Below are 288,358 nucleotides of genomic sequence, written 5' to 3' on the forward strand. Positions count from 1 at the left end.
TTGGACTGTGGGAGGAAACCGGAGCACCCGGAGGAAACCCACGCACACACGGGGAGGACGTGCAGACTCCGCACAGACAGTGACCCAGCCGGGAATCGAACCTGGGACCCTGGAGCCCAGTAATTTAGGTAAAAGTCGCAATTCATAGGACAGAGTAGTGTAGGGCCTGTCCTTACTTATGGGTGCCCGATTTTGGAGGAGGAGAACAAAGAAGATGCAGTAATTTGATCCTTCACGCTTCGCGTTGAGGATCACCAGGAGGGAGTGTAGCCATCTGGGATGGCCACTTCCAGAACACAAAATGGATGATCGCAATGACTGTAGGGAAATATGGACAATGTGAAGAAAGCAAGCAGGCACAGAGCCTGGATGCGTATTGAGAAGGCAACTCCCAGACGAGACTGAAACTGTAGGTCAATTAACATATTGATGGCCCATCTCCGGGAACAAAGGAAAGACACTCAAACAACCGATCTAGCTCCAGACACCCCAGTGCCAGTTCCCCAAACCGAAAGCATAAACAAAGCAGGGCCAACGGCACCTAGGACACGCCCAGCCATCAGGGCACCCACCCCTTTATTTGTCAAGATCAATACCAGTGATCAAAATATGGCCCAATTAAGCGGGGCCAAATTCAAGGCCCGTCCAAAAGCGCGCAAAGCCCCTTCCGGTATAAGAAGAAGGCCCCGAGAGAGAATAGCTCTCTTGGACTTGGCTCTCAAAGCGGAGAGACCTGTCCACCAGGTGCACCAGAAGCAAGTAAAACCAAGGTCAACGCTCGCTACCAGACGAATGACCTTAGCTGTTCTCCTGTCACATCTTCGAAACCAACAACCTCAGATCCGAACAACGGCCATTGTTCCTCTGACTGAGTGGGCACCCGAAGTTAAGTATAGGCGTTAGCGATAGAGATAGTTTCGTTTATAGTATTTTGTGCATGAGTAGATATTACTGTGTGTGCAAATAAATAGTATTGACTTTGAACTAACTAACTGGTGTATTGGTTCTTTGATCAGTATTTGGGTTTGAACCTTGTGGCGGTATCGAAACTTACCTGGCGACACTAAAGTAATATCTACTCATGCACAAAATACCATAAACTAAACTATCTCTAACGCTAACGCCTATACTTAACTTCGGGTGCCCACTCAGTCAGAGGAACAAAGGCCGTTGTTCAGATCTGAGGTCGTTGGGTTCGAAGTGGTACAGGAGAACAGCTAAAGTAAACATAATCAGGATTGAGGAAGGCGACCATATTGACTGCCATATTTATAACCAAATAAATAGAGTAACCGGCTCTCCAGTCACCTCACCAGGATCTTTGCCAGTATTTTCACGTCTACACTGAGCAGTGGAACAGGGTATGTATGATCCGCATTCAATCGGGTCTTTGTCTTTAATGGGTATCAGAGAGATTGAGGCTTGTGGCAGTGTTTGGGGCAGAGTGCCCCTCCTGCATGGAGTTAATGCTCTCTATGACTTCTCCCAGTTCTAATGGTGCTTCCAACCCCCGTTTTCTTTCTCCCCCACAACTGGTATGTTCAGTCCGTTGAGGAACTGCTTCATCCTTGAGTCCTCTTCGGGGGGGGGGTGTACAGCTCCCAGTAGAAGGCCATGAATGCTTTGTTGACATTTTCCGGTTCAGCTACTAGTCTGCCATTGTTGTCCCTAATCTGTGCTATATCCCTCGTGGCTGTCTGCTTTCTCAGCTGGTGAGCCAACAGGTGGCTGGCTTTGTCTCCTTGTTCGTAAAAGGTCCTCCATGTCCTGGTGCACTGCCTTCCTAGTGGAGAGCAGGTCAAAGTCCTTTTGTTGCCTTTCCCTCTCTGTCAGAAGCTCTACGGTCAGGGCCTTGGAGTATCGCCGATCCACCTCCAGTATGGAGCTGTTGCTTGGCCGCCCTCTCCTGCCTCAACCTGAGTGCTTTATAAGCAATTATCTCACCCCTATTCGTAGCCTTCAGCGCCAGATTTCCAGGCAGTGTGCACAATACGTACATCCTCTTGCACTCTGAGGTTCCCGACACCTTTGAGGCATTACCTCAGGTGAGAGATTGGCTCCTGGGCAACAATGGTTACCCACTGAAATCATGGCTGATGACACCTGTGTGGCAACCCCAGACTGAGGCGGAGACCAATTATAACACCAACCAGGAGCATCCTCGAGGCGTGCATCAGCGTGCTCAAGATGCGCTTCCAATGCCAGGACTGTTCTGGTGGGTTGGGCATCTTGGTGGCGCAGTGGTTAGCACAGTTGTCTCATGGCACCAAGAACCTGGGTTCAATCCCGGCCCTGGGTCATTGTCTGTGCGGAGTTTGCGCATTCTCCCCAGTGTCTGCATGGTTCTCACCCCCACAACCCAAAAAGAAGCACAAGATAGGCGGATTGGCCACGCTAAATTGCCCTTTAATTGGAATAAAAAAGAATTGGGTACTCTAAATTTATTTTTAAAAAGGACTGCTCTGGTGGGATGCTCCAATATAGCCCCCAGAGCGTCCCGAGCATTGTGTTGGCCTGCTGCACTCTTCATAACTTGCTCAGCAGCAGGGCGACATGCCGCCGGAGGAGGATGACCGGCAGGCCTTCTCTGACGAGGAGGAGGATGATGGTGTCCATGAGTATCCGGACATGGAGGCTGAGCTGGCAGGGCAGGCCATCCAATGGCTCCACCCCTTGAGGGGAGGTATAAAGAGCAGTCGCCCTGTAGGTGGCTCCCACTAACAGATCAGTCGCAGGCAGGCACTGTTCTAGTCGATTAAAGCCATAGTTTACTTCAACTCCTGGTTTCGTGTGAATTGATGGTCGCATCAATTTAATCAACTACAATGCCACTATGGAATCGGCCCTCAAACCTGACCGACTGGAACTCGATCCGCAGGCCGCGGAGGCCAAAGGGATTTTCTCGCACTGGCTCCGCTGTTTCAAGGCCTACCTCACCGCCTCCTCCTCGCCTTCCGTCTCCGACGAAGAGAAGCTGAGGCTCCTCCACGCACGGGTGAGCCATCGAATCTCTGTTCAACTCGAGGAAGCCTCCACCTACGCAGATGCCCTCATGATGTTAGAGCGCCTCTACGTAAGGCCCGTGAATGAGGTATACGCACGGCACCTCCTCACCACTCGCCACCAGCGTCCCAGGGAATCGCTGGAAGAGTACCTACGCGACCTCAAAGTCTTTGCACGAAGCTGCAATTACCAGGCCATTACGGCCACTCAACAAATGGACCTCGCCATCCGGAACACCTAAGTGGCTGGAGTCAGGTCCAACTAGGTGAGACAGCGCCTACTCGAAAAAGGTGCCCTGGACCTGGAAGAGATGGTAAAATTAGTCTCCTCGCTGGAAGTAGCGTTCCAAAGCCTTAACGCATTCCCGTCCGATCATGCGACCCCCTCGTGGATCCCCGACCAAAGAATACCCAGGCCTGTGCCGGGGGATGCCCGCCCACCATGGGGGGGCTACCCTGTTATTTCTGCGGCCAGCCTCAACACCCAAGGCAGCGCTGCCCGGCCCGGAACGCGAACTGCAGTGACTGCGGGATAAAAGGACATTTTGCTAAAGTTTGCCTGGTCAGGTCCAAAAACTCTAAATCGCAGTCCCGACCCTCAGACTCACAGGCCCGCAGATCCCGCAGTATAGCAGCTTGCCTGCCGGCTCCATCCCCCCGGATGCGTCATCGGCCTCGTGCTGTCCGTGGGGTCAGCCATCTCCAAGCCCGCACAACATGTGCGACTGACAGGGGCCGCCATCTTGGCCGCCATTTGCAACGCCGCCCGACACGTGCAACTAATGGGGGCAGCCATCTTGGGACCGCCCCAGCACCTTCGACCACGCTGGCTACCCGCAACTCAGGGCGGTCACCCTTGACCAGTCGCGACCCAAACTCCTCCGGAGCTCTATGATGACTGTCCGGGTAAACGGACACGAAACGCCCTGCCTCTTCGACTCCGGGAGCACAGAGAGCTTCATTCATCTGGACATGGTAAGACGCTGCTCGCTCCCGGCGCATCAAACCATCTCCCTTGCCTCTGGGTCGCACTCGGTGAAGGTCCGAGGGTACACTACCAAACCCTAGCAATACAGGGCGCCGAGTACGCCAATTATAAACTATATGTACTCCCAGACCTCTGCGCTCCTCTCCTATTGGGACTGGATTTCCAATGTAACCTCAGGAACCTAACCCTGAAGTTCGGCGGGCCCCTACCCCCACTCACCGTATGCAGCCTCGCGACCCTAATGGTCGACCCTCCCCCATTCTTCGCAAATCTCACCGCTGACTGCAAACCAGTCGCCACCAGAAGCAGGCGGTTCAGCATCCAGAATAGGACTTTTATCAGGTTCGAGGTCCAGCGACTCTTGCGGGAGGGAGTCATCGAGACCAGCAATAGCCTCTGGAGAGCTCAGGTGGCGGTCGTCAGGACCGGGGAAAAGAACTGGATGGTTGTAGATTACAGCCAAACCATAAACCGGTACAGACAGCTTGATGCGGATTCCCTTCCCCGGATAGCGGACATGGTGAATCAGATCGCACACTACCGGGTGTTCTCCATGGTGGATCTGAAGTCTGCATACCACCAGCTGCCAATCCGCCCGGAGGACCGCCACTACACAGCTTTTGAGGCAGACGGCCGCCTCTTCCACTTCCTCCGGGTCCCCTTTGGCGTCACAAAGGGGTCTCGGTCTTCCAAAGAACGATGGACCGAATGGTGGACCAGTACGGGCCACATTTCCGTACTTGGACAACGTCACCATCTGCAGCCATGATCAGCAGGACCACGATGCCAACCTCCAGAGATTTCTCCAAACTGCCCGAACCCTTAACCTCACTTACAACGAGGAGAAATGCGTTTTCCGCACAACCAGACCAGTCATCCTCGGCTACGTCATGGAAAACGGGGTTCTAGGACGCGACCCCAAGCGTATGCGCCCCCTCCTGCAACTCTCCCTACCCCAATGCTCCAAGGCCCTGAAAAGGTGCCTTGGGTTCTTTTCATATTACACCCAGTGGGTCCCCAACTATGCGGACAAAGCCCGCCCACTAATCAAGGCCACCATCTTCCCATTGGTAGCTGAGGCCCGCCAGCCTTCAGCTGCATCAAGGTGGATATCGCCAAAGCCGCGATGCGCGCAGTGGTCAAGTCCGTCCCCTTCCAGGTGGAGAGCGACGTATCAGAGGTCGCTCTAGCCACTACCCTCAATCAGGCAGGCAGGCCTGTAGCGTTTTTTTCACGAACCCTGACCACCTCCAAAATTCGACATTCCTCAGTCGAAAAGGCCATCGTGGAAACCGTGTGGCACTGGAAGTACTACCTCACTGGTAGGAGGTTTACCCTCATCACCGACTAACGATCGGTAGCCTTCATGTTCGATAATACGCTGCGGGGCAAGATCAAGAATGATAAGATCTTGAGGTGGAAGATCAACGCATGCCCGATCCGGCAGGTCCTCAAATGACAGGCGCAGCTGGTACACGAGGCCTCATACAGCGACTCCCTGGCACCTCCTCCTCCTCAGCCTGTTGGATGGCTTGCTCTCCAAACTGGGAGGCTTTCTGCTGCTCGCTCCGCTGCTGCACACCCCGCTGCTGCACGCTCCGCTGCTGCACGCTCCGCCGCTGCACACCCCGCAGCTGCACACCCCGCTGCTGCACGCTCCGCTGCTGCACGCTCCGCTGCTGCACACCCCGCTGCTGCACACACCGCTGCGGCACGCTCCGCTGATGCTCGCTCCGCTGCTGCACGCTCCGCCGCTGCTCACCCCGCTGCTGCACACCCCGCTGCTGCACACCCCGCTGCTCACCCCGCTGCTGCACACCCCGCTGCTGCACGCTCCGCTGCTGCACGCTCCGCTGCTGCACACCCCGCTGCTGCACGCTCCGCTGCTGCACACCCCGCTGCTGCACGCTCCGCTGCTGCTCACTCCGCTGCTACACTCTCCGCTGCTGCACGCTCCGCTGCGGCACGCTCCGCTGCTGCACACCCCGCTGCTGCACGCTCCGCTGCTGCACGCTCCGCTGCTGCACACCCCGCCGCTGCACACCCCGCTGCTGCACACCCCGCTGCTGCACACCCCGCTGCTGCACGCTCCGCTGCTGCACGCTCCGCTGCTGCACACCCCGCTGCTGCACACACCGCTGCGGCACGCTCCGCTGATGCTCGCTCCGCTGCTGCACGCTCCGCTGCTGCACACCCCGCTGCTGCACACCCCGCTGCTGCACGCTCCGCTGCGGCACGCTCCGCTGCTGCACACCCCGCTGCTGCACGCTCCGCTGCTGCGCACCCCGCTGCTGCACGCTCCGCTGCTGCACACCCCGCTGCTGCACACCCCGCTGCTGCTCGCTCCGCTGCTGCTCGCTCCGCTGCTGCACACCCCGCTGCTGCACACCCCGCTGCTGCACGCTCCGCTGCTGCACACCCCGCTGCTGCTCGCTCCGCTGCTGCACTCTCCGCTGCTGCACGCTCCGCTGCTGCACACCCCGCTGCTGCACGCTCCGCTGCTGCACTCTCCGCTGCTGCACGCTCCGCTGCGGCACGCTCCGCTGCTGCACACCCCGCTGCTGCACGCTCCGCTGCTGCACACCCCGCTGCTGCACGCTCCGCTGCTGCACACCCCGCTGCTGCACACCCCGCTGCTGCTCGCTCCGCTGCTGCTCGCTCCGCTGCTGCACACCCCGCTGCTGCACACCCCGCTGCTGCACGCTCCGCTGCTGCACACCCCGCTGCTGCTCGCTCCGCTGCTGCTCGCTCCGCTGCTGCACACCCCGCTGCTGCACACCCCGCTGCTGCACACCCCGCTGCTGCACGCTCTGCTGCTGCCCGCTCTGCTGCTGCCCGCTCCGCTGCTGCACACCCCGCTGCTGCACACCCCGCTGCTGCATACCCCACTGCTGCACACCCCGCTGCTGCACACCCCGCTGCTGCTCGCTCCGCTGCTGCACACCCCGCTGCTGCACACCCCGCTGCTGCACACCCCGCTGCTGCACACCCCGCTGCTGCACACCCCGCTGCTGCACGCTCCGCTGCTGCACGCTCCGCTGCTGCATGCTCCGCTGCTGCCCGCTCCGCTGCTGCACACCCCGCTGCTGCTCGCTCCGCTGCGGCACACCCGCTGCGGCACGCTCCGCTGCTGCACGCTCCGCTGCTGCACACCCCGCTGCTGCTCGCTCCGCTGCTGCACACCCCGCTGCTGCACACCCCGCTCTGGCACACCCACTGCGGCACGCTCCGCTGCTGCACACCCCGCTGCTGCACACCCCGCTGCTGCACGCTCCGCTGCTGCACACCCCGCTGCTGCACGCTCCGCTGCTGCTCGCTCCGCTGCTACACTCTCCGCTGCTGCACGCTCCGCTGCGGCACGCTCCGCTGCTGCACACCCCGCTGCTGCACGCTCCGCTGCTGCACGCTCCGCTGCTGCACACCTCGCTGCTGCACGCTCCGCTGCTGCACGCTCCGCTGCTGCACACCCCGCCACTGCACACCCCGCTGCTGCACACCCCGCTGCTGCACGCTCCGCTGCTGCACGCTCCGCTGCTGCACACCCCGCTGCTGCACACACCGCTGCGGCACGCTCCGCTGATGTTCGCTCCGCTGCTGCACGCTCCGCTGCTGCACACCCCGCTGCTGCACACCCCGCTGCTGCACGCTCTGCTGCGGCACGCTCCGCTGCTGCACACCCCGCTGCTGCACGCTCCGCTGCTGCGCACTCCGCTGCTGCACGCTCCGCTGCTGCACACCCCGCTGCTGCACACCCCGCTGCTGCTCGCTCCGCTGCTGCTCGCTCCGCTGCTGCACACCCCGCTGCTGCACACCCCGCTGCTGCACGCTCCGCTGCTGCACACCCCGCTGCTGCTCGCTCCGCTGCTGCACTCTCCGCTGCTGCACGCTCCGCTGCTGCACACCCCGCTGCTGCACACCCCGCTGCGGCACGCTCCGCTGCTGCACTCTCCGCTGCTGCACGCTCCGCTGCGGCACGCTCCGCTGCTGCACACCCCGCTGCTGCACGCTCCGCTGCTGCACACCCCGCTGCTGCACGCTCCGCTGCTGCACACCCCGCTGCTGCACACCCCGCTGCTGCTCGCTCCGCTGCTGCTCGCTCCGCTGCTGCACACCCCGCTGCTGCACACCCCGCTGCTGCACGGTCCGCTGCTGCACACCCCGCTGCTGCACACCCCGCTGCTGCTCGCTCCGCTGCTGCTCGCTCCGCTGCTGCACACCCCGCTGCTGCACACCCCGCTGCTGCATACCCCACTGCTGCACACCCCGCTGCTGCACACCCCGCTACTGCACACCCCGCTGTTGCACACCCCGCTGCTGCACACCCCGCTGCTGCACACCCCGCTGCTGCTCGCTCCGCTGCTGCACACCCCGCTGCTGCACACCCCGCTGCTGCACACCCCGCTGCTGCACACCCCGCTGCTGCACACCCCGCTGCTGCACGCTCCGCTGCTGCACGCTCCGCTGCTGCATGCTCCGCTGCTGCACGCTCCGCTGCTGCACACCCCGCTGCTGCTCGCTCCGCTGCTGCACACCCCGCTGCTGCACACCCCGCTCTGGCACACCCCGCTGCTGCACACCCCGCTGCTGCACACCCCGCTGCTGCACACCCCGCTGCTGCACGCTCCGCTGCGGCACGCTCCGCTGAGGCACACCCCGCTGCTGCTCGCTCCGCTGCTGCACACCCCGCTGCTGCACACCCCGCTCTGGCACACCCACTGCGGCACGCTCCGCTGCTGCACACCCCGCCGCTGCACACCCCGCTGCTGCACACCCCGCTGCTGCACACCCCACTGCTGCACGCTCCGCTGCTGCACACCCCGCTGCTGCTCGCTCCGCTGCTGCACACCCCGCTGCTGCACACCCCACTGCTGCACACCCCACTGCTGCACACCCCGCTGCTGCTCGCTCCGCTGCTGCTCGCTCTGCTGCTGCACACCCCGCTGCTGCACACCCCGCTGCTGCACACCCCGCTGCTGCACACCCCACTGCTGCACACCCCACTGCTGCACGCTCCGCTGCTGCACACCCCACTGCTGCACACCCCGCTGCTGCACACCCCACTGCTGCACACCCCACTGCTGCACGCCCCGCTGCTGCACACCCCGCTGCTGCTCGCTCCGCTGCTGCACACCCCACTGCTGCACACCCCGCTGCTGCACACCCCACTGCTGCACACCCCGCTGCTGCTCGCTCCGCTGCTGCTCGCTCTGCTGCTGCACACCCCGCTGCTGCACACCCCGCTGCTGCACACCCCGCTGCTGCACACCCCACTGCTGCACACCCCGCTGCTGCACACCCCGCTGCTGCTCGCTCCGCTGCTGCACACCCCGCTGCTGCACACCCCGCTGCTGCACACCCCACTGCTGCACGCTCCGCTGCTGCACACCCCGCTGCTGCACGCTCCGCTGCTGCACGCTCCGCTGCTGCACACCCCGCTGCTGCACACCCCGCTGCTGCTCGCTCCGCTGCTGCACACCCCGCTGCGGCACACCCGCTGCGGCACGCTCCGCTGCTGCAAGCTCCGCTGAGGCACACCCCGCTGCTGCACACCCACTGCTGCACGCTCCGCTGCTGCACACCCCGCTGCTGCACGCTCCGCTGCTGCACGCCCCGCTGCGGCACGCTCCGCTGCTGCCCGCCCCGCTGCTGCACGCTCCGCTGCTGCACGCTCCACTGCTGCACGCTCCACTGCTGCACACCCCGCTGCTGCACGCTCCGCTGCTGCACGCCCCGCTGCGGCACACCCGCTGCTGCACGCTCCGCTGCTGCACGCTCCGCTGCTGCACACCCCGCTGCTGCACGCTCCGCTGCTGCACACCCCGCTGCTGCACGCTCCGCTGCTGCACGCTCCACTGCTGCACACCCCGCTGCTGCCCGCTCCGCTGCTGCACGCTCCGCTGCTGCACGCTCCGCTGCTGCACACCCCGCTGCTGTACGCTCCGCTGCTGCCTGCTCCGCTGCTGCACACCCCGCTGCTGCACGCTCCGTTGCTGCACGCTCCGCTGCTGCACGCCCCACTGCTGCACACCCCGCTGCTGCACGCCCCGCTGCTGCACACCCCGCTGCTGCACGCTCCGCTGCTGCACACCCCGCTGCGGAATGCTCCGCTGCTGCACACCCCGCTGGTCAGAAAAGAACAGCACTTACTTACTCACAGTCCCCGAACCTACAAGTACAGGAACCCATTCCCGCTGGGTCGTTCATACTTCTCTACCATACCCTCCAAGCTCAGGAAGCTGCCGCCCACGAATAGGTCTCCGAACCGCTCAATCCCCGCCCTCTGCCACCCCTGGAACTCCGCGTCAGTCCCCCTGGAACAAATCTGTGATTCCCACAAATTGGAGCCCAAACAGAGGACCCCTCCAGCCTCAGGTGCTGCCGCCACTGTCCCCACACCCTCAGGGCCACCACCATGACCGGACTTGTGGTGTACCTGGCCATTGGCGATAGGCAGAGGCACCATCGACAGTGCTCCCAAGCTAGTACCCTTACAAGAGACTGCCTCCTCTGCTACCGTACCGACCGTTCCCCCACTACCCACTTCCTGACCATGGCTATATTTGCTACCCAGTAATAATTCATTAGGTTTGGCAAGACCAACCCAACCCTCCCACGTCTCCGCTGCAACAACACCTTCTTCACCCGTGGGGCTTGCCCCGCCCACACAAACCCCAACATCAATGCACTGATCTTTCTAAAGACGGCTTTGAAATAAAAATTGGAAGGTTCTGGAACACGAATAAAACCCTCGGAAGGTTCTGGAACACGAATAAAACCCTCGGAGGGTTCTGGAACATGAATAAAACCCTTGGGAGTACCGTCATCTTCAAGGACTGCACCTGCCCCACCAATGACAACAGGAGCATGTCCCATCTCTTAAAATCCCCCTTCATCTGTTCCACCAACCACACCAAATTCAATATTTTAAAATAAATTTAGTGTATCCAATTCATTTTTTTTCCAATTAAGGGGCAATTTAGCGTGTTCAATCCACCTATCCTGCACATCTTTTGGGTTGTGGAGGCGAAACCCACGCAGACACAGGAAGAATGTGCAAACTCCACACGGACAGTGACCCAGAACCGGGATCGAACCTGGGACCTCAGCGCCGTGCGGCCGCAGTGCTAACCCACTGCGCCACCGTGCTGCCCTCAGCTGTTTTTTTTTAAATGACAATCAACAATAGTGTCATGGTCAACCGTAGACTTTTAATTCCAGATTTTTACTGAATTCAAATTTCATCAGCTGCCATGGAGGGATTTGAATCCAGGACCCCAGAGCATTACCCTGGGTCTCTGAATTACTAATCTAGTGACAATACCACTACACCACCGCCTTCCCCAGATTGAAAAGTTCAAATTCATGGGACCATTAAACAAGGCTGGAAGATTTGCCTAACTTGCGCTAGAGGGAGAATCTTGAGGAAAAACGCACTGTGAAAGACCATTCTGGGTTAAACGTGACCAGGCTGGAAAAGGAATGGTAAAAAACACTCCTGAGCCAAGAATCATTTTGGCCTGTGTCTGGGGAAATCAAAGGATTACTTAAGGGATAGTATAAAGTATACCTGTCTATGTTTTATTTTCAATTGTTAAGTAAAGGAAAGTTCTATTCTTCAAAGTAACTTCAAAGTATAAGTTGCCTACTGAATGAACATTATGCCCCGTAATCCGTTTATTTTCAAAATAATCATCTAATTACGTCGCGAAGGAACCTGCCTCCACCACTCTCAGGCAGCGAGTCCCGATCCGAACCACACTCTGTGAAAAAGATTTTTCTCTTGTTGCTTTTGCTTCTTTTTTTTAGAAAATATTTTATTGAGGCATTTATAAATTTTAACAATTTTAAACATCAAATTTCAACAAAAACAAAACAACCAACAAACCCTCCGGGCATAAACCCAGCCAACATGGCTTACACAAACAATGCCACCTTCCCTAGCCACCTCTCCTTTATCCTTACTCATCTCTCGCATGCCTCCCCTTTCCCCACCCCCCCTGCTGACAGCTTACTTTTCCTTGAAGAAGTCGATGAATGGCTGCCAGCTCCGAGCCAAACCCTGCAACGTCAAGGTGAATTACATTTCTGAGTCTGAGAAACCCCACCAGGCCGCTAACCCACACCCATGACTTGGGGGCTCCGAGTCCCTCCACCCTAGTAAGATCCATTTCCGCGCCACCAGGGAGGCAAAGGCCAGGATGTTGGCCTTTCTCACCCTCTTGGCCCCCGGGTCTTCCGACACGCCGAAGATTGCCACCTTTGGCCTCGGAACCAGCCTCAGTTTTAATGGGCGTGATTCTCCCAGACAGGGAGAAATCGTAAGGCTGCCGTCAAATCCGGGCGGGTTTGACGCCAGCCTCCCCCTCCCCGACCGGGAACCGATTCTGGTCCCCGGTCGGGGCTAGTATGCCGCGGCCGTGAACTCCGGCATCGCGGGCTTAACGAATTTCATTCAGCCCGCTTGCCAGAGTTTGTGCCGGCTGACGCGTCACATGACGTCAGCCGCGCATGTGCAGATTGGAAGACTCCAACCCGCGCATGCGCGGATGACGTCATCGCGCATTTGCGCGAAACCCGCGCATGCGCGGGCCGGGATGCCCCTCAGCCGCCCCGCGAAGTGATACAGCGGGGCGGCGGAAGGACAAAGAGTGCGCGGGAATCGGACCCGCTGCTGGCACGGCCGTGGTACTGCCGTGCCAATCGGTGCCATGGTTTTCAAAATCGGGACTTTACGACCGTTTTTACGAACGGCCAGACCAGGTGTGTTTGCCGTTCGTAAAAACAGCCGTAAAGGGCTTGGACTTCGGCCCATCGGCCAGCTGAGAATCGCTGCTGGCCGTAAAAAAACGGCGGCAGCGATTCGTGTCGGGAGTCGGGCGTGGGGGGGGGGGGAGAGAATAGCGGGAGGGCGTCAGACTAGCATGGCCGTAAAAATTTACGAACCCCGCTATTCTCCGCACCGTCGTGAGTGCGGAGAATTGCGCCCAATATCTCTGACATGATGTCAGCAAATCCCTGCCAGAAACCCCTCAGCCTCGGACGTGCCCAGAACATATGGACATGGTTCGCAGGACCTTCCCCCCCCCCCCCCCCCCCCCACACACACAGCACCCAACTATCCTCCACCTCCTCAAAGAACCTGCTCATCCGGCCCACAGTCATGTGTGCCCTGTGGACCACCTTAAACTGTATCAGGCTGAGCCTGGCGCATGAAGAGGATGCATTAACTCTCTTCAGGGCCTCTTCCCATAACCCAGCCTCCAACTCCACACCCAGTTCTTCTTCCCACTTTCTCTTCACCTCTCCTATCAGGGCTCCCTCCCACGCAATCAGCTCCATATAGATCTCAGAGACATTCCCCTCTCCTACTCCTGTTCTTGACACCACCTCATCCTGTAACCCCTGGGGCGGCAGGTGCGGGAAGATCGAAACCTGCCTCCACACAAAATTCCTCACCTGTAGATACCGGAACCATTCCCACCTGGCAACTCAAATTCCTCCTCCAAGCTTGCGAAACCCTCATCAATAAAGTGATCCCCAAATCTTTTGATCCCGGCCCGCTGCCACCTCCAAAACCCCCCATCCAGCCCTCCCGGAGCAAAACGGTGGTTATCACATATCGGTGCCCACACAGACCCCTCCCTGTGCTGCCTTCACTGACCCCACTCCTTCAGGGCTGCCACTACTACTGGGTTTGTGGAGTACCGAGCTGGCGAGAATGGCAAAGGTGCCGTTAAGTGTCCCGAAACTTGTGTCCTTACATGATGCCGCCTCCACCTGTTCCCATATCGACCTCTCCCCCACTACCCAGCTCCTGACCATCGTAATATTCACCGCCCAGTAATGAAATTCCGGAGAGCAAGGCCCCCCGCCCTTCAGCAGCACCTTTTTTTTAACCTGGGTTCTACCCGCCCAAACAAATCCAGAGATCTCTACATTTCACCTTAAGAAAGCCTTGGGGATAAAAATTGGGAGCTCTGGAAAACAAACAAAATCCTTGGGAGGACATTCATTTTAACTGTCTGTACCCGCCCCGCCAATGACAACAGGAGCATGTCCCACTTCCGAAAGTCCCATTCTCATCTGTTCTACCAGTTGCCACAAATTCACTTTATGCAGCTGCTCCCACTCCCGCACCATCCGGATACCCAAGTATCGAAAGGTCCCTCTCACCACTTTGAATGGCATCTCACCCAATCTCTTCTCCTGCCCCGGCGCCTGGATCGCAAAGACCTCTCTTAACCTCCAATTCCCGATATGTACAGAAGCAGATTGTCCTCGTAGAGCGAGACCCTGTGTTCCACCCCCCCCCCCCCCCCCCACCGTACTATCCCCTGCCAGACCCTCGATGCTCTCAAAGCCAACAATCCTATAGCCAAGGCAAACAACAGTGAGGAAAGTGTACATCCCTGCCTTGTCCCTCGGTACAACCTGAAGTAGTCCGACTTCACCCGATTCGTCTGCACACTCGCCACCGGTGCCTGGTATAGCAACTGGACCCAATCCACAAATCCCTGCCCAAACCTCCCCAAGACCTCCCATAAGTATTCCCACTCGATCTGATCAAAGGCCTTCTCTGCATCTATGGCCACCACCACCTCAACCTCGCGCCCCTCTGGAGGTATTATAATTACGTTAAGCAACCTCCTGAAGTTGGTCGCCAAATGCCGCCCCTTAACGAACCCCGTCTGGTCCTCCCCTAATACCCTTGAGACGCAATCTTCAATCCTTGTGGCCAGGATCCTTGCCAATAGTTTGGCCTCCACATTTAACAGGGAGATCAGCCTATACAATTACAGTTTTTTGGGTCCTTACCACGTTTTAAAATGAGGGTGATCGATGCCTGTGACAACGTCGGGGGAAGCACTCCCAACTCTTTTGCTTCATTGAAGGCCCTAACCAACAGCGATCCCGACACCCCCCCCCCCCCCCCCCCCCCCCGATAACTTCTTATAAAATTCCACCGGGCTGTTTGCACTCACGATTAAGCCATTGGCCATCGCATTAAGAAGTTTGGGGGTATGGAAAGGGATAGTACAGGGGGAATAGAGCATAAGGTGTCCTCATATGCCGATGACTTGTTATTATACGTGTCGGAACCAACTGTGTCAATAGGGGAAATACTGGAGCTGCTTTGGGTGTTTGGGTCTTTCTCAGTGTACAAATTAAATCTAGACAAGAGTGAATATTTTATGGTGCCTCGACCAGGGTGGGGGCAGGGGTGGGGGGGCTGTCATTCTGTAAGGCAGGGACTCACTTTAGATACCTGGGGTGCAGATTGCTCGAGATTGGGGGGGCTCCATAGGAACAACATTATAGTTTGGTGGGGAGGGTGAAAGCTGATCTGGCAAGGTGGGATGGTCTCTCTCTGTCACTGGCGGGTCGGGTACAGGTGGTTAAAATGAATGTGCTGCCGCCATTCCTGTTTATTTTATCAATGCCTGCCGATTTTCCTGCCAAAGGAATTTTTTGGAGAGATTGAAGGGATGAATACCTCGTTCATATGGGGAGTGAAGGTGGCCAGAATTAAAAAGGTGCTGCTACAGAGGGGAAGGCAGGCAGGGGGTTTGGGTCTCCCGAACCTGATGCATTATTACTGGGCGGCGAATGTGGAGAAGGTACGGACATGGGTCAGAGGGGTTGATTCCCAGTGGGTCAGAATGGAGGAGAGTCTGGGTTGGGGGTCGGGATTGAAGGCGCTTGTGACAGTACCACACCCTACGGCCTAGGGAAGATACTCAGGGAGTCCGGTACTAATAGCTTCATTGAGAATTTGGAGGCAGTTTCGCCAACACTTCAGGTTGGGGACAGGGTCAAGGGAAATGCTGATTCGGGGGAACCACAGATTTGAGCCAGGGAAGTGGGATGGAAATTTTCAGAGATTGGAGGAGAAAGAAATTAGGACACTAAAAGATTTATTTCTTGTAGGATTGAAGGAGCTGGGAGCGAAGTATGGGCTGGAGCAGGGGGAAATATTTAGATACATGCAGGTTCGAGACTTTGCCAGAAAGGAGATACAGAGCTTCCCAGTAGAGCTGGCTTTCACATTGCTGGAGGAGGTGCTGATGACAGAGGGGCTGGAGAAAGGGGTAGAATTGGCAGTTTACGGGGCTATTTTGGAGGAAAAGGCGCCGCTAGAAGGGATCAAGGCAAAGTGAAAGTGGGGGCAAGAGTTGGGAGAGGGTATGAAAGAGGGGTTCTGGTGTGAGGTGCTCCGGAGGGTGGATGCATCCACCTTGTGTGCGAGGTTGGGGCTGATACTGAAGGTCGTGTATGGAGCACACCTTACAAGGGCAAGGATGAGCCGGCTCTTTGAGGCGGTAGAAGATGTGTGTGAACGGTGCGGGGATGGGACCCGCAAACCATGTTCGTATGTTTTGGTCCTGTCCAAAGCTGGAGGATTACTGGAAGGAGGTGTTTAGGGTAATCTCTAAAGTGGTGCAAAGCGGAGGGGTTCTACAATTCATGGGCACTTTTGAGAATTTGATCACATCGAACATTAGGGGGGTTGGGGGCTGGGAGGGCCAGGGGGAGAGGGACTGTATGTGTTAATGGTGACTATGGGTGATTCATGATTCTTTTTTATCATTTGGGATGGGATCGTTGTTATTGATATGGGGATTTACATTACATTTGTTACTGATTATTGTTTATTGTTGGGTGTAAATTTGGGAGAAAACAGAAAAAAGGAGAATTTAAAAAATGTAAACAAAAAAAAAACATTCGACCGGGTACCCGCCTGGCCCCGGGCCCTTGCCGATTGCATCGCCTCCAGCCCCTGTACTACTTCTACAAGCCCATTTTGGGCTCCCGGGCTCTTCACCAGCTCCTCAACCACCATCGGGAACTTCAACCCTCCCAGAAACCGTCTCATCCCCTCTTCCCCGTCTGGGGGTTCCAACTCGTATAATTTGCTGTAAAACTCCCCAAACACCCCATTCACCCCCGCCGGGACCAAGATCGTATTCCCACCTGTGTCCTTCACTTTCCCAATCTCTCTCACTGCCTCCTGCTTCCTCAACTGGTGCAATGACATCATGCTTGCTTTGTCCCCATACTCATATACCACCCTTCTCACACTTCGCAACTGCCCTACCGCCTTACCCATGGCTAACAACCCAAATTCCATTTGCAGCCTCTGGTGTTCCTTTAACAGCCCTTCCATCCAAGTACTGCACCTACCCAGCACATCTTTTTGGGTTGTGGGGGTGAGACCCATGCAGACACGGTGAGAATGTGCAAACTCCACACGGACAGTGACCCTGGACCGGGACTGAATCCAGGTCCTCAGCACCGTGAGGCAGCAGTGCTACCACTGCGGCACCATGCTGTCTCTGCCCCCCTGGTTATTGGCCTCTCAACTAAGGGAAAAGGATTCTTCCTATCTACCCTATCTGTGTCCTTCATAATGTTGAACACCTCAATCAGGTCCCCCCTCAGCTTCTCTGCTCTAAGGAGAAAAAATCCAGCCTAACCAGCCTCTCGTCATAGCCAAATAGCTCCAATCGAGGCAACATCCTGGTGAATCTCCTCGGCAACCTTTCTAGTGCAATCACATCCTCCCTAGTGTGTCGAACAGATCTGCGTACAGTACTCTAGCTGTAGTTTAATGAGCATTTTATACAGCCCCAACATAACCTCCCTGTTCTTTTTTTCTATGCCTCAGCTAATAAAAGCACTACCCCACATGTCTTCTTAACCACCTTATTAGAATCATATTTACAGTGCAGAATACTATTCAGCCCATCGCGGCTGCACTGGCCCATGGAAAGAGCACCCCACTTAAGCCCACACCTCCACCCAATCCCCATAACCCCACCTAACCTTTTTAGACACTAAGGGCAATTTATCATGGCCAATCCACCTAACCTGCACATCTTTGGACTGTGGGAGGAAACAGGAGCACCCAGAGGAAACCCACGCAGACATGGTGAGAACGTGAATGCTCCGCTGGAGACAGTGAGCCAAGCCGGGAATGGAACCTGGGACCCTGGAGCTGTGAAACAACTGGACTAACCACTGTGCTGCTGTTATAACCTGCCTGCTTACCATTGGCTGGGGACTAATGACAATCCCACAATCCTGTGGGAGTATGAGCTTCCCCAATGAGGAGGGTGGAGAAATCATTAGCAGACTCCCTGCATAAATAGAGCTGGCCAGCTTGGAACCAGGGAGAGAGGAGTTTGGCAGCAAGAGAAGTTGTTGTTGCTGCTGTATATATATATGTTAATTTGTAAATAAATGTTATTTCTTTGTATCCTGAAGACTCGTGCTGGATTCTTCGTGGCCCTCATGAAACTGGCAACGAGGGTTAAAGTAAATATCTGTCCACACTGCTGAAGCCACCTCCCTGGATTTTTGTTGGACACAGGTTGGAAGTTGTTTTCTATTACACCATGCCTCTGTATGGACGTTTGGATGTTTTTGATGCTGCGCTGGAAAGCTGGAACCAGTACGCACAAAGGATGCGTTACTATTTCCGGGCAAACAACATCACCGAAAACGAGCGGCAGGTGGTCATATTGCTCACTGCCTGCGGCCCGCATACGTTTGGGGTGATTAGGAGCCTTACGTACCCAGCTCCGCCAGACACCAAAACGTTTGATGAACTTGTGAACTTAGTGGGGCAACATTTTAACCCAACCCCATCCACGATAGTCCAACGTTACCGGTTTAATACCGCTGAGAGGACCCCAGGAGAATCCCTTGCCGACTTTCTATCCAGGCTACGCAGGATTGCGGAGTACTGTGACTATGGTGAGATCTTGTCAGAAATGTTACGCGACCGTTTGGTTTGCGGTATTAACAATGCGGCCATCCAGAGAAAGTTGTTAGCGGAGCCAACATCGACTTTTCAACAGGCCATTCACATAGTATTGTCCCGAGAGAGCGCAGAACGAGGAGTGCAGGAGCTACAGGGAATGGAGGTGCACGCCTTGGGGCGCAACCCCTTCCGTCTGTGGTGAATGAGATTCACACGGTATTATAAGTTACCAATGTCACTCTGTTCCCAGTATATATATGTATCAATACTGTAAGCGCAGTTGCACTACCACCAGGGGGAGTAGCTCTGGGAGTACTCGAGAGTTTGTACAGGGCTCCCCCCTTGGCTCCGCTCAGAACTCCTCCCCCGGAGTTGCTGTATAAAGATCCGTGCCACAGAGTCAGCCAGCCAGTTCACCGAAAGTTGAAAGGCTAACAGGCTGGCTCTGTTGTAAGTATATTAAAACCGCTATTCTAATCCTACAAGCACATGTCCATAGAATTGATGGTTCCATCAATTTAATATACTTACGAAACAGTCGAAGTAAATCATGGAAGCAGCCCTCAAGCTCGCCTAGAACTCGACCCGCGGGATGCAGAGGCTAAAGAAATTTGTTCCCACTGGCTGAGATGTTTTACGGCCGACCTGGCAGAAGCCAGCACCGCTGGAACAATGGAGGAACAAAAACTCAGCCTACTGCACGCGAGGGTAAGCCACAGAATCTCCACACAGCTAAATCCGGCCGGTTCTTACACCGCAGCGCTGGCGATATTGGACAAAATGTACGTTAGGCCCATTAACGAGGATTATGCACGCCATGTGTTTACGACTCGCCGTCAGCGGCCTACAGAAACGTTAGCCGAATTTGTACGGGAACTGAACAATCTTTCTAATGACTGTAATTATGAATCCGTTACTGCGGCTGAACATAGGGAGCTTGTTGTGCGGGACGTTTTCGTAGCGGGCCTTAGATCTAACTATGTGCGCCAAAGACTGCTAGAAAAGGGGGCCCAGGTCTTAGATACTACTGTGGAGGCTGCTACCACTATGGAAGCCTCCTTCCGCAGCCTCACGTCGTTTCCCGCGGACCCCGCGACCTCATCGTGGACCCCCGACCAACAGTCCCCCCAGGCCTGTGCCGCACTGCCCCCCAGCTACCGCGCTGCCAAAGCCAGTTACTCTGCTGCCCCAGCCAGCTACTCAGCTGCCCCAGCCTGCCATTTCTGCGGCCAAAGCCAGCACCCACGGCAGCACTGCCCAGCCCGATCCGCGACCTGCAGCAGCTGCGGGAAGAAAGGCCACTATGCCAGAGTGTGCCTCGCGAAAAGGGCCCCAGTTTCTAACTCCCCAGTAGAGAGAATAAATCGCTCCCAACACCAGCGGGCCCGCGGGGCCCGAAACGCTGCGGCCTACGCCCCGACTCCGCCCCCTCCCGCCACGTGCGATCCATGGGGGCCGCCATCTTGGCAAACCCCCACCATGCGGCCAGCCACGTGCGACACATGGGGGCCGCCATCTTGGATGCCATCTTCCTCGCTGCTCACCACGTGCGTTCCAGGGGCCCCATCTGCATCTGCATGCTCAGAAAGCTCATCTGAAGACTACGACTTCCCCGGGCACTCATCACGCGGCATGCAACTCAGCGCAGCGATCCTGCATCAAGCTCGCCAGAACGTACCGGCATCTACTCGACTGGACACCCACTCGGAAGACTACGACTTTCCCAGGCACTCATCACGCGGCCCGCAACTCAACGCGGTCACCCTAGATCAATCCCGCCCCAAGCACCTACGAAGTTCGATGGCGGAGGTCCAGATCAACGGGTACAGCACGCCATGCCTCTTTGACTCCGGGAGCACCGAGAGCTTTATCCATCCAGAACTGGTAAGACGCTGTTCGCTTTCTATTTTTCCTGTGAGCCAAACTATCGCCCTCGCTTCATGCTCCCACTCAGTCCAAATCCAAGGACGCACCGTCGCTACGCTCACAATTTAAGGCGCTAGTTATTCAAAATTTAAACTTTATGTCCTGCCTGACCTCTGCGCGCCACTCTTATTAGGCCTGGATTTCCAGTGCAACCTCAAGAGCCTCACCCTCAGCTTCGGCGGGCCCCTGCCCCCACTCACTATCTGCAGCCTAGCCATGCTGCGCATCTCCCCGCCTCCTCTCTTCGCCAATCTCACTCCAGATTGCAAACCAGTAGCTACTCACAGCAGGCGATACAGCCTGCAGGATAGGGTCTTTATCCGATCGGAGGTCCGACGGCTGCTCAGTGAGGGGATCATAGAGGCCAGTAATAGTCCCTGGAGAGCTCAGGTGGTGGTCGTCAAGACCGGGGAAAAATATTGCATGGTCGTCGACTATAGTCAGACCATAAATCGCTTTACGCTCCTAGACGCGTATCCCCTCCCCAGAATTGCAGACATGGTTAACCAGATCGCCCAATATCGGCTATTTTGCACGGTGGATCTGAAGTCTACATACCACCAGCCCCCAATCCACCCGGAGGACCGCCACTACACGGCGTTCGAGGCCGATGGCCGCCTCTTCCATTTCCTCCGGGTTCCCTTCGGCGTCACTAACGGGGTTTTGGTGTTCCAACGAGCAATGGACCGAATGGTAGACCAGTACGGGCTGCGGGCCACGTTTCCGTATCTGGACAATGTTACCATCTGCGGCTATGACCAGCAGGACCACGACGCCAACCTCCACCGTTTTCTCCAGACGGCACAGAAATTAAACCTCACTTATAACAAGGAGAAATGCGTTTTCCACACAAACAGACTGGCCATCCTCGGCTACGTCGTGGAGAATTGAGTCCCGGGCCCAGACCCAGACCGCATGCGCCCCCTCTTAGAACTCCCCCTCCCTCATTGCCCGAAGGCCCTCAAATGGTGCTTGGGGTTCTTTTCATACTACGCCCAGTGGGTCCCTCAATATGCGGACAAAGCCCGCCCACTCTTTAAGGCAACATGATATCCCCTGTCTGCTGAGGTGCGCCAGGCCTTCAGCTGCATCAAGGAGGACATCGCCAAACCCGCCATGCGGGCGGTGGATGAATCCACTCCCTTTCAGGTTGAGAGCGGCGCCTCAGAGGTAGCTCTAGCAGCCACTTTAAATCAGGCAGGGAGGCCCGTTGCATTTTTCTCACGTACTCTATCCGCTTCAGAACTCCGACACTCCTCTGTCGAGAAGGAAGCACAAGCCATCGTGGAGGCTGTTCGTCACTGGAGGCACTACCTCGCAGGTAGGAGGTTCACCCTCATCACCGACCAACGATCGGTTGCCTTTTTGTTTGACAACTCGCAAAGGGGCGAAATAAAAAATGATAAAATCCTTCGGTGGAGGATCGAACTCTCCACCTATAGTCAACGAGCCCTCGGATGCCCTATCCCGTGGGACATGCGCCAGCGCACAGATTAGCCGTCTGAAAGCCATCCACGTTGACCTCTGCCATCCAGGGGTCACCCGGCTCGCCCACTACATCAGAGCCCGAAACCTGCCTTTCTCCAACGAGGAGGTAAAAGCGGTCACCAGGGACTGCCCGATCTGTGCAGAGTGCAAACAGCACTTCTATAGACCAGACAGGGCCCACCTGGTCAAGGCTTCTAGGCCCTTTGAACGCCTTGCGCTCGTTTCAAAGGGCCACTCCCCTCCACTAACAAGAACATTTATTTCCTCAACATCATCGATGAGTTCTCCCGATTCCCTTTTGCCATTCCGTGCCCCGCCATGACCTCCCACACAGTCATTAGGGCCCTGCATAGTGTCTTCACCCTGTTCGGTTTCCCCAGCTACGTGCACAGCGACCGGGGTTCGTCCTTTATGAGCGACGAGCTGCGTCGGTACCTGCTTGACAAGGGCATCGCCTCGAGCAGGACTACCAGCTACAACCCCAGGGGGAACGGGCAGGCGGAGAGGGAGAACGCGATGATCTGGAAGACCGTCCTACTGACCCTCCGGTCTAGAAAACTCCAAGTCTCCCAATGGCAAGAAGTCCTCCCAGACGCGCTCCATGCAATCAGATCCCTCCTCTGTACAGCTACAAATCAAACCCCTCACGAGCGACTCTTCATTTTTTTCTAGGGGCAACTACCACGGGGGTCTCACTTCCGGTGTGGCTGAGGACACCAGGCCCACAGTCTCCGGACACCAGGCCCACAGTCTCCGGTCGAGCCAGAGGTGTATGAAGTTTGGACGAGACCCACCCCGGAGTCTGCCATCGTACCCCAGCTCTCAACACCCACTCAGCCACCGCAAGAGGCTGCAACCCCGGTGCTCCGCAGATCGAAACAAACAATTTGTCCACCGGACAGACTAACTCTTTGAGCCATCACCCCCGCCGGACTCGATTTTTTTCACAGGGGGTGAATGTGGTGAATGAGATTCACACGGTATTATAAGTTACTAATGTCACTCTGTTCCCAGTATATATGTATCAATATTGTAAGTGCAGTTGCACTACCTGACCACCAGGGGGAGTAGCTCTGGGAGTACTCGAGCGTTTGTACTGGGCTCCCCCCTTGGCTCCGCCCAGAACTCCTCCCCCTGGAGCTGCTGTATAATGATCCGTGCCACAGAGTCAGCCAGCCAGTTCACCGAACGTTCAACGGCTAACAGGCTGGCTCTGTTGTAAGTATATTAAAACCGCTATTCTAATCCTACAAGCACGTGTCCGTAGATTTGATGGTTCCATCACCGTCCGAAAGCATTCCCCCGCACCCCTGCGGTACCTTGGGCAAGGCGACGTCCGGATCGCGCCGTCAGACATTCCTCCCCGAAGGGAGCCTTCTCCAGAACAAATGGATGAGGAGCCATATCCGTGTCAGACTTGTAGGCGCCGACCCTGTCGCAGACATAGGTCCTGGGGGCGCCAGAGGCGCCGTTGTTCCGACCGAAACTGGGGCCAGCCCAGGGGCCGTACCTTTCATTTGGATGAACCTGCGGCTACTACACCCGAGGACGTGGAGATGGAGGATGACTGCCTGCAGCTGCATTGTGTGGCAGCTCCCCGTATGGCCCCCATTAAAGTGACAGTACGGGTCAATGGTCACCCGCTTGAGATGGAGTTGGACACTGGCGCAGCGGTCTCCGTGATCGCCCAGAGGACATTCGGCCACATCAAGCAGGGTATACAGACCGACACACAGGCCAGGTTGGCCACCTATACGGGGGAACCATTGGTTGGAGCTGGACCCTGCCTCCCGGCCATATGTAACGATTAATACACACCGGGGCCTGGATGAATATACTCGTTTGCCCTTTGGAGTATCCTCTGCCTACGCTATTTTTCAACGTGTTATGGAGGGCATTTTGAGAGGTTTACCACGTGTTGCTGTCTACTTAGATGACGTTTTGATCACAGGACGTCGGAGCAGGAACATTTAGAAAATGTGGAGGCTGTCCTTAGACGCTTTTCAGAGGCTGGATTCCGTTTACGTTGCACAAAGTGCGTTTTTCAGGCGAAGGAAGTAATCTACCTGGGTTATCAGGTGGACCGCGAAGGTTTGCACCCCGTCGCAGAGAAGATGCGCGCGATTCAACAGGCCCCCGCCCCGACTGACACTTCGCGTCTTCGTTCTTTTCTTGGCCTCGTAACCTATTACGGGAAGTTCCCCCCCCAATCTGGCAACTACGCTGGCCCCGTTGCACCTTCTGCTAAAGAAGAATCACACCTGGGTTTGGGGTCAGTAGCAAGAAAACCGCTTTCCGGCGGGGTAAAACAACAATTGTCGTCTTCTGGGTTACTAACCCACTATGATACTGGAAAGCCTTTGCTCATCACGTGTGGTGCATCCCCGTATGGTATTGGGGTCGTCCTATCCCACAAGGTGGAGAACGGGGCCGAGCGGCCGAAAGCTTTCGCCTCCCGCACATTGACTGCAGCGGAAAAAAAGTACACGCAGATCGAGAAGGAGGGCCTGGCAGTGGTCTTTGCGGTGAAACGTTTCCACCAGTACGTATATGGCCGCCACTTCACTATCGTGACTGATCATAAGCCTCTGCTGGGACTTTTCAGAGAGGATAAGCCAATACCGCCCCATTGCTTCCACACGGATCCAGCGCTGGGCTTTGTTTGCTCACTGCATACGAGTATTCTCTGGAACACAAACCAGGAACCCAGATAGGGAATGCCGACGCACTGAGCCGATTGCCTTTATCGACCGGCCCCATGTCGACCCCCACGACTGGTGAAGTGGTTGCAACCCTAAATTTTATGGACACCTTGCCTGTCACGGCATCACAGATCCGTGAGTGGACCCAGACGGAGCCAGTCCTGTCAAAGGTTCGGCACATAGTCCTGTATGGTGGGCAGCATCGACAGCTCCCAGGCGAGTTGAGGCATTTCCTCCAAGCTGTCCGAATTCAGCGTGGAAGACGGCATCCTTTTGTGGGGGACGCGTGTGATTGTCCCGGAAAAAGGACAGGAGCTGATACTGAGAGACTTGCACAATGGGCATCCGGGTGTGACCTAAATGAAAATGTTGGCCCGGAGTTATGTCTGGTGGCCAGGCCTCGACACCGACATTGAGATGGTGGCCCAAAACTGCTCCATTTGCCAGGAGCATCAGAAGCTTCCACCGGCCGCGCCCCAACATCGCTGGGAATGGCCAGGGCAGCCTTGGGCGCGCTTGCATGCGGATTTCGCCGGCCCTTTTCAAGGATCCATGTTCCTGCTATTAATCGACGTCCAGTCTAAATGGCTAGAGGTGCATAAGATGGGAGGCACAACGTCCTGCGCAACAATCGAGAAGATGCGTTTGTCTTTCAGTACGCATGGCCTCCCCGAGGTGCTGGTCACGGACAATGGCACTCCGTTCACAAGTGAGGAGTTTGCAAGGTTCATGAAGATGAACGGCATACGCCATATCCGCACTGCCCTTTACCACCCGGCTTCAAATGGGTTGGCGGAGCGCGCAGTGCAGACATTCAAACGAGGCCTAAAGAAGCAGTCTTCCGGGTCGATGGACACGAGGCTGGCTCAGTTTTTGTTTTCATGTAGGACCACCCCCCATGCCGTGACTGGGGTAGCTCCCGCAGAACTCCTAATGGGCCGGAGACTTCGCACCTGCCTAAGCATGGTTTTCCCGGACATTGGCGCAAAAGTACGCCGCACACAAGAACGGCAGGGACATGGTTTTTCTCGGCATCGGCCGATTCGGCAGTTTACGCCTGGTGACCCAGCGTTCGGTCGGATTTTTGCTGGTGGTGCCCAGTGGGTCTCTGGCGTAATCTTTAGCCAAACGGGCCCTATCTCTTATCAGGTACAAGCGCAGGGGCGTCTCCAACGCAAACATGTAGACCATGTTCGGTCCAGAAGACTATCCCTGCCAACGATTGCCCGCCCCAGGAGCTCATTCCTACAGCCGCAGAGACCAGACACAATGGAAAGTATTCCTCACAATCTCCCTCTGGTGCCTCACTCAAAGCCTGCGCAGGTCATGACAGAACCGCGTGGACATAAAGACACCGAGATGACGGAGGCAGCAGACTCAGACTCTGAGCTGGAGACACAAGACACCTCAAGAGGGGTAAATCCTCGGGCCGACGGGCCGTGGACGTACAATTGTTACGTCGTTCATCACGGAAGCGCTGGTCTCCATCTCGTTACACGCCGCCTGATCCAGCGCCTTGTGCAAATGGTGTCCGGCCTGCGGCAAAACGAGTCCGACGTCCTCCTTCGCCAGGGTCTTCGGTGGATTCCTTGGACTTTGGGGGGGAGGGATGTTATAAGCTGCCTGCTTACCATTTGCTGGGGACTAATGACAATCCCACAATCCTGTGGGAGTATGAGCTTCCCCAATGAGAGGGGCGGAGAAATCATTAGCAGACTCCCTGCATAAATAGAGCTGGCCAGTTTGGAACCAGGGAGAAAGGAGATTGGCAGCAAGAGAAGTTGTTGCTGGTGTGTGTGTGTGTGTGTGTGTGTATATATATATATATGTATGTATGTATATATGTATGTATGTATGTATGTATATATGTGTATGTGTATATATGTTTATTTGTAAATAAATGTTATTTCTTTGTATCCTGAAAACACGTGCTGGATTCTTCATGGCCCTCACAAAAGCTGCCTAATATATATCTGTCCTGCTGCTTTCAGGATCTACGGACATGCACCCCAAGATCCCTCCGGTCCTCTGTATTTCCTAGCATCCTACTGTTCATTGTGTGTTCCCTTGCATTGTGAGTCCTCCCAAAATGCATCACCTCACGCTTTTCTGGATTAAATTCCATTTGCCACTGTTCTGCTCATCCAACCAGCCCTTTTCCATTGCCCTGTAATCTGAGACTTTCCTCCTCGATATTTACACCACCAATTTTTGTGTCATCTGTGAAATTACTAATCATATCACTACAGATCATTAATGTACACTAAACAGGAAGGAACTTTTAAAAAATAAATTTAGAGTATCCAATAATTTTTTTCCCAAGGGGCAATTTTGCATGGGCAATCCACCTATCCTGCCCATCTTTTGGGTTTTGGGGGCAAAACCCACGCAAACACAGGGAGAATGTGCAAACTCCACACGGACAGTGACCCAGAGCTGGGATCGAACCTGGGACCTCGGCGCCGTGAGGCAACCATGCTAACCACTTGCGCCACCGTGCTGCTAACAGTAAGGAACCCCACCACTGGTCGAAAGCTTCCCGTTGCAAAAACAATCTTTGAACAGCATCTTCTGCCTCTTGCCACTGAGCCAATCTTGAATGCAATTTGCCAAATTGCCCTGGATCCAATAGGCTCTTAAGTTTTAAATCAGTCTCCCAGGAGACCTTGTCAAAACCCTTATTGAAGCCCATGTGGATTTCATCATTTACACACTTGGTAACCACTTCAAAAGATTCAATCAGATTTATTAGACATGGGCCGATAAAGGGAGACAAACAGCCTACGCCGGAGTGAAACCCGGAGTGTTTCACTCCGGCGTCGGAGGCCGCTCCTCGCCCCCCTATTCTCCCCCCCCCCCCCCCCGGGGGGGCTAGGAGCAGCGGCACGTGAATTTCAAGCACCGAGCCTTGACGCTTGCGTCAAAGCGGTGCGCCCAGAATGACGCAGCCGGCGGCGCCTGTGACATCACCCGTGCATGCGCAGGTTGGCTGGCACCAACCCACGCATGCACAGTTGCCGTCTTCCCCTCCGCTGCCCCGCAAGACATGGTGGCTTGAACGTGCGGGGCTGCAGAGGGTAAAGAGTGCGTCTTTTAGAGATGCCGGGCCGACGATTGGTGGGCACCGATCGCGGGCCAGACACCTCCCGAGGACGCCCGTGGTGCTCGATCCTCCCTCCGCCCCCCACAGGCCCCACATGCAGCGGTTCGCGCGATGTTCACGACGGCAGCGACAAGGTGTGGTTGGCGCCGGCGTGAACCGGTCGGGTTCGGCAGGCCGCTCGGCCCATCCAGGCCGGAGAATCGCCGGTCGCCGTTAGAAACGGCGAGCGGTGATTCTCCGAGCGGCCTGTCGCAAAACGCGACACGCCATTTTAGGAGGGTGGGAGAATTGCGTTGGGGTGCCAGGGCGGCGTGGCGTGATTCGCCCGGCACTCCTGCGATTCTCCCACCCGGCATGGGGATCGGAGAATCGCGCACATGATCTCCCTTTAGCAAAGCCATGCTGACTATACTTGATTAATCCTTGCCTCTCCAAGTGGTGATTAATTCTATCCCTCAAATTTTTTTCACAATAAATGCCCTAGCCCTGATTATAGATTTAGTGCCCTGCAATTATCTGGTTCTTCCCTACTTTCCTTCTTGAATAATGGTACCACTTTAGCTGTCCTCCAGCAGCTCACCTGTGGCCAGAGAAGATTTGAAAATTAATGTTAGAGCCCTTGCAATCTCCTCTCTTGCCTCTCACAACAGCCTAGGCTACATCTAATTTGGGCCTGGGGATTTATCCACTTTTAAACTCGCAGAAAACAGATACCTCCTCCCTCTCAATCTAATCAATTGAATATCACAGTCCCTCACCCTGCTTTCTATATTTACATCATCCTTCTGCATAGTGAACACAGATTCAAAATACATATTTAATGCTTCACCTATGTCTTTCAGCCCCACACACAGATTGACACTTTGTTCACTAATATGCCCAACTCTCTCTCTGGTTACCCTCTTGCCCGTAATATACTTATAAAACATTTTGGGTTCTCCTTTACTTTCCCGACCAGTGTTTGCTCTCCTGTTTTCTTTTTTAAGTATCACCTGCACAGTTTAGCTCAGTGGGCTAGAGAGCTGGTTTGTGATGCAGAACAAGGTCAGCAGCACAGGTTCAATTCCCTTACCAGCTTACCCAAAGACACCAGATGTGGCAACTATGGGGCTTTTCACAGTAACTTCATACTTATGATAATACAAAGGTTATTATTATTACTTTTCTATATACTCCCTACACAACCACTGTTTTCAACTCTCTGTATCTGCCATAAGCCTCCCTTTTTTTCCTGATCCAATCTTGTATTGCCCTGGACTTCTCTAGGCTTTTTGGGCTCACCTGTCTTGTTACCTGTGTGGTAGGTAACTTGTGCTACTCAATCCTTGGTTTGGTGGACAATGTCTTCTAAATCTCAATGAAAGACTCAAACTCACCAGTAACAACAAAAGGTTTATGGAGTAACTATAACAAATGCATGTGTTCTTTACTTTAACTTTGATACTAATGATGAGGTTAACAAGATCTAACAACAGTGACTATCCGTAATCCCCTCTCTGTACTATTCTGATATTACCCTGATCACAGTGCACTCAAAAGAGAGAGACTGCTCAAGACCCAATGTGGCTGCCTTTTATACCACCGTTGGTCCGGCCCTCTAGTGATCATGTGGTGCTACTGATTACTCATTAACCCCTTGTGTACGTGCACATACAGAGATCACCACATCACCCTTTATCTTTACAGGGACATTTTGCCCCTGTGCTCTCTGTATTTCCTTTTGAATGACTCCCACTGCACTGATGTGGATTTTCTTGCAAGCCGCTGCCCCAAGCCCACAGTGGGCAGATTCCTGTTAAAATCGAGCGACGCGGGAGGGAAGAGGGTGGTGAAAAGAAGAGGGGAATGGAAAGAGGGGTGGGATGATTGGCACGAGTCCTCCAGGCAGTACCGGGTTGACCTGTGACCCGGTGACGTGATGGGAAAGCCGTCTGTGCGTGCCACTAGCGGGGGGGAGGGGGCCAGGCTTCCCATTGGCCGAGGGGGCGGGACCAGGGGCGTGTCTCTGTGCTCACCCGGCCCCTGCACGCGCCTTCTCGCTTCTGGGGGTGGGGCCAGTGGGTTGCGCGAGAGGCGACGCGGATCCCGAGGAGAAGGCGGAGAGAGAGAGAGAGAAAGAGAAAGGACGGGAAAGGAAAAGAAAATTAAATCATCCCCTTTTCCTGAGGAAAGCTCCCACTCGGAAACCCGCACAGGACAGCATGGGAGTTCCGGCATTTTTCCGCTGGCTGAGCCGCAAGTATCCATCCATCGTGGGTGCACTGCGTGGAGGAGAAGGTGCGTAAAGGCCGAGGCCTAGTGTTGTGCGACTAGGCCCGAAGCCTGTCTCCCCCCCCCCCCCCCCCCGGTGTTGTTGAGGCCGAGGCCTGGCCACTTGGGTTATTTTCTGCGCTCCCCCCCCCCCCCCCATTGTGGGGAGAGGATAGATGTGATGTGAGATCTTCGGCGGGGCAGGGGTTATATTTGGATTATTTATTTTCTCTTATAATAACCTGTGAGTCACGTGATGCCGCGGGAAATCACTGCCACTTCGCTTGATTTCAATTCGTACGTGTTTTTTTGTGTGGATTGAATTTCATTTCGGCAAAGCTGCGATGTTGAATCAATTCGTCGTTTTTTGCATCTCCCGGAGTTCAAATCCCCCCCGCCCCCACACCTTTTGGACCAACTGTTTAAGTTGGGTGCTAAAATTGGAATTGTTGAGTTTATTTGGTGCTGAGATCAGTAATTAAGACGGGTTGTGAGTTTATTTACTGTAAGGGCAAAATACCGAGATGGCTGGAAATTTGAGGCACAAACAGGAAATGCTGACCGGTTAGGCAACAAACAATCTGTGTTGCAGGGAAAGTAGCTGGTTTTGATGAAGTACAGAAGTGGGGAAAGAGGGGAGGGGAATGAGTGGCAGAGAACAAAAGTGAAGGCCTGTGATAGAATCATAGAAGTTACATTACAGAAGGAGGCCATTTGGCCTATCTGAGTCTGCACGAGTCTTGGAAAGAGCACCCTACTTTAACCCAAAACTCCACTCTTCCCGTAACCCAGCAACCCCATCTAACCTAAAGGCAATTTAGCACAGCCAATCCACTTAACCTGCACATCTTTAGACTGGGAGGAAACAGGAGCACCTGGAGAAAACCCACCCAGACACGGGGAGAACGTGCAGACTCCACACAGACAGTGACCCAAGGAGGAATGGAACTTGGGACCCTGGAGCTGTGAAGCCATAATGCTACCGTGCTGCCCAGAGGGTGGAAGGCAGGAGAAATTTAATGGTAAAGGGAAGATGATGCAAGGGAAAACAGATGGTAATGGTTTAAGTGAGAAACAGAAGGTGATCAGCAAGGTATATGTGGGAATAGCAGAATCATCAACAATTGCGTTCAAAAAAAGGGGCCGAGGTTATGATCTAAATTGTTGAACTCTGTTGATCTCGGAGATCTGTAGCATGCCTAATCGGAAGTTGAGCTCCTGTTCTGCCAGCTTATGCTGAACCTATAGAATTATATCTGTTCAGAAGCCATTCAGCCCATCATTTCACACCTCTTTGCAGAGGTAACTCAACTAGCCCCACTCCCTGCTCTTTCCCCATGCTTTGCAATTTCTTTCTCTTACGATACCTATTCAATTCCCTTTTGAAGCCTATGCTCGAAAAGCTTACAAAATCATGACCCTGTGTGTCTTAACCATTTTCTCAACCTGCCCTACCATTTCAACTATTTGTGTACATATAACCCTAGGTCTCTGTTCCTGCAGCCTCTTTAGAATTGTACTACTAATACTATAATAAAAATCTTTATTGGCACAAGAAGGCTTACGTTAACACTGCAATTAAGTTATTGTGAAAAGTCCCTAGTCGCCGCATTCCAGCACCTGTTCGGGTACACGGAGGGAGAATCAGAATGTCCAAATTGCCCTAACAGCATGTCGTTCGGGACTTGTCGGAGGAAACCGGAGCACCCGCAAGAAACTCGCACAGACTCTCCACAGACAGTGACCCAAGCAGGGAAACGAACCTGTAAGCAACAGTGCCAACCACTGCTACTATGCCACCCATAGATATGAGATAGATGTGTCACCGCACTTTCTCTGCATTAACGTTTATCTGCTCATGTCCCATTGTTCTAACAGTCTGTCTGTGTCCTCTTGAAGTCAAAGGCCATATGATTCTACCCAGTTCCAGTCATCTGCAAATGTTAAAATTGTGTCTTGTATCCAGGTGCAAATCTTTAATGTAGATCAAAAAAAGCGGTGGTCTAGTACTGACCCCAAATGAACCTCACTGACTCATCTGGCAATCTTGCCTCCATAGCCAGTGTACAAAATTGAAAAGAAATTCAAGTAAGTCACTTTTTTACTTAGAACGAGTATTTGGGTGCTTGGGCAGTGGGAAGCGAGGAGATAGAAGAGTAAGTGTCACACCTCCCATACTTGGATGGGAAGTGGGAGGTGATTAGTTGACCAGGGTTTCTCAGAGGGAACAGTTGCTTCAGAATGCTGAAAGTGGACATGGGGAGTGGTGGAGATAGGATAATTATGATTGGTGGTAGCATCATGCTGCAGGATGATCTTTTAAATGTGGAGGCTGGAGGGTTGAAAGGTGTAATAGCAGGAGGACCTTATTGTCATTCTGGAAGGGAGGGAAAATGATGAAAGCAGAAGTGCAGAAAATGGAACATGTGTTTTGAGGGCACTGTTGACTACAGTAGGGGGAAATCTTCAGTTTGCAGAAAAGGGTGTATGTGAAGTACTGCTATCAGAACGGATTAGGTGAAGAATCTAAATGTCATGAGAGTTGTTCTAGGACAGGCGGTGGGAGGCAGTGAACTTGCAGTACTTATTCTCTGAAGTCCAACCTTTACAATGTCATTAAGACCCAGTGAGGTGACCTGCCATTGGTCGGTGGCGAGATCTTCTGGTCCTGCCATTGTCAATTGAGTTTCCCATTGAATGCATCCCTCCTTGCCTGGAGAACCATGGCGGGGATGTACTGTTGGTGGGACCGGAATATCCCGCAGAGTGAATGGCCAAAAAATCTTTCCCTGATGTTGTTTGGTGAACCTAGCAGAGGCTGAATACTATCTCATCTACCTTTCCCCTTTCCATGACCCCACCACTGAGCTATTATTTCCACGGCTGTCACTGATCCATCTGCCGATCTTGCATCCACTGCCTTCAATTCTATAATTCCCCATGCCATAAAAGCCCTCCTTCTCAAGATGCAGAAATAGCTTCCATTGCTAATTACTTAAAATCAGCTATATCTTTAATATTTTCCAATTCTGATGAAAGGCCATCAACATGAAACATTAACTCTTGTTTCTTTCTGTCTCTACAGTTATTTCCTTAGCTGTTGAGTGTTTCTTGCATTTTCTCTTGTTTATTTGAGTTATTTGCTGTCATGTAATGGAGCAATCTTATCGAGATGCATTTTGTACTGTTCCCTCCGTTTTATTGTCAAGATCTGTGGGTTCATGTTAGAATTGTGGAAGATTTATTCTTGTTAAAAATATGTTCAAATATTTGGGAATTTGGCATTTACAACTGGTAGGCAGTAAATCCCAGACTTCAGTATAACTTGGGTGGGGTTAACTGAACTTTGCATCTATTGACCTGATTGCTGCTGCAGATGAGACCTGGTTATAAACAGAGAAGCAAACTGTGGCAAACTATTGGAGCAGTGAATGCATTGGTATAGGCTATGATTGAGACAGTCTTTTGCACCATTGATAGGAATGTTCGATAAATCTTGTCTCGGGCCAATATTAGACATATCTATTTCGTGAGAGAATCAGATAATTATAGATATCGTGCTTATTGAGAGATTTGTTTGGTTTAACTGACATGTTGATTTGGACTATTTAGTCAGACAAATGTTGTCTAGGAGTGCATATTGAATTCAAATTTGTAACAAGTATAAAAAACGATGCATATAGTTTGGGTTGTCGGTTGTGTCTATTCGCTGAGAGTTAAATGACTTCAAAATAATCAAGCATTTCAAGATAAGCCAGTATGCTTGTGTTACCTTTGTTACGGATGCCTGGTCAGCTTTCAACAGTAGCTAAGCGGCTGAACCAGAGCCATAACTTTTTAAAGTTTTAAGATGGTGTGGAAAGATCGATTTGTTCCAGTGGTGATAATATAAGAAATAAGGCGTGGTTATTTTATAAACAAACTTTGTTAAAAGAAAAGAGAATCTTTAAACTTCAACCCTAACAATAACAGATCACGTGCAATTTCTTAACTATAGCACACTAGTTCCCATTAAACAACATTGTAACAGAACATGCAGCTCTCATGCCTCTTTCATAGGCCGACAAAGGCAATACTTGCATTTACAAAGCAATTTTTTTTTCTGATAGGGACATTCATTCTGAGTCCTTTTTCCAAAGCCTGCATTGGTGGCAATTTTCATGACCACCTCTGTCCATTTCCAGAGCCGTCTTCTCGTAAATGTTCAAAATGGTTCCTTCTCTCCCGGGGTTTCCAGACTTGAACCTATGACCGTTATCTTGGCTGATTACCCACTCCCGTTTATACAAAAGAACAGAGCTATGCTATTGGTATGCAATGAACCTATTGATGGACAAAGAGGACATCAGACTCTGTAATGGACTATTAGCTGGGCAGACAGGATGGTCCTGAAGAACATTGGATCTGAGGCATCCAGTGGGACAATGTAACTCGGTCAGGTGTGGATGTATCCCTCTGACTCTGTGCTAGCAGGCTTTTCCCCTCCTCACTCTGTTTAACCCTAAATTGTCTGCTACATTGGGGTCTAATTTCTGGACCCAATTTCCTAATATCTCCCTCGCATGACACCTCTCTTCCTCAAGAGAAATTAACCATCAATATACACAGATGGCTTAATTTTCGAACCATTTTCAATTTTAAACATTTCTTAAGATTATATAGTTTACATTCCATACAGTACTTTTTTTCCCCATTTTTTTTAGCAAGCCGACATCTTTCAAATGTAGTCCCTTGTAGTCTTTTCCCATATTACTGCTGTGATAGGGAATCAGCAATCACATTTTCTTTCGGACACTTTTGCATTAGTTCTGTCCAAATAGTCTGGCTATTGTCGGAAGAGATTTTGCGGGTGGATAGGAGGTACTCGGAGGCTCGGGAGGCAGGGTTGCTGAAGGAGAGGCAAGCTCCAGATGGAGTTGGTGCTGGTGTCCACAGGGAAAGTAGTGGGGCCATTGCGGAGGGTCAGAGGGGCAGTGAATGAGTATGGGGAGAGGGCGAGTAAGATGCTGGCCCACAAACGTAGGAAGCAGGAGGCGGCAAAGGAGATTGAAAGGGTGAAGGATGGGAGGGGAAGAGTGGTACCGGACCTGGTGCGGGTGAATGGGGTAATTGAGTTTATAGGAGGCTTTATGAATCAAAGCTCCTGGCCGGGAAGTGAGGTATGTGGTGGTTCCTGGATGGATTGGAAGGGCCGGGGGCCCCGTTGACTGGTTGAGGTGGAGCGTATGGGGCAATGCAGGCAGGAAATGCCCCGGGCCCGGATGGGTTCCCAGTGGAATTTTATAAGAATTTTGGGTCTGACCTGGGGCCTCTGCTGGTGAGTGCATATAACGAGGATACACTATTGCAGGCGTCCATATCCATAATACTGAAGAAAGATAAAAGATTCGGAGCAGTGTCGTTATTAAATGTGGACGCAGATGAAGGGAGATTTTAAGAGATGACATGTGTTGCCACTATCGCTGGAGGGCGGGTGCAGGCAGTGGAAATTATGGCGTGCCAAGTCTCTTTTTGAGTTCCAGAACCTCCCGATCTTTGTCCCCGAAGTCATTTTTGAAGAAGGTCAACACTTTGATTTGGGTTTGCGTTGGCAGGGAAAGCCCCACTGGTTAAGAAGGTGTTGTTGGAGTGAGGGGGAGCTAGCTGGCCATGCCAAATATAATGAACTATTATAGGGCAGCTAATATCGCTATGGTTGGGAAATGGGTAGTATGGGGGTGTCGGCGTATGGGCAGATGGAAGCAGCCTCTTGTCGGGGAACAAGTTTAGTTGTATTGTTGATGGTGCTCCTGCCGTTCTCGCCGGTCAGGTATACCACAAGCCCAGTGGTGGTGTTGGCCATGAGTGTATGGGGGCAGTGGTGGCAGCATTTGAGGTTGGAAGGTGCCTCAGTGTGTGCACCGGTTTGTGAGTCACATGTTATACCGGGGTCGGGGCGGGGCTGGACGTGATTTTGTGGGTGGCTACAGGCAGGGATAGAGCGGTTTTGGGACCTGTTTTGGGGGGGGCAGCTTTACGAGTTAGGGAGGGTGGTGGTGTGGGTGGGGCTGTGTTGGGGGGGGGGTTGTGGTGTGTTTGGGGGGGGGGTTGTGGTGTGTTGGGGGGGGTTGTGGTTGTGTTGGGGGGGGGGTTGTGGTGTGTTGGGGGGGGGTTGTGGTGTGTTGGGGGTTGTGTTGTGTTTGGGGGGGTTTGTGGTGTGTTTGGGGGGGTTGTGGTGTGTTTGGGGGGTTGTGGTGTGTTTGGGGGGGTTGTGGTGTGTTTGGGGGGTTGTGGTGTGTTTGGGGGGGGTTGTGGTGTGTTTGGGGGGGGGGTTGTGGTGTGTTTGGGGGGGGGGGTTGTGGTGTGTTTGGGGGGGTTGTGTTGTGTTTGGGGGGTGTTTGTGTTGTGTTTGGGGGGGGGTTGTGTTGTGTTTGGGGGGTGTTTGTGGTGTGTTTGGGGGGGGTTGTGTTGTGTTTGGGGGGGGGGGTTGTGGTGTGTTTGGGGGGGGGTTGTGGTGTGTTTGGGGGGGGGTTGTGGTGTGTTTGGGGGGGGGGGTTGTGGTGTGTTTGGGGGGGGGGGTTGTGGTGTGTTTGGGGGGGGGGTTGTGGTGTGTTGGGGGGGGGGGGGTTGTGGTGTGTTGGGGGGGGGGGGGGGGTTGTGGTGTGTTGGGGGGGGGGGTGTGGTGTGTTGGGGGGGTATGGTGTGTTTGGGGGGGGGGGTTGTGGTGTGTTGGGGGGGTTGTGGTGTGTTGGGGGTGTTGATGGTGTGTTGGGGGGGTTGTGGTGTGTTGGGGGGGTTGATGGTGTGTTGGGGGGGGTTGTGGTGTGTTTGGGGGGGTTGTGTGTTGGGGGGGTTGTGTGTTGGGGGTGTGTGTTTGGGGGGGGTTGTGTGTTGGGGGGGTTTGTGTGTTGGGGGTTGTGTGTTGGGGGGTGTGTGGTGTGGGGGGGTGTGTGGTGTGGGGGGTGTTGTGGTGTGGGGGGGTGTGTTGGGGGGGTGTTGTGTGTGGGGGGGGTGTTGTGTGTTGGGGGGGGTGTTGTGGTGTTGGGGGGGGTGGTGTGTTGGGGGGGGTGGTGTGGTGTGTGGGGGGGTGGTGTGGTGTGGGGGGGGTGGTGTGGTGGGTGGGGGGGGGTGTGGGGGGGGTGGGTGTTGTGGGGGGGGGTGGGGGGGGGTGGTGTGTGGTGGGGGGGGGTGGTGTGTGGTGTGGGGGGGTTGTGGTGTGGTGGGGGGGGGGGTTGGTGGGTGTGGTGTGGGGGGGGTTGTGGTGTGGTGTGGGGGGGTGGTGTGGGTGGTGTGGGGGGGTGTGGTGTGGGGTGGGGGGGGTGTGGGGTGGGGGGGGGGAGGGGGGCTGTGGTGTGGGGGGGGAGGGGGGTGTGGTGTGTGGGGGGAGGGGGGCTGTGGTGTGTGGGGGGGGAGGGGGGGTGTGGTGGGGGGGGAGGGGGGGTGTGGTGTGGGGGGGGTTGTGGTGTGTGGTGTGGGGGGGGTGGTGTGGGGGGGGTTGTGGTGTGGGGGGGGGAGGGGGGCTGTGGTGTGGGGGGGGAGGGGGGCTGTGGTGTGGAGGGGAGGGGGCTGTGGTGTGGTGGGGGGGGGGGCTGTGGTGTGGTGTGGGGGGGGAGGGGGGGCTGTGGTGTGTGTGGGGGGGGAGGGGGCTGTGGTGTTGTGTGGGGGGGGAGGGGGGCTGTGGTGTGTGTGGGGGGGGAGGGGGGCCTGTGGTGTGTGGGGGGGGAGGGGGGCTGTGGTGTGTGGGGGGGGAGGGGGCTGTGGTGTGTGGGGGGGGAGGGGGGCTGTGGTGTGGTGGGGGGGGAGGGGGGCTGTGGTGTGTGGGGGGGGGAGGGGGGCTGTGGTGTGTGGGGGGGGGGAGGGGGGCTGTGGTGTGTGGGGGGGGGAGGGGGGCTGTGGTGTGTGGGGGGGGAGGGGGGGTGTGGTGTGTGGGGGGGGAGAGGGGGTGTGGTGTGTGGGGGGGGGAGGGGGTGTGGTGTGTGGGGGGGAGGGGGTGTGGTGTGTGGGGGGGAGGGGGGGTGTGTGGGGGAGGGGGGGGCTGGTGGGAGGGATAAAGGGGTTGAAATGGGTATGGGAGGCGAGGAAGGACGGGGTTCCGGCTGTTGATTAGCTACTTATTTATTATGATCCTGTTTGTTCTCGCTCTTGTTTGTGTATTTGCTGTTTAGAGAAATGCCTTAATAAAAATAAATATACTTTAAAAATCAACATTATTAAGTGGTCTGACCAAGTCTCACATTGCTGGTTTTGGGGCTGTTGTGTTGTAGTTTTATACCATGTTCTCTGCAGTGCAGCCGTACAAAAGAACTTCAAAAGCCTATTTGAGACATCTTGAGGTTGGAAAAGCACTATAAAAATGCAAGATAACTTTTGAGTGTACCTCATTTTATGAATGCAGAGCAATTAACACAGTTTACGTTTAAAAGTACACATTTTATTTTACATGGTATTGACCTATTCTTGTAAAATAATTCATCCTGTGCCTTGTCAACAGCGGTGTGGGAGATATGCCAGCCCTTGCTAGAGTTTAAAAGAATGAGAGGTGATCTCTTTGAAACTTTAAATTATCAATGGGCTTAACAAGTAGATATTGGAGAATGTTTTCTCTGGTTCAGAAGTCAAGAACTAAAGGCCACAGTTTCAGAACATGGGGTGACCATTTGAGCAGTTTTCACTCAGTTTTGCGAACCTCTGGAATTTTGTACTGCAGAAAGCTGTGGGTGCTCAGCTGCTGAGTATATTCAAGGCAGTATGTCCAAGGGAATCGAGGATATGGGGAGTCCACTTGAGGTACAAGATCAGTTGTTTCCATCTATTCAGCCTATCAAATCATTTAAAACACTTCTATTCGATCACCCCGTGATCATACTCAAGGGAATGCAAACCTTCTTCCATACATGGACAGCATGGTAGCATCTGGCTTCACAGCGTCAGGGTCTCGGGTTCGATTCCCGGCTTGGGTCTGTGCGGAGTCTGCACATTCTCCCCATGTCAGCGTGTGTTTCCTCCGGGTGCTCCGGTTTTCTCCCTCTGTGTCCCCAAACAGGCGCCATGGGACTTTTCAAAGTAACTTCATTGCAGTGTTAATGTAAGCCTACTTGTGACAAAGATTATTATTATAATAAGTACTTGGTGGAGACAGTTTATCGTCTCTTGCCGTGTTGCACTTTGGTTGTCTTTTCACTGAAGCTATGCTACATTGTCAGTTGACATGCAGCTGAAATGTGACTTCAGCAGTACTTTTTGTGTTAAATTTTAAGGAATATCTATGAGAGGATTCGTTGGCAGAACTTTATTATTGTGACTTTTTTGTATTTCAACCCTCTGCAGGGTAAAGAAGTCAATGGAGTCACGTCCCCTTGGACAGCAGCAAGCCTAATCCGAATGAAGTGGAGTTTGACAATCTGTATTGGACATGAATGGCATTATTCATCCATGCACACATCCTGAAAACAAGTAATATGTCTCTGAGAAATACTTTCTGTCCCTGTTTCAATTGGGACAAAATTCTGATTCATGTTTTGAATGTACCTTGCAGACCAGCTCCCAAGAATGAAGATGAAATGATGGTGGCCATATTTGAATATATCGATCGATTGTTTAACATTGTTAGACCCAGGCGCCTACTTTATATGGCATAGATGGAGTTGTAAGTGCTTATATTTTTGCTGATTCAAGAAGCTAGTTGCATGAGGTTTCAGGGTCATGTAGCAGTGTCTGGAATTTTGGTATGCTTTTTAATTTATCACATCGGAATTATCCCTCTTATACATGTTTGTTAATTAACCTAGTCTAGATCAATGAAACTGTGCCTGTTAACTGCAGATTTAAATGTCCCACATGTTACAAAATTAACTTGTAAATCTTTTTTTAAAAAAAAAATTGGGGTAGTCAATTTTTTCCAATTAAGGGGCCATTTAGCATGGCCAATTCACTTACCCTGCGCATCTTTGGGTTGTGGGAGCGAGACCCACGCAGACAATGGGGGGCGGGAGAATGTGCAAACTCCACACGGACAGTGACTCGGGGCCTGGATTGAACCTGGGACCTCAGTGCTGTGAGGCAGCAGTGCTAACCACTATGCCACCCCCAACGTGTAAATCAACAAGATCAATGTTATTCTTTTGCAATAAGTGACTGATTCTGTTTATCGTTAGTGACACCATTTGCATTTTATAACAATGCTTTAGAATGGTAGATTGCTGTTTGTTGACTGTCTGAAATGGATATTTTGTACATGGGTGCTTGATTGTTTTAATGTGTAATATTTTTATACACATTGAAGGTTGCTAGATAAGTATTTACAGATTTTAAAATTATTATTGCAAAATATTAACCTAAGAAATGTTAATTTGATTCATTTTCTTTTGTTACCAAGAATATCTTTTTGTTTTACAATAAATACATATATACCTCCTGTAATAAATATATTTTTATGGAGATAGACCAGCTGCAAAATTACTAAGTTGTGGGGTGGGAAGTGATTTGGACAATTTTAAATTGTGCACGCATCCACTTCCTACTCCAGTGAAATGTTAATGCTTAGAATTTGTGAACTAAGATGTGTTCTTAGTAATGATAACAAAAATATTGTAGATTTGCAGCGTTTGTTAAATTACGGATCAATACACTTCTATGGAAAATGACCAATTGAATTTCACCGATTTTAGTTCATTATACTGTAGCACACCGATAGAAAATAGGAGTACAAAAGGAGAGAACATTCAATTCACATATTTTAGCGTACCATGTGTCACGATGGAAATGTATCAATTGCAAGAAAAATGAGCAAGTATCAAATGAGCTCCACGTTTTCACAATTTTTAAATGCCGTAGTGATTTGAGAACTTAATGAGGTTGATCAGTTAATTCAGTTTGTAAATGGGACATTCCCCAGACTTCATGTTCAGTCGTATAAAAAAAAAAATAGTCGAATGCTATAAATTTAAGATCCCTAAGATTTTGCATAGAAATCTTTTGCCAGTTTTACTTTTAGATGTTAGTAATCTCCTTTCATGCAGGTATTTAAAAAAAACATTTTATTAAAGCATTTATGGTTTTATAATAATAATAAAAGACACAAGTACAGATATAAATTTAAGATCACCTGAAGAAGGAGCCGTGCTCCGAAAGCTCGTGTTTGAAACAAACCTGTTGGACTTTAACCTGGTGTTGTAAGACTTCTTACTATAAATTTAAGAAATATGAGCTTGGAATACCAATTTACTGAACAGGAAACTCTTTTGCCAGTTTTACTTTTAGATGTTAGTAATCTCCTTTCATGCAGGTATTTAAAAAAAACATTTTATTAAAGCATTTATGGTTTTATAATAATAATAAAAGACACAAGTACAGATATAAACATGGTTCAACGCGTAACACACCCCTCCATCTCCCACAGTTCTCGCTTAAGCTACCCCTCTACTATGCTCCCTACCTCAAATGAAGGCCGCTTATTAATCAAGATCGCAACCCCCCCCCCCCCCCCAGTTTTAGAATATAGCCCCGAATGAAATAATTGCCCTTGCCAACCCTTCCTCAGCCTAGTCTGATCCACCACCCTCGTGTGTTTCTTGCAACATTGCCCACATACACCTTCAGCCTCTTCAGATGTACGAACACATGAGCCCTCTTGAATGGCCCATTCAGCCCTCCCACGTTCCATGTGATCAGCCTGGTGGGAGGGCGCCGCTGATCAACCATCCCCCTTCTTAGGCCAGCCTCCGGCCCGCGTCCCGCGCCTCCTCAGGCCCACCCTCAGGTGCCCACCGTCATTGAGACCTTCTATTTGTTTCCAAGCGCCAGTTGCTCCCCTGTCAGCAGAGCAGTTCACCCCTTCCGCCCCCTCACTAACAAAACAACAATCCCAACCCCCCATAACAAGCAAGTCACCTGCTCGCCCACCCACTGCGCTTCTATGAGCTAGCCCACCCAGCTGACCTGGTAGCCCCCCCATGGCGCCAAGCATTCTACCCCCCACTGATCCCCCCCCCCCCCCCCCGCTTGAACATACAAATGCAAAATAGAATCCCCCAACAAACAGAAGAAAATTCCACCCGCCACCACCCAATTAGAACAAAGTTAACCCACATACAACACTGAGCAATGGCCCAAAACCTGGTACAAAACCAATACATACAAAACCCAAAAGAAAAGAAATTAAGCAGCGCAAGTACAGAATTACCCATCCCCAAGTTCAATGTCATCCATCACCTGCCAGTCCCCTGTCTTTCACAAAGTTCATCGCCTCCTCCGACGATGCAAAATAGAGTTCTTGACCTTCATAGGTGACCCACAAATGAGCTGGGTGCAGCATGCCGAACTTCACCCCCTTCCTAAAGAGGGATGATTTTACTTTGAAGCTTGCTCTTCTCTTAACCAGTTCCGTATCCAAGTCCTGGTAAATGCGCAGCTCATTGCCTTCCCATTTGCTGCAGCTTGTCTGCCTGGCCCACCTCAACATCTGCTCCTTGTCGAGGAACCGGTGCAATCGCACCGCCATCACCCTCGGTGGCTCATTCATCTGCGCCTTCCTCGCAAGTGCTCTGTGCGTCCTGTTGGCCTCCAAGGGCCGAGTAAGCGCACCTTCTCCCATTAGCTTCTCGAGCATACGTGCCACCTGTGCCCCTGCGTCCGATTCCCTCAATACCCTCCGGGCGACCCACGACCCTCCGGTTCTGTCTACGCGACCTGTTCTCCAAATCCTTCACCTTCTCTTGCAGCCTTTTCTGGTGGTCCCTCATCAGCCCCATCTCCATCGCGGTTAGCTGGTCCTCGTGCTCAGCCGCTGCCTCTTCCACCTTCTTGACCGCCTGTCCCTGGGCTTCCAATCTGCGCTCCACCCGGTCAATCCCTGTCTTAATCGGGTCCAGGTACTCTTGCCTTTGCTTGGCTAAGCTCTCCTGGAGGAAGTTCATCAGCTACTCTGTTGACCACGGGGCTGGCAATCCCAGTCCCTGAGCCCCCGCCATGCTTTCCTGTGCCGCTGACTCCACTCCCTCCTTTGTTGAACAATCTCTTTTTTGCAGACCACTTCTGGTCCACAATTCCATAAACTGGTGGGGAATTCTTCTCTTATTCATCAGCCTCCAATTTTACCACTCAAATCCCCCATACATCTGGGGAAAAAGGTCCCAATAAGTCCACCACGCGCAGGAGCTACCAAATGAGCGACCTCTCACTCCATGGACACCACCGGAAGTCCTTCGCGCAGGTATTGATGGTAGAGGTTTGTGTTTATTTGGGCATTGGTGTTTTTCTGACTTGTTAACGGTTTCATGAGAAATTAAGCAAAATATTTTTGCTTCTACTTCTTTTGGCAGCTCTGTTCCCTTTTGAGCTTTTGACAATGTCTGGAAAATAAATTTATAATGTGCATTAAATAAGTGGAAAATAAACTTTGAAAAATCATAGTTTTTTAAAAATAATCATTAATAGTCATACTAGCCAAAGATACAGGCCAATTCTTATAGGAGAACCCAGAGTAGCAGAATGAATACTGCAGAAAAGAGAGACATGTTGCCAAAGCATTTTGTCTTGCATGCATCAGGATAAATGCACAAATTGCAAATTTTAAAGAATAAAACAATTTGTGCTATAGGAGTAAAGGGTGCTGATTGGTTGGTAGGTTGACTCCCATTTAACCAAAGCATTGTGATGGAAAAATAAATGGGGATCTATAGATGGCCACAAACTTCTGGGTAATTCAAAAGGACACAAGGCTTGAACATATTTCTTTTGTTTGACAAGAATTAGTCCCTGCATATAAATGAATATTGCTTCAAGTATGCCTAAATGAGGCTCGTTATGAGCTCTAAAATTTGTTAATCATGTAGCTATTAGCACACTTCGCAAGTGCCGTCCAATCGCAGAAGCATGTCCAGCAGTAGATATTTTATTTTGGGTTTTGCATGCACAGGCTTGCTGAAGTACGCTTGATTCTGTCACAAACAACTGGTGCAATGTCCAGTACCTGTGCCACACGTCCCAGCAGTTAGCTGATCAAATCAAATAGCATATTGCTTTGATCGTTCATAATAAGTAGGGTACCGATTGCACTCGAGCAGTCTGCACTGGCAAAGCCCCTAACAAAGTATCTACAGTTAAATGTAATTCTGCAATTGGGCAGCACTTGCGGAACAATCCTGATAATTACACTAACAACCAATTTAATATGATTAGTTGAGATCCTAACAAAGCTCATTTACACCTGCAACTTTCATTTGTACACAGTTCCTTACAAACAAAAGTATGTTCAAGTCTTTTGCTGTTTTTTAATAATGGAGTTTGGGGAGCCTCTGTTCCCCAGTCATCTTCTCCATGGTGACATTGGAGCCTTCTTACCAATCAGTCTGTAGCCTTTTTCTCTTGTAGTGTAAATTGTTGTGATCATTTAAAATTTGGCATTCTTGCCTTTGTCCTGATCAGTGCAAGGCACACTCCTTTGTCAGCATGACTCTTCAGCGATATTCAAGTTCTGTACGACAAGCAACTCTTAAAGATAAATATTCTAATATTCATCCACAGTTGCATATTGTAAGTTGTAAAAGTTGAAGCGAGTTTAAGTCATATGCATGTAAGTGATGAACATGCTGGTTATTTTAGGCTCCTCGTGCCAAAATGAACCAGCAACGATCTAGACGATTTCGTGCATCCAAAGAAGGAATGGAGTTGGTTGAGGAGAAGAAAGAAATGAGAGAAGAAGTGCTTTCTAAAGGTACAACATAAATGTGTCATGGCATTTATTTTTGAGTCTTCATATTGTTGGAAGCAACAATTGATCAACCTGCGCTCTAGATAAATCACATGTGCCAAATCTCTGACCAAACATTAAATAATGTAAACTACGCTCAATATGAATTCAATAGTACTTAAAGAAATAAACGCACAGGTTCTCTTTGAACAGTTTCTGCACTGATTCTTGAGTGAAACCAACATTACCATTTTGCAGGTGGATATCTGCCTCCAGAGGAAGCAAAAGAAAGGTTTGACAGCAATTGCATTACTCCAGTAAGTATTAATCATTTGAGAATTGACATGCAAAATTCCAGTCTACATTGATTGTGTTTCCTATGGTTGCAAGATTTTTGTATTGAGTTGCTCCTTTTGATTTATTCAAGGGAACAGAATTCATGGATAACCTAGCACAATGTCTTAGGTACTATGTTGCTGATCGGCTAAACACTGACTCCGGGTGGAATAACTTAACTGTAAGTGTTGACTTGTTTTTAAGTTTTAATAGCATTACAACGGTGTGCTAGTGAAGGAATCCCTTTAGCCCCGTTTCGTTAATTTTGTCTTGGCCTTTGCCTCCCTGATAGCCAGGAGAAGGATTGTGTTGAGTTGGCGGGTCTCGGAGCTACCAAAGGTGAGGGTATGTGTGAGTGACCTGGCAGAATGTTTGCTCCTGGAAAAGTCAAGTTTTCCCCACTTGGGAGTGGAAGAGAGTTTCACCCTGAGGTGATGAGCAATGTCTTCAATAAAAATATTTATTTTTTTAAAACTGCCATGGAGCGAAACTGTTGCAACACAGACTTCACATGGAGCAACTAGAAACCTACCAAAGGCTGAAATATTTCATGCATGTCAGCAATTCCAGTTAAAAAGATGGAATGAAAAAATACAGTGAACACTGGAAAATCTAAAAACAGAAAATGCTGGAAATGCTCAACAGGCCTGGCAACATCTGTGGAGAGAAGAACAGAATTTACATTTTAGGTTGATGAACTTTTATCAGAAATGGAAATAGTTAGCGATGCAACAGGGTTTAAGTGAGAAGAGTCTTGGGGAGGGAGGGGGGGGGGCGCGGAGAGGGAAGAGGAAAGAACAACTTGGAAGATTGGTGATGGGGTTGGATAGCAGGAGAGATGACATTACTCTTTGCAGCATGTATTTAACTCTCAATGGTATGTAGATACTAATTTGTGCTGAGCTTTCCATAACCTATAATGGCTACCGTTAATGATCTTTGTAATCATCGGGGTAACATGTTAGTTCCCATTTGTAACTTAGAAGAATTTTTAGTATTTACAAAATTCAGGATAATGGTTGATCACATGATCCTGTGTTAAATATGGAACGAAGATTTAAATTTAAATGTAGGATGCATGATTAATATGTTTGGCGATTGATAGTGAGGAAGAAAATATTTAGGCTGCAGGTAAGTATATGTTGACTGGCCAAGTGAGCAGACAACTGACAAAGGTAATTCAACCTAGAGAATTGAGGTGAGATGATGCAACAAGGAAACTAATATGGAAAGAGTAGGGTCCTGAGAAGTTCAGAGGAATAGGTAGACTTCTGTATACATGCCCCAGATCCCTGAAGATGGCTACAAGGGTAGAGGCACATAAGATACTTTCCTTTTTGCCGAGGTGGAGAGCATAAGAACAGAAGGTTATGCTAGATCTTTAGAAAACACGAGTTGAACTATAGCAAGAGTACATTTATGGTCACCATATTGCAGAAAGATGTTTTGTAACTCTCCTTGTTCAGGTTTGAGGCCCCAGCCCCCCACCTCAATCAAGGCAACTTAACCTTGCACTCCACACTGGCCACTGCCCCTCTCCCATTTCCCCAGCCAAGGAGTAAGGTGGTAGTGGTCACTCTGAGGATGTGGAATCAACTCTGGCAACATTTCCATTTGAGTGCATGTTCACTACAACCCCAATCTGCAGAAACCACAAATTCACTCTGCAACAATGGACGCCTCCTAGGCAGGACAAAGGGGTACTGTACTGATGGTAGGAGACCTATACGCAGGTGGCAGAGTAGCGGCCCTGGGGTAACTCTGAGACGAGCTCCAGGTCCCAAAAGGGAACACGCTCTGGTACATGCAACTAAGGAACCACCTCCGTAAGTAGACTGCAACGTTCCCCCAGTGGCCCAGACACAATGTACTGGACAGATTTCTGACATTGGATGAACTAGGCGACGGTAGCTGTGACAACATGTACAGACAACTGCTGGAGGAGGTAAGGGCACCGCTGAATGAGACAAGGGGGAAAAATAGGAGGAAGAGCTGGACCTGGAGATGGGGGAGGACTCTGGATTGGCATACTGTATAGGGCGAACTCCACCACCTCATGCGCAGGGCTGAGTCATACGCAGCTAAAGGTAGTGCACATGGCGCACCTGACCAGAACACGTGCGAGCGGTTCTTCCCAGAGGTGGAGGACAAATGTGGACAGGTTGTATATTTTTTATTCTTTTGCCTTTTTGCAATGTTGTTACAAGCAATAAAAATATTTTTTTACACCTTGTACTCCCAACAGCCAGGTTAACCTTCCTGCACTCTGAAACCAAATATCCCAAATATGTCAGCACAATAATTTATTTTCTGAAACAGCATATAATCTATTCAAGGATTCTTCAATATCAAATTACTATTTAACAAAAAAAAATAAAAAATGTTTCCAATTATGGGGCAATTTAGCATTGCCAATCCACCCATCCTGCACATCTTTGGGTTGTGGGTGTGAGAGCTACGCAGACACTGGGAGAATGTGCAAACTCCACATGGTCGGTAACCCAGGGCCAGGATCGAACCTGGGTCCTCGGAGCAAATTACTACTACTACCAAATGAAACCTGTTGCACATTTTGAAGGAGTTTTGCTCTCATTCGGTTAACTAAATTGCACTTTCAATCAATTGCCACGTTCTTTCTAAAATATATAATTGGATCACAATTATGATTCCAGCACATAATCACATTTATGCTGCCCCTCCATTTTTATATGTCTTTGAAGTGGGCTGATACTAATGTTTGAGATGCAGCTTTTTTTTTCAAAATTCTGGCACCAGTTCTTTTCACAGACATAATTTGTAGGTTTGAAAACACTTAAAACAATGGTTGCGGCAACTTGTTTGACTTGCGCAGTGTCAGAATGAAAACTGTCACAGGCTAGATATTATATCATAAGGGAATTGCAGATAAAGAATTTGCATCTGTTAAGTAAAGAGCCTTCTGTGGATTGGCAACCTTTATCGTATCATCAATGTGGAAATTAGTTCACATCAGGATATTGTAACTGAATTGCTTTTTAAAAATTTACCAGGTTATTTTGTCAGACGCAAGTGTTCCCGGTGAGGGTGAGCATAAGATCATGGACTACATAAGACGTCAAAGAGGTGCGTGTGCAACATTTTGGGGGACTGGGGGAAGGATTAGCCGCAGTCTTTTATTAAATGTTAATTTTCACTTTGCAGCTCAGCCAAACCACGATCCAAACACTCATCATTGTTTGTGCGGGGCTGATGGTGAGTAATTGTCTTATTGTTTTCATGCTGTCAACTGCGAAGATCTAAGTAAAAGTAGTGTTCATCATGTATCTTGTTAATGATCAGTTTTGTTTTTTTCAGAATTGCAACTGCAATTATGGTTGCATATAAAATGCCCATTTTCTGATACTAAACTTCTTCCAACAGCTGATCTTATCATGTTGGGATTGGCAACTCATGAACCAAACTTTACGATAATCAGGGAAGAGTTCAAGCCCAACCAGCCTAGGCCATGTGCTCTTTGCAGTCAAGTTGGCCATGAAATCAAAGAATGCCAGGGTTTGCCGAGAGAAAAACAAGGAGAGGTACAGTAACAAAAATCTGTAGAGTTGCTGTCAATATCATTCATCAATATGAAAATAAATAAAAGTTAATATCACTGCAGATAATTTGAGTATGGGATTTCTTTAATTCGTCTGAATGATTTGAGATGTAAGTACTACCAGCTCAGTATTTTATACCTTGCACATTGAAGGATTGTTTTGAGCAAAGGTTTTGTGACTTAGTTCTGTTCGTATCTGCAAATCTGACAGAAACAGTGGTCTTGATTGTTCTCATCTGCCACACGCCTCCTAAGACTCGACTAGAATCAATATTTTAAAGATATTTCATCTTAAACTCTGACCGTTGGACCTCCTAAAGTAAATATTTAAATGTTTAAGATTAAAACACCCATATGTTATACCATATGCGATTTCTCTTCTTCCTAATGCTAAATTGCCCCTTAATTGGAAAAAAAGAATTGGGTACTTTAAATTTTAAAAAAAATAAAATAACAGTAGCCAGTAGTATGGTCTTAGTTAGAAATTAGTTGGGATTAAATCAGTGGAAATCAAACTTATGGATTTGTTTTTTTCTCCAGTTTGACCAAATGGCAAGTAATTCTCCAATTGGCTCAGATGTGGAATTTATATTTATCCGATTAGCTGTCTTGCGTGAGGTAGGTTTATCTCAATAAAGAGTAATTATCTCAAAATGTTTGTTTGCTGGAATCTCAACTAAAACATTTTTTGTTGCATTTTAACTAGTATTTGGAAAGAGAATTGACTATGGCAAGCCTGCCCTTCAAATTTGATTTTGAGAGGAGCGTTGATGACTGGGTTTTTATGTGCTTTTTTGTGGGAAACGATTTCCTGCCTCACCTGCCATCGCTGGAAATTAGGTATGCCAAATCAATTAATTATTATAATTTTTTTTCCCTGTTTAGTTTGAAGATATATTGACCACATTGCCAATGTTTCTTTGAAGGCTCTGTATGGTTTTCACTTTAAATTTGTTTGTCAATTTAAATTTGGAATTTCATTATTCACGTAAACAATTGTGAAACAACCTTTAATCCTATTTTGTTCAGATTTTGGGTGGCTATTGTTATGGACACCTGGTCAGCCCTCAGCAGTAACTAAGATTCTGGACCAGGTCACAAGTTTAAATGCAGTGCAGAAATATCAATTTGTTCCAGGAGTTATAACATAAGAAATAGGCTTGGTTATTTTATAAATAAACGTTGTTAAAACTAGAACAACAATATTCAAACTTTTAAACTTCAACCCAAACAATAACAGGTTACATGTAGTTTTTAACCCTCGCACACAAGTTCCCATTAAACAGTACTTCAAGGAACATTCAGCTCTCATCCCATTGATACAGGCAGGCAAAGGTGATGTTTGCATTTATGAACAAATGTTTCTTCTGTAGTGAAGTTGTTTCAGAACTCTTATTGAAAGCCTGTCTCTGAAACAGCTTTCCATGACCTCTCTGGCTTTTCAAATCCTTCTGCTTGCTCGTTCAAAACAGGATTCTTTCTCTCTCCCTCTCTGGGTTCCACCCAGTCCCTCAAACAAAGGTTCTTTCCTGGGGTATCCAAACTTGAACCCATCTTTATCTTGGCTGTTTAATTTCCCACTCCTGTTTACACAAAGAATAAAACCATGCTTTTGATATGCGACTAACCTCACATTGATGGACAAATAGTCATTAGACTCTGTCCTGCGCCAATTGCTGGTCAGACAGAAGTGCCCCAAGGACAATGGATCTCAAATGACTCACTCTGGTTGAACAGGGGTATCCTGTGTATTCCCACGAACAAGCTTAAGTCTGAATGGGACAATATACCGTGGGCCAGGTGTGGGCATATCCCTCTGACTCCATGCTAGCAGTTTTTCCCTCTGTTAACCCCCGTATTGGCTTCAATCCCATTTCTAGACCCAAGTTCCTAATATCGCCCTCGCATGACAATACGTGAGGGTGTCTGAAACCCAGGAATTATTTTTTAATATACATTTAGAAAACCCAATGCTTTTCTTCCAATTAAGGGGCGGTAAGCACTATTGCTTCACAGCGTCAGGGTCCCAGGTTCGATTCCCGGCTTGTGTCACATTGCTGCCTCAATGTTGAGGACCTCGGTTCGCTCCCAGCCTACCTGTGTGGAGTCTGCACGTTCTCCCCGTGTCTGCGTGGGTTCCCTCCTGGTGCTCCGGTTTCCTCCTACAAGTCCCGAAAGACGTGCTATTAGGTAGTTTGGACATTCTGAATTCTTCCTCTGTGTACCCGAACAGGTGTCGGAATGTGGCGACTAGGGGATTTTCACAGTAACTTCATTACAGTGTGACAATAAAGATCATTGTTATTATTTAGCATGGCCAATTCACCTACCCTGCACATCTTTGGGTTGTGGGGGTGAGGACCACGCAGACACAGGGAGAATGTGCAAACTCCACACGGGGCTGGGAGTGAACCCAGGTCCTCCGCATTGTGACGCAGCAATGCATAACCACTTTTCCGCCCAAAGCCCAGGAATTCTGGTTGAACCTCATCATTGCTTGGTTGGTTGGTTGCTGATTGCAACAGTGAGGAGAGACAGCAGTTAACAGAAAGGAGGCCAAAGGCTTAATTGGGCTGGGAGTCGGACCCTTGCTTTCCTTGACCCATAAGAATTGTTTTAAAGAGTACAGACCTATTGGAGCGGCCCCCTCCATTTCTCTCTGGGTTTCAAAGAGCCTCAAAAGATTTGTTCAACAGATTTTAAATTTAAACGAGCTGTCAACTACATTGTAGGAACCGGTTTAAATATTCCCGTTTAGAAAATGTCCTGTCTCATGAAGATGCAAAGCTGTCCCCAACCACTGCAGCTCTAAGAATTGCTTTAGTAGCTTACCCACTGGTTAGGGATATGTTTCTTGGCTTATTTTTAACTCGCACTTTTCCATTTCCCACCACCATACCAAGTGGATATGGTAGCGGGACGGGGTGAAGTTAATAGCAAAGGGCAATGAAAAATATTTTTTAGAACTTCATTTGAGAAAATCTTACTGTTCTTTCAGCATTAAATATTGAAACAGAAAATTCATGATTCAAATTTATTTTTTATTGTAATATTTGTGGATGTTGCATAAACCACGTGATTGGACTTTTTATTATCTACAAGCAAAATTCTGTGTGAGAAATGCGCATCGTTATACTGTGTTCCCACACACTACATCCAATTCAGTACTTTGTGGGCCAGGGTGCCTTACAAAACATTTGACAGTATTATGCAATGCAAGCTGTTCCACAAAACGAAAAACTGGTGACCAGCGTTTTGTTCTTGAAGCTGAATTAGGTGCTCTGTCTGTTTCTCAGGGAGGGTGCAATTGATCGACTGGTTGGCATTTACAAGAATGTGGTGCACAAGACTGGGGTAAGTAAAATGAATAGTATTGACAAACCATTTGTTTCATTGCAAAAACAAAATTCGGAAAATTGCAAACCGTTTGTTTCTTGTAGGGGTACCTTACGGAGAATGGTTTTGTCAACTTGGAACGAGTGCAAATGATTATGGCTGCAGTTGGAGAAGCGGAGGATAACATCTTTCGGAAGAGAAGAGATGATGATGTAGGTTATCTCTGATTTTGCAGCTTACAGTATATTTTAAAGATATGCTACTTAATGACTACATCTGTTTCCAGTAAAATACAAAGTTGCATATGGTCAACTATTTCCGCTAAGTTATTCTGGCATTCGCATTTTGGCATAAAACTGCCAAATAAGCATCCATTTTTCAATAGTTACAAATCAAAAAAAAAGCATACTTAAGTTGTTGAAGGCTGTATGAACAATCAATTGTTGAATGGGGCAGATTATTTTATTGTCGGTTTCATGGTACAAATTTACTGCCTGCTTAGTTTCATGTTATTAAACTTGTGGATTGTATAAAGTGTGTTAAGACTTGAACTGACTCCAAAATTTAGTTGAGACTACTATCTCCAAGGAGCCTTACTCCTCTTGGCTTCCAACTCTGATTGAAGCTTGTGTTTATGCTGTAACTATTATAATGTTAGAATCATAGTGTGAATGAGCCATTTTTGAATTTTATTCCATTAAACTTTTAGATATTCTGTTAAACATACAAGTAATGCAACTGGCATCTATTTTTTTTTATAGGTGTCATTCCGAAGAAGACAAAAGGAAAAAAATAAAAGGATGAAAGTAAGTATTCCCTAATTTTGTTAAGCGATGAGCCTTAACCGTTGTCGGAGTGCCCAGTATTCTCCGGTGTTCAGCTGGAAAGTGAACATTTTAAAAGAGTAACTTCCAATCAAATGTAACTGGGGTTGATAAGCATTTTTTGATCAAATGGGCAGAAGTCCATCATGTTGTTTAGCTTCTGAACCATGTAATTGAGTCTGTAGAATTTCTTTTGACAGATATTCCATGCAGGAAGGAAAATGTGAGTGGCACTTAACATAGCCATTCTTGCACTTTATAATGTCGAGCCATTTTCTATTTCTGCCTTTTGTAAGGCTGGTATTCCGAACAACTCTTGTTTTTATCAAATGTTGGTACTTGAATTGATCTACAAAAGAAAATGCACAGATCTGAAGGTCATTGCTAAATACATATCTGTCGAGCAGATATGTTGCCTGCTCTGTTGTTTGTTTCTGCTTTTACTTCTGAAGAGGATTTGATACCTCAGCTGTTTCAATTTCCTCAAAAAAAAGTATCTATTTCCTTGACCGTACCAGCGAAAAGTGTAAAACAGGAAGTGGAGTGATCATATTAAATGATTAGGGGTGAACTTTTGCGTGATCTTGAAATTGACTCCTGTGAGGCCCCAACGTTACCACTGTCTCAAAACCTCGCTCCTAATATCTTGAAAAGTAATTTCTTTAGTGATGTCACTTAATTTATTTGGACCATTTTTTAGTATCTGTATAGATTTGCTATGTTAATCTAGAACATCTGGAAATTTTCAGTAGATTTCAGTTTTATTTGCATTAAGTTGAAAACTACGGCCCTGGTACAGTTTTGCCTCCTGAAGGTTTACTGATCCAAGTTAGTCCATATGGTCTGTCCACCTGCAAGCATAAAAAATAGGAACACGATTAGACCATGCCGCCCTCAAGCCTGCTATTCCATTCAACGTGATCATGACTGGCCTGCCTCAATTCCACTTTACCTCCTGCACCCATGATTCCCTTCGAGGCCAGTCTTATTTAAGTCTGTTTTAAATATGCTTAACAATAGATCATCCTTTTGGGGTGGGCAAGTCCAAAGTGAAGAAAATTCTCTTAATCACAGTCCTAAACGATTGCCTCCCTATCATAATATTTTGCCCCCAAGTCAGCAGCAACAACCTGTGTCTAACCTGTCAAGCCCCTTCAGAAACTTCTTTATTTCAATGAATTCACCTGTTATTCTTTTTAACTCCAGACAATATAGTACCAATTTACTCAAGCGTTCATCATCACAAACCCCCTCCACAGAATTGTTAGAGTACAGCACTCTTTCAACTCATCGTGCCTGCACCAGCTCTCTGAATGACCAATTTGCCTTGTCCCAAAACATGCACATTCTTCCTTTTCTGATAATCTAATTTCCATTTGAATGCCTTGATTGAACCTGCCTCAACACGCACTTGGGCAATAATTTGCAGACCGTAACCCCTCGCTGCATGAAAAGGTTTTTGCTTGTCACTTTTTTGCTTCCTTTGCCAGTTACTTTAAATCTCTGGTCCCTGATCCCTTCACACATAGAACATAGAAAAATACAGCACAGAGCAGGCCCTTTGGCCCACGATCTTGTGCTGAACCCTTGTCCTAGATTAAGAACAAATTAATCTATACCCCATCATTCTACCGTAATCAATGTACCTATCCAATAGCCGCTTGAAGGTCCCTAATGTTTCCGACTCAACTACTTCCACAAGCAGTGCATTCCATGCCCCCCACTACTCTTTGGGTAAAGAACGTACCTCTGACATTCTCTTTCTCTCTTCCCCCCCCCTCTATATCTTCCACCATGGAAATAATTTCTCCCTATCTACTCTGTCCAGACCATTCATGATTTTGAATTCCTCTAGAAGAACTTCTCTCAGCCTTGTCTTCTCCAAGGAAAATAGTCCCAGTTTCCCCAGTCTGCCATCAGAACTTAAAGTTCCTCATCCCTGGAACTGTTCTTGTGAATCCTTCCTGCACTTTTCCAATGCCTTAACATCTTTCCTAAATTGTGGTGCCCTGAATTGGACACAATATTACACATGAGGCCAAACTAGTATCTTGCACAAGTTCAACATAATCTCCTGCCCGTGTACTCTTTTTTTTTTCCCAAGACAGGTATGTCTTAAATATGGAGAAAAATTGCACACTGGACTCCTCTTGTGGTCTCGTCAGAGCCCAATGCGATTGTATCAATTATGCATTTTTCTTGTACTCCAGTCACCTTGCAATAAAGCAAGAGTACCATTTGCCTCCTAATTGTTTGCTAAACATGCATCCTAATTTGGTGTTCCTTTTCTGCGTACATCTGAAATTCAACATTTAATAGTTTAATGTCTTTTAAAAATATTCAACATTTCTATTCTTACAGTTGAAGTGAATAACCTTTCCCTTTCCTACTTTATATTCCATACATCACCTTGTTGCTCGCTCTCCTAACTCCTATCTCCTGTCTTTCTCGCTACTTGCATTCCCAACACACCTGGATAGATTATTCTCATTCTTTTCATTCAATTCATTAATATAGATGATAAATAACTGATACTCTATATTGATCCTTGTGACTTAAGAACAGAAAATGCTGGAAAGACGCAGCCAGTCTGGCAGCATCTGGAGTAATTTAAAAGAGTTGAAGTTTCGAGTCTCTATGATGTCAGAACTCCAGAACAAGTCATATTGGACTCTCAATTTAATGTTTTCTCTTAATGCTGCCAGACATGCTGAGGTTTTTCAGCACTTTGTTTTATTTCAGATCTCCAGCATCTGCAGTGTTTTGCTTTTATTTTATTGATCCTTGAGGCACTCCATGAATCACAGCCAACTTGAAAATGTCCTATTTATCCCTACTTTGTTTCTTATCCATTGACCAATCCTCCATCCATGCAAATGTATTATCCTTGAATCCTTAACTTAGTTGTTAACGTTTAATGCTGTACTTTATGGAATACTTTTTGAAAATCCATGTATTCTCCATTTACTTACCTTTATGTACCTGACCAGTTACACCCTCAAAACTCGAATATGTTTGTCCAACACTCCTTTTGTGTAAGATCATGGTGACTGACCATACTATGATGTTCTATGTGCATTTTTCAGATATATCTTTTATTAGAATTTTTCTATTTTTACAAATAATGCAAATATCCCAGGTGCAACAGGTGAATCCTAGGCCCAGGAGAATCCGGCGAATGCATATTTAAATGTGTCTCATGGCTCGTTTAAATATGTATGTCTGCATCTCGCCCAGCTAGATCCAGATCGCAACGTCTCGTGAGACTCGCACAAAGTTTTGCGAGACGTTTCAAGTGTCACGAATCTCGTGAGAGGCCTCGAGAGGAATTAAACTTCAGGGCACACATGTTTCATTTTGAGGTATGCAAGAAACAAATCCCAGCCATGCATCCATCCATCCTTGTTATATAGGTTCGCCCCAGATAGTACGTTGGTAATTAATTAGCCCTTGAACCCGTGACAACGCTATCACGTTATCCCTCCCGGGGATGTGTACTATTTTAACATTGAACTATTGTAACAATAAACTCTGGAATAATCTTGAGTTCCAGGTTTTAAATGTTTGTGTAAACTCAAACTGATTATGGCCCGTATAAACTAAGCTTTGTTTATTGGCGTGCTGGCTGGTTACTTCAAAGTGCTGAAGGGCTAGTAGCAATGCCAAGGCTTCCATTTCATGTTGAATAATTTCTTTGGCACAGACTTAGTTTTTTTTGAGAATTGTCCCACTGACCTCTCCATTATTGCTACATTGTCATCTTGTAGTAGTACTGCCCCAAACCAGGTTACTGGTATCTGTGGCCATTTTGGTCTAGAGAAATCCAGGGCAGCCAGCACTAGTTTACCCACTAATATGGCCCTCATCTCCCAAATGCCACTTGGCATTCTGTGGCCCACACCATTTCCGCTTGTTTCTGCAACATATCCAACATGCACTGAATTTCCACCCAACTGAGCCAGTCTGTGGGTTCAGTTGAGATGGATGTTGCTTTATTGGTTTGGAGTTTCCTATGTCCACATCATGATTAATTAATGTAGTGCACCCTGATGGTCCCTACAAATCTGCCCATATATTTTCAATACAGTTATTAGATCTTTTCGCTGTCCTAAATAGGTAAACTCTGTTCTAATTGTTTTAATTGTCCTAGAATGTCCGTATTTGTCAGTCTTACCTGAGGAAGGTCATACTGTGGACCTCTTCTCCTACCTCAACTCTTTCCATCTCTGTCCTCTTCTACCACCTGACACACCCATTCCTTCCTATCCTCTTCCCTACAATGGTATTTCTTCAACATGTTTATGTGGTGTAAGCGTTCTTCCTACAGGTAAGTCACCTTGCTCACCCTCCTAACTACCTTTTTAAAAAAAAGATGGAGTTAAAAAAAGATGGTTTTACGTATGAATGACAATACAGCAACAACGATAATGGTATATAACAAAAATAAAAACAAGACATGAGCCCCTCATTGTCAATATAACTGAGGCTCCAATACGAAATAACATTTTTCAGTAGTGTTAATTTTTAAGTGTTTTGACGGCTTCCTACTGGGGCTCCGACTGCTATCGGTAGGAGTTGCACCGGCTACTGGTTGGGAACAGGTCAGTGAAGAGGCTTGTGAATTTGTTCCACATACTGTGGAATCTACACTGACTCTTAATTTAAAATTTTATTTTTTTCTGATCTGAGAGCCATTCCGAGGCCCGAGGTGGTATTGCTGACTTCCACCCTAGCAGAAGTCTCCGCCTGGCGATCAGTGAGGCAAAGGCCAGTGTGCCTGCCCCCTTCCCTGTCCAGGGCTTTGGATGCTCTGACACCCCGATAGGCACGGCTCCATCTCTACCCCACCACTCTGGACAGAGCCTCGAAGAATGCCGTTCAGAACTGCTGAGTCTGGGTTAGGATCGCTCATACCTCCACCTCTGAGAGGAAACTGCTCATGCGCGTCTCGGTAAGGTGTGCTCTGTGCATTACCTTGAGTTGTATCAGGCTTAGCCCGGTGCAGGAGGAGGTGAAGTTGACTGCAGCACCTCAATCCAGAGTCCTCCCCTATCGCCATGCCTAGTTCCTCTCTTCTTCACCCCCCCCCCCCCCCCCCCCCCCCCCTTCACTTTAGTCCTGTTTCGTCCTGACCTGGGAGTCTCCTGCATATGTCACCACGTTTGTTGTCTCCTAAACAGTCCAGCCCTATCAGCGTGTCCAGGAATGTACGTGGGTCTCTGGGGAAACGTTTTTGCCTCCCCCTATCTCCGTGCCCACTTCCTCCCCCATTTCAGCCTGGTCTCGTCCAGAGGGGTCGTGACCCTTTTCTGTAAGTTGTCTATAGATGTCGCCACATTTGTCATCTACTCATCAGTCCAGCCATATCATTGTATCCAAAAATGTGTGACCGGATCTCTGGAGAAACATTTTGATCTCGATGTGGAGAAAGTCACGCAGCTGCAGGTATCTACGCTAATTCCCTTTTGGGAGTTAGCAGGGTCGCCAGTCTCTCGTCTAATTGTCATGTCCTCCCACCACGTCCCAGAAGTGCCGCCTGTCCTCGCCGGTATGAAATTATGGTTGTTGCAGATGGACATTCATGGACATCTCGCCAAGTTCGAAGTGGTGCCTAAACTGGTTCCATGTCTTCGAGGTGGCTACACCCATTGGCTCCTGGATTGTTTGTGTGTGCTTGGGGGGGGGGGGGTCTACCCTTGCAGCCAGTGAAAGTTGGAGTGAATCCCATCTTTGTAAGTCCCTCTTTGCCTTCTCCACCTGGCTGGAGAGGTTCCATTTGTGGAGCCTCGTCCAGGTGTGGGTCACCTGGATCCCCAGGTGCCTGAACATTGTCTGGGTTACTTTAGACGTCAGTTCTTCCAGCTCTGCTCCTCCCTCTTGGGGGTTTACTGGGCAGATTTCACTCTTTCCCAGGTTGAGTTTGTAACCTGAGAAAGTGCTGAATTTCCCTAAGGTATCCGGCTCTCTTTCCCATACTGGCCATGGGATTCAACACTTGGAGGAGCCGGTCATCCGCATAGAGTGACACTCTATACTTTCTGCCCCTTCTTTGAATGCCCATCTGCCAATCTAAGGGCAATAGTCAGTGGCTTGATTGCCAGGGTGAACAGGAGCAGGGATAGCTGGCACCCTGCCTTGTGCACCCTTCCCCTGTGCAGCTGGAAGTATTCAGAGCTGGTTGTGTTTGTCTGTACACTTGCCATAGAGGCGTTTCACCCATGGTGGTGAACCCTGTTCTAAACCCAAACAATTCGAGCACCTGCATGAGGTACCTCCATTCTACTTGATCAAAGGCTTTCTCAGCAATCAGGGAGACAATCATCTCTGGTGTCCTCACCCTGGGCGACGTCATTATTATATTTAGCTGATGTTCGCTGTTAGCTGTCTGCCCTTAACAAACCTGGTCTGACCTTCCGCAATCGCTTCTGGCAGGCAACCCTCCAGTCGCCTCGCCAGTGCTTTCGCTAAGACTTCTCGCATCAGAATCCAAAAAAATAAATTTTAAGTACCCAATTCATGTTTTTTCCAAATAAGGGGCAATTTAGCTTGGCCAATCCACCTATCCTGCACATCTTTGGGTTGTGGGGGGTGAGACCCACACAGACACTGGGAGAATGTGCAAACTCCACATGGACAGTGAGCCGGGATCAAACCCGGGCCCTCGGCGCTGTGAGGCAGCAGTGCTAAACTACTGTGCCACCATGCCGCCCAACAGAACATTTAAGAGACAGATGGGTTTGTATGATGCACATTCTGTTCTTTTTTTGGGATCAATGAGATCGAAGCCAGGGCCAGCATGGGCGGCAGAGCCCTTCGACAGTGAGTTATTGAACAGTTCCCGCAGATGCGGGGCCACAAAGTCTACCAGGAACCCATCTGGTCCCGGCGCTTTCCCTGATTGCATGGAGTTGATGCACCGACGATTTTGTCCAGTCCATTGTTTCCAGTACTTGTTTCTGTTCTCTCCCACCACCGGTCTGTCGAGAAGCTGTCCCATCCCCGAGACGGCGTCTGGGGTTTCGGAGGAGTATCGCCCTCAGTAAAAGTTTGTAAAGATCTTATTGACCTTTTTTGGGTCCGCTACCATCCTGCCGTTACTGTCCCTAACTTGTGCTATCTCTTTCTTGACCGCCTGTTTTCTCAGCTGGTGGAAGCTCTCCAGTGCCAGAATGCGGCTGGCCTCGTCTCCATGTTCGTAAAAGTCCCCCGTGCCTGGCAGAGTTGGTGGACTGCCTTTCGTGTGGAGAGCAGGTCAAATTCGATTTGCAGCCTTTTCCTTTCCACCAGTGGTTCCACCGTTGAGGCCGTGGAGTACTGCCGATCCCTCTCCAGTATGGAGTCGATCAGCTGGTGCTTGGTTGCCTCCTCCTGTCCTAAGGGCTTTTTAAGCTATAATTTTGACCGCCTTCAGTGCCTCCCAGGAGGTGAAGAGTGAGACCTCTCCGTTTCTGGTTGCAGTATACATAATCGTCGATGGCTTGGGATACTTTAGTACAGAATTTTTTATTGGCGAGGAGAGCTGCATCCGGCCTCCATGGTGGACATTGGTCTAGTCCATTCTCCATCCACACGTGAATGCAGTGCCGCGTGGTCATAGATTACAACGCGTGGTCAGAGATTACAATGGCGGAGTGTGTGGGGTGGGGGGGGGATTAACCACACTCTCCTCGTGGGCCTGGTTTCCCCCCGCCCATTTTTTTGCCCTTTGTTTTCCATGAGTTTTTCTCTTTCACCTCCCTTCTGCCAGGTGCTCCCTCCCTCCCGGGAAGCGTGCTGAGGCCTCCTCCTTCGCTGTCCTCCCACACATCTTATAGAGTCATAGAATTTACAGTGCAGAAGGAGGCCATTCGGCCCATCGAGTCTGCACCGGCTCCTGGAAAGAGCACCCTACCCAAGGTTTACAGCTCCACCCTATCCCCATAACCCAGTAACCCCACCCAACACTAAGGGCAATTTTGGACACTAAGGGCAATTTATCATGTCCAATCCACCTAACTTGCACATCTTTGGACTGTGGGAGGAAACCCACGCACACACTGGGAGGAAGTGCAGACTCCGCACAGACAGTGAACCAAGCCGGAATCGAACCTGGGACCCTGGAGCTGTGAAGCGTTTGTGCTATCCAGAATGCTACCCCATATCCACTAGTGTAGAGGCTCCCTTCTTGATCAGGTACCCCTAATTAACTCCTGTCCATTTCTTTCCCTGCACCCGCCATCTCCGCACCTTTGCCCGTGTTCATCCTTGCCCCTCTCAACTTTGCACCCCGCATTCTAAACCTTGTGTATTACCACTGTTTGCCCAGACTATTCTTTTGGACAAACCTGTTGGTTTCCTCTGGGGCGTCGAAGTAGTACTCTTTCCTCTGGTGTGTGACCCATAGCTTGGCAGGGTAAAGCATGCCAAATCACACCATACAGGGTGGATTTGGTGCTGTTAATTTCAGCCTGGCGCTTGACCAGGTCTGCGTAATGTCTTGGTACAAGCAGATGGAATGTCCTTTCCACTTGCACTCTCTCATGCCTTTCCCCACTTACGGACCTTCTCTTTGTCCGGGTACTTGTGGAGCTTCACAATTATCGTACCTGGTGGGACACACACACACACAGCTTTCTGTCACTGATTAAGCGACCTGTGGACACAGTCCACCTCCCAGGGCTTGGCGAAGCCCTCCTGGCCAACCAGCTTCCTGAGCATCCCCGCTAAATACTCCCTGGGTTTCCTTCCCTCCATTTCTTCCAACAGCCTCACGATTCTTATGTTTTGTCATCCTGGCCTGTTCTGGTCGTTTACTTTTTCTTTGAGCCCATTCTGTGTCTTAATCAAGCTGGCCACCTCATCTTTGTGTGCTGCGTCTGGTTCCCTTCGTCCTTGGTGGCCGTCTTGAGGTCTCTTGCTGTTGTCTCTTGGACCTCAAGCTGCTACTGCTCCATCTTGGCCATTGCTTCCCTCACGAGAGCTGTCGCAGCCTCCACTGCTGTCTTGGTGGTTACCACAAGGTCTTTTTTCAGTTCTTCCCTGTGTCTTCAGAGTTCGGAGGTGATGAAGCCTGTAAACCTGTCCATCAGCACCTGGGTCTGTGCTGAGATCTCTGGGGGGGTTGGCATTTCCCAGGTCCGTGCTACCCTCATGTGGCTCTGGGCTGAGGATTCCCTCCCCTCATCCTTGTTGGCCTTTCGACTGGGCGACTGACTTTTTCTCATTTTCCCCCCTCTTTTTTGTAGCTGCGGTTTGCAGGGGTTAGGTTCAGGGTTGTAAATATTTTTGGTGCCTGTTTGCTGGAGTTAAAAGGTTGTGGATTAGCCATGCTAAATTGTCCCTTAATTGGGGGAAAAAATGATTGGGGTACTCTAAATTTATTAAAAAATATATAAAAGCCAATCCCTTGTCCCAAGTCCTTGGCTATCATGACAACAGGCCCTATTCATGCTTTTGAGATTCTAATTTTATCTCTCCAAAGCTCTCTGTGTTTTGTGGGTGATGGGCAGTTGATTTTAATTATTTGATACCTAGACTACAAAGCATGTCCTGGAAAATTTTGAACATGAAGTTAGAACCCTGGTCAGATTGTACTTTTAAGGGTAGGCCATAGTGTATGAAAAACTGCCAGCTTAGCTGTAATTGTTCTCAAAGGTACATCTTCTGGAAAATAGGTATTCATATCCATGTGAATTTTTAAATTCTTCTAAGAGAATGACTTCTCAGAGCTTCTTGGGTAGTTTAAACTCCCAATGCTCGTGCATTGTTCTGCTTAACTCTTTCAGATAAGTCTCTCCCGGTTGTTTCTTTAACTTCCAAAACCTTTGCCTATGTGCCTCGGGAACTAAGTCGTATGCACCCAGAAATAGCCTTATTTTTCCTCAGCATAATACTTCAACCCCCTCCTTGGACAGGGAAGCCATAATCCTCCTGTGACCGGCCCGTCAATTTACTTTATCCGGGTAATGTCCACTTTTTTTTCAGCCACTCCATTTGGGTTGCTATTTTCTCATGCCATTTTCTTCAAGTTTTAGCAGGGCCTGTATAAACGTAAGCATACCGCCCCTGGGTTCCGTTCTAGGGTTCAGCTCCCCTCTAGCTCCTGGCAGCTCCCTTTTAATTTCCAGTGTCGTAAGCTGGAACAATCTCTTCTTCGCTTTTCCTTCTCTCACTTTTGTGTTTTCCTATCACTCTAATTCCAGCCTCCTCATTTCCATTTCAATTTCCATTTAAAAAAACTATTTCTTTTTTTTAAACTTATTTTATTCCAAACATATTCAAAAATATAAAAACATCAATAATCTGGAGAACATACCTCCCCCCCCCAACTCACAATTTTCCCCTTTTTCTTTTTTTTTCAAAAATAAATTTAGTACCCAATTAATTTTTTCCAATTAAGGGGCAATTTAGCGTGGCCAATCCACCTAACCTTCACATCTTTGGCTTGTGGGGGCAAAACCCACGCAAACACGGGGAAAATGTGCAAACTCCATACGGACAGCGACCCAGAGCCGGGATCGAACCTGGGACCTCGGCGCAGTGAGGCAGCAATGCTAATCACTGCGTCACGGCTGCCCGTTTTTCACCCCCATTCTCCGCGATAAACAATTCTTTAAATGTGGTCATGAATAATCCCCACCATGCCTTGAACCCCTCAATTCAAACTCAATCTTAAGTCGTACAGGTCCCCTAGCCAAGCCATCAACCCTGACGACATTGACAACCACCATTCCAGGAAAGTTCTTCGCCGGGCAGCCAGAGAGGCAAAGGCCACAACATTGGCCTCCCTCCCCTCCATCAGCTCTGGCATTTCCGAAACTCCACAAATCGCCACCTCTACCCCCACAATGTTTGCTAGCTTCCCGAACACTCCCGCCCTGTGTCTCTCTCATTTCTCCTCTTTCTCCTCCTCCCCCCAACCCCAGAACATATGTGCGTGGTTTGCTGGTCCTCGCCCACACTTCTCACATCCTCGCCTGAGTCATGTGTACCACCTTAAACTGTATGGAACTCATCCTCACACAAGAGGAGGTTGAATTCACCCTGCGCAGCGTCTCACTCCACACTCACCAACCTATCTCTTCCTGTCCCCAACTCCTCTTCCCAGTGCACCTTGATCCTCACCCCTTGCATTCCCCCCCTTGCTCACCCAGTCACCTGTATATGTCCCCAATCCTACGCTTCCCTTCCACGTCCGGATTCAGCAGCCGTTCCAATAGGGCATATTTAGGCAGCTTGGAAACCTTTGCTTCCATGCAAAGTCCTCAGTTGTAAATACCTAAATTCACTTCCCTTCGGGAGTTCCACCCTCTTCCGCGGCTCTTCCAGGTTTGCAAACCTCTTGTCCAAATATAAATACCTCGCCCTCACTAACCCCACCTCTTCATCTCCTGTACATACCATCCGTCTCCCCCGGCTTGAACCCGTGGTGTTCTCAATGGTTTTAGCAGTGGCATCCCCTCCATCCTAAAGTGTCTCCTCAGCTGGTTTCACTCTAATCATTGAATGTATTGAGCTGACCGTATATCTCCTTGGTGCCTGCGTTAGCACCACCAAGCTCTTTTTCTTTTTTGCTGTATTTCTAATTCTCTTCCTTTTTGCTGCATCCCCATAATTGTTCCATTTGTAACTGGACTGTTGCTAATTCCACTGATTTTTGCCACAACCCAGGCTATGTTTCTGGCATCTTTCACATTTAAATGTGGAGCGATGGCTTCAATTATCTCTGCAGTCCTAGCTTTAGCCTATATCCCTATTTAATTTTTTTTTAATATAATAAATCTTTATTGTCACAAGTAGGCTTACATTAACACTGTAATGAAGCTACTGTGAAAAGCCCTTAGTCGCCACATTCAGACGCTTGTTCGGGTGCACAGAGGGAGAATTCAGAATGTCCAAATTACCTAATAGCACGTCTTTCGGGACTTGTGGGAGGAAACCCGAGCACCCGGAGGAAACCCATGCAGACATGGGGGGGGAATGTGCAAACTCACATACAGTTACTCAAGCCGGGAATCAAACCTGAGACCCTGGTGCTGTGAAGCCATAGTGCTAACCACTGTGCTACTTCATTTGCCAATTCAATTAGCTTGTCTTTTGAAACCCTTGTAAATAAACCAAAGGCAAGTCCTCTACCTGAAGAAAAGCCATAGCAACTTCCAGAGCCATCCTGTTATACTACTACATACTCGGTGCCTCTTTAATTTATAAACATTGTTGTCTACCATTCCAAAGTTTACGGAACCGAGCCCCCAAATTATGTTACAACACTTTGAGCTAAGTGCTCAGTCAATTCCAGTCCAACTTGACCTGTAGTCATAATGTTATTGAAATTATCTATTAGATCTCAGAAAATACACAAAGTGTATGCCACTGCTGTGATAAGATTTGCAAATTTAAACAATTTTTATTAACAATAACTATAATTAAATCGGCAGCAAATACAACTGGTTAACTATTATCTAATTCCTAATCCCCCTAACTCACTCCACCCTCTATATGCATGTGTGTACATATATTTATTTATATTTATAGGTAAAGATAAAGTTATCATAGTCCCAGATGACCAAATGCTGCTTTCCCCTTTGAGGGGGAGAGCTAACCGTTTGTGAGTTAACCAGAGGATCACCACACCTCGGGTGAGGTGCAAGGTTGAGAAGGCGGGGCTTCATGAATAATCTCGGCCGGTATGGGAATTGAACCCGTGCTTCTGGCCTTGATCGCCATCTCAAACAATGCGCGTACACACCACCCCACACAGGCAGGCACCCCACCACACTCGTGCGCCAAGGTGCACAGTGGCTAGGCAGTGCTGTCACACCGTGTCGAGGACCCAGGTTCGATCACAGCCCCGGGTCACACTCCATGTGAAGTTTGTACATTCTCCCTGTGTCACCCCCATAACCCAAAGATGTGCAGGGTAGGTGGTTTGTACATGCTAACTTGACCCTTAATTGGAAAAATTTTAAATCTAAATCTTAGCACAGTGTACTATATTGAACTTTTGAGTTCCTCACTTGCTCTGCTCGTCTTAAATGTATATGTCCATTAAGTATCCATGGATCAAAAATGATATTGACAAAGTAAAAGCCATGAGAATTAAGTAATGAGAAATAGTGAGAGTTGACAGAAAGGGTCTTTACAACCTTCATAGGAGAATGGCAAAGATACCATAATCCCAGAACAACAAAAATACAAAAAAAAAAGGCACTAGTAGCTATAACCTTTCTTCACCCACGAGGAGGACTTCCATGCCAGGATAAAAGGTGAAATACAAGGTGCTTAGAAAGGCTAAAGCCATGGACGCATCCGTCGAGCAACATCCAGGATCCATTGAGAATTTTACCGAAGCCCCTACATCTCTGCCATGTCACTGTCCCGGAACCCTGATAATAAGAAACCTAGGTCCCAGCAGAGGCAAAGACCCTTTGCATTCGGCAGCCTCTGCCCGATCTTGTCGAACATAGAGGATGAGACACCGCAAGACCAGTGGTCGGAATCCTTGACTGACTGGCCTCAAAGACTCGATACAATGTGCTCCATCAAACTCTAAACACAGTCGACAGCATGCAACCGGTTCTCAAATCCGGCCGGGTTATATATGCATTTTTGAAAACCGGTGTTATATGTGCCAACTTCCAGTCTGCCCGGACCATCCTAGAATATAGGCAACTTTGAAAAATCATAACCAGTGCATCTAGTAACTCTTTTAGAACCCACTGTGAAAGACCACCATATCCAGGAGATTTTTTGGCTTTTATTCCCTTGGATTTCTCCGTACAGTTATCATATTGATATCAATTAGCTCAAGTTGCTCACTTTTGTTTGCCCTTTGGTTACCCTTTATTTCTGAAATGTAATTTAGATCCTCTACTGTGAAGGCACAGAGGATTTGTTCAGCCTCTCAGCTCTTTACTAATTTCCCATGGTAATTTCTCTTGTCTCTACCTCTAAGGGACTGCCATTTACTTTAGCTACTCTCTTCCTTTTAATATTCCTGTAAAAGCTCTTGCAATCTGTTTTTATTTGTTGCTGGTTTACTCTTGTATTCTATTTTTTCCCATTTCAACGTATTGGTCGTCCTTGCTGGTTTCTAAAGCATTCCCAATCCTCAGACTTTCTATTCTTTGCCTCTTTTAATCGGATTCTATCTTTAACTTCCACAGATATATCTTTTTGCTGAGGTTTTGTTTACTGATGGAACATATTTTTTTGAACACCTGTAATTGTTTCTTTAAATTTGCCACCGTTTATTTACCACCATATCGTCTAGTTTATTTACCCAATCAATCTTGGCCAGTTTTCTGCTTGTCCAGTAAAATCTTTATTATCTGGCATGTGGAAGGAATGGGTAGTGCCAGTCATCAACAATGCCGGTCAATGGAGAGTTCCATTATAGGTATGGGTTACAGCTTCATTATTATTTTCAATTGGTAGAGTAATGATTTGCATTGGGAACTTCAGGAATTCCACTTTGTAGAGAGGTTTGATGGGGTGAGTGCCAGACAACATAGTTTACTGTTTTCAGTGTACTTCTGTAATTGCCTTTGTTTAAGTTTAATATATTTGTTTGGGGCTGGAGTATTTAGGATCTCTCTCCTCCCCGCTCCCCTCCTCCGAGGTTCTTTATTATGAAATTTCTAATTAGGCCTGCCTCATTGCACAATACTAATAATAATAATAATCGCTTATTGTCGCAAGTAGGCTTCAATGAAGTTACTGTAAAAAGCCCCAAGTCGCCACATTCCGGTGCCTGTTCGGGGAGGTTAGATCTAAATAACTTTATCTAGTTGGCTTCACAGTGTATTGTTTCAGGAAACTGTTGCGAAGACGACCGTTGCCAATTTTGATTTAATCAGTCTCTATGAAGATTAAAGTCCTGGTTTTTATACAACGCAAACTTTCCTGATTTTTATTTGATGAAACTTGTAAGACTCTTGGTGATCTACCTCTTGATTTGTTATGGAAATTTGATGTGCTTTTTCCTTCTGTTGTATCCTGTTAATAATGTATTTTGACTGTTCTTTGCTAGCTGCAGCCATTTCATTTTTTAACCATTGCTATACCTGTCACCTTTGCTCTTTTATCAGACCGAGTCAGCATCTTTTGTTCTTGGTGGACAACTTGCCCCGCAACCTCTGGGTCAACGGAGTGGTAGGCCACAGCCCATGCAGAATGCAAGACAGACAGCTTATGAAATGAGAGTACAGGGTAGAGATCAACAAAATAAGGTGAGACTATGATAGGTTTTAGGATTCATCTGGATGTCTTCCTGATATGATTGTGGTCTCAGCTCCACTTTCTTGTCTTATCCCCTTTAAGATGCATAATTAACCCACTGATACAAGGGGGTCTAGGTTTCCTGGTGCATGAATCACTTTTTGTGCAGTCACAGCAAGTAATTAGGAAGGCGTGTGGAATATTAGCATTTATTGCAAGGTGCATGGAATATAAAAGTACGTATGTTTTGCTGCAGCCTCTTAATCTGTGGATGGTTAAGCAAAGTGGCATCAAAATTCATTTACTAACAGTACAGTGAAATGGGATGGACTGAAAATCCAAAAGTGAAAAATATTTCAGTAATGAGAAAAGGAGCAGAATGAAGGGAGCCTTGCCATGCATCGGATTGTACAGTAACTGACCTTGTAGTACTTGGTGAAATAGGGTGACTGAGGTGAGAGAAGCACAGTTTCAAATAATGGAAGTTCTTCTGCCTTCCACTGAGATTCATTATTCAATAATCCGCAACAATTTAAGGAGTGAAGTTATTTCAACAATCCGATTGAAATGGGAGTAAGATAATTATGGAACAAATTAATGAAATTTTCTGTCAAAATATTCAGACTTTGTGAAGTTACTGGTATGTTCCATCTAAATTTTATTTGTATCAGGCAGGCTACAAACTCATCTGAGCACCACTTGTCCTCGTAGTTTAGGTTATAAGCGTTACTGAATTTGTATGGATTTTGAGATGTCTCTTTAGTTCAATGTATGATACATTCCAGTGTACCATATGAATATATATGCACCCGAGAGGAAACATTCATTTCCTTCCACGGGGCTCATTCTTCCACTCGCATCCATGCCTAGACTGTTAACTTCACTTTTTGGACACGAGGGCTCTTGCTTCCAGGCAAGTAGATGAATTTGCAAGTGGATAGCTGAGTATGTGGACAGATTGGAAGTCTGGGCCTCAATCATAAAAACTATTTTAAAAATCCATTCACCTTACTAAACAGTGAAATGAAACTCTCATAATTGGATTTCTCATCCATTACCAATTAACCTAGACAGCTTCAATGAACTTGTGGCTCCCAGGCTAATGGCTCCCAGGCTAATGTATGTGGCTCAGCCAAAGTGAAACGTTGATCTTTAATGATCATCTACCATATATATGATCAACAACCTAGCCTGCATCATAAACCTGTGCATCAGAGAGCATTGAGTTCATTGGGACTAAATCATTTGTTCAGCTTCACTCATCTGGTCATGATAAGATGTGTCCCTAACTTTAGTTGCTGTAAGCCTCTCTTGGCCATTCAACTCCGAGCTGAGTCTAGGGCAGTTGAAAGCTGCAGAATTGGGAGCACCCGAGTCTCGCTTTATTTCAGCGCTGGCAACCGGAGATGCCCCAGGCTGATTCAGCCCTTCCCTATAGTAATCTGCTTCCTGGATATTTTTCCGACTCTCTCTCCCTCCCACAACCATTAACTAATGAATCCAGAGCGTTCTCAACTTCTGGAGCTCAGTAGCTCCTTGCCATCTTGCCCTTCTCCCAGCAATTCTCACTTCTGTATAATTGCCCCTTGCTTGAACTCTCTACTCCTCCTAATTATAGCTGCACTTTTTCTTAACTCTTCAGCCTCTCACTTGTTAGGGCTTGATGTTCAGCCACCCACTCGAGCTCCCTGCCTGTTTGTTTCAATGTGTGTGAATTTCAGATTGTGTGGCCATGTGTGCATATACACACCACAGAACTTTGCTGCCCATGAACTGCTGTCTCATTCGTTTCTTTTTAATGCTAAAAAAAATTGACCTTACTGTAGACAGGAGCTTGGTTTTACGATAGAACTTAATTAATTTATGGCTCTGGATGTCATTTTGAACAGTGAGCTATACCAACCCAAATATGCAACACAATTTAATAACGCATGATAATGATTTATGCTGTACAAAGCATTTTTCTACGTTTAAATTTGGGTGGAACTTGAAGCACCTGGTAAGTGACTGATGTATGACTGGGATGACTAAGGCCAGTGAGAGAATTGAGGCTACCAAATTGACATCATGTCGGTGTTCATAATTTCATTTTCTGAAACGTTTTCAGAGAAAAAATGTTTGTTTGGTTTGTATTTAATATTTAGCCTGATATCCGCTGAAAACCTCCTTATTGCACCATTCGGTGTTTATAATCTCTGTAGGTGCCTATCAATATGATTTGTCTATTAAATAAAATTGGACAGCGCCAATCACCTGTGTTCAATCCTGGCCCCGGGTCACTCACTGTGTGGAGTATGCACAGTCTCCCCGTGTTTGCGTGGTCTCACCCCAACAATCCAAAAAGATGTGCAGCAAACGTAAATTGATTCTTAATTGGAAAAAAATAACTGGGTATTCGAAATTAATTTTTGAAAAAATTAAATAAAATTGGATCCAGTCACTAAAATTGATAGGGTCACCTAGACTCGAAACATTAGCACTCTTCTCCCTTCGCAGATGCTCATTTTTGTTTTAATAAGTTACTGGTTTAGTTTCAAATGTTTTCTCAGAAACAGTCCTACCCTGTTTGTAAAATGCTAATTTTTTCCCCTCTTCCTGTGGGATGATTTATATTTATCGCTAAATGAGCTTAAAATATATAAAAACATGTTTTATGGTGCTGTCCTGACACTTCAATGATATTTTGGTTCTGACTTCTTTAAATGGATGGACAATGTTCCCCAAAAAGAGGTTGTATGGAATTGGAGTGGTAAATTGCCATTGATCGAAAATTGTGGTTAAATTTCAGAAGATGTATTGTGCTGCAGGTGGTAGATGTGTGTTACATTGATATTCACTAGCCTGAATTTTGATCATGACATTGGAAATCTGGCTCCGTTGTTCCAGTGATGATTTTGCAACTAATTTTGAGCACCAGTTGCAAGTGCCTGGTGTGTAGTCACTTGCTCCCCTTCTCCAGCATGGGCCGGAAGGAAGGAGAAAAAAATTGAAAGGCTTATTGCATGTTGAATAGAATCTGGTCTTGCTGAAAGAAATGCACATTGTTTTATGTAAGCATATGTGTGCACTAAATAATTGTAGGAAACGTCTGGCTGCTACTTTCATGGAGCATTGTCTCATTAACATACACCAATGTTTTCTTAAGGCAGTTGACAACAGAATTTCATACAAAGCCTTTGTGTTCTAGTCACTGTTGCTTCACTGCACCAGGGACCCGGGTTCGATTCCTGGTTTCGGTCACTGTCTGTGCGAAGTCTGCACTTTCTGCCCGTGCCTGCATGGGTTTCCTCCCGGTGCTTCGGTTTCCTCCCACAAGTCCGGAAAGATGTGCAGGTTAGATGAATTGAGCATTCTGAATTCTCCCTCTGTGTACCCGAACAGGCACCGGAATGTGGCAATGCGGGGATTTTCACAGTAACTTTATTGCAGTGTTTTTTTTAGAATGTTTTTATTGGGTTTTATACATGGTATATTTGCAGATGTACACACAGAAACCAAAAAGAAATAACAAAAATATTGTTATTTAAAAAAAAACTAAAAAACCAAGTGGTGGGAAAATAACTGGAAGTGTATATACAGAGAAGCAAAGAAGAGAGAAACATTACACATGCCGAAGCCCTCCCCACTCCTTTTCTGTTGAATACAGAACAAGCAAAAACAAAACCGGGTGGAATTGATGTCACTTGCATCTCGATCAGTTTTCTTTTTTGTTTTTGTGCATTTGCCTCCGCTTCGGCCGTCCGTTGTGCCTTCTTGTACTTTCTTACTTTTGTTTGCCCTGCTGTGCTCGTTGTGAGGTCGTTGTCGTTTACTGTGCTCTCACTCCAGTTTGTGTTGCTCTTATTTCCCCCCTCTGCTGTTCTCCTCCCCATGTCCTTCCTCCCTTGCTGTACCCCCCTTTCCACCCCATCCCTGCTCGCCCCCCTCCCCTCCCCTCACCTCCCTCTCTGCTACTCGCCTTTCTTTTCAACTGTGTTTGGCTGCTCTCTCTTGCAGTGCCCCTCCCCACCTTCCCTCTCTTCTCTCATGCCTTGGCTACTTTCTCTTGGCTCTTGGCTACTTGTTTGTCTATTTGTTTGCTCTTTGGCCACAAACAGGTCCTGGAACAGTTGGGTGAATGGCTCCCATGTTCTGAGGCAGCCATCTTCTGTCCCCGGATAGCGAATTTGGTTTTCCTCCATTTGGAGTTTCTGGGAGATCGGACAGCCAGTCTGCAGCTTTGGGTGGTGTTGCTGACCGCCAGCCGAACAGGATTCTACGGCGGGCGATCAGGGAGACAAAGGCAAGGGCATCCGCCCTCCTCCCCACGAAGAGATCTGGCTGGTCTGATACCCCGAAGACCGCCACTTTCTGGCACGGCTCCACCCTCATCCCCATCATTTTGGACATTGCCTCGAAGAAGGCTGTCCAGTACCCAGCAAGTCTGAAGACCAGAACATGTGCATGTGGTTAGCGGGCTTCCTTGGCACCATTCGCATCTGTCTTCCACCTCCACGAAGAACCTTCTCTTTCAGGTTCTTGTTAAGTGAGCTCTATGTACCACCTTTAGTTGCGTTACGTTGAGTCTTGCGCATGTGGAGTGGAGTTGACTCTATATTGCTTCGCTCCAGAGCCGCCCCCACCCTATTTCGAGCCCCAAGTCTTCCTCCCATTTCTTCCTCATCACGTCCAGTTCAGTGCTGGCCCTCTACCAGTCGTTCGTACATGTCGCTACAGTTTCCTCTACCTAGAATGTTTGCGTCCAGTAATTTTTGTAGTAACGTTTGTCGTGGCGGTTGCGGGTACGTCTTGTTTCCTTCCGTAGGAAGTTTCTAATTTCAGGTACCTGAGTTTGTTGCCCTTAGCTAGCTGGAATCTCTCAGTTTGTCCTATGTTATGAAACTGCCGTCGGTGTACAAGTTCCTGACTGTCGGTGCCCCCCCCACCGTCCTGTCTCCACAGTTTAAAGATGGCGTCAGTGAGTGCTGGCGCGAACTTATGGTTGTTGTTGATGGGGGTTTTGTCGAACATTTCGGTACAGCCAAATTTCTGTCATAGCTGGTTCCATGTCCGGAGGGTGGCTACCATCACTGGGCTGTTGGGAGTGTTTCTCAGGTGGGGATGGGAGTGCCGCTGCGGCGAGGGTCCAGAGCGAGGTCCCCCTGCAGGAGGCCTCCTCTGCGGGCACCCACTCAGCTTCTGGCTCCTTAATCTATCCCATTACTATTTCTGCTGTCTCTGCCCAAAGGTGCTACTGTAGGTTTGGGAGGGCTTACCCTCCCCTCGACTTTGTTTTCTGGAAGTCCTTCTTTGGGATTCTAGCATTCTTCCCAACCCCTCCCCCAATACAAACGCAATGATTAGCTTGTCCAATGAGTTGAACAAGGCCTTGGGGCTATAGATCGGGATGGATCTAAGTAGGAAGAGGTCATTTTGATCGTCTGCATTCTTCCCCGTGAGGGCAAGTGGGAGTGTGTTCCATCTCTGCAGCTCCTTTTTGACTTTCTCTGTCAGGCTGGTCAGGTTCCACTTGTGAACACCCGTCCAGTCATGAGCGATTTGGATCCCGGGTAGTGGAATTTGTGTTGGGCTTGTTTAAACGACAGTCCCGCCAGTGCCGCCCTCCCTTAGTGAGTTCACCGGGAAGATCTTGCGTTTGCTCATGTTGTGTTTGTAGCCCGAGAAGGCACCAAACTCTTTCAGGAGCGTGATGATTCCTTCCATGCTGCTTTGTAGGTTCGAGATGTAGAGGAGCAGGTCAATTGCATAGAGTGAGCCTCTGTGCTCTGGCTCCCCTTTGGATCCAATTCCAGTTTTTGCTGTTCTGTGAGCGATTGCTAGTGGTTCGATCGCTGGGTGAACAGCAGCGGGCACTGGTGCCTCTGTGCAGCTGGTGTTGTTTATCCGTACGTTCGCCATGGGAGCGTTGAACAGGAACCTCACTCAGGAGGTGAACACTGTTCTGAGCCCGAACCGCTTGAGTACCTCTTGAGGTACTTCTGTGAATGCGTCTCTAATTTACTTGTCTCTCAGTCCGGAGGAAACAATCTCGAACACGTTTGTACTTCAGAATATTCTTTATTGCGATCGGGGCCGCTCTCTAGGTATTCCGGGGAACCACCTCGGAGAGTGCCAAAGTATTGCTCAAAACATCCTTTTTTTATATGTATTATTAGGGGGCTGTCCCTTACATTCACTTGAGCTTGCCCCCATTACAAAGCATAAATTTGTTATTGCCATAGTTCCAATACATGATTTTACAGACTGAGGTTATCTATTGGCACATGAGTATGTAGCAGTCTTAGCTTAATTAGTAGGTGTTAGCTATAGTTGCAAGCGGCTCCCACATTTCATATCCTGTCATCCGGCCATGCTCCTTGTTTCTCAAGGCTATTCGGCTTATAGTCATGAGTCGGCTCACGAATTCAAATATCAACTCCCTTATCTCAACAAGTTCATTCTCCTTCAATGGCTTCAATAACAAGCTCCTCCACTTGTGATTTTCCACTAATGTATCCCATTCATTCTGGCTCTTTCTGGCTCTTAACCCTTGCTTCACATCCTCACTTCCACTTGACTCTGTCAAAGGCCTTTTCTGCGTCCAGGGAGACAATCACCTTGGGTGTTCTCTCCCTGGAGGGGGCCATGATCACGTTCAGCAGGTGCCTGATGTTAGCTGTCTACCCTAGACAACGCCCATTTGATCCTGCCACCTCTGGAACGCAGTTCTCCAGCCTTTTAGCTCTTGGCCAGTATTTTGTCCTCTTACGTTTAGTGGTGAGATGGGTCTGTACGACCTGCATTCCGTTGAGTCTTTGTCTTTCTTAGGTATTAGCGCGATTGAGGCCTGTGCTAGTGTAGGTGGCAGTGAGCCCCTTGCCAGTGAGTCTGTGAACATGTCCTGCAGGTGCGGGGCCAGTGCTGTCGCAAATTTTTTGTAGAAGTCTGCCGGGAATTCATTTGGTGCCTTCCCCCACAAGCATGGAGCTAATACTCTCCATGATCTCTTCCAGTTCTAGCGGTGCTTTCAAGCCCCGTTTTCTGTTCCCCCCCACAACTGGCATGTCCAGTCCGTCGAGGAACTGTTTCGTCCCGGACTCCCCTGGTGGGGGCTCTGAGGTGTACGGCCCCCGGTAAAAGGCCTCAAAGGTTTTGTTGACGTTTCTGGGTCTGTTTCCAGTGTTCTTCTGTTGTCTCTAATTTGCGCAATCTCTCCAGTGGCTGCCTGCTTTCTCAGCTGGTGTGTCAGCAGGCGGCTGGCTTTGTCTCCGTGTTATTAGCGTGTGCCTGGTGGAGTTGATGCACTGCCTTCCTCGTGGAGAGCAGATCAAAGTCCATTTGTGGCTTTTTCCCCTCCGCCAGGAGCTCTGCGGTCGGGGCCTTGGAGTATTTATGGTCTACTTCCAGTATGGAGTTGACCAACTGCTGCCCAGCCGCCCTTTCCTCGCTGTCTTTTTGCGTTTTGAAGGCGATAACTTCCCCTCTGATCAGAGCTTTTAGCGCCTCCCAGAACGTGGGTGAGACCTCCCCGTTTTGGTTGTTTTATGTATACTCAACCCTGGCCTGTGATAGTCTGTCGCTGAAAGCCATGTCGGCCAGTAGGGCAGAGTCCAATCACCATGTGGGACATTGGGCCTGCCCATCTCCAATCTCAGATCCATATAATGTGGAGCGTGGTCGGAGATTACGATTGCAGAATATTCTGCTGTGACCAGCCCTGGAAGCACCGATTTTCCCACCACAAAGAAGGCGATCTTGGAGTATACGTTGTGCACTGAGGAGAAGGAGGAGAACTCCTTCTCCCCTGGGTGGGTAAACCTCCAAGGGGCCCACCGCCTCCATCTGCTCCACAAATGACAGAGTTGCTTCGTCATGTTCGAGGCCTTTCTTGCTTTGGGGTTTGACCTGTCTGTCCATGGGTCCTATACACAGTTTAAAATTGTTGTCCTCTCTCTCTCTCTCTCGCTCCATCTCTCATCTCTCTCTCTCTCCCCCCCCCCCCCCCCCCAACCACCACCACCACCATGCTTAGTCGGTGGCGTCGCTATGTCGCGTGGCTTTCTGCCATTTAAAAAAAAAATGAATTTAGTGTCCGTCCCAGTTGGGAGTGTACACGTAACGAGTACTACTGGTACCCCGTCTAGGGTCTCGCTGACCATGACGTAGGTCCCCATGGGTCCATAACCATCTTCGCCGACTCAAACATCAGTATTGCCACCCCCTGATGATCGTCCCATAACAAGAATGGTAGGTCTATCCCATCCAGCCCTTCCTTACCCGCAGTCGGTCCCTGATCTCTCAGGTGTGTCTCTTGGAGGAAGACTATGTTGGCTTTCATGTTTTGTAGGTGGGTGAAGACACTAGATCTTTTCCCTGGGCCGTTGAGTTCCGACGTCAAGGAGGCACCCTACATGGCTGGCAACTGTGCACTCTACCACATGGGGAGTCCTCCCTTCGCCATAGCTTGTATTGGGTGGGGCTGGTTGCGGCCCTTGTAGCCATTTTTCCCCCCTCGCTCGGCCCTATTTTTTTTACTCCTCCCTATGCCCCCCCCCCCCCCCCCTGCTTTTCTCTGTAGCATGCTATCCGCACTAGCTTTCCGTTAGTGCGGTGACCTCCTCTCAGGAGCTACTGTCTCGTTTCTCCCTCGCCTGCTCTCTGTAGTTTCTGCCCATTCTTTCCCTGTCTTTCTCTGCACTCTCTCGCTTGCCACTCCCTTTCCTTCTCCGCTGCTCTCGTTCTCCGTCGAACGAAGTCGCGATCTCCCGTGTGATGCGGTCCTCTCGGGTGGTAAAGAAGTGTTCCTTGCTTTGGCCAGGTCAGCCCCAATGTCCTGCAAAATCCTATTCTATGTCCTTCCCAGCTACAGTTCTTCGCTGCCTGTCCCAGCGCAGGATTCTTTCCTCGGTCCTGGTGCCGGTGCACTTTGACGATTACTGCCCTCAGTTGTTCTCTGGCTAGTGGTTTTGGGCGCAACGATCGTAGTGTCCTGTCCATTTCTGGTGGGTTGGGGAAAGTTTCCTTTCCCACCAGTTGCCCAGCATCTGAGCCACATAGACAGTGGGATCTCTGCCTTCGATTCCTTCTGGTAGTCCCACAAACTGCAAGGTTTTGCTTCCTTGAGCGTTTCTCCTGATCCTCCACTTTATCCCTCAGACTGCCCTGTGTCACGACCTCTTTCTCCAGTGCCATGATCCAATCGCTCTGGTCAGTTGCGGCCTTTTCCATGTCTTTGACCGCCTCTTGGGCTTCCAGCCTCTTCTCTTCCTCTGCTCCGGGTGAGCTGTATTTAGGCCACAGTCTCGGCCACCACATCCTTCACTGCGGACTGAATATCCGCTTTTATCTCCGCCTTGTATCTCCTGCGGGTGCTCCTTAATGCCTCTGTGAAGGATGCCTTTCAGCTCTCTCTCTTTCCCCCATCCCCCAGGTGTGGGAGGGATTTGTTCTTGGCTGCCCTGCCCTTCCTGCTCCAGCGAAACTTGAGCTCCGCCGCCTCGTGCGCTGGTTTGGCTCGTCCGAATGCTGGTGTTACTGGCTCCTTCCACTCCTATCACTGTTTGGCCCCTAGTTGGCTTTTTACAGGCATCTTTCTTATATTTGCCCCCTCTTTCTTCCTTCCTCTCTCCTTGTAATGTTGGGGAATGAGTTGTTGCGAGTTTCCGTTGAAAACTGGCTATTTTCGGTCCACTGGAGGAGAGGCACCTGATTGTGCGACTGCTCAGCACATCGTCATCACCGGAAGTCACTTCATTGCAGTGTTAATGTAAGCCTATTTGTGACACTAATAAAGATTATTATGTTCTGTCCAATTGGCCCTGACTGGCACGAACTCTTGCGCCCAGACCTGGGTGCAGTAGGTTGCATTCTCTTTGGCCCACAGCATTTGCTATACTTAAACGCAAACATGTAATGCTGATTTTGGGTGGAAACAAGATTTGTTGCCTTCCACTGATATGAAATCAGAAGCTTAACTTATTAATACGCAGTACAAGGATATATAAAATTGGTGCAATATGTTTCTTAATGTGGTACTGTTAGAGAATTTAATATGAAAGAATGTTGCAGAATTGATGATGGATCTTTGCATAGATTCAAGTGCATGCTCGTTATTTGAATGAAAATGAAAATCGCATATTGTCACGAGTAGGCTTCAATGAGTTACTGTGAAAAGCCCCTAGTCGCCACAATTCCGGAGCCTGTCTGGGGAGGCTGGTACGGGAATCGAACCGTGCTGCTGGCCTGTTTGGTCTGCTTTAAAAGCCAGTGATTTAGCCTGGTGAGCTAAACTAGCCCCTAAGAAGGCATCATTGTGCCCTACTGACTGAAGTGATATTGTATCATTTATTGGCACTGTTTGATTGTGAGATTGTCAGCCTGTTTTGTTGCTTTTCTTTGAGCTTGTTGGCATTTCATTTTGATGTGGATTTCTGTGACTTACTAGGTCATAGCTCCAAAAAGAGCACATTGAACGCCAACGTGGTTGCAGGCAAAGTTTACCTTAAGTTGCAATTTCTTTTTGAACCAGTCACGTTGTTTTCAAAGCACTTAAATTAAATTTTTACATTTTCCCTTTTAATTTTCTAGACATCAGCTCAGAACAATAATTCAGATGGAAGCCCGGTGCCTCTAGGAATGAAGCGGAAGAATGGGGACGATGATGATGATGAACCAGCAGATAACATCAGGTACAGCTATTGGCTGATTGCTTTGTTTAGCAGTTCAGCAAATTTCTAAATAGATGCTCTAATTAATACCACTTAATTTGAAGTAACAGGTATCATCATCTCTCCTATAACTGCTTTGCCATTTACCGAGTAGTAATTACTGTGGAAGGTACATGAATGCTGAGCAAAGCACTTTGAGACAGTGGAGCTGTTGATTGAGTAGTGAATTACTATGCAAGTAGGTTGTTTCTATTAAAAGTCCCTTCTCCCTCTGAGATCAAACTGTAAATTAGACCGACATCTCTCCTTTTATGCACATGTGAATTTTCAATCTGAGTGCCTGTACAGGTACTAACCAGTTCTGTCCATTTCCATTGTGTCGTTATCACTGGGGACTATAGAATGCATACAATGCTGGGGGGTGAGGGGGGGGGGGAATACTTTCTAAGACTAAATATTATGAACTTTGGTTGACCCTTGGGAAGCAGCACGGGTTTTTGATGAAAATAATTGTCTGACAGCAGTAATGGCTGAAAAAAAGTGATAATTTATACCAAAGCCTTATTTGTACTTTACCAATTTAGCAGTACTGTGCTTGTAATCCAGTGACATGCATAGACTCTTGATGAGCTGACAATTCCAAGCTCCGTGTAGCGCCAGATGATCCTGATAATCTCTTAAAATAATGGCACTCTGCTATTGAATGAATGTGTCCAGACCATGTTTCACACTCTGCTCTCTGCAACGTGCTGTTTTGTCATTTACATCTTGGCTTAAGTGGTGGAGTTTTTTCCTATAATTCTTCTCCGAAGCTGAGACATCATTGCCTTGTTGTTTTTGATATTTGCATACTTAAAATAATTTGTCTCTGATCACTTTTCAGTATTGGGTGAAAACAACTTATCTCAAGTTACAGAATCCATCAATATATACTTGCACTTTTGGAATTCTGTACCCCAAAACGGTGTGAATATTCAGTCAAGGGATACATTCAAACTCAACAGATTTTCGACACTTGTGGAATTAGGGGATGGGATGGGTAAATGGACTTGAGGTAGAAACTCTTGGCAGAACCTTACTGAATGGCAGAGCAGTCTTGAATGGCCAAATGTTTCTTTTTTTCATGTTTAAACTCCACCATGACAATTTAAAATTGAGTTCAATTTATTTATGAATGAAACTATAAATAAAACTATATCTAATGGGTGGCACAGTGGTTAGCACTGCTGCCGCACAGCTCCAGGGTCCTATGTTCAGTTCCGGTGACTCTGTGTAAAGTCTGCACTTTCTCCCCGTGTCTGCGTGAGTTTCCTCCGGGTGCTCCGGTTTACTCCCACTGTCCAAAGAAGTTAAGGTTAGGTGGATTGGCCCTTAGTATCCAAAAGGTTAGGTGGTGTAGCTGGGTTACAGGGGTAAGGTGGAGGCATGAGCTTGGGTGGGGTGCACTTTCCCAAGACCCGAATGGCCTCCTGCACTGTAAATTCTATGGTTCTATAATAGGATGAAGAATTTCTGGAAAATTTGTGAAAATGACTAGAAAACCTATTTTCCCTGTTTGATCCAAATGATTCCCACACCAATGTGGTTAGCTTCACTGGTTTTCTACTGGTTAGCACTGCTGCCTCATGGGGCCGAGGGCCTGGGTTTAATCCTGGCCCCGGGTCACTGCCCATGTGGAGTTTTCTCATTCTCCCCATGTCTGCGTAGGTCTCACCCCCACAACCCAAAGATGTGCAGGGTAGGTGGATTGGCCAAGCTAAATTGCCCGTGAATGGGGGAAAAAATTAATTGGGTACTTTAAATTTAAAAAAACTTCCACTGGCTTTCTGAAGTGACCTAGTCAGCTACTCAATTGTATCAGGATTGATTCAGGAAGAAGGCCGACTGCCACAGTCTTAAGGTAACTAACAGTGTGCCTTCCTAGAAAAGACCACAACTGAGAATGATTTTAAACAGTGAAAATTATTGAAAAATCTTCAGGCTCCCTTGTGTAAATGGGTAAACTGAGTAGGATGGAGCTGGGGGAACATTGCCCATGAGTGGCAACCGTCCCCTTTGTTGTAACAAATCAAATTGTTGGGGGGGGGGGGGGCATAGGGAATACAGTTACTAATAGGGGCAAAGAGATTGTCCAGTTCGAAGTAAATTTTTATTAATTTCTTTTATCCTTTTCTTAGGCAACCAAATGTTGAATATTTGGTTCTAGAAGTACAGGAATGGAACATAGAAGTAAAATAATTTAGGCGTAGAAAATGGCTGCTTTGTTCCAAAATAGAGAATGGGTTCCAGCCACTGTGAAGCTTATAGACCTAAACCTATTTTGAGTGTCAGATTGGTTCACCAGTCTGTTAATTGTTTCTGATTCAGAAGATTGTGAGCACAAACCCTACTCTAGATTGGAGCATGTAATCCAGGCTGACAGCATTACAATAGAGAGGATGCGCTCCTTCAGATGAAACGTAGCAGCCGTATAGGTTTGCGTAAAAAATTCACCATGGCAGCACGGTGGCACAGTGGTTAGCATTGCTGCCTACGGCGCTGAGGACCAGGGTTCGAATCCCGGCTCTGGGTCACTCCGTGAGGAGTTTGCACATTCCGTGTGAATGAAATGAAAATAGCTTATTGTCACAAGTAGGCTTCAAATGAAGTTACTGTGAAAAGCCCCTAGTCGCCACATTCTGGGGCTTGTTCGGGAGGCTGATATGGGAATCTAACCATGCTGCTCGCCTGCCTGGGTCTGCTTTCAAAGCCAGCGATTTAGCCCTGTGCTAAACAGCCCCTATTGTCTGTGTGGGTTTCACCCCCGCAACCCAAAAAAGATGTGCAGGATAGGTGGATTGGCCATGCTAAATTGCCCTTAATTGGAAAAAGAATGGGTACTCTAAATTTATATTTTAAAAAAATTAAAAAATTCACAATGGCACAATTCGAATAGACGTGTCTTGCTTTCATCCAGCTCTGCAACTATCCGTCAATCAGTAACAAAAAAAAACATCTATTTGATTATTGTGCATATTGCCTATTGCATTTCCCTCATCAGTGAGGTCAAAATTATTTTCAGTGACTGAGAAATTCTCAGGGCGACTTGATGTCCGGGGCTGGTTTAACACAGGGCTAAATCGCTGGCTTTTAAAGCGGACCAAGGCAGGCCAGCAGCACGGTTCAATTCCCGTACCAGCCTCCCCGAACAGGCGCCGGAATGTGGTAACTAGGGGCTTTTCATAGTAACTTCATTTGAAGCCTACTTGTGACAATAAGTGATTTTCATTTCATTTTCATGCAATTTCATGCTCTTTCTTTGTCTCCTTTGTTAATTTTTCTTTTTCTCTATCTTCACACGTTGACTGACTTACATAGAATATACAGTGCAAAAGGAGGCCATTCGGCCCATCGAGTCTGCACTGATCCACTTAAGCCCTCACTTCCACCCTATCCCCACTTGTGCTCTTAATTTTATTCTTGTGTTCTCTGTCACTTTCTGAAGAAAATGTTCAAGTCAGTGCTATCGCGGGAGCAGTTGCAGACCTTGAGGATGTTTATTTTTAGTACAGGGGAGGAAAAAAAACAAACAAATCAAATCAGTGTGTAATTTGTCAACACAGACCACCAGTTCAACCTGAAGTAAGCATTTGGAGTGTGTATAAAGTGTTGTTTCTAGTGACTGGCTTTCTTTCATGGCAGTGTTTAGATCAGTGATTGGCTCCTCAGAACATTTTCTGAGAATTGCTGTAATATTCCTTCAAGAGCTTTTGGCACAAATCCTGGGATTAATTATATTTACATATAGTGTGGGCACCTACTTTATTCGCAGCACTGTACGGTCTCCTACTTGACAGGAAGGGTTTCTGAAGATGCTTCTTGCTGTTCCGCCAGGCGTACGGCAGAGCAATGTGATTGTAGATACTCCAATTTGGATGCTTCTCTCCCATATGTATTTTCTCATGGCACGTTTACCCTGATTTTCATAATATGGTCCACATGCGGGAGGCCTGCTTCTTGTTGGTGAATGTACTACTGGCTGAATGAATGGCACAACTGGTGAGACTTTCTGGATAGTCGGAGTCGGGCAGGTACTTCTGCTTTCCCTATAACCCCAGACACTGCAACTTAATGTGGCAGTGAGTAAAAACAGGGAACCTGACTCTTGGTTCCACCATAATTCCTCATCCCTCTGCTGCTGCAATGCTCGAGTTGCATCCCTTGGAGCAGAACTGTCTGGAAGTTCTCTAAATTGTTGGGAATTCTTACCAATACCAATCAAGGTGTAACCTTTCATGTGCTGTATTCCAGACAATTCTGGCATAGCTTGATGCCACGAGACGGTTAGAAATGTTTAAACATACAGGGAGAGTACAGAATTTAAACTTTTTTTTTGTGAAAAAGTGACTTTCATTTATGTAGCACCTGGCCAAATTACCAGTAGGAACTTCCCTGATAGTGTTTGAAATACTGTCATGGAATCTTTTGCATCTACCTGAGAGCAGGGTGAGATCGAAGTTCAACGTCTCTTCTGAAAAAAGGAATGCACCTTTTGACAGTGCAGGACTCCCCCAGTACTCTGCTAGAGTCAGTGTTGATTTTTGTGTTCTGGAGTGAGATTTGAACCCACGATCATATGATTCAAGCAAGAGTGCTACCTCCTGAGCCAGGGCTGACGCTGCCAATGCTTAATGGCCATTCATAAATTTCATCTCTTGGTTTTAATGCTCTAGCTGCCTCCAAAATTAGAGGGAGCTTTTGTGTATCATGTGGTATGTGGACTATGTGACTGCCTGTTCATATTGTGATGCTGTGGCATTTTGATATGATCTCTAGAATTTGGTTTAAAATTCAGTCATTCTGAGATTGTAAAGCTCACATCTCTCCATGGTTATAAGAATTGGAAACCAAATGAGTTGGATAGTCTTGAACTGATCACCAGTTGTATTAAAATCAGGCTGTTTCACTCACGGGCAAGGATAAATATTGTGAAAAATAGAAATATCCCACTAATTGAGGACACTCTGCAATTGATTGCAGCGTGGCAGTCTCTTCTGCCATGTCTGACCCAGGTACACTTGGTGTGGATGGTTCGTATCTGAAATGAAGAAAATGCTCCTTCTCTCAATAATAAACAAAAACAATTTTCCAGTGAGCACGCCTTGATTTTAAAACACTTATTCCCTGCCCCCTCGACTGAACAAGATTATGTTCATGTCTTTTAAGGTGAAACAGCCAAGTGTTATCATTTCTAAGCTCTTTTGGTGTGCTCACAGCACCTGGTGGAATGGGCAGGTGGGGGTTCAGGAGGAGCAGTTGTCGGCCACTCGGCCCCTCAAGTCTGCTCAAAGTCATGGCTGGCCTGATGTTAACCTCACCTTCACATTCCTGTCTACTCCTGATAACCTTTCAAATCTTTGTTTATCAAGAATCTGTATGCTTATCAAGAATTTATTTTCTCTTTGGCCAAGGAAAAACAGACCTGAAGACTGGGAGCAGTTTAGAGCTCAGCAAAGGAGGACCAAGGAATTGATTGAGATGGGCAAATAAGAGTATGAGCGTATGCTTGCGGGGAACATTAAACTGACTAAAAGTTTCTTTAGTTATGTGAAGAGAATAAAACTGGTTAAGACAAATGTCTTACAGTCAGAAACTGGGTTTTTTTTTTAGGAAACATTTTATTGAGGTATTTATAATTTTAACATATTAACATTCTAAATAACAGAACGGTCCGACACACGCAAAAACCCCGCAGTAACATACCCAATTCCCCAGCCCTAACTCCTAGCTATCCATGTGTCAGATTCCCTGCCCTTATTCTCCATTTCCATCCCCCCCCCCCCCCCCCCCCCCCCCCCCCCTTCTGCTGATGGTCAGTTTTCCTTAAAGAAGTCGATGAATGGCTGCCACCTCCGAGTGAACCCCTGTATTGAATCCCTTACTGCAAACTTAATCTTCTCTAGCCTGAGAAACGTTGCCATGTCACTGACCCACACTCCCCGACTTGGGAGGCTCCAAGTCCCTCCTTCCCTGCAAAATCCGTCTCGGGGCCACCAGGGAGGCAAAGGCCAAAACGTCGGCCTTTCTCTCTCTCTCTCTTCCTTCCCCCCCCCCCCCCCCCCCCCCCCCCCCCCCCCAGCTCCCGACCTTCCGACACTCCAAATACTGCCACCTCAGGACTTGGAGTCACCCTCCCTTCCAGGTCCTCTGACGTGTCATTTGCGAATCCCTGCCCAAATCCCCTTTGCTTCGGACAAGCCCAAAACATATGTACATGATTCGCCAGACTCCCACACCTGTCGTCCACCTCCTCAAAAAACCTACTCATCCGGGCCACATGTTAAGGTCCAGGGATTAGAGAACCCCAAGAGTGTATCATGGAGTTCACCTGACCCTTAACTTTGAATTTATGTGTTACAGTGAGTACATGGGCCTGTCTTTTCAGGTGTTATTCCACAGTGGTACAGTACTTTTAAATTAAAACATGTTTATTTATGAAACCAGTTAACACTTTAGAAACCCACAGTAAACATCTTAACTATCGAGCAATTATTCCCCAAAGAATACAGTACTCTAGAAATAACCCTTGATAAATTCCCAAACAACATCCAGAATACAAAAGACCCTTGTAACACAGAGATCAGGTTTAAATTCTCTAATGAGAGCAGTTATCCCTTTGAAATCACCCAATGAAACTCTTTAGCTTGCAGAGAGATCCATGCACATCTGCTGCTTTCACTGCAGCTCTTCTCTCTGAAAACGAAAATAAAACTCACTCTTAGCAGCCTGCTCAAAACGAAAGTAAAGCAACAGACAGCACAGCTCCACCCACACTCTGATATCACTGATAAACACCCATTTCTTAAAGGCCCATCTCGTGAAGGAACTCTCACATGACACACAGTCATATGAGCCCTGTGGGACCACCTTGACTGGATCAGGCTAAGCCTGGCACACGAACGAGGTTGCATTGATTCTTTTCAGGGCATTTTCCCATAGCCCAACTTTAAGCACCCGCCCCCCCCGGCTCAGCCTTCCACTTCCTCTTCACCTCCCTGATTGGGACCCCTTCCCACTCCATGAATTCATTATATATTTCTGAGACCCTCTCCTCCCAACCCCTGTTTTTTGACATCACCTTATCCCCTTGGAGGGAAGCTTGGAACTTGCCTTTGCACAAAGTTCTGTACCTGCAGGTACCGAAATCCGTTTCCACCCAGTAACTCAAACTCCTCCTCTAGCTCCTCCAGGCTCGGGAAACCTCCTCATGAAGAGATCCCCAGATCTCTCCATCTCTGCCCACTGGCCACCCTCCTTATGCCCCCATCCAGTACCCCCGGAGTGAACCGGTGATTGTCACAGATTGGTGACCATACTGAGGCCCCCTCCATCTCATATGCTGCCTCATTGCCCCCACACTCTCAGGGCTGCCACTACCACTGGGTTTGTGGAGTACCGATCCGGCAGAGGTGCCATAACGGAGCCTCCAGACTCGTGTCCTTATAAGTTGCTGCCTCTACCCCTCCCACAACCAACCCCTCCCCCACTACCCAACCATCAAAATATTAACTGCCCAGTAGTAATTAATATGGTTCGGAAGGGCCGAGCCTCCCTCCCCACGCCCCTGCTCAAGAATGACCTTCTTCACCCTCTGGGCTTTCCCAGTCCATATAAAACACGAGGTCGCCGTGTTCATTCATCCCCGCCGGATCCAAAACCAACTCTCCCTCTTTCTCTCTCTCTCTCTCTCTCCCTCTCTCTTTCTCTCTTTCCCCCCCCCGCCCCCCATATCTTTTACTTTCCCAATCTCTCTCTCCGCCTCCTGTTTCCTCAGCTGGTGCGCCAACATCCTGCTGGCTTTTTCCCCATATTATTACACCGCCCCCTTCACCCTCCTCAGCTGTGCCTCCGGCTGACCTGTGGACAGGAGCCCAATTTCCAGCTGTAGTCTCTGACGCTCCATCAGAAGCCCGTCATCCGGAGACTCCCCATACCTCCTGTCCACCTGTAAAATTTTGCCTATCAGCCTGTCGAACTCCGCCCGGTCAGTCTTCTCCTTATGTGCCCGAATTGAGATGCGTTCCCCCGTAATAACAGCCTTCAGTGCGCCCCACACCACCCCTGCCGAAACCTCACTTGTATCATTGATTTTTATATATCTCCGAATGGCCTCCCTCACCCGCTCGCACACCTCCTCCTCCGCTAACAGCCCCACATCCATCCTCCATTGCGGATGCTAGGTCTTCTTTTGTTGACTTGCAGATCTATCCAGTGCGGGGCATGGTCCTGACCCACGCTCGCAGTCCGCTTTCCTCTTTCTCTTCCTCTTTCTCTCTCTCTCTCTCTCTCTCTCTCCTCTCCACCTCTCTCTCTCTCTCTCTCCTCTCCTCTCTCTCTCCTCTCCTCTCCTCCCTCTCTCTCGTCTCTCTCTCTCTTCGCCCCCCCCCCCCACCACACAACAGCCTTCAGCTCACCCCCCCCCCCCCCCCCCACACTTTTTCACGTGAACTAGCCCTCCCAGCTAACCTGGCAGCCCCCACCAGAACGCCCAGCATATCAACCCCTCCACCCCCGCTCTTAGTGCAAACAGTCAAAACAAAGGCAAGAAGCAAAAACAAGCAAACAATCCCTCCCAAAGTCCGAGCACAAAGGCCTACCCCTCCTCCCTTTTCAAATTACTATATACCAACCTAACCACAAACCGAACCGAAAAAAAAGGCAAGAAACAAGCAACACCCCCGAAATAAGTCCAAATAGCATAGATCCAAAGTTTTACATAACATAGTTCAGTTCTCCTCATCAAAGTTCAAGATCCTCCTTCTCCTTTAGTCTATTCTCCTTCATGAAGTCCGCAGCTTCCTCCAACGAGCCAAAGTACCGCTTCTTTGTCCAGGAACCGAGTTAATCGCATCACCATCGTCGATGGCGGGCTCACCCCCCATGGAATGTGCATCAGTGCCCTGTGGGCCCGATTCACCTCCAGCGGTCAATCAAACGCACCGTCCCCACGTACGCAGCAGCATCCAATCCTTGATTCCCTCCGGCAGACCTTGATCCAAATGTTCTGCCTCCGAGAACCATTTCCAGGTCCTCCACTTTCTCCAGCAGCCTCTTCTGGTCACGCAGCATCCCAATCTCTGCTGCTATCGAGGTGGACTGGTCCTCATGCTCCCCCGCCAGTTCCTCCAACCTCTGGATCGCCTGACCCTGGGCTGGAGGTTCGTCTCCAAGTGGTCAACCACCGCCTTGATCGAGTCCACCGCCTGGGCCAGGTCCTTTGCACTCTCCTTCCTTGTTGGGTGAACTTCTCATTTAAGAAGCTCACCAACTGGTCCATTGACCACTGAGCTGACGGGGTCTGACCCTGTTCGTCCTCCATCTCCACGTGCGTTGTCCGCTCCTCACTCGCTACCACCGCCTGGTTCGTTTTTTTTCCGATGACGTCTCGGCCGCAGCCCCGTAAACCCGGGTGTACCTTTCTTTTGTTTTGCTTTTACACCCTTTCTCTACAAATTTCCTGCAACAATCCGGCTTAAAAGCCACACAAAGGCCGCCATGAGCGGGAGCTGCCAAGTGTGCGACCGTTCACTCCATGGTCGCCACCGGAAGCCCAAAACAGGGCTATTTATAATGGGAAACAAAGAAATGGCTAACCAACTAAATACATATTTTGGTTTTGTCTTCACAAAGGAGGACACAAATCAGATACCAGAAATATTGGGGAACACCGGCTTTAGTGAGAGGAGGAGCTGAAGGAGATTAGTATTAGTAGAGAAATTGGTATTGGGGAAATTGATGGGTATGAAAGCCGATAAATCCCCAGGGCCTGATCTACATCCCAGACTACTTAACAAGTGGCCTGACAAATAGTGGATGTCTTGGTGGTCATCTTCCAAGATTCTATTGACTCTGGAGCAATTCCTTCAGATTGGAGGTAGCTAATATAAGCCCACTATTTAAGAAGGGACGTAGAGAGAAAAACAGGGAATTATATACCAGTAAGCCTAGAATACGTTATCAAGGATTTTATAGCAGCGCACTTGGAAAATAGTGGCAGTATCGGACAGAGTCCAGCATGAATTTATGGAAGAGAAATCATGCTTGACAATCCTACTGAAGTTCTTCAAGGATGGAACTAGTAAAGCTGATGGAGGGGAGCCAGTGGATGTGGTTTATTTGGGCTTTGCTTTCGGCAAAGTTCCACATAAGAATTAGCGTGTAAAATAAAAATTCATGGGATTAGGGTTAGTGTATGAGATGGATAGGAAACTGATTGGCAGAGAAGAAACAAAAGAATAGGAATTAACAGGTCTTTTTCAAATTGGCAGGCAGTGTCTAGTGGGGGATCGTTTGCTGGGCCCCAGTGATTTACCATATATTAATGATTTGGGTGAGGGAACGAAAGGTAATATCTCCAAATTTGCAGATGTCACAGCAGGATGTGATGGTGAGATGTGAGGAGGATGCAGTGATCATTCAGGGTGATTGAGCAAGCTGAGTGAGTGGACAAATGAATGACAGATGCAGTATAATTTGGGAAATGTGAGGTTATTCACTTTTGTAGCTAAAACGAGAAGGCAGATTGTTGTCTGAACGGCCATATATTAGGAGAGGGGAATGTGCACCGAAATCTGGGTGTTCTCGTACACCAGCTGCATGTAGGTACAACAACAGGTAAAGAAAACGAATGGTATGTTGGTTATCACGGCGAGAAGAATGGAGTACAGGTGCAGGGATGTGTTGCTGCAATTATACAGGGCCTTGGTGAGGCCACACTTTGAATATTGTGTGCAGTTCTGGTCTCCTTATCTGAGGAACGATGTTTTTGCTACAAGAGTCAGCAATGTGGTTAACTCTTAACTAGCCCCTCAAGGGCAATTAGGGATGGGCAATAAATGCTAGCACATCCTTCGACACCCACGTCCCATGAACAATTTTTTAAAAAGATTGAATCGATTAGGATTGTATTCACTGGAGTTCAGAAGAACGAGGGACGATCGCATAGAAATATATTAAAGTTTAACAGGACTAGACCGGGTAGATACAAGAAAGATGTTCCTGATGGTGGGGGTGTCCAGAACCAGTGGTCTCAGTCAGAGGAGACTGGGTAGACGATTGAGATGAGGAGAAATTACTTCACCCTGAGAGTGGTCGGCCGGTGGAATTTGCAATTGAGGTCAAAATGCAGTTTGAAGAAGGGGTTGGATATGGAACTTGGGGCAAAGGAGATCAAAGGATATGTGGGGTAGGCGGGATTAGACTATTGAGTTGCATGATCAGCCATGATCATGAAAGGCGGAGCAGGCTCGAATATCCTCCTCCTATTTTCTGTGTTATCGAGAATCTATCTGCTAATACATAAACTTATCTACCTCTGCCTTAAAGATACTCAAGGACTCAGCATCTATTGCTTTTTGAGGAGAGAGTTCCAAAGTGTCTAATTGTCTCAACCCGCTGAGCACATTTCTTCATCTCTGTCCTAAATGGGCAATCCTTTATTTTGAAATGGTGACCCTGAGTTCTGATTCTCCCACGAGAGGACACATCCTATTCACACCCACCCTGACAAGTCGCCTCAGGACCGTGTATGTTTTTTGGACTGGCCTGTCCAGCCTATCCTTACAATTAATTTTGCTTTTAATAAATTAATATTCAGCTATATAGATTTGCTGATGCTATCTTATCGTGTTCTGCTTATGGCTTATTTACCAGTGAGGTAACTGTTAAAAGAGATGCTTTTAGCTCCACATCCAACAATTGGCTCAAGACAGACCAGCAAATAAGAAATGAGTGAAAATACTGTAGAATCAAGTTGCTTTTAGTTCACTGGCTAGTTTGGCAGAGGATGCCGGTTGGACACAACATCTGCCTTTACTTATGCTGAGGATAAACTGCATTCAAAGAATAAGGGAAACTGAATCACAATTAGATAGGTTGTTGAAGCGTTTTGACTTGAGTTGTTTTGCTGCAAGGTTGGTGTGGCCGCACGGTAGCACAGTGGTTAGCATTGTTGCTTCACAGCACCAGGGACCCAGGTTCTATTCCCGGCTTGGGTCACTGCGGAGTCTGCACGTTCTCCCCGTGTCTATGTGGGTTTCCTCTGGGTGCTCCTGTTTCCTCCCACAAGTTCCGAAAGACGTGCTGTTAGGGAATTTGGACATTCTGAATTCTCCCTCTGTGTACCCGAACAGACGCCGGAGTGTGGCGACTAGGGGATTTTCACAGTTATTCCATTGCAGTGTAAATGTAAGCCTACTTGTGATGCTAATAAATATTATTGTAAATAAAATACATTATAATATCTTGTTTTTATGACACAGGCTTTGGGAACAGGGTTGGAAACAACGTTACTATAAAAACAAGTTTGATGTTGATGCTTCTGATGAAAAATTCCGCATAAAAGTGGTCGAATCATATGTTGAAGGTTTGTGTTGGGTTCTTCAGTACTATTACCAGGTACGTAAGCTTTTTGTTGACTTTTATTGAGTTGAATGGGAGCAAATGGTAGATTCCAAATTGAGAATTAAGCGGAATATTTAAAGAAAAGGATAGTGTCAAGGAATGTATTTGAGTTTTTTTACCTTTAACAGAACGAAAAACTCTTCACAAATTATGATTTTTGGATAAAGCCCCACTCCCTCGCTCTCTCGCGCTCTTGGGCGCGTTCTCTCTCGCTCTTGGGCGCGTTCTCTCTCGCTCTTGGGCGCGTTCTCTTCCTCTTGGGCGCGTTCTCTTCCTCTTGGGCGCGTTCTCTTCCTCTTGGGCGCGTTCTCTTGCTCTTGGGCGCGTTCTCTCTCGCTCTTGGGCGCGTTCTCTCTCGCTCTTGGGCGCGCGCGTTCTCTCTCGCTCTTGGGCGCGTGCGCTCTCACTCGCTCTTGGGCGCGCGCGCTCTCACTCGCTCTTGGGCGCGCGCGCTCTCACTCGCTCTTGGGTGCGCGCGCTCTCCCTCGCTCTTGCGCGCGCGCGCTCTCCCTCGCTCTTGCGCGCGCGCGCTCTCCCTCGCTCTTGCGCGCGCGCGCTCTCCCTCGCTCTTGCGCGCGCTCTCCCTCGCTCTTGCGCGCGCTCTCCCCTCGCTCTTGCGCGCGCTCTCCCTCGCTCTTGCGCGCGCTCTCCCTCGCTCTTGCGCGCGCTCTCCCTCGCTCTTGCGCGCGCTCTCCCTCGCTCTTGCGCGCGCTCTCCCTCGCTCTTGCGCGCGCTCTCCCTCGCTCTTGCGCGCGCTCCTTCCCTCGCTCTTGCGCGCGCTCTCCCTCGCTCTTGCGCGCGCTCTCCCTCGCTCTTGCGCGCGCTCTCCCTCGCTCTTGCGCGCGCTCTCCCTCGCTCTTGCGCGCGCTCTCCCTCGCTCTTGCGCGCGCTCTCCCTCGCTCTTGCGCGCGCTCTCCCTCGCTCTTGCGCGCGCTCTCCCTCGCTCTTGCGCGCGCTCTCCCTCGCTCTTGCGCGCGCTCTCCCTCGCTCTTGCGCGCGCTCTCCCGCGCTCTTGCGCGCGCTCTCCCTCGCTCTTGCGCGCACCCTTGCGTGCGCGCTCTCTCTTGCGCGTACTGTTACCTGCACTCGCTCTTGCGCTTGCTCTTGCGCTCACTCTTGCACGTGCGTGCTCTTGCGCTCGCTCTTACCGCGCGCACTCCCTCTTGTGCGTGCTATCTGTCGTTCTTATCGCGCACGCTCGCGCCCTTGCGCACTCTCTCTCGCTCTGGCGCCCGATCTCTCCCTCTCTCTCCCACCGTATCTGACTTCTCTGCCTTATCTCTCCCCTGTGTCTCACTGTCCCTCAGTTTCCAGTTATTAAAAAAGTTTCTGGAGTTGTTTGGCCTTTGGAACACTTTGAAGTTGTGGCTATTTGCAATGGCACTATCCAATGCATGCTCTGGAATATGTGCCCTTGGAGCAGTCAAAGATGGAGAGTGACCCTCTTTGAGGGTCTGGGCAATAGTTTTAAAAAATTTAAGTGCTGTGTATGATAAGTAAGTTCCCTCTACTTGATGACAAGGTTGTCTATAAAAACATTGATTATTTTTTTTAAAAGCTAAATTCTGTTTACAGGGGTGTGCTTCCTGGAAGTGGTTCTACCCATTCCACTATGCACCATTTGCTTCCGACTTCACAGACATTAAAGATATGCCTTCCACATTTGAAAAGGGAACAAAGCCGGTAAGATTTCGCAGGATGATAAGTGCATGCTGTACTTTCTGATCACTTAGTGTCACCACTATTGTCACTACTATTTCTAGAAGCTTGTAGTTGCAAATTAACAAACTGTACCGAGGCCGTGGGTAACCAATCACCATTTTGATCCCCAAATGTGACCTGAAAGAATTCTTAGTTTTGGTCTGTGAAATTCATGGTGATTTTTAGGTCACATCACCCCTGATGTATGTTGCAATGAAGGTTTCAGGTGCTTGTGTCTCTTGTGTTGGGTATTGAGAACTTGTAAGCCATAGTATTGAAATGCAAATAATGATATGCTGCTGAATTGTTATAATGGTTCGCATTATATCTTTTAATGACATTCATTTAACAGGAATGCACTCTCTGGGAGCTTGTGTAGGTGTATTTGGCTATGTGTATGTAGCTACATCACAGCTCGGTGCAGACTTCCTGACTACACAATTAAATTCCTGTGATCCTGATAACTTTTCCCGTTATAAGTTCCTGTACTGTCATATTATTGACTGGAATTTGCTGCCAAAGTAGCAATGTGCTTAATGCATATTCCATTATTAACATGCAACTTGGCCTACGAAAGATGCCATTATGACGCAGGTTGTTGCTCAATATGGACCATCCTGCTGTTAGTCTCTCAAAAATGGTAGTTTACCATCAACCTCCCAGTGCGTTTCAAAATATTCCATTAATTTCTGGTTGATGTTGCTCCAGAAAGTTATGACTACAATTGAACAGTGCAAGTACCTTTTAATATTACAAGATTTCTGTTCCTGTAATGCCACTCAGCCTCTGGCAGAGAAAGGAAACAATTCAAACTGTGGCCTCTCATTCCTGTAGTTGGTAAACAAATATTTGTTTTCCTTCCAGTTTTTTCTACTTGTATTTCTTTCCTTCACGTTTTCTCAAAGCGCCTGGTTTAACTCTAATTCACCTTCTTTCCCATTCCTTTGTTTATTTCTCAATCTTTAAAAACTCATTGAGTAAGGAAATATGTTTAGTCCTTTTGTGCACCAATATTTCTAATATCTTGTTGCCCTCATTACTAACTTGCATTTCCACTTTACAAAATTGCGAACTGACGTGAAAGAAACAACCATCCTATTAATGAAGCTAGTAGATTTCAGCTCCAGCATATACTGAGGCGATGGATTTTCCCCCTGTAACTTGTTATGGCGTACTTGCATAATCTCACCACAAGATAACTTCAACCTTTCCTTTCTGGGGGAAAAAAAGGCCATCTTGTCTTCCTTTCATGTTAGGTTAATAATTTTTCTTCTTTTTTGTCTGAACACAATATCATCTCAAATCCAGGACATCATCCTCGGGGCAGTTTCCTCAGCCCAACCACCTTGAGCTGCTTCATCAGTGACCTCCCTCCCAACATAAGGTCAGAAGTGGGGATGTTTGCGGATGACTGCACAATGTTCAGCACCATTCGCAACTCCTCTGATAGTGAAGCAATCCATGTCCAAATACAGCAAGACCTGAACAATATCCAGGCTTGGGCTGACAAGTGGCAAGTTACATTTGAGCTACACAAGTGCCAGGCAATGACCGAGAGGATCTAACCACCGCCCCTTGACATTCAATGGCATTACCATTATTTAATCTCCCACAATCAACATCCTCAGGGTTATCATTGATCAGAAACTGAACTGGACAAGCCACATTAGTACTGTGGCTACCAGGGCAGGTCAAAAGCTAGGAATCCTATGGCGAGTAACTCGCCTCCTGACCCCCTGTCCCCGTCCCAAAAAGCCTGTCCGCAATCTACAAGGCACAGGTGAGGAGTGTAATGGAATACTCTCCACTTGTCTCTCTTTGCTTTCAGTCACAGTCACCCTTCCAGGTGGCATCTATGAAATTGATCAGGACCCTACAAGTATGAATTCTTTAATGCTAATATAGCCCTCACAAAACTGTGCCTCCCCCTGACCTTCTGACAATGCCTTGGTCTCCCTACTTTTTTGCCCCTGCCCTTCTTGCCATCAGGCACCTTCATCAAGCTAACTTGACCATGATCACCTCATACAAGGGACAAATTCTCTGGAACTGCTCTTAATTAATCTGAAGCCTCAAACTTTTTTTTTATAAATTTAGATTACCCAATTATTTTTTCCAATTAAGGGGCAATTTAGCGTGGCCAATCCACCTACTCTGCACATTTGTGGGTTGTGGGGGCGAAACCCACGCAGACACGGGGAGAATGTGTAAACTCCATACGGACAGTGACCCAGAGCCGGGATCGAACCTGGGACCTCAGCGCCGTGAGGCGGTTGTGCTAACCACTAGGCCACCGTGCTGCCCTTGAAGCCTCAAACTTAATGAAAAGACTGCAAGCAAGGCTGATCATACTTAACTAAATTGCAAGTGCATTGTCCATTTACACATTATTTGCTGAATAAGCTTGCCTCTTTGGGTGTTTAATTTTGATAGACATTTGAGGTCAACAGCCTTTGCACAATCTTTAGTCCTAATTTGGGCGCTCACTTTTTTTCATTAACTTCCTTGACCACCATTTACGCACTCTGGCATTCCCAACCCTACAGATTGCAGCACTTTTTTGTCTTCTCGCACTGCACTCCTTTTCATCCATTGTTTGCCTTTCTCTTGCCCCTGCTCCTCTTTTTCAAAATGTTTAATTTTTTAATTAAGCAGAATATTTTGTCATGAGGGTATGGAATGTGTCCTTAATACTTGAACGTAATGATTCTTAAATCCTTGTTTGCAGTTCAAACCATTGGAGCAATTGATGGGAGTGTTTCCTGCAGCAAGTGGCAACTTCCTTCCGAAGACTTGGCGAGAGCTGATGGTGAATCTGGTGGGTTTTGTTCTTAATGAAAATTGGGCGTGACTATTACTCAAAATAGATATTCTGCATAATTTACCTTTGTAAATGTATACATATATGGAACATGTTCATGGAAATTGATGCTTCAACTTTCAGATTAAAAAATGAGCAATTGGTGATGCAAAATATAAAGTTTGGTGATCTCACAGTGACCACTTTAAAATGCATCTGTTTTCATTACTTGATCTTTCCATCCAAAAGAAGATTCCTCCTTCCACATTAAGGTGGACACAATGTGCTGAATTAATTGTGGAGATAATCAAACCAAATAAAAATAGGATAACAGAAGCCCTCTCTACTCATTTAAATAAGGTAGGTTCCTGAAGTGCGGTAACCAGCGCAATAGACCAAATTTTGGAAAGTGGGGTGTGAGGCTGTGTGGCTTGTTTTTTGGCCAGCGTAAGTAGAAAGAGCTGAGTGTCCTCTTTCGTGCAATAAATGTTCATTGATTCTAAGGGTCTGCAGAGTATTGCAAGTCCTTCATGTATTTTATTGTACTTTAAGATGGATTATGTAACTTGGTTTTCACTAACATGTGGTTCATCAAAAATAAAATGCTGTTGACTTCAGCTTAATTGACGTAAAATTTGAAATGTGCAATGAAGAAACAGGCCTTGAGAAAACCTAAACTAGGGCGGCACGTGCCACAATGGCTAGCATTGGGACTACGGCGCTGAGGACTCTGGTTCGAATTCCAGCCCTGAGTCACGGTGCATGTGGAGTTTGCACATTCTCTGTGCCTGCGTGAGTTTCACCCCCACAACCAAAAGATGTGTTGGTTAGGTGGATTGGCCACGCTAAATTGCCCCTTAACTGGAAAAAAAATCATAATTGGGTACTCTAAATCTATTTTTAAAAAAAGAAAACAGTGAGTCTCGTTTGATAAACACATGGACATTTATGCAAGCATAATCTGTAATATATTTAGAAATAAGATTTCCCATCCTAGTTACATTGGATTGAACTGCTAATGTCTGTTATTATAAAATGCGAAACTGCATTTTAATTTTGATGGTAATTTGCAATTTTTGGTAATTTGATTTTATGGAGAATTAAAATATCCTCTGGGGCCAATGCTAATGCCCCTTAATGAGAATAAAGATTGGTATATGTAGCCATTTTAAGTGCATATTCCTGTTAAATGTTGGACAAATGGGCTGAAAATTGACAAGAATATATTGTATGATTTCTCATAAAAAAAAGTAATTTCTATATGCTGTGAATTTGATTGTAATAAGATGCATAAAATACTGATCCAGATTGAAATGACTTTCTTGGAGGAAAAAGTGATGAGTCTATTTGTATAATTTGAGATTGGACATGCTGCAGATGAAGCATTTATTTATTTTTTTAAAACAGGACTCTTCAATCATTGATTTCTATCCTGATGATTTTGCTCTTGATTTAAATGGAAAGAAATATGCATGGCAAGGTAGGATTTTGAATTTCTGTGTGTAGCCTATTATATATTTCCCTGAATATTGTGGTTTTAAATGTGGATTGAAGACCGCTGGGTTTTTGCAGGTGTTTATAGGAAAAAGCAGTAAGATATGCAAGACCCAGTGCTCAAATTAAAAGCAGAAATAGCTTTGAGAAAAGGTGTCGGCTGCTGGAAGTAATTTGACTGTTCTGATTCAGGGGCTGAACCAGGATCAACAATGAGTGGGTGATTTTGGCTGTCATTATTGACAGATGAATAAGAATGAAATGGATTAATTCAGTTTCTGTTCCTTACCTGGCAGTGATATTATAATTGGATTTTAAAATACTTTCATATTCTCGAAGTCTAGATATTCGGCCACAAGTTCATAATAAATATTAAACTCCTAGGTGCAGAGTTCAGAGCTAGATTTATTTGTAATCTTCAGACTTGTTGGAATTTTGCTGTATGGAGAGCTACCATGCATAGGTCAGGTTCTTTACTTTTTTTTAATGAAAAGGATATAGAACAATTGAAGAAAGTGCAAAAATAATAGTTAGAACCTCTCACTTCTATCGAGAAAGGTTGACCAGACTGAAGTTCTCATCTCAAGAAAAGCCAAGACCGAGGGGTGACCTGATCGATGTGTTCAGGGTTATGATCGGGTCAATATAGGGAAGCTGTTTCCACTTGTGGGTGAGGCCAGAGTGAGGGTCATAAATAAAGATAAGTCACTCCACCCATGCCTGCTACCCCACTGTATCTCGATATCCCCATAACCTACCTGCATATCTTTGGACATTAAGTGGCAATTTATCATGGCTAATCCATCTAGCCTGCACATCTGTGGACTGTGGGAGGAAACCGGAGCACCTGGAGGAAACCCACACAGACACAGGAAGAACGTGCAAACTCCAGAGTCGCCAGGCTGTAATTGAACCCAGGTCTCCTGTGCTGAGGCAGCAGTGCTAACCACTGTTCTGGAAGAAAGGACTCTTGAGGATATTTGATGGGTTTAGGTCAAGAGGCTGAGAGAAGGCTCATATGGAGCATAAACATTGGCACGGATCTGTTGAACCGAATGTCCTGCTTCTATGCTGTATGGACTTTGCAATAAAAGCATTCATTTTATGCAAATCAAAATATATTTGCACTATAGACATGCTTGAAAAATTCAAATGCTTTCTCAAAATCCAGTCTTTAGTTAATTTCCAGTTGCAAGCCACTGCCAGTTTGGACAGCACTTGTTATTTCTTCTTTGTGGTAGGCTGGAATGAGCTGTTGTTATGATAGTTAATGGAAAAACGTTCCTCTCTGTCTGGGATAATGATGGCCCATACTTGACTTTTGATTTTGAAGCTTTCTCTCACCTGGCTGTTGTGTTTTGAGCTGCTCTAATTTCTTACCAAAGGGTTCTTGAAATGCTTGCCCTACTTTGCTTCGCAGATCTCATCATGAAAACTAGGACAGCCAAATCACATTTAATGCAGTTATCAATCCACTTCAGTGTTTGGAGGTTCCAGTTAAAAAAACTTAAACCGAACTATATAAGTAGTTAAGATTTTGCACACAGCTTGCCATTGTCTAAATATCTGGTAGTCAAAACACACTTCTAAAAGTGAACTGATTTTCTTTATTTAATGCCCTCTTCTTACCTCACCAATGCCTATTGATCCCCAGTCCATGCATCTGACACCCATGAGGTCAGACTCATGGACAATTAGGGACCGTTTTACATCGTTACAGGGCTTTCTCATTGCTTGGATTACTAAGGTGCTGCTGAGGGGGCATGACAGTGGTATTGTGCATGACCCTGCTTTCCTTTCTCAAGGTTACAGAATTTGTCCACTATCATTCCCACTCCACAAGTGCACTGTGCTTTGCCTACCAACCCAGACCACCGTCAGTCAGGCTGAGCTGGTGCAGGCTGAAGCTGGATCTTGAAGGCCCAGAGCTACTCGAGGGCATTTGCAGTCTTTCCTGCAAAGTGAGCAACCTCACACCAGCAATGCTGCAACAACTGGAATAGCACTTATTATTATTATTATTATTATTACTATGCAGAGCACAAAAAAAAGGTATTAAAGCACACTAATGAACAGTTTGTATGCAACATGGCATTGTTTGGTTTACAAATTTGATTTCAAATATTTTTTTGTGGCAGCTTTTATTTTTGACCAGACAGATGCTGCAATGGGCAGTAACAGTAAAGGTGTGCAACTGTCGCTATGGACATTTGGGGTTTTGTTCTTTAATATTGCAGTTGGATCAGTCGATCATGGACCACTCGGCCAGAAAGCGAATGTGTTGGTTGTTCCCTCCCTTCCTCTCCTGCCTTCTCCCTAGCTAGTGGCAAGGGTTGTGCCCTCATGGTGAGGTTCTGCAGCATGCAGTGGGCCACCATAAATCTTGACACCCACTCTGCCAAATATCCTGGTGTTCCTCCAAAACAATCTGGACAGACTTATTCTTTTCACGTATCGGTGATCTGCTCTGTCACGTTTCCTATGGTAACATGGCTTTTGTTACTTGCATTCTGCCCACGAGTGAGAGGTTTCACCCAGGAGTGTCCCCCCAGGAGTGTCCCTATTTGCCTAGCAGTCAGCCTCTTTGTTGATGTGGCTTAAGTGCAATGGTGGAGGCATCATGACTGCTACAATGATACCTGCATTTTGGGCTTTGTTGTAATGGCATACGAGCTGCATGACCAAAGCGATTATGTCTGCATTAAATACCACCCTGTACCACAGGGATGCCTACAGTCGTCCTCAAGTGCATGGTTACTTTTATGGCTTCTCACTTTCACGGGAGAATGAAATTTATTCGGCTTTCTTGGAAACACAGAGCTTCAGTAACCTCCTTTTACATATCAGTGAATGGCCTACTGGTAGATAATGCAAATATCCCCAGCTGTGGTTGAGAAGGGGCCCCAGTGTATAATAGTTTATGGATGTGCCCACCTGCATGGCCATTGGCAAAGCCATTCTTGCCCAGTTCCGTGGCAGAAATTTGATAGGTGAGTGATGACCACCTCGGTGAAATGGGGATGTCTATTGCACTGTTCCTTGCTAAGGCTCTGCTAAGGGAATTACTTCCCGAATACCCAGGATAGATATGGCCACGAGCTGTGCGCCCTACTCCCCCAGCTTCTCCCTCTTCCAGAGCTTGTCCTGCACTGTGTGGCCTCTGCTCATTCTTCTCTTCATGCTGTAGGCCAACGGTAATGCAAATTACTGCACCCATGTCTGGGCAGAATCCTTGAAGTCGGGTCCTAATCTGTCAGAACATAATCTCTATTAGTGTCACAAGTAGACTTACATTAACACTGCAATGAAGTCCCTCCTCGCACACTCCGGCGGCTGATCAGGTACGTTGATGGAGAATTCAGATTGTCCGATTCACCTAACAAGCTCGTCTTTCAAGACTTGGGAGGGAGCCGGAGTACCCAGAGGAAACCCATGCAGACATGGGGAGAGTCCACACAGACATGGCCCAAGCCAGGAATCGAACCTGGATCCCTGGCGCTGTGAAGCAACATTGCGAACCACTGTGCTATCATTCCGCCCATGTTATTCAATGCACCCCTGCACTAAACAGTTCTGCAATTGCAGTGTGGAAATCACATAGCAACTAAATGCTCACTTTAAATGCTGCTGGTGGGTTGTTCAACTTGCATGTTTTTTAAAAATTTTCGAATATCCAATTATTTTTTTCCAATTAAGGGGCAATTTAGCATGGCCAATCCACCTAGCCTGCACATCTTTGGGTTGTGGGGGCGAAACCCACGCAATCATGGGGAGAATGTGCAAACTCCACACGGACAGTGACCCAGAGCTGGGATCGAACCTGGGACCTCGGCGCTGTGAGGCAGCAGGGCTAACCCACTGTGCCACCGTGCTGCCCCAGCTTGCATGTTTAATAGACTGCATTACCTGGAACTTTTCCAAATTGACAGTGCTGAGATCAAATCAGCAGTATAAACTGATGCCACAATCTTCTTATTCATCATACTCTGGGAAGTGCCCTTCTGGACATAGATGCCATTTTGGAAGCAAAGTGGCACTTCACTGAGAACCATGGTGGTAAGAAGGGCCATGTTGGTAAGAAGGGGCTGAATTTAGCAGCACTTTTATTCAGCTTGGTTTATCTCTGTATTTATAAATTGAAAGGTAAGTTGGAAGTTCAACTGCTAATGGAAGCAGTCAATGACTGGCCTAGTTAGTTCCAGCATTAATTGACTGTTTATCTGTGTTTAGGTGTTGCACTTCTGCCATTTGTTGATGAACGACGGCTTAGAGCAGCTCTGGAAGCGGTTTACCCTGATCTCACTGATGATGAAAGTAAGCATTATCACTGCGTGGGTTGACCATGTAAATCACTAGGTTTACAGTGTGTATTTGTGTTACGAAGTCTCAAAATGCCTATAATGGATCAATGTTATTGATTTGGTGTATTCACTGTACCCATGTCCAATTTAATGGATTGTATTTTGTATAAGGCTTAAGATCGTTTTAATTGCTGCAGCTTTTATGAAAATAATTTGGTATTGGTTTTAAGCCTCTTTATTTGAGGATCTCATTTCCAGTTACCGTATCCATAATCAAATGTAACACAGTATGATTCAATCCTGAACAAAAGATGCTGTAAATAGTTGAATAAAACTGAAATTTTAATATCTTAATTGTAGTTCGACGAAATAGTCTTGGAAGCGATGTGCTGTTTGTTGGAAAATGCCACAAGTTGTTTGACTTCATTGTTGAGTTGCAAAATGGTGATGCTGAGGTAGGTATGCAGTAGTGTAATATTATTGTTGCTCACTGCATTTTCAAAAATAAGTGTACTTATGAAATGAAACTTGTGGTTATAGGGTGTAGAGATGACTCCTGAACTTTGCCATGGTGTAAAAGGTCTTCTAACAGTGAAGAGTGATGTAATAAAACCAGGAAAGTAAGTGTCCATTTTTTTTGTAGTTTTTGTCCAGAAATGTAAAACGTATGTATACGGTATTGTTGCTTAATCCAATAATTACCAGGACGCGTGTGCACTGATAATTGTGAATTTAGGCTGGTTGAGAAGAGCAGTTTGTCTTCAGATTTTTAAAGTTCACTTAATAGATTTAAAACTAATTGCTACAAGATAATAGAGGGTGTGAATGAAGGATAAATCGGATTCAAAAAAAATGAAAATCCTTTTCAATTTTAAAAGCCCCCTGAGTAGTTCCTGCTAAGTGTTTGATTTTGGACTAGAATATTGGGATCCAGAATTACCAGTAGCTTGAACAACCTTGTATATGTTTTTGGCTGTGCATTTAGCCTGAATGTCTAATTGGGAGGAAACTGTTTCAAAAGTGTGTATCTGTACCTACCTTCTGGTGAATTAGAAAGGTCACCAGCTCAGTACTCCAGTTCTTTCTGAATGTGAATATAAAGGGAAAATATAAAATTTAAGAAGACAAACCAACCGAGGAAGGCACACCGTTGGTATTTGCATTATTATTTTTATTGTATTTATTTTTAGAGATGTCCCTTCTCCGATACCAGTATTGGAAGACATTGTACAGAATAATGCATGCAGGTGAGTGCAAAATTTATTAACTCTACTTACTCTTATTTCTGGTAACAGAATTAGTCTGTTTTGTTTATTGTTGTGTATGATAAAAGGAATTCACTTATTATGCAATTTTGCCTCCCTTGTTGCAGTATACTCTTCAAGGATCCTCAGTTTGACGATGGCTTCATATTCAAAGCTTGTTTGTTACCTTCAGCAGTGTAAGTTGTATTTCTTAAACCATTTTTTTTTTACATTTGTACTTTGATGTAAACTGTTAATATTCAAGATAGCAACGCTGAATCAAGAAAAGAACCTTGCCAACATTGCCTTTTCTTTCACGTTAAGAAAACTTAACATATTAGTACACATTTGCCTGTGAGAAACCATTCCAGTAACAAAGATATTGGGTTGTTTTCCAGGTCACTATTAAGTTAGCCAATTTTGATCAGTATCCACTAATGCTTGCTAAAGGCATAGTTGTTCCAACTTTGGATTAGTGTGGGACACCCATGACTGCCCTAGTTCTCTGCCATGTAACCAAGTAGTGCTGTCCAGGCTTAGTTGAGAAAGATATTACTACCTCTGCAGCAGTCTTCACTGCCTAATATATGAAAGGAGCAGGAGGGGAGCAGAAAATATATATACTTTTGTGGGAAGAGGTATGTGGGATGTCTCTATAGGATGGATGTTTAAAATTTTACTTTTCATTTAATAATTGCCTTCATAGTTGTTGTAAATTATTTATTAACAGCAGAATACAGAGTGTGCAAGGGGAAATTAGGTGAAAAAAAACATGGAAAGGGAAAAGAGGACATGAAAAATGATTAATGGAGAACCTAGAGAAGTTGGGGAGCAGGGAGTAATACATTTCCTCTGGCAAGTGAGTTGATGAGCAATGATCATACATTTAAAATAATAATTGCCAATGATGCCAATGGAAAATGAAAAATTTCTTCACAGCTTGTTAAGTTCTGGAATATACTGCTGAAAAGGTGGTGGAATTAGATTTCAAAAGAACCTTTAAAAGGCAATTGGACATTCGAGGACTAATTTACAAAGTTATGGGGAGAAAACTGGAGTATGGAACTAAATATGGAGAGCTTCAAGGGACCAGTGAAAGTATAAAGAGCTGAATGGCCCTTTTCTATGCTGTGCTGTAAGATACTATCGTTATGTGAAATGGTCATTAAATTGTTTGGTTTCATCCTTCCCCTCTCAGAAAACCTGCTAAAGTATTGAAACCAGGTGATTGGGAACAGTCTAACTCAAAGCAGCCATGGAGGCCTCGACTTGGCTTTAATTCAAATCGGCAACAGGTACACTTGGACCAGTCAGCATTTAGAACATTGGGGTAAGTGACATTCCAAGCCATCAAATGTGAAAATTAAGTTAAGATCAGCAAGAACATTTCAGCAAGTGTCACACTTTCTCTCCAGCTTCGAGTTTGCCACCTTATTTACTTGGGATAGAAACTTGGGCAGCACGGTAGCATTGTGGAGAGCACAATCACTTCACAGCTCCAGGGTCTCGGGTTCGATTCCCGGCTTGGGTCACTGTCTGCACATCCTCCCCGTGTGTGCGTGAGTTTCCTCCCAAAGATGTGCAGGTTAGGTGGATTGGCTGTGCTAAATTGTCCTTCGTGTCCAAAATTGCCCTTAATGTTGGGTGGGGTTACTGGGTTATGGGGATAGGGTGGAAGTGTGGACCTTGGGTAGGGTGCTCTTTCCAGGAGCCGGTGCAGACTCGATGGGCCGAATGGCCTCCTTCGGCACTGTAAATTCTATGTCTAAAAGCAGGAATTACTTGTCTCAATCTGGCACAACATGTACGAATGACTATTTTCTCTCTCTCTCCCTCTCTTCTCTCTTTCTTCTCTCTTCCCCCCCCCCCCCCCCCCCTTGTTTAACTTGCATGTACAGTTAAGAATAGATCTAATTCCACAATTAAACAGTTCTTTTAATAAAATTGCCCTGGAGTGGTGTGCTCTGCAATCTGTTCACATCACAACCTACTACAATCACCATCAATCAATCAGATCACAGTTGATACCATCACTGTAACCACTGTCCTTGTTACATTCCATTATAGCGCAACATTTCTTGTATTGAAACCTGTCGCAGAGCTTTGTGATTACCTGAATTGTTGGGTGAAAACAATGCTTTCAGTTTGTTTGCATTTTTAATGATTTTGTACAAATGCTTTGGGGATCCTGGATTTGATTCTCCCAACACCACGTTGAACAGAGATTGGGAAGTGAGTAGGACCTTGTGCAAATTTGAACCTGTAAAGACTTGAGTTGGATGGAAATCAGCCTTACCTTTAATCCATTGTGACATTGGCCAAGGAAGCAGAGCATATAAAATCCTTACAGTCAACCGGGTAATGGTATTGGTACAGATTTTAGTGGATCCTGAAATAGCACACCTGCTCCTGAAATTGTTTGTTGTGTAAGTCATATTTTCTTTTCACATACAACTTTCAGGCTCCTGTGCAACTTTAACATTTTGTGATGTACAAGCTAGGTGCCAGTACCTTTGTGGGTACAATAAGACTTAACGTTTACATGGTGTTACATTACATAGTATTTACAGCACAGAGACAGACCATGGAGTCCAGTGGCCCATGCCAGTGTCTGTGCTCTGCATAAGCCTCTTCCTGCCCTTCTAACATTTTAACAGATCTTCTTTTTCCTTTCTCCCATGTGGCTATCTGGCTTCCCATTAATCGCATTTTCACTATAACTATTTGTGATAGCAAGTCCTACTCTCTGGGTAGAGACGATTCTTCTCAATTTTTCTCTTGGATTTTTCAGTTACTGTATTTCTGGACTTCAAGTCTCTTAGATTTATTTATTAGTGGCTATCTTGCATTTATAGCCCTAGTTCTGATCGCCCTTACAATTGGAAATATTTTCACTTTGTCTACCCTATCAAACCCTTTTGTAATCTTAAAGATCTGTATCAGGTTATCCCTCAATCATTTATCTGGAGGAAAGAACCCCAAATTTTCCATCTTTCCTGATGGACTTAACATCTCAGTTCAGTTCTCTATTTTAAATCAATAAAAGTGTGACGGTGGCTTTCATTGTGAAGTATTGCTATGAAAAATTAATAGCACTGTGTTGGATGTTGAACTTGGACTCTCCAATGTGATATCTGTTTTTGGGCACAATGTTCCACATTGTGCAAAGCAGCAGGATATGGATCATTGAAAAAGCTATTGACTTCAGTTCCCATCACTCAGCAAATCACATTTTTATATTAAATTGTTTTAACATAAAAAGAATAACTGAGTTTGTATTAAATGCACAAGTGTACAAATTATTTCTTTAATTTTGTTTTAGCCATGTTATGTCAAAAGATCGCTCTCAAGGTGGAAGTGGTGTTTACAGTTACACCCCTCCGCCTCTTTATCAACAAGGGAAAAATTCTCGGCCCCCACTGATGAGAGCACCACCATCTCTTGCTGTCCCACTGTCAAGTAAGTTATTTGATGAACCTGTGATTTACAGATGAAGTAGTAAACATATCAAGGCCTAAAATTGACAGATTTAGGGTACGGTTTTATAAATGAAAGATAGAATTTGTGTGAATAGTTAAAATGCCCGTGGCAGCTATCGTAAACCTATGGCTTGTTGGCACATTTAATTAATGGCCATTTTGAAAACTAGTTGCAAAAAAACTGGAAAATCCAATTAAACTTTCCTTCCTGACCTCCATGATAGTTGACATGGCAAATGGTTCCCCTTAAAACGTCCATGCTGTCCTTTCAAACTAACATCTAATTTGAGCATGTTGCTGGCTTCCAGATCAATGCTCATTTTGTCCCACAATCTTTACTGATTTTCCACTTCTGCAATGGCATTAGAATAGTCATAACCAAAGGCAACCTGATATCTTCTCCGGTGGTGACCACTGTGCGCTATTCCTCTTTCTGCAGTCTTCGACACAGTCAACTGTAACATCTCCTGCCTTATCCAGCTCAGTGGAATTGACCTTGCTTTGTTTTAATCTTTTCCATCAAACCAGCCAGAGCGATAGTCCTCTTCCCACTCCAGCATATGACCTCGAGTTCTCTGACATTCTATGTTCATATATACACTACCCAAATAACCTTGGGTGCCTTTCTATGTTAATGATGATATGCAAATACAAGTTGCAGTATTGAGATTTGCATTCTCTGTTCTCTCGGTCACTTTCAGCTCTACAACCCTCCAAGATCTTGGTGCTCCTCCAATTCTGGTCTCTTGCATATCCCCAATTTTAATAACTATACCGTTCAGTTACCTAGGCTCTACGCTTTTGGCGTTTCCCTTGCTAAGTCTCTACCCCTCTTTCACTTTAGGTTATTCTTGAACCGACTACTGACCAAGCTTTTGGTTACCTGTTCGGATATCTGCTTAAGTGCCTTGGTGTCAAATTTAATTTGATAACTCTTTTGAAACGCCTTGGAGAATTTTGCATGGTGAAATGTCCTGTATCAACGCAAGTTGTTGAACAAAGGACACAATTTCTTTCAAATCCACATTTGTAATATGTTGGTATGGAAATGTTTTCAATTATGTATAATCAGTTTTGTACACCGGACTCTTCAACTCTTTCTATCTCAGTTATTCACCAGTAGCGTGATGAAATGAAAAATGAAAATCGCTTATTGTCACGAGTAGGCTTCAATGAAGTTACTGTGAAAAGCCCCTAGTCGCCACATTCCGGCGCCTGTTCGGGGAGGCTGGTACGGGAATTGAACCGTGCTGCTGGCCTGCCTTGGTCTGCTTTAAAAGCCAGCGATTTACCCCAGTGTGCTAAACCAGCCCCTGCAAATAAACCTATTGGCTTAAATATCACCGTAACTTTATTTTTTGTAAAAAGAAAATAAACAGCAACTTGCATTGGGTTATCTCGATGTGCGGGTAAATGTCTGAGCATCTTCCAGTAAGGAGAAGCGGAATCATTTTGACACTGGGCCCAGGAAGAGGGAATCCAAAGTGAAAAAGCACTCCAATCCCACCTTCCAATACTTCAGTGTCTTTCTCATAGGTTTCCCCTTTTTTAAGGGCTTCAGCTTGGCAGCTGATCCATTCCTTGAACTATAATGCTTGAACAGGCTTTTGGGTTGTAAAGTTTTCAAGGCCTCCATATTTGCATATACTGCAGGGTCAATGCTTCTCCCTGTTGCTTTTTGGTCCCCAGATAGTGTGTACATGTGTGATTGTTAGCATCCTGGTGATCTGGAGACCTTTGCGTGAGGCACATTTTAGTATCCTCACCAATCAAAGCAGCGTTCTACCCCTGACACTTTTAAGATTTCTTTTTACACTGTATGGTGTAAGTCATTTGGGTGATGACAGAGAATGGTCTGTAGTCTCTTCTAGCATTACTGTCTGATTTTCAAAGTTGACTGGGCACGTAAGAGGCTAGCATTAACTGCCTAAAACAATTTCTACCAACCCTACCTTCCAATTTCTTTAAAAAAATTATTTTACAGTACTCCATTCTTTTTTGCCAATTAAAGGGCAATTTAATTTGGCCAATTCACATACCCTGCACATCTTTTTTGGGTTGTGAGGGTGAGACCCACGCAGACACTGGGAGAATGTGCAAACTCCCGGCCATGATCGAACCCGGGTCCTCGGCACTGTGAGGCAGCAGTGCTAACCGCTGCGCCACCGTGCTGCCCTTACCTTCCAGTTTCTTTCCCTACTTTGAATTGCTATGCAGAAAAACAAGGAAGAAGTAATTGTATACAGCCTAAATGGACATGAGAAAGCTGAAAATTAAAAAGAGATGGATGAGGAAGGAGTGTTTCTTTGTTTTTAAAAGGGGCTGCTTATACTTAAGTGAGCGTGAGACGCAGAGGCTCTCTTGAATTATTCAACCAGCCCCTGGCCTCTATTCGGCCTCATGTCTACTGCTGTGCAGGTGCTGTCTTTCCTGTTTTTGATCCCTTGTAGCCGCACTGTGTACTCATGAGAAACATGGCATGCAACCTTGCACAAACAGCTGTAATGTAAAGCAATAGCTACAAAACTTGAGCTTTTCTGCACTTGCTCCACATTTCTTCTTTGGCAATGGAATATTTTTTTAAAGCTCGAACTCTAATTGCTATTGCTGGAAATCTGAAGAAAGTTGACCATAAAAGTTTGTCTGTCTTTATTCTTTCATGTGCTCGTGCCAGTTTAATTTTAAGCTCTTCTCTTATTCTCCTGGTTAAATCTGGGGCCCACATCAAAATGCTAAATAGAATTTTACAGCACCAAAATGAAGGATTCAGCCAGCATTCATGCTCCACTAGCACCCTCACTCATTTAATTTTGTCTTACTGACATTTCCTGCTGTTCTTTTTCTTTCATACGCATATATTGCATCCCTTAACTGCATTGTTTTGACCACTCCTATGTGGTAGTTCAGCTTGCTAATACTGACGACTGGGAAAACTGGCCTGGTTTTCAGTCAATTGAGGAGCAGTTCTCAAGTTTGAAACATGAGGTTACTTTTGACACCATTCTGAGAATTCAAAACATTAAGTTTGCAGCACACAGTTAATTGGGTTGGGAGCCCAACCGTGCCTGATTAGAGCTCATTGGTGCCTTAAGTTAATTGACTTAGCATTTTTAATTTCAAAAATTGTGTTCACTTCTGGACTTTATATTGCATTTCTCCCATTTGTGTCATAAGTACCTTTTTGATAAATGATTCGTGGCACAGTTATTTGAAACTGCTGCAGTTAAGGATCCAGTTATTCCATGCTTTTAGTAAAGTTTATTTCACATGTTATACTGTTGTATTTAACATTGAACTGAGAACAGTGCCACTTTGAAGATACAGGTTATTGATATCAGGTTTTTGCATAGTGGCAGTCCGGCTGGTTTAGCTCACTGAGCTAAATCGCTGGCTTTTAAAGCAGACCAAGCAGGCCAGCAGCACGGTTCGATTCCCGTACCAGCCTCCCCGGACAGGCGCCGGAATGTGGCGACTAGGGGCTTTTCACAGTAACTTCATTGAAGCCTACTCGTGACAATAAGCGATTTTCATTTCATTTCATTTCATATTTGTCGATTTGAAGTAGATGAGTTGATTTTAAATCAAAGGAAGTAACTATTCTGAATTTGATCACTAAAAAAGCAAAAGTTGCAGATCCAGTCCATTTTCAAGAACATAATCTGTGCATATGAATCTATGTATGTTGGATAGTGTACAAAGAATATTGTGACTACAGCACATTATGATACAGGTGAAGTGACATGATGATAAGTTACTGATTTCAGCACTTGCGGGATGTGAAGCAGCAGAAGTATAGTATGAACTCTCATCCTGCTGTTTCTATGGTGGCCATTCCAGAGGACCATTTTGATGCTTTAAAAGAGTATTGTAAATACCCAGTTTTGCAATCTTGCCATGGTTTTCCCTACGTAGTAAAAGTCAATAACAAGAGCATTGTTCTCAATGGCATGAGTGCTTGTTGTATTTGTTTCGTTCAGTTTGAGAACTGATGTGCTTTTCCATTTATCAGTGCATATTCATATGGAATGCAACCAGTTAATTTTCATTTGTTTTCTATATTTAATTTTGAATAGTTACTGCAATAAAATCATGGTCATTCTTCTACTGTCATCTGCGACTCTCTCTCTCTCTCTCTCTCTCTCTCTCTCTCCCCCCCCCCCCCCCCCCCCCCCCCCGGACTTACCGCCTCTGGAAAATCATGTGAAAGATTAGTGGTGTTGAGAATTGGTTGTGGATCGTTGAAGGACAGTGCGGTCAATCAGTGTTATTTTCTTTCCCCACCACCCTAAAATATATGTTGTGGGTGTTTCCATCAGCAGTCGTTGATTTCACTGGGATATTTCAGTCTTATGTGCTGCTGATGAATTGTCTGAGTGCTGATAACTTGTGGGAGTCAAGTGCAGTCTGCAAGCACTTGATGTGAATAGCATATTTGGTTGTTGCAATCCAACATTGAATCTGATTTATGACATGCTTTCGTTTCAAAGTAAGCTCACCAATTAACTACATTTGAAAATTGGTTTTGATTAGTGCAATCAGTAAACACCAAGGCTTTGCCTGATTGTCACACTGATTAGAAGAGTTCTCACTTCAGTTCACAGTGGAAATGTTAACAAATGTCTAAAAATATGGCCTAATAGCATTGAAAAGTGATGAGCTTTCCTCTCCGCAATTTAGTGCTCAATTGTATAAAAGAAAGCGGTTTTTTAAAAAACTTGACACTGCTTCTGGGTGAATCAGTAAATTTTCCTGTAATGTACCCTATGCTGGTCAAGTTAAATCAACATTTTCATTTTACAGATTGCTATCTTGATTTCTTCTCCCACCCTCTCAATGTGGATAATTGTTCCAAAAAGTGATTTTTCACAAGCCCAGAGCCTGTTCAGTCTCCATCTTAAGTCATGGAAAAACTTTTGAGTTCAAACCCACATCTGAAAGTGTGAAGCTTGCACATGAACAGAATGATGAACATCATGTAGCAAGCTTCTGCAGTTCACAAAATTGTATGCTTTTTCAATTTGGAAATTTTGATTTCTAAAATGTATTAAAATTGCACAAACATGTTCAAAAAGCGCATCTGTATTGACTTATTTAAATACTTGATATTTAAACCATGCCATTGTTATACCTTTCCAGAAATAATATTTTTATGAATTTGAACGAGGATCAGATATATTTCAGTTCCTTCATTTGTTGTACCTGTAGTACAATATAATGCGATATCAGTTAAGTCACTGGGAGACGTTTTGCTGGATTTTGGGGAATGTAACACTATTAACAAATCCAATGTATGGTTTTTCCTTGAGTGAGATTTGCATGGTTCTTATGACATTGAAGCAAGCTCATTCCTGTGCAGTGTATCTGTATACTGAATATGAATTCATATCCATCTGGAGGCATATACAGATTGCCAGTAACTTTGCTCAGCAAATCGGTGGTTGCACTTAAATGTGAGGCATAATGATAGAGGATAGGAAGCATCGGAACATTCCCCCAAAACATAATGAATGATATATAATACCCATGTAAATAACCAATTGTTTGAGCTTTCAGTACAAATGAAAGGCACTTTTTGTATTTTAAGAGATGTGGTAAAGATATTGAACGAGATAACTGATATTGGAGGAAGGAAGCTGGAGGGTCTCTTTGCTGTCCAGGATGATCCGATTGTAGTGGACGGTTTTAGCAGAGAAGCGTATGGCCCGGTTAAGGCTGATCAGATCCGGCCTGATGTGATGGATGGCTAAACCAAAACATGGTTGAATCATGCGTTAACTCCTTGAACTTTAGGGATTAAAGATGAATCCATGCGTGGAGGAATCATCAGGGAGGGGGAGCGACGGTGAAGCATTTGTTGGGGATGGGCATGAAAGGTGGAAAATGAGGGAATAGTTGGATAAATCAATGGATGCAGTTATCTTGGCAAATGAAGAGTGATAAAGGCCGACAGCATAGAAAAGGCTCTTCGGCCCAACGCATCTGAACTGGTCAAAAATCACAACTATTTTAATCCCATTTTCCATCACTTTGTCCGTTGCCTTGTGTGCCTTGGCACCGCAAGTGCACATCTAAATACTACTTAAATATTATGAGGGTCTCTGCCTCCGCCACCCTTTCAGGCAGTGAGTTCCAGACTTCCACAAGTTTCTGGGTGAAAATGTTTTTTCCTCACATCCCCTCTAAACCTCCTGCCCCTTACCTTAAATCTATGCCCCCTGGTTATTGATCCCTGTACCAAGGAGGAACATTTATTCCTGTTACTCATCTATGCTCCTCATAATTGTATACATCTCTATCATGTTGTCTCTGCTCTGAGGAAAACAACTCCAGTCTATCCAATCTCTCTTCATAGCTAAAACTCTCCAGCCCAGGCAACAACCTGGTAAATTTCCTCTGCAACCTTTCCAGTGCTATTATATCCCTCCTATAATATGAATTCCTGAACTGCGCACAATACTCTAGTTGTGGTCTACCAACATTTTATTTGTTCCAGCATAACCTCCCTGCTCTTAAACTCTATGCCTCGGGCAAGTATGCTATGTGATTCTTAAACCAAAGTATCTACCTGGTCTGCTACCTTAAGGGACCTGTGCACATGCACACATAGTTCCTCTGATCCTCGGTGCTTCCCAGTATCTTGCTGTTTATAATGTATTCTGTTGCCTTGTTTGTCCTGCCCAAGTGCACAACCTCAAACTTTCTGGATTTAATTCCATTTGCCACTGATCAGTTTATCTGACCAGCCCGTCTCTATCCTCCTGAAATCGAAGGCCATCCTCTTCAATATTTACCATCCCACCAATTTTGGTATTATCAGCAAACTCACTGATCAACCTTCCTATATTCATGCCTAAATAATTTGTCAAAACCACAAACGAGCCCCAACACTGATCCCTGCGGGACCCCAGCGGACACAGACTTCCACAGACTGGTGATGGTCGAGGGGGTCAGGAAAACAACCCTCGACCATCACCGTCTGCTTCTAAATTTCTTTGAATCCCATGGGCACTTACCTTTTCTATCAGTCTCTCATGTGGGACCTTATCAAAAGCCTAGTTGAAATCCAGTAGCCCTTGTCTATACACCTGGTCACCTCTTTGATAGATTAAATCAAGTTGGTCAGACCTGACCTCCCCTTAATAAAACCGTGCTGAATGTTCATGATTAATTTTGACTCTCAGGAGTACTTCCAAAAGAATCCCCACCAGAGATTAGACTGACTGGCTTATAGTTTCCTGGTTTATCCCTTCCTCCCTTCTTGAGTAATTATTCTACTTTGGCTATCCTCCAGTTCCCAGATCAGTGGCAAATGGAATTAAATCCACCTCTTCTGTGGCCAGAGAGGAATTAAAATTATTACCAGCACCGCTGCTTTTTCTCCCTTGCCTCACTCAGAAACCCGGGATACATTTCATCTGGCCCTGGAGACTTGTCCATTTTCAAGCATGACAGATCACTTAGAACCTCCTCTCTGTCCATGTTAATTTCTTTAATTTTATCACATTCCTTCTCCCTGATTTCTATACCCATACTGGCCCTTTCACTAGTGAACACCGACACATAGTATTAATCTAGAACCCTACCTGCGTCCTCTGGCTCCACACACACATCAATGATTGAAGAGTTCTGTTTTAAAAAAAATAAAAATAAATGCTTCATCTGCTGCCTGTCCAATCTCAAATTATACCAATACACTTATCCACTTTTTCCTCCAAGAAAGTCATTTTGCTCTGGATCAGTATTTTATGCATCTTATTGCAATCAAATTTACAGCATATAGACATTACTTTTTATGGGTCATCATACAATATATTCGTGTCAATTTTCAGTCCATTTGTCCGGCAATTAACAGGAATAATAATAATCTTTATTGTCACAGGTTAACTTACATTAACACTGCAATGAAGTTACTGTGAAAATCCCCGAGTCGTCACCCTCCGGCTCCTGATCAGGTATACTGAGGGAGAATTCAATGTCCAGTTCACCAAACAGCACGTCTTTCATGACTTGTGGAAGGCACCCGGAGGAAACCCACGCAGACACGGGGAGAACGTGCAGACCTCCGCACAGACAGTGACCCAAGCAGGAATCGAACCCGAGATCTTGGTGCTGTGAAGCAACAGTGTTCTGTCCCCGATTAACCTAAAAGTGTCTTCTCCCAGTCCACTCTGGCCAAATCATATCTGATCTTACTAATATCCACCTTTCCCCAGTTTAGAACTTTGATTTCAAGCCCATCCTTGTCCTTTTCCACAACAATCTTGAATCTGAGTTATGATTACTTTCAGCAAAATGCATCCCCACTGATGCATCAAAAGCTTGCTATCTGGCTTTGTTAACTAAAGTTAATTATAGGTCCTTCTACGTACTGGCTTAAAAGGTTCTCCTGGATGCATTTTAAGAATTTAGCTCCCTCTAAACATTTTACACTATGACTACCCGGTTTATGTTGGAGAAGTTGAAATCCTCCACTATCACTACCCTACTACTGTTTTCCTTCTCTGAAATTTGCCTCCATATCTGCTCTTCTATTTCTCTGGGACTGGGGCCTATAGAACACTCCCAGCAATGTTATTGCTCCTTTTTGGGTTTTGTTCTACTGAAAAGGCTTCATTTGAAGAGCCTTTTAAGATGTCCCTCTCTACTGCTATAATTGATTACTTTATCAAAATTGTGACACCTCTTTCTCCTTTACCTCCTCCCTTGTCTCGTCTGAAGATCCTATATCCTGCACTATTGAGCTGCCAATCCTGCCCGTCTCTCAACCATGTCACTGGCAGTACGGTGGCGCAGTGGTTAGTACAGCTGCCTCACTGTGCTGAGGTCCCAGTTCGATCCCGGCTCTGAGTCACTGTCTGTGTAGAGTTTGCACATTCTTCCCTTGTTTCCGTGGATTTTGCCCCCACAACCCAAAGATGTGCAGGGTAGGTGGATTGGCCACATAAATTGCCCCTTCATTGGAAAAATTAATTGGGTACTCTAAATTTTGAAAAGAAAAATGGCTCAGTGACAGCAATGGCAGCATACCCCCATGATTTAATTTGTGCCCTCAACTCATCTGCCCTGTTGGTCGCAAAACATAGCTCAACAAATAGGCTTCTGTAAAGCAGAGGGTGACTCCACCCAGAAGTCAAATTTCAGCCACGGCCATGAGGTTACTACATTCATCACAGAAAGGTTCTGAATAGGAAGAACCATGTTGGTTTGTGAACCGATCTGGAATTAACATCTGAAGGTATACTTTTTCCTGATGGCAATGATGGACATGGTGAGCAGGACAGGAAGAAAGTTTTGAGGTTTGGTCCCCAGGGTGTGTGCGCTAGAAGTAAGGAATGGTGGTGTGGCTAGGTGACAGATAAAAGATTATTATTATCTATTATTAGATAAGGAAGGGCCAAAGAGGGAGTTAGTACATGGAGGGCAGAGGTTTAGATGATTTCAAGTTTTAGAGGGTCGACTGTGGGACACTAAGCAGGAGTGCATTGGAATAGCCAGCTTTAGAGGGAAGCTCTGAATGAAAGTTTCAGCAGTGGATGAGCAGAGACTGGAGGAAAGGTGGGCAATGTTACAAAGATGGCAAAGGGAACTCCCGACGATATGTGGTCGGAAGTTCAACTCGGGGTCAAATGTTACAGCAAAATTTCAAATGGGTTGGTTTACTCTGACTGTTGGATGGAGTTTGGAATGTGGACCAAAAACAACAGCTTCAGTCTTTCCAGTATATAGTTGGAGGAAACACCTCGTCCAATCTGGATTTCGGGTAAGCAGTCTGATAATTTAGCAATCGTGGAGGAGTTGAGAAGGGTGTGGCGAAGTAGAGTTCTGTGTTGTCAGGGTACACATGAAAATTAATGCTTTGATTTTGGATGTTATTACCAAAAGGTTGAATGCCGATGAGAAATAGGAGGAGCCCAAGTATAAACACTTGGGGACACCAGAGGTAACGATGTGGGAGTTGTGGAAGGGAAGTGATTGCATGTGACACCTGATTCCAATTGGGTACAATGGAATGGCGCAGTGGCTAGCATTGCCGCCTCACAGTGCCAGGGACCTGGGTTCATTTCCAACCTTGGGTGACTGTGAAGTTTGCACATTCTCCTCGTGTCTACGTGCGTTTCCTCCCACAGTCCAAAGATGTGCAGGTTAGGTGGATTGGCCATTTCAAATTGTCCCTTAGTATCTAACGGTTAGATGGGATTATGGGTTTACAGGGATGGGATGTGTGAGTGGGCCTAGGTGGGGTGCTCTTTCGGAGGGTCGGGGTAGATTTGATGGGCCGAATCACCGTCTCCTGCACAGTACAGTAGGCATTCTATGATAAGAATGGAGCTTTTGAGAGCAGTCCCAGCTAGATGTCAGTGCAAGGGCATTGAAGGAGGACGGAGGGCGGCACGGTGGCACAGTGGTTAGCATTGCTGCCTACGGCGCTGAGGACCCGGGTTCGAATCCCGGCCCTGGGTCACTGTCTGTGAGGAGTTTGCACATTCTCCCCGTGTCTGCGTGGGTTTCACCCCCACAACCCAAAGATGTGCAGGCTAGGTGGATTGGCCACGTTAAATTGCCCCTTAATTGGAAAAAATGAATTGGATATTCTAAATTTATAAAAAAAAAAAAAAAAAAAATTGAAGGAGGACGGTGTGGTCAGTTGTGTCAAAAGCTGCAAACGAGTCAAGAAGAGCAAGGAAGGAAAATCTACCTTTGTATTGGTCATTCAGGATGCCATTTGTGACTTTGATGAAACCAGTTTCTGTATGGCAGGAGGGTTTTATGGGCTCCCATAATTCTTACATGAAATGTGCAACTGGATACTGTGCAGCCCCCTGCCAGTTGACCTAAAATTGAGAGCCAGAGCTTGGGTCTCCACTTGTTACGATTGTCTGGAATGGGATTTGAACCCTGCAACCTCTGACTGAATAGGAGTATTGTAGAGAATCATAGAATTTACAGTGCAGAAGGAGGCCTTTCGGCTCATCGAGCATCCTACCCAAGCCCACACCTGCACCCTATCCCCACAACCAAGTAACCCCACTCAACATTAAGGGCAATTTTGGACACTAAGAGCAATTTTACCTGCACATCTTTGGACTGTGGGAGGAAACCGGAGCACTAGGAGGAACCCCGCCCACACACTGAGAACGTGCAGACTCCACAGCAGTGACCCAAGCTGGGAATCGAACCTGGGACCCTGGAGCTTTGAAGCAATTGTGCTAACTACTATGCTACTGTGCTGCCCCGAGATCTGCTTTCTTAAATTTAAATGGCTACCTGTAAGATTTTATTCCCTAAACTTTCCATGATTTAAAGAAAGTGCTGGAAACAGAAATTAATATATTTGCATAGTTGTGCGTTCCGTAACATGAAGCTATTCCAAGCTAATTTCTTCAGAGAAATCCTGTTAACTGTCATTTAAAGATTACTTATTCTGTACTTCCTCTGAACTGATATTGCTTAGGAACAAAGGAATCGGAGCAGGCCAATTTACTCTCTCAAGTCTGTTGGGTCATGACTGATTTGCGACCTAAAATCTGCCCACTTCTGCATAACCCTCGGGTAACAAAATTCCCGATTTTAAAATTAACAGTTGGGAATTGCAAACTTCTACCGCTCTTTTGCTTTTATTAATTTCACTTCTGGAATGTTTGACTTTAATATTTAGGCAATGCCCTCCTAGGTGTGGAATTAATTTCTCTCCATCTACTCTATCTCTGCTCCTTTAATATTTTGCAAACTTTGATCACATTTCTTAATATTCTAAATTCTGTGGAATACCATTTGTAATCCCGCCTATGTTTCACTCCGTCTAAGGCCACTATATCCTTCCTAGGGTGCAGTGCCCTGAATTGCTCAGAGTAATCCTGAGCATCATCTAACCAGGGCTTTGTAAAGCCGAAGCATAATTGTTATCCCCTGTTCTTCGAGATATAATTGCCAGTAATCCAGTAACCTTTTTGGTTATTTTCTGGACCTGTTCGTGAACATTTTAATCAATATACCTGGAACCCCAAGTCTCTTTGGACGTCCACTGTTTCTTGCTGTTCGCCATTTGAAAGTACCCTGTTCCATCTTTTTGGGTCCAAAGTGGATGAGCTCATATATGCTTACATTGAAATCTATTTGCAAAAGTTTACCCCTTCACTTAATAGTTCTTTGTAGTTATCTGCTTCCATTTACACTGCTTACAGTGCTGCTACTGTATTTGTATTATCAAATTTGAGTGTTTATTTCCATTCCATCAATAAGTCATTAATAAATAGTGAATAGTTGAGGTCCCAACACAGATTGCCTCTAATTGAATTGATTTTCTTTTGCATAAAGTGTACGCTGTTAGCCGCTGGGAGTATCCGTGTGCAGTGGACGGTGGACACTCCCTATACCCTTTTTGCTGAGTTCTTTCTGCAGTATTACGGTGATAGGAAGAGTTGTTAGTCGGCAGCATTATATAACTCCTAGTGGGCAATAGGACATCATGGTTAGATGTCAGAGCACCTAATGGGAGAGAATGGTTGAAGAACAAAAAATGTTGTAGCTTGTATGTATCTAAGAGTATATCTGACTGCTGCCAGGTAACTTCAGTGTTGCTAGATATAAGTCGGAATTTGATAAAATATTTATTCATATTCTAGGATTAATATAGGTTTGCCCTACAAACAAATTTCTTATAAACTAATATCTGACAATATTGCCTAACCACTAAACAAATGTTAGACAATTTATACTGCAGGTGATCCCATTCAGGTCAACCGTTGACTGCTTTTCATTGTCAACAAGGTCAAACAAAATGGAGTGATCTGCTAGATATGCCTCATCCATAAGGGCTACAAACTAAATCCAAAGCACAATAACCTCAGCTAAACAAAATCTGAACCTTTTGTCAAAATTGTGCTCGAGATGAATATAATGGAAATTTAACATGTGCCATTTTGGAAATCTAAAGCCAGTGCCAAGCACTTCCCAGCCAGCATAGCTAGGTAGAGAACAGAGTGAAAGCTTCAATAATGTAATTCAGCCCAACTTCAAGAGCCTTATAGCCTTGGTCCAAACATGGACAGAAGTGCTGTAATCAAAAAGGAAGATGAGCGTGACTGCCTTCGACATCAAGAGAACTTTTGAATGTGTGGCTTCAAGGAGCCCTGAACAAACTGAAGTCAATGGGAATCGATGGGAAAACTCTCCACTGGTTGGGACCATACTTAGCACAAAGGAACGTGGTTGTGACTGTTGGAGGCCAATATTCCCAATCTCAGGACATGGCTGCAGGACTACCATATGCACCTACACATGCCAGGTAATGACCATCAACAAGAGAGAATGTATCTCCTCGTGGCATTCAATGGCATTGCCATCACTGAATCCCCCACCATCAACATCTAGAGGTAGCCATTGACCATAAACTGAACTGGATTAGCCATGCAAAGACTATGGCTACAAGAGCAGGTCAGAGGCAGTGAATTCTGTGGAGAATAATTTGCTTCCTGACTCCCCAAAGCATGTTCACCATTTACAATGCACAGATCAGATTATAGTGGAATACACTCTATCTGCCTCGATGAGTGTGGCTGTAACAACATTTGAAGCTTGACACCATCCAGGACACTGCAGCCCATTTAATTGTCATTGCCATCTTGTAAAGGGCAGTTTGGGATGGACAACAAATGCTGCCTAGCTACTGATGCCCACATCCCATTAAAGAATTGTAAAAAGCAATTTGCATGTCAGTATGATATTTTTCCATTTTACTTGATGGTTTCGAGTTGCATTCCTAATTTTTCAGGTGTACTGAATGTCATTCATTGTTGAATTAAGCGCTGGACAGTAGACTGAGGCTACCATAAAGCATTTTACATCGGACCACACATAGCAACGGCATATCTTTGCACATCTAGAAATTTATTTAAAGCAGCACCATATTAAACAATTTTTTGCAGTTAATTACAGGCAGCACCAAAATATGAATTTTCTATTCTGTGGGAGTTCATGAAAACCTGATTTATCATTGGCTGACAATTTTGTAAAAAGTGAAGCTTGGTTGTAATGCTCTGTATAAGATTGAACAGATTTGTGTTGTCTTTTTTTGTTTTCACAAAGTCCCAATATTGAAGTATTCTAATTCTAAAATATGAAGAATTTATTGTAATTCTACTAATATAGTTGTATTATCCACAGGTTTGAGACCTCAAGATTCATGGCGTGCTCCACAACCGCTTTTTCAGCAGCTTATACCTCAGAGGTACGAATTAAGTAATTTTAAGGCTGTTTAGTTAACTTGTCTAGAAGACCAACATAAAGTGTGCAGCTTGCACGTTATTTATGTTAGTGACCTGACCAGCATCTCTCTACCACTGAAAAGAAATTAACTACCGGTAGTCATTTTTCTTATTGCTGTTTATGGTGTACAATTCACTGCTGTGCTTCCCTGCATTACATTAAAAGTATTTCATTAATAGTAAATGCTGAAGATATGAAAGGCATTTTATAAATGCAGGTTTGTTTTCTTCATCAGTTTCTTTTTTTTCCCGGTATCATACATTGTCTTCATTTAATTTATGATCTTGTGTTTAGATGGGCATGTGATGAGTGTATGTTGGTAGTTAATTTCTAGTTTGTATGGATACTTTTGTTACCTGTCACATTTGAAATTACTTTGTTCAGCGTAGTCTGGAAAAGCTGTTCTACTTGGGGCTCAGAATTATTTTGTTGTTGCAATTCTCAACTGTTGTGATATCTAAATTGTCCCATACTTGTTCAAGCAGGGCTTTTTAAAATTAATGTGCCTCATTTAATTGAGAATACACGTTTTAAAACATATCTATTTTGCTGATATATTTGACAGATGAAAAGTCAGATCCTGTTAAGGGTATCTAGAATTTGTTGGTTCCCAAATTGCATTAGCTAGAGGAACTGATTGCTGTATTATGAATTATAACCACAAAGGTCGAGCTGTGTGCTTCGTTTTATGTTCTTATCAAATTCTTTACTTTAAGTGGCGCATTTGAGCATATATAATGAATCAGCATGTTGTTGGTGATCTCAGCCATTGGAGTACTAATGTTGGTGTTGGCATATTTCACAAGGAAATGAGAGAGATATTCCATTAGATATTTCAAGACCCCAATGTCACATGTAGTTGTGAGGATGCTGACAGTCGTGCCCCCTCTGATGCATCTTCTGCGGCCCATGGATGAGTAATGACCATGAAGTGCTGAAGTGCAGTGGATAATGTACCACTATACAATGGTTAGGGAATAAAAAATTAGGTACTCATCTAAACTTGCATTGAGGACAACATATGACGAGACAAGGTTTATTATCAACCAGTAAATCCCCAAACAATTTATATTAATTTTCAACTAGACATCAGTTGAAGTTGCTTACTGAAAGTATCTGGTGATGTGCACAGCTTTTGTTCACCTGCCAGTTAAGTGCATAGTCGTGGAAAGATCTTCAAAATGGATGGGGAAAAAGCACGAACTGTCCACAAAGCAGAATAAAGGACGTCTTTAATGCATGGGAATGCTTATTTGTTGATCTCTTCATATAACCCAAAAATAGCTTTGTTATTTGTGGTTTCAGACATACGACATAATGTTTATATAGAAACAGTAAAGCCACTAACAGGGTATCTAGCCATTCGGATGCTGCTGATAATCTTGTTAAATGAGAATGAAGTTTTTCTTTCCAAAAGCATGCTATTAAAGATCTTGTACCTTATAAAAGCATGAATTAACATTGATGCTCTCATCATTGTTACTAATCAGAAATTGGAACTAAACTTTATTAGCTATACTTGTCGAACTTGGGCAGCAGGATCTCATTGCTGATTTCAGATTTTAGTTTTTACATTTACACTACTGCTTATAACCTTCAATAGTCCACCAGTTAACTCTCGCCATTTGGTAGCATAATACTGCTTCCCTTGTTTTTATTTATCAAATATTGATAGCCTGAGCAAATGCATTTCCATCTGAATTGCTTTTTATGGCAAAAACTGACCACAATGAATAGGTGTGGAAATGAGACCGTACGTATAGAACCTGCCATTTGCAGAAGGGAGTTCCCAACTTCGACCACGCTGTGTATGTAAATATTTCCTTGTTACATGCCTTAAAGGTCTGGCTGTAGGTTTTAGACTATGTCCCAGTTGAGATTCCCCAATTAGTGGAAATACTTTGTTTTCTCTCTCACTTGCCTACCTCTTCACATTGAAAGAATTGATCAAATATAACCCCGCAACATTCTAAATCTCTGACAAAACAAACATGCTGTTGGAGCTTTTCGCCTTGCAAGAATACCAAATCTGAAAAGGAACAACAATTTGCACTGCCTGAGAAGAGTTGGCAAGTGGGCTTTGATTTGTAGAGGTGGCACCTTGAGGAATGCACTAGAAAACAGTTAACTTCCAAACTTTTGTTTAAATTCAAACTAGACAAGTTGGCTGTGATTGGCCAAAGTATTGCCATGGGCAATGAAGCAGAGTGGCTGTCCCCAAGCTTTTGTTTAATTGGAAAAGGTGCAATGCATAGACATTTTATTTACTGTTTATCAAGAACAGGACCCTGTGTGTGATTATATAATGCTTCTAGCACATCAAATGAGCCACACTGCAAGCCTTACTCAATTTTAAATTGATTGCTAATGTAATTCCAAACATAACCAGGACCGTTTAATAAGTGTTGTCCAATCACGGATCTAACGTTGGACACAAATGTTCTGGGTTTTACAAGCACGGTAATTGAGTACAGCCAGTATACTTTATCTGTTGTAAACAGCCAACGGGCATACTGTTTGATCCACCTGTCACTGATAGCTGGTGTCATTCATATAACACACTGCTCATTTGTGTGGTAAGAAGAAAGTCTTTTTGGCTTGCCTTCAATATTAAGTTTATAAAAATATAATAATTGTGTTATTACTGCATAGTAGGAGTCTGAAACAGCTAGTGTTGAAACACCTTGCTCTTCCAGGGTAACTTGAGGTAGATTAGACACTTTTCAGGATCAAAAGTAGCAGGATGAACACTTTTCCTGAGTTTGTGTGATGTGCGATACGCAGTGAGCAATCAGCCGAACGGGATAACCAGTACCCTGTAGGATAGCTTTGCTGCGCCCTATTTCAGCGGCAACATGTACGATGAGCAATGGTTCGGGCCCTATTTATGAAGTTGCTGACGAGGCCAATCTTTTTAAAAAAAATATTTCTTTATTCTCCTTTTTCGCATTTTCTCCCAAATTTAAACCACCAACAATAATCAGTAATAAACAATAATCAGTAACAAATATGTCAATCCCCATACCAATAACAATGATCCCATCCTCCCACCAAACCCAAAACATTTGCCCACATGTTCACATAAACAACTGACAAAAAGGAATCCGGAATCACCCACAGCCACCATTAACACCCATTGCCCCCCTCTTCTCCCCCCCCCCCCCCCCCCCCCCCCAAAACTAATGTTCGATGTTATCCAGTTCTTGAAAGTGCATAATGAATATTGCCCATGAATTGTGGAACCCCTCCATCCTTCCCCTCAGTTCAAACTTAACCTTCTCGAGAGTCAAGAATTCCAACAGATCCCCTTGCCATGCCAGGGCACAGGATGGAGAGGCTGCCATCCAAACCATCAGGATCCGCCTTCGGGCGATCAACGAGGCGAAGGCTACAACATCTGGACGAGGCCAGTCTTGTAGGGTATGGAACTGTAAGTATCCCAATTTATATTGGGGCAGGTTTAGCGCAGGGCTAAATCGCTGCCTTTGAAAGCAGGCCAGCAGCACAGTTCAATTCCCATACCAGCCTCCCCAAACAGGTGCCGGAATGTGGCGACTAGGGACTTTTCACAGTAACTGTGAAGCCTACTTGTGACAATAAGCGATTTTCATTTCGTTTCGTTATATATTGATCAGTCAAGGTGGTCTTCCAGTATTTGGTAGTAGAGAACCCATTAGCAGATTTCTCAACCAACGTGCAGAGGAAAAGGAACTTAGACCATAGAGCTTAGACCACAGAATTTACAGTGCAGAAGGAGGCCATTCGGCCCATCGAGTCTGCACCTGCCCTTGGAAAGAGCACCCTATTTAACCCCACACTTCCACTCTCTCCCAGTAACCAGTAACCACACCTAACCTTTTTTGGACACTAAGGGCAATTTAGCATGGCCAGTCCACCTAACCTGCACATCTTTGGACTGTGGGAGGAAACCCACGCAGACAGGGGGAGGATGTGCAGACTCTGCACAGACAGTGACCCAACCGGGAACTGAAGCTGTGAAGCAACTGTGCTAACCACTGTGCTGCCGTGCTGCTCTTGTTTGACCCTTCCATTTTAAATGTTAATTTTAGCACAGGATGGAGCCGTTAGGTGTGTATGGCAAGCCTTGAATGCAGCTGCAGATTCAAATATAGGATCTATTTATCAGAAATGTGCAACGGGTAGAGGTTCAGGGTAATTCTGTCGAAGACATGTTTCATGTGGAAACCAACTTAGATGTCAGTAACAGCTAATCCCATGGAAAATATACCTATTTGGAAATACATAATATCATAGTCATAGAGGTTAACAGCATGGAAAAAGGCCCTTTGGCCCAGCCTGACCATTTCACCCAGTTTTCACCACGAAGCTAGTCCCAATTGCCTGCATTTGGTCCAAATCTGTCAATACCCATCTTGCCCACATAGCTGTCTAAATGCTTTTTCATTAAAACTGAACTCAATTGCACAAGTTGCTGAATCCACAAGTTCAATTCAGACGATGGGGTTGTGTATAGATCACCATGGTATGGACACATAGTGTACATATCTATGACTTCCTTGAGCAGTACATTAGTGAATAGGCTGGCAGAGTCAAACAACCACATAGCTATAATATTGCTATTGATATGCAAGTATAGTATGGTCTTTGCAAAGGTGAAGGAACATTCACCATGTATGTGGAAAACTGGCTCAGAACTGGTGTAGCAACTGTCGTTGAACTATTGGCCACACAATCAGTCAGAGAGAAGATGGTGCAAAAGGGACATCACTTTTGTGTGTCTTGGGCCATACTTGAAGCCCATGCAGATGTGGACACAATGGATCATGAGATGAACGATGAATTTGGTGTGGTTGGAACATTAGATGTTGTTTCCAAATGCATTCCTTCAGTTAAGTTTTGGAAGGAATTTTACATGGTCCTTTGTTTTGAGTTTTCCTTCCTGCCACAATGTGTTTGCATCATTCTATCCTCTTACAGACAATTGAAAAAACAGTTGTGCGTTATAAGAAAAAAAATTTCAACTGATGCTGATAGTGGATAGCATGTTAGTCCATTACTTGAACGATTTCTTTCTCCTCCAAACTTCCAAATTGTAACGGTTGTCTTATTCCACAGTAACTCTTAGTGAATTACCTTGGTGCTAATATCACCCATGGTCCTAAACACCTTTTAGGTGAATGCCTAATCTGAATAGTTTGTTGTAACTGAAATCATTGTTCATGTAGAGACAATGTATACAGCTCTCTGTAGCTTTAAAAAGAGCTTTGATGCACAACTCAACTCCTTGGGTGATTTGCTTTTGTATGCGGTGGGATTAACAAAAATACAGATTGGTGCTGGAAACCAAGACTCGATGAAAAGTTTATTTGCACAAGTCAAACTTAAAATGAGGTTGGTATTCTTTTGGATGCATTGGTTTCCCACTCTTAAATTACTGGAAGCCAAGTTCCTGCCTCAAAGATGCTGTCTAAGCTACAAGGACTTTAAACTAGTCAATGGTACTGAGACCTTTGAGGGGAAGTCGATGCAGTTTCAAAAACAAGTCACAGGACAGAGTAAAGAAATAGTCAGGAATCCTAACTCGGGTATGACCGGTAATGGCAAAACTATAAGAAGTATATTGATTAAAATAGAAGAAAGAAATAATAGATGAATTTAAAGCATCAGTGCTGAGCGGCAAGTTAGAGTGTATGGCCCACATAGTTCTATATACAAATGCATGGAGTGCAAGGAATAAATTAAATGAGCTGCAGGCAAAAATTCAAATTGGAGATTATTATATAGTAACCATTACTGCGGCATGGCTGCAGGATGGTCAGGACTGCGAACTTAATGTACCAGGACTGGTTGGGAATAGGCTTTGGGGGGGAGGGGGGCAAGAGAGATTGGCCTTACTGGTTAGAAGTGAATCAGTTCATTGATGGGAGAAGAAATACTGAGGGGAAAGCATCCATTGGAAACTTGTAGGTGTACTGAGGAACAGTAAAGGATCTAAAACTGTAATAGGTGCATCTAGACCCCCTGGGAGCAGCTCGGAAGTGCCATATATTATGTAAATGCAGGAAATTAGGCAAGTGTGTTGCGAAGGCAAACTAGTGTGCATGGGGGATTTTAACTTTTAACATAGATTGGGAGATACTGTCAAGCACCTGTCAAAAATTCAGGAGTGTGTCTGGGATAATTTCCCACAGCAAATTGTCCTGGATGCAGCAACAGGACAAACAATATCGGATTGAATAATGAGCCTAATTGTATGTGAACATTTATCAATTAGTGATCATAACATGATCGAATTCAATGTAATGTCTGAAAGTGTAAAGCACAAATTAGCGACTAGAATTTTAGATTTAGGTACAGCCGACTGAATGAGATGAGATGGAGACTGTCCAAAGTTTTAAATAAATTTACAGTACTGAATAATTTTTTTTCTCAAGGGCAATTTAGAGTGGCCACTCCACCTACCAGGCACATCTTTGGGTTATGGGGGTGATACCCATGCAGACACTGGGCGAATGTGCAAACTCCACACGGACAGTGACCCAGGGCTGGAATCGAACCTGGGTCCTCAGCGCAGTGAGGCAGTATGAATGAAATGAAAATCGCTTATTGTCACAAGTAGGCTTCAAATGAAGTTACTGTGAAAAGCCCCTAGTCGCCACATTCCAGCGCCTGTTCAGGGAGGCTGGTACGGGAACCACTGCTCCACCGTGCCACCCTGACTGTCCACAGTAACCTGGGAAAATCTGCTAATGAGTCAAACAACTGAAGAAGAGTGGAAGATGTTTAATAAAACATTTAGTGCAATACAGAACCAGTGTATACCCCTGAGAGGGAAAAACTCACCTTCATAGAAAAAAAACAGCCATGGACAATGAAAGATAAGGGACAGCATAAAACTAAAAAAAAAGGGCTTACAAAAATGCAAAAAAAACAGCTCAGATCCTACCAAGTGGGACAGATGCGAAGACCAGCAAAATGCCACAGTTTATAAGATTTACTAAAAAGGATTATGAAAGGAAACTTGCAAGGGACATCAAAATCAGTGAGAAGTATTAAAATTACATCAAGGGAGGGCAGCACGGTGGCGCAGTGGGTTAGCCCTGTAGTCTCACGGCGCCGAGGTCCCAGGTTCGATCCCGGCTTTGGGTCACTGTGTGTGGAGTTTGCACATTCTCCCCGTGTTTGCGTGGGTTTCGCCCCCACAACCCAAAGATGTGCAAGGTAGGTGGATTGAACACGCTAAATTGCCCCTTAATTGGAAAAATGAATTGGGTACTCTAAATTTTTTATTTCTTTTTTAAATTACATCAAGGGAAAGTGGGTGGTTTGTTGGCCCACTAAAGACTAAAAGTTGGGATATTGTCGATGACTCTGGGTCATGGCAGATATGTTGAATAAATACTTTGTTTCAGTAGTAACAGTAGAAAATGAGGGTAGCTTGCTTTAAGTTCTGAGGTCATTAATGGTGAATCTGGGATAGGGGCTAAATAAAATTTACCCAAATAAAACATTGATAATGAGGAAATTAATGGAACTAAAGAGTGGCAAACCCGCAAGACCCGACGGTTTCCATCCATAGGTGTTAAAGGATGTAGGGAAGCACATTGTAGATACCGGAACTATTAAGTTCCCTAGATTCAGGAATCGTCCCTCTGGATTGGAAGATTGCTCATGTTACTCACTTTTTAAGATGGTCGAAAGAGGAAAACCAGGGAATTACAGACCAGTTAGTTTAACATCTGTGGTGGGGAAATTGTTGGAGTCTAAAATCAATGTTAGGGTAACTGAACACCACAAACATTCAGTTAATCAGGGAGAGCCAGCATGGATTCATGACAGGTAGTTCATGCCTGACAAACCTCATTGAATTTTGTGAGGAGGTGACACAGGTAATGGATGTTGTTTATATGGACTTGGAGAAGGCATTAAGTCCAACATAAGAGACTGTTAACTAAGGTGGAAGCCCACGGAATTGACGGCAAATTACTGACCAGGCTAGGAAATTGGTTGAGTGGTAGGGGACAAAGAATGGGTAGGTACTCAAATTGGCAGGATGTGACTAATGTGTCCCACAGGGATCTGTGGTGGGATCTAAATTGTTTGCATTCATTAACAACTTGGATAATGGCACAGAAAGTCGTATATCCAAATTTTCTGATGACAAAGTTGAGTGGCATTGTAGTTAGGTGTAGGTGACGGCACAAAATTATAAAGGGATGTTGACAAACTAGGCAAATGGGTAAAACTGTGGCTGATGGATTTCAGTGTAAACAAGTGTGCGGTTATCCACTTTGGACCAAAAACGGATAGTACTTTCTAGCTGGTATGAAGCTAACTTCAGTTGATGTGCAAAGAGGTTTAGGGGTTCTGGTGGACAGATCTTTAAAATGCCATTAACAAGTACAGAAAATCATCAAGAAGGCTATTGGAATGCTGGCCTTTATATGTAGAGGACCTGCCTCATGGCGCCGAGGATCCAGTTTCAATCCCGGCCCTGGATCACTGTCCATGTGGAGTTAGCACGTTCTCCCCATGTCTACATAGGTCCCCCTTCCCCCCCCCCCCCCACAACCCAAAGATGTGCAGGGTAGGGTGAATTGGCCACGCTAAATTGTCCCTTAATTGGAAAAAAGAATTGGGTACTCTAATTTATTTATTTTTTTAAAGAGAGAATGTAGAGGGCTGGAGTATAAGGATGGTGAAGTTATGCTGCATCTTGATAAAACTCTGGTTAGACCCACTTGAGTACTGAGCAGGTTTGAGCACCACATCTTCGGAAGGATATTTTGGCCTTCGAGGGAGTGTAACATAAGCTCACAAGAATGATGCCTGGACTTCAAGGGTTGTTATGAGGAGAGATTTTACAAATTAGGCCTGTCCAAAGTCTTCAAGATATTAATAGAAAAAGACAGTAGATAAACATAAACTTTCCACTGGTTGGAGATTCTAGAACTGAGGGAGATAGGGACAGACTGGTCAGGAGAGATGTTAGGAAGTGCTTCTACATACAAACGGGTGGTAGAGGTTTAGAACTCTGTTTCTAAAATGACAATTGATGCTAGATTGTTAATTTTAAATCTGAGATAGATATATTTTTGTTCAGCAAAGATATTAAGGGATATGGGCCAACAGCAGGTATTATGGAGTTAGGCCACTGATCAGCCATGATTTTATTAAATGGCAGGACAGGCTTGAGGGGCTGAATGGCCTACTCCTGTTCCTATGTTCCTAAACATGGTAATCAAATTGCTTATCGTTATCTGCAGTCGATTTTTTACTTCTTTGATTAGCTGAGACTCAGTAGCCTGTTGCCCAATAAATATACTTTACTCGGGATATCCATTGCCTGAAAGGAAACATTCTCTTTTGTGACAGTGAACAGTGCTGTAAAAGTTTTTTACTATAGAATAAGCACCAGCAAAGCTTAAATATATCCCCATTGAACTTTACATGCTGTTGGGCATGTCTTTGTGCAAGAGTAGGCTTTGCATCCAGATTGAGGTCCAGCCAGAGGACAGCTGAAAGCTCCATGGTACTGATGTCTCTATGCTCTAATGATAGGTTTCGATGCCTGCCTTCCTTGGATAGCAGGTGAGTGATTATGTATCACTCATTGGATGGCTGGATCAAGGAGGCTATTCTCTTCCATTCTTCAGGAGCTTTTAGAATTCAGTCAATGATCATAGCTTCTAACTTTTTGCCATTATCACTGTGGAAAATAATTATTTTCCTAATTAGAAAATGTCCAATTCTACTTCTATATATTGGACTATTTGGACCAAATAACCTTGAGCTTCTCTGTTCAAAAGGCAAGTAATTCTGCGTAAAAGTTTATTTTTTTCTTGTTATGCCTTGTCTCTATATTCTGTTCATATAGTTACGGTTGTGTTTTAATGAGTAAAATGGATCAAATCTGTATTAGGTAATCATTTAACATTTAGGTGTGGCCCTTCAGTTAACAAGGACTTCTCTTTGGTCTTTATTCTATTTAGCCTTTTGCAAACTACATAGATTGGTGCAAAATTAACAAAATACCCTCTGCGGTAAACATTAAATCCTATTTAGTGATGACGGTGCGTTTATTAATTCAAAACAGAAATTCATTAATGAGTTTAAATGTAAAATGTACATAAAGTTGAGATAATTTGTTCAATAAAAATGATTCCAACTTTTGGCCAACTTTCCAAGTGCCTGTTAAACATTTTTCTAGTGATAATGTAGTTTTACTCATGTAATCTTAATAACCTCCTCGACCTAACATTCTTCCAACTCAGAAATGTCATTTGTTTTTAGCCAATACCTACTCGATTAAAATTGAATTTGCTTTAACCATCCCAACATTCAGTGTCCTGACTAGAAAAGATTAATATTTAGTTTATTTCATCAAGCTAATATTTAGTTTATTTCATCAAACTGCATACATAATGCATCCATTATGATATTAAATTAATCTTGGTAAAAATCATTTTACTTTGAAAAATTATTCCTGTTAGGGTCTGTTGGCCATGGCCTGTTTGAATGTTGTGTCTGTAATTATAAAATTAATTCCATGTTGGAAGTTTAAATCTGCATTAGATTTTGGGGTAAGCTAAGCAAATTTCTTTTGAGAATCGCGAAGATTAATGAGGCATAACTAATGTGTTCCACTATTATCATTTTGTGCTGGAACCACAGTATTAGTACAGACGAACCATTGATTCTTGCTACAAACCTCTTCAAGTACTAATCAGCTTCTTTGGTACAACTTTTCAGGCCTGACAAGCCCATTGTGGAGCAGTGTCACTGTAGGTCAGTAGTTATTAGTGGCAACCGAAAACAGTTTCTTTAACTACTTAAGATTGAACTGAATTAAATACAGAAGAAACCTGAAGGAGGATTACTGAATTTGTAAGGTTCAATAGTACTGCGCAGTAGAATGAATGTGACATGGTTTTGTAATAAGGGATTTTGTAAGGGATGTGTATGTGTACATGTAAGGCATGAATGTGAAATTTTTGTACAAGAAATTGTTTTAACTTTGTAAGTTTAAATAAAAATTTCCCTGAGTGTTGATGGACCTTTAGCTTCAGTTTCAGAATGTTAATATTTCTACTTTGAAGAGCCCATATAAATAACACTAAGGTTAACAGCTTCAAGATGTTTCTGCAATATTGTACTTCTACACAGAATAGTCACTTTCCGTTGAAGGTTGCAAGCCTTTCTTCCTCATGCACTAATTTGAAAAATAGATCCAACCTGTGCTCCATTGTCATTTCTTCAACAAAAATATGGTTCCAGTGAACCATGTACATTGTCTGGTTGATCTGTTTCTGTAAAATAAAGACCGACATCTGTCCTGAGTCAAGGAAAGTAATTATAATCGATATCTCTAACTCTACGTATTCTGATCCAAGGTCACTAACATCACAACGTGTAATATTATCTATTTTTGACTGATGCACAAATCATATAGTGATCACGTTTAGCAATGTTCTGTGGAACTTCTTAAGCTCCCACGATAACAGAGTTGCAAACATTTTGTAGGTGACCAATTTGAATTTACAGAACGAGAATTAATGCTGTACCATTTTGTATCTCACCTTTTAAAAAGGGCAGTTTTGCTGATGCAATAGAATATGGTGGTTTTCCAAAAACCTTTTGATATTTACAGATCCAAAGTAGTTCTTATCCACTCTTTTAAGTTCTCTCAAAGGAAGTGCTCATCTATTAATCATCGTAAGTGAAGTGAGAACAAGAGAGACTCCTTGGCATGAGCTCTATAAAGTGGTGGCGGGGGGAGGGGGTAGACTATGTGCATCACCTTTTTGAAATCTGGGAAACTGTTTATTCTGATCAAGGGAATCCTTGCCAACAAGGGTGCAACTCTGACCCCTTACAAAGCGTTATAAACTTGTACATAGTGGTCACACTTGTTTATTTTTATATGCCGAATCAAGTGAAGGAATCTAAAATATTCTTAAATTTGTTTATGAAAAATCTGTTTTAACCAATTGCTTGTGTTTAGAAACCAGAAGCTTTGAACTTGCAGTACAATTTATGCAGACACAATTGAATGCTAGATTTAATGTTGTAGATTGATGCAATATAATCTTTTAGCATTTGGTACTTTTCCAATGCTTTCATACCTGTTCCTTCTTTTCCATCTTCAAGATGATGGTGACAGATAAATGTTTCTTCCTGTTGGGAATCTAGGCTGACAAACTGGGTAATAATTCAAGTGGATTCTTGTTCCCATATAAACTGTACACCAAATGTCAGTCAGCCTGTGCCAATTAGTGCTTGTGTTGCTAGGTCACCACGGTCAATTGAAACTGCATCAATGGGACTTGAAAAGGTTTCTTCCCGATCAGACCTTCTGACATATTGAGTAGCATAATGGATGGGAAAATACAGCCACGGCCCTACCCTAGATTCACAATACTCAGCAGCAAGAATTCATTTACAACCTGCAATTAACTGGAAAGAATAGGCTTCATGAAAGTGTCTGACTATTTAGAAAATAAAGCACCCTTCTCCCGGACGATTTGTTTACTACTTGTGTGGATTGTCGTTTTTTTTTTGGTTTGGGCCAAAACAAGTTTTCCCCTTCTTGGAGCTATCAGAAAAAGGGCTCGGGTTCATCGGTTATAAATAATGCATGTTAATCCCAAGGGTTTTATGCCAAATTACTGGCAAAATGAAAATTTAACCATAAGTCAAACTTCTTTCTGATAAGTCACTGCTCTCATCAGACTATTATGAAGGCTAAATTGTTGAATTTCAGAACTAGAATTTTGACCCATTAGTTTAGATTTCGTAACTATGTAAGGTTTTTGATTTATTCCATCATTGAAGTTAAAAATATTTTATACTGATGTAAACTTTCTCGTGTGGCATATGCACAGTTGCATTTGAATATTCGTTAACCTCTGTTGATGTCCTGAATCATGATGTTGATTGTTGATCTTGGATGTCAGAAAATATATCTATTTAAAATGAAGTTCAAAAGCATGGCTCAACCAGAATGTTCTGGGTCAATAAATCCGGAACTAAGGATTTAGTGAACCATAATCTGAAACGTATTGTAGCATCTACTTGACTTCCCCTGAATTAGTGTTTTTCTGCATGGTATGACACAAAGTATACTGCCGTCTTTCAGGAAAAGTATTTTAAAGCAAATTAGAAAATGGTGGAGGGTTGTGGAATGTGGATGTTCTCTGTATTGCTTGCTAGTACGATGGACTTTTTTTGCCAATTTCTAAAATTGTGATTTGTTGGAGAGTGTTGTGGTATGTGCGGTGGCAGTGTTAGATTCAGGTTTTCCTTTGTAATATATATTTTTCCGTATGAGCTTTGCCTGCTGCTACATTGCAGAGGCACTGAACAGAGCCCTGCCGCTCTTTGAAGGAAGAAAAGGTAGACTTGTCAAATTTTCTTGAATTGCTTTTTCAACTTTCAATCAGCTGGCTAGAATTTTATTGGCGGAGATCCTGGAACAGACCACTCCAGTGAGTTGGTGTCCCAGAATACACTATTTATACAATAAACACAGAAAATGCTGGAAATACTCAGCTGTCTGATGAAAGCTTATTGACCTGAAATGTTAATTCTCTATCTCTTTCCATAGATGCTGCCTGTCCTGCTGAGCATTTCCAGCATTTTTTTATTTTGGATTTCTAGCATCTACAGTATTTTGCTTTTGTATGATAATTTTGTCTGCCTTTCCGAGGTATGTTTGGGCATTGCTCCTCTTTTTGCCCCATATCTTTGGAGGGCAGGCTGATAACTTGTTCCCATTCTGTTGTCAGTGAACCTCTAGCTTCTAGAGGATGCCAGGGATTGCTTTTGTGAAACTTTCTCAGTTGGCTCCTATGTAATCTACAAAATGTTTTTTTTTGTTCAGTAGAAAAGCATGTTGGATTTGACAATTAAATGTAGCCCATTGTAAAGAAAGTATAACAGCAAACTGACTTTTTACTTAATAGAAACCAGGGGATTGAGCAACAGTTAGCATGGAATCGTATCATGCAGTCTCAGAGTGGTATGTTCCAGCAGAATCATCACCGGCTTGGATCAGGGTTGCCAAGCCAGTACCAACAAAGGCAAGATGATCGTAGAGGACGACAGGTAACAAAAGTGGACATTATTATTAACACATTACTTTTCTTTCAATTGACTACAATGTATAATTGATGTTGTATTAGTAGCTCAAAAGAATATTTGATAATTTTAAATAACTTTACTAACTTGAAGTACCTGAATTCAGAGGTGTCAAAGATCCAGCTTTCAAATCCTGCACACTAAATGAATGGCTGGTTCACTTCTGTGTACAATTTCTTGAGGTGCCTTGCTTTAAGATGATCAAGGCTGACCAACTTTCACAATCCTTGATATAGCATCCATTGTTCTCATTATCAGTTCTGTTTCTTAAACAGTTGGTACACATACTCCTTTATCAGCCTCTTGCTTTGTAACCCGCATTTTTACCAGTTGCTACCAGATCTTCTAGTTTCTCTCTCCTAACTATGCGCTTAAAGAAATGTAGTTTCTTCTTGTGTGTCAACTTTCCTCAAAACTTCGTATGTTGTCTAAAAAATCATCCTCATGTCTCAGAAGCCTCATCCCTGTTATCTTTAATTTATCGTTCATTGTTTTCTTAATACAAATTCTCCAATTTATTTTTATTCCTCCTTAATCCAGTTTTAGAAACCAAGTTAAAAGAAGAAACTGTCCTTTGTTCATTCAGGAAAAAGCACTGAAGGAATTTAAATGTTTACGGCAATAGTTCTCATTATCACCATCAATGTGTTATCAGCTAAACTTATAACATCTTGTATAGCACACCTTTAGAAGTGATTCGTAATTGGCAAGGTAATTGGACTTTACATTAAATCTGATCCATGCCATGGCAAATCCGAAGGACCTTGATAAATGTGCTAAATGTAGATTGCTTTTTAATTCCCTGCCCTTAGTAGTGACCGCATGCTACCTGGATGTTGTCGAAATCCAAGAGCAACATTGAAAACCCATGAAGCAATACTTTTGGTTTGCATACATAGTTGTGTAAATATTTTATAAAATGATTACAACACAGGCGGAGGCCATTCAGCCCATCATGCCTATGCTAGTTCTCTGCAGGAGCAACTCACTTACTCCCACACCCTTGTTTTTTTCCCCACATAGCCCTACAAACATATTTTCTCTTCCTAATTATCTAATTTTCTTTTGAAGACTGTGGTTGAATCTGCATCCACTACACACTTGGGCAGTACATTCCAGATACAAATCACGCTCTGCTTTTTATTTAAAAAAAATAAAAATTCTTCTTTTCTTCTTTCGCCATTGCTTCTCTTCAGTCAGTTTTCTTCTCCGTCTTCTGTTTTTTGATCATTCTGCCAATGAGAATGTTTTCTCCCTCTATTTTGTCCAGACCTTTCATGATTTTCAACACCTTCATGAAATCTCCTTTCCCTGTCCTCTAAGAACAGCCCCAGTTTCTCCAGTCTGTCAACATAAATGGCTCAAGGGACAAGGAACTTTATTCTTGTGAATATTTTCTGCATCCTCTCTAATACTGTGACATCCTTCCTGATGTGTGGTACCCAGAATCAGGCACAATGCTCCTGTTGAAGCTGAACAAGTTGTTTTATCCAGGTTTATCATAACTTCCTTGTTTTGTACTCTGCTTCTATTTATAAAACCCAGGAACCTATATGCTTTATTTACCACTTCCTTAACCTGCTTTGCCACCTTCAATGTTTTGTGCACCTATACCTCCAGGTCTCTCTGTTTCTGAACCCCCTTTTGAAATATGTCCTTTATATCGTCTTTCCTTGTTCTTGGGATCAAATTTATCACTTCACCCTCTCTGTATTAAATTTCATCTGCCACTTGTCTGCCCATTCAGCCAGTTGTCTGTCCTCTTAGTCTATCACTGCCTCAAATTTCCAATGCTTCTGAGTTTTGTCATCCGCAAATTCTGAAGTTGTGCCCTGCCGACCCAAGTCTTGTTGTTCTGCCTTTGCCAGCAAAATACATTATGCTGGAGAAGGCTCATCTATCCATAGGTTTACATTGCAATGTCTTCCATTTCCTGAATGCAAAGCTGACTAGCGAAATAAATGTTATTACTAGTTCTTGAATGCTGTATAAATTTTGTCCTTTGCCCATCAACTGGTGTTGCGTTGAAACATAGAAGATTTATGGTACAGGAGGTGATGATTTGGCCGTTGTCTGTTAATAGCTTTTTAGGAATTAACATAAAAATATATACCTTTGTTTTGTGTTTTTTTTGCTAGTGGAGATGAGAGCTGAAGAAATTTAAAAACAGGTTGCATAGGTAAGGAGATCACATTCCATTTATCTCTCTATTTAAAAACTATGGAGTGGCACAGTGGTTAGCACTGCTGCCTCACTGCCGAGGACCCAGGTTCGATCCCGGCTCCGGGTCGCTGTCCATGTGGAGTTTGCACATTCTCCCCATGTCTGCATGGGTCTCACCCCCACAACCCATAGATGTGTAAGGTAGGTGGATTGGCCACGCTAAATTGCCCCTTAATTGGGAAAAAATGTATCTAAATGTATTTATATATTTAATATTTAAAGTGTTCAACAGTTTCATTTCAAAGATGTTCACAATTTTAAATGAATATACTACGAATTGAGATTCAAAACGCTTCCATATTAAAATGTAAATAGTGTCTTGTTTATTAAATTGTCTTTATTAAATTAAAAGGAAAGACTTGAGCATACTGAAAAGCAGACATTTTTTTAAACAATGTGGACACTTGGACCCCCTTGCTCCCTCCTCTTGGAATTTCTCAAAACACAAGCTCATTAACCTTTCAGCAGGTGGACTGTAATGATTCAGATGATGATATCAGATATGTATCATTGAACTATTTTGTTTTCCAGTTGTTTGAACTTGTAACGTGACAATTAAAATGAAAACTTGTTTCATGAAATTGAAACACCTTTAATCATTTTTCTAAACTGCTTCACTCTTGCCCATGTTGGGCTAACTGAACTTCTCCGAAGCAGTCTCTTAATTGTGACTGCCTTTGGCTTAAGATGTATGGGGTTTCTCTTGTTATTCCATAATGTTATACTGCTCCCACCTTCCCACTGGTTTTTTTATCAGTCATTTGAAATGGAATGTTTTTTTTTTCCGTCCCCTCCCTGTGATTTTTCACAATTCGGGGATTCACCGGTAAGCCTGTGAACCAAACTGACTACCTCCAAGCTCATCTCCAGCATACACCCTGCTCAGGATACCCTAGAATACAGACTTGTGTAGTTTACTGATAATCTGAATTGAGGTAGCAAATGCTTGTTGTATCCAGTTATTTGGATAATTGATTCATTAACACACCCATTCCCACTTTGTCACAGTGCTGCAGCATACATCCTTCAGAATAATTCTGAGCAGCTTTAATTTGCAACACCTCACTTAAATGTCACTTGTTTCCAAATCCTTTTTGTGGAAACATGGTCAAAAAAACCACAATGCATGACAACATTATACAATCTTATGTGTAGACTTGCATCTATCAAATTAAATGACATAATTGTGCTTTAAAATATATATTTTAATTTTAGTCTTTGGCTTCATTTATTTTCAATGTCTGGCAACATTTCATTTTTCAGGGATATTCTGACCGGCGTTGCCCATTGCCACCAGATTCTGGAAGATGCAGCTGAAATTAAAACCATTACCTGGCTCTGCAACACAAGCTGTGCTGTACAGGGTCCAGTTAATTGATGAACATGCATCCAAGCTCAATTTTAATCATTATACCTGTCCTAGAGTGCTGACCTAGTTTTTAACGTGTTTGTACGTATTTTTGTGCTTGATGTTTCACTTGCTGTAAAATGGATTCTGCAGTTTCCATTTTTTTTTTTTAAAGTGTCAAGATGGGGTGTGTTAAATATATTGCAGGATATATGCAGCCAGGTTTAATTGTTAACATCACAAGTTGGTATATCTCAAAGCTGGTTAGTGAAATTAAGTTTTTATGCCTGTATACTGTACATCAGAAGTGATCTTTAGTAAAAGCTTTGAAATCTTTGGTTTCCTATTCTTCTTCTCCTGTTTCATTATTTTCTTTTTAGTAACTTAAAGTTAATGCATTTGCTGAGATCCAAATGTATCACCGTTGTGCATCTTCTCTAAAGCAAAAATATAATATTAGTATGTTTCAAATGTGTTGCACTTTGTTCATTAGTGCTGACGTTTGAAATCTCTCACACCATGTACAGCTCGAGGGATGTATTTTATGACCTTCATATTTACAAAATCATTGCTGGGATGCTGTCAGTACACAACACCTTTAGTGATGAAGTACCATCAAACTGTTCAGTTGCAGTTGTACAATTTATTTTCCTTTTCACTTTTTTTATTTAAGTACACCTGTACTTTCTTGGGGTGTGCTGACGTAGATGAATGAGCATTGAGCCATGTTCCTCTTGGCTTGAAGAAAATTTGTTGACAGAGTGGATTTTAAACTTCATTGCGGGTGGGGAAACAGCCACGAGTGGATTGGCAGTCTGTCTTACATGAAGCAATTGGATGACGAGTAATCGGCAACCACTATTGGCAACAATAGTAAAAATTTGCTCCAGTGTTTTCTAGAAAGTGACCAGCTGCTTGATCACTGTCAAGATACTAGCCTGAAAACTTGAGTGAGGACATCAGTACGTTCATTGTGTTTAATCAGGAACAAACATTTCCCTCGTGCTGATCTTGGCTTTCAGGAACATTGTCAGCATGGGAGATAGTGTAACCGTAAGCCACCATCTTTTGAATGAATTTCTGCATAGATGATGCTATATGGAAACCAGGTGCCTGCCCTCAAAAATATGGCAAGTCTAGTTGCTGGGTGGGAGCAGGTCATCTTGCCCAGCTCTCTCTCTCTCTCTCTCTCTCTCTCTCAGGTGTGGGACCATTGAGGGAGGAGAAATATCTGTAACTTAAGCAAATTGTCACTTGTGCAAATGCTGTTTTATTTAGATTTTTGGTAAACATGGGTAAGCGGCTTCATTTTAGGCGAAATGTTGGATGGATACCAAAACTGCCCGTTTAAACGTAATGGCGGCAATTTTGACTGTAATAATGTAAAGGCTGATGAGCAATTGGCAGCGCTGTACAACACCGCTGAGTTTATTTCTGTTGAAGTCAAAATTACCCCCAATGTTTTGATTTTTTACATCTGTTTGAAAATGCTAATATATTGCTTTCTACATTATACCTGAACTAAATATTTCATGTTCTTGTCAACAGATTTATTCCTTAGTTCCAAGTACCAATTAATAATTTAAAAGAATTAAGCAGTACTATAAAATGTAACTCATTATATAGGGTCCCTTGTACTTGAGGCGCAAAAACACAGTTCTCTGTTGTCAAAGCCTTATCCTGCACACTGTTGCACCCAATGGGCTGCTATTTTGTGCATCCTGTTTTGGTGTGCTGGAATCTCCTTGTGATTTTAAACTATTCAAGCTGTCTGCTGGACTACTTTTTGCCATTGGAATTGAGGTATACCAACAGTCGAAGATTGGTGAGCAGAGCTTGGCATGCGTTTTCACAGCTTCGGCCAACCCCAAAACTTTGACACCACTAGAGTAAAATGTTTTCTCAGCTGTTCTCGGAGTCTATATCACTTTTTTATCTAAACCCTTAGCCATGGGACTGAAGTTTCGGACTCTTGAGTGCAAATATTTCAAATTGCCCAAGCCTCATGAACATTCATTTTTATTGCGATCGCAGACCAGACCCCAACAGCAGCTAAGATACTGGACCGAAACCCCAATATTTTAATTTTGCCCCAGGAGTGATTACACTAAGAAATAGGGATATGGTATATTAAAACAAACTTTATTACTAACGCGGTATTAAAATATATTTAATATCACACCAGAAAATAACCTACAATTACCCCAAAACCAATGCTACTCAATACAGTGAATCCATACCCTTAACTGCTAACTTTATTCCCACTAAAACAAGAAAACAATCACCTCTGCTCTCGATCCACTATTATAACCAGTGGCACTCCTCTGGAATACTTGCTTTTCAGAGATGTTCTTCGATGATAAAATAATTTTTTTAACTGCTTTAAAGAAAAGCTCTGACTCCTGTCAGACCCATGCAGAAACTCATTTCTTCAGAAGCTGTTTCTCGGCTTGTTTCAGCTCCCCTTGTTCTCTGACAAATCAGCACTCCTTTGAAGACTGGTAATCTCATTTAACTGAACTGCAGAGAGAGCAAAACTGGTTGTCTTCTAGTCAGAGCTTCACTTGGCTAAGAACTGCTTTCTGCAAAAATATGCCTTTCAGCAATGACATCATCTTACCAAGTTGAAATCTAAGTAGCTCCACAGATGTAACAGGCAAAGTAGATTTAACGAATGAAGTGGATAATAGGGATCCTGTGGCTGTAATATATCTGGACTTCCAGAAGGCATTTGATAAGATGCCGCCCAGAAGGTCAATTCACAAGGTGCGATCAAATGGGATTAGGGGTAACTTATTAGCTGGGATAAAAGACTGGCTGACGTACAGGTCTTTTTCTGGATGGCAAGATGTAACTAGTGGGGTGCCACAGGGTTCAGTCCTGGGCCCCAACTATTTAGAATCTACATTAATGACTTGGATATAGGGATAGAAGGATCTATAGCCAAATTTGCAGATGACACAATAATAATTGGGACAGTAAGTTGCAAAGAGGAAATTAAAATCTGGCAAATAGGTATAGATGGTGAGGAAAGTTGGCCAAAATGTGGCAGATGGAGTTTAATAAGTGAGGTCATCCATTTTGGTCAAAAAAATGGAATGGCAACTTAGTATCTAAATGGGGAGAAACTTTAAGGTGCTCTGATGCAAAGGATCTGGGTGGCCTCGTGCATGAGTCACAGAAAACAAGCGTGCAGGTGCAACAGAGAATAAGGAAAGCAATGGTATGTTGGCATTTAGAGCAAAATGAATTGAGTATAAAGTTAAGGAAGTGTTGCAACTATACAAGGCACTGGTAAGACTGCATCTGGAGTATTGTGCACAGGTTTGGTCCTCTTATTTGAGGAAGGATGTGGTGGCAGTTCAGAGGAGGTTCACTAGATTGATTCTAGAGATGAGGGGCTTGTCAAATGAGGAGAGATTGAACAGTTTAGGCCTATTGTCGAGTTTAGGAAAATGAGGGGAGATCAAATCGAGGTATACAAGATGCTAAAAGGCATGGATAAAATAGTTGTAGAGCAGATGCTTCCTTTTGTGGGGCATTCTAAAACTAGAGGTCATAATCTTGGAAGAAGAGAGCAAATTTGAAACATTTGAGGAGAAACTACTTCTCAAAGGCTTGTGAATCTCTGGAATTTGCTACCCGTGAGTGCGGTGGATGCAGGGACATTAAGTAAATTTAAGGAGTTCGACAGATTTTTAACTGGCAATGGGTTGAAGGGTTATGGAGAATGGGCAGGATGGTGGAGTTGAAGCCAGGATGGGATCAGCCATGATCTCATTGAAGGTGTTTAGGCCTGGGAGGCTAAATTGCCTACTCCTCCTAGGTCATGTGTTCTAGGGAGGCGATGCTCTGGCTGATTTTGCAATCCAGCTCTTGGTCTGTAGCATTATAGGTAATAGACGAGGAACATATCAGCCATGATAGAATGGCGGAGGAGACTTGATGGGCCGAATGGCCTAATTCTGCTCCTATATCTTACGAACTTGTGAATCCACTTAATCCAAAGAAAATTGCATTAGCCCAAATCTTTTACGATGGCTTAGTTGCGTCCTTGGTTCACAATATACAGATGCCTAGGATTTATTTTAAAATATGATTACAGCAGACTAACCCAGGCTTTAAACCGTACTGCATCAATTACCTATAATACAACGCAGCTGACGTTCCTACATTTATCACATTCTGAAAGTGTTAAGACCATTTATGAAGGATGAATTCCATCTATACAGCAATTTGACTGTATTGGAGTGGTCAGGATATTTTACATGCATATTTTAGAAGGGATGCAAAGTGTCCAGATTTGTAGATATAGGTTATCTATGCCACACCCACTTCAGCTGGCACAAGTTGATGATTTTGCCCATCATTGCTTTATTGGTCCACTGGGATGTGGGTGTCACTGCTACGATCAGCATTTATTGTCCACACTTAATTGCCTTTGATGAGGGTTGGAGTTGAATTGCCTACCTGAATACAGGCCATTTGAGGACAGTTTTATGAGTTGGCATATTGACCAGACCAGGTAAGGACAGCATATTTCATTCCATAATGGAACATTAGTGAACCATACGGTTTTTATGACCACCCCAGTCACTGATACCAAGTTGTGAATTCCAGGTTAACTGCATTCAAATATCCAGCTGCCCTGGTGGGATTTGAACATGTCTCTAACTCATTAATCCAGTTTTCTGGATTGAGTCCAGCCACATAACCATTGTGTTACTGTACTGTATTGCTGAAAACTGATAGATATGAGATTCGGCCCATGTATATTCCTCCAATTCCTTGAAGTGTGTTGCTACGTTTTGATTAGAATGCCTTTATAACTACTAAATGGAAGTTTAATGTCCCTGCAGATTCTCACACCAGTTAGGACCTCCTATAAAGTGAACCAGACATCTTCATTGATGCCCTCCCTTTTTTGTTTTCATTCTTTTTGTTGCTTTTGGAAAAAATAGTTCCTGGAATCTGGATAACAATTGTAATGGTAACACTGCACATTCCCAGTTGTCCTAAGCACATTGAGTGTTAACTACATGGCATGGGACTGAATCAATATGCAGTCAGAAACTTGAAAGACATTAGTGAGCCTAATGGCTTTTTTTGGTACTAGTTCATACATTTTGTTTCCTTTTTTTTTAAATTTAGAGTACCCAATTCATTTTTTCCAATTAAGGGGCAATTTAGCATGGCCAATCCACCTAACCTTTGGGTTGTGGGGGTGAAACCCACGCAAACACGGAGATAATATGCAAACTCCGCACGGACAGTGACCCAGAGCCGGTATCGAACCTGGGACCTCGGCGCCGTGAGGCGACAGGGGTACTACTTCATACATGACCAGATTTATTGATTCAGTTGCACAGCTTTATTTTTTCCCTCTCCTCCTGCGCCATAACCACTTCTGTTCTTCTATTGGGATATCATGGGAGCAGTGTGAAAAAGCAACACCTGTGCCAGTTTTTATAAATTATCCATTATTCTCATGGCAGTGTAATATTTTTGGAGCATTTGTGTAGCAGGAGTTATGCTCATTCAGGCTGCAGGATTTGGCATGTCATGTTAGCTGAGTTTAAAAAGAATGGATCTCTCAGTAGTTTACTCTTCAGTTGCACTTGGTTTTGGAATTTGTTCCCCTTTGGAGTTTCAGTATTCTTCGGGGAACAAGATCTCGTACTGAAGAGTTTCAAGGATAGAAATCAATTGTGCCCAAGTTCAATTCCAATCATGTGTACAACAGCAGAGCAGTTTGGTCAGTCAGAAAAGGGCAGAATGCTTCCTGTTGTAAGGCCAGAGACTTTGCACAAGGCTTCAAGGCACACATAGGGCCATTTTGGAATGTCCTGACATCTAGCACATTTGTGTACCCCAGGGGATAATGCCAGCGTTGCATTTGATATTGTTCACTGTGTGCATTTTTCTCCCATTTTGTAAGGTGGTGAGGCATGGTTCTGGGGAATAGCTCCCATTTCTCCATCTGTTTAATAATTTCAAAGTCCTTGTCTTTGCCTACAAACTTCTGTATCACTTCCCTTCCTCCGGCTGCAATCTCCTCCAGACCTATTTCCCCTTCTATCCTCTACTTTGCAGCACTTGTCCTCTTCTCTCTATAAAACAAATAGTTTTCAGCATCCTCCCTACATTTTAGAATGTTCTCCCTGAACTCCTTTTTTGCTATATCTCTCCCTTCTGCAAAAATATCCCTTTAACCCCAACCTGCCCTGATTTTCTTCCTAATTTTGTTTGGCGTTGACCTCTGCAAAAAAATTGCTTTGAGAATTTCAAACTTATTGGTCGCGAAATCAAATGTTGACTTTGACCAACAGTCAGCAGAGCATTTGACTGAACAAGGCATCAAGGAGCCTTCGCTAAACTGGAGTCAATAGAATTGTTGTCATGGGTGACTTCAACTTCCCTAATATTGACTGGAACTTTCTTAGTGCAAATGGTTTGGATGGAGCAGATTTTGTCAAGTATGTTCAGGAAGGATTCCTGACTCAATATGTAGATAGGCTGACTAGGGGGAGGCCATATTGGATTTGGTGCTTGGCAACGAACCAGGCCAGGTGTCAGATGTCTCGGTGGGAGACCATTTTGGTGACGGTGACCACAACTCCTTGACCTTTACCATAGTCATGGAGAGGGATAGGAACAGACAGTATGGGAAGGTATTTAATTGGGGGAGGGGTAATTATATTGCTATTAGACAGGAGCTGAGGAGCATAAATTGGGAACAGTTCTCTGGGAAATGCACAACAGTCATGTGGGGGGGGGGGGGTGGCAGCACGGTGGTTAGCATTGCTGCCTCCGGTGCTGAGGACCCGGGTTCGAATCACGGCCCTGGGTCACTGTCCGTGTGGAGTTTGCACATTCTCCCCGTGTCTGCGTGGGTTTCATCCCCACAGTCCAAAGATGTGCAGGATAGGTGGTTTGGCCATGTTAAATTGCTCCTTAATTGGAAAAAATAATTGGGTACTCAAAACATTTTTTAAGTGATGTGGGGGTTGTTTAAGGAGCCCTTGCTGCGAGTGCTGGATAGTTTTGTCCCACAGAGAAGGAAGGAATGGTAAGGCGAAAGGAGCCTTGAAGAATAACAAGAATTGGAATTTCTAGTCAAGAGGAAGAAGGAAGCTTATGTAAGGTTGAGGAAGCAACGATCTGGCACAGCTCTGGAGGGTTACAGGGTAACCAGGAAGGAACTCAGAAATGGACTGAGGAGAGCTAGAAGAGGGCATGAAAAAACCCTAGCGGGAAGGATTAGGGAAAACCCCAAGGTGTTCTACACTTGGGTGAGAAATAAGAGGATGATCAGAGTGAGAGGAGGGCCGATCAGGGATAGTGGCCCAGTCAGCAGAGTATTTGACTGAATAAGTCAAATTCAGTCAAATTGCCTTGAACCTAGAGTCTGAGGTGGGGAAGGCCCTAAATGAATATTTTGCTTCAGTATTCACTAGGGAGAGGGACCTTGTTGCTTGTGAGAACAGTGTGAACCAGGATAATATTAAGAAGGAGGATGTGCTGGAAATTTTGATAAGCATCAGGATAGATAAGTTCCCTGGGGCCGACGGGATATACCTACGGTTACTATGGAAAGTGAGGGAGGAGATTGCTGTGCCGTTGGCGATTGTATTTGCATCCTCACACTCATAGAATTTACAGTGCAGAAGGAGGAAATTTGGCCCATCGAGTCTGCACCGGCCCTTGGAAAGAGCACCCTACTTAAGCCAACACCTCCACCCTATCCCTGTAACCCCACCGAACTATTTTTGGACACTAAGGGCAATTTAGCATGGCCAATCCACCCAACCTGCACATAGAATAGATTATAGAACAGTACAGCACAGAACAGACCCTTCGGCCCTCGATGTTGTGCCGAGCAATGATCACCCTACTTAAACCCACGTAACCCGTATACCCGTAACCCAACAATCCCCCCATTAACCTTACACTACGGGCAATTTAGCATGGCCAATCCACCAATCTTTGGACTGTGGGAGGAAACCGGAGCACCCGGAGGAAACCCACGCACACACGGGGAGGACGTGCAGACTCCACACAAGACAGTGACCCAGCCGGGAATCGAACCTGGGACCCTGGAGCTGTGAAGCATTGATGCTAACCACCATGCTACCGTGAGGCCCCATCTTTGGACTGGGAGGAAACCGGAGCACCGGTTTGGTGTAAATTAGGGAGAAAATGGAAAAAGGAGGAGAATTTTTAAAATATTTAAAACAAAGGGAATACGGAAATCATGGAGTCTTATGTCTGTGGTGAGCAAATTACTGGAAAGGATGGAGAGATGGGATTTATCATTATTTAGAAAAACATAGTTTGATTAAAGATAGTCAGCATATCAGCATAGCTTTGTGAGGGGCAGGTCATTCCTCATGAGCCTTATTGAATTCTTTGAGAATCTGATGAGACACATTGGTGGAGGTCGGGTAGTGGATGTGGTGTATATGGATTTCAGTAAGGCATTTGATAAGGTTCCCCATGATAGGCTCATTCGGAAAGTTGGATACAGGGAAATCTGGCTGTCTGGATACAGAACTGGCTGGCCGAAAGAAGACAGCAAGTGGTAATGGATGGAAAGTATTCCGCCTGGAGGTCAGTGACCAGTGGTGTCCTGTTCTGGGACCTCTGCTCGTTGTGTTTTTTATAAATGACTTGGATGAGGAAGTGGAAGAGTGGGTTAGTAAGTTTGCCGATGACACAAAGATTGGTGGAGTTGTAGATAGTGTCGAGGGCTGTTGCAGGTTACAACAGGACATTGACAGGATTCAGAGCTGGGCTGAGAAGTGGCAGATGGAGTTCAACCTAGATAAATGTGAAGTGATTCATTTTGGAAGGTCGAATTTGAATGCTGAATACAGGATTAAAGGCAGGATTCTTGGGAGTGTGGAGGAGCAGAGGGATCTTCGGGTCCATGTACATAGATCCCTCAAAGTTGCCACCCAGAGGGCAGCACGGTGGTGCAGTGGGTTAACCCAGCAGCCTTGCGCTGCTGAGGTCCCAGGTTCAATCCTCGCCCCTGGTCACTGTGTGAGGTTTGCACATTCTCCCCGTGTTTGCGTGGATTTCGCCCCCACAACCCAAAGATGTGCAGGCGAGGTGGATTGGCTGTGCTAATTTGCCCCTTAATTGGGAAAAATGAATTGGGTACTCTAAATTTATTGAAAAAAAAGTTGTCACCCAGGTTGATAGGATTGTTAAGAAGGCGTATGGTGTGTTGGCTTTCATTCACCGGGGATTGAGTTTAGGAGCAGCGAGGTTTTGCTACAGCTTTAGAAAACCCTGGTTAGACCACACTTGGAATATTGTGCCCAGTTCTGGTCGCCTCATTATAGGAAGGATGTGGATGCTTTGGAAAGAGTACAGAGGAGATTTACCAGGATGCTGCCTGGACTGGAGGGCATGAGGAAAGGTTGAGGGTGCTAGGGCTTTTCCCACTGGAGTGAAGAAGGAAAAGAGGTGACTTGATAGAGATGTACAAGGTGATGAGAGGCATGGATAGAGTGGATAGCCAGAGACTTTTCCCCAGGGTGGAAATGGCTGTCATGCGGGGACATAATTTTAAGGTGATTGGAGGAGGGTACAGGAGAGATGTCAGAGGTAGGTTATTTACACAGAGAGTGGTGGGTGTGTGGAATGCACAGCCAGTGGAGGTGGTGGAGTCAGTCATTACAGACATTTATATGACTCTTGGACAGGCACATGGACAGCAGTAAATTGAAGGGATGTAGGTTAGGTTGATCTTCGATTAGGATAAATGGTTGGCACAACATTTTTAGCTGCTTCGTCAATTACCTCCCTTCCATCATAAGGTCAGAAGTGGGGATGTTTGGGATGACTACACAATGTTCAGCACCATTTGCAACTCAGATAATGAAGCAGTCCATGTCCAAATGCAGCAAGACCTGGACAATATCCAGGCTTGGGCTGTCAAGTGGGAAGTTACATTCGTGCCAGACAAGTGCCAGGCAATGACCATATCCTACGAGAGGATATAACCACCACCCCTTGACATTCAATGGCATTATCATCACTGAATGCCCTACAACCAACATCTTGAGGAGTTACCATTCATCAGAAACTGAACTGGATTAGCCACATCAATACTTTGTCTACCAGGGCAGGTCAAAGGCTAGAACTCTACAGCAAGTAACTCACCTGACCCCCCCCCCCCCCCCCCCCCCCCCAAAGCCTGTCCACCATCTACAAGGCACAAGCCAGTAGTGTGATGGAATGCTCTCCACTTGCCTGGATGAGTGCCGCTCCGATAACACTCTAGGCTCGATGCCAAACGGGACAAAGCAGCCCGCTTGATTGCTCCCCCTTCCACAAACATTAAAACCCTCCACCACTAACGAACAGTGGTAGTTGTGTGTACCATCTACAAGATGCACTGCAGTAGCTCACCAAGGTTCTTTAGACAGCACCTTCCAAACCCACGACCACTCCCGTCTAGAAGGGCAAAAGCAGTAGATACCTGGGAACCCCACCACCTGGACTTGGAAATATATCACCATTCCTTCACTGTCGGCAACATCCTGGTACTCCCTCCCTAACAACACTGTACACCTCGGGGACTGCAGCGGTTCAAGAAGGCAACTCACCACCACCTTCTGAAGGGCAACCAGGGATGGGCAACAAATGCTGGCCTGACCAGTGATGCTCACATCCCGTAAATGAATTTTTAAAAAAATTTAGGTGCAATTTGGCTGGTGTACTGCACAATACTAGCATGATGTTTTCCACTTTATCCTACATAATAGTATTTTTTTTTAAATTTCCAATTGAGGCAATTTAGCATAGCCAATCCACCTACCCTGCACATCTTTGGGCTGTGGGGTAATACCCATGCAGACACTGGGAGAATGCAGATCCCACACAGATAGTGACCCAGGGCCAGGATTGACTTGGCGCTGTGAAGCAGCAGTGCTAACCTCTGCACCACCATGCCGCCCTACATAACAATGACAGTATTTTAGGCACTTTGGTTATTGCTGTGTCAAAGTGATTGACGTAACAGTTGAATCTACTATCATTTCTTGCTTCATTTGTTATTTCCATACCATTCAAACTAAACTTATGACAGTCAATTTTATTTTTCAATGTACCTTGTGACCATTGATGTTGAATTTCATCTACCAGTGGTTAGCACTGCTGCCTCATGTCGTCGAGGACCCGGGTTCGATCCCGGCCCATGGTCACTGTTTGTGTGGAGTTTGCATACTCTTCCCGTGTCTGCGTGGGTCTCACCCCCACAATCCGAAGATGTGCAGGTAGGTGGATTGGCCACGCTAAATTGCCCCTTTAGACCATAAGACATAGGAGCAGAATTATGCCGCTCGGCCCATGAATCATGGCTGATATGTTTCTCATCCCCATTCTCCTGCCTTCTCCCCATAATACCTGATCCCCTTATTAATCAAGAACCTATCTACCTCTGTCTTAAAGACACTCAGTGACTTGGCCTCTACAACCTTCTGCGGCAAAGAGTTCCACAGATTCACCACCCTCTGGCTGAAGAAATTCCTCCTTATCGCTGTTTTAAAGGCAGGTTCCAGAAACATATATATCGACAATGTCAAAGAAGCAAGACAATGCTTTGAATGCGAGCATTTGCAGGTAATTAAGTCTCTACAGATCCAGAGACTTAATTACCTTCAAATGCTTGCATTGAAAGCATTGTCTTGCTTCTTTGACATTGTCTATATATATGTTTCTGGAACCTACCTCTTCATTCACCTGAGGAAGGAGCGGCACTCCGGAAGCTAGTGATTTGAAACAAACCTGTTGGACTTTAACCTGGTGTTGTGAGACTTCTTACTGTGCTCACCCCAGTCCAACACCGGCATCTCCACATCCTGTTTTAATGGATCTTCCATTAAGTCTGATGCTGTGCCCTCTGGTTCTAGTTTTTCCTACTACTGTAGTGGAAACATCCTCTCCGCATCCACTCTATCCAGGCCTCGCAGTAACCTGTAAGATTCAATAAGATCCCCTCGTGATTGGAATTTTTATTTTTAGGTATATCATCTACCACTGTTCTGCCTATTTATTCTGAACATTTGTAAATCTTACTGCTGACCAGTTCAATTGCATACCAATCCCAATTGGTATTCTTTACCAATTTAACTCTCTGGATTTCAGAATTGGTTGTTGCCCGTAATTAGGGGTTTTCATGTATTGACCCCTGTAACACTGCTCCGAACACTTCCCCCATTCATCACGATGTTACTATCCAAACAGAAATGTCTTTCAGGTAGTTGTCAATTTGTATCTATGTTGGGGCACCAGTCATTTCATCTGCAATTCTTAATTCCTTTTCTAAGCCAATACCATTGTGGTATCTATTGCATATGCCTTTTAACCCTTTCGTTCAATGGTCTGTGTGCTTGACTAATCTACTTCCATGAGCAAAACAAACTGCACAGAGAAACAGTATTGTACCTTTTTGCTCTCTCCGTGCCAAGTTATATTTTTAAATCACTTTTACCATTTGTAGTTTTGTGCTGTATACTTGTCGATTAAACGGCACTTTCCAAACCTGTGACCAACTACCTTGAAGGACGATGACGTGGGATCCCCATCACCTCCACGTTTCAAAGTCACATGGTGCCTTGACTTGAAAGTATATTACTCTTCCATCAACATTACTGGGTCTACTCCTTACGTAACACCATTGTGGGAATTCTTCATCACGTGGACTGCAGCTATTCAAGAAGGACAATAAATGCTGTAATGCCCCTAAGAATATATTTTTTGAAAGCTTCATAATGTCAATATCCTCAGATGTGGTGTCCTATCCAACAGACTGAAGTCCTCTAAATTACATATCTTTTGTTTAATTATACTCTGTGACCTAGGCCAGAGATGATGCAACTGGGAAATAGAGAGGCACGCTTAAGCTCATTCAACCAGAGCCTGTTTTGTGTTCCTTTTCTCCATCTGTGGACTGCAGAATGTACCTATTCAAATGGATATCAGATTTTGTCTCCATCCAAATTTAACACCTCTGTTAAAGGCTGCCCTTTTTCAGCTCATAACTCTTCCAGATCTAATTCCACTTAATGTGAAATCTGACCCATTATGGCATCTGAATTGTGAATGGGCCACACGTGAACCCGTTGCAATTCTTTTTGAATATGCCAGTACATTTTTCCCTCCCACTCGCCTCCCCTCCACCCAAGACATACAGATAGGATTTCCCCCTAATTAACTGGCCATGTATGTGGGTAGAAATGAAAGATAATGGTAAACCAGTGTGTCTGTATTAAAATTACTGAATATCTGCCCTTAGCCAAGGGGATTGTCCTCCAAGCAGTCCTAGTCCTCCAACAATCATCAAGTACATATACAGATGGGAATGAGGTCCCTGATCTGTTTATAAATTGGAGCGATTGAGCAATATGTATGAAGTGTTCCAAGCAGTTCTGAATTCGGGAACTGAGACTACTTGTCAGGATTAATAACAATGGGAGTCAGCCCTTTGAATGGACCATGCCAATAACCCTATTTGCAAGATTCATGGGAATTGAAGAGTGATTAAATTTCCGTATTCTACATATAACAATAATCGCTTATTGTCACAAGTAGGCTTCAATGAAGTTATGGTGAAAAGCCCCTAGTCGCCACATTCCGCCGCCTATTCTGGGAATTGAATCCACGCTGCTGGCCTTGTTCTGTATTACAAGCCAGCTGTTTAGCCCACTGTGCTAAACCAGCCCCTATACTAATCACTTAGTGTCACAAGTAGGTTTCAATGAAGTTACTGTGAAACGCCCCCAGTTGCCACATTCCGGCACCTGTTCGGGGAGGCCGGTACGGGAATTGAACCCGTGCTGCTGGCCTTATTCTGCATTGCAAGCCATCTGTTGAGCCCACTGTGCTAAACCAGCCCTAATTTCAAAGGGAGTATCACCAAACCTGAAAGAATTGCTTGTGGAAATAGGTTACCTTTTAAGCTGTCTGGACACTTTCCTTGGGTAGGTCTCCCATATGATTGTAGCTGTTACAACTACCTTAAACTTTCTTCCTAACTTATTCAGATTTTGGGGCGGCATGTAGTGCAGTGGTTAGCACTGGGACTGCGGCGCTGAGGACCCGGGTTTGAATCCCGGCCCTGGGTCACTGTTTGTGTGGAGTTTGCACATTCTCCCCATGTCTGTGGGTTTTACCCCCACAACCCAAAGATGTGCAGGTTAGGTGGATTGGCCACGCTAAATTCCCCCTTAATTGGGTACACTAAATTTATTTTTAAAAACTTATTCTGGTTTTGGAGGTTTGTGAAAGAGCTGCAACTCACATTTTTCTGTGCACTCTGAGGCTGCAAAAATATTGGGAACTTACATATAACCACATTATGGAGAACTTCACAACATTGCAGATGTCAGCAATGAAGTAATGCTCATGAACTTTGAGATGAGGTAGGTGCTGTGAATAAAGAGGGAAAGTAATTTTCAAAGATCTTCCTCACCTACTGATTTATGAAGTTTACCAGTTGTTTCCTTAGTGTAACCACCATGATTTTCCATTCATAAGGCCACCCCCTATTGCTACAATTGCAGGTGATGACAATTCAAGAAAATGAACTATACAGAAAGTCAGGATTGGTTAAATACAAATGTCAATTGCCCAGTTCCATTCGAATGCAGTTATCGTCCATTCAACATTTCCTATATTTTACTGGGAACATTACTCACATTCTATAATATTCTGATCTATAACATTTGAAAGATTCAATAAATCTTTTACTTTAAGTAGAATGTAAACCTTGGAGTGTGTCTATGATTAGACTGCAATTGTATTAAAATGGAACAAAGGCTGTCAGAAAAATCTGTTACATGACAGAAGGTATGCAACAATGTCAGTAAGAGACTGCTGATTGGTTCATTTTGCACAATTACCAGCTGTTGCGGATAGATTTATCTTGGGTTAATTAGCAGTCACTTAAAATAAAGTTAAAAGATCATGTCGGCTTATATGATCTGTACAAGGCAACCACATAAAGTAATTCTTATTCATTAATGAAACTTGGATTTTCCGAGGGATGAACAAATAATTTAGAAATGTTGGCCCAGGGTGGCATGGTGGCCTAGTGATTAGCACGGCTGCCGTGACCTGGATTCGATCCCGGCCCCGGGTCACTGCCTTTGGAGTTTGCACATTCTCCCCAGCGTGTGTCTCACCCTCACAACCCAAAGATGTGCCGGGTAGGTGGACTGGCCATGTCAAATTGCCCCTTAGTTGGAAGAAAAAGAATTGGGCACTCTAAAATTTTATGTTGGCCCAGATTTGGTTTTCAGACATAGTGTCCACTGTTAATTAGACTTGCCCTTGCAAGTTTAGATTTTTACATTTTTTTTGTGAGACGAGTTGCCAAAAGTACATTTTGGTGGCAAGTCAAGTCGAGTCTCTGGGACCTGAATGAACAGAGACGGTAATAGTATTTCCTTAACCAATTGGATTGACAAATCATGGAGTTAACAGTGCATGAATGAGAAAGAAGTGTAAGTTAGAGTGGGAAAATTCAATGTCAAATCAGGTAGATTAAAAAAATAAAAGGAGAAGAAATTGGATTAAGAGAAAAAGGCAGAATGGAAAAGTTTGCAAAAAATAACAGTTCAGATTTTTTAAATCTCAAATAATTAATACATGAAGGAATGGGACTCCAAACCTTTTTACTCACTAAAATTCAGTGTTAGGTTGAGAATGATTAATAAATCATACAGCATCCTAGGCTTTATTAGTAGAGGCATAGAGTGGGAAAACAAGGAAGTTATATTCAACTTGTATGAAACACTACTTTAATTCAAATTGAGTATTGCATGCCACATTTTAGGAAAAATGTGAAGGGTGCGAATGTGGAAAAGATTCACAAGAATAATAACCATTATTGATAATCTTTATTATTGTCACAGGTATGGTTCCAGGAATGAGGAACTTCAGCTATGTGGATAGATTGGAGAGGTTGGCACTGGTTTTCTGTGGAAAAGGATAGGAGACTTGATAGAGGTATACAAAATCATGAGGGGCCTAGTCAGAGTAGATGGGCAAAACCTTGTGATTGGGGTAAGGATGGGGAACAAGAAAGCACAGAGTTATGGTAATTGCCAAAAATAGCAATGGTGACATGGGGGATATATTTTTCATGCAGTGAATGGTTAGGATCCAGAATGTACTGTCTTGAGAGTGTGATGGATGGAGGCTGGTTCAATTGAAACATTGGAGAGGGAATTAGATTATTATCTGGAAAGGAAAAATGTGCAGAGCAATGGGGAGGTAGGGCATGTGGCACTGGGTAAATTGCTCCTTTGCAGAGCCAGTGCAGACAATGGGCAGGAAGGCCTCCTGTCCTGTAACCATTCTGTCATTCTGAAAAGGTACTTGGCAGAAATGAAGACTTGTAGTTTTGTAAAAAGGGCACTTAGATGTAAAATGACTTGCTTTAACGCCCCCTGCCAACTTCATTTGTGCGATCGTTATACACTACAGCGACTTTTCAATGGCGAGAATGTGTGCCATTTTTGCGAGATTGAGGCAGAGTAACACAGTCAGGCATGAACTTTTTTGATTTTTGTATTTAACTGCACGTCTGCCCCTCACCTGGAGTCACGGTGCTATATCAAGATAAATCACAAGTAATCCATTAGTTTAACAGCAAAATCTGTCCCATCGTGTTATCTCTTAACAAAGATCAATCCAATTAATTTTAAATGGGCCAATTGATCCCAATTAAACCATCTTCTTTGGGTATCTGCTCTCTGGGTAAAACTTATCTGTCATCATCTTCAAAATTGTCTTCTATTGTTCTCTCCGTATCGCCCAAGTTAAGCCGCGTTCATCCGTGTTCCTCGGTCTTTTACTGGCAAAAAAAAGTGTAATCACGTGAATCTTTCTTCATAATTGAGACTTGGAATCACCTTACTCTTTTCAGAATCCTATCTATACCCAATACTGGGCTAGTAATTTGAGTTGGATGATGGGGCAGACTCGATGGCCCAAAGGGCAGTTCAGCACTGTAGTATTCTGTGATTCCATGTTGCAAAACGGGCGGCGTTGGATCGACCTGACACACAAAGCCTGATATTCAGTCCCATCGCTGCCAATGGAACTGAGCATCAGGTGTTGCATAGAAGGGGCTGATCTGATACGCCCATTTTGTGGCACTGCCTGAGACTCAATTCCAGCCCACATATATCTCTTCACCAACATTTAAAAAATAATCAGCATTTGGATACCAGTTGACAAAGTTTCACTTCGAACAAAGCCAGCAGTAGAATCTGAATCTGCTGGCTCAATGATCCTTTAAGCAGATAGCAATCTATCTATGGAAACAACATTCTTCAAAAGGTTCTGTGAGAGCTTTGCATAATATGCCTTGCATAATTAATGAAGTAGGTTGGATCATTTATCTTTATGTGTCAGAATCAATTGCTGATTACACACAAATTATCTTGCTTCCTTCCCTCTGAGACATGCTTTTACATTATTGGGGTTTAGTTTAGTTGTGTTTTTCGCATTTTACCACAGCTATGTCATTAATTACACTTTACATTTGTCTAATTTGTCCTTGAAACATAGCTACAAAATAGGTAATAAAGTTAGCCTTGTTACTCAATATTACTGAAAGATCATTGCTGAATATTTCTGCTTCAGTTTGCATCATTCCTATTGGCTACTGGTGTCTCCACTTATTCTCGTCATCTTGCCTTGTTTTGCTTGTAAGAAATTACTACTTGATGGAACCATGTCTAGGGCATAGACAAGTGGAGAGAGGTCACACGATTCCGGCTCGGAAAAGGGATCGGTTTCCCTAGAGACTTGCCTCTCTATTTATTTATTGACCTTAACCATAGTAGGTTCCAATAAACCAAAAATGCAGAATTCTGTAACCTAGTGCAGGAAGCTATCATTTTTTACGTTTTAGTTGAACACATTAGTAATGATCAACTCGTTATAATGCTGAAGTGTTTACTGTCACGCGGGGTAACATTTGCAATTTCAGTGAGTCTGCCTGGCTGTGTTTTTGTAAATTGTGCAGCACCTGTTGTGGCACCATGGTGACAGACTTGTCGAAGGAGGTTTGCAACTAAATTAACCTTTTTGTGGCAGATTTGGTCATTCCAAAAGCTGTGCAGGCCAAGGTTTACTCGTGGGCTCCAACTGTCCAGTTTACAAATAGAGATTATACAAATAGAGTTTAAACAAACTCTGGTTGTATTCCCGAGAGCAGGGGTTCCCGAACAATTGGATGGCGAAATGATCATTTGGGGCGGTGAACTCCGAGCCGGCCATGGTGACTGTCGAGTGGAGACACTGGAGGACGGTGCTGAGATCGGTGGTAACGCTCCATTATATTTGGGTGCATGATTCTTATCCGTGAGGCTTATTGGGGGCCTTATAACCCCTTGTGGACAAACCCAATGGCCCCTCCGCTCAACGACTACCCCACCCCCCGCAGCTCTCTCTTTCCCTATCTGCTCTCTGTGCTGCATTCACTTTCAAACGTTAAAATGGGGTCACAGAGGGTAAAAGTTTAGACAGCACCGTTCTAGAATTTAAAAGGTTGCGGCATGATTTTTCTTTATAACTTTAGAGTACCCAATTCATTTTTTTTCTCCAATTAAGGGCCAATCCACCTAACCTGCACATTTTGGGTTTTGGGGGCGAAACCCATGCAAACACGGGGAGAATGTGCAAACTCCACATGGACAGTGACCCAGGTCCTAGATTGAACCTGGGACCTTGGCGCCGTGAGGCAGCAGGGCTAACCCACTGCGCCACCCTGCTGCCCTCAGGTTAGGGCATGATTTGATCGAAGGTGGGAGGAACGATTGGGAGATATTGCGAAAAATTATTTCTGTTAGTTGGCGACTCATGGTCTAGGGAGCACGGTAGCATTGTGGATAGCACAATCGCTTCACAGCTCCAGGGTCCCAGGTTCGATTCTGGCTTGGGTCACTGTCTGTGCGGAGTCTTCACATCCTCCCCGTGTGTGCGTGGGTTTCCCCCGGGTGCTCCGGTGTCCTCCCACAGTCCAAAGATGTGCAGGTTAGGTGGATTGGCCATGATAAATTGCCCTTAGTGTTCAAAATTGCCCTTAGTGTTGGGTGGGGTTACTGGGTTATGGGGATAGGGTGGAGGTGTTGACCTTGGGTAGGGTGTTCTTTCCAAGAGCCAGTGCAGACTCGATGGGCCGAATGGCCTCCTTCTGCACTGTAAATTCTATGAATAATCAGAATATTGGAGCCAGAACATTCAGGAGTGAGAAAACACTTCTTAATGCAAAGGGTGCCCGAAGTTTGGAACTCACTTCTGGAAACTGCAATTGATGCTCAATCAGTAACCAGTATTAAAAGTGAGATTGATAGATTTTTGTTTACCAAAGGTTTTAAGGAATATGGGGCACAGGTGTGTGGAGGAGTTAGGTCCCATAATATTGAGTGACAGAACAGGCTTGAGTTGCTGAATGGTCCACTGCTGTTCCTATGAGTAAGGCAGGTCACTATTGATGATTAACCAATCAACCTTGCTCACTGTCCAAGGGATAAATTCTCTGGACTCAGAAATCTGAGTCTCTCTACAGGGGGAACAGTGTGCACTCCTTAATAGAAAAACATAAACCATCTCTATGGATGAACTTTATTCAGAGCTTTTTAAACATGATAATGCTTTCCATTCATGTCAAACATCTGATAATTATAAAGCTTTACTCAATCCCACTGTTAATCTTGATGTGGAGATGCCGCCGTTGGACTGCAGTGAGCACAGTAAGAAGTCTTACAACACCAGGTTAAAGTCCAACAAGTTTGTTTCAAATCACTAGCTTTCGGAGCTGGCTGATAGTTTCCTGCTTTCTGTCTTATCTCTTCTTGAATAGTTGGGTAACATTTCCAGAATCGACAGAATTTTGGAAGGTTACAACCAATGCATCCACTATCTGTGCAGCCACTTCTTGAAAGACTCTAGGATGCAGGCCATCAGGTCCAGGGGATTTGTCAGCCTTTAATCCTATTGGTTTTTTCAATACTTTTTCTCGAGTGAATGTTTTAAGTTCCTCCCTCCCTTATTGCTTCCTCCACTAGTTCCTTATTACCCCTTTTTACGGTGAGGACAGATATTGGTTCAAAGTCTGCCATTTCCTAATTTCCCATCAATTTCCAGCCTCACCCTCAGGGACCAATGCTCACTTTAGCTATTATTTCCTATTTATATACTTGTAGAAGCTTATTCTGACGGGTTTTATATTTCTTGTGGTTTCCTGTGGTACTCCAGTCTCTTCCTTTTATTTTGTTTAGTCATTCTTTACTGGTTGAAACTAAAACGTTTCCAATCTTCTGGTCTACCACTAACCTTCGCACTGGTGCCTCTTCCTGGCAGAGTCTTTCTTCCTCAGTGGAATGTATCTTTGTTGAGAGTTACGAAATATCTCCTCGAGCTCTCTGCCACAGCTTCTCTACCGTTTTAACTCCTATGGCAGTTCGTGTTAGGGAACTTGTTGGGGAAATTAACAGTTGATGCCCCGCCCTCGGTCAACTCGGAATGGTTGAGGATTGAAGTTTCGGGCGAATATCCTCTATGGATTGGTTCCTTTTTGTTACCTAGCAGGTGAACGTGCGATCAGGGGGAACCTGCCCTCAAGTTTGATTATATTGACTGTCCCAGTTTTTCATCACTGATTCCAGAAATCACAAGGAGAGTGGACAGCGCCTGCAAATTAGAGAAGGTTTCGACAGCTTTTATCAAAAGGAGGATTGGGGTTAAATCACTGCAGTGTCTGTTTCCAAGTGCAACGATTTGATCGTTTCCCCCGCTGGCTTTCAGAATAATGTGAATCTACAAATTTAAAAAAAATATTGAAAGAAAAATAGCTGCCGTAGATCTGTTATTGGAATACTGAAGGGGCGTGAGGCGGGGCCAGATGACACTTCACTACTGGACAACAATACAGACCTGTCACGCTTGGGCTCCACTAATACCTTTGAAGTAACATGTGCAACGCTTTTAACGAGGTGGATAATGACAGAGAATAAAATTATTGCTGTTAGTTTGGATTTGAATACAATTAACCCGAACACACTTTAATCTTCATTAGCAAGAAATTGGGGTGGAACCCATTTACAGCAGTTCGACTCTCCTTATATTCTGGATAAATTATGTTTTTTTGGGTGCTAATTCACAGGAATGTTACAATGAAATACTCTTGTGGAAGAGTGCAAGGATTAAAGTGATAAATTGGGCCGGTTCGAAATGTATTCGAGATTAAAGCCTCTTCAGTTACTGTTAAAGCTTTTCGATTACCCAATATCAGCTCCCGAGTTCAAGGTCTCACTTCAGCGCCTCAATAGCCTGTGCAGTTCTGCTAATATTCCTTTAGAAACTGCTCCCTGAGTTTTATATTTCCATTTTACACTCAGGAGAACGAGTGTTTACATATCATTAGGACAATTGTGGTTTATTTCTTTAAGAGCATCTATGGCAGAATATTCAAATTAATTATGGCGTGTGCCAATCAAGCCTTTGATTTTAAAGGAAAGAGCAAAGTGGGGACGGAACAGCGTGAGCCCCGGGGGTTACACACGTCGCCAAACCTGTAAAATTGATGTTAATGAGCCTCCGAAGTTCAAAACCTGTAACTGTCCCTCCAGCGTTAGAAATTGGTTGCGCGAGAATGGCTAGGAGGTTCCTAAAAGAATCGACGACGGTCTCTTCCTCTGGACTATTGTTAAATAAAGCCGGACAACTGGAAATAAAATGTGTTGTGTACTCCAGAAGGCTGGCACAAAAAACAATCTCCGCCCAGCAGGCGCTGCAGAATCGTGTACAATATAAACGGTGCCCATTGTTGAGGTGACTGTGTCATTTCGCAGGGGCTTCTGACTGGAAGCGCTATCTGTTAGAATGGACTGCATGCAGACAATATGGTTCCATCAAGGTTACGATTTCTGAGAACGAGGGGATGTCCAGTCCGACCAGATAACAATTAGGTGTTTCCTCCACCCCCATCATCTCCTTCTCGTAAAGAGCAAGAGCAGCGGTAAATAGAACTATTTTCTCCTTAAGGAGGTGTTCATATTAGACAAGTTATTACATTCCCCGAAATGAGTTTGCCTGAGTGGTACTGGAAAACATATTAGGAAATCAGGAATAAAACTGGTTAGATCCCCCCACACCCCCAAAACGTAGCTTTTTAACATGGGGTTGGACTTTGCTTTCCCACAGGAGGTAAATGCACTGGGCAATGTTCACACTGAAGAAGAATCGGTAAAGAATTATAACAGGACATTTAAAGTACCTGAAATATATATATTACAAATATACAATTGTAACGTGAACCCACCCCAATCCGCCAATGCAAAGACGGGCGTGGTGGATTAGATATCCTTTGGTTCAGAAAATAAAGTTTCAGGTATCAGCTATTGGGCCAAAGGAAGTCATCTTGCTTCGTACATTGAAGACAGGCAACATAGTTCCGGCATATGCAGGTCGAGAACAGGAGAAGGTGACCACGGTCACTTCACGTGGGCCACTGCGGGTCACGCCAATCAACACTTGCCACATTAATAATAGCTTCTCGACAGCGTCTCTTTCCACAAGAACCATTAACTTTAGCCCAATTTCCTACAAGTTTTCTACAGGAGATTTCAAAAAAGTTAATTTACTTTTTTCAATCGTTTTCTTAAACCTACTTGACTCTTATCCTAAGTATAGTAACCCTTTTATAAATAAGGACTATTCTGTTTTCAATATGGTGTCTGTGGTCTGCGTTATCGACCGAGATGTGAATGTATTGAACTGATGCTCCTGACTTCAAACTGTTTTTTTTTGTATGTATATCCAATAGCTTCCAGTTGTATTTCAACGTATGTTTGTATTTCAATGTACCTTTGTATTGGCCCCTAGCTTCATGCAATTGTATCGATTTGATGTTGGGACGAAAATGGGGACAAACCCAAGATTGGGAAAGTTGGGTCACCTTGGTCTCGAACTTTCACTCCAGTTAAAGTGACTGCCGAACTTTCCCTGATTGTCACCGGATATTCCCTTCCCCGTATTTCACTCCCGCCCTATATATGTTCCACATAAGCATTCTACCGAGCTGCTGGAGAACGCGTTATTTGTTGTTCAAGGCGGAGTTGGTGTGGAAATGCCATTAAGAAATGACACTTGACATGTGGTTTCCTCCGAACCCCTTCGAACCAAACCCCTCCCCGCAAATGTGTGCTCCGGCAAAGAGACTAAATGGGTAAATAATTAACATTGGCAACTCGTGCAGAATGGCGAGAACGTGGGGATTCCCATTGAGTTAGGTTCCGCATGTTTGTGTGGAAGGCTGCGATGCACGGGCAAAGTGGTCAACATGGGTCCTAGTACATTGGCAGAAGTTGTGTTTCCAAACGTGTTCCTGAACTGCAAACGTGGGAAGGAGATGGGAAGGATTAACAGCTCAAAACACCAGGTCAACTTTGTTGAGAGCTTTTTCCGCTTTATTCAGCATCGCAGCAGTCATATAACCCCAGCATCGTCCTGTGCAGACCAACCATTTCCAAGCACAGAAGCCAAACATGACTCTCCACATTGCTCCTGGGGGAAACTTACTCAGTTTTAAGCAATTCCGCTTCTTAAACTACTCAAAGAAATAGTAAAAAAACCGGTCTGGCCGAAGTTTGATTCCTTCTGGATTAATTCGAACCCATTTTGCTCCGTTAAGTAGGTGTTACTTCCGATCTCTTATACAGTACAGTGTAATTCAACCTTTCACTTCCTGATGTTTTGCCCTTAGTCTGTAGCATTAAAATGCCCCTGGCTAACAAATCACTTTCTAATAAATTTCTGAGTGCAGTTGTGATCATTTCTGTTTGGTAGCCGGAGGGAAAATAACTTTATTTCTGCCTTTTAAAGAATTTGGATATCTCTCTCCCCCACCCCGGTGTGGGTTTTAAATTGCAAAACCAAACATTTCGACATAAAATGCAACGACACCATTTACATCAAATAAATACAATTACACATGCCAACTTCTTTATCCGAATATTTAATGTCCGACTGTTGAAGAGATCGTTGTTTTTGTTTCAAATTAGGAAATCATTATCAAGCACAGAAATCGATGGAACACGATCGAAAACTTTGTCCCCACCAATGAAAACGGGGAGAGGCAAAACAATATTTTACACTGGGTCATTTTGCAAAGACTGACTCGGCACGATCATTTGTTTAAAATAGGTTACTTGTAGGAGGCGGTGGACCTGGATAGATAACTCTATCAGCTCCCCTTATGCATGACCTAAAACCTGGATCCCCTCCCTGCACAGCGAAACCTGGCCCCCCTGCAGAGGCTCTGTATGTTGATTCTCCTTCCCCTTTAGAAATGCTCGAGTGCAGCGCGCTCAACTCAATTGAAACAGATTTCAGGTCAGAACCTTTGGTTAACCAAAGAGACGCGCCAGGAGGCTGAGCATAACCTGGAATATCAGGTCCAAGTAATTGCACATTAACACGTAAACTTGACAAAACAAATAATATAACAGGGACACACACGCAAACATAGAAAAAAAATGTATCGGAAGCTGCACGCGGTGGAGAATTGCTCCCTTGACACCTAATCGCCGATGAAAAGGTTAAGGAGCGGTGCTTTCCATTTTGTCTTCAGACACTAAAGCATTTGGAAGTCTAATTTGAATGTATATTAGGTCGAGTTGGAACGTGACCACCCTCCCCCCTTGTTTTACATTACAGTTACTCTTCCAAATTTCCGAAATGTTTATAGTGGATATTATTTTTTTTAAATGATACAAATTACAATAAGTCAATGCAGTCGAGATTTGCTGCAAACTTGTCTATTGAAGGCTCATAGGCTGCACAATAAGCGGACACAACTCGTAGAAACTAAAAGAAACTCTTTAAAGCGGCCGTGTGACAGTAAAGCAGATCTTATAATGTGTTGCACGGAGCTGTACCCAGAACTTGGAATTCAGAGAAGGACCGAACCGGTGTCAAATTACCTGGATTTGAGGGCCGTTTTTTCCCCTCCAGTCCAACAAGCAGTTGGGGTTAAACAGCACTGATGGAACACAGTGTGAGCCACAGATTGCGCCCAGGAAGCAGGAATTGGTAGGGGCGGAGGCATCTTACAGAGTGCTCTTTGCCTCGAAATTGTTTGTAAATAATTTAAAGGAACAAATAACCGCGGCTTGATCAGGAGCCAATGCAACTAACCAGAATCTGAATTGAATATTTCGACTCCCCCCACACAGAATCAGCATGTTTACCTAAGTTCGCGGAGGAGAAAAAATATATTATTCAATGCAGAAATTATTGCGCGCGATTATTCCGGAGGATAACTAAATAGAGCCAGAAGACAACGTTCAACTGGATCTCTGTTCATTTTTCAGTAATGCCCCCCCCCCCCCCCCCCCACCCACACCTCTAAAACCTGTCTTCTGCCAGCTTGGTGAACAGCCCAGTTTCAGAGCTATAGACGGAGCCAAATGAAGAAGGCAGCAGAAGGTCTCCAGAACAGGCAGGTCAACAACGAGAGATGTTATTATTGAGGCCCCTGTTCAATCTAAAGAGACCGCACTCACTCCCGCAGTCAGATCAGCTCCCTTGTGGGAAGCTCAATGTACGCCGAAGGAAACGCCGGCATTCCTGGTTTTAATGGCGCGCCCAAGGGAAACGCGGAGGTTTCGCTCCCTTCCAAGCTCAACCTGAAATCAAATGTCAGCCCCGAGGAATTAATACAAACCCCCAGCGCTCTGAATAGCGACAGTTTTCCCTTTGGGATTGCGGGGGGCGAGGGGACCATCAAGGGAGTGAAATGGGAACACAAAAAAAACACAATCCACCAAATGTTGTTTTCAGCACCATTCAGTCAGACAAGGCAACATACTTTCAACGCGAGATCACCTTGAATGTGCATTTAGCGATTTCAGTCTGGTTTATTTTACAACCGATAATGTAATTTTTAACAAAAGGACTTGATAATGTTTTGTCTTGTAACAATTGTGCGAGAGTATGCATTCGACCAATAAAGCGTTTGAATCTTAAATGAATAAAAAAAATCTATTATAATAAATAACAAGACTTAAAATTATTTGAAATTCCCCATTGAAATAAATGTCAACAACAGCCAGCTAACGTTACCATGAAAACAATGTTAATAAAGTGTAGATTTTACATCAGTCATTTGAAACGTTTGCTGAATTATAAATAACCGAATATTTGACAGAAGCCACCCTTATTTGTAACTGTCCATTTCCCACGTTTAACTTAGACAAGCAAATGATTTCAGCTCTCTGAGATTTGCTCGATGTGAACGGTAGATGCTGACATGCCAACATCGGGCGCAAGATCCAACGAGAGACGCTTCCAAATCGCGTTAAAACTTGTTGACAATAAAGACCTAGTGGCCTTGTTGTAGATATCTCTGCCAGGTCCAGGTCGCCCAGTGTGTCACTTAGAGCGATGGTCAGTCCATTAAAGCTTAGAGGTAACCTGGATAGTAAAGGCGCCAATGCCATAACATAGCGTGTGCATCGAATCAGCTCACAGATAAAATAACACAAAACCAAGTCTAAGATTGATAAACCGCTTAGAGCTTTACAAAAAATAAACGATTTTAACAGTGATGGCGACAATGGAGGCAAATTATTGCAAAACATGTTTTTCTTTCATGCTATTTATTCCTGCTTCCCTCCCCCAGATTGTACACTATTATACACTAATATTATTATCGTTGTGTGCATTGCTATTTCACACCTACCTTCAATCACAGTTCAATTTGCTTTCAATAAAAACCCCTTGGTGAAATCGGTCTCAAAGCACATTCTTTAATCTTGGGGCATATATTTATACTCGAAGCGGTTTCTTGGCGTTACCGTTGACTTAAAGAAAAAACAGTTTTACTTCAGAGGCCTGGTCATCTCTCTCTCTCTCTGTCTCACTCACTCTCTTTTAAATTAAGGAAACTTAGAAGAAATTCGAATGTTACCGCCATCAAAATACAGAAAGGTCTCTATTTCGGCTTGAACCATGAAACGACTACATAGAACTGACTGCACGTTCCAGAAGTTAATTTACAAGAATGTACAACTGATTGGCAACAAGTATTGGTGTTTCTAGTGGAATACTGTTGGGACGTTGCCAAGAGGATGCATGTCGTTCTCAATGTTATACCTGTAGTCCAACTGACTCTCCGAGGCCCAGCTCACCCGAGTTTGGAACAGCATTCACAATCTATTTCAACAACTTGTAGCTACAATTATACAACTGTCTAAGCAATCCAAAAGGTCACAGATATCTTTTTTATTTAACCGATATTTTTTTTTTACACACAGCGTGCTCCGAGTCAGTCTCCAAAAGGCTCAAAGGGTCCTGTCCACATTGTGGCTCAGTCTGTGTCCTCAGAACTTCCAGAAACAAGTCCAAATATCCGAGAAGTGAAGTCCTGGGGAATGTGTTGCAAAGTTTGCCAGTTCAAACATTTGAGGCAATGCCTTCGCATGTCGCCAGATCCCCAGCTGGTCTTTGTGTGGCGGAAAAGAGGCTCTACCAGGTCCTGCCGTACAGCAGGCCGGAGTTGACCATACCCCCCGTGTAGTCTGCAGTCGCTGTCTCCATTTGAGACATGTTACTGACCGAATTGTGCAGAGACGACGGATTTGGCGACACCTGGCCGAGGTCTTGAGCTAGTGAATTCATTTGTTGACTCTGCTGCTGGGAGATGGTGGTGCTGGCGGCTGGCAGGATGCCGTTAGCCCCCTGTTGCTGCTGCTGTGCCTGCTGGCTGGGCGTCGGGGTGCTCGAACCGTTCTGACAGGGTTTACCGTCCTTCACAAGAACGGGCACGGCCACCCTCCTGGGCGACTGCTGCTGTTGGCACAGGTTATTTTCTTGCTGCATTTGTTGGGCAGCCTTGTCCTTGGCCTGGCGCTTCATCTTGTAGCGGTGGTTCTGAAACCAGATCTTGACCTGGGTCGGGGTGAGGTGGATCATACTGGCTAAGTGTTCCCTCTCGGGGGCAGACAGGTACTTCTGTTGTTTGAAGCGTCGCTCCAACTCGTACACTTGGGCCTGGGAGAAGAGCACCCTTCGTTTTCTCCTCGGTGTGGTGTGTAAAGATGCCATGGGCTTGACGGCGTCTCCCATTCCAGTTAAAGTCCCCATCCCTGTCATATTTATTCCTGAAGACGTTCCCATGAAGCGGGGTACTAAACAAACGTTTTAATGAAAATGTTCTGATTAAAAATGCCGGCAGGTAGAAATCTTATGCAGACTAATAATTTAAGTTATATTGCAAAAGCAGTTTTGTAATTAACACAATATGAATACTCGGGGCATCCCAAATAGTAATTTTCTTTTGCATAAGCAACATAATAAGAGCACAAAGCGACGCATTTAATTGTTAAATAAAAGTTAATTGATTCGACTGTCAAAGAGCGTTCAAGTTCCAAGTATCTGGATTGCTCAGCATTGATTAACTTGTAGAATTCTTATTATAGGATAAATTCCAAAATTAAAACTATTTTGATCAATTCTAAGATTATTCTCCATGGGGCCGGATCTGCTCAGCCCGTTTCTTAGTCGTTCTGAAGTTAATAGTTTGATAGTTATTTTGCAAATATACTCAGTTTTATTTTATTCGTAGTGAATTAATTGTTAACTTATTGGGCATAGATAGTGAAAGAAATGCGATGGGATATTCCCATAGGACATCTAAATCAAACTGGTTATGTATATATATATTTTTTGAATCTTCAAAAATAAATCTCTAACACTGAGCGAGGTCGAAATCATTGCTATATTCGCAAAAAAGTTAGATTTGAGCGAGGCCTTACTTGTTGAATATCTGGGATCCGGATTAGTCCCGTACCAGCCAGAGGCTGCGGCGCTGTTCCTCACGGTGTCTTGGTAAGAAGGCAGATCCCCCATGTTGCCAATACTCCCGTTGCAGTAGCCTCCCATGGCACCGTGAGCAAACTGGGAGACACCGTGTGGCATGTGGTAGGTGGTCGCCACCGTGGCGTTGTGACCCAGGCTGTGCTGCTGCATGCTCGCCTGGGAGACCTGGGCTTGGCGGTAACCCCCCAGAGCAGGTCCGAGATTGCCAGCGCCGTCCATGCCACCAAACTTCTTGTAGGACTCCTCAATTGGGCTCAGAATGTCTGTCACTGAAAAAGGCGTTGTATGCTTTGGGCTCAACGACATGATTCAGCGACAGAACAGGTAAAATTGTAGGGAGGATCAACCCGTGCGTGGTGTTCAACTCTCCCTCTCTCGCTCCTCTTGTGGATACCGACGTAACAGGGTGTTTTGGAGTCCGCCTGAGATCCGATTGATCGGCTTGGAGGAGGCGAGCCCCCGATTCCTCTTATCTTTGAGTTAGTTTAGCCAGGCGCCAGGTTTACGACAGAGCCCTGGGGGAGGAGCATCAGTCTAAACGAGCAAACAATAGCGCTTGACATCTTTACCAAGATAATTGAGGGAAATGTAGGTAGGTCCATATTAAGATAAACGTGATGCCAGAGAAAAAACTTGATTAAATACTTTTTGAGCTCTCGTGGACTCTAATGTAACACCTTTAATAGAAATCTGATTAACGCACATCGTGATGTTCCACAGAGTAATGGCGAACTTTCACATGGAGTAATTGAGAGTTTCTCATTAGCGTGCATTCAATTTTCTTGAAAACTGGCAGTTTGTTGTCTGCTATTAGTTGGTCTCTTGCCCCACACATTCTGAATACAATGCCAAGTATTGGCTAAGAGACTTATTCGCCGCTGGGAAAGGACCAGGCGCATTAGTCAAAGCGACTGTGTAAGATCTTCCCTTTTTGCACAAGCACCTCAGTGATGCATCTTAACCATCGTTTTGTGTTGCCGCAGCCGAGGGGGTGCCTGTTGCAAATAAGCCCCGAGTAAAGAGGGGGGGGGGGAGGGGGGGGTCAGCCCTGTTGCAAGTACCTTGTGTATCTTTTATTTGCGCCCCCTTTCCGCCAAAATAATTCCAGCCATCCCTCCTTCGTCTGGACTTGCATTTCTGTTCATACCCGCGCGAAAATACATTGTTTCAAAATGTAACCGCGCTGTTTCAGAACTATTGCCGAGGAAGGAGCAAAATGAAAGGACACGGAGAGAGGGACCGCACTGATCTTTCTGCATCACCAGTTGACTAAATTGAGAACAAAATCACACCAAAATGTAACCTGACTGAAATGACAAATTACAGCAGAATAACTGATATTAATGTGCCAGCTGTAATATTTGCCCACACACCAAAATAAACCCTGCCCTCTATCATTTTAAACAATGCACTATGTAAAGGTTGTTATTTAATAGCTATTATTTATATATTATTAAATATATATTAATATTTAAAACTATATTTATTTCCTCTTCACCTCGGTGCCTAAAGCTATCCCACAGATCTGTGCCGGTCATGGGAAGGTGACTTATAGAAGATGAATGTAGCCAGTAGGAGAATTCACTATTGATGTTTGAAGTACATCTTATTGGCTTTAAGAGGGATTGGGGTTTCAGTACTAAAATGCTAGAAAGGACAAGCCGAGTGCTGTATACTACCTGTGAATGAAGACTCCACCAAAGCCCTACATTGCATTTGACGAGAAGCTAAATTAAAAACCACTTTCGATGCCTTTTGCAAAACACCGCTATTTCCAACGCCCTGATAATATAACAACATCCTGCTAGAGAAACCAGATTTGTTCCCATCGCGGATTTATCGCCGCCCGTTTTGTAACGATAGATTTTTTTTAAAGCTGAAAAAGCTTAGAGCAAAACTCAACTGGGCGAATTTGAAAAAATGTCCTTGATTTCAACAGTCATTAATTATTGTAACTAATTCAAAAAGGGTCATAGCCAGCATTTGTTAATTGGAGATCAACATCCCTTAATTCCCTCCTTAGCCAAGAATTTCCCTGGCCATTTATTGATTCATTTTCATGGGAAATGTATAACTGAACAAAAATCTTTCAATAATACAGCTTGTGTTTTAAAAATATATATTTAAAAGATGTTTAGAAGTTTCATAGCAGGCAGTCACTTTGTTATTTTCATCCAGAATGCATTCCAGGTCAAATAATCACCCGAAATGTATGGATTGGCCGCAGTAAAATCCACATTATTACTATCCTCTCCTGGGTGAGTGTTTCTAATTCTACACCTCAGACTGAAGAGAGGACTGCTGCTTTAGGAGCCGTGTTGAGGAATGGAGTGCTTTTCTATTTGCCTAGGTACTTGCTTGATGCTGAATTCCTGCAGACTGTGGGTTGAGAGGCGGAGGCCGCTCAGACTCAATGACTTTCCAGCACTCGAGAGGTTAGCAAAAGGGAGACTTTGTCAATAAACGTGGCCACTAATCCTGGAACTATGCACCTCGAGTTTAATACGAGCGGTGCCGAACAGACGGGCTGCACACGGGACTGTCCTCAAACCAGCGCCAGATTTGCCCGTCTCAGAGAGAGAGAGAGAGAGAGAAGAGCTGAGAATTACTAACTCAACAGGCCTCACAATTAGCAAGTGGACCCCTGTAGAGTGGTTATCATGTTTATACGGTGAGCGGGGCTTTTTTTGGGGGGAAACGGGACGGCTAAATGATAATCCCAGCTGGCTGGTTTGAAATAGTGTTTGCAAACAGGGCGCCCACTGTCCAGGAGGGGTAGTGTCAGGATTAGTGTCCATGGAGAAGTTGAGGTCATTCTAAAATAATTCTGCTGCCTGGTTTGCTTCGAGCAGGTGTATATTCTTACAGATGAGAGAGAAAAACCGCTTGACTTTGTTCATGTGAAGGCCCGCGAGCAGTCTGGCATCACGAGTTAATATTAATACTATCTCCCACAAACCAAACAGCATCTAAATGCTTCCAGCCGAGTTGGTTATTAGCCCTGTATAATAAAGGCCCAACACTCCCCGAAGTTAAGGAAAACAGCGCTCTTGTCAAGAAATATCACTTCAACAGTTGAAATTTGTAAAGGAAAAAAGTGAAAGGGGCCGTTAACGAGAAATAGTGTGGTGGTATTAAACCCTGAGGACAATCAGGCACGAAAGTTTAGAGGCAGATCGGGTATATTGTTTTGTTTAGCGTGTATATTCATTTGGGATTGCACAATTGAAAGTGTTAGGAAGGCCCAATCCTCCACAAGCTAGTGGAACTGCCGCCCTGCTGTTGTTAACTATTACTTAGTTGTGGATGCGGAGCAAGTTTTGTATTTTGTGAACGTGCAAACTGATCTTTTAAAGATCTTAAAGGATCTTAAGATGCATGTTAAAGCCAGCAGGGCTGAAATTATGAATCGGGGTCCCATCTCCAAATCAGCAATTAGCATTACAATTTAAAATCGCCGACAGGAAGGGGGGAAAACAAAAACTAAATGATAAATTCAGCTCAGACCTGTAAATATCTACTTAAAAGACAGACTGTTTATTTTTTCAATTTAAAAAGCACATTTTATTCAAACAGCATGGTTTTATAACACTTAATGCCCATAAAATAAAGAGCTGTCACGAGACTTTTCACTTTGTGAAAATAATTCACTCCCAACTTCTGGAGCCAGCAGGGCACAATTGGAATATGGTTGTTTAATTTCCAACCTGCCAACACTGTGGAGTCTGAATGAGTTTGCTCGAGGAGGACAGGGCATTGTGTCAACAAAAAAAAACTAGACGGTGCTCATGATCTGAGCGGGAGATGTAGTAAACCCTGCAATCCGGAGATTCAACTCTTCAATTCAACTCACAAGAATAGACCGCGGGGCAGTGGCAATATTTTTTTTAAGCGCCTTGTAAATTAAACCATTGCCCTGATACCGCAATCAGGTTATGGTAATACGTTTTTGAAACGATGTTTCTTACTGGATTCATTTTAGAAGAAAAAGCGCTTTGGATTGAGCAATATTTAATGTTGCCAGGAGAAAGGCGAAATCAACCCCATTGGGAACATGCACAGTGGGATTGTAATGGCCAGACAGGAAGAACTCCCTTTATTTAAAGATTGGCGATGTAACCTTGCGGGGGATAACATTAATCCTGTTATGTTGTGGCTTTATTTACTGTTATTTCATTCAATTCGTGTTTTACACGATGAAACTAGATTTACATATGCAAATATAATAAACTACAGCTTTAGGCGATTGTTCAGAATCCCCTCTCAATGTGTTAACTGGTAGTAACAATGCTTCGACCCGCGGAACTCTCTCGAAGCTGACTTTCAAACCTCATTTTTATTACAGATCTGCCATTAACCTATTTTTGAAATCAGTATAATCTAGAAATTTTGACCGCCATAAATGCTAACCCGATACCGAGACAACAAAATCCAACAGAAGTATGTATACAGCGGTAGGTAAGATATACTTCACATGTAGCTATGTGTGTTGACAGCATGATTGAAAAATGTTAAAATGTTGCCTTTAAATAGGGTGCGAATTAATGTCTCTTCACGTATAGGGGACATTTCAGTTTCACACGTAATAATCATTAACTAACTACAGTTCCAAACTCTATAATGGCTCCATTTTTCCTGTCTGAGAATGCGAGAAGGCAAATTCATAGCGAAGCTTGACAATATTTCAATATTTGATCATCTAGATTTTGCAATCTAGGTTCTGGCTTGATTTTTGCATCTGAATGCGACTGCAATTTCCAAAAACCGCTGTGTTCTGCCTATTTTTAATATGTTCGGTTTAACCAAAGCCAAACCAAAGGGACGGTGGGCAGGGACATTTTAAACTTTAGTATTTATTTATTTAATGCTTCTGAGGCATAGTATTCCTGAAGTGAAAATGATAAGGCGCTGTTGAATGGTGCCAACAGTAATTCAGGGAGGTAGGTTTCTATCGTTATTTAAGAAGACGGAGCACAAATGATTAATCAACCAACAGTTCTGGCATCGAGAGCTCCAACGCTGATCCTGATCCTGGTCACCGGATGGTAATATAAAATAGGAGTTGTGACTGATTTTCTTTCCCGCTCCTGCCTCAGGGACTTGAGGTCAATTGTTTGTCCCTCCCATCTCGCCAGTACCCAGAATTACTGAGAAATCACATCATGGAGTAAATGCTGCTGGGCCCAATCACTCCATGTTGGCGATCATCCTCCACTGGAGCTGTAATCCTAATCCACGTGTTTTCCCATACTCCTTTAATCTCCACCTCCCCAGCCATCTATCCAATTCATTCTTAACTGTTGACATTATGCCTCACAAGCGTCTGTGCAAACATATTACTTCCAATCTATCTTAAATTGAATATATTTCATTGTTTTTACCCATGTCCCCCTTGCTGTCGACTCCTACCATCACTGGTGCAGTCTCTTCCCATTTATTCTGTCCCATGTCAACCTTGCTGATTGCTAAAGGAAAGAGGACTGAAAGATTATTCAAATAAAATAGTACATAGGGTTAGGGCTGTTGCTTGTATGGAGTAGATATCCTAACACTGATTGGTTGAGCTAAATTATTAATTTTGATGTAATTGTATATAAAATCCCTTCATAATTAGTTAATTTTAAAAAATCTAATCACCTTCTTCAAATGAAAACAGCCCTAATTATTCAACTCATTCTTCCCATTGTATATCTGCATTATTCTGGTGAATCTGTGCTGTATCATTTCTATTGCCTCAACATCCTGATGACTAATTTTCTGGACCTCATGTTTTGTTTAAAATGCCAGTGTGTTCAAATAAGAAATGGAGGAAATTGACGATGCACCAGGCATGTCTTCTAAAAACCACTCTCCATTCAGAGGATGGCCCCCTGATAGGAAAAATGCCAGTTCCCAATTTCTCTGACACTGATATATGATGTCCTCCCAGATATCTGTGCTCCTCTAAGTTTGGCCTCTTGTATGGTTCCAATTATAATTGCTCCATCATTGGTGACCGTGCCTTCATTTCCCTCGGCCCAAAGCTCTGAAATTCCCGCTCTACACGTCTTCTTTATTACAATTCCTATCTCTTTGACCAAACTTTTGTTCATCTGACCAAATATCTACTTGTATGGCTCGGTGTAACACTTTGTTTTATAATGCTCCTGCAAAGTGCTTTGGGACATTTCATCACCTTAAAGGTGGTCTATAAATATAAGCTGTTGTTGTGTTGTTAGGTGCAAAGTTGGTGAGCTCATGCCTCCATCTATCACAATTCTGGTCACCCATCTAAATTGTCAATGTTTATATCTTACTGCTCCAATCTACATTACTGAGGGCCCTGCATTCTCAACCTTGCCCCTTGCCTGAGGTGTGGTGAGCCTCAGGTTCAATTATCACCAGTCAGCTCTCACCCTCAAAGGGGAAAGCAGCCTATGGTCACCTGGGACTAAGGTGACTTTACTTTTAATTACTATGCTAACTAACATAATGGCATCAGCAAACTTAGATATAAAGCTCTTCCTTCTTTCATTGAAAATATAGTGAAAAGCTGAGGGCCAAGTACAGACCCGTGGGAACACCATGAGTCACCATCCGCCAATTGGAGGTAGTAACCAGTATGCCTACTCTGTGTCTTCTATGCCCTAACCAATTTGTTACTTATGTCAAATGGTTACATCCAATTCCATTAATTAACAGCAGAAGAAAAAGTTAGAATGCCAGAAATCCCAAGGAAAGTAACATTGAATCAGAGACAGTGACTCCCCAAAAGTAATGTCAGAAAAATAACAGAAATGAAGAAAATAATGTCACTAAAGATGATAAATGCCAGTTTCAATGGTAGCAGACAAGACCATTGAAGATGCTTAACCAGAATCTTGCAAAACTTCCTCCATTTAGGAACCACTTCTTTAGATTGGACAATTACACATGCCACTTCCTTATTTAAGAAATGTGAGAGAGGGAACCAAGGACATTATAGACCAGTTAACCCTGTTGGGAAATTATTAGAGTCTAGAATTAGGGATTACCAAAATGAATGCATTGAACATGTTCAGCTGATCAGAAAGAGCCTTGGATTTGTAAAGGGTAGTTCATGCCTGATGGGATGATAGGGGGAGGCAGTGGAGTAGTGGTATTGTCGCTTAACTAATAATCCAGAGACACAGACCCAGAGTTATTCTCTGGGGGCCCATGTTCAAATCTTGCCAGGCAGGTGCAAAATTTGCATTCAATAAAAAAGTCTAATGATAACCATGAAACGATTGTCGTAAAAGCCCATCTGGTTCATTAATGTCCCTTAGGGAAGGAAATCTGCCATCCTTACCTGCCTGGCCTACATGTGACTCCAAACCCACAGCAATATGATTGACTCTGAACTGCCCTCAGGGATGGACAATAAACACTGCCCCAGCTAGCGACACCAACATCCTATGAACGAATAAAAAAAACCTAATTGAAATTTCTGTAGAGATGATTAAAGTAGTGAATAGGGTATTGTCTATGGATTTGGTTTTAGGCGAGGTACCCTAATTTGTTAAATTCCAGAATGCCAACCCCTATTTTGTTATGCTCCTGGGTGAGGATGAATTAACTGGCTCTCCTTTGATCAACCTTGCATCAGGTTTAATTCATTAGAACATAGAACAGTACAGCACAGAACAGGCCCTTCGGCCCTCGATGTTGTGCCGAGCAATGATCACCCTACTCAAACCCACGTATCCACCCTATACCCGTAACACAACAATCCCCCCCCCTCCCAGTGGCGCAGAGCTGGGATCAAACCCAGGTCCTCGGCACCCTGAGGCAGCAGTGCTAACCATTGCGTCACCGTGCCGCCCTGCAACACGTTTAATTTAAAAGGGATCACTTCCCCCTGCCGCCGGATACCATTTCCAAGTTTTTTTTTATAAATTTAGATTACCCAATTATTTTTTTCAATTAAGGGACAATTTAGCGTGGTCAATCCACCTACTCTGCACATTTTTGGGTTGTGGGGGCGAAACCCACGCAGACACAGGGAGAATGTGCAAACTCCACACGGACAGTGACCCAGAGCTGGGATCGAACCTGGGACCTCAGCGCCGTGAGGCGGTTGTGCTAACCACTAGGCCACTGTGCTGCCCCACCATTTCCAAGTTAATAAGTATTCATTTTTTAGAAGGAGCTAATTTAACTAGGCTTTCTTGAGCCAAAGAAAGAATAAGTTTATTAGTTACCAAAACCCAAGAAAAATAATAAAAATGCAATACAAACATACACACACTGTTTAAAAATGAGAGGATATGAGTCAAGACAAAAGAAAAAAGATATGAACTGGTCTTTGGCTTGTCTGTGAGTGTGGTTGACAGTGTGTTGTGACAGTTAGGTTGGATGATTTCAGTAGAGCAGACTTTGGCAGTTCAGCAAAGACATTGGGTTCTGCAGGGTAGCTAAAGAGGCTGCCCAATTTCTTTTCGATGGTGGCTTCTGCCCAGTTTTCTTCCAACAACAGAGGGAGATCTTTCACCTACTTGTCTTTTTGCAGTGGTGGCTGACTGCTGTCTCTTCTTGTTTCTGTGTCACTCATACACCCCAGCACACTCGTTCACATAGATCAGGGTCTGGATTCTCCGTTTTGTGGACTATGTCCCCATGCCATTGTCAAAACTGTGGTCTTTTATGCCAGGAAAACTAGTGTCAAAAGGCCACAGATTCACAGTCTTGCGGGGGACTAGCAGGCAGCTGTCGTGGAGCTAGCAGCTCCAGCAGCCGATACGGCCCCCCCCCCCCCCCCGCACTTCTGGGTCAGAGGCCGCTCATGCGCATGGCGGTGGCCTCCAGCGGTTGCGCCGTGCTCCAGGGCGGACTCAGACCGCGGACCTGGACCACGGAAATAGTGCCCCCATTCGGCAGCTCGCCTGACCCGATCCGCCCGCTCAAACATCTCTGGACCCGGGCAGCACGGTGGCTCAGTGAGTAGCACTGCAGTCTCACGGCGCCGAGGTCCCAGGTTCGATCCCGGCTCTGGGTCACTGTCCGTGTGGAGTTTGCACATTCTCCCCGTGTTTGCGTGGGTTTCACCCCCACAACCCAAAGATGTGCAGGCTAGGTGGATTGAACACGCTAAATTGCCCCTTAATTGGAAAAAATGAATTGGGTACTCTAAATTTATTTTTAAACAAAAAATCTCCAGTCCCGAATGAGGCCTTCCCCCTGCCCCCCGATCGACCCTCCCCCGACTGTGGCGGCCCCGGACTGATTCCGCAGCTGCCACGCAGGCATCACGGGCGGTGGGACCATGCGTGGTCCATGCCATCGGGTATTCGGCCGGTCAGGGGTGTAGAATAACGGGGCGGACCTCAGGCAATGGCCTGAGGTGGTGGATAATTGGCGCGGCGTACTCCCTGAGTATGCTGCTTTTCGGGGGCCAGAGAATCGTGGAACCGGCGCCGGTCCCGATTTCGTGCAGGGACCTGGATTCTCTGCCCCGTCACTGAACGTGATTTTGGCGTCGGGGTGGAGAGAATCCAGCCCTCAGTCTGCAGTTGGCATTTTAACCGATTTCTCCATGTATTCCTGAAAGGGAAGTCTTATACCCAAAGTCCAGGTGTCTTCTCTCTCAGACAATTTTGGATGTCTGCTGAGACATGCAATCAATCTTTTGTCTCCACAACCACAGGATATTAAAGTTCAGTCTTTTGCATTTTTCTACTTCCCCTTCAAATCTGTTTGGCATCTTTCATGTGCAGCATTCCATGTTCTCTAGGGACTAGTCGTTCAAGTATAATCCACATAGGAACTTTCCAGAAGGTGGTCACTTTACATCGAAGAACAAAGAACAAAGAAAAGTACAGCACAAGAACAGGCCCTTTGGCCCTCCAAGCCCTTGCCGACCATGCTGCCCATCTAAACTAAAATCTTCTACACTTCCGGGGTCCGTATCCCTCTATTCCCATCCTATTAATGTATTTGTCAAGATGCCCCTCAAATGTCAATATCGTCCCTGCTTCCACCACTTCCTTCAGCGAGTTCCAGGCACCCACTACCCACTGTGTAAAAAACTTGCCTCGTACCTTAAACATATGCCCCCTAGTAATTGACCCCTCCACCCTGGGAAAAAACCTCTGACTATCCACTCTGTCGATGCCCCTCATAATTTTGTAGACCTCTATCAGGTCGCCCCTCAACCTCCGTCGTTCCAGTGAGAACAAACCAAGTTTATTCAACTGCTCCTCATAGCTAATGCCCTCCATACCAGGCAACATTCTTGTAAATCTCTTCTGCACCCTCTCTAAAGCCTCCATATCGTCAGCCATCTTTTGCTCAGTGTCCTGGCTAGTATTTTTTAAAAAACACACCTTTTAAAAATGTCAAATGCTCGTAAATAATTCAGGGCTGTCACCTGCTTTTCATGACAATGTCAAATTCCAGTTGCCAAATCTTACCTTGGTCTGTCCCCTTACTCATTTGACCATCTTGCCTTGTTCCACCCTTTTCACCTCTCAGTCAAAATCCTGATTCTCTACTTGCCCAAATAACATGCCAATTTTCCCTTTGATTTATCTTCACTGCTCACCCCCATGTCTGGCCCGAGTGGTTTCTCATCCTAGGTGATTTTAACCTTAGTCATAAATTATCCTCCCTCTCTCTTTTCTGAGTCAACTGCACTCCATTAATCTCTTCCTCCATGTAAACGCCCAAGCTATATTCATGGCCACCCTCTTAAGCTTGCTATCTCATGTGGCCACACTGCCCCCAATATATCTGATCATTTCCTTTTATCTCTCTTCACCCACATCCAAATTCCTATCTCCAAACCCTTTTCCACTTGTAACTGTCCCTGGATTTATCCAGCCCACAAATACTCTCCAATCCCCAAGTATCTAGACTTTTGGCCCTGCAGTCAACATGATATTCTGCAGTTCTAATTTGCTCAGCCACCCCCTCACTTCCACCGTTGATGCACCATTAAAACCATTGCTCTCAGGGCAGCACAGTGGTGCAGTTGTAAGCACAGCTGCCTCACAGCTCCGAGGTCCCAGGTTCGATCCCGGCTCTGGGTCACTGTCCGTGTGGAGTTTGCACATTCTCCACGTGTCTGCGTGGGTTTCGCCCCCACAACCCAAAAGATGTGCAGGGTATGTGAATTGGCCACGCTAAATTGCCCCTTAATTGGAAAATATGAATTGGGTGCTCTAAATTTATTTTAAAAAAACATTGCTCTCTCTCTCGCTCTGACTGTTTCCCCAACATAGCCCTCATCTCTGCTTCCTTAAGGTCGCAGATGGACAGATACAAAACCAGTTTAGCCATGAGTGCCAGATCCAGCTGGAACATTTGAACCACTATTGGGTCTTGCACTCATCTCTGAAAACATCTCATTATTCTAGGATCATCCTGAAATACAAAGGTAATCCTGGCTTTGTCTCTCTAAAGCAAGTTGTCTTCTTAAATCCTGTTCTCCTGTGTCCTCCATTCTCACCTCCACCAATAAGCAAGAAAAGCTTGGAGTTTCTTCTCATCAAGATCAAGACAGTTACCTTTGTACCTTCCCTGGCCCACCTGTCAATCTTCATCTAAAGCAGGCAGCACGGTGGCGCAGTGGGTTAGCACTGCGGCCTCACGGCACTGAGGTCCCAGGTTCGATCCCAGCTCTGGGTCACTGTCCGTGTGGAGTTTGCACATTCTCCCCGTGTTTGCGTGGGTTTCACCCCCACAACCCAAAAACGTGCCAGCTAGGTGGATTGGCCACTCTAAATTGCCCCTTAATTGGAAAAATGATTGGGTACACTAAATTTATTTTAAAAAAAAAATATTCTTCATCTAAAGCATGTCCTAGCCCCGAACGTTGAGCATTCACCAGTTACGCTCCTCCCTCCCCTCATGCCCTCGCCAAGCTCTTCTTGTCCATAAGACCCACCTCCTGCTCCCACTAAACTGCTGCCCATCAAGCTTTTATTTTTGGCTCCTATGTTAATTGACATTATTAACTGCTTTCTTTCCCCAAGTGCTGTCCTTCTAGCTGCAAAACCCAATCCATGACCCACGCTTTCTCCACCCTCCCTTTCTTCAAAGTTCTTGGACATGTTATTGCTTCCCAAACTCCTGCCTTCCAATCAGATTTCTGCTCCTGCCACAGTGTCAAAACAGCTCCTATCAAAGTCACAAATAACATCCTGTTCCTACTCATCCTTCTCTATATGTCTGCAGTCTTTGACACAGTTAAACCACATCATCCTCCTCCAATATCTCTCCACTGTCATCCAGCTACACTCACTTCATCCCATTCTTACCTACATAATTGCAGCAGGAGACTCATTGTTGCAAGCCTTTCCTCTTGCTTCTTGCGACCTCTAGTGTGTCTCAAAGATCTGTCCTTGGCTCCCACCTATTTCTAAGTTATATGCTGGCCCTCAGCGACATCATCTGAAACCATGGCAATATTTGCATATACACTGATGACACCCAGCTCTGTCTCACCACCACCTCGCTCAACCTTCCCGCGATCTTTGAATTGTCAGGGTGGCTATCCGACATCCAGTACTGGATGAACAGAAATGACCTCCAATTGGATATTTGGAAGATTGGACCCATCATCTTTGGTCACTGCCTCAAACCCCACTCTCTCGTCACTGATTCTAGCTTTCTCCTTGATAAGTGTCTGAATCAGACTGTTCACAGTCACTGTATTTATCCCCATGATGTGTTTTCAATCATATATCCACTGCATCACAAAGAGCACTTAATGTTACCTCTGTAAGTCACACATCTCCACCTTGCCTCAGTTTGTCTGCTGCTGAAGCTCTGACCAATGCCTTTGTTTTCCCCAGAATTCACTACTCTCACGCACTGCTGCCTGGTCTACCCTCCATAAACTTAAGGTTATCCAAACTCTGCAACCCTTCTGCTAACTTTCATTCTTTTGTTTACTGAGTTACAGTGGCTCCCAGTTTAACAACTTCATGATTTTCAAATTCTCATCCCTTCTTTTCAAATTCCTTCATGGCCTTGCCCCTCAATATCTTTGTAATCTTTTCAAACCCTACAACCCTCCATGATATCGGTACCCTCGACGTCTGGTATCCCGAATCTCCCTGATTTTATTTGTCCACCACTGGTAGCTATGACTTCAGCTGCCAAGGTCCCAAGCGCTGGAACACTCCGCTTCTACTTCTTCACCTCCCGAATTGGCTTCTGTGCTTTAAGATGCTCCTTAAACTATCCCTTTGACCAAGTTGCGAAGAAGGGTCATATTGGACTCAATGTTGGACTCTGGGTGGGATGCAACCACCCCATCATTGCCGTAAAACGCAGCGAGCCATTCAAAAGTCCACTGACATCAGCAGAATGGTAAAATCCCACCGTCACAAAATTCCGTCCTCTGTTTCTCTCCCCACAGAGGCTGCCGGACCTGCTGAGTTTTTCCAGCACTTTCTGTTTTTAGTTCAGATCTCCAGCATCCGCAGCATTTTGCTTTATTCTCTTTGATCCAGCCATTGGCCATCTGCCCTAATATCTCCTTATGTAACTTGTTGCCATGTTTTGTTTTACAATGCCTCTGTGAAGCCTGCAGTGTGGTTCTATAATGTTTTTTAAAAAAGTATTCTTTATCAAATGTTAACATTTTGCAAAACAAAACACGACAAAAATGTTACAGCCCCAGGAGGCAGGTGCTATAGGAAAGATATACTGCGAAAGATGCTACATAAACAGAAGTTGCGTTGCTCAAATATTAGGCAGATGAAGTACCATCCAAGAAGGTGGCAATCCTATCATGCAGTGATAGCCTTCTCTGAGAGAAGTGCTATGAGCTGCAGCCTCTTACCTGGACATTGTTGGTGCTCTTCAGTGTAACTGATCAAAGCCTTCGCAGCTTGTCAATTTCAATGAAGAAGCTTTTCCCACTGTACACATGCCTTGTTGACCCTGTAATTTGCTAACAGGTCAGTAAAGAGGTACCCTGGCAGTGAAATCCAGAATTGAGGGTCAAATCAGTACTTAATTGACTGTTTAAGCATCTTGACTGGTTCCCTGACAGGTCCAAAGCTGTTTCCTGCTTGGCTTCAGACCTGCCCCAATTATTCCCGGAAGAGGGCAGGACGTTCTCTGGATCCTGACTCGGTATGACTTTTAGATGATTTAGCTCCGGGCACACAAGCAAACCCTTGCCTGGGAAAACACCCCAGTTTGGCCAGAATTGAATGCCCTGCCCCTTGGTGAGTTTGGTCGTGGGGGCATTTAATCCAGTGGGAGGTTGGTGGGGGGCCCCCCATTGCTTTCATGCTTCACCCTACTTAGGTTCATGGTGGACACCCTTTCCACCCCACCAACAACTAAAGCACTTGAGTAGGCAATCTTAAAGGCCCACTAAAGGGTCTCCTCCCTCTACCACTGGCATTGACAGGTGGCGGGTGGGGTTCGCCATGCGGGAAGATGACAACAAGCAAATGTGTGCGGGGAACGGACTGCCAGGGGGTTAGAACAAAGAATAAAGAAAAGTAAAGCACAGGAACAGGCCCTTCGGCCCTCCAAGCCCACGCCGACCATGCTGCCCGTCTAAACTAAAATCTTCTACACTTCCTTGGTCCGTATCGCTCTAGTCCCATCCTCTTCATGTATTTGTCAAGATGCCCCTCAAATGTTACTATCATCCCTGCTTCCACCACCCCCACCGGCAGCGAGTTCCAGGCACCCACTACTCTCTGTGTAAAAAACTTGCCTTGTACATCTCCTCTAAACCTTGCCCCTCACACCTTAAACCTATGCCCCCTAGTAATTGGCACCTCTACCCTGGGGAAAAGCCACTGACTATCCACTCTGTCTGTGCCCCTCATAATTTTGTAGCCCTCTTTCAGGTCGCCGCTCAATCTCCGTCGTTCCCGTGAGAACAAACCAAGTTTATTCAACCTCTCCTCATAGCTAATGCCCTCCATGCCAGGCAACATCCTGGTAAATCTCTTCTTGGGAGGGGTCTCTTCTTGTCAGGCATTGGGAGGGGTGGGGGGGGGGGGGTTCTGAGAGCTACCCCTGTGCCCTTACTGCCGAATACCCCCCCCCCCCCCACTCCGCCCCTCCAACCCTCACCACATGGCCCTGCTCCCACCAGCATTCACCTGGGGTCTGGGGTCCAGCGACAATCCATGGCCTGGCAGCAGCTGCCCCACCCTGGGTGGTGCTGCTGTTCAATAGATCTACCAACCTCTGATTGACCGTCAGCTCTTGGCGGGCTGGATTTCCACTCTCAGAATCCTTAATCCTAAGGAAAGCCCTCAGCTTTCCTGTTAAGTGCCTGGCTGGCACTTAATTCAGCGGGCCTCCCTACAAAGAGGCGATGCGGAGATTCCACAGGGCTCTCCAGGCATTGGGCAGGACCCCTACTGCCTCTGTTAAATTCCACCCATTGTATCTTTCTGTGACCCTTTATAATGCAATTTAAAGCATATTTTCTTGTGCATTGATCGAGAATCTCATTCCCAACATATGCTGAACAAGTGTTGTCTTTGCTGGTTTTAACCAATCCTAATTTCAAGCTGCAATTATTTTGTCCCAAAATGTACTTTATTCATAACATTTGTGGAAGTATAGCATTTCCAAACTGGCTGTACAATAAAGTGTGATACAGTTGGGTGTCTTTCAATACAGTTCATGAGATGCCTCAGCACATGTACCAGGTTATATTTACAATGTACATTTACATTTAACATCAATTAGTCTCTGGTGCAGACAGACCAAAGGTTTTTTAAATGTTCTCCAGCCCCTCATTAAGCCATGGCAGGAGGGCCTTAGATAGTGGGACATTCCGCTTTGGACATCTAAGGTGGCTTCCGCAAGCTCTAGTGTATCCTTCACTGTAGCGTTCTTAACCTTGGAGTCTGCCAGTCTGCAATACTCGCTCGAGGACAACTGTTTGCACAGCAAGGCCAACATCTTGCAGGCAGGCATGAGAGCTCCAGAAGCAGCTGATGTTTATCTTGGACTGCATCCTTGAAACAGAGTCCTGCATTATGTGGCTGCTCGGGATAAACCTTGGCACGAAGGCTTTGCGGCTCTTTTCAGACCTGCAGTTATACTACAGCTATCAATCTCAGAACAGTATGGTGACACCCAGTTGACTGACCCGACTTAAATGGCCCACTGCACCTTGTGCATGTCAGAGTGAGGTTCAGGGCCGGCCCAAGGTACCGGCAACTCGGGCAGTCGCCCGGGGCGCCATGTGCTAGGGGGCGCCAGAGACTCGGTCCCGCGCATGCGCAGTTGGGCCGGTGCCAACCAGCGCATGCGCGATGGCCGCCCTCCCCAGGGCGGCCCCCTCCGCCCGCCCCTCCGGCCCCCCCTCCGGCTCCGGCCCCCCCCCCTCCGTCTGCCCCGCGTCGGCCCCCCCCCCATCCCGGCCACCCCCCCCCCCCCCCCCCCTCCCCCCCCCCAAGGGCGCTGAAGTTCAGCTTGCCCGGGGCGCCAGCAACCCTAGGGCCGGCGCTGGTGAGGTTAATCACAGGGAAGCTTGATGTTCTTCTGCAGGGCTCAGATGCATGGACAGCTATTTTCTCTTGTTAGGGTGGCACAGACAATAGTGTCCATTTTCTTTTTAAAAATAAATTTAGAGTACCCAATTATTTTTTTTTCCAATTATGAGTCATTTTAGCGTGGCTAATCCACCTAACCTGCACATCTTTGGACTGTGGGAGTGAAACCCACACAGACACTGGTAGAATGTGCAAACTCCACATGGACAGTGACCCAGGCCGGGATACGAACCCGGGTCCTCAGCGCCGTAGTTCCAGTGCTAATCACTGCGCCACGTGCCGCCCTGGTGTCCATTTTCTCAGCAACATTAAAATTATTTCAAGCAGAGTTTTTAGAAATTCTCAGGTGGTCCAAAGCTAGCTCAGGAGAAATGACATTGACCTATCATACTGTGTGTCTTTAGTGGACTCATGGCCCTGACTCTCACTTTCATGCCAGTCTATAAGTGCACCTTAGTGTCAATTAAGGGGGTTCGGATTTTCACAGTGGAATCGAGAGTCAGGATATTTCCACCTGTCACAATCCTGTCAATGCTGAAGCAGCCTGATTAAAAGGCCTCCTCCATTCCTAAAGACAGTGGTCCAGTACTTCCGACCAGTGTTTATCCACTCCCTCACCCTCTTAACTCCTCCCACTTCTTCACCCACTCCTTTCCTGACCACCCTGAACCCTCTCAGCCCCTTTCCCGCCTCCCGCCCCACCACCCCCAACCCACTCACACAGTATCCACTTTATGCACAGAACTGATAAACCATACAATAACATTTGTAAATCATCAGAAATCTCATTAATTTGTCAAAATAATCAAACAGACATTCAATGGGCACTTGGAAATCCATTATCCTCTTCAGAAGCTCATAAATCTGGCAAAACAAACAACTCACATTTTGCAGGACAGTTGTGTTGTAAACAAACTTTGCAATACATAATCAATTAGTGCCTTTGCATGCAACCAGAAGTTCATACAGGTATTAAAGCTTACAAACAAATAAACAGGTGGCTCAGCTGTTTTGCACAGAATGAAGGGCACAATTCAGAGAGTTTAAACAATTCACTCTGGGTCTCACACTGGGCTAGCCTGCCAATACAGTACAATGCAAAATAGTACTTTATCCAGTGGGTAATTCATTCTGATATATCTGAACACCTTTCCATTTTTACAATGCTGTGAATAACTTGAAAACGTATTAATTAACAGAAGTCAGTACTGGGAAGTTGCAGTTCTAATGAAAAGTCATAACCTGAAATGTTAACTATGTTTCTCGCTGCAAAGATGATGTCAGACTTGTTGCGTATTAAAGCATTTTAGGTTTCTAAACTGTACAATATATTGCTTTTGGGTTAACTTCTAAAAATTGGATATATCGTTCTGAGTGAATTTGTAGTTTTAAGTATATTACACTCACTGATAAAATATGTTATGGGTCTTGAGTAGCAGGCTTTGGATATCCAATCGTGAAGGCAACTTTTCATGCTATCACTGATTGTGAGTTTATAAGAGATGGCAACATAATCCCAGCACTACATTTCCCTAATAGACCATCAGATATGGGATAATGGATTTTTCGAACGATGTAGCGACTTTAAGGTGAAGGCATTGTCCACTCCAGGCCTAAAACAGCAGGTTTAATTTCTAGTCTATCACAAATTAGTTGACGTGAGTTGGGGTTAATTAACCTTATTAATTAGGCAACTAAGGCAAACAGAGTGCAGCTGAGGAACAAAGTGCATAACATTGGTGAGTGAGGGACTTTAAAGTGTTACTCTTGTTCTTGTACAATTAGGTCTAGTCTGTAATTAACAGGAACAGGAAAGTACTGTATAAGCAGACTTAAGTTTATTTCTTTCTTCGAACCTCATAGAGGTAAGCGCCACTCTGCTTAGAGAGCTGAGTAGTTAATTAGCTAACTGATTGAATCTGATTCCTCTAGCCCCGGTTCCGTTTACTTTAAATTCAGGGGTCTTTGGTGTGGCCGAGGCAATAGAGTGCAGCTGAGGAACTGAGTACTATCTGAGAGTTTGCTGACAGGGGGAGTTGCAAAATGGGTCGGGGAGAGGCGGGGCGAAAGTTCCTTTTGATTTTTCTACCTTTTTCAGCCTGAGAATCCAAATAATCCCTCCAGTGCAGAAAGAGGCCATTCAGCCGATGAGTATGAAAGAGCACCCTACCTAGGCCCACTCCCCTGCCCTATCCCTGTAACCTCACCTAACGTGGCTCATCTTTGGACACTATGGGGCAACTTAGCATGGCCAATCCACCTAACCTGCACATCTTTGGACTGTGGGAGGAAACTGGAGCACCCGGAGGAAACCCACGTAGACACGGGGAGAACATGCAAACTCTACACAATCACCCAAGGCCATAATTGAACCCGTGTCTTTGGCACTGTGAGGCAGCAGTGCTAATCACCGAGCAACCGTGGTTCTTACTCTACTGCAGGGAAAGGAGATAACTGTTTGGTGAGTATCTGATAACTGGTTAAGTTTTCTTCAGGTCCTATGGTTTAAAATCGAGCATAAACCGGTGGTAAAATTAATAAAATATATAAAAGGGAAAATAATGAAGTGAATAATGTAATTAAGTAATTAGTTAAAACACATTGATGAAGGACGGGCAATGTCAAGGCAGCATGTGGGAGCTCCTGGTTGCCAACGTGATCCACGGTAAACAGTCTGAAGGAAGAGTTTGTGGCTGGAAGATTCGGCTCGGAGTCATTGAGTTGGAGGTTGAACTGCAGACACTGTGACATATCAGAGGAGGGTGGAAGTTACCTGGATGCTTTGTATTAGGAGGTAGTCACAGTACTTAGGTTTTGGTATTTTGGTTTGGTCAGGGACAGGAGGGTGGGACAGTGAGTGAGGCAGGTAAGGGGACCCAGAGGGCAGGAGTGCGATTTGGATGAAGGGACCAATGGTATGGTTACTAAATTTGGTGATGACAGAAAGATATGTAGGATCCCACAACCCAAAGATGTGCAGGTAGGTGGATTGGCCACGCTAAATTGTCCCTTAATTGGGTACTCTAAATTTATTTTTAAAAAGGAAGGTAAGTTGTGAAGAGGACATAAGGAGGCTACACAGGGCTATAGATAGATTAGGTGAGTAGGCAAAGAAGTGGAAAATGGAGTACAATGTGTGAAAACATGAGGCTATCCATTTTAGGAGGAAGCACACACAAGAAGCATATTATCTAAATGGTGAGAGCTTACAGAGTTCTGAGATGCAGAGGGATCTGGGTGTCCTAGTGTATAAATCACAAAATGTTAGTATGAAGGCGCAGCAAGAAATTGGCAAAGCTAATCAAATGTTTTTATTTATTGCAAAGGGAATTGAATACTAGAGGAGGGAGGTTATGCTTTATTTATACAAGACATTAGTGAGACCACATTTTGAGTACTATCTGCAGTATTGGTCTCCTTATTTAGGAAAGATGTAAAGGCATGGGAAGCAGTCCAGAGAACGTTTACTAGATTAATACCTGAAAACCGCTTACTGTCACAAGTAGGCTTCAAATTAAGTTACTGTGAAAAGCCCCTAGTCGCCACATTCCGGCCTGTTCGGGGAGGCTGGTACGGGAATGGATAGGTTGTGTTATGAGGAAAGGTTGGACAGGCTGGGCTTGTATCCACTGGAGTTAAGAAGAGTAAGAAGCAACTTGATTGAAACATATAAGATCATGCGGGGTCTTGACAACGTGGATGTGGGAAAGGTGTTTCTTGTGGGAGGATCTAGAAATAGGGATCACTGTTTAATAATAAAAGGTCTCTCATTTAAGTCAGAGATTTGTGGGACTTTGGAATTCTCTTCCTCAAAAGGCGGTTGAGGCAGAATCTTCAAACATCTTTAAGGCAGAAATAGATATATTCTTGGCAAGAAAGGATGAAAGGTTAGTGGGGTCAGCAGGGAAGTGAATTTGAGATTAAAATGAAATCAGCCATGGTCGTATTGAATGGTGGAACAGGCTCAAGGGCCAATTTGCGGACTCCTGGTCCTAATTGATATGTTTGTATATAATCTTAAGATTCATAGGTTTGGGAGATGAAAAAGGAACCACGTTTCCTACTTACAAGTATATCCAGTGAATTCTGCTGGGAATTGTGCATACGTGGAAATTGGGTGAGGAGAAAAAAAGATCAGGGATGGCTTCATGATCGAAGCAACTACCATCTGAGCTTAGGCACGAAGAAAGATTTAAAATAACTGAGGTTGTGGAATTTGGCAAGAGTCCGTTCTTTCAGAAAAGGACCAGAAAATCATAAGACATAGGGGCAGAAGTGGGCCATTTGGTCCATCGAGTCTGCTCCTCTCATTCAATGAGATTCTGACTGATCCGATCTGATGATCCTCAACCGCACTTTCCTGCTTTATCCCCATAAGGGGAGGGAGGGTTTCAGTAATCTGGACCACTGGGAGTTCTTCCAGGAGCAGGTGTGACCTGCATAAGAAGGACGGGTGGCATCTAAACCGGAGAGGCATAAATATCCCGGCTGCGAGGTTTGCTAGTGTCACACGGGAGGGTTTAAACTAGTTTGGCAGGGGTTGGGTACCGGAGCGATAGGTCAGAAGGTGAAAAAATTGAGGGAGAACGAGGGAATAGGGTCAGTATGGCTCTGAGGAAGAGCAGACAGGGGGGATGTTGCTGAAAACAGCAGGACTGGTGGCCTGAAGTGCATATGTTTTAATGCAAGAAGTATAACAGGTAAGGCAGATGAACATAGAGCTTGGATTAGGACTTGAAACTATGATGTTGTTGCCATTACAGAGACCTGGTTGAGGGAAGGACAGGATTGGGAGCTAAACCTGCCAGGATTTAGATGTTTCAGGCGGAATAGAGTGGGAGGTAAGAGGGGTGGAGGAGTTGCGCTACTGGTTAGGGAGAGCATCACAGCTGTACTGCGGGAGGACAACTCAGAGGGCAGCGAGGCTATATGGGTAGAGATCAGGAATAAGAAGGGTGCAGTCGCAATGTTGGGGGTTTACTACAGCCAGCGGGAGACAGGGAGCAGATAGGCAGACAGATTTTGGAAATGAGTAAAAGCAACAGTGTTGTTGTGATGGGAGACTTTAACCTCCCCAATATTGACTGGGACTCACTTGGTGCTACGGGCTTAGACGGGGTAGAGTTTGTAAGGAGCATCTAGGAGGGCTTCTTAAAACAATATGTAGACAGTCCAACTAGGGAAGGGGCTGTGCTGGACCTGGTATTGGGGAATGAGCCCAACCAGGTGTTAGAAGTTTCAGTAGGGGAGCATTTCGGGAACAGTGACCACAATTCAGTAAGTTTTAAAGTGCTGGTGGACAAGGATAAGAGTGGTCCCAGGGTGAATGTGCTAAATTAGGGGAAGGCTAATTATAACAGTATTAGGCGAGATCTGAAGGAGCTAGATTGGGGGCGGATGCTTGCGGGTAAATCAATATCTGACATGTAGGAGGCTTTCAAATGTCAGTTGAAAGGAATTCAGGACCGGCCTGTTCCTGTGAGGAAGAAGGATAAATATAGCAAATTTCGGGAACGTTGGATAACGAGAGATATTGTAGGTCTTGTCAAAAAGAAACAGGAGGCATTTGTCAGGGCTAGAAGGCTGGGAACAGACGAAGACTGTGTGGAATATAAGGAAAGTAGGAAGGAACTTAAGAAAGGAGTCAGGAGGGCTAATATGGGTCACGAAAAGTCATTGGCAAATAGGGTTAAGGAAAATCCCAAGGCTTTTTACACGTAAGAGGGTAACCAGGGAAAGGGTTGGCCCACTGAAAGACAGGCGAGGGAATTTATGTGTGGAGCCAGAGGAAATGGGCGGGGTGCTAAATGAATACTTTGCATCAGTATTCACAAAAGACTAGGAATTGGTGGATGTTGAGTTTGGAGAAGGATGTGTAGATAGCCTGGGTCACATTGAGATCCAAAAATACGAGGTGTTGGGCGTCTTGAAAAATATTAAGGTGGATAAGTCCCCAGGGCCTGATAAGATCTACCCCAGAATACTGAAGGATGCAAGAGAGGAAATTGCTGAGGCCTTGACAGAAATCTTTGGATCCTCACTGTCTTCAGGTGATGAACCGGAGGACTAGACAATAGCCAATGTTGTTCCTTTGTTTAAGAAGGGTAGCAAGGATAATCCAGGGAACTACAGGCCGGTGAGCCTTACGTCAGTGGTAGGGAAATTACTGGAGAGAATTCTTCGAGACAGGATCTACTCCCATTTGGAAGGAAGTGGACGTATTAGCGAGAGGCTGCACGGTTTTGTGAAGGGGAGGTCACATCTCACGAACTTGATAGAGTTTTTCGAGGAGGTCACAAAGATGATTGATGCAGGTAGGGCAGTGGATGTTTCTATATGGACTTCAGTAAGGCCTTTGACAAGGTTCCTCATGGCAGACTGGTACAAAAGGTGAAGTCACAGGGGATCAGAGATGAGCTGGCAAGATGGACACAGAACTGGCTAGGTCATAGAAGGCAGAGAGTAGCAATGGAAGGGTGCTTTTCTGATTGGAGGGCTGTGACTAGTGGTGTTTCGCAGGGATCAGTACTGGGACCTTTGCTGTTCGTTGTATACATAAATGATTTGGAGGAAAATGTAACTGGTCTGATTAATAAGTTTGCGGACGCCACAAAGGCTGGTGGAATTGCAGACAGCGATGAGGACTGTCAGAGGATACAGCAGGATTTAGATCATTTGGAGACTTGGGCGGAGAGATGGTAGATGGAGTTTAATCCGGACAAATGTGAGGTAATGCATTTTGGAAGGTCTAATACAGGTAGGGAATATACAGTGAATGGTAGAACCCTCAAGAGTATTGACAGTCAGAGAGATCTAGGTGTACAGGTCCACAGGTCACTGAAAGGGGCAACACAGGTGGAGAAGGTAGTCAAGAAGGCGTACGGCATGCTTGCCTTCATTGGTCAGGGCATTGAGTATAAAAATTGGCAAGTCATGTTGCAGCTGGAGAGAACCTTAGTTGGGCCACACTTCGAGTATCGTGTTCAATTCTGGTCGCCACACTACCAGAAGGATGTGAAGGCTTTAGAGACGGTGCAGAAGAGGTTCACCAGGATGTTACCTGGTATGGAAGGCATTAGCTATGAGGAGAGGTTGAATAAATTTGGGTTGTTCTCACTGGAACGAAGGAGGTTGAGGGGCAACCTGATTGAGATCTACAAAATTATGAGGGGCATAGACAGAGTGGATAGTCAGAGACTTTTCCCAGGGTAGAGGGGTCAATTACTAGGGGGCATAGGTTTAAGGTGCGAGGGGCAAGGTTTAGAGGAGAGGTACGAGTTAAGGTTTTTACACAGAGGGTAGTGGATGCCTGGAACTCGCTGCCGGAGGAGGTGGTGGAAGCAGGGACGATAGTGAAGTTTAAGGGGCATCTTGACAAATACATGAATAGGATAGGAATAGAGGGATACGGATCCTGGAAGTGTAGAAGATTTTAGTTTAGACAGGCAGCATGGTCGGCGCGGGTTTGGAGGGCCGGATGGCCTGTTCCTGTGCTATACTTTTCTTTGTTCTTTATTCTTTGTATAACCTTTGATTCCCTCACTGATTAAAAATCTGTCTATCTCAGCCTTGAACATACTTAATGACCGAGCCTCTACAGCTCTCTGTGATCAAGAATTCCACAGATTCACGACCCTCTTAGAGAAAAAAATTCCTCCTCATCTCTGTCTTAAATGGATGATCCCTTATTCTGGGATTATGCCCTATGGCCTTCATTTCTCCCACAAGGGGAAACAACCTCTCAGCATCTACCCTGTCAACTCCCTCCCTCCCTCGATAAGGTCGCCTCTCATTCTTCTGAACTCCAATGAGCACAGGCTGAACCTACTCAACTTCAACTCATAAGAAAATCCCCCCATCCCAGTATCAACATAATGAACCTTCTTTGGACTGCATCCACTGCCAGTATATCTTTCCTTAGATAAGGGGACCAAAACTATTCACATTATCTTAGGTGTGGTCTAACCCGTGACTTATATAGTTTATAGAGTTGTGAAAATTGCTAAAGGGACGAAGAATTGGACGTGCACTGGCCATTGGAGTCCAATGAAATAAAAGACCCCCTGCTTTCAATTGATGAAACTGGGATGAGAGATGTGTATCTTACCAGCAGAAAGAGGAGCAGCTATTCCAACTTAAAATGTTAAAGGTCGGATAAATGTCCCTGCAAGAGTGCTTGAATATGATGGCCACTTAATGATGACTCATTAAACCACTAACAGTCAAGTCATTTCTGGGCAGCTATAATCATGGAAACCTAGCGGTGGTGTATCTGTGAAGAAAGGTACTTCATTGGACAAGAATAATGGTGGCATGCATATGGAATACCTCACAATCTAAGATGGTTTTAATTTGGTCAAAGTTCAGGAGTTGCAGATGAGCCTGGAGCCATCAGATTGGTTCAGCCATGGAGGTTAATCAAAAAACGATTGTTGCATTTCCTTTGTTTAAATTAAATGTTCTCTGTTTTCCAGGTTCATGCGGCTATGTAACAGTATCATTAGCCAGTGGGGTAAGATATTGTGTACTGGATGGTCTTCACGGACACTCATGTCATTGCTCTATAATCACATGGCAGAAGGTGCATTTGGCGCAACAGGAATTTCTTCTTCGATCTATTGCCATACTAAATGGCTTGGGCAAGAATAAGTATAACTTATTCAAGGAAGGTTGCTGAGTTCTTGTTAGTCGCATCCTCTAGTTGTAAGCACAATGGCCAATTTCTGCTTAGGTTTCTATGCCGTCCAGAATGTTAATATTCAATTAAAACAGCATTAGTTAAGTAAAGTAATGTCGACATAGTCCCAGATGACCATAGACTGCTTTCCCCTTTGAGGGAGAGAGGAGACTGGTGGTGATTTAACCCAAGGATCATCACACCTCAGGCGAGTCGCAAGGTTGAGAAGGTGGGCCTTCATAAAACAGCATTATTACCCATGTGAGTGACTGAGCATCTTAGGTACTGTCCCTATTTGCAGCATCATTGTAATTCCAAATGGATAGTTGCCACAAAGGAAATTTCCACAGTTAAAAATAATAATCTTTATTAGTGTCACAAGTAGGCTTACATTAACACTGCAATGAAGTTACTGTGAAAATCTCCTCGTCGCCATACTCCGGCGCCTGTTCGGATACACTGAGGGAGAATTCAGAATGCCCAAATTACCTAACAGCACGTCTTTTGGGACTCGTGGGAGGAAACCGGAGCACCTGGAGAAAACCCACAAAGACACGGAGAAAACGTGCAGACTCTGCACAGACAGTGACCCAAGCCGGGAATCAAACCTAGAACTCTGGCTCTGTGAAGCAACAGTGCTAACTACTGTGCTACCGTGCCACCCTTGGTTGCACTTTAGGGTAAAATACAATACAAATTCAAATTAGAGGTGGTGTAAACTATCCTGACCATCTATTTCAAATTTTTTTTAGTTTTCAAAATAATGACATCAGCATTGATGTTGGCTCAGGTGAGTTACTGAGTCAAACAATGTGAAGAACTGAATTCAATTTCGTCAACACTAACCAACGTGCATCATTGATACTATACTATGAATTGTTCATTCTAATTTAAGTCTTTCGTGTTGCTCAGTCAATTTTCTGAACGGTGTCATGAACGGTATTTGTTTAAGCACACAGTAACAGCAAAGTCCCGAAAGACATGTTATTAGGTGAATTGGGCATTCTGAATTCTCCCTCCGTGTACCCGAACAGGCGCCGGAGTGTGGCGACTGCGGGCTTTTCACAGTAACTTCATTACAGTGTTAATGTAAGCCTACTTGTGACAATAAAGATTATTATTATAAATAGAGAAAATTAATCGATTTTCAAAGTATTTTATCTTTATAAGGGTACTAAAAGGGTATTACACCCTTTTTATGCTTGTATGCCTGTTAGCTGCAATCACACCAACCACCCTGACAGTAAGGGATGCACTCCATGATGTAAGGGACGCCCGGAAAGGAGATTGTGCTGGATAGAAATGTAGACTGAGTGTGTAGTTGATAACAAAAACAGCAAATGCTGGACAATCTCAGCAGGTCTGACAGCACCTGTGGAGAGAGAAGGGAGCCAACATTTCGAGTCTGGATGACTTTGTGTAGTTGGTAAGTTCTGGTCAGTCTTTTTCTCAGGTTTAAATAGAGATTAAGAGTCCGGTTCCAACGTAGAACCTTCAACTTTCAAGTGAAGGGAGCTCCATGGCAGTGGCAGTTATTTGTCAATCAAGTGAAACTAGTTGACTCAAGAGATGTTATTTACTGTAGTAGGAAGCTAAGTTAGCCTTTGACTTATCAGAAGTCTTAAAAAGCAAGCAGGTTCTTCGTACTGCACGGGGTCAGGGGTGCACAGGAAGGAGACTATACTGGCGTGAGGTGTAGTACAGTATGCATTTGGGAATTTGGTGCAAAAGAGCAAAGAGATGTTCCTTTTTCTACTTGTTTTCAGCCTCAGCAGTTGATGCGTTTACTTCCTTTGTCTCCAAGTTAGGTGAGCACAAATTTAGATAACCTTAATCTGTATAAATTATTAATTAATTGACTAATTAACAAAATAACATTAGACAGAAATGGCAGGGCTGGTGGTGTGCTGTGACTGCAATATGTGGCTATTAGGAGAAATGCACTGCATTTCCAGACAGCCATATCCACAGTAAATGTCTTCAGCTTGGCCAAATTTGGATCAGAGTTGCTGAGCTGGAGGGGTGGAACGGTGGGCCAGTGGTTAGCAATGCTGCCTCACGGCGCCGAGGACCCAGGTTCGATCCTGGCCCCGAGTCACTGTCCGTGTGCAGTTTCCACGTTCTCCCCAAAAATGTGCAGGTAGGTGGATTGGCCACGATATTGGCCCCTTAATTGGGAAAAAAAAAAGAATTGGGTACTCTGAATTTATAAAAAAACAGGAAATTTAAAAAAAAAGAGTTGCTGAGCTGGAGTCTGAGTTGTGGACATTGTGTGACATCAGGGATGGGGTGAGCTACCTGGATACTTTGTTCCAGGAGGCAGTCACACCTCCTATGTTAGGCAGAACCTTAGAAATGGTCAATGGCCAGGGAGAGGAGGGTGTAACTGTGAGTCAGGCAGATATGCGGAATCAGCATGTCGCGATGGACGGCCACAGTCTCTGACTTTGTCCAAAAACTACGAGTCACTTGCCATCTGTGTGGATGAGAAGAAAAACTGCAAGGTGGATGTGCAGACTGGCAAGCATTGTCCACCAAGGTGGTGAAAGATGCCATTAAAGTGCGGCATCACGGTAGCATTGTGGATACCACAATTGTTTCACAGCTCCAGGGTCCCAGGTTCGATTCCGGCTTGGGTCACTATCTGTGCGGAATCTGCGCATCCTCCCCGTGTGTGCGTGGGTTTCCTCCGGGTGCTCCGGTTGCCTCCCACAGTCCAATGACGTGCAGGTTAGGTGGATTGGCCATGATAAATTGCCCTTAGTGTTCAAAATTGCCCTTAGTGTTGGGTGGGGTTACTGGGTTATGGGGATAGGGAGGAGGAGTTGACCTTGGGTAGGGTGCTCTTTCCAGGAGCTGGTGCAGACTCGATGGGCCGAGTGGCCTCCTTCTGCACTGTAAATTCTATGAAAAGTGGAGAGAGCTGAGATAAGATAGGAGACAGTAGAGTCGTGGAGTTAGATACTTTTCTCTGCAGTTGTGACCGGGAGCGCAAAAGGTTGTATTGCCTGCCAGGTGCCAGGGCTGTAGAAGAACTTTAAGTGGGCGGGAGAGGACCCAGTTGTTGTGGCCCATGAGAGAACCAGTGACATAGGTAGAATCAGGAATGATGATCTGCAAAGAGAATTTAAGGAGTTAGGAACCAAATTGAAATGCTGAACATCAAAGATAATCACCTCTGAATTGTTACCTGAGCCACGTGCCAATTGGCACAGGGTTAAACAGATTAATGAATTAAATGCGTGGCTCAGAGAGTGGTGTGAGAAGAGGTGGTTTGATTCATGGGGCTCTGGCATCAGTATGCAGGGAAAAGTGAACTATCCCATTGAGATGGGCTTCACTTTAACTGGGCTGGAACCAGTGCCCTGGACAATTGTACATCTAGGGTCATGGGCAGGGCATTAAACAAAAAGAGGCTGGAGAAGGGCTTGGGTGAAAGGAGATTTAGAAATCCAAGGAAAAAGGTTGAGGAACCAGAGCAGTACGGCAATGTGGATAAAGACAAGCAGAGCACTAAGGAAGGGACAGAGAGTTTAACAAAAAAATTACATCAGCAAATAAGGACATTGCAGGGTTCTTTATTGCGCAAGGCATCTGCAATAACACAAATGAACCAGAGGCACAAATAAGGGTAGATGATTTAGTTATAATCGTGATTACAGAGACGTGGGCTGTAAATCTCTGGGGCCACCCACTAGTGGTGGGATTTGTAATGGCCTGCTGAATCCTGTGTCGGTCCAAAATTAGGCTTCTCGCTCAGCTTCAAACCTGTTGCGAGTCTCTCGGCCCACCCGCTGGCCATAACAGATTTCCTGATGTCACTCACGAACTTCCCACCCAGGTCCAATGGGAGTGTGAAACTAACTCATTAGAGCTGTTTAGCATGTAATTTATGAACAGGACACCAAATTCACCTGCCTCCTGGGATGCTCCAGCACCCCCAGCTAAGAGAAACGTGGAGCTGGTGGCTTGCAGTGTGTGGGGTGGCAAGGGATTGATTTCTCCCCTACAATTGCCCCCGGGGTGCTGAGGGGCATTTCCTTCATAGTAGGTGGAGATCAGGGGGGCTCATGCTGGGCTGGATGGACTCCGATCGGGTGTCTTTCCTGGGATAGGGGTTATTTGGCTGCTCCTCCCATCTACAGCTTTTAAACCCTTTAAACAGTTAGACAACATCTGAATTCTAATATTATTACAATAAAATAAAAGTGTTCCCATCTGGACCCCTAAACCCTTCAAATTGTCTGTATGTATGCCAAGTTGAAAGATCTGTGAGTTGAAGGTCAAGGTAATCCCTTTAATGTGGTGGAAAGCTTGGAAGTGATTTTCTCAGTCAATTTCATTGCCCTTTAAAGTATTCAAGCTTGCTTGTATGCCTAGAAGGCTAAAACCTTTGAACTGCATTATTTACATTTAATTTCACGCACCATTGCCTCTTAAAGGCTTTTTGATTGACAGATCGAGTCAGTTTGAAAGGGGGATTTGGTTGTTTATTTATATAGCTCTGCAGGGGTCCATTAATTCAGGGGAGCAGGTGACTTTCGAACCTCAGTCTTTTTATAAGACTGGCTCTTTACACTCCAGTGCTTCCAAAAAAGAATAGCGGTTGCCCCAACCCATCAGGGTCTCTCCTAGTGGCAGCGGTTTTCTCACTGGTGGGAGCACTTCGGCACCGATTGAGAGAATCATGGCCATGTTTACAAGGTGCTCACAGATGGAAACACTATATTTTAGGCTACACAATGTTTCGGAAAGAAAGCCAGAATGGCAAACGAGGAGGGGTAGTCCTAATAATAATAGATGAAATAAGGGCACTCATGAGAAATAATCTGACCTCAGGAGATCATGAAGTAGAATCAATATGGGTGGAAATTAGGAATAGCAAGAGTTGGGAAAACTGGTGGAAGTAGTTAAATGCTGAACAGTAGTTATACCATTGAGCAGAGCTTGTAAGAAAGGAAATGCAGTAATTGCAGCTTGTGACAAAGGAAATATTATAATTGTGTGGAACCACAATGTTCACATAGACTGGGGCAATCAAATTGGCAACAATTGTCTAGAAGATGAGTTTGTAGACTTCTTTACTGACAGTTTCTTGGAACAATATAATGTGGAACCTACTTGGGATAAAGCTACCTTATAATTAGTGATGTGTAATGGAGCAGGGTTAATTAATAATGCCAAGGGGGTGGCACAGTGGTTAACACTACTGCCTCACGGTGCCGAGGTCATGGGTCAATCCAAATTCCTGGGACTTGGTGCCTTACACCCTTGGGTTCTAAAAGAGAGAGTTGCAGAGATAGTGGATAGGCTGGCTATGATTTTCTAAAATTCCTTTGATTCGGGAACGGTCCCATTAGATAGGAAATTGGCAAATGCTACACCATTTTTAAAGAAAGGAAGGAGAGGGAAAACAGTGAACTACAGTCCAGTTAGCCAAAGATCAGTTGTTGGGAATTGGCCATGCTAAATTGCCGCTTAATTGGAAACAAAATTAATTGGGTACTCTAAATTAAGAAAAAAAGAAAAGGGACATGCGGAGGCGGAGCACGCAGTGCCAACCGGGGCCACCATGTAGCTCGTTGGACCTGGTTGGGGATGAGGGTATGTACCATGCTAATATGTTGGCGTTTCACCCCCTGCAGACAATGGATATTGGAATTCAACCGGCAATGGTGGCCTTCCTGCTAGCCACCGCAGCCCTGAGGAGGAGGAGGAAGCTGCAGTTGAAAGTGCAGCAGCACAGCCTGCAGCAGCGGAGGGTGCCACAGAGGAACAGGTGGCAGCCACCCAGGGTGGAGAGCCAGCCACCCAATAAGCCAAGGAGTTTGAGGAAGTACGAAGGAGGCGCCGCGTGAGGCCTTGTGTGTCATTCGAGGAACTGCTGGACCGGGCATGCCGTCGAAGACTCCGGCTGAGCAGGGAGACAGTGCAGCACACCTGGCACTGCAGGGTTATGGGGGAGGACACCCGCTCCCGGTGGCCGTTAAGGTGACAGTTGCCTTGAACGGGGTCCTTCCAGGCGCCGAGTGGGGAGAGTGCACGGGTGCATCCACGCCGTCATGGACACTATAATAATAATCTTTATTAGTGTCACAAGTAGGCTTACATTAACACTGCAATGAAGTTACTGTGAAAATCCCCCAGTTGCCACACTCCGGACCCCGTTTGGGTACACAGAGGGAGAATTCAGAATGTCCAAATTACCTAACAACACGTCTTTTGGGACTTTGGGAGGAAACCAGAGCACCGGGAGGAAACCCACGCAGATCCGGGGAGAACGCGCAGACTCTGCACAGACAGTGACCCAAGCCGGGATTCGAACCCTGGTCCCCAGGCTGTATGTGCCCAGGTGGCTCAATACATTCATGCACGGGCAGTGGCGTTTACCGCCATCGATGGGATATCCTGGTCTAGGGGTGATCAACGGGATGCATGTCCCACTATGAGCACCTGCAGATAACAGGCGGCTCTACACAAACCGAAAGGGGTTCCACGCAATGAATGTGCAGCTGATATGTGACCATTAGCTGCGCATCAAACACATCTGCGCCCGATACCCGGGCTGTGTGCGTGACACCTTCAGCCTGGCACATTCCTGACATGTCCGACATGCCCTCTCCCGGGCTGGGGGTTTACTCCTGGGCGACAGGGATTATCCGCTGCAGGTGTGGCTGACGACACCTATCTGGAGGCCACAGACCGATGCTGAGACCCACTGCAATGACACCCATGCAGCGACCAGGTCCGTGATCGAGTGGTATGTCGGCCTCCTGAAGGTACGGTTCAGGTGCCAAGACCGTTCTGGAGGGGCCCTCCAGTATGATGCTGAAAGGGTCACCCGCACCGTGCCGGCCTGCTGTGTCCTCCACACCATCGTGCAGCAGAGGGGCTGCAGGAGGAGGAAGAACGGCAGGCTTTGTCCGATGAGGAGGATGCGGGGGAGGGGGAGGAGGGGCAGGACATGGGGCTTAGGCAGGCACGGGATATCTCAGAACTTGCGTGTTTGGGAAGCTCTGATTGCCTCCAGGCTCACCAACTGGGGGGGAGTTTGGCCAGGGACACATCACACAGCAGGAGGGCGACGGGCTGGAGGAAGAGGAGGAACGGCAGGCCTCGTCTGATGAGGAGGATGTGGGGGAGGAGGAGGATGGGCAGGACATGGGACCCAGGCAGGCACGGGAGGCTGCAGGGCGTGTGCGCGAGGGCCAATATGCACGGGACGTGTGGATTGCGTCCAGGTTCACCAACTGAGGGTGATGGTGGAGGACTGGCCAGGGGCATGGACACTATATCCCACCACCATCCCCCCCCCCCCCCCCCCACCCCCTGCCTGAAACTACCTCTGTGATACCTTTCTAAAAATAAATTTAGACTACCCAATTATTTTTTTCCAATTAATGGGCAATTTAGTGTAGCCAACCCACCTAAACTACACATCTTTGGGTTGTGGGGGTGAAACCCATGCAGACACGGGGCGAATGTGCAAACTCCACATAGACACTGTCCCGGGGCCGGGATCGAACCCGGGTCATCAGCATCGCAGGCTGCAGTGCTTTTTTAAAAAAAAGTATTTTTATTAAGGTTTTGCAGAATTTTTCATAACAAAACGGTAGGAACCATAATAACAAAGTGTAAAAAGAGAATATACAATAACAATTAAATAGACATTACCCCACGCGACCCACTCTTCCCACACCATCCCAATGAAGCACCCCCCACCCCCACTGATCGCTGCTGCTGCTGACATTTTAATTTCCCCCGAGAAAGTCGATGAATTGCTGCCACCTCCGAGAGAACCCAGCGTAGACCCTGTTAAGGCAAACTTTATTTCCTCAAGGCTGAGAAACCCAGCCATGTCGGTAAACCACGTCTCTACACTCGGGGGCTTTGAGTCCCTCCACATTAATAAAATCCGCCTCCGGGCTACTAGGGAGGCAAAGGTCAAGACGTTGGCCTCTTTCGCCCTCTGAACTCCCGGGTCTTCTGACATTCCAAAGATCGTTATCTCTGGACTCGGCACCACCCATGTGTTAAGCACCTTGGACATTGCCCTCACGAACCCTTACCAGAACTCTCTAAGCTCTGGGCATCCCCAAAACATGTGGACATGGTTTGCAGGGCTGCCCTTGCACCTCATACAACTGTCATCTACCCCAAAAAACTTGCTGATTCTTGCTGCCATCATATGTGCCCGGTGGACCACCTTAAATTGAATTAGACTGAGCCTGGCACATGATGAGGAGGAATTAACCTTGCCCAGGACCTCTGCCCACACACCCGTTTCCAACTCCTCACCTAACTCCTCCTCCCACTGGCCCTTGCGCTCCACCACCGGGGTTTCCTCCGCCTCCTGTAGTTCCTGGTAGATATCTGACACCCTCCCCTCCCCCACCCAGGTGCCGGAGACCACCCTGTCCTGTATCTTCAGTGGCAGCAGCATCGGAAAGGCCACTACCAGTTTTTTCAGGAAGGCTTGTACTTGCAGATATTTAAAGGCGTTTCCTGGCGGCAGATTAAATTTGTCCTCTAGCGTCTTCAAACTGGGAAAGTTTCCATTCATGAACAGATCTCCCATCCTTCTGATGCCTGCCCTCTGCCAGCTCTGGAACCCACCATCCATCCTACCCGGGACAAACCTGTGGTTGTTGCATATTGGGGTCCAGACCGACGCTCCCGCCACCTTCTTGTACCTCCTCCACTGTCCCCAGATCCGCAGTGTCGCCATCACCGCCAGACTTGTGGAGTAACGGGTCGGCGAGAACGGCAAAGGAGCTGTTATCAAAGTTCCCAGACTAGTACCTTTACATGACGCCACCACCAGCTGCTCCCACCCCGCCCCCCCTCCCATCGCCCACTTCCTAATCATAGCTATATTGGCTGCCCAGTAGTAGTTGCGAAAGTTCGGCAGCACCAACCCCCCGCCAACTGTGCTCCAACAGCGATCTCCTTACTCGCAGGGTCTTATTCGCCCACACAAAGTCCGTAATAATCCTACTCACCAACTTAAAAAAGGCCTTAGGGATGAAGATGGGGAGGCACTGAAAGACAAACAAAAATATGGGAAGGACAGTCATTTTCACGGCCTGCACCCTCCCTGCCAGTGACAGCGAGAGCATGTCCCACCTTTTAAAGTCCCCTTCCATTTGCTCCACCAACCGGGTCAGGTTGAGCCTGTGCAGGGCATCCCATTTCCTGGCCACCTGTATACCCAGGTAACAAAAACTTTTCTCTACCATTGTGAGCGGCAGCTCTTTCAGTCTCTCCTCCTGTCCCTTGGCCTGGATCACAAACAACTCGCTCTTTTCCATGTTCAGTTTGTACCCTGAAAAACTACCAGAATCTCCCAGGATCCGCAGAACGTTCCCCATCCCCTCCACAGGGACTGAAATGCACAGGAGCAAATCATCCGCGAATAGCGAGACCCAATGTTCCACCCCCCCCCTCCCCCCCCCCCGAACCAGTCCCCGCCAGTTCCTCGAGGCTCTCAGCGCCATAGCTAGCAGTTCTATAGCTAGGGCAAATAGTAACGGGGAGAGGGGACACCCTTACCTCATTCCCCGGTGAAGCTCGAAGTACCCCGACCTCAGCCGGTTTGTACATACACTCGCTACGTGCGCCTGGTACAGCAATTTCACCCAGCCAATAAAGCCCTCACCAAACCCGAACCTCCCCAGCGTTTCCCCCAGGTACTCCCACTCCACCCGGTCAAAGGCTTTCTCTGCGTCCATCGTTGTTACCACCTCTGCTTCCCCTCCCTCTGAGGGCATCATATTAATATTCAAAAGTCTCCAGACATTGGTATTGAGTTGTCTGCCTTCAACAAACCCAATCTGGTCTTCCTCTATCACCCCTGGGACGCAATCCTCAATTCTTGTGGCCAGAATCTTAGCTAGCAATTTGGCATCCACGTTTAAAAGCGAAATCGGCCTGTATGACCCGCAATATTCCGGGTCCTTCCCTTGTTTAAGAATGAGTGAGATCAAAGCCATTGCTGGGGAAGGTTCCTTTCTCTTTAGCCTCATTGAAGGTCCTCGTCAGGAGTGGGCTCAATATTTCCGAAAATTTCTTATATAATTCTACCTGGTAACTGTCCGACCCCGGGGCTTTACCCAATTGCATGCCCACTATACCCTTGACAATCTCCTCCAATTCAATCAGGGCTCCCAGCCCCTCCACCAGGTCCTTTTCCACCTTTGGAAACCTCAACTTGTCCAAAAATTGCCTTATCCCTTCCGTTCCCGTCGGGTGCTCTGACTTGTATAGTTTACGATAGAACTACTTAAAGACTCCGTTCACCCGCCCTGGATCCAAGACCGTGTTACCCTTCTTATTCTTTACTCCCCCGATTTCCCTGGCCGCCTCCCTCTTTCGCAGTTGGTGTGCCAGCATTCTACTCACTTTCTCCCCATACTCATAGACTGCCCCCCTTTCCTTCCTCAGCTGTGCTCCCGCTTTCCCTGTGGTCAGCAGTTCAAACTCCGCCTGCAGACTCCGCCGCTCCCTCAGTAGCCCCGCCTCGGGGATCTCCGCGTAACTCTGTCCACTCGGAGTATCTCCTCCACCAGTCTCTCCCTCTCCGCTCTTTCTCTCTTTTCCCTATGGGATCGAATTGAGATGAGTTCCCCTCTGATAACTTCCTTCAGAGCCTCCCAGACCGTTGCCGCTGCTACCTCAGCCGTATTGTTTGTTTCCAGGTAATCCTGGATGTTCCTGCTAATCCGCCAGCAAACCTCTTCGTCTGCCAGCAGCCCCACATCCAGTCTCCAGAGTGGGCGCTGTCCTCTCTCCTGACTAAGCCGCAGGTCCACCCAGTGCGGGGCATGGTCCGAGACTGTGATTGCTGAGTATTCTGTCCCCGCCACCTTTGGATTAATGCACTGCTCAAGACAAAGAAATCTATTCGGGAATAAACCTCATGAACGTGGGAGAAAAAAAGAGAACTCCTTCTCTCTTGGCCGCGCGAACTCCCAGGGATCCACCGCTCCCCTCTGCTCCATAAAACCCTTCAGTTCCTTAGCCACTGCCGGTCGCTTCCCTGTCCTGGACTTCGACCGGTCTAGCTCGGGGTCAATGACTATGTTAAAGTCTCCCCCCAGGATTAGGTGGTGTGACTCTAAGTCCGGGAGTTTGCCTCGCATGCGTCTCATAAATTCAACATCATCCCAATTCGGAGCGGAGACGTTCACAAACACCACCTGGACCCCCTCCCACTTTCCACTCACCATTATATACCCGCCCCCCCTTATCTGCCACAATTCTCCCAGCCTCGAATGCCACACCCTTACGTATCAGAATTGCTACCCCCCTGGTCTTCGAATCAAGCCCTGAATGGAACACCTGGCCTACCCTTCCCTTTCTCAATCTCGTGTGATCTGCGAGCTTTAAATGCGTCTCCTGAAGCATTGCTACATCTGCCTTTAAGCCCTTTAGATGCGCGAACACGCGCTTTAGAATTTAGAATTTAGAACAGTACAGCACAGAACAGGCCCTTCGGCCCTCCATGTTGTGCCGAGCAATGATCACCCCACTCAAACCCACATATTCACCCCATGCCCTTAACCCAACAACCCCCCCCCCCCCCCCCCCCCCCCCCCCCCCCCCCCCCATTAACCTTATTCTTTAGGACACTAAGGGCAATTTATCATGGCCAATCCACCTCACGCGCACATCTTTGGACTATGGGAGGAAAGCGGAGCACCCGGAGGAAACCCACGCATACACGGGGAGGACGTGCAGACTCTACACAGACAGTGACCCAGCCGGGAATCGAACCTGGGACCCTGGAGCTGTGAAGCATTTATGCGAACCACCATGCTACCGTGCTGCTTTCTTTTGACCGGCCCATTCAAACCCCTCACATTCTACGTGACCAGCCTGGATGGGGGGCTAAACCCCCCACCCCGCTGACTAGCCATCACCCTTTTTTGGCCAACCTCGAGCCCGCGCCCTTTGCTTCCTCGAGCGCCCCTACAGGGAGCCGCCGCCCCCGACCCTCAATTGGTACCCCGAAATTGATATGTCCTCTGTCAGCAAAGCAGCATCCCCCTCTCCCCTGTCTCCCCCCCCCCCCCCCCACCCCCCAATAGCCCCACGACCCAAAACCCCCTGCCAAGCACCAGCTGGGCACTTGCTCACCCCCCCACCACACTCCCGAGAGTCAGCTGACCCATGCTGACCCTGGAAGCTCCCGCCCCTGGCGCCGATCAGACTGTCGCCTCATTGGCTGGACCCTTCTCCCCACATGAATAAACCAATTAAACTACCTCTCCAGCCCCAGTGAGTAAATAATTATACGAAACAAAAAATAAACAGAAGCCACTAACATTGCCCCGTGAGGAGACACTTGTTGAACCAAGGCTTCCCGAAAAGAATCTTCCCGAAAAATCGCTCTAAGAACGATTTAGGGCCCCCTCCCCCATCCGTATCTCAACTTTACCGAAAACATTGCACCCTCCAGCCACCACCACAGCCCTTACACGCACCCAATATTGCATACAATCTTATATTAGAAACGGTACCGTGTTACCCAGCCCCACCGCCGCATTGCACCAAAGCTTAGCCGTCCTTTAATTCGAGTCCAGCTTTTCTTGTTTGATAAATGACCACGCCTCGTCCAGCGTCTCAAAATAGTGATGCCATTTGTTGTACGTGACCCATAGCCTCGCTGGGTGTAGCATCCCAAATTTCACCCCCTTCCTGAAGAGGGTCGCCTTCACCCGGTTGAATCCAGCACGCCTCTTGGCCAGCTCCGCACCCAGGTCCTGGTAGATGCGTATCACGCTGTTCTCCCACCTGCTGCTCCGTTCTTTTTTTGCCTACCGCAAGACAAGTTCCTTGTCCGAGAAGCGATGAAATCTCACCACCATGTCCCTCAGTGGTTCATTCGCTTTGGGCTTCCTTGCGAGGGCTCTGTGCGCCCCGTCCAGCTCCAGGGGTCGAGGGAATACCCCCGTCCCTATCAGCATCTCCAGCATCTTGGATACAAATGCTCCCGCATCCGACCCCTCCACACCATCGGGGAAGCCCACAATTCTCAAGTTCTGTCTCCTGGACCTGTTTTCTAGGTCCTCCAGCCTCTCCTGCCACTTCTTGTGGAGGTCATCCTGCGCCTCCACCTTAAGGGCCATTACGACCAACTCGTCCTCATTGTCGGATAGCTTTTTCTCCATCTCCTTAATCGCTTTCCCTTGTGTTGCCTGAGTTGCCATCATTTGGGCCATTGATGCCTTCATCGGGGACAGCATGTCCTTTTTAAGATCAGCAAAGCAGCCCTTAAGGAACTCCTGTTGCTCCTGTGCCCACTGCGCCCATGGACCCTGGTCTATACCGGCTGCCATACCGTGCCTCGGTGCCCGCTCCGCATGCTTCTGTCTGATGGTACTTAAAACGCTTCACCCGGCCAACCCCTGGTCCAGCTATCCATACAACAGTGTTCACTTCACCAATCTGCCCCCAAAGGTCCGTGGCAACTCCTGAAAAAGGACCGGGAGTCCGTTCCAGACAGGAGCTGCCAAATGCGCGACCTACTCCTCCATGGCCGCCACCGGAAGTCTCATCACCACTTCTTCAGTAGCCTTGGCGAGATCTTTTCACAGTTGTTCCCTCTGCTGCTAGAATTCAGCTTTAATAAAGGCCCTCAAGTCAGCTTGAAGCCTTTAAGCTCGCCCTTCTCCTGCCTGCATGCTGGAAGAGGCTTTTGTCTTTGCTGCAGCTCCAGCCAAATCTTTCACTGTTTCTGCCGGGTCTGGTAACCAAGAGACATACCGGGCGCGATTCTCCCAGACAGGGAGATATCGTAAGGCTGGCGTCAAATCCGGGCGGGTTTGATGCCAGCCTCCGCCCCCCTGACCGGGAACCGATTCTGGTCCCCGGTCGGGGCTAGTATGCCGCGGCCGTGAACTCCTGCATCGCGGGCTTAACGAATTTCGTTAAGCCCGCTTGCCAGAGTTTGCGCCGGCTGACGCGTCACATGACGTCAGCCACGCATGCGCGGATTGGAAGACTCCAACCCGCGCATGCGCGGATGACGTCATCGCGCATTTGCGCGAAACCCGCGCATGTGCGGGCCGGGATGCCCCTCAGCCGCCCCGCGAAGTGATACAGCGGTGCGGCGGAAGGACAAAGAGTGCGCGGGAATCAGACCCGCTGCCTGCGATCGGTGCCCACTGATCGCGGGCCCATGGCCCCCTTGGCACGGCCGTGGTACGGCCGTGCCAATCGGTGCCATGGTTTTCAAAATCGGGACTTTACGGCCGTTTTTACGAACGGCCAGACCAGGTGTGTTTGCCGTTCGTAAAAACGGCCGTAAAGGGCTTGGAATTCGGCCCATCGGCCAGCTGAGAATCGCTGCTGGCCGTAAAAAAACGGCGGTAGCGATTCGTGTCGGGAGTTGGGCGTGGGGGGGGGGGGGGGAGAATAGCGGGAGGGCGTCGGACTAGCGTGGCCGTAAAAATTTACGACCCCCGCTATTCTCCGCACCGTCGTGAGTGCGGACAAATGCGCCCACCATTCCTGGGGGAAAGTACTCCTCCAACATTCACATATGTCTTTTCATCAAAATTCCACCCCATATTGATTAAAAAAGAGCTCTGTTCTGTAACCTTGGGCAGGAGCTTCCTTGTGTGTGATCACTTACTCCATGGTCCACACCGGAAGCTGACCGTAGGCAGCAGTGCTAACCACTGCGCTGCCGTGCTGCCCATTGTAATACATACCTACTGCACTATGGGGGTGTCAGCCTTGGATTGACAGTAACAGCGGGTATGATCAATGGGATGGAAGATGATGGCATCCCGTTCTGCGATGCGTTCTGTTGCTCCGCAGCGTATGGCGAGGTCTGACTCCTGCCCATGGTTCTCGTTGATCCCTGCGTGCGAGCTGGCCATTCCATCGCATGGTCCCATAGGATCACTGCGTTGATGTCGGTGGGGACAGTCGGGCGTGGGGGGGGGGGGCAGAGGGTGCTCAGGCCACCCACAACATCCGCCCATTTCCCCCCCCTCCGTACCTCCGCTTTGGCCAGCCCAGACCATCCCACCCTCTCGCACCCGCCTGACAGAGCACCCGAGGCAGGTTGTAACAGTGGTACCAGGTGTTTAATGTGACAACGCTAATACAGATTTGTGCCCTAGTCCCTGTAATTAAACTGTGCCCTGCACCCGTGCTAACTTGACTGGTGTCTAACTTTCTGGCATTATGGGCCTTAACGGTACATCTATGTGGGTCCCCAAATGGCACAGCAGGAGTGGAGGCAGCCTGCTATGATTCCTGCACTGTGACCTGGATCCCCGTTGGCGGGCGTCTTCTGGGGCAACTGGGCCTGGATGGGCCTGGCTGCTGCTCAGGTGTCCCAGGCGCAAGGTGTTGCCCTGTTCTGCCCGCTCCCTGCAATGATATGCAATAACAGTGTATATAAAAGTGTATATAGCCTCCGACCACTAGGTGGCATGCCAGAGGAGCAGGACACTGGACCGAGCCACTCTTGATCAGAGTTACAGAAGCTTTTGGTAGCATGGTTAAAAGCTTCACAGTTTGATTAGCAATAATTTAGTTTACCCATAATTTATTAAACATTAAATAACTAGTCTTGAACTAGATGTTCTGTCGTACACTGATTCATTTCTTATCATAGTACACAAACATAACACGGTAGCAGGAGTGATTTGAATGGCACAGTCATCAAACAAAGAAGAAAAATTGCTGTAAGAAAAACTCAAGTATCGTAATTGGCCATCGAGTGCAAAATCCCTTCCGATGCCCAAACCATGATGCTCCACTCTCGACAGGCCGAGTTCCCGACTGCGTGGTTGACGTGTGGTCTGAGTGGTCGTGAACCCGGCGTGGCGGCCGTGGATTGTGTCCAGCGCCACCACACTCGACCGGGGGGGGTGGGGGAGGGGGGGGGGGGGGTGGGACGACTTCCAAGAGGCTGGGGGTCTCGTGGTCTGGTAGGGGGTAGCCAAGGGGTTGCCTGTCGGGTCTCATTTGGCTGGTCGGGTCCACGCATGGCCGGCGCCATGTTGTACGGCGCGACTGCTGCAGATCACACAATGGTGCTGGAACTCTTCGAGGATCGTGTATCACCACTTGAGCACCCTCTCTTAATTGTGTTTTATATGTGAAAGGCAGGACACCAAAGCCCTTGAATATTTCCAGTGCACAGTCAGTGCTGTAGACTCTTCACACCAATTCTAGTGCCTCAAGTGGTGATACACACTCCTCAAAGAGTTCCAGCACCATTGTGTGACCGTCTCAAGGCAGAGTTAGACATAATGACACAACTTGGAGTCATAAGAAAAATAGAAGTGCCTACAAATATGGTCTGTGTAAAAAAGAATAACGATCTCAGGATTTATATGGATCACAAGGATTTGAATGCAAACATTAAAATGGAGCATTATCAAATTCTAAAGTGGGAAGAGATCACTAGTTGCAATCATTAAAAAAATCTCAACAAAATGTCTTCACCAATGCAGCGTCTCATGATGAAGCTTCAAAGTTATGACTTTGAGTCGATATACAGGCCTGGCAAACATATAGTGGGAGTAGATGCGTTATGCAGAGCTCCAACAGCACAATGGAGAAAATGTACAGGCTCATGTAGACTTGGGCCGGGATTCTGCGACCTGGCGCCGGGTCGGAGAATCCCCGGGGGGCGCGAGAATAGCACCCCGCCACCTCGACGGTGGCCTCCCTATTCTCTGGTGGCGTTTTTCAGGCGCCGGCGGGATTGCCGCCAAGCCGGTTGGGGGCCGTTGACAGAGGTCCCCCCCGGCGATTCGCCGGGCCCCGATGGGCCGAGTGGCTGACGGGTTTGGTCCAGTCCCGCTGGCGTGGATTACTCACCACACGCGGGGGACCTGGATGGTAAGTGTGCGGGGGCCGTCCTGGGGTGAGGGATCTGACCCACAGTGGCCAGGCCCGCGATCAGGGCCTACTGATCAGCGAGCGTGCTGGTTCCGTGGGGGTCTACTTTACTCCGTGCCGGGCCACTGTAGGGCTCCGCCATATTGCCCGGGGGCCGGCGCGGCGGAAAGGAAGTATGCGCAGAAATATGCCAGCTGTTCCGCGCATATGCGGACTCGCGCAGGCCGTTCCCCGCCGGCTGGAGCTGCGGGGACAACTCCGGCGGCAACCTAGCCCCCTAGAAAGTTACGAATTCTTCACTTTCGGAGGCCATTGACGCCAGAGCCGTTGGCGCCAGTCTTCCCGCCGGTGTGGGGACATAGCCACATTTATAGAGAATCCCGCCCATGTTCACTAATGCACTGCCAAGTCTAAATTAATTTTTGAAGGGACAGCAAAAGATGGTGTTGCCGATGGCAATACAAAACCTTAACAATGGTTGGCTGAAAGGTTCATGCACAAAGTATCATGAAATCAGATCTGAGCTAAGTGTAGTAAGTGGGCTACTATTAAGGAAAGAAAGAATTGTGATTCCGCAGTCTCTAACGCAGCAATTTGCTCAAATGAATTTATGCGGCTCACCTCGGGATTGAGAAGTATGAATGGAGAGCCACAGATACTGTGTATTGACCAGGTATAAACAAGGATATGCAAGGCTTGATAGAAAAATGTGAAACGTGTAAAAAGTATCAGCACCGGCAAGCGAAAGAACCAATGAACATAGCTGAAATGCCATCAGCTCCGTGGCAAAAAGTTGGAATGGATTTATTCTACCTCAATGGCAAGGAATATCTGATAGCCGTTGACTATTATTCAAATTTTCCAGAAATAACCCTTCTATCAAGCTCCTCGGCAAGTTGTGTGATAATGCATATGGAATCGATATTTGCAACACGTGGCATACCTAAAACTGTGGTGAGTGATAATGGTCCATGTTTTAATTGCACAGAATGGCAAGAGTTTGCGATGCAATATTATTTTGAACACATTATGCCCACAATTGAATGGTAAAGTGAAGAAGGGAGTTCAAATAATAAATCAGTTATTGAAAAACGCAATGGACAGCAAAAACTGATCCGTATCTAGCTCTACTGAGTCATACTACTTCACCTTTAAGTTGTGGTTTGTCACCTGCAGAGTTACTGATGAATCAGAAGCTATGTGCCACATTGCCATTCCACACAAAGACAAGACAAAATGAAAAGTTAAGACGTAAGCTGGAATCTCAGAAGCAAAAACAGAAGGTTTGCTATGATAGAACAACCAGGAGTCTTAAAGCTTTGTTGTCAATCGATGTTGCAAGGATTGAGGATCCTCATGGAGGGTCTAGAAAAGCTACTGTCCTATAAGAGGCAGGTCCAAGATCATACACGGTAATGACAGAACAAGGACAGACTTTGAGAAGAAATCATCGGGCACTATTGAAAACAAAAGACATGACAGGAAAAAGTTTTTAAAAAGTCTTCAGTAACGGAAGAAGACCGGGTTAAGAAACAGGATCCAACAAAGCTAAGACCGGGGTGACAAAGTGGCGCATGGTTAGCACTTCTGTGTCATGGTGCTGAGGAACTGGGTTCAATCCCAGCCCTGGGTCACTGTCCGTGTGGAGTTTGCACATTCTCCCCGTGTGTTTGTGGATCTCACACCCACAACCCAAAGATGTTCAGGGTCGGTGGATTGACCACACTAAATTGCTCTTTAATTGGAAAAAAAGGAATTGGGTGTGATGACAGGTAGACCATTGTCTGTAAATGATATGAGTAGATGATCATCATCTGTACGTGTATTATAAGTTGTATGTTTTACTGTTGTAGTTCTAGCGTCTGACCAGTAGGTGGTGTGAGTATGCAGGCACGTGACCCGGATGCACCACGTGTTCCAGGACAAGGGGCGCGATTCTCCGACCCCCACGCTGGGTGGGAGAATCACGGGAGTGCCGGGAAATTCACGCCATGCCACCCTGGCACCCGCACGTGATTCTCCCAACCCCCCCAAAATGGCGTGTCGCGTTTTACGACAGGCCGCTTGGAGAATCGCCGCTCGCCGTTTCTAACGGTCGAGCGGCGATTTTCCGGCCCGGATGGGCCGAGCGGCCTGCCTAATCCGACTGGTTCACGCCGGCGCCAACCACACCTGGTCGCTGCCGGCGTGAATAGCGCGCGACCACTGCGTGTGGGGCCTTTGGGTGGGGGGGGAGGGAGGATCGAGCACCAGGCGGGTGCTCAGGAGGGGTCTGGCCCGCGATCGGTGCCCACCGATCGTCGGGCCGGCGTCTCTAAAAGACGGACTCTTTTCCCTCCACTGTCCCGCAAGATCAATGCTCCATTCTTGCGGGGCGCCCGCGTGGAGGACGGCAACCGCGCATGCGCGGGTTGGTTCCGGCCAACCTGCGCATGCGCGGGTGACATCATTTAGGTGCCGCCGGCCGCGTCATTCAGGCGGCGTCACTTTGACGCGGGCGCCAAGGCCCGGCGCGCGAAATTGACTCGCCGCCGCTCCTTGCCCCCTAGGGGTTGGAGAATAGGGGGCGAGGAGCGGCCTCTGATGCCGGAGTGAAACACTCCGGTTTTCACTCCGGCGTCGGCACTTTGTCTCCCTTTGGGAGAATTGCGCCCAAGGTGTTAGTAGGGAGTTCATAACAGTCGTATATTAGAGTAGCTCTGTAGTACCTTAGTGTAAGTTAGTATTAGACCATTATTTCCAAGTGTACTAACCTTAGACATTATAGTAATCCTTTAGAGTAATGTTAAGAAGACAAGAAGAGCTACTCAAAAATAATCGAGCAATTCGATAACAATTGCCATCCCCAAAAAAACAAAACTTTTGAGCGCTATGTATGGCCACCTGCAAAGGACCATGGGAATTGTGGTCAATTTGGGACACAGACAGGTACACAGCTTCTGTGTATTGCGCAAAGAAACCAGACTTGGCTGTAACTTGTATCCATTAAGAGTCGCTCACCATTTCCCCCAGTACAATAGAGTTTGAATCAAGGAGTTACAACAGTAGCAGACTAACCGGCACCCCCCCCCCACCCCCTTATTTGGAAAGGCCTACATGCCTGGGACAATGATACCTAGGACCTGCCCAGCTATCAATGTATCCGCCCCCTAATTGGCTGAGATCGATGAGGGTGATCGATCCATTGGACCTGGAGTAAGGACTGCCCAAAAGGGCGCGAAAGAGACAAAGGATAAAAGGCCCTGCGCACTAGAGATCGATCTCTTTTGCGACCGGCCTGTGTGCGACCAACTGCAGCAGAACAACCAAGTTCAAGGACTTGTGACCATTGCTGAAGGATGAGCCCAGCTGAGATGAACCCAACCAATTCCAAACCGACCATGTGGACCCAGATAAAGGTCTTATCTCGCACAGTGCCGGTTACTCGAAGTTAAGTAAAGGTCATCTAGGGCAGCACGGTGGCGCAGTGGGTTACCCCGGCAGCCTCACAGCGCCGAGGTCCCAGGTTCGATCCCGGCTCTGGGTCACTGTCTGTGTGGAGTTTGCACATTCTCCTTATGTTTGCGTGGGTTTCACATTCCACAACCCAAAGATGTGCAAGATAGGTGGATTGAACACGCTAAACTGCCCCTTAATTGGAAAAAAATTAATTGGGTACACTAAATTTATTTAAAAAAAGTAAAGGTCACCTTAGTCGTTAGGTGTAGTTTGGTACGGAGCCGTGTGTGTTATTGCACAGAGATACAAGTCTTGTGTTATTAATGAACTGTGTATTTGAGCTAACATATTGGGCGGGATTCTCCCCTACCCAGTGTGACGGAGGGTGCCGGCGTAGGGGAGTAGCGCCAACCACTCAGGGGTTGGGCCTCCCCAAAGGTGGGGAATTCTCCCCACCTTTGGGGGCCAGCCCCGCGCCGGAGCGGTTTGCACCAGAAGACTGGCGCAAAATACCGGTGCCCCTGGCAGCGGGGCTGGCTGAAAGGCTGTCGCCGGTCGGCGCATGCGCGATGTGGGGTCTCTTCCGTTTCCGCCATGGCGGAGGCCGTGGCGGACGTGGAAGAAAATAGAGCAGCCAGGGCACTGGCCCGGAGTCTGAGCGGGGGGTGCCGAACGCGGGCCAGGCCACCGTGGGGGCACCCCCCGGGGTTCGATCGCCCCCGCCCCCCCCAGGACCCCGGGGCCCGCTCGCGCCGCTGATGCCGCCGTTCCAGAGGTGGTTTAAACCTCGGCGGCGGGAGAGGCCTCCCAGCGGCGGGACGTCGGCCCACCCGGGCCGGAGAATCACCGCAGGGGCCTCTCCGATCGGAGTGGCGAGATTCCCGCCACCGCCACTTCCCGGGTGGCGGAGAATCTCTGCCACGGCGGGGGCGGGATTTTCGGCGGCCCCAGGCGATTCTCCGACCCTGCTGGGGTCATTGGTTGTGTGGTCATTTGATCGCTATAAGAAGCAGTTTGTAGTTCACCCTAAAGTAAAGAAGGCAACAGTTATATATTCAGGATGAGAATGCAAAAATCGGGGGAAATCTTTGACTGTTTTGTCACGGATCTATGTCTCAAAGTGCAATCCTGCAACTTTGCAGACCTACCTGATTCATTGATAAAATACCAAATTGTATACCGTCTGCAATGTGACAAATTATGCAGGCGATTGCTGAGGGAAAACAATTAAAAACTAGCAGATGCCATAAAAATATGCAAAGCCAGTGAGATTACAGAAAGCAAATCACTGAGATCCAGACACAAGAAAGTGGTGGGAATAAAGAGGGTGCGACCGACGCCATCTTTCTTGTGTTGCAGCAAAATCAGAAAGGTGGTCCAGGTGGTGGCCATTTTGAGAAGATTTCAGAGAACGCCGTTTTCTGTTGGAGGTGCGGCAGAACGCACGGCCCGAGAAAATGTGCTGCATATGGCAAAATGTGCGACAGGTGCTCCAAGAGAAACCATTTCAATTGAAAGAATGCAGCAACCTAAGAGTGTTGATGTAATAATCAAGGCTAAAAAAATTGGTGATTCATCAATTATGCAAAGTGCAGCCCTGAACAGGAAAGCTGAGTTTAATGACGTACCAGGAAGGTTCTTTTTTCGTGGACATGATCAATGAAGGCGCTGAACAACAAAACACAAAAATAGAAGAAGAAATAGCAAACCACTTGGATAATTGGACGATTCCGCTCAGAATTAATCAAACTTGCACGAACATCAAACTGGACACAGGTGCTAGAGCGAATTTAATCAACGAAGCAAACCTGCTGAAGATGTGGATTCAACAACGAATAGAGGATAACGATTACAATCTCACTGACTACCATGGCACACCAATCAAGACGTTGGGAACGTGTAACCTGTAAGTCGAAGTGAATGCACAATTATCCACAGTTAAATTTGCAATTGTTGAAGCAGATAAGCGATCACTGCAGCTAGTACAGCAATTATACAACACCAACTATACAGACACCGATGATCCAAACGCCGAAGATACAGACACCGTCTATAGACTGATGCCACACATGGCAGCCATAGATGCAAAGTCAACACAGACTATGGAGGAACAATCCAAGACTCAGGCCACAGCTCTGAACACAGCAAATTACAAAAAAGATTCTACTGAAAGGCTGGTGGACCTAGAAGATACGGGTACCCTCAAAAATGTGAAACAATGCATAAACACCGGGTCGGAAGTCGATAGAAACAAAGCCTTTAAAGCGAACTCAAAGACTGCTTCAGAAAATGACTCTACGGGTTCTGGAGGCAAATGCTGATGCGACCATCAATTCACTCTAGACATGAGTAGAAGTAAACCGTGGCTTTAATCAACTTAGAACAGTGCCTGCCTGCGACTGATCCAATACTGAGAACCACCTACAGGTCGACTGCTCTTTCTACCTCCCTTCAAGGGGAGGAGCCATGGGCGGAGCCCATACATGCCCCAACATGTTCCCCTATGGATAATGCCATACAATGTCCCATCGGAGAAGCCCACAAGGGCAACATCATAGCACAGATACAAATACAAGGGCAACAGCACAGATTTACTGGTGGATTATGGGTATAATACATTCATCACAAATGTCTCCTCGAAAAGAAACACAACGGTGTTGTCAATGGCTGCTGGTCAAACATCGAACTGTTGCGCGTTTTACTGGAGTGTATTAACACGCCTCCGTTTAAAGGCCGTGTGCTTAACACTGCTATGGCTCTGTGTATGTAATTATGCTCAGGAGTCGCCAGGTGCCGTATTTAGACACCTCACAAGTATATCGAGGTCAGGTTCAAAGTAATAAATCTGTACACCGATTAGTAAGTCCAAACGATTGATATTTATTATGACAAATATAATAAATACACATGCATACGCTAAAGAGACTAACTTACTTCTAATACTAAACAACTAAAATACTTATCTAGACAGGAACAGGCAAGGTCAGGGAGCAAGGCCTTCGTCCCGTTCTTGGTCTGCAACTCTCAGGTACTTAAAGTTGTCAGGGTCTAGCAAAGTCTGGATCCCGTAGCGATCGTCGTAGTGGCACTTACAGTTCGATGGCTGATGGCTCAACGGCTGGTGATGGAACTGGAGTCAGGATGCGATGTATCAGCAAAGCGAAGCCGGAGCGATGAAAACAGCAGAGAGCCGGAGCCAAAACAGACCGAACCATGTGCTGGGTCTACTTTTATAGGTCCCCCAAAGTCCGTGCCCCTTTGGGGCGGTCTTTTACCTGCCATGTATCGATTGGGCCTTTTCCCAATCGATATCTTCCAAACCCCCCAATCTGAGGGTCGCTTTTCGATGGGTGGGGCGGTACCTATGGTTCTTTGTGTTGGATACTATGGTGCCGTTCTGTCTGGGCGTCTACTCAAAAGTATCCATTCATACTTAAATGTTTCTATTGTGTGGGGTCTGGATCTGGATCACCTCATTACTATGTAGATCTTGTTGCCATTTACACCTTTGGCTGAGACTCTGCACCTGGCCACAAATTGGTTTCTGTACGTGCAGAATGCTAATTAGTCTTCTGCAAACTGCTTGTCCTTGCTCAGACTGTTTTCTCCCTGCAGCCTTAGCAGTTCTCCATTTTGCAGCCCAGTGTCCATCTTAGGTGGCTACAGAACAGAAATGTCGTGCCAGAACAATAGGAAACAAGAGTTTGAAAAGCACGGAAATGAATCAAATAAGCCAAATAGCACCGAGCTTCAGCAACAAACAAAAAAACTGGCACAGTGTAGCATTTCAGCCCTCACAAAAGAAAATGATGAACATTTGGAATTGAAACAGCACCATGAGCTAGAAATGAAGGAACTGGAGAGGACACCAGCTGTGCTACCAGAGGAGAAGAGGGATCTAGAAACCCTGCAAACTGCCTCTCAGTTTCAGTGAACCGAAATAGTGCACCAGCGGGTGGAGTTTTCACATTCTCCCCGTGTTTGCGTGGGTTTCACACCCACAACCCAAATACGTGCAGGGTAGGTTGATTGGCCACGCTAAATTGCCCCTTGATTGGAAAAAATGAATTGGGTACTCCAAATTTTTTTTTAAAAATAGTGCACCAGAAACAGCTTATTGAGAAGGATCGGAAAGTCATAAACCAGCTGAACACAAAATGGATTCCCTTCAGCACAGTATTGAGTCTCTAGAGAGAGAGAGCAGCCATATGAAAGGGAATTGCCTTGAATTGGAGAACAAACTCACTCAGTCGAAAAAAGCATTTGAAGCAAGTGAAGACAACAACAAAAATGCTGGGCGCGATTCTCTGCAAATGCGGAGAGTCGTAAAGGCTGCCGTGAAACTGGCCGTGTTTCATGGCAGCCTCTGCGCCCCCTCCCGGGACCCGATTCTCCCCCCCCGGGCGGGGCTAGCAGTGCGGCCCCGCGAAGCACGGCATCGCGGGCTTCTCGACCGTCGCTAAGCCAGCGCGCCAAGCGTCACGGCTCCAACCCGCGCATGCGCGGATGACATCATCACGCATATGCGTCAAACCCAGGCATGCGCGGGCCGTCATGACCCTCAGCCGCCCCGCGGACTGATCCTGCGGGGCGGCGGAGGAACAAAGAGTGCGCGGGTATCGGACCCGCTGCCCGCGATCAGTGCCCACCGATCGCAGGCCCATGCCACCCTTGGCACGGCCGTGGTGTGGCCGTGCCAATCGGTGCCATGGTTGTCCGGGACGGCACTTTGCGGCCGTTTTCACGAACGGTGAGAACAGGTGTGTTTGCGTTCGTGAAAACGGCCGTAAAGGCCTGGGAACTCGGCCCATCGGCCTGGGGAGAATCGCTGTTCGCCGTAAAAAACGGCCAGAGGGGGAGAATAGCGGGAGATCGAGAAAAATGTCAGGAAGACCCTCCCGCTATTCTCCGACCCGTCGTGGGCAGCGGAGAATCGCGCCCGCGCTGTGTTTAAACTGCAGAAACTACAAACTGAGATAGGTGAATTGCATCAGGAAATCAAGCAACTGAACATCCAGAAGTAAGAGCTAAATAGAAAGGCAGGTGATATGGAAACCTGCCTGCAACAGAAAAAGGCAGAGCTGCAAGTGGTGACGGATAATCTCAGAGATACCACAGAACAGCAGCTCAGTGCAAAGAATAGCCACTCAAGCAACTTGATGAAAAACTGAAAGGGCAGTGTGACTATGAAGAGGTTAAAAAAGAGCTGAGTATCCGTAAGTCGATGGAAGATGTAGCATCAGAAGGATCTGGATCACAGGAGACATCCAAAACCCTAGAGGTACTTCAGCTGGAGAAGAACTGCTCATTGCAATCTGAAAATGCAACTCTGAGTATCACCAAAACTGACCTCAGTGATCCTGTTCCAGCATTAGATCTGGGACAACAGCTCCAGCTCAAAGTCCAGCGTATACAAGATATAGAAACCGAGAATCAGAAACTGTGGGACACACTTGAGGAATACAAGAAGGAGTTTGCAGAAGTCAAAAATCAGGAAGTAACAATAAAGGCACTTAAAGAAAAAATGAACAAGTCTGAGCAGACCTTGAGCAGCAAAGCAGAAAGCCGTGCTCTTGGGAAAGAGCAAAAATTACTTCAAAGGAAAGGAAGTTGCAGGAGACTCAAAGATTGTTGGCCTCCAAATGTGAGGAGGCTTATCAGAAGGTTCAAGTGTTACAGACAGCCCTGGAATCAACTCAGACTGAGCTATGTGGTTTAAAAGCAAAGTGCGATGCAGAATCATCTGTCAAAGGGGATGAAGTTGAAGTTATCAGGACAGATCTCGAAAGAGCCAGTCAGAGGGCAGAGGTTGTTCAAAGAGAGACAGAGACCTTACGTGAGCATCATTCCTCAGCTAACAAATCCAGTAAGCTTCAGGTGCGGAACAAGCTATCGAAGTGTTAACATGATCAAGTCAGGATGTTAAACTGGCAGCAAAAGACTATGAGATAACACAATTAGTTAAGGATGTACAGAGGTTGCGGACAAACCGAACCAAACTCTATGAAACCCCAGCAAGTTAGGTCTCACAACTAGACCAGTTCACGCTCAAGAAAAATATATATCAAGGTGCATATAGATACTAAGCCTGTCTTGAGAGAGGAGACAGAAAAGAACAAGAGTTCTTCATGCTTCAGCAACAGATCTTTCAAGAAGCAAGAAGTCAATGGTTCTTCAAAAATAGAGCAAAGAAAACAAGAAGTCAACACATATTTCAATACAACAAACACAGGAAAAAGACCACTTCAGGCAACAAAAGCGGTTCAGCAGCAGAATTAATCGGAAACCTGACCGATGACTAATAATAATATAATAATCGCTTATTGTCCCAAGTAGGCTTCAATGAAGTTACTGTGAAAAGCCCCTAATTGCCACATTCCGGCGCCTGTTCGGGGAGGCTGGTACAGGAAAGGAACCTGCGCTGCTGCCCTGTTCTGCATTACAAGCCAGCTATTTAGCCCACTGTGCTAAACCAGCCCCAACCACTAAAAAAAACAACCACTAAAATCAATGTATATGTATATAGTTTGAATCTACATGATTATGATTAAACATCATTTCGAAAGAAAGGAGGATGCGATGATAGGTAGACTATCATCCGTACATAGGATGAGTATTTAATATGAGTATATAATATGTATAAAATATGAGTATAATGTGATGGCTGTCTCAGGGGAGAGCCCTCTCTTTGTGTTTATCGGCTCTGTAATGTGCTGAATATGTTTTGGGTTTGAATGAATTGGCGCACAAAGATTTAATGGGCAGCAGAAGACAGCCTGCCATGGGCCGGCGGTGGGGTCATCTGGTCCCACCGCTGGCAATGGGATTTTCCATTGAGCCCATTCCATGCCAACAGGAAACCTGCGGTGGGGGTGCACCGTCAGCGTGAACATCCTGAAGATCAAGCCCAAAGTGTGCTAAGGTGGCATATCTTTCAGATATATTCAGCCATCTGAATGTCAAAATGCAGGTGAAAAACCAGAACACGGACAGCCAGAGATAAACCTCAAGGTTTCAGATCAAGACTGGCCCTTTGGCAGGAAAACATGGCAAGTGAATCGATTGAGACGTTCCAGCTGGCATCTGCAAATCCTGCTGGCAGAACTGGACTCAATCCCATCTCCACAATCTTAAAATACGACCCAAGAAGTTTGAATGCTCCCCTCCACAAGTATGGAAGACTTTGACTGGGTACATGATCCATTTAGTTCATTTTCTTTTGAATCATCAAATAAATAGTCACGAAAAGGACAAGAGGAATTTGCAAGGCTCAGGGTGGATGGTACACTGAAACAGAAGGTAGCAGAGATGCTATTTTTGTTGCTTGTATTTCAGATCCCGCTATAGCAGTACTGTTACGGTTTTCCACAACCTACTTGGGCGAGTTGGTGTTCTCAATACTAACTTTAGTAAAAAACAAAAGGATGGAGTGCCTGTCAGTGGAACAAGACTTAGAGTTGTGTCATCCATTACTCCTTGGATCTAGAGACTCTGCTCATTTCCATGGATTTTGCTCCTTTTCCAGTGTCTTCCTGTTTTCCTCTCTAAATCCTTCTTTGGGAAGGTCAATAAGATCTTTAAAAAATTTGGAGTACGCAATTATTATTTTAAAATTAAGAGGCAATTTAGCATAGCAAATCCACCTACTGCACACCTTTGGGTTGAGGGGGTGAGTACCACACAGATATGGGGAGAATGTGCAAACTCCACACGGACAGCAGTGGAGTAGGAATTAATACGGATCAATGCTGGGTCCCCGGCGCTGTGAGGAAGCAGTGCTAACCACTGCACCACCGTGCCACCCAGGGAAGGTCGATGAGATGATATCGTCCTATATATGGGCGGGCAAGACTCCGAGGATTTGTCGGGTTGTCCTTCAAAGAGGTGGACAGCCAGGTGGGCTGACATTGCCTAACTTGCTGTTTTATTATTGGGTAGCTAACGCTGAGAAGGTGTTGAATTGGTGTGGCGACCTTAGGGTGCAGATAGAGGCGAGGTCATTCAGTAGATCTGGTTTGGGGGCATTGGTGACGGCTTTGCTCCAGTTCTCGCCAACAAAGTACTCTTCAAGTCCAGTGCTTGTTTCCACTATAAAGATATGGAGGCAATTCAGACAACACTTTAAACTTGGGTCAGTGTCAAAGCTGGCCCCCATCTATGCTAACCATCTGTTTGAGCTGGCAAGATTGGACACTGCATTTGGAATGTGGGGGTGGGAGGGGGCTGGAGAGATTGGCAAACCTGTTTCTGGAGGGGGGTTTTGCTGTTTAGAGGAATTGACAGCGAAGTTTGGGCTCTCGAGCTCTGACTTGTTCAGTTAATGCTCCCGATATTCCCTGTGGCATCATCAATATCTCTGTTGGAAAGTGACCTGTCGCTCGTAGGGTCAGAGGGGGGGTAGCACATCTGGCATTTATGGGCATATTCTGGCAGAAGATTTGGCTTCAGTGGAAGTGGTAAAGGCTATGTGGGAGGAGGAGCTGCGATTCATAATGGATGATGATAGGTGTGGAGTGAGACCTTTCCCAGGGTGAACTCCATAACTGGATTCTCCGATTCTGGGGCTATGTCCCCACGCCGGAGTGGGAACAGTGGCGTTTTATGCCACAAAAAATGGTATAAAACGGCCACCAATTCCCCATTTTGCTGGGGGCTAGCAGGACGGCAGCGTAGAGCACCCGGCTCTAGCTGCCGATACGGTCCGTAGAATTGTCGGGTCCGCGGCCGCGCATGCGCATGGTGGAGGCCTCCAGCGGCCATGCCGTGCTGCATGGCCCCGGCCACTTATGGACCACAAAATAGTGCACACCCTTGGCTGGCACGCGTGACCTGGACCACCCCCCACAGTGCTCCCAGCCCCTAACAAAGCCCCCCTGCCCGCGGATCGGTCCTCCCCGACTGTGGCGGCACTGGACTGAGTCCGCAGCCGCCATGCTGAGTTCCTGACGAATGAAATCACACGCGACCAACACCGCCGTGAACTCGGCCGTCTGGGGGCGGAGCACGTGGGCGGTCACAGGCGATGTCCTGTTGCCGTCGCTTTGGAGAGGGCGGAGAATCGCGAAAGCGGCACCGCCCCCGATTTGGTCGGGAACTGCGATTCTCCGGCCGATCGCCAAACGTGATTTTGGCGTTGGCGACCAGAGTGTCCAGCCCCATGTCTTCATGCGAGAGGTTGGGTTTGAGCCAGCTTAAAGTGGTGTTTAGTACCACCTGACCAAGTGTAGGGTGAGTCGTTTCTTCTCGGAGGTGGACGATGGGTGCGAGCATGGTTCTGGGGGTCCGGCCAACCATACGCACATATATTGGTCCTGCCCCAAGCTTGTGAGCTTGTGGGTCTTCTTCTTTAGCACCATGTTGGCGATCCTGAAGATTAACATAGTGCCCTGTCCGTTAGTTGCCATATTTGGGAGGTCAGACTCGCCAGGGCTGCAGACAGGTGCGGGGGCGAATGTTCTTGCCAGCACCACGTTGATTGCCTGAAGGCGAGTTCTCCTGGGGTGGAGGTGTGCGTCTCCACCAAGCGTCTCAGTATGGTTGGGGTACTTGATGGAGCTTTTGTACCTAGAGAAGATCAAGTTCACCATGAGGGGTTCGGTCGAGGGATTCTACCAGCGGTGACAGTCTTTTATACTTTAAGGGTCAGTGCAGACTCATTGGGCTGAATAGCCTCCTTCTGCACTGTAGGGATTCTATGATTCTATGAACTGATCATCGAAAACTGTTGGGGGGGTGGAGTTGAATGAGGTTGAACTGGTGTTACATTTAATGTCTTTTTTCTGTAAGTCACATTGGGTTTGTTTGTACAGATTGGCCGATTTTGTAATTTATAAACTCTAATAAAAACATTTGAAAAATCTGCTCACAGAGGCAGGTCCAGGTGTTACACTATAGTGATCTGTAAGATGCTGCTCACAGTATTTTCTTCATTAATGAACTTTCACATTGAAAAATGCAGACTGAAAACTGAAAACAATCGAAACCTTTAATGGGAAACAGTTTTAAATTGTGTACATCTTCAATAAAAAATATTGGGCGCGATTCAATAGCTTCGTCGTGGCCACCAGGACGAAGACGTTGAATCTTGCAAGAGGCCTGCATCGAAATTCGCGACCCTCAAAGCATCTTGCGCGAATCAATGAAATCTTGTGTTGCGTTGTGATCTGGAGCTCGCTCTCACTGGGTGAGATCTAGGCAAATACATTTAAATGAGGAATTAGGCGCAGTTAAATATGCACTCGCCCAATCCAGGACCCGGGATTCACTAGCCTCGCCAGTGAGGCTTCAACAGGGCCCCATTTGGTGCTGATTCACAAATTCATGAACCAGTCATGATGGTACCTCTGGGGGTCTTGCTGGAGAGTTGAGGCCCTTGGATGGTCGGGCAACAGGCAGGTTGGCATTCACCCGGCACCTGGGACTATTGGCACTGCCAGCCTGACACCATAGCACTGTAGGGTGCCCAGGTGGCACTGCCAGGCTGGCAGTGCTGAAGTGCCCAGTTGCCAGGTTGCCTGTGCCAGGGGTCAGGCCTGGGAATGGTCTTGCCCATAAAGGTGGGGTGAGGGGGGCTTGAGGACACCAGAAGAGATACGTTAATAGAACATAGAACAGTACAGCACAGAACAGGCCCTTCGGCCCTCAATGTTGTGCCGAACCTTGTCCAAAACCAAGATCAAGCTATCCCACTCCCTGTCATTCTGGTGTGCTCCATGTGCCGACTATCACAGCAGGCAGTCCATTCCACACCCTAACCACTCTCTGATTAAAGAACCTACCTCGGACATCTCTCCTATATTTCCCACCCTGAATCTTGTAGTATGCCCCCTTGTAACAGCTACATCAACCCGAGGAAATAGTCTCTGAACGTCCACTCTATCTATCCCCCTCATCATCTTCTAAATCTCTATTAAGTCGCTTCTCATCCTCCTCTGCTCCATAGAGAAAAGCCCTAGCTCCCTCAACCTTTCCTCATAAGACCTATCCTCCAAACCAGGCAGCATCCTGGCCCCTTTCTAATGTCCTTCCTATAATGAGGTGACCAGAACGGCACACAATACTCCAAATGTGGTCACACCAGGGTCCTGTACAGTTGCAGCATAACCCCACGGCTCTTAAACTCAAGCTCCCTGTTAATAAACACGAACACACTATAGGCCTTCTTCACGGCTCTATCCACTTGAGTGGCAACCTTCAGAGATCTGTGGACATGAACCCCAAGATCTCTCTGTTCCTCCACATTCCTCAGAGCCCTGCCGTTGACCCTGCAATCCGCATTCAAATTTTTCCTACCAAAATGAATCACCTTGGGTGAAGTGGTGGGGTCCTGAGGCTCATGGGGGCTGCCTTTAAAAACAGCGCCCCGATCTGCGAGAAGTCTTCCCGCGCCAGTGCAGGGAATGACTTAAAGAGTGGTCTCGACGGGGTGTTCCTCGCCGAGGCCAAAATAAAATGCAAAGTGCCATCAAATAGCAGAGTGTTTGTTACGCTGCAGCGCCAGGAAACACCCCATTAAATATGCCGTTCAGCGGACTCAAGGTAAAGTCCCAAAGATGTGCAGGTTAGATTTGACATGCAAATCGTGATCAGATTTTCATCTCAAACATCTGAAACTGTTGGAAATGAGATTGAATGGTGGCTTGATGTGTTTTTAGGGGGTTTTGGAGATAATGGGCTTTTGCTCAAGGGCAGCTTAGCTGGAGAAAATAAGAGGTAGTGCTCAAAATGTGTTAAAGTATAAAGGTCTGCCATGACAGATAAAATGTTGGGAACTGTTATTTTAGATCATTTAATTTAATTAAAGGCTCTATATGAATATTAGTTGTTATAGATGGCATTGAATATTCTGTTAGTTTTGAAAGTGTTGGTCACTCCTTAATTGATCTTCGTGTTCAAGTAATTAGCCATGTTGCCGATATTATGATAATATAACCCAAGGCTGTATCAGAAGAGCTTCTTAATTGCCATCTGAATTGGATATTATGTTTTGCATATGTTTTGTAGTGCAGTGGTTATCATGTTTGCTTTCCATACAAATGGTCCTTGCTTCGAAACTGGGCAGAAACATTGTCCTGATATTCACACCCGCGATCATTTTGAGGCCAACAATTGTGTTGTGCAGTCCTTTATTCTAATTGCTTCATAACCATGGGGTTTCCCTTATTTGGTGTAATTCGGACCCTGGATGGGTAGTAACTTGATACTTTTCTGTGATAGGAATTCACCAGCAGGCCTGTCAAACAAACTGACTACCACCTCTATCAGGAACATTTTCTTCGGACACCACATGCTGTGCTCACATGAATAGAATTGTCCTCAGCACAATGGGTGTGAATATGTTTTGGCACCTGCAATGAGGTGACATCCCTGGTCACCCTAGCTACAATTCTTTGGTTGAGACAATAGATTGCCATTGCATCAGTTTGAAATAGACTTGAGTCTGTGATATCCTTAAGTACAGTTCTCCAATAGGGCCTTTCTCTATAGACCTCTTGAGAATTCACTTTGCTTTAAAACGCAACCCTTCAGCATAACTCAATCCGCATTCTTTCCATGAAAAAAAGGGATTTAAAATCTCAAAACCCGACAATAGAGAAGAGTGGACATTTTCTCCCTTTGTCCTGCTACCATTCCTGCAGTGTTGCTTTATTGTTGACAATGCTGAGCGACACATTGAATTGAAACTCATGCTGTATAAGCTAGTATTCCTCAATGACATCTTTGAAATCGAATTCCACACATGAATATGATTCTTGTCATTCACTAGCAGTGGGGCAACACGGTGGCGCAATATTTAGCACTGCTGCCTCACTGCGTTGAGAACCCGGGTTTGACTTTTGGCCCGAGGCACTGTCCATGCGGAGTTTGCACATTCTCCCCGTGTCTGCGTGGGTCTCACACCCCCAACCCAGAGATGTGCAGGGTATATGCATTGGCTAAATTGCCTCTTAATTGGAAACAAATAATTCACTAGCACTGTAATATTCCCATGACTGAATATAAAATATTTCATTGTCAAAGGTGGGAGTACTGAAACATTATTTATGATAGTAAGAAGTCTTACAACACCAGGTTAAAGTCCAACAAGTTTGTTTCAAACACTAGCTTTCGGAGCACTGCTCCTTCCTCAGGTGAAGGAAGGAGCAGTGTTCCGAAAGCTAGTGTTTGAAGCAAACATGTTGGACTGTAACCTGGTGTTGTAAGACGTCTTACTGTGCTCACCCCAGGCCAACGCCGGAATCTCCACATCATTATTTATGATATTATTTAAGGAAAACGCATGAATATATACCTTTCCAAACCCATAACCTCTACCATCGAGGACAAGAGCAACAGGCATATGGTAACCCCAGAACCTGCAAGTTCCCCTTCATGCCACACACCATCCTGACTTGGAAATATATTGCCATTCTTCCACTGTCACGCGGTCAAAATCCTGGAACCTCCTTCCCAACAGCACTCTGGGTGTACCTACACCATATGGACCGCAGCCGTTCAAGAAGGTGGCTCACCACCACCTTCTCAAAAGTAATTCGAGATAGGCAATAAATGCTGGCCTAGCTAGCGACGACCACATGCATGAAGGAATAAAAAAATATAGAGCATCTGAAAGAAAAGAGAACATGCATTAATAGGGCGCTTTTCCTACAGCAACATGGTGGCGCGGTGGTTAGCACTGCTGCCTCACGGCGCTGAGGACCCGGGTTTGATCCCAGCCCCAGGTCACTGTCCATGGGTAGTTTGCACATTCTCCCCGTGTCTGCGTGGGTCCCATCCCCACAACCCAAAGATGTGCAGGTTAGGTGGATTGGCCACGCTAAATTGCCCCTTAATTGGTGAAAAAAGTATTGGGTACTCTAAACTTATTAAAAAATTCTTCAGGTAAATCACTACTTTTGTATGCCACGTTTGCCCAGATGTGTTCGGGACCAGGATGTTTTCCTGTGGCATTACGGAGAATCGCATGTGTGTGTGTGTGTGTGGTGGGGGGTGGGGGGGTGAAGATTCTGGTCAGGCTTTCATCTGCATCCCATTAGTGGGATGAAAATTAGTTTCATGCTGGCCTCCAGTGGGGTTCCTGATCCTCCAAGGCGGGCAGCATCGGAAGGATCCGCTGTAATTTAACTCCAGGGTGAAGCCAATATTTGGACCTCCCTCTGAATTCTCCCCACCTGCCCACCATTGATCTTGCCAGTGGTGGCATGGGAGAATTTCGCTCATAGCATTATGCTGCCTGATCAATCCTGTAGGAACAGTTATGCCATTTAGCCCATTGCTGATCATAATTTATTTAATGGAGCATTATTATTTATTATAATGCAACAAAAGACCCCTCTTTTTTATTATTTCATCGGATGTGGGCATCGCTGGCAAGCTCAATGTTTATTTCCCATCTCTAATTGCCCTTGAGCCGGTGCCAAATGAGGCTTAGTTGACCAACAAGAAATAGTCTCACCTTGATTGGACATCACATTGGCAGCACAGCAATTCCTGAAGGATATCTGAGAACCAGATAGGTTTTCACAACTATCAACAACAGTGGTCATGGTCATCATCGAGAGTAGCTTGATATTCCAGCTTTTATTAACTCAAATCCCACTAGCTGCCATGGTGGGGTTTGAACCCACGTCCTAGAGCATCATCTTGGACCTTGAGATTAGTGGTTCAGCAACATTACCACAACACCACCACTGGGGATCAGTTGCTTGAGGTATTGTTTGAAGAGCAGTAGAGACGCAGCATTTCTGAAAGAGTTAATATCTCTGTAAGAGGTAATAAAGATTGGAAGAATGACTTGTTAACTTATAAGAAAGTGCTTAAGAACAATTGGTAAATCACCTCGAACATAAAATTTATTTTTGTAGTGGGAACAAAGAAAGGAAAGATTTGCATTTTTTATATTGCTTTTCACAACCACTAACTTCAAATGCTTTCCAGCCACTGAAATACTTTCGAAGTATGGTTACTGTTGTAGTGTTGGAAGTGCAGCAGCTAATTTATGTTCAGCAAACTTCTACAAACAGCAATCTGACACTGACCAGTTTTTTTTACAATGTTGCTTGAGGGATAAATATTGCTGAGGATCCAAGGAATAATCCTTCTCCTTCCTCAAGTTGCATATGTCCAACACCTTCTCTCTGATGGCGAGAAATGCCTATGGTCTAATGTGTTACATTTTCAAAGTAGTGCCATCCACCCGAGCAGGTTCGAGTCTCATCTAACAGATAGCACCCCAAACAGTGCAACATCATACCTTCAGTGTCAACCATCATTGCTGTGCTTCAGCCTTGGAGTGGAACACAAAATCTTGTGATTCAGAGATAAGTGAGCTACCGACTGAGCCATGTCTGACTCCAGTGAGGGAGTTAAAAATTTGGACTGCGTCAGTTGATAATCCACCAGCAAAGTTTTTTTTTTTCTAAATTTTTTTTACATAAATTTAGATTTTGCCAATAAATTTTTCCAATTAATGGGCAATTTAGCATAGCCAATCCACCTACTCTGCACATTTTTGGGTTGTGGGGACGAAACCCACGCAGACACGGGGAGAATATGCAAACTCCACACGGACAGTGACCCAGAGCCGGGATCGAACCTGGGACCTCAGCGCCGCGAGGCGGTTGTGCTAACCACTAGGCCACCGTGCTGCCCTCACCAGCAAAGTTAATGTGACAGGCTCCTGTTAATTATTTAGCCTGAGAGAACAGTTTGATTGCGCTTGATGTGGGTAGAGTCCATTTAGTCTTGTTCAGCGCCATTACAGACTCCCCTTGAAATAAAAACAGAAACTGCCGGAAATACTCAGCAGGCCTGACAGCATCTGTGGAGAGAGAAACAGAGTTGACATTTCGAGTTGGTTATGACTTCTTCAGAACTGCAGGCAGGGATAAATTTTGTATTGATGGGTTTCTGTAATACAGATCCTAAGAACTGTTGTTACAAGAACGGGCAGCTTCATCGCATCCAACAGCGATATCATTTTGCAAATAATTTGAACTGTAGTCAAATAAATGTACATTTTGTAAATTTCTTTTAAAATGGAAAGAAAGCCACGTATTTTCATAGCGCCTTTCATAACCGCCAGATGTTCCAATGCGCTTTTCAGCCAATTACATGTTTGGTGAAGTGTAGTCATTGTTGTAATGTAGTAAACGCAGCTGCCAATTTTGCACATAGCAAACACATCATTAAGATAAACAGCAGCTGTTCTGCAACAAGGCAGATTTAAAAAATGTGTTGGAGACCAATAGAAATATGCTTTATCTCTGTTTGAACAATGGGTGGCAATTTGGTTTCAGAAATTGGGAATAGTATAATAAAATGTTGCTTATAAAGACCTGACCTATGTGATTATTTTAAAGATCAAAGAACTTCATAGAAAATTAATGAACAAATAAATGCGTAACATGGTCATATGAAATACTCTTGCCCTTTAGAGGAGGCATGAACCTTTTGAAAATAAACAAGTTAAAGCCTCCATTAAAATGATGGCCAAAGGAACTTCATATAAATGCATTAAAAGTTCACTAATACTCGCACAATATAATGCCAAGGCCTCTCTAATTTAATGGAGACATTCTGAGGGTGCCATTAACCAGGAAAACAAAACAAACATCATTGGTGTTCATCACCCTATCTCTGACATTTAATTCAATGCCATGGATCTGTTACTATGTTGTAAACAAAACTGTGCTTAGCAAGCAGACATGTGTATACAAATGGGAAAAGAATCAAGAGATGCCATGAGAAAAATCACTTTTATACAGTTAATTGATATGATCTGGAGTGTTTGTGCCTGAAAGATTGGCTGTTAAATTTTCAGCAATAATTTTCAAAAGGGAATTGGATAAGGACATCGGTCCTGTCGATAGCAATGGCCGTCTGCAAGGCTCGTCGACCTTTGCACCAGGAAACCCACTGGCCAATGGTGTCCAGTCTCTGCTGCCGGAAACCCCGCTGTTAGGGGGAGGGGGGGGGGGGGGGGGGGGATACCCTGGCCTTGAAGGGAAAACCTGGAGGGTGATTGGAAGAAAGGCTGGGAAATAGGGCTAATTGGGTATTGTTTTTAAAGAGCTATGACGAGCCAAATGGCCTCCTGTGCTACATCTTTCCATGATTCAATTTTTAAGCATGCATCTGGACTGCAATGACAAAGGTTTCAGAGGAAACTTTTGGAAAAGCAAAGACCATTCACTCTCTACCACTGTTATAAAATACTCCAAAATCTGACTAGGCTAATACAATGGTCGGGAGTCTCCGGTCAACTGTTGCGAGCGAGAGTGGAAATTTGGGTTACAGCCAAAACTCCAATTTTGGCACCGTAAACCCTCAGCTGTGAACAAGGGTGGAAGATTTCGGCCAATAAGTTAAGTCTCGCTATTTCCTGGAATCCACTTTTGCATCTGGTTAGCTTCCAATAATCTAGCAAATTGAAACTTAACTAGCCATCAGAACCTTTGCTCATGACCCTTGGCATAGCTTCTCCAAGTCATGCAGGAATGTATAAATTGTAAATTAAATGATTTAAATAATAGAAGTCAGGGGTTATCAATAAATGATTTCCGGCGGGATTCTCCGTTTCTAAGACAAAGGGCTGGATTCTCCGATTTTGAGGCTATGTCCGGAGAATTTGTGGACTTTAGCGACAGAGGAATCGGCCCCACACCTACACCAAATCCGCGACTATTAATGGGCCAGCACCGGTGCTGCGTGGAAATCATTGAGTCCAATGAAAAATGGTGCCCGATTCGCCGGGTCTGTGATTGACACTCAGGGGGCTGACAAGCTGCAGCCACACATAAACTCTGGGGTGGCGCAGTGGTTAGCACATCACTGAGGTTCCGGGTTTGATCCTGGCCCGGTCACTGTCTGTGCGGTGTTTGCACATTCTCCCCCTGTCTGCCTGGATCTCACCCCTCACCCAAAGATGTGCAGGGTAGATGGATTGGCCACGGTAAATTCCCCCAAGTTGTAAAAAAAAAATAATAATTGGGTACTCTAAATTTCATTTAAAAAACGATTCTTGCCCCACACTCACCATCCCAGCCAACAAGATGGCAGCAAGGAGAGCTGCTGCACATTTCACTGACGCCGAACTGGAACCCCTCCTGGACACCGTGGGGGAGAGGAGGATGAACCTGTACCCCGGTCCAGGAAGGAGACTACCAGCCGGCGCCGTTCGTCGTGCCTGGGCGCAGGTGGCAGAGATGGTCAACACCGTGGGCAACACCATCCTGACCTGCCGAAAAAAATGTCAGGACCTCCTCAGGGCGGCTAGGGTGAGTAGGCAGCACTGTGCCCCTGGTACTAACCCTGCCCCCCCCCTCCGGAAGAGGACGGCGGAACTCCCACCCTGCCCCATATTCCAGCACCCATACCTGCTGCCATGATCCCTGGGCTGCATGCGTACATTATTCCCGTCACTGCTGTCTCCAACACCCTACATTATCCCAGAGACACTCGCCCCGGTTGGGCACTTTAGTGAAGAAGCTCCTGGGGCATTCTCTGGTGCGCACCACACAGTTGACCCAGTACAGCAGATGGAGGTAGGAGCACCTGAGGGGGATGACTATCGGAGGGCAGGCCGAACCAAGGGATTAGCTGCCGTCCAGATGGGTTTTGGGCTTCTGGAACGGACAGTCCCATCGATTGTGGAGATGCAGTCACAGAGCCAGGGACTACATGAGGGGTTGTCGGCGAACATCCAGCACCTGCAGGTGCAGTTGGAGGAGTCCAACCGCATATAGGAACAGGAGGTGGTGCCGACAATGCATGCCACCCAGGCCAACACCGCACGGGTGGCGTCCGCGGTAAAGGCATTGGGGGCGATGGTTTCAGCCATGGATCAGCATGTCCAAGGCCTGGGCCATTCTATGCAGGTGCTGGCGGAAGGCCAGGACAGGGTTGCCACCACACAGGCAGCCATGTGCCAGAGCCACATGGACTTAGCAGCGGCGCTCCTGAGCGTGGCCCAGTCACAGCAGGCCAAGATTGGGAATGTCAGCGGCATTGCCCAGGCGCTGGCCAATGTGGCGCTGACACAGAGAGAGGTGGCCTAGTCCCAGAGGGAGATGGCGCAGTCACTGGCTGATGTGACACAAACCCAGGAGGTGGTGACGTAGTTCCAGATGGAGATTGTGTACTTCCTGCGCTTCATGGCCGAGAACGTGCGGACTCTGGTCGAGACCAGAGCAGGCCTCCAGTACTGGCAGCGCCAGCGAGCCACTCCCCGTCCCATGGAGTAGCCCAGGGGCTATCGGGCACCCCGAGGGAGGAGGAGGTGATGGGGCCCGTGTTTGTGACTCCTGTAAGGGGAGGTGCCGAAACACCGCAGCAGATTCACCCCTCCTGTCCCTGGCGCATCCCGTGGGCAGCGGGCAGCACAACGCCACCTGGGAAACCTGAACAGTGGCCAGCTCATCCAGGCCGGTCGCCCCAGAAGATGCCCGCCAACGGGGACCCAGATCACAGAGCGGGAATCAGGCAGGCCACCTCCACTCCTGCTATACGGTCTGGTATCTGGGGATCCACCTTGATGTACCATTAGGACCCGTAAGGCCAGAAAGTTAGACACCAGTTGAGTTGGCACGGGTAGAGGGCACAGTTTAGTTACAGGGGCTAGGGCACAAATCTGTACACAGTTTTGTTCACAATAAACACCTGTTATCACTGTTACAACCTGTCTGATGGGTCTGAGGGGTGGGCTAGTCTGGGTTGACCAGGGAGGGGATGAGCAGGAGTATGGTGCAGACCCTGTGTGGGCTGTGCTCCCCACACTCCCCCCCACCACCTTCCCCCCCCACCCTCGACCAACCCCACCACTGCCTTCCCAGGGATTTGATAGGATTGTGTGATGGAATGACCAGCTCGCATGCAGGGATCACCCAGGTGTAAAGTGCTACTGTGGGCAGGAGTCAGACATTGTCATACGATGCAGAGCACCAGAGCTAATCGCAGAGTGAGTTGTCATCATCCTCCATCCCATGGACCAGACCCGCTTTACTGCCAACCCAGGACCCACACCCTGTATTGCGGCAGGTATGTATCACGGAGGGGGTGCAGGCATGTGGGTGGCAGGGGTGGGAAGTGAAGTTGTGATGGGTTGGGATGCAGTGTCCTTGCCCCAGGCCATTCCCCCCCTCCCCTAAAACCCCTCCTATTCGGTGAACCTGGAGGCGATCAGAGCGTCCCGTGCACGTTGGCCCTGATGCACATGTCGTACGGCCTCCCGTGCCTGCCTGGACTCCATGTTCTGCCCAGTCTCCCCCTCTCCCGCATCCTCCTCATCGGACAAAGAATGGTGTTCCTTCTCCTCGTCCAGCACATTGCCCCTCTGCTGCGTGATGTTGTGGACGACACAGCAAGCCACCACGATGCGGGCAACCCTCTCCACATCATACTGGAGGGCTCCTCTGATGTGTTGGGCAGGCTGGGTCAATGTGGACTGTACTTGATGCAGTGTAGCGAGAGACAGGCTTCCAACACTTGATAAGATGCAACACGATTTTATTTAATGTCTTAACTATTATACATGTTCAACTGTGGGTTGACACTATGCTGACTTGACTGGAGACCTAGTACTAGCCTGACCAGACTTACTAGCTACCACATGGTGTTTGCACTGGCTAGCTCACGAACTCTGACCGTCTCAGAGGCTGGGTCCCGAGAGAGCGGGAAAACTGGTGCTCTCTGGCTTTATAGTGGTAGTGTCCTGTCTGGTGATTGGCTGCTCTGTTCTGTGTGCTTACTGGTCATCCTGTGTGTCAATCACTGCCTGTCTGCACTCCATTATATACATAGATGTATATTATGACATCTCACCCCCTTTTTTTTAGATAATAAATATTAAGGTGCGTTTGCGTGTGGATGTGTATATTTGTGTGACTATATACAGAATGTGCTACAGTGAACTTTTATACATAGGAAGGTGTCGCTAGTGCAGATATAGGGCAGATGAAATGGTAAATATGATATTTACAGAGGTCAAAACGACGAGGTAACAAAATTGTGCAAAAGTTCAGTCTATAAGTCTTGTGGCGGGCGACAAATTCTGGTTGATCGCCGCAAGGGTGGATCAGGGGCCGCCTGCACTTGGATAGGCGGGACTACTGCCAATGCGGTGATCGCAGGGGTCGGCAGGATTGCTGGTAGATCGGTGGCCTCGTGGTAGGGCACGTCCGGAAGAAGCATTGTGTGTGGCGGGGCATCACGGTCAGGTGGCGGGCGTGGAACTCTGCGTAGCGCCCGTCTGTTGCGTCGTAGGAAGGAGCCATCAGCGATGTGGACGAGGAACAATCTCGGGGCCACTTGCTTGACCACCACAGCTGTGGCTGACCAGCCGCCGTCAGGCAATTGTACATGAACACAATCAGTTGGGACCAGCTCAGGGAGATCCGTGGCATGAGCATCGTATGCTGATTTCTGTTGGGCCCGAGACTGCTGCATCTTTTGTATGACCGTGGGGTGGTCAAGGTCTGGAACATGGATGGCTGGAACTGTGGTTCGCAGAGTGCGATTCATGAGCATCTGCGCTGGAGACAACCCAGTGGACAGCGGGGTTGCCCTGTATGCCAGCAACGCTGAGTTGAAGTCGGAGCCTGAGTCTGCAGCCTTGCATAGCAATCTCTTCACGATATGGACCCCTTTTTTCGGCCTTCCCGTTTGACTGCGGGTAGTGGGGGCTGGAGGTTACCTGACAGAAGTTGTATAACCGTGCAAAATCAGACCATTCCTGGCTGTAAAAATAGGGACTGTTGTCATTCATCACCGTGAGCGATATCCCAAGCCTGGCAAACGTTTCTTTGCAGGCTTTAATCACTGCCTTTGACGTGAGGTCGGACAGTTTCACCACTTCTGGGTAACTGGAGAAGTAGTCGACCAGGAGGACATAGTCACGCCCCTTGGCATGGAAAAGGTCGACACCGACTTTGAACCATGGGGAGGTCACTATCTCATGTTGCTGCAAAGTTTCTTTGGGTTGAACTGGCTGAAATTTCTGACATGTAGGGCAGTTGAGGACCGTGTTGGCAACATCCTGACTGATGCCCAGCCAACAGACTGCCTCCCGAGCTCTGTGTCGACATTTCTCAACCCCCAGATGACCCTCATGAAGTTTGCCGCGCGCCATAGCTCGCATGCTCTGCGGAATCATGATCCTATCGAGCTTCATGAGGATGCCGTCCACCACCGTCAGGTCGTCCTTGACGTTGTAAAACTGGGGCACTGTCCCTTCTGCCAGCCATTTGTAAGGTGCTGCATCACTTGCTGTAGCAGAGGATCCTTGGCCGTTGCCTCACGAATTTGGATGACCCTCTCATCAGAGGCCGGAAGGTTGGAGGCACACAATTGCACCTGCGTGTTGATTTGGCATATGAAGTCAGTTTTCTCACACGGTGTGGTGATAGACCTGGAAAGGGCATCTGCAACAATGAATTCTTTGCCTGGCGTGTAGACAAGTTCAAAGTCATACCGGCATAGCTTGAGAAGGCTTTGTTGTAACCGAGGCGTCATGTCATTTAAATCCTTCTGGATTATGTGGACTAGTGGCCTGTGGTCCATCTCTGCCGTGAATTTTGGGAGGCCATACACATAGTCATGAAACTTGTTGATTGCCATTAGGAGGCCCAGGCATTCCTTCTCAATCTGGGCGTACTGTTGCTCAGTGGGTGTCATGGCTCTGGAGGCATACGCAACTGGAGTCCAGGACGAGGAGTCATTCCGTTGGAGGAGCACCGCCCCAATACCGTCTTGGCTCACGTCAGTGGATATTGTGGTCTCCTTGGTTGGGTCGAAGAACGCCAGAACCGGGGCTGTGGTGAGTTTTACCCTCAGCTCACACTATTCTTTCTCATGAGCGGGCAGCCACTGGAATTCCATTGACTTTTTGATGAGATGGCGGAGGGCTGTGGTGTGGGATGCCATGTTGGGAATGAACTTCCCGAGGAAGTTGACCATCCCGAGAAAGGGGAGGACCGCCTTCTTGTCTTCTGGGGTCTTCATGGTGGTGATCGCCGAAACCTTGTCAGCATCTGGCCGCACGCCCTGCTGCGAGATGTGGTCACCAAGGAATTTGATGCTGATTGACCGAACGAGCACTTGGCCCTGTTGAGCTGGAGACCATGCTCATGGATTCTGTGGAATACCTGCTTGAGGCGATTGATGTGTTCTTGAGGAGTTGTGGATCAGATTGTGACATCGTCAACATACACTCACACCCCCTCGATACCCTCCATCACCTGTTCCATGATGCGGTGAAATACCTCTGAAGCAGAGATGATGCCAAAAGGCATCCGGTTGTAGCAGTAGTGACCGAACGGGGTATTGAATGTGCACAGCTTGCGACTGGATGCGTCCAGCTGTATTTGACAGAACCCCTTGGAGGCGTCCAGCTTTGTAAAGAATTTGGCATGAGTCATCTCGCTGGACAACTCTTCTCGTTTTGGTATCGGGTAATGTTCCCTCATGATGTTGCGGTTGAGATGAGGTTCGCCGATGCGCCGGTATCCAGTTTGAACCTGATGCGAGCCTTGTTAACTGTGAGGACAGCACACCATTCGTCGTCAGGATCCACGCTGAGGATCGGAGGTGCTTCACTATCTTGGAGAAAGGCAGCACATGCTTCGTAATGATGCCCACCTGGTATGGGGATTTAAGGCACTCAGCATCAGGATCTGTTGGGCTGTCGGAGTCGGAGTTTGGCATGCCCTGCTGTACTGAACGGACGCTTCTGCGCGGTGGCTGGAATCGCTGGTTGCTGGGCAGTGGAGCAGCAAAGGGCTGCGTAGTGGCCAAGCTTGCCACACTGTAGACAAAGTCAACGTTGGGATTTTGCCGGACATTGCCGCTTTAAATGGGCGGAGCCACAATTCGGACATGTCATGACGCCAACATCAGCGCGTTCCGTGTACCATCGCGCATGCGCAGTGCGGTCGAACGACGTACGCACCTGCGCAGTCTGGTCGTCGGTCTTGCCGTCCTCTCGGTCGTGGCGCGCATGTGCAGGGGCCCAGGAAAAGCGCACAAAATGGCCACTCTAGTCGATACTTAGGCCCTGCATTTGTGCGATAGCCTGTACCCGTTCCGCTTCGTGGGAGGATAGCTTTGCCGTTTCTGCCGCCCTGATGTGGGAGTATCGATTGTTAGCATGTTCGTGGAGAACGCACGTTTCGATGGCAATGGTGAGGGTGAGCTGCTTGACTTTCAGGAGCTGCTGGCGAAGGGAATCGGAGTGGACCCCGAAATCGATCTGATCCCGGATCATGGAATCAGTTGCCGAGTCATAGTTACATGACTGCGCGAGGATGCGGAGATGCGTAAAAAAGGATCGAAAAGGTTCCTCCTTACCCTGAAGCCTCTGCTGGAAAACGTACCATTCAAAGCTCTCATTCACCTCAATGTCACAGTGGCTGTCAAACTTCAGCAGGACTGTTTTAAATTTTGTTTTGTCTTCGCCTTCAGCGAATGTAAGGGAGTTGTAGATGTGGATGGCGTGGTCCCCGGCTGTGGAGAGGAATAGTGCGATCTTCCTGCCGTCCGATGCGGCCTCGAGGTCGGTGGCTTCGAGATAGAGTTGGAACTTCTGTTTGAAGATCTTCCAATTTGCACCGAGGTTGCCGGTGATGCGGAGCTGCGGAGGAGGGCGGACGTTTTCCATGTCACCGGATGGCTGTTTGCTGGTCAATGCTGATTCACTCAAATTAGGTCCGTCAATTTTCAGCATCATGACCTGGTACCATGATGTGTTGGGCAGGCTGGGCCGATGTGGACTGCACTTGATGCAGTGTAGCGAAAGACAGACCTCCAACACTTGATAAGATGCAACACAATTTTATTTAACGTCTTAACTATTATACATGTTCAACTGTGGGTTGACATTATGCTGACATGACTGGAGACCTAGTGCTAGCCTGACCAGACTTTCTAGCTACCACATGGTGTTTGCACTGGCTAGCTCATGAACTCTGACTGTCTCAGAGGCTGGGTCCCGAGAGAGCGGGAAAACTGGTGCCTTCTGGCTTTATAGTGGTAGTGTCCTGTCTGGTGATTGGCTGCTCTGTTCTGTATGTTTACTGGTCATCCTGTGTGCCTGTCTCCACTCCATTATATACATAGATGTATGTTATGACACCCTCCAGAACGGTCCAGGCACCTGAACCGCATCTTCAGGAGGCCGAAGCACCGCTTGATTACAGACCTGGTTGCTGCATGGGCATCGTTGTAGTGGGTCTCAGCATCAGTTTGTGGCCTTCAGAGATGTGTCATCAGCCATGACCGCATTGGATAGCCCCTGTAGCCCAGGAATAAACCACTCGACCGGGGTGTGTGTCTCTCGTACCTGTCAGGAATTGTCGAGTGTGTCAGAATGAAGAAGTCGTGCACACTGCCCGGATATCGGGCGCAGAGGTGAATGATGCACAGCTAATGGTCACACACCATCTGAACATTCATCGAGTGGAACCCCTTTTGGTTGGTGTAGAGTGGCCTGTTGTCTGCAGGTGCCCGTAGGGGGACATACAACCCATCGATCACCCCCTGGACCCGAGGCATCCCAGTAATGGTGGCAAACCCCACCAACCAGGCATCCTGGTGGGCTCGGTGCACATTGAAATAGATGTATTGATCTGCCTGGCCATATAGGGCAGCCGTGACGGCGTGGATGCATCTATGCACCGAGGTCTGTGAGAACCCGGCCATCTCCCCACTTTACACCTGGAAGGACCCCGTGGTGTAAACGTTCAGGGCGACCGTTCCTGGCCCCACATACACCCACGGTGCCAGGTGTGCCATCATCTGGTAGATATGTTGCACTGTCTCTTGGCTTGGCTGGAGTCTCTGATGGCATGCCCGGTCCAGTAGGTCCTGGAATGACAGGCGGTGCCAGTATACACGAGGCTTCATGTGGCGCCTCCTTGGCACCTCCTCCTCGTTGGTCTGTTAGGCAGACGGCCATCTATCCTGGGCCACAGCCGCCTGCCCCTCTTCTGCCCGCTCCGCTGCTGCAGCTTCCTCCTCCTCGAGTGGCACCAGCTCATAGGATGCAGGGCATCACCCAGGGCTGCAGCAACCTGCAGGAAGGCCACCATTGCTGGTTCATTCCAATATCCATTGCCTGCAGGGGTTGAAAAGCCAACATGTTAGCATTGTGCATCGCCACGTGCCCAACCAGGTCCACCAGACTACATGGTGGCCCCGGTTGGCACTACGAGATACAACCCCATATTTCCCCCCTACCCCATCCCCTCACCCCTGGTCCCATCGGTGGCCGATAACTTTGGGGCCTCTGGACCTGGCGCTAATCCCTGATGCCAGGCTACTGTTGGCTGGCACTGCCCTCACCAGGGGCTACTATGGGTGTTGCCCTTGGTCATCCATTGGTGGTTGGCGGCTGGGCGGGGGTTTGGGGTGAGGGGGGTGGCGTGAAGGTGGGGTGGGGTGCAACGGTGAGGGCACCCATAAGGCTGGTGACACAGAACCAGGGGCCAAGATGGGCAGTCAGTGGGTGCGCAGCAAGATGGCTGCCGTAATGGCGATCCATGCCTGGACACAGCCCCAGTCCCGTGGGGGTTCACCCCCGGCCGGCCGCTCTGCCTGTTCCACCCCACCCTCCCCCAGCCCTGGCAGAGCTCCCCTACCCTGGTCGGACGGACGGATGGATAGATATCTCGATCATGATTTTTAAAAGCACACGTGGACTATGGCGTTGGGAATTTATCCCAATCCTATGGAAAGATGCAGGGCATATTCTTTCTGTGACTGAGAACAGCCCAGTCCCTTAGTTGCTGACAGCCAAACATATCCACTTTTGGAGGGATCTGTAATCTCTGCAGGACCCACAATAAAAAACCAGTTACTCTAATGTGTTAATGAGACCTGGAACATTGGACTGTTTTTGTTCTCTACAATACAACAACTGCACAATCATAATGCAGCCTTAGCATCGCGAAACACTTCATAGGAGCATTATCAGGCACCAAATTGACACAGAGAGATAGAGGAAGACATCAGACAATGCATGGATGCAATATTTACATTGTGCCACCATAATTTTGTATTTTTTGAAGTGCTGCAATTTTTAAAGTCCTGTGGTAGGAAAGTGGGAGCCTATTTTACAGCTTTTCTGACATTGTTGAGCATTAAAATGAGCCCAGCGATATCCACTTAGCATTGTAGCAAAGGCATGACACCACCACGAAGCAATTTGCACAATAGAGGAAAACCATTTAATGGATTCTTGTCCTTGACAAGATAAGTAACAACAAAAACTTTTGTGAATTATCTCTTCGAATTTCAAAATGCTTTTACATCTGCAGATCGTGACTCTGGCTCATTTCTTCTTTAGGTAACTTTTCCTCACAAGCACACTCCAGATTTGACAACAAACAATGGATGTCAAGCCCAAGAGATTTAAACATAAGTTTAAGTATTCAATGAATGCGCTACTTACTGGAGGTACATTGCTTAAACATATTAACACTTTTTCACACAAGTCTAAATGCTCTTGCTGAATAGAGATATCACTCATCTTGTAATTATGTGCTTCTGAGTCTGGCATTATCAGCGATGTTTGCAGTTTGTTAACAATATGAAACCATCTTACTTCAGGATGCGGAGTATGGGATATCATACTTGAGATATGGGCAATCCTTGGACAGAGAATGTGTACAGACCGTTATTGTCCTAATAATATTTATTAAATTAAATGGTGTTCAATATATTTTGTACTTATTTGACATGTACTTTCAGCTGACCCAGCCTTCCCATTACTTGTTCATTCTGTAATGCATACTTGTACGTTTATGACGCAATTGCCACTCTCTTGAAAGAATATGTTTTGTTTTATCTCAACTGTTTCAGGCAGGATATCTCATTGAATTTGCTGCTTCTTCAGCTCTAAGCCATCTTAAGTAAAGAGGAGGGCTGGACTCGGCTCCATTGTGGCTTTACATCTTGAAAACTTATGTGATTAATCACTAGCTATGGCTTTGGAATCTTCTGGTCCTCAAGCAGAAGATGCCCTTGTTGTTCAGCACTCATTGTCTCCTCAAGACGTTCCAGTGAAATCTTCTACTTGTCCTTGGGCCTTTCAGAATGAGGTTTCAGCTGAGATTTGCTGAGATGAAAAGAATAGGAGCAACGTGCAAGTTTAAAATTCTCAAAGTATTTTTCGGTTTATATAACCAGTTTCTATTTAACGAATTGGAATAAATAAGAGCCATAAAATTACAGTTCAAAGCACATTTTGTGACATGCCTGCCAAAATGCATGCGGTTACAATTGCAGAATAAAATCTTTTTTGTAGTACCTGATGAGACCATCAATTCACTCGGAACACGATTGGAAGTAAACTGTGGTTTTAATAGTCTTACAACTGAGCCTTCCTGCGACCAGAAGAAATGAGGGCAGGCTCACACAGCTGCAGCACTTATACTTCCGGTAGTGGGAGGGGACATGGGCGGAGCCAAGGGTGGAGCCCTGTACAAGCTCCTCTTCTCCCTCTATGGGCAGAGCCGCGCAACGGCTCACAGACAGAGCCCACAAGGACATAATACAATACAATAGAATACAGTGTGAATTACATTCACCACAGTACCCAATTCTTTTTTTTATCCAATTAAGGGACAATTTAGTGTGGCCAATTCACCTACCCTGCCCATCTTTGGATTGTGGGGGTGAGACCCACGCTGACACGGAGAGAATGTGCAAGCGGACAACGACCCGGGGCCGGGATTGAACCTGGGTCCTCAGCGCTATGAAGTAGCAGTGCTAACCACTGCGCTGCCTGCCGCCCTACAATTGCAGATGTTATTACTTTGTGGCAATCATTCCCTTTTTTGAACAATTGTGTGGCAAAATTTAACTCCAATTTGATCTATAAGTTTGCGGATGATACGACTGGGGTGGGCCGTATCTCAAACAATGATGAATCAGTCTACAAAAGGGCGATAGATCACTTGGTTGCAAGGTGAAAAGAAAACAACATCTCTCTAAATGTCAGACGGCATTGTCGGAGACCCCTCACACCCAGGTGTTGCCCTATTCCAGATCTTTCTATCAGACAGGAGATACAGAAGTCTGAAGACCCGCACATCTAGACATTGGAGCAGCTTTTTCCCCACAGCTATTGGACTCCTCAACGACTCTCCCTCAGACTGATTTCCTGTAAGAACACTATTCACGATGCCCTATGCTGCTCTTACTCATGTATTTGCTTTGTTTGACCCTTGTTCCGCACTGTAACCAATCACTGTTTGTCATTGTACTATTTGTCAATGTACTCTGTCGATTATTCTTTTTGTCCACTATGTAGGTATTGTGTACGTTCCCTTGGCTTGCAGAAAATTACTTTTCACTGAACTTCGGAACCTGTGACAATAAATCAATCGATCAATCAAACATTTTTAGAAATTTTAGTCACCAAGGACATGAGAGCTGTTGTATGGCGCACTTATCATCCTGAACACCAAAAACAAGTTCAGCAAGAGTAAAAATTTCTCGGTTCCAGAAATGTTTCAGATGCTCAGAAAAATCCAATCTGCTGGATCACTGCAACACTGTCCTGTTCCCTTACCTGCAATTCTTATAGACTTTACTGAGTGAAATTGTCACTCGGTCATAAAGTATGGATAAATATTATTATTATTTTCTGCTGTAGCTCTACACCCACTGGGCAAAAGCCCAAGCCTAACCAAGGTAATTTCATGATGGCTCCTTACAAACAGCAGAGAAACATTCCAACCCATCATTCTGGAATGGATTTAAATTCCATAAGGAAAGGACAGAGTATTCATAGATTCCATAGAATTTACAGTGCAGAAGGAGGCCATTCGGCCCATCAAGTCTGCACCGGCTCTTGGAAAGAGCACCCTACCCAAGGTCAACACCTCCACCTTATCCCCATAACCCAGTAACCCCACCCAACACTAAGGGCAATTTTGGACACTAAGGGCAATTTATCATGGTCAATCCACCTAACCTGCACATCTTTGGACCGTGGGAGGAAACCAGAGCACCCGGAGGAAACCCACGCACACATAGGGAGGATGTTGCAGACTCCACACAGACAGTTACCCAAGCCGGAATCGAACCTGGGACCCTGGAGCTGTGAAGCAATTGTGCTATCCACAAGGCTACCGTGCTGGTATTGACGTAGTGCATGACATTTATCCCCAATAAATGGCCCAGATTTTGTTGCAATAATAATGGTGAGGGTAACAGTGCTCATTGTTATGAAGGGAAAAACCAGACTGCAACTTCTGGTGTCCACACATTTGCAGTTAAACATGGCAATCCAGAGGTTGCTGTCAGAGATACATCGCTTCTCCAGAGGGTACCCTGTTGCAGTTCTCGCTGACCAACTTGACATTGATATGACAACATGACTTGAAATATTGTATTTGCCCAGTAGTTCCCCATGAAAGATGGCAGAAAATGTTTACGGCTGGCGCATTCATGATTAAATGAACTTTTAATGTTGTGATAATTGATGGTTATTACTGAACATCTCTGGCTTTGAAAATGTAATTTATAAGTGTGGAATCTCATTTCTCAAGAGGAGACTTAATGTTGGGGATTTAAAAATATATTTTTCTAACTTTTTCTGTCTGGCTCTTTCATCTCTCTCCCTTAGCTTGTACTTTCAAATCTTAATTCACTTCTGTACATGGTTTAAATATAATTTATAATTCCTGCTTTATGCATTTCCTGATTTGAACCCTGCATGGCTCAATGGTGATTCTTCAATCTGATTGGTTGATAAACCTTGCTGCTTTTTGTCTGGCTCACAGATCTCCTGAAGGATGGAGCCAAGGCAGGACAGGCACTCCATGACAAGAAGGGTTGAAATTTAACTTCAGAAAGCAACAGCTGAATCCTTGTTCACCAGGTTTGACAAACCGATCATGGTCTTTGCATAGAAAAGAATCCAAGGATAAGAAAAGCCATCCTACAGAGAGGGCGACACATGGGAGGCTTGGCTCTGCTGAACCTCCCATTCTATCATTGGGCAGCGAACACAGAGAGGGTGCTGGGGTGGTTGGGAGAGCCAGAGGTGGAATGGATGCAGACAGAGGAGGCCTCCTGTACAGCGACATTCTTCCGAGCACTGGCCACCCCTTAACTCCCTGCCCCCCCCAACAAAATACCCGAGGAGCCCAGTGGTAGTAGCCACATTAAGGACCTGGAACCAGCTCAGGTACCATTTTAATCTCAGTGGCATGTTTACTGCAGCCCTCCCATCTGCAGGAGCCATAAATTTATTCCGGCCAAAATAGACGCCACCTTCAAAATGTGGAGAGAGGACAGAGGTGTACTGACGGTGAGGGACATGTATATGAACGGTAGAGTAGTGACCCTGGGGAGCTAATAGTAAAGCTCCAACTCCTCAAAGGGAATGAGCTTCAGTACTCTACGGTTGCGAGACTTCCTCCGCAAGGAGACCACAACATTCCCCAGATACCCAAACACACCCGACAGGACAGACTACTAACACCAAACTTGCTAGGGGGCTTCATTGTGGCGACATATATGGACAGTTATTACAAGAAGTAAGGGCACCACTGGACGAGACGTAAGAAAATAGGAGGAGGTGCTGGGTATGGAGATAGGGGAGGGCTCTAGATCAAAGCTCTGCACAGGGTCAACTCCGCCTCCTAATGCACTGGATTGAGCCTAATGCACAGGGTGCACATGAATGGGTTCTTCCTGGAGGTGGAGGATAAGTGTGAACGGTGTCAGGGGGGTCCGGCCAACCACACACACATGTTCTGGTCCTGCCCCAAACCCATTGCGTTCCAGCCGCCTTCTTCGAGACCATGTCCAGATTGATTGGGGTAAAGATGGAGCCATGCCCCGCAGTGGCGGTCTTCAGGGTATCAGAGCATCCAGAGCTCTTTATGGGAAGAGGGCCAATGCCCTGGCCTTCACCACCCTGGTTGCCCAATGGAGACTTCTGCTTGGATGGTGTAGCCACTGTAGCCACCTAAAATGGACACTGAACCAAACAAAATGGAGAATCGCTAAGACTACAGGGAAAAACAGTTTAGCCAAGGCAAACAGCCTGCAAACACTCATTAGCATTTTGCAAGCAGCAAAACCAGTTTCTGGCCAGGTGGAAGATCTCCAACCAAAGGTGATAATGGCAGAACGTTTTACATACTAATGAGGCAGTCCAGATCTAGGCACACACAATGGCAACATTTGGGTTTGAATAAGATACTTTAAGTGGATGTCCAGACAGAGCGGCACCAGAAGTATCCACTATAGAAACCGCCCCCACCATCGAGAAAGACCCTCACATTGGAGGAATTCAAAAGATATCGATTGGAAGCGATCCAATCGATACCTGAAGGTAAAGCCCGCCCAGGAAAAGGGAAGGACATTGGGGACCCCTATAAAAATAGACCCCACACATGGTCCTGTCTGTTGTTTTCGTGCTCCGGCTTTGACCAAGAACTCCAACGTGTATCCTGACTCCAGCCGTTGAGCACCAGCCGCCGAACCGTAAGTGCCAATACGACGCTCGCTATGCGAACCAAGCCCGCTAGACCCCCAGTGACCAGCACGCTTTCTGAAGGTTGCAGACCAAGACCGGGACGAAGGCCTCGCTCCCTGACCTTGCCTGTTCCTGTGTAGTTAAGTATTCTGTTTGCTTAGTTTAGTCATAGCTTAGTCCCTTAGTGTGTGCATGCGTATTTATTATAATTGTATAATAAATATTGATCGTTTGGAACTTACTAATCGGTGTATCGTTTTATTACTTTGAACCTGACCTTGGAATATATGTGAGTTGTCTATACGGCAACTGGCGACTCCTGAGCTGAAAAATACATAGACAGAGCCTAGTGGTGTTAAGCACACGGCCTTTAACAGAGGCAAGTTAATACACCCCAATAAACGCGTTCTGCACCCATAGCAAAACGTGCAACATTTAGTGGCGACATCCTGACGGGACACGGTTATAAGTGGTACCCCCACTCCGTCGAGGACCCTGAAATTTGAATTGGAAATCTGGTAAAGAAAACGGAAAGAAATCACAAATATTCAAGGTGTTCAAAGCAATAAGCGTAATTCGGAAGTGTGTTTAGTGCATGCGTACTAACAGGGTTGTAAGGAAAACCTGAAAGCATTTTTGTTGCGACAAACTTTCGGTAGTTTTGTGAACGGAACATAGCGTAAGCCTTACCCGTTTCGTGAGACATAACCTCAACACCCCCTGTTCCTAAATTTAAAAGTGAGTCAGAGAAAATGGCCATGCAGGCAATGGAACGCCTCATGAACCCAGAACGGTTTGTGGTCGCAGCGACCAGCAGCAGTAGCCGAGTAGGTCAGTGTCCCATGTGGGAGCTGGAACTCCGCAAGTATCTGCAAGGAAAGGGATGGCCCCTTTGGAAAGAGTTTTGTTTGAATGAGGAGACAGGTCCCGGAAGTATAGGACATACTTGGTGGGAGAACCTCTCTCAAATTCACAAGAAAAACATGAGTAAAGCGCGAAAGCCGATGGCGATTGTGTCCTGTTTGGCACAATTGCGAGGCACAGAGGAGGTCGTTCAGACGCTCCGGGCAGAACTAGAAGAAAGGAATAGAATGAGTAAAGTGGATGTCAGGGACATCGAAAAGGAAAATATGGAACTTAGAGGGAAGTTGGCAGAGAAAGGTAGAGAGGTGGATGATGCCAAGAGGGCACATCAGTCTTGTCTAGCCCATCTCAGCAGTTCCCAGACCCAGTACGAAAAGGCCTATCAGGACGTGCAACGTGCCGTCCTGATAAGAGAAGAATCAGAGAAGCAGGTAGAGGCTTTGCAGAGGCAATGCTCTGACCTTAAAGCAGCTTTGAGAGCACTCCATGCTGCAACCACAGAACAAAGGCAAAGTACAGTAGATCACGCGAAATGCAGGAAGCAGATTGCAGAGCTGCAATCGCTGCTTTCGGTGCAAAATGGGTTTCAAAGCACCTTTGGAACCCAGTTAGATGAGGAGAATGCCCCAGACTGGAAAGAGTTAAGTGAGACAGCGCAGCGTTATGTTCAGGGAACATGTGCGCCAGCAGCGCAGCAGAAAAGGCAAGCACCCCAACCCCCCACAGTTACCATTCCAATGAATCCAGTCACCACCCAGAGAAAAGCGACCATAGAAGGCGCACCCGATATAACTTACACCACCCCCTTAACTGTAACCCAACTAAGGGACGCGTGTGAGAAGATCACTCCGTTTCTCCCCACCGCAGACCCCCACCAGTTTTTCGCAAAGGTAAAGCAACAGGCTACCATGTACGGCCTGGACGAGAGAGAGCAGGTTAAACTCACAGTTCTGAGTTTAGACCCATCGGTTGTAGCAGCCCTCCCCGACCCACAGAACGTTGGCGGAGGCACCCTAGAGGAAATGCACACCTCCATTTTAGATGCCATAGGGTATAATCGAGGTGACCCCGTAGAAGGACTTAATAAGTGCCGGCAGAAGAAATCCGAGCACCCCACAGCATTCGCCGGAAGGCTGTGGATCCATTTTAATGCAGTATTTGGCGATTTAAATAGAGCCCATTTGAACCGTGAAAATATGGTTAAATGGACGCGCACCATAATTTCTCATGCAACAGAAGCAGGACAGAGTGCTTGCAACAGCTATGACCCCTCAGAGGAAGCCCATAATGAGAAGTGGGTCCTGAAAAGATTGTCCCGCGCTTGGGAGCAATCAGTTCAGGGCAGAGGTAAAGTGAAATCCCCAGAAGAGGCTCAGGCTGCAGCAGACATACAGGCAGTGAGAGAGCACCAAAAGCCCGCGTGGGTAAATGAAGGAAAGAGCAGCCCTCCACAGAAGTCGCAGGAATGCTACAACTGTGGCCAGTTAGGACATTGGGCTAAGGAATGTAATGGACCCCAGAGATCACAGAGAGGCCAGCAGACAGGCACTCTGAACAGGAATAAAACAAAACCGATCCATAGTATAGGGATCCAGTCAGGACAGACCAATGTGGACGGAACGGACTGACGGTGTTCGGGCTCCCCCACTTGGGTCTGTGACACACTATGGGATCCATCAGGAAGACCGGTAGTCACGGCAAAGTTAAGAGGGAAGCCCATAGAGTTACTTTGGGACACAGGAGGCTCCCGCACCACAATTAACTCCACCACCACGGCACAAGCAGACACGTGGCCGACCACCTCCACCATCACACTTAGCGGGTTCACCGGACACTCGCAGCAGGGACATATCACAGCACCCGTAGCAATCCAGCTAGGGAACATTTCCACCAAACATCCCGTTGTTTTAGTAAATCTTCCCCGGACAGCAGAACACATCCGAGGGATAGATTTTATGAATGCCCATAGCCTGTCGTTCGACCCAGTGAACCAGTGTGTCTGGCGAATGGCAAGATCGGACAGAGCACCCGCTACTCTCACAGTAGGAGAGTACGCTAACAGGATTAGTGCAGTAGGAGAATACTCATTTGACCCGACTACACTAAACACGGACAGACAAGTTAAGGCAGTACTGAATAAACACAGGACCGCATTTGCCAGTCACCGGCATGACTGCGGCAGAATGGCTGGACAAATTCACGTTACCGGACCTGACCCCAGACCACAAAAACAATATAGGTTTCCCCTAGAAGCAGAGGTAGAAATAGAGAAAGTGATAGGTAGCTTATTGGAGCAAGGTGTGCTTAGAACAGTAGCCTCGACCAATAATGCCCCTATTTGGCCAGTGAGGAAGCCCGACGGATCATGGCGTCTGACCATTGATTATCGGGAACTCAATAAAGTAACCCCAGCAGTAGCCCCCACGGTAGCAACAAGTCCCGAGACCATGCTCAAGCAGGGACTCAACTCCAAGTTTTTCACGGTTTTGGACATTAGCAATGGCTTCTGGTCAATCCCATTGGCAAAGGCGTGCCAGTACAAATTTGCCTTCACTTTTAAAACACAACAGTATACGTGGACATGCCTTCCACAAGGATTCCACAATTCCCCCTCCATTTTCCACCGACAGTTGGCGAATGGTTTAGAAAAATTTTCCCGCCCCGAATGTCTGGTACAGTATGTGGACGACCTACTACTGCAGACAGACACAAAGGCAGAGCACATTACGCTTCTGGCCGAACTCCTGGAACTTTTAACCGAGATTGGATGTAAAGTTAACCCAAGAAAGGCCCAGATTTTGGAAAATAAAGTGATGTATTTGGGAACAGTCATCACACACGGCAAACGCGAGATCGAATTCAAAAGAATTGATTCGATTGTCAAATTGCCCCTTCCCCAGAATGTTTCAGCCCTCCGGTCGTTTTTAGGACTGGTTGGTTATTGTCGGAACCACATCGACGGATTCGCGACAAAAGCCGCCCCACTCTCAGACCTCCTTAAGAAAGGAGCCCCCTGGGAATGGCTTCCGCAGCATACAGAGGCTGTGGAAGAGTTAAAGAAAGCCCTTAGCGCAGCACCCGCGCTACAAGGCCCAGACCCACTTTCCCCCTATGCAATAGAGGTAGCGAGCACAGATCTGACCCTCTCGGCCGTGTTACTTCAGGAACGGCACGAGCAGCTAAGACCAGTGGCTTATGCCTCCCGACTGTTAGACCCAGTGGAACAAGGATTTTCAGCCTGCGAGAGGCACCTCCTTGCTGTCTTCTGGGCAGTGCAATATTTTTCTTACATTACCGGACTCAACCCCACCACCATTTTGACCGAGCACACCCCCACACAGTTACTCCTAGACGGTCGACTGAAGGACGGTTCAGTTAGCCAGATTAGGGCAGCTAGGTGGACACTACTTTTACAAGGACGGGACATTACAGTAAAACGGACCCGCACACACACATTTTTAGCCGACAACCTCCAATACCCAGGACAGCCCCATGAATGTGAAATTGTAGCCCCCTTACATAACACAGGACCCTTTATAGCGAAGACACCCCCCAGGAAGATAGGGAACCCAAGACAAAGTCCCCAACCCACAGACACGTGTGGACCACTGAGGATATACGTAGACGGTTCATCCACAGTTTTAGAAGGTGAGCGTATCACAGGATGCGGCATCTATGTCGAGGACGCGCAGGGGCGCGCTCTCGAGGAGATAGCTTTAAAACTACCCGGACACTTAGGCGCGCAGGCAGCAGAGCTCGCGGCCATAGCTTATATAGTGGAACACCCCGATTCTTTCCCCAGCCCAGCGGACATATATTCGGACAGTTTGTATGTCTGTAATAGTTTAACAGATTTTCTGCCCCTGTGGAGGACACGAGGTTTCGTCTCCGCAGATGGGAAACCCCTTCCATCAGCCCCTTTACTCAAACACATTTTAGAGAAAGCGAAGGACAGGACCTTCGGCATTATCAAAGTAAGAAGCCACCATAGGTCATCCCCCCCTGGGAATGTAAAAGCCGACGCACTGGCTAAGGCAGGTTCCAGGCGAGGACACTTATGGACACCCCCAGCTAGCGCACCAGCTAGCGCCCCTGTGAGCGCAGTCCAAGTCTCACAGACCAGTATTAAAGATTTAGTAGAGGCACAGAAGCAAGATGAGGATCTCAGGGAGATTTTCAAAGGCAACTTTGTGCCACAGTATGACAAGTTCAGACACGCACTGACCACACATGAGGGTGTGATCATAAAGGATCAGCTTTATGTGGTCCCGCAGCAGGACAGGAATGAAATGATTGCTTTGTTCCATGATGGACACGGGCACCAAGGGACCGACGCAACCACGAGGCACCTCAGGCAGCTCTGTTGGTGGCCTAACCTAAGGACAGATGTAGGTCACTACATCGAGAATTGCCTTATTTGCACCCAGAATAACCCGGAGAGGTATTCTAAAAAGGCACAACTTCGGCATACTCGACCAGTTAATGGCCCCTGGACAAACCTCCAGATCGACTTTATAGGACCATTGCCCCCTTGTAGGAATGGCTATAAATACGTTCTGGTGGTCATCGATACCTTTACCAAATGGGTAGAGGCATTCCCCTCTAGAACAAATACAGCTAAAACAGCTGCAAAGATCCTGACCCACCACATCTTCACGAGATGGGGTTTACCCCGAAGCATTGATTCGGACCAGGGATCTCACTTTACAGGACGGGTCATGAAGAACGTCCTGACAATATTTGGAATAAAACAAAATTTTCATATTGCGTATCACCCACAGTCCAGCGGGATTGTAGAGCGCATGAATCGGACCCTAAAATCTACGCTTCGAAAAATGGTTCAAGAGAACAACTCCACATGGGATTCAGTGCTCCCATTTGCACTCATGTTCATCAGAAATACAGTTTCCACTTCCACAGGATACACACCACACACACTCATGACCGGACGCCCTATGAAAGGTACAGAATTCCTTTTAGGACTGGACATGACTAGCCCCGAAGTGACGGCCCTCACACATGAAAAGGCAGTTCAAGACCTGGTTGAGACTGTGAGGTCTGCACAGATTGCAGCCGCAGTTCAGCTAGGGAAACGCCGTCAACAACGCACAGCTTGTTTTAACAAGACCGTACACCCCACAGAATTCCAGGTTGGGCAACAGGTAATGCTATCTGTATACAACCCCAGCAGTTTTTTGGCACCAAAATATTCCGGACCATACTCAATTTCGGATAAAATTAGCCCCTCCGTTTATAGGATAAAATATCCTAATGGTAAGACATAGGCATATGGAACACAGGCCAACCATGCACACCATGTCCTGCTAGACGCAGCAGAACACCTCACCCCACCCACCAGAGACACGTTTCCACCATCCCCCTCACAGACCAGTTCTTCATCGGACTCGCCCACGACTCCGCCCACTGACCACGACAGACCACGCCCCGAAACGCCCACAAGCTGCCGCGGCAGAGACAGCGATACAGACACTGACTCTGAGGACAGCCACAGCACACCACACTACAGCCCACATTGCAGCGACAGTGACCCCGACTACAGTGACCCCATGGAAGTCACTTACATTAAAAACCCAGACCCACCACCCGACCCCGACTACCCCGACAATACCCATTCACTTTTGGACCCAACACTCTGGCACAGGGACAATTCGTACCGACTTGTCCGCAATGACGAACGTGACCCCCGGTCACACAATTCGAAGGTATCATGCCTGATCCACACAAGGGTGTGGGATCCGGGAGAGCAGGACGACACGGTGTCTGAATCCCGATACGGCAACCCCTTTGTGACCCTGTTCACAGAGACAGAGGAAAAGTGAGGTGTCCAGATGATGTAAAATAGGAATCGTTTGAGGGAAGCGATGTCCTTTCTGATGGAACCTGCACGCATGTTTGTTTGTCAGTTTATGTTTGTTTGTTAATATGTTAAGAGATTGATTACAGATCTTTTCAGCTGAAAAGATTGTGACCACCTCACACACCCGTTAGCTTGTCCGCAAATACCTTTGAGGACTTCGGTTCGCAAACCAACCGTTTGATTGGAGATCTTTTCAGTTGTAAGGATTGCGACCACCTCGCACGCACTTTAGTTTGTCTGCCGAAACCTCTGAGAACTTTCTATGGTGAGCAGCTCACCGTATCGTCTAAAATGTCTGAAGCCCAGCTCATTTTTCAGAAGGAGCATCTTGGCTCCTCCATTTTTTTAGGTGCCCCTCTATTCGGCGAATAGAGGCTGCAAACCCATGGTAAACACATTCTTGCCCGTTTAATCCAGGTTACTCAGGCAGTGGACAAACGGCACTGAGGACCCGCCCTGTCTGAGAACCCACTTTGGTCAGCCAAGCTCGGGTATGGCACAGCACGCCCTACCCGGGGATCCCATTCAAATCGTACCCGTAGCGGCCCATACGCAACCCATTCGACCTTTCATTTCCAATTTGTTTTCATTTTTCGTTAGGCAGCCCTTAGGCCGCCATCCCACATGCTATTTACATCCAGGAACATTCGGATGGTAAATGAGCAAAGCCTGCGAGACGGCTTGCAGGAGGAGAGTTGTTAGGTGTATTGTGTTCATTAAATTCGCTTTTGAAAAAAAAAAATGAGGGGAGTCACAGGGTGTGACTTGGCCAGTCATTTTTAATGGGTCAATTGGAATTAAAAGACAGATACACTAACAAGTACGGATATTAAGCTGTACTGACAGATACTGTGCTTGATCCCATAGCTTTCGAAGGACGAAACAGGGACCACAGCAAGGATCGGCCATACAGGAGGAAGAAAAGAAGGAGAACAAAGAGAAGATGATGGAAGCCCACTTATTGCTTTTAAATGTTATATTTGTTTGTGTGGAAGCAAGACACGTTTCCCCCACAACCCCCATCGTAAATGTTTCACTTACAGCAACTCCCCCGTGCTCAGCTCTGATCAGTGAGGTTCAGACCTGGTGCACAAAATTTATGACATGGTACTCCATGTCATACGTGATTGAATCACTGCTAGTGATTGCGATCCTCGCCATACTTGTACAGACCCTCAGGTTGAGGAAGTGGAAGAGGAGAGCCTCCCGTTCCTGCCCCTCAACCGTCTATGGAGTTCAATCTCCTATCTTCGGCTTTCACCAATCCCCCCAGCCCATAAATGAATAAAGCACTGTGAATAAAAAATATACCCATGTATTATATTGTCCTGAACTCGACTGCCGAGTCAGGAAATGTTATGTGATGTGGTATGAATGGATGAGGTTTAGTCTGTAATGAAATGTTCAAGTTAAGTTAAGGATAATTGTGATAGGTAGAGGTTCCCAGTTTGTGGTAATGCATGTCCCCTTTGACATAGCGCCAAGTAGAGATGTCAGTTAAAAAAATTTTCATCCCATAGTTTAAGGACAGAGTAGACGCTCAGGAGCTTGCCGAGGTCAGGGAACACAAAGAAGGCAACCCAGATGCACTCAAGGCAACGTACATAGGTGATCCTTCACAATATTTTGATTGTGAGGATCACAAGGAGGGAATGTAGCCACTGTAGCCACCTAAAATGGACACTGAACCAAACAAAATGGAGAATCGCTAAGGCTACAGGGAAAAACAGTTTAGCCAAGGCAAACAGCCTGCAAACACTCATTAGCATTTTGCAAGCAGCAAAACCAGTTTCTGGCCAGGTGGAAGATCTCCAACCAAAGGTGATAATGGCAGAACGTTTTACATACTAATGAGGCAGTCCAGATCTAGGCACACACAATGGCAACATTTGGGTTTGAATAAGATACTTTAGAGACTTCCGGTTGCGGCTATGGCTAGCTAAGCCGCACATTTGGAAGCTCCTGCAACAAAGGTGTTTTTGGGCCAATTGGAGGGCCCCAACGGCGCTGAAAAAACGAATCCCGGTGGGGGAAGGTCCCCTGAGGAGAACTAGACCGATTTTATGGTCGGTACCCGGAGTGGAGCGGCAAGAAAAACGGCAGCAGCTCCCCAAAAAAAGCGGGGGAAGAAAATCAAAATGGCGGCCGGCGGTGCATCGGAGGAGTGGAAGAAATGGGCGGAGGAGCAGCAGGCCGCTCTCCTCTGTTTTTTCACGGAGATGAAAGTGGAGCTCCTAGAGTCCATGAACGCGACGGCCACCAGGTTGGTGGGAGCCCAGGCGATCCAAGAGGCGTCGATTAAAGATCTGCAGCAGGAGATGACCGCGAGGGAGGAGGAGGCCACAGTCATCGGGGCAAAGGTGGAGGTGCACGAGGCACTCCACATGAAGTGGCAGAGCCGCTTCGAGGAGCTGGACACTCGGATGAGGAGGAAAAATTTGAGGATCCTGGGCCTGGAAGAAGGCCTGGAGGGGTCGGATCTCCCGGGATATGTGGCGGAGATGTTGAGCTCCCTGATGGGGGAAGGGGCCGGTCCGGCGCCCCTGGAATTGGAAGAGGCATACCGGGTCATGGCCAGGAGGCCTAGGGCAAACGAGCCCCCGAGGGCGGTGCTGGTGCGGTTCCAGCGGCTAAGTGATCGAGAGAAAGTCCTGAGGTGGGCAAAAAGGGAGAAAAGCAGCAAGTGGCAGAACTCGACGGTAAGGGTGTACCAGGACTGGAGTGCGGAGGTGGCAAAGCGGCGGGCCCGGTACAACCGGACAAAGGCGGTGCTACACGCGAAAAAGATCAAATTTGGAATGCTGCAACCGGCGCGCTTGTGGGTCACCTACAAGGACCAACATCATTATTTCGAGTCCCCAGAGGAGGCCTGGACCTTTGTACAAGAGGAAAAGTTGGACACGAACTAAAACCTGGGAGCACCGGCGGTCGTAGCCGCTGGGGGACTCTTGATTGAGCAAGTGGCCCTTTTCTTTTTCAGGCCAGGTCGGAACTGGGTAACAGTTTCGTGGATTGTTTGGGGTGTTTTTTCTCGAACGGTTGACTTTTCTGAATATTTTGAAGGTTTCGAGTTGTTGGGTGTTTCTGTATATTTGTACTGTTGAAATCTCTATTGTGGGTCGTTGGCTTCTTATGGGGTGTTTCTTCCCGTTTCCAATTTCCCTTAGTTATTTACCCCTCTTACCCTTTTTCTTTGGGTGCTTGGGGGGGTTTTTTTTGTTCTTTTTTTTTTTCTTTTCGGGTTATGGTTATCTGCGGTTATTTATACTGTTTGATGGAGGGTGATGGTTGGGCACACTGTTAGTTGATAGCTAGTTAATTATTTTGTTATTTAAGTATGTAGTTAAGTATTTATGTATTTAGTTGCCATTGGGTATTTATATCGTTAAGTTGGGGAGACGGGGCGGGGGGGAGCGGGTTGATTATGCGGGTCTTTCTCGGGGGTTTTAAGGGGATCTTTCACGGGCGCAGATGGGGTGAACCGGGAGGAGTCGGAATGTGGCAGGAGCAGCCGGGTCAGCGGAGACCAGCTGACTCTCGGGAGTACGATGTGGGGTACATCGCGGCTAGGAGGGGTCCTAGCCGGGGGGGGGGGGGGGGGGGGGGGGGGAAGGGGGGTGGGGGGGCTGGGGGGGGACACCGGGTTGCTGCTGGAAAGACCAGGGACGAGAAGGGGAGAGCCGGGGGGGGGGGGGGGGGGGCCATCGCTATGGGAAGCGGGTCAGAAAGGAAGGGATGACCCGGAGGCCTTGAAAGCAGTGATTAGAGGAGAGCTGATCTCCATAAGGGCACACAGAGAGAGGAAGGAGAGGCAGGAAAGGGAGAGGCTGGTGGGGGAGCTCCTAGAAGTAGATAGGAAATATGCGGCGGCACCAGAGGAGGGGCTATTAAGGGAGCGGCGTAGCTTGCAGGCCAGGTTCGACCTACTGACCACTAGGAAGGCGGAAATGCAGTGGAGAAGGGCGCAGGGTGCGGCGTATGAGTACGGGGAAAAGGCGAGCAGGATGCTGGCACACCAGCTTCGTAAGCGAGATGCAGCCAGAGAGATTGGGGGAGTGAGAGAGAGGGGTGGGGACGTAGTGCAGAAGGGGCAAGAGGTGAATAGGGTCTTTAGGGACTTCTATAGGGAATTGTATAGGTCTGAACCGCCGAAGAGGAGAGGGGGAATGAAGAACTTTCTCGACAAATTGGGGTTCCCAAAGGTACAGGAGGAGCTGGTGGAAGGGTTGGGGGCGCCGATAGAGCTGCAGGAGCTAATTAAAGGGATAGGCCAGATGCAGGCGGGGAAGGCGCCGGGGCCGGATGGGTTCCCGGTGGAGTTTTACAGGAAATTTGTGGACTTGGTGGGTCCAGTGCTGGTGCAAGCCTTTAATGAGGCGCGCGAGGGGGGGGGGTTCTGCCCCCAACAATGTCGCAGGCCCTGATCTCCTTGATTTTGAAGCGGGACAAGGACCCGGTCCAGTGCGGGTCCTACAGGCCCATCTCCCTCCTGAATGTTGACGCCAAGCTGTTAGCAAAGGTCCTGGCAACCAGGATAGAGGACTGTGTGCCAGGGGTAGTCCATGAAGACCAGACGGGGTTCGTGAAGGGACGCCAACTTAACACAAATGTCCGGAGATTGTTAAATGTGATTATGATGCCAGCAGTGGAAGGGGAGGCGGAGATAGTGGTAGCGCTGGACGCAGAGAAGGCATTTGACAGGGTGGAGTGGGAATATTTGTGGGAGACGTTGGAAAGGTTTGGGTTTGGGGAGGGATTTATCAAGTGGGTAAAACTGCTCTATTCAGCTCCAATGGCAAGTGTGGTAACAAACGGGAGGAGGTCAGAATATTTTGGGCTCCATCGAGGTACTAGGCAGGGATGTCCCCTATCTCCCTTACTCTTTGCATTAGCGATTGAGCCGTTGGCGATGGCACTGAGGGGTTCAGGGGGGTGGAGAGGACTGACAAGGGGAGGGGAGGAACATCGGGTCTCGCTCTATGCGGATGATTTGTTGTTGTATGTGGCAGACCCGGAGGGAGGAATGCCGGAGGTAATGGGGATACTAGCGGAGTTCGGGGACTTTTCGGGATATAAATTAAATCTGGGGAAAAGTGAGGTCTTTGTAATACACCCGGGAGACCAAGGGGAGGGAATTGGGAGGCTCCCCTTCAAAAGAGCAGTTAAAAGTTTTAGGTATTTGGGGGTGCAGGTGGCAAAGAACTGGGGGACCCTCCACAAGTTGAACTTTTCCAGACTGGTGGAACAGATGGAGGAGGAGTTTAAGAGGTGGGACATGGTGCCGCTGTCGCTGGCAGGGAGGGTGCAGTCAGTTAAAATGACGGTCCTCCCGAGGTTCTTGTTTTTGTTCCAGTGTCTGCCCATCTTCCTCCCCAGGGCCTTTTTCAAGAAGGTAACGAGTAGTATCATGGGGTATGTGTGGGCACATGGCACCCCGAGAGTTAGAAGGGTCTTTTTGGAGCGGAGTAGGGATAGTGGAGGGCTGGCGTTACCCAACCTTTCAGGATATTACTGGGCGGCAAATACATCGATGGTACGAAAGTGGATGATGGAAGGGGAGGGGGCAGCCTGGAAGCGCATGGAGAGGGCGTCCTGCGGCAACATAAGCTTAGGGGCACTGGTAACGGCACCATGGCCGCTCCCTCCCACGAGGTATACCACGAGCCCGGTGGTGGTGGCCACCCTCAAGATCTGGGGGCAGTGGAGGCGACACAGGGGGGAAGTGGGAGGTCTGATAGGGGCACCACTAAGAGGGAACCACAGATTTGCGCCGGGAAACACAGGAGGGGAATTCCAGAGCTGGCAGAGGGCGGGTATTAGACAACTGAGGGACTTGTTTATAGAGGGGAGGTTTGCGAGCCTGGGAGAGCTGGAGGAGAAATTTGGGCTCCCCCCGGGGAACACGTTCAGGTACCTCCAAGTGAAGGCATTTGCCAGACGACAGGTAGAGGGGTTCCCCGCGCTTCCCGACAGGGGGGTGAGTGACAGGGTGCTATCAGGGGTCTGGGTCGGGGAGGGGAAGATCTCGGACATCTATAAGATTATGCAGGAGGCGGAGGAGGTACCAGTAGTGGAGCTAAAAGATAAGTGGGAGTTCGAGCTGGGGGAACAGATAGAGGACGGGACATGGGCAGACGCCCTGGAGAGGGTCAACTCGTCGTCGTCATGTGCGAGACTAAGTCTCATTCAATTTAAGGTACTGCATAGAGCCCACATGACGGGGACAAGGATGAGTCGGTTTTTCAGGGGTGAAGACAGGTGTATTAGATGTTCGGGAAGCCCTGCGAATCATGCACATATGTTTTGGGCATGTCCGGCACTGGAGGAGTTCTGGAAGGGGGTGGCAGGGACGGTGTCGAGAGTGGTGGGGTCCAGGGTCAAGCCAGGATGGGGACTTGCGATCTTCGGGGTTGGGGTGGAGCCGGGGGTACAGGAGGCGAGGGAGGCTGGAATATTAGCCTTTGCGTCCTTGGTGGCTCGGAGGAGGATCCTGATTCAGTGGAGGGACGAAAGGCCTCCGAGTGTTAACACCTGGTTAAACGACATGGCAAACTTCATCCAATTGGAAAGGATCAAATTCGTCCTGAGAGGGTCGGTGCAGGGGTTTTTCAGGCGATGGCAACCCTTCCTAGACCTCTTGGATCAGAGATAGAAACTGAGGCCGTGACAGCAGCAACCCGGGAGGGGAGGGGAGGGCGGGAGGGAGGGGGGAGGAGGGGGGGGGGGGGGAGGGGGGACAAAGACGAAGGAAGTACGGTAGCGGTGGTGGCACGGGCAAGGCCTGCCCGAGGACGCTGCTAGAAATGATAAGTTGGTCTGACTGTCGGTTCGTAGGCGGGGGGGGGGGGGGGGGAGGGGGGGGGGGGGACGCGCGAGTAGGGGGGGGGGGACTTTTTTCTTTTTCTTGTTAAGTAGGGGGGTTTGACTTTGTTTTGTTATAATTTAAATGTAAATGTAGGGGGGGTTAAAATGTTTGTATTTTGAAAAATTTCTTCAATAAAAATTATTTAAAAAAAAAAAGAATAAGATACTTTAAGTGGATGTCCAGACAGAGCGGCACCAGAAGTATCCACTATAGAAACCGCCCCCACCATCGAGAAAGACCCTCACATTGGAGGAATTCAAAAGATATCGATTGGAAGCGATCCAATCGATACCTGAAGGTAAAGCCCGCCCAGGAAAAGGGAAGGACATTGGGGACCCCTATAAAAATAGACCCCACACATGGTCCTGTCTGTTGTTTTCGTGCTCCGGCTTTGACCAAGAACTCCAACGTGTATCCTGACTCCAGCCGTTGAGCACCAGCCGCCGAACCGTAAGTGCCAATACGACGCTCGCTATGCGAACCAAGCCCGCTAGACCCCCAGTGACCAGCACGCTTTCTGAAGGTTGCAGACCAAGACCGGGACGAAGGCCTCGCTCCCTGACCTTGCCTGTTCCTGTGTAGTTAAGTATTCTGTTTGCTTAGTTTAGTCATAGCTTAGTCCCTTAGTGTGTGCATGCGTATTTATTATAATTGTATAATAAATATTGATCGTTTGGAACTTACTAATCGGTGTATCGTTTTATTACTTTGAACCTGACCTTGGAATATATGTGAGTTGTCTATACGGCAACTGGCGACTCCTGAGCTGAAAAATACATAGACAGAGCCTAGTGGTGTTAAGCACACGGCCTTTAACAGAGGCAAGTTAATACACCCCAATAAACGCGTTCTGCACCCATAGCAAAACGTGCAACAATGGAGGTCAGCAGCACCACCCAGAGCCTCAGACTGGCTCGTCGACATAGCGGAGTTCCTAAAGTTAGAAGAAATTAAATTTGCAATCAGGAGATCAGATTAAGGATTCCACTATACGTGGAAACAATTCATCAGCCTGTTTGAAGTTCGTGACCAGCAACTAGGTGGGAGGGGGAAGCTAGAGAGGGAGGAGCTGTGGTGGGGGGGTTGAAGGGAGAACTACCAGAGAAAGGGAAGGTGGCAGGGTCAAGATTGGGGGGGCAGGGTGAGGGGGGGGGGGGGGGGGGGGGAGGATGGAACATGGAACATCCATACCAGAGAGAGGAAAAGGGGAAATCGACCCGACTCACCAAGGGACGAAGGTGCCTGCACACGGAAGTCCTGAATAAAATATAAATTTTATGTAGTCTTAAGAAGGACAAAGAAGCAAAAGGAGCTCAGATAATGTAGCCATCCATTTACTTTTATACTAACACCAGCCAATGCAATGTAAATGGACCAACATTTTGTTTTCCTATGATATTTTTGTTTCATCTCGTTAGTTTCGTTTATAGAACATAGAACATAGAACACTACAGCGCAGTACGGGCCCTTCGGCGTTCGATGTTGCGCCGACCTGTGGAACCATCTGAAGCCTATCTGACCTACACTATTCCATTTTCATCCATATGTCTATCCAGTGACCACTTAAATGCCCTTAAAGTTGGCGAGTCTACTACTGTTGCAGGCAGGGCGTTCCACACCCCTACTACTCTCTGAGTAAAGAAACTGCCTCTGACATCTGTCCTATATCTATCACCCCTCAATTTAAAGCTATGTCCCCTCGTGTTGGTCATCACCATCCGAGGAAAGAGACTCTCACTGTCCACCCTATCTAACCCTCTGACTATCTTATATGTCTCTATTAAGTCACCTCTCAGCCTTCTCCTCTCTAACGAAAATAACCTCAATTCCCTGAGCCTTTCCTCGTAAGACCTTCCCTCCATACCAGGCAACATCCTAGTAAATCTCCTCTGAACCCTTTCCAAAGCTTCCACATCCTTCCTATAAAGTGGTGACCAGAACTGCACGCAGTACTCCAGGTGCGGCCGCACCAGAGTTATGTACAGCTGCAGCATGACCTTGTGGCTCCGAAACTCAATCCCCCTGCTGATAAAGGCTAGCACACCATATGCCTTCTTAACAGCCCTATTAACCTGGGTGGCAACTTTCAGGGATTTATGTACCTGGATGCCGAGATCTCTCTGTTCATCTACACTACCAAGAATCTTGCCATTCGCCCAGTACTCTGCATTCCTGTTACTCCTTCCAAAGTGAACCACCTCACACTTTTCCGCATTAAACTCCATCTGCCACCTCTCAGCCCAGCTCTGCAGCTTATCTATGTCCCTCTGTATCCTATAACATCCTTCAGCACTATCCACAACTCCACCGACCTTCGTGTCATCTGCAAATTTACTAACCCATCCTTCTACACCCTCTTTCCAGGTCATTTATAAAAATGACAAACAGCAGTGGCCCCAAAACAGATCCTTGCGGTACACCACGAGTAACTGAACTCCAGGATGAACATTTGCCATCAACCACCACCCTCTGTCTTCTTTCAGCTAGCCAATTACTGATCCAAACCGCTAAATCATCTTCAATTCCATACTTCCTTATTTTCTGCAATAGCCTACCGTGGGGAACCTTATCAAACGCCTTACTGAAATCCACATCAACAGCTTTACCCTGATCCACCTGTTTGGTCACCTTCTCAAAAAACTCAATAAGGTTTGTGAGGCATGACCTACCCTTCACAAAACCGCGTTGACTATCGCTAATCAACTTGTTCTTTTCAAGATGATTATAAACCCTATCTCTTATAACCTTTTCCAACATTTTACCCACAACTGAAGTAAGGCTCACAGGTCTATAATTACCAGGGTTGTCTCTACTCCCCTTCTTGAACAAGGGGACAACATTTGCTATCCTCCAGTCTTCCGGCACTATTCCTGTCGACAAAGACGACATAAAGATCAAGGACAAAGGCTCTGCAATCTCCTCCCTGGCTTCCCAGAGAATCCTAGGATAAATCTCATCTGGCCAAGGGGACTTATCTATTTTGACATTTTCCAAAATTACTAACACCTCCTCCTTTTGAACCTCAATTCCATCTAGCCTGGTCGACTGAACCTGAGTGTTCTCCTCGACAACATTGTCTTTCTCCAGTGTAAACACTGACGAAAAATATCCATTTAACGCTTCCCCTATCGCCTCTGATTCCACACACAACTTTCCACTACTATCCTTGATTGGCCCTAATCTTACTCTAGTCATTCTTTTGTTCCTGATATACCTATAGAAAGCCTTAGGGTTTTCCTTGATCCTATCCGCCAACGACTTTTCGTGTCCTCTCCTCGCTCTTCTTAACTCTCCCTTTAGGTCCTTCCTGGCTAACTTGTAACTCTCAAGTGCCCTAACTGAGCCTTCATGTCTCATCCTAACATAAGCCTTCTCCTTCCTCTTGACAAGTGCTTCAACTTCCTTAGTAAACCACGGTTTCCTTGCTCGACAACTTCCTCCCTGCCTGACAGGTACATACTTATCAAGGACACGCAGTAGCTGTTCCTTGAAAAAGCTCCACATTTCGATTGTACCCATCCCCTGCAGTTTCCTTCCCCATCCTATACATCCTAAATCTTGCCGAATAGCATCATAATTGCCTTTCCCCCAGCTATAATTCTTGCTTTGCGGTATATACCTATCCTTGCCCATTGCTAAAGTAAACATAACCGAGTTGTGATCACTATCACCAAAGTGCTCACCTACATCTAAATCTAACACCTGGCCGGGTTCATTACCCAGTATCAAATCCAATGTGGCCTCGCCCCTTGTTGGCCTGTCTACATACTGTGTCAGAAAACCCTCCTGCACACACTGCACAAAAACTGACCCATCTATAGTACTCGAACTATAGTATTTCCAGTCAATATTTGGAAAGTTAAAGTCCCCCATAACAACTACCCTGTTACTCTCGCTCCTGTCGAGAATCATCTTTGCAATCCTTTCTCTACATCTCTGGAACTATTCGGAGGTCTATAGACAACTCCCAACAGGGTGACCTCTCCTCTACTGTTCCTAACCTCGGCCCATACTGCCTCACTAGACGAGTCCTCAAGCGTCCTTTCTACCGCCGTAATACTTTCCTTGATTAACAATGCCACACCCCCCCCTCTTTTACCATCTTCTCTGTTCTTACAGAAACATCTAAATCCTGGAACCTGCAACAACCATTCCTGTCCCTGCTCTACCCATGTCTCCGAAATCGCCACAACATCGAGATCCCAGGTACCAACCCATGCTGCAAGCTCACCCACCTTATTCTGGATGCTCCTGGCGTTGAAGTAGACACACTTCAAACCAGCGTCTTGCTTGCCGGTGCCCTCTTTCGAACTTTTAACCCTATCCCTGACCTCACTACTCTCAACATCCTGTACACTGGGACTACAATTTAGGTTCCCATCCCCCTGCTGAATTAGTTTAAACCCCCCCGAAGAGCACTAGCAAATCTCCCCCCAGGATATTGGTACCCCTCTGGTTCAGGTGAAGACCATCCTGTTTGTAGAGGTCCCACCTACCCCAGAATGAGCCCCAATTATCCAGGAAACCAAAACCTTCCCTCCTGCACCATCCCTGTAGCCACGTGTTCAACTCCTCTCTCTCCTTATTTCTCACTTCGCTAGCACGTGGCACGGGTAACAACCCAGAGATAACAACTCTGTTTGTTCTAGCTCTCAGCTTCCACCCTAGCTCCCTGAATTTCTGTCTCAAATCCCCATCTCTCTTCCTACCTATGTCGTTGGTACCTATGTGGACCACGACTTGGGGCTGCTCCCCCTCCCCCTTAAGGATCCCAAAAACACGATCAGAGACATCACGAACCCTGGCACCTGGGAGGCAACACACCAACCGTGAGTCTCTTTCGTTCCCACAGAACGTCCTGTCTGTTCCTCTAACTATGGAGTCCCCAATGACAAGTGCTCTGTTCCTCTTCTCCCTTCCCTTCTGAGCAACAGGGACAGACTCTGTGCCAGAGACCTGTGCCCTATTGCTTACCCCTGGTAAGTCGTCCCCGGCAACAGTATCCAAAACGGTATACTTGTTATAGAGGGGAACGACCACAGGGGATCCCTGCACTGCCTGCCGGTTCCCTCTCCCTCCCCTGACGGTAACCCATCTACCTTCTTCTTTTACCTGAGGTGTGACTACCTCCCTATAACTCCTCTCAATAACCTCCTCCGCCTCCCGAATGATCCAAAGTTCATCCAGCTCCAGCTCCAGGTCCCTAACGCGGCTCTCGAGGAGCTGGAGTTGGGTGCACTTCCCGCAGATGTAGTCAGAAGGGACACTAGAGGTGACCCTTTCCTCCCACATTCTGCAGGAGGAACATTCAACTGCCCTAGCCTCCATTCCCACTGAACTAACTTCCCAACTACTGAAAAATAAAAATAAAAAACTTGTTAGTTTAGCAATCCAACGGACAGAACTTTTTTTTTGGTTAGAGGAGGAGGATGGGTGGGAGACACTACGTAAGTAGTGTTTCAGGTAAAGCTGTCACTCGGGAACAGCCCCTTCACAAACCACCTTCAACTTACGCTGACCGCACTGCACGTATGCAAATCTCCCCGGAACAGCCAATCAGAAGCTCTGCTCTGCTGCCCTCTGCTGGATGCTTGCCTTCCGTCAAACTCCTCGGGTCACTGATGCAGGTGCACCTTCAACTTATGCTGACCGCACAGCACGTATGCAAATCTCCCCGGAACAGCCAATCAGAAGCTCTGCTCTGCTGCCCTCTACTGGATGCTTGCCTTCCGTCGAACTCCTCGGGTCACTGATGCAGGTGCACCTTCAACTTACGCTGACCGCACTGCACGTATGCAAATCTCCCCGGAACAGCCAATCAGAAGCTCTGCTCTGCTGCCCTCTGCTGGATGCTTGCCTTCCGTCGAACTCCTCGGGTCACTGATGCAGGTGCACCTTCAACTTACGCTGACCGCACTGCACGTATGCAAATCTCCCCGGAACAGCCAATCAGAAGCTCTGCTCTGCTGTCCTCTGCTGGATGTATTTTCTCTTTTCTTTTGTTTATCTTTTCTTTTCTTTTTTGGGGAATTATTATGCTTTTCTTTGTTCACCAAAATGCTTGATAGCACTAATGTAAATTTTGACCATTTAAATAGCAAGAGATGTAAATTATTTGTAATATGTCTTGTATGTTCAGTTCATCAATGGACTTTATTTCTGTCTGTTATTTCTGTAGATACAATTGCGTACTTGAGTTATACATACATAGAACATAGAAAAATACAGCCCAGAACAGGCCCTTCGGCCCACGATGTTGTGCCGAACCTTTGTCCAAGATTAATCATAGATTATCATAGAATTTACAGTGCAGAAGGAGGCTATTCGGCCCATTGAGTCTGCACCGGCTCCTGGAAAGAGCACCATACCCAAGGTCAACACCTCCACCCTATCCTCATAACCCAGTAACCCCACCCAACACTTAGGGCAATTTTGGACACTGAGGGCAATTTATCATGGCCAATCCACCTGACCTGCACATCTTTGGACCGTGGCAGGAAACCGGAGGAAACCCACGCACACACGGGGAGGATGTGCAGACTTCGCACAGACAGTGACCCAAGCCGGAATCGAACCTGGGACCCTGGAGCTGTGAAGCAATTGTGCTATCCACAATGCTACCGTGCTGCCCCATGTGGTTATGTGGTTGATATGCTTGTCTGCCATAAGTGAAAATGTTCAATAAAAATTATCTTTAAAAAAAAATAACAGGTAGATTTGGGTTGGGTCGGATGTTAAAATGCTCAAAACTCTGCCTCCTGAACCAAGCCCAGCTGCAACGTGCCCATTTCTGGCTTTAAATGAGGCAAGAAAGTGGGTGGGTGACACAATCTGACCCAAGGAAGTGAGCAGAGTGAAGATGATGAGGCCCGAGCACAACATAGTACGAGTGCTAAGTCTTGTCCTTGGTACAACTGGGCATTTGGTGGACAGGGAAAGAGTAGTTGCTTTTTATATCCCATTTCAGCATTCAGTCGCTGATGAATGTTAGCTCCAAGTTAAGAGACTTACTATTACTTTAGCTGTGTAAATTAATAACTAATTGACTAATTAGATTAATAGATTTAGGTGAACATGGTGTGGATGGTTGTCTGTTGCGACTGCAACATGTGGGAATCTTGGAATATATTGCAGCCCTGGATGACCATCTGCGATAAGGGCCTGCCAATTTTGGCTGAGTTGCTGAGCTGGAGTCTGAGTTTCAGAACGTAACAGCAGGGAAAGGGAGACTTTCCCCGACACTTCTTTCTTGGAGGCAGTCACGCCCCTTAGGTTAGGCAGAATCTTCGAGTTGGTCAATGGTCAGGGGCAGGAGGGCATGTATGGGGGGCCCGTATGTCGTGATAGAGGAGCTCAGTCCCTGGCTTTGGCCAATAGGTATGGGGTCCTTGCTGGCAGTGTGGGTGAGGAGGAGGACAGCAGGGTGGATGAGCAAAATGGCCATGGCACCATGGTGCAGGATGTCATTCAGGTGGGTAAACAAAAAGGGAATGTAGTAGTGACTATAGTCAGAGGATAGTCATTGCTCTTTGTAGCCATGACTGGGAGCTCCAAAGGTTTTGTTGCCTTCCTAGCGCCTGGTTATGGGTATCTCCTGGTGGCTAGAGAGGAACTTGGAGTAGGAGGAGAGGAATCCTGTTGTCATGGTCCATGTCGGAGCTAATGACATCCGTAGAACTAGGAATGACATGCTGCTGCGTTCAAAGAGCTGGGGTCCAAATTAAAACACAGAATATCAAGGTTAATCTTCGCATTGTTGCCTGAGCCATGTGCCAATTGATATTTGGTCAAACAATATAGAGAATTCAATGCGTGACTCAAAGAGTGATGTGCGAAGAAGGAGTTTCAGTTGCTGGGGCCCTGGCTTCAGCACACAGGAAAGAGGGAGCTTTTCCATTGGGGTATACTCCACTTAAACTGGGTTGGGATTGGTGTCCTCACGGATCATATAACAGGCCTGTGGATCGGGCTTTATAAACTAATGTTGGTGGTAGGGCGGGCAGGCTTTGGTGAAGGGGGGTTTAGAAATCCAAACAGAAAAGTTGAGACAGAGCAGTGTGCGAATAGGGGCAAAAAGAAGCAGTGTGAGATAGGAAAGGACAAAGAATTCAACGGTAATTGTACATACGCAAATAAGGTCCATACAGGAAATCATAGTAAAAGAATTAAATTAAAGGCTCTTTATCTGAATGTGTAGTGGGATGAATGAACTTGTGACACAATAAAAGAAAATAGTTTAGAACTAATCACCATTACAGAGACATGGGCCGGGATTCTCCGAGTCTCCGCACCGAGTCGGAGAATCGCCGGAGGGGCCGAGAATCCCGCCATGCCGCTCCATGCTGGGCTGCCGATTCTCCGGCGACCAGAGAATCGGTGCCAATCGCACCCGCGCAGTCGCCACGGCGCCGGTCGGTGGCCATTGAAAGCAGCCCTCATGCCGATTCTCCGTGCTCGAGTTCCGCCGAGCCCCACCAGTGTGGTTTACATATGGTCCCACTCAGCAGGTCCTCGGTTGCGGGGGCCATCCTGGTGGGTGGGAGGAGGGGATCTGACTCCGGGGGGGGGGGGACCTCCACGGTGGCCAGGCCCACGATTGGGGGCTACCGATCGGCAGGCTCGCTCATTCCAGGGGGTGGGCTATGTTTCTCCACGCTGGGCCCCTCTAGGGCTCCGCCCTGTTGCCCGGGGGCCGGCGCAGAGACGGCCATGGCACGCATTAGCGGACCCGTGTCGGCCGTGGCGTGCATGTGCAGACCCGTGCCGGCCGTGTAGCGCCGGCTTTCAGCGCCGGAGCAGTGCGCAGCACTCGGGCGCTGTTCTAGCCCCCGAGGATGGGGAGAATTACTGGGCCTGGAGTCCCGTTGATGCTGGCGTCGCTCGCGGATGTTTTGACGCTGGCGTCAACACTTGGTGACTAGGTTGGGAAATAAATATTCCCAGTGTACACAATACTTCAGAAAGACAGGCACCTTGGCAAAGGACGAGTCGTTGTGAAGGATATCACAAGGGCATTCGTGGGAAAGGATCTGGGCTCAAAACATTAAGTACAATCAGTATGGGTGGAAATTGGGAATAGCAAGAATCAGAAATTATGTGTTGGGGTAGTTTATAAGGCCCTGAACAATTGTTACCTTTGCACAGAGCCTTAAACAATAAATCATTGGAGCTTGTAACAAAAGCAATGTAATGGTTGTGGGGACTTTAATCTTCATATAGACTGGACCAATCAAATTAGCAAGGGTGGGCTAGAAGATGAGTTTGTAGAATGTTTGTGTAACAAAGAACAAAGAACAATATAGCACAGGAATAGGCCCTTCGGCCCTCCAAGCCTGTACCGGTCATGATACCAACATTTCCTAAACCCTCAGTACTTCCTTGTGCCATATCCGTCTATACCCATCCTATCCATGTGTTTGTCAAGATGCCTTTTGAACACTGTTAGTGTATCTGCTTCCGCAACCTCCCTTGGCAATGCGTTCCAGGCAACATCCTTGTAAACCTCCTCTGCACCCTCTCCACATCCTTCTGGTAGTGTGGCGGCCAGAATTGTGCGCAATATTCCAAGTGCAGCCTTACCAAAGTTCTATACAACTATTCCAATGCGGCCTTACCAAGGTTATATACAAGTTTCCTTTACTCAAACAAAATGTTGTGCAACCAACTGGGATAAAACTATTTTAGATTTCATATTCTGTAATGAGGCAGGATTAATTATTTAAAAATTTTTAATTTAATGTTTGTATTTTTACACTGCAGAATAAATGAATGAAATGCTTAGAATTGACAATTTAGATGTTCCTTTTTGGCAACCCTCTCCCCCCCATCCAATCCCTCGCTTTTTACTTTTGTTTTAGGCTGTTTGTTGCAGGGTGTGTTTTAGTTTTGTTTTCAGAGCTGGATAGCTGCAGTCACAGCCAGAAGGTGCATGAGTCTCTCTCTCTGTAATCTAAAGATTGTAAATGGATCCTTTGGTGATTTAAAACTAATAACTGCTCTCAGTAGTGACTTTAACCTGATGTGCTTCTGTTTAAAGGTTTTTTAAAAAGTCTTATGGACGTTAAAAGGACAGCTTAAGGATTACTTAGTGTTGTATTCTTTGGGGGTTATATTTAAATTGATGGTTGCTAAGATGTTCACTGTATGTTTTCAAAAGATTCCCTTGAGTTCATAGAATAAACATTGTTTTGCTTTAAAAAATACTTATCCATTTCTGCTGTACCACACCTGTAGAGTGGGCCATGTGCTCCCCATACCACAATCTATTAAAATTTGTGGGTCAGGTGAACTCCATGATACACTTTGGGGTTCTCTGAACTCTAGCCCATAACAAATCCCAGTGGCATTGCGCTGCGTCGCTGTGTGTTTCATTGTACGTCCGGCTCTGGTCAGACTGGAAAAGCGGTGCGTAGCCCGCTGGCTGCATTGCTGGTTTTTCCTGCTAAATTTTAAAACTTTTAGCAGCAGGTCATTGGCTGTTTCTCTCCATGGATGCAGCTAGACATGCTGAGTACTTCGCTTCGAACAATGAACTGATCAATTTCAAAAATAATTACACCAATTAAATAGGCCTATCAGAGCAAGGCTGACTGTGCTGCGTTCCACATTCCCCATCTACCCCCGATAACCTTCAAGTCTTGTTTCTACAAATTCGGCAGGCGGCATTTGAGGTAGCCGTAAGTTAAGCTCTGAAGACAGAACAAATTCACAATAAAGCATCTTCTCCACCTTTGAGACTACGAGCTTTATTAAGACACGAGGAACAACACAGTCTACATAGGTATGTTTTCAGGACAGCCATCGATAAAATTTAATTGGAGGTTGTTCTTGTTCTTTAGTTCCTGCTTTACTAACATCTGTATTCTGTCAATATTTATGAAAAGGGTTAAGAGTGTACCTGGAATACTGTGAAAATTTTGGATCCCTTAACTAAAGAAAGATAGGCTGGCACTGGAAGTAGTCCAGAAAAGGTTCACCAAGTTGATCCCAAGTATGGGTGCGTTTTTATATGAGAAGAGATTAAGTAGGGTAGGCCTGCACCCATTGGAGTTTAGAAGAATGAGACATATAACCCCCTCAGGGGGCTTGACAAGGTAAAAGTTGTTTCCCCTTGTGGGAAAGTCTAGGAACAGAGGGTATAATTTCAGAGTAAGGGATCACCCATTTAGAGTCATAGGGTCATACAGTACTAAAAGGCCCTTTGGGTCATCAAGGCTACACTGTCAAAAGTGTACTAAATCTACAATAATCCCACTTTGCAGCACTTGGCACATAGCCTTGATAGTTATGACATTTGAAATGCTCACCCAGATACTTTTTTAAGGTTGTGAAGTTTCCCACCTCTACTACCCTCCCAGGCAGTGCATTCCAGGCTCCCACCACCCTCTGGGTGAAAAAAATATTTCCTTAAATCCCCTCTAAATCTCCTGCCCCTCACTTAAAGTTATGCCCCTCATTATTGACCCTTCGACTAAGGGGAACAGCTGCTTCCTATCCACCCTGTCCCAACCCCTCATAATGTTATACACATCAATCAGGCCCCCACCCCTCAAGCTTCTCTGCTCTAAAGAAAACACCCCAGCCTATCCAGACTCTCTTCATAGCTCAAATGTTTCATCCCAGGAAACACCCTGGTGAGTCTCCCCTGCACCTTCTCCAGTGCAATTGCATCCTTCCAATAGTGAGGTGACTATAACTGCATACAGTACTCCAGCTGTGGCCGAACCAAAGTTTTGCACACCTCCAACATAACCTCCCTGCTCTTGTAATCTATGCCATTACTATTATGCAAGTGTCCCAAAAAATGCCTTCTTAATTGTACTATTAGCTCAGGGACTGGAATTGCCGGCACAGTGGTCAACGGAGTAGCTGGTGGACTTTCTCCAGGGGAGCTTTGCTAAGCAAAGAAAAGAGCACCTGGATCTGATTAAGATGGGGATTGATCGGGTGGAGCAGAGATTAGAAGCCCAGGGCCAGGCGATTTGGAAGGTGGAAGAGGCGGTTGCTGAGCATGATGATCAGCTAACCACGATGGCGGTGGAGATGGGGATGATGAAGGATCACCAGAAAAGCCTGCAAGAGAAAGTGGAGGATCTGGAGAACAGGTCACGCAGGCAGGACCTGAGGATTGTTGGCCTCCCAGAGTACAACGAGGGATCGGACATATGTGGCGCATATGTTCAAGAAGCTGCTGGGGGAAGGTGCATTTACTTGGCCCTTCGAGGTGGACAGGGCGACAGAGCGCTTATGAGGAAGCCGCTGAAGAATGAGCCGCCGAGGGCGATGGTGGTACGAGTGCACCGATTCCTGGACAAGGATCAGATCTTGCGTTGGGCCAAGCAGACGAGGAGCTGCAAATGGGAAGGCAGTGAACTGCGTATTTACCAGCACTTGGGTGCAGAACTGGCAAAAAAAACCGGTGAATTTCAATAAAGTGAAATTGGCCCTCTTTAAGAAGGGGGTGAAGTTTGGTATGTTGTACCCAGCTCGTTTGTGGGTCACTTACGAGGGCCGAGAACTTTATTTCGGACTGCCGGATGAGGAGATGAACCATGTTAAGGCCAGGGGACCGGCAGGTGATGGAGGACATTGAACTTGCGAATGAGTAATTGTGTACTTATTAGGTTGTTAAATTTCTTTTCTCCTTAGGTTCTGTAGTATTGTTTTTGCACTAAGTTTTGGGCTGCTGCTCAGTTTTGTAGGTGGGAAATATGAAATAAGGATAGCGAGTAGTTAGATAAATGATATAGAGTGATGCCGGAATGAAAATGGCTGCCTGAACCTCTATCTTTAAGGAAAATGTTATCAGTCTGACTTCATCTGTTCCTACCCCTGTAATGTGCTGATTGGCTTGGATGAGTCTCAAATGCATTTGATTGGATGGTTAGTTGTCAATCATCAATGTGCAACATAGATATGAATGTGTTACATTTTTGGGTGCTTTCTGTGTGTTGTAATGTAACTTACACTTTTATCAGATCCTGTTTATTGCTGACTGCTATACTATTCACATTTTGAACAATGGTAGATTCATGTTAACTATGGTGCACATTTTGACCTTCGGTAGAAATTGTTGCATTTGCTTCTGGTTAGGCTGCAAATGTTTCAAATCCATGCTTTGCAGATTTCTCTGTAAGCTATGTGTTTTTTTAAAATTGTAATGGAATTGATTCAACTCTGTGGTTTAGGACAGAAACCATTTTAAAATGGTTTTTAAACTGGGTTGTATTTAAAGCAAAATGGCTAAATCAATGATCCTTTTACCTATCAGAAATAGCTAGTTTCCTCAGTCCTCCCTTTTCATAAATCGAAAGATTAAGTGAGATGTATCATAATAAAATAAAAGGAAGGAGAAATGCGATAGGATAGGTAAAAGCGTGAAGAGGAACTCACTCGCATTGTCTTTGATGATTTCCTTGTTAACAATCAATCAATTAATTGAATTTTATTCTACTGGTTCCATATTAATCTTTTAGTAATACAGTCAAATAATTGATGGGTTAGTAACGGTTCAACAGTAATATTGTAGTTCTATTTCATCTAATAGTGGTGCAGTGGGATTAATGTGAATCATTATGATTGATGGGGCCCTACGTTTAGTGAATAGTTGGCTTACGCATTTGATCATCATGTAGATGATGAATCCTGCTACGCAAAAGAAAGATTACCTGTACTATGGACATTCCTGTGGGTCCCAACACCTGCAAAGTATCTCCCAGATAGAGATATCTGAGGGTGTCAAGCTTTCTGACTTCTTTTTGAATGTGTGCTGCCAGATCTTTAACTTATTTTGAATTATCCGGAATAAAAGTGCAACACTCCGCACCAATCAGGGCGCAGGTGCCATCTTTTTCGGCTAGCACATAGTCAAGTGCCATTCGATTTTGTAATACCACGGTTCAAATTGCTTGCATTTCGTCAGATTTTATTTAGGGCATTGGCAGTATAGTCAGCTACATTTTGTATGATGGTTGTTATTTTGTTTCATTCGTTATCAACCCTTGTTTCCCAATAAAAAGGAATAATTTTAGCATAGATTGCATCTTGTAATGCAACAGCACATTTATTTCTTCGAGTGATTGGTTCTGATAGACAAGGGAGATGACGGATAGCAGGCACTAAATATTCTAAATAGCAAGATCCTGACCAAAAATTTGGAAGACGGGAGTAGGCTTTGTCATTACAGATAAAATAAGTTCCATTACAAGCCGACTATTGGTAAATATCTTCTAAATACCAATGGTCTGAGAATGTTTTATTACTTATGATATTGCGTAGACCTGTTATTGTTGAGGATAAATCAGCTCTTTGTGATAAATCATGGGTACATTTATAGCCTGTGTTAACATCAAAATAATTAGTACAAATACTAAGGCCCATCTTCATCCCTTTGGGGTGATTAGTAGTGAGACATATTGACCCTTCTTGTTTAAAAGTAGTTGGGAGATTGAGATGTGGAGGATTTTTAATCTGTGTTATATTTAGGTTGATATGTGGGCAGCACGGTGGCACAGTGGTTAGCATTGCTGCCTATGGCGCTGAGGACCCGGGTTCGAATCCCTGTCCTGGGTCACTGTCTGTGAGGAGTTTGCACATTCTCCCCGTGTCTGCGTGGGTTTCACCCCCACAACCCAAAAGATGTGCAGGATAGGTGGATTGGCCATGCTAAATTGCCCCTTAATTGGAAAAAATAATTGGGTACTCTAAATTTATTTTTTTAAAAATATTTAGGTTGATACCATCCTGAAAAAGTGTTTACTGGATAACCTGCAGATTTCCATAATTTAACAAATGCCTTTAAATAAATTTTGTACCTTCCTTTCTCACATGAAACTGCTCCAGAATGGACTACTGCAGAGCGAGAGGCGCTCTGATAGATGTACCATTCTGCTGTTTCTGAAGCATCAAAAGGGATAGTTAAGAAAGGAGTGCCTTCTCCTGAGTGGGTGAGGTTGCAATGCATACCCAACAATTGGAGATATTGAAATTTTCTTACATGTACCAGCATTACAATAACTTCATTTGAAGAGTATTTGTGACAATAAGCGATTTTCATTTCATTTTCGTTTCATTTTCATTTCATTTCATTTCCTTTCACATGTGTAAAGAAATGTGTTTTCATTGAACTCTGTGACAATGTTTACAAGGCCAATTATATAACTGAAAGTGAATATTATGGCAAATATTTTTACAGATCTTAATACTTATATGCGTGCTTCACATGTGACGCATGGATCCAATTTTTCTTTCCTTTCAATTTTACAGCAGACTGAGTGGTGATCCCACTTCGATCCTGGAGGCTCCTTCTGTAGTTTTTTTACGTACACTACCTCGCCAGGTACAAGGTTGTATCCACCTTCTGGGGGATCTCCCCAAGCGGCCAATACCTGTTGAGAAGCAGAACTAACAGCATTTGTTAAATCTTGACAATAAATCAGCAAAGTATCACTCATTAAATGACAGTCAGCCTTTCGCAAGTCAATAGTCCCTGGCAGAGACATTAGTCTGCCTGTGATGATCTCAAATGGACTGAGGCCTGTTGTTCTGTTTGGGGTTGCTCTGATACTGCATTATACTATTGGCAAGGCTTGGACCCAATTCATGCCTCCTTGGTTGTATTTAGACAATCTTTCTTTCAAAGTTCGATTCATACGTTCCACTTGTCCTGATGATTGTGGATGATAAGGACAGTGTAAATTCCAGTCAATGTTTAATAATCTACACACTTCCTTACAAACAGCACCTGTAAAGTGGGTTTCATTATCTGAGTCAATGCTCGCTGGTACTCCCCATCTGGGAATAAAGTCTTTGCATAGCACTTTGGCTGTATGGGCAGCTGTGGCCCTCCTAGCTGGAGCAGCCTCTACCCATCTAGAGAATTTATCCACTATTACAAGGACGTCATTGTACATTTGGCATTTAGGAAGGGTGATGTATTCTACCTGTATATCCTGGAACGGTCCTGGAGGAGCAGGAGCTTTTAATTGAGGCATTGATGTTATAGGTTCCAAGTTGTTCTTTTGACAGGTTATACAACAGTTTGATACCAATTGTGCAATTTTTTTGAATCCTTTATCACACCAACTCCTCTGGAATTGATCCATCAATTGTTGGGGTGATAGAGGTCCCCATGAATGGATTTGTTGGGCCAGAAAGGGCATCAGTGCTTGTGGTGCTACTGGTTTATCAGTCTGAACGTGTCTCCAAATATCATCATCATACAACTGCATACCTGATTCTAACCATGTCCATTTTTCTTCCTTTGTGCAGTCACGTTGCATTGCGCGTAGATCCTGTAATAAGCTGGTCACTCCCAATTTGTAGATGTAATTGGATTCCTCATACCATTGAGAGGGAGCTTCCCTTGCTGCTTGGTCCGCAAGAGCGTTTCCTTTTGTTTTCATGATGTATTCATGAATATGGGCTTTGCACTTTAGAATTGATTCTTTTTTTGACAAGGCCATGGCTTCTAAGAGGTCTCGTACTTCCTTTCCATTTCAGATAGGTGTTCCTGCTGTTGTGAGGAATCCTCTTTTTCTCCACAGGTGGCCAAAATCACGTGCCACTCCAAAACCATATCTGGAGTCAGTATAAATGTTGGTAATTTTATCTATTGCCACATGACATGCTTCTGTTAGTGCCTTTAGTTTGGCCTGTTGAGCTGAAGTTCCTGGGGATAAACTTCCTTCAGCTAATACTTCATGTGGGCTTGTGACCGCCCACCCAGCTTTTCTGACACCATTGTCAATAAAAGAGTGGTTCTCCTTCTGCTAAAGGTGCCTCTTCCATTTCCTCTATTATTTTCACACAGTCATGTTCTTCTACCCCTCCTCCCTTTTGTTCCTCGGTTGGGTGCTTCCAAAACTGCTGTCCATCTAGTTCATCTAGCTGATAAAACTTGTGATACTCTGTTCATAGATATGAGAGAATGGACTGAATGTGGGCATTTAATGATTAACTGTTGGTCTAAGACAAGGCCTCATGTTGCCATTACAGCTCGACACGTGGCTTCCATGGCTCTTAAACAGCTGCCATATGCTAGCGCCACGTTGTCAAGTTTAATGGAATAGTATCCAACTGGCCTTAACTGGTCACCATGTTCTTGGGCTTGTACTGCAGTCATGTAACCCTCTTTTTCATGAACAAACATGGTAAAAGGTTTTCCATTGTTTGGAATTCCTAGAGCTGGTGCTGAACATAGGGCCTTTTTCAGATTTAAGAATGATTCCTTTTGTTCTGTGTTGAGGTTAACCTTGTCTTTTAATTTCGGTAATCTTTTAAAAGATCATTCAATGGCTGAGCTATCTGAGTGAAAGAATCAATTCAATTTCTGTTAAAATTACAGATTCCGAAAAAAGATCTCACTTTCTGGACCGTTGTAGGTTCCTTGGTGGCTTTGATGACAGCCGTTCTGTCCTGAGTAAGTTCTCTGTTGCCTTTGGATAGTTTCTGACCTAAGTAGACAACTTCATCCAGGGAAATTTGTGCTTTGGCAAAGCTAGTTTTATGTCCATTATCACTAAAGTGATCCAAAAGTAAACGTAAGTCATTTTCGTGATCATCCTTATTAATAGGTGCTATCAGAATATCATCTACATACTGGATAATGGTGGAAGGCAGGACAGGCAGTTCCTTAGGTGGTCCTGTAGAGCCATGTGGTTAACAGAAGGGCAATTGTGAAAACCTTGTGGTAGTCTAGTCCATGTGTACTGTTGTTGATTGATGGTGAAAGCAAACCAGAGCTGAGCGTCCTTAGCTAGTGGTACTGACCAAAAATCATTTGCCATGTCAATGACTGAAAACCCATTGAATGTCCAGTGTTAAAGAGTTAAAGACTGTCGATGGATCTGCCACTAAAGGAGCTTTCCTGACAATGAATTGGTTGGCTTTTCTATAGTCAATAGTCAGGCACCATGTGCCATTAGCCTTTTTGACAGGCTATACTCTAGAACTAGGGGGGGGTAGTGATCTTGATCAATAAGCGGGTGTCATTTGAGGTAGGGAGTTATGTTATGATGAGTGGGAAGGTGGAGGGGTGCTGGTGGTATTAGTGAACATTTATGCACTAAATTGGGATGATGCGGAGTTTATGAGGTGGGTGTTACGGAAGATTCAGGACCTGGACTCCGCAAGCTGATCATGGGGGGGGGGGGGGGGGGGGGACACGGGGGAGGGGGGGGACTTCAATAGGGTTATAGATCCGAGGTTGGATCAGTAAAGTTCAAGGACAGGGAGGGTGCGAGCCTCGGCGAAGGAACTAAAGGAGTTTATGGAACAGATGGCAGGGGTAGATCCGTGGAGGTTCGGACGACCAGGAGGAAGGAATTTTCTTTTTTCTCTTATGTACACAAAGTGTACTCCCGGATTGATTTTCCGTTTTGACCAAGGCTTTGCTGATGGGGGTGGTGGATGCCGATTATTCGCCAATCATTGTGTTAGGCCATGCCCCACACTGGATGGACTTACGAGTGAGCATGGAGGGGGGTCACGCCCGCAATGGAGATTGGATGTAGGCTGTTAGCGGATGAGGAAGTGTGCGGGCGGGTGAGGGAGGCCATCCAGAATTACTTGCCGATAAATGACACAGAGGAGGTTTCAACAGCAATGGTATGTGAGGCATTGAAGGCAGTAGTTAGGGGGGAGCTGATTTTGGTACGGGCTCATAGGGAGAAGGTGGAGCGGGCAGAGATGGATAGGCAGGTGAGGAAGATCCTCCAGGTGGATAGAGGTACTTGGAAGCCCCAGAGACGGGGTTGTTGAAGGAGCGGCAGAAGCTGCAGATGGAGTTTGGTCTGATATCCACAGGGAAGGCAGTGGGGCAGTTGAGAAAGGCGAGAGGGGCAGTATATGAGTAAGGGGAGAAGGCCAGTGGGATACTAGCACACCAGTTCAGGAAAAGGGAGGCAGCCAGGGAGATGGGAAGAGTGAAGGATAGAGGGGGCAACATGATCTTGGACCCAGCGGGGGTGAATGGGGTGTTCAAAGAATTTTATAGTTGGTTGTATGAGTCGGAGCCCCCAGCTGGGATGGAGGGGATGAGGCAGTTCTTGGAGGGGTTGGAGACTCCGAAGGTGGAGGAAGGGTTGGTGGAGGGGCTGGGAGCCCCAATCGGGATTGTAGAAGTAGTAGAGGGATTGGAGGCAATGCAGTCGGGCAAAGCCCTGGGACCAGACGGCTACCCAGTGGAATTTTATAAGAGGTTTTCTGGAATTCTGGGTTCGCTGCTGGTGAGGGCATTTAATGAGGCTAGAGAGCGGGGTATTCTTCCCCCAACAATGTCACAGGCTTCGATCACATTGATCCTGAAGCGGGAGAAGGACCCAGCACAATGCGGGTCATACAGACCAACTCCCTACTAAATTGCTGGCCAAGATTTTGACCTCGAGAATAGAGGATTGTGTTCCAGGGGCGATGGGACCAGATGGGATTTGTCAAAGGCAGGCAGTTAGCGGCCAACGTTAAAAGGCTCTTGAATGTAATCATGATGCCCTCCAAGAAGAGAGTGGTGGAGGTAGTGGTCGCTATGGACGCGGAGAAGGCCTTTGACCGTAGAGTGGAATTATCTGTGGGAGCTCCTGGGACGTTTTGGGTTTGGGCAGCACTTTGTTGACTGGGTCCGGTTGATGTACCAGGCACCGGTGGCGAGTGTATGGATGATCCGGGTGAGTTGGGACTACTTTAGACTGCATCGGGGTCAAGGCAGGGATGCCCACTCTCCCCACTGTTGTTTTCCTTGGCTATAGAGTCACTGGCTATGGCATTGAGAGCGTCAAAGAACTGGAAGGAGCTAGTCTGGGGGGGGGGGGGGGGGGGGGGGGTGCATGGAGCACAGGGTCTCTTTGTATGTGGATAATCTACTCCTGTATATTTCTGACCCATTAGGGGGAATGGGGGCGATTATGCGGATCTTAGAGAAATTTGGTCACGCTCGGGGTATAAATTGAATATGGGAACGAGTGAGTTTTTTGTGATCCAGGCGAGGGGGCAGGAGAGGAGGCTGGGGGAGCTGCTGTTTAAAGAGGTTGGGGGGGGGGGGGGGAGTTTTCAGGAATCCAGGTGGCACGGGGATGAGAGCAGTTTCATGACTTAAATGTGGCCCAGTTAGTTGAGCAAATGGAGGAGGATTTTCGGAGGCGGGACATGCTCCCGTTGTCACTGGCGGGGAGGCTACAGACCGTAAAGATGGCGGTTCTCCCGAGATTTTTGTTTGTGTTCCAGTGTCTCCCTATTTATATACAAAAGGCCTTTTATAAGCGGGTTAATGCGGTGATCTCTGGGTTTGTGTGGGCGGGTAAAACCCGAGTAAGGAAAGTGCTATTGGAGCGGAGATGAGGGGGGAGGGGTGACCCTACCGAACTTCAGGAACTATTACTGGGTGGCAAATATAGCCATGATCAGGAAGTGGGTAGTGTGGGAGCGGGTAGAGGCAACATCATGTAGGGGCTCGGTTTAGGAGCACTGGTAACGGCACTTCTGCCGTTCTCGCCGGCCCGGTACTCTACAAGCTCGGTGGTGGTGGCGGCTTTGAGAGTTTGGGGGTAATGACGGAAGCATATGGGAGTGGAGGGAGCATCGGTGTGGGCTCCAATTTGTGGCCATCACCGGTTTGTCCCGGGGAGGTTGGATGGGGGTTTGGGAGGTGGCAGAGAGTGGGTATTGAGAGGCTGGGGACCTGGTTATCGATGGGAGCTTTCCTTGTTTGGAGGATTCGGAGGAGGAGTTCGAATTGCCGGCTAGGTATGGGTTTTGCTTTCTGCAGGTGAGGGACTTTGTGCAAAGGCAGGTTTCGACCTTTCTGCATCTACTGCCACAGGGGATACAGGACACGGTAGTTTTTAGAACGGGGGTGGGCGGGGTGGGGGGGGGGGGGGGGGGTCAGTGGGGGGGGGGGGGGGGGGGAGGTATCGGAAATCTATAAAGAACTTATGGAGTAGGAAGTAACCCAGATAGGGGAGTTAAAGCGTAAATGGGAGGATGAGTTGGGAAAGGAGTTAGAGGCGGGTCTGTGGGAGCATGCTCTGAGCAGAGTCAACATGTCCTCATCTTGTGCCAGGCTCAGCCTGATACAATTCAAGGTGGTTCACCGGGCACACATGACGGTGGCCCAGATGAGCAGGTTTTTTTGGGTAGAGGACAGGTGTGTGAGGTGAGCAGGAGGGCCCGCAAATCATGTCTACATGTTTTAGTCATGTCCGAAGCTTAGCGGTTTCTGGCAGGGATTTGCTGATGTCATATCCACGGTGCTACCAACAAGGATGCCATTGAGTCCAGAGGTGGCGATTTTTGGAGTGTCGGAAGATCCGGGAGTTCAGGGGGGTGAGAGAGGCTAGCGTTTTGGCCTTTGCCTCCTTGATAGCCAGGAGATGGATCTTATTGGTGTGAAGGGACTCGGAGCCCCCAAAATCGGGGGTATGGGTTTGCGACATGGCTGGGTTTCTCAGGCTCGAGAAAATGAAGTTCGCCCTCAGGGGATCTGTGTTGGGGTTCGTTTGGAGGTGGCAGCCGTTTATCGACTTCTTCGGGGAAAACTAAACTTAGCAGATACAATAAGGGGGGTGTTAGGGAATGGGGGGCCGGAGGAGTTAGTTTAGTTTAATTTAGGCGGGTACAGCGAGAAGAGATGGAGGGACTTGGGGAGTGTGTGTATAGGCCAAGTTGGCGGGGTATCGTTGTTGGTTGGCGGGGTGCTACGCACTGAATTATGTTTACATTTGTATTTGCATCTTTTGTTGTTGTAAAATCATGAATGCCGTAATAAATGTTTGTTAAAAAAAAACCTTTCGTAACAAAACATATCAATCATAGCGTTGACATTGTCAATGGACCTCGCCTCAACAGCTTTTCGGGAGGAGAACGTTTCAGATTTCCATTACCCTTTGTGCGACAGTACTCCCGAATGGCCTCACTCTAGTTTTAAGGTTATGCCCTCTTGTTCCAGACTGCCCAACCCAGAGGAAATTGTTCCTCTCTACCACCTGGTGCTTCTTCGCCAAGTCACCTGCAGTATGTCGCCATTCCTTCACTATCACTGGGTCAATATCTTGGCGTTCTCTCCCTAACAGCACTGTGGGTGTACCTACACCTCAGGGACTGCAGCAGTTCAAAAAGGCAGTTCACCACAACCTTCTCAAGGGCAACTAGGGATGGACAATAAACATTGGCCTAGCCAGCGACGTCCACCTCCCGTAAAATGAGTTTTAAAAATAATTAGGGATTCCTTTAACTATCTCAAACACATCAATTCATAGCATCTGCCTTCCGTGCCTGTGCTGGATCGTGGAAAGAGTCGACCAATCTAATCCCAGTTCCCAGCTTTTGCCCCAGTAATGCACCAAAATAGTTATCTTGAAATACAGGTCCAATTGTCTTTTGGAAGTTAATATGGAATCTGTTTAAGCCCAAAACAACAATTTGTGTGAAAATAAACCTTCTACTTTCTTTTTTCAAGTTCTTTCGTCAATATTTTACATCTATGGCCCTTTGGTTATCGACTCACTTGTCAGAGGGAACAATTTCTTCCTAATAGTGTTGTCAAAACTGTTTTTAATTTTGAATATCTCTGTTAGGTCTTCCTTTAACCTTCTCTGCTCTAACAGCAGCAGCAACTTAGATTTACATAGCACCTTTAACTTAGTGAAGTGTTGCACATTCTCCTGTGTTTGCATGGTTTTCACCCCCATAACCCAAAGATGTGCAGGGTAGGTGGATTGCCCATGCTAAATTGCCCCTTAATTGGAAAAAAATAATTGGGTACTCTAACTTAGTGAAATGCCCAAGACAAGTATTAGCTCACCAAACAATTGACGCTGAGCTACGAGGAGTTATTTGGATAGCTGACTAAAACCTTGGAAAACTTAGGTAAGTTTGAAGGTGCATCTTCAAGGACAAGAGAGGTGAAAGGGGAAGTTAATCTTCCATGCCGATGACCGTTCACCAGAACTTGACCAGAAACATTAACTTTGTTTCTCTCTTGACAGGTGGCAGAGCATTTGCAGCATTTTCTGTTATTGCTTCAGATTTCTAACATCCAGAATATTATGCTTGTGTCCTCCCTTAACAGGCTACAGTCACTTAAAGGTAAGTGGCAGCTGAGGGGGGACATTTGTGTCAGCCTTTCGATAGGCTGCAAAATGTTTATTTTCCACCTTTTGTTGCCTCTGCATCCATCCAGATTAAAATTGGGGGGTGATCTGCAATATCAACTCGTGTGTTTCCCACAGGTGCAGCAAACCGGTGGTAGATGCATGGTCAGCACATCCTCCTCTCTGTTGCCAAGGAATTGAACTGTGTGGCTGCATATTATCCTACTGCTGCATTTATATAGTAGAGGGGTTATTACAGTCAGCCGGCCCATCCCGTATGTCAGTAACTGACCATGCATCAGGCAGATAAGTTGTCTTTGTTATATTACGATATGTAATATATTTATTGCTCTCTTAATAAAACTGAGTTGTTAAATGATAGCTGTAATCTTCCAGTAACTATTAAGTAGTTTATTGAGTAATACAAACAAATCTCATGAGTTCTTTTTACTTAATACTAAACTAGTAAAACAAATAAACAACTGTAGAATATTAAATCTACTTATTAAATAAGTAGATATAAAACTATGATAACTAATAACTTCTTCTCACTAGCTTTCTCACTTCTGTTCTCTCTGCAATCCTGACACACACTCCTCTAAGAAAGAGTGGGAAAACATTTATATAGGTACTGTTGTGAGGCCATCTGGTGTTCATTGGCATGTACTACTTAACATCGTCTGATCATGTATTATTTAATACAGAGATCGCCACATCCCCCTTTTTAAACATTTTCTTTTGGATATAAAAATGCAGTAGCTACAAAGTACAGCAAACACTAGAATTATGTTATAGTTCATAAATTTAATCGATTTGGTTTGCTTTTTCTTCTTGTAGATCTTCTTAACTTGACAGGTGATATAGAAGTTTTAATGTCCTTGTCGATTGAGTGATTGGAATGAAGTTGTTTTCTAACATGCCTTGAAACCGTGTGATTCAAATCAAGATCAGGAAAAAATTGTGTTTTACCTTTAACTTGAAGAATATCTCGATGATTTCTTCGAATGATAGCATCATCTGAAGTTTTTATTAGATAGGATCTTGGAGACATCTGTCTAATAATATGAGCAACGTCAGGCCAACCTCCTTCAGGAAGTCTGAATCAGACAGTATCATTTTCTGTTTAAGAATTTAAATTCTTGGCATGTAAGTTGTAGTACTTTTGTCGTTTTTATCTTTGTTGATGAATTTTCTTACCAGCATCTCGCTGATCAGGATCTGGAACATGTAGCTGAGGTAGAGTTGTTCTGATGTTCCTGTTGAACAACATCTGGGCTGGAGATCGTCCTGATGCTAAAGATGTTGATCTATAAGTGAGTAATGCTAAGTAAAAATCACACTGCGAGTTTCTGGATGTACTCATTAACTGCTTAATTATGTGTACGCCTTTCTCAACTTTCTCATTTGATTGTGTAAAATGAGGGCTGGATGTTATGTGGTCAAAATTGTAATTCATGGAGAATTCTTTCCATTCATAGCTAGAGAAACATGGATCATTATCTGACATTATTGTTTGATGTCTTGCAAATATGTTTTGGCATGCTTTGATAACAGCTGAGGATGTTAAATCATTCAACTTCATGACTTCAGGAAGGTTTGAATAATAGTCATAATCCTTGCAAAATGAATGAAAGCGATCAATACCTACTTTCACCCATGGTGATGTGACGATGTCATGCTGTTGCAGTGTTTCTTTGCACTGTTGACTTTGGTGTTTCTGACAAGTAGAACTTGACATGATCATGTCTGAAATGTCTCAATTAATACCTGGCCAATATATCAATTGTCTAACTCTACATTTGCATTTCTCTATCCCTAGATTACCTTTGTGAAGTCTAGTAAGCATTTCTGACGTCGTGCTGTCTGGAATGACAATGCGGTCATGTCTTAGTAAAATATCATCTAAGATAGTGAGTTCAGACTGTATACTTTGAAATTGTGGACAATGACCTTTTGGCCATCCATTCCGCAGGTGATGGGTTACTTTGGTCAAAGTGGCATCTTTCTGTGTCTCTTCACGTATTTGTTGAAGTTTTAGCTCTGACGCAAGAGGTAACTCTTTGAAAAGTTGTAGAATTTATAGAACTGTACAGCACAGAACAGGCCCTTCGGCCCTCGATGTTGTGCCGAGCAATGATCACCCTACTCAAACCCACGTATCGACCCTATACCCGTAACCCAACAACCCCCCCATTAACCTTACTTTTTAGGACACTACGGGCAATTTATCATGGCCAATCCACCTAACCCGCACATCTTTGGACTGTGGGAGGAAACCGGAGCACCCGGAGGAAACCCACGCACACACGGGGAGGACGTGCAGACTCCGCACAGACAGTGACCCAGCCGGGAATCGAACCTGGGACCCTGGAGCTGTGAAGCATTTATGCTAACCACCATGCTACCGTGAGGCCCCGACTCTTGTAGATCAGCATCACTGATTGCTACTTCTTCTATGATATCTTCAGTGTTAACTGATCGTGACAGAGTGTCAACTATGACTAATTCTTTACCTGGAGTACAGATAAGATTGAAATCATATCTGCATCATAAGTCGTTGTCGTCTCGGTGTCATGTCATTAAGGTTTTTATCGATTATGTTGACGAGTGGATGATGGTCAGTTTCTACGGTGAATTATGGTACACCATAGACATAATCGTGGAATTTCATAATTCCGGCACAAGTCCAAGGCACTTCTTCTCAATCTGGGCGTACCTGCATTCAGTCAAAGTCATGGATCTGAATGCGTAGACTATGGGAACCCAGTTATTGAAATGGTCTTGTTATAGCAGAACTGCACCTATGCCATTCTGACTGGCATCAGTCGAAATTTTGGTGGGCTTGGTCGGGTCAAAGAATGTCAAGCTTGGAGCCTGGAACAACTGTTGTTTCAAATCTATCCATTCTTCAGTATGACGTTGAGTCCAAACAAAATCAGTGTTCTTTCTGATTAGCTGACATAATGCAATTGTTCTGCTGGAAAGATTTGGGATGAGTTTCTCTAAAAAATTCGCAAAGTCTAGAAAGCGTAAAGCAGCTTTTTTGTCTCTTGGTTTCTGCATTTCTTTGATCGCTTGTATTTTGTCTTCGTCCGGTTTGATACCATTTGCTGTGATGTTGTCACCTAAGAATTTCAGTGAAGATTTGGCAAACATGCATTTAGCTTGGTTCAGCTTTAAACCATGTGTGTGTATTCCTTTGAACACTTCTTTGAGTCACATCATGTGTTCCTCTGGTGTTGTGGACCAGATGATTATGTCATCAACATAAACACGAACACCTTCAATGTTCTCTGTCATTTGTTCCATTATACGATCAAATATTTCGGAAGCAGAAATAATTCCGAAGGGCATTCTGTTGAAACAATACCTCCCAAAAGGTGTGCTAAAAGTGCACAGGAGCTTGCTGGAATCATCAAGCTATATCTGCCAAAAACCTTGTGAGGCATCAAGTTTGGTGAAAATGTTGACATTGGCCATTTCCAAAGTGATTTCTACTCATTTTGGTATTGGTCGTGTTCTCGTCTAATATTCCGGTTGAGATCTTTAGGATCCACGCATATCCTAATGTCACCAGATGTTTTTTTGACAGACTAGGGAGCTCACCCAGTCAGTCGCTTGTGTTACTTTCGATATGATTCCTTGCGATTTTAATCTTGTTAGTTTAGCTTTCAATTTTTCTCTGAGAGGTGCTGGTACTTGTCACGGTGGATGTATCACTGGCTTTGCATCTTCTTTTAGAAGTAGTTTGTATTGATAAGGCAATCTACCCATGTGTTGGATCTGAAATCTTCGTGAATATATTTCTGTGTCTCTGCGCATTTATTAATTGAACAGAACTTGAGACTGAACTTAAATTGGGTTTTAATATCAATTAGCCACTTTAATTTATGTGTCTACTGACGATTGGTTTTCTTGTACAGAATATTAAGACGTTTTCAACTTCGTCCTGCAGGAAGCTTAGTCGAAATGATTGTCTCTCGCAATTACAGATAGGTTGAATTCAAGATACATTAACAGTTCAAATCAAATATGCACAGTACAGAGACAACTGCGCAGTTTAAATTAGAATAATGATTTCACACCTTAAGCATATAGCATAGCATGATAGCATGGCAAAAAGCACTGATCTTTCATCCCAAAACCTAACTTTTTAAGGAAATTATTATCTGTTATGATCTATGAAGTCTCAGCCCCTTCAAAGCTTTGATTGCTCTGAAATCAAGTATAATCCTACTAATTTGATCTCATAGTTTGTCTGTCAACTGATCGAAACATCATGTTGGTAATCTAAAGAAGTTGCCTTAGTAAATTCCTTTAGGGGGTGACTTCTGTAGTTATCATAGAACGGTGTGCGGTTATCCTGGACACGTAACTGGATGTCATCCAGTTCTTTCTGAGATAAATAACTTTTCATTTAAGTTCTAATTGGTCAATTTGACCTTGCCAGCTATGGCATCTTCATATCTGATTCCATTCCATGTCAACTATGGAAAGCAGTGGCCATAAGCCAGCCCCAAAATTCATGAACACAAAAGAGCTTTTCTCTCAGATTGACTCTGCAAACGTTTGTGGTTTTGTTACTGGGTCTTCAAGCAGTCAGCCACTTTATGCTTGTCAAATATGAAATGTAATAGCTGTTAGTCAGCCATTATAATTTCTTCAAATCATTACTTTAAATTGAACCCTTTTTACCTATACAAAAGGTTAGTTTCTATCACCATGCCATGAAAAACATCAGGGTATTCACTGAAAAGTTGCTGGATGCCTTCTTGGATCTTAACTTTGTCAGTTGTATTGAAGAATATTCTCTGAATTAGCTGCAAATCTTTACAAGCTTGAAATGAAATGAAATGAAAATCGCTTATTGTCACGCGTAGGCTTCAATGAAGTTACTGTGAAAAGCTCCTAGTCGCCACATTCCGGCGCCTGTTCGGGGAGGCTGGTACGGGAATTGAACCGTGCTGCTGGCCTGCCTTGGTCTGCTTTAAAAGCCAGTGATTTAGCACAGCACCCAATAGTGAAGATCAGTTGTCATCCACTATTTCAAATCAGATCTTTTTGTGAATTTACCTGTAAGTGGCATTTAAATAACATGAGCCATGTGAGAAAATTTTGTTGCCATTATAATCTTTGAGTGAACATTCTGGAGGAATGATGCCATAATCACTTTTAATGGTAGACAAGTCCATTGAGTTGAGAAGATTAGCCGAAGCGCCTGTTTGCTTTGAATGAAATTGGAATATCATTGATGCACACAGTAGTCATCCATTCATTGTTGACAACATTTACAGGTTGATTTTTTGGTTGCTTAAAGATTCTGTTTTGTTGTTTTAAAATTCTTTTTAGTTGCGTGAAAAGCTTTTTCTGTTGCTTGTAGATCTGTCTTTTTTTTTTCAGCGAGAGCAGTAACCACGGGGCTGTTGGAAAGGTAAGTTTTCCCATTTTAAAAACTTACCTTGCAGGAGCAGTGCGTGGGAGGAGCTGATCGGGAGCGGTCGAATTGCGCTCTGGGAAGGTGAGTGAACTGATACATTTGGGCAGCGGCTAGACCCGAGACACTACACGTGTAGTGTCTCCCACCCGCCCTCCTCCTCCAACCAAAGAAAAAGGACTGGTGATAAGGAGCAGCGGCCTTCAGATTTTCGGCGGGAGCAGTGGCGAGGGGTCATTGGGAAGGTAAGTTTACCTCTTTAAACCTTGAAAAACTTACCTTGAAGAGTGACATCACAGCAAAGCAGTGACCTGATTGGCTGGTAAGGGAAGTGCTCCAATTAGCAGCAGCTGGGAGAAATTTAACTCTTCGTGTGTTGGTGAGTATTGTGATTGGTAAGTAAAATCTTTATTCCTCTCACTTATTAATTATTTGATATTATATTTGTAGTCAGTTAAGATAAAGGGTAAAACTGGCAGGAGATCCCAGACCCGTGTTATGCTCCTCGTGCTCAATGTGGGAGTTCAGGGACGCGGCCGATGCCCCTGACTCCTTCATGTGCGGGAAGTGTGTCCAGTTGCAGCTCTTGTTAGACCGCTTGACGGCTCTGGAGCTGCGGATGGACTCACTTTGGAGCATCCGCGATGCTGAGGAGGTCGTGGATAGCACGTTCAGTGAGTTGGTCACACCGCAGATTAGGATTGGTGAGGGAGACAGGGAATGGGTGACCAAAAGGCAAAGAAAGAGCAGGAAGGCAGTGCAGGTACCCCCTGCGGTCATCTCCCTCCAAAACAGGTATACCGTTTTGGATACTGTTGGGGGAGATGACTCACCAGGGGAAGGCAGTAGGAGCCAGGCTCATGGTACCGTGGCTGGCTCTGCTGCACAGAAGGGTGGGAAAAAGACTGGCAGGGCTATAGTCATAGGGATTCAATCGTAAGGGGAGTAGACAGGCATTTCTGTGGTCGAAAACGAGACTCCCGAATGGTATGTTGCCTCCCGGGTGCAAGGGTCAGGGATGTCTCAGATCGGCTGCAGGACATACTGAAGGGGGAGGGTGAACAGCCAGTTGTCATGGTGCATATAGTCACCAATGATATAGGTACAAAACGGGATGAGGTCCTACAATCAAAATTTAGGGAGT

At 46.3% G+C, this 288,358-nt stretch overlaps 2 protein-coding genes across 3 annotated transcripts; one reads left to right on the forward strand and one right to left on the reverse strand.

Moving 5' to 3' along the window:
• The first annotated feature begins 30,013 nt into the window (after window positions 1–30,013).
• Window positions 30,014–138,568, forward strand: xrn2 (5'-3' exoribonuclease 2). The gene is given in 35 exon segments (XM_038806018.1): window positions 30,014–30,228; window positions 30,230–30,250; window positions 39,530–39,548; window positions 39,551–39,607; window positions 39,610–39,655; window positions 39,738–39,832; window positions 39,835–39,848; window positions 44,804–44,915; window positions 45,150–45,208; window positions 45,319–45,408; window positions 48,257–48,329; window positions 48,408–48,458; window positions 48,627–48,784; window positions 49,342–49,419; window positions 49,508–49,641; window positions 52,098–52,155; window positions 52,242–52,349; window positions 52,899–52,943; window positions 68,030–68,170; window positions 78,726–78,826; window positions 91,105–91,240; window positions 92,822–92,929; window positions 95,676–95,765; window positions 97,155–97,227; window positions 101,472–101,555; window positions 101,903–101,997; window positions 102,083–102,162; window positions 102,733–102,789; window positions 102,915–102,983; window positions 103,985–104,116; window positions 106,109–106,245; window positions 120,429–120,492; window positions 134,477–134,618; window positions 136,790–136,830; window positions 138,138–138,568. Coding segments are annotated over 34 exon segments (2,790 nt in total). The 5' UTR covers window positions 30,014–30,174; the 3' UTR covers window positions 136,799–136,830; window positions 138,138–138,568.
• Window positions 138,569–165,748: 27,180 nt separating this feature from the next.
• LOC119977812 (homeobox protein Nkx-2.4-like) lies at window positions 165,749–167,439 on the reverse strand. Of its 2 annotated transcripts, XM_038819047.1 has the most exons (3): window positions 167,070–167,439; window positions 165,984–166,442; window positions 165,749–165,920 (listed from the first exon to the last, which is right to left on the reverse strand). In XM_038819047.1, exons 1-3 carry the CDS (start codon window positions 167,437–167,439, stop codon window positions 165,781–165,783), a joined length of 969 nt encoding a protein of 322 aa, XP_038674975.1. In that variant the 3' UTR covers window positions 165,749–165,780. The 2 variants fall into 2 exon arrangements, with proteins under 2 accessions (XP_038674975.1, XP_038674971.1); XM_038819043.1 differs by having other exon boundaries at window positions 165,749–166,442.
• Between the last annotated feature and the right edge of the window lie 120,919 nt (window positions 167,440–288,358).

Source organism: Scyliorhinus canicula, chromosome 1, assembly GCF_902713615.1.
Source record: "Scyliorhinus canicula chromosome 1, sScyCan1.1, whole genome shotgun sequence".
NCBI classification, from domain to species: Eukaryota; Metazoa; Chordata; class Chondrichthyes; order Carcharhiniformes; family Scyliorhinidae; genus Scyliorhinus; species Scyliorhinus canicula.

Coding starts and splice junctions, on each gene's coding strand:
- LOC119977812 (XM_038819043.1), bottom strand. CDS start 167,439: ATGTCGTTGAGCCCAAAGCATACAACGCCTTTTTCAGTGACAGACATT. Junction 166,443..167,069: donor GGATCCCAGATATTCAACAA/GTAAGGCCTCGC, acceptor ACGTTTGTTTAG/TACCCCGCTTCATGGGAACG.